We start from the raw sequence: 288,358 nt of genomic DNA, 5'->3' as shown, positions 1-288,358 counted from the left end.
ACTTTTTTTTAAAAAAATGGTGGGGGCTATTTTGAACCAAACATTCAAAAAGCACCTTAGAAGAGGGCTTTCTAAGGAAAGCAAAATGGCAGCCACTACTGAGAAATGGCCCTTGTCAATTGTGCAAATACACCAGGGTTTCATGCCACCCCAGAAATACCAGACTTTCCTCTTTAGAACCCCCACCCCACCAATAATTGTTGCAAAGAATAGGAGAGTCCCTGGAAGACGATGAAGTCATGTAAAACACCCACAAACTAACACGATTGAGAAATGCCTTGTGTAGAAAGGCTCAAAGAGTGGAGGGGAATCAGTGGCTGCACTGTTTGTTGTTTTTACCAAATGCAGTTTTTCTGTCTATTTAAACTTTTTTATTATATTTGAATTATCATTTTAAAATGATATAGCAGTAGGGCCCAAAATAGTGAATTTTTAAAAAATTATTTATTTAAGTAATCACCTAGTATATATCTCTGCCAGCACTTCTTTTTAATAAGTTTTTACTTGTCAATTTCATTTGGCAAAGTATCGTTCTTCCTACACTACAAACTGCAAAATGGGATCCAACTATACCAGGGATCCCCAACCTTTTGGGGTAGGTGGGCACGTCTGACATTTTGAGAGAATAGGTGCTCTCACAAAATGGCTGCCAGGGAGAGGGTCTTGTCTATTCATAAAATGGCTGCCATGGTGGGTACGGTCAGTCACAAGTACCACGTTTCCCCCAGTCGCACCCCAAGAAACTTTCCACCATTATGTGCCTACCCAAGCTAATGTACATCCTGGTTATATTTAATCTCTGAAGGCTGTATTACATTTCCAAGTTATCACTTGATATCACAGTCATTTTGTCTGTTCTTCTTTCCAGCTATTCTGGGCAGTGGATTGCATGGACAAACATGCAGTGGAGGCTGGTGGATCCTATGGCTTTGGTACAGTGGGTTCAGCACTTTGGATAGCATCTTTAGTGTTCTGACTGGTTCTGGCTGAAACCCAGAGTGACTTTACCCCCCCCCACTGACATAGGAGTCACCAGCTTCAACTGGAAATGTGTACACAGATTCAGCCAGCAGAGGCCAGCAGCAATTGCCATGACTATTGTGACTGAGATCAAGAGACTTGCTGCCAGCCGCTGCTGTGGCTGCTGATTTTTCTCCATGCAGTCCTTTACCAAGATGGCAGGCAGGCATGAATCCTATGTGGGGAGAGAGAGCGAAAGAGCGAGAGAGCAGTGAGCTTGCATTTGAATGGAATGGAATCAGGGTTTGAATCCCATGAGTTGCATTGGAAGCCTCTGGAGGGAGTAGGATTTAGAAAGACAAAAACGGACATGACTGCCTGCCTTTGCAGAAGAGACTTCAAGGAACCCAAAGTTATTCACTTGGTTCTGCCAGTGAAAGGGCTAAATTTGAGGAATTGGGCTTGTGGGTTCTATCTCCTCCCTGAGCTCCCCTGTGTGCCCTCCAAACCTGTTCTGGAGGGTTTCTCACCCTCTGGAGGAGATATGGAGAGTGCTGTGGGGCTGCAGGCAGGAGGAGAGGATGCAGAAGCCCTGTTCCACAAGGGAGGTCATTTAAAACAGAGATGGAGTTCTGCTAACTGGGAATAAAACACTGGGCCTTGGATCCGTCATTCCGCCAGTGGAAGGATACCAGGTGTGGAATGTGGAATGGTACTTCTGCGTCCTCTCAGCCCCCTCTCAGCCCCCCCCATGCACTTTCCATATTCGCCCTGGTGGGGACCTGCAGATTTGGGTCACCCTCCAGAAGAGATTTGGAAGGTAGGGGTACCGTAAGGGATTGCGGAGGTGGAGTTCCACAAAAGCTGCCCTTCTGCTGGTGGAACAACAAATCTGGATCCAACCCGGGGTGGGGGGTGGGGTGGGGGGTGGGCTTTTAAACAAAAAGGTTTATGTTTATTGGTTGTAGAAAGAGAGAGACAAGAAATTGGGAAGGGAGGAGGATGACCAGCAATCAGTAAATGTAACTGACAATTAAGGCAATCATACCCATTATGTACCAAACAAGCACTTATGACAAACAGTCGTAGCTGGGTACCTAGATCCTCAATAAAGGCAGGATTGTCTGGGGCAGATTAGTTTGTCACGAGGCCTCTCTCATCTGCTACTTCCTCTTTCCCTTCCCTCCCAGATTTCCCAGCAACCCCTTCACCCCTTTCTCTCCTGTCCCCACAAGCACTGGGCTAGCAAGACTCTACGTTTGCCCCACAACAGGCAGGATCAGTGAAGAGCCGGGGCAGGAAGCATCCACAGAATGGCTGCCTCTTGCTGCCCCAGACCGTGTAAAGGTACAGCCTGCAGCCTCCACAGGAGGATCTGGCCATGCTGCGTCCTGGTGCTGCTGCCCACCCCCCGCCCACTCCCAGCATGGCAAGCTCAGCTGGGCAGCAAAGCAAGCGTGCTGGTGGGCCAGCAGCACAGCTGCAGTGAAGATGGCATTTCGGATGCAAGGGAAGCGCTGCGCGCCACACACAGACTGCAAATGCGGATGTGCTGGCCCTGGGCCAGACAACACATTAACTCAGCATTGCCGGCTGATTTGTAAACCAGAAGTCCCCTTTTCCTCCCCCTTCCACACTCTGTGGTTGGATACATGCTCCTGCACATCTAATTCCTCTTGAGGTTCAGAGCAGCAAGGAATAGAGCTGGTGTGGCGTAGTATTTAGGGTGTGGGGCTTCAATGGGGAGAGACCCAGGGTGTTTCCAGCTGGAGGGCTCCTAGTGCCAATGATCAGATGGCCTAGTTCCATCTTTTCTTCCTCAATGGATTTTTGGTAGAAGGAAAAAGACAGAAGAATTGGTAGGAATGTTGTCTGGACCCCTACTAAAATTCTGTGATTGTGGCAGTGCCTCATAAAATAAAAGAGCTTGGATCCAGATTGAAGCTGGATCAACTGTGCTGGTGGACATAGACTTCCCTGCCCCCTCTTTCCCACAATGCCCCTCAAGCCCACTGAAAATGCTACGCAGAAACATGGTTTGCATGATCACTCTGGCTTAAATAATGCTAGCTTGCTTAAGCCACGGTGTGTGCCAGGCATGATTTGATCATCACTGCCTGGATAAGGCTTATTATGTTGTCCAAACCCAGGTGGCATGGCTTCTTCAAGGGTTAATAACCCAACAACAGTCTATGGATTATTATAGGGTTATTTAACCTCCCAACAAGCCATGCTGCCTCGATTCGGACAACACAACAAGCTGCGCCCAGGTGGTGATTATTCAAATTGTGCCTAGTGCGAGCCCTGACTTAAACAAGCCATCATTATTTAAGCCCCAGTGATCATACAAACTGGCCCAGAGAGTGGAGTGAGCTGTGGTGTGTGGGAGGGAAGGAGAGGGATCTCCCAAAACCAGGTGGAAGGACCATCCTCTCGTGGAAGTCAGGTCCTGGATCCAACCCAATGTCTGGAAACACCGCTGGGTTCATATCCCTGCTCTGTTCTGCAACTCTTCAAACTTGAGTACCAGCATACAAGGAAGAAGTACTTCCACCCCATTTGTTCTATTTTTACTTTCCTAGGCAAAACCAGATTAACAAGGCTTAAAACAGTTTACCCAGTCACTACATGCAGTGCCCTTCCATCCTGGACTGATCCTTGCTCAGTCATGAAGTTTTCAAGGTGACCTTGAGCCAATCTTTAGTGCAGGAGTGGATAACCTGCAGCCATCCAGATATTGTTGGACTCCAGCTGCCATCATTCCTGATCATTGCCCATGCTGAGTCAGGCTGATGGGAGTCCAACAACATCTGGAGAGGGATGCAGGTTGCCTGCCCCTGTCTTAGTATAACCTGGCTTACAGAGCTGATGTAAAGATAAAATGGGGAACGCCACACATATGTAACACTGAGCTCTTGAAGATTACTATACAGGTGTGTGTATATGGGAGGGAGGGAGGGAGGGAGAGAGAGAGAATCTGACATAGGGGATATTGCCACACAGAACTGTACAAGGAAGACCTTGTGCCACAGTCATGAGCACCTTTGTATGCAAAACAAATATCAAGTTTTACAACCTCTACAGACAGATGTATCCCAATTTTTCTCCAGTCTGGCACATCGAGATCCATTATCCCTTGTGAGATGGTGAGACAGAGACACCCCAATAACAAGTTACTTTCACATGCCAGAACAAAACACCAGGGCCATAATTCAACACAAACATAAGTATGCTTACCCAAAGAAATACATGGGTGAAAGCACACCCAGGACGGGATCTACACTACTGCTTTGTAAACGGTATTGAAGTTCACTGACAACTGTTGGGGCCCATGACACATCCCATATATCATTTTCAAACCACTTTCAAAGTGTTATATCCTGCTTGGTGTAGATCTGACCCAAGTCTGTTATACTATGGCAATTATGTGGAATTCAATCCAATTTATTTGATGAACTACTTGAGTTTCATGGCATGTGGTTTAAAATTGGGGCATTTGCCGGAAGTCTTTTCGCCTCCCAAAAAGTATGATTCCAAGTCCCCGTCCCCCCTGCCAATCGCTTTATATGTAGTAGCCAATTTATCATTGGATCCCATTTGGGACTACAGATGAATTCTCAAGTACCCTGTAATGCAGAATCTTCACGACGGCAAGACTTATTTCATGCTGACGACGTGCTAAGGCCAGCCACTATATTCAATGTTGGTTCCATACCTGTCCCAATTTCCTCACTCTCTGCTATTCTTTTGTTTCAGTTCCTTGCAGAAGTAATTCGTCTTTGTTCCCTCCTGCTCTCCCTCCCAATGCCTAGAAAGCTATCAGACGCACACACGCACACACACGGATTTTCCTCTGGGGTCATGCAATTATAGACAAAGAGATGTGCTAGCTATGAATTTCTGTCTGTGTGAATAAGACTAATTGGTCCCTACTGAGAGGGGCCAACTACACCGGCTTGCGAGTAGAAAAGGACTGCAGGGGACACTCAAGTAGTGCAGGATGTATAATCACGGCAGAACTAGGGACATTTTCCAAATTGCATATAGAGTTAAAAGTGCAGAAACAGCTTTATAAAAAATAGGGATGTGCTCCGCTCCGATTAGGAGCGTAGAAGCAGTAGCGGATTGGCCTGCTCCGCCTTACCCAGAGGCGGAGTAGGAGCGGACCGCGGACCCCCTAGAAGCAAGGCGAAGAGAAGCGACCATTTTTCGGAGCTCCGAGTTCAGTCGGAGCGCTCCGGTCGCCATCTTGAAAACATTTCGCCATAGGATTGCATTGCGGCAAATAATCGCGCATAACTACGTTGTTTTTGAAGCTATCGTTCTGGAAATTCTTGTGCACAGAGAGTCGTGGATGGGGGTCATTTTGAGACCACTCTCACCTCTCTGCGTGCTGTGGTTCACGTGCAATATTTTTTTAAAAATCGGGTCAACCGCGGGGCTCAAACTGCGTTTCGGCTTTTCGCCCATAGGATTGCATTGAGGGAAAGAATCGGGGATAACTGGGGGGGGGTTTAAGCTATCGTTCTGAAAATTCTTGTGCACAGAGAGTCGTGGATGGGGGTCATTTTGAGACCACTCTCAACTTTCTGCATCGTACGGGTCGCGGGCTAGAAGTTTTTTAAAAATAGGGTCAACCGCGGGGCTCCGTTTCGGCTTTTCGCCCATAGGATTGCATTGAGGGAAAGAATCGGGGATAACTGGGGGGGGGTTTAAGCTATCGTTCTGAAAATTCTTGTGCACAGAGAGTCGTGGATGGGGGTCATTTTGAGACCACTCTCAACTTTCTGCGTGCTGTGGTTCACGTGCAATATTTTTTTAAAAATCGGGGTTTGGGTTTTTTTTATTTTTTTATTTTTATTTTTTTGGAAGCGATGACAGGCACATTCAACTCCCAATCCTGATGAGAATTGATCTCCTCAGAAAGCATCCTCCTCCAATCCCAGCGTTGGAGGGGGGACTAAGGCAGACCCACCCTGAGAACTTTCTGTTTTGTGTCTCTTTGTGGGTTGGCGTTCGTGGAGGGAACACTTAGTTAGTTAGTGCTCCTGCTTTGGACTTTGGAGATAGATTAGGATAGGTTTAGTTTGGCGTGTGTGTGTGTTTGTTTGCTTCTTTCTGACTTGTAGCTTAGTTTGCCCTGTGTTTTCCCCTTACTTTGATTTAATATAAACTTTATTTTTGAATTTTGGAGTGTGTGTTTGGGTTGGTTGGGTTGGTTGCCCCCCCCCCTTCCCTGTATTAAAGCCTGACTGTTCTGCTTTTGTGAAAGCTTTCTTTTGAAAGCATACACACAGTTTTTGTCCCATTTCCCTACATTTATATTCTTAAACATATTTTATTATATTCTTTCACATAGTCCATTAGTATATATTCTCATACATATTATATTAGTATTCATATTTTGTTCTTCTTATAGTAGTGGTTGGTTCTTTTCCCCCCTCCCCTCTCTTAAATCCTGATTGTGTTTCCTTCTATCTTCTATACCAAATATACCAAAAAAATTGGATTCTCTTTTTCTTCTCTGTGTAACTTCGACGGAGTGGGCTGCTTTTGTCAAGTTCAACAGGCAGCCACAGATTGAGCATTTTGGGGAAAGCATACGCACACCATTTCCCTATTCTTAAACATATTATTATTATATTCTTTGACATAGTCTTAGTAGTCTATTAGTATACATTCTCATACATATTAGTAGTAGTAGTATTCATATTTTGTTCTTGTTATAGTAGTGGTTGTCCCATTTCTTGTCCCATTTCCCTACATTTATTAGTAATATTCTTAAACATATTATTATATTCTTGTAGATATTCTTAGTAGTAGATATATATATATATATTAGTATATTCTCATACATATTAGTAGTAGTATATTTTATTGTTCTTGTCCCATTTCCCTACATTTAAACATATTATATCTTCTTATACATATTCTTAGTAGTACCTTATACATAGTATTAGTAGTATTAATATTTTGTTAGTCATCATGAAAAGAGGAAGCAGGCGTGCTGAAAGCAGCAAGGCTCAGTCTGCCAGCAGTAAGCAGGCTTCCTCTCCTCCTGTGAAACTCAAACGGGCAACTCCTTGGCTGACTGCTCCAAAACAGAAGCAGGACAAGCAGCAGGCAGAGCCACTCTCTTCTGCAACTTGTGCCCGGCGTTCTCTTTTTGAGGGTGGGAATGGGAAAAGTGCCCGTTTGCAAGAGGCACGTGGCAGCAGTGCCATTAGAGGAGGAGGAGTATCCCCAACTCCTTCATTCTCCTTTCAGCCCACGAGCCCGATGATGGACCTAGACGAGGTCCTCAGCACAGTGGAGGGGGGGGAGGAGGAGGAGGAGGCGGTGGGCCTCCAGGATGTGGGGGCTGAGGAGGAGCAGCAGCAGGCCGAGGCTCTCTCCCCAGTCTCATCCCACACCCCTGTTTCTGTGGCAACACCAGAGAGCTCAGGCGGGCAATTGGTGGTGTCACCACGGAAACGAAAGACAAGCATCGTGTGGGACCACTTTGAGTTGGGAGCGGATCCCCGCTTTGCTGTCTGTCGCCACTGCAAACTCAGCCTAAGCAGGGGTTCATCGACAGGGCATTATGGAACCAGCAGCATGAAGATGCATCTTAAGAGGCAGCACCAGTCGGTCTTGCTGGGGAAAGAGGCGGGCAAGGCGACTGGTTCCAGGGGAAAGCCGAAGGCGGCGGCTGCTGCTGCTGCTGCTGCTGCTGCTGGCACTTCCAGTCTCAGCTCTCCATCTCCCATCCCCACAAGGGTTAGGCAGGCAACCCTGCCGGAAATGGGGTGGGGGAAGTATGGAACCACAAGATGGCGTTTTCCAACGCCCTCCCAGATCACCACGTCAATCGGTGAGATGGTGGCGTTGGACGACCAGCCATTCAGCCTCGTCGACAACGCAGGCTTCAAGAGGCTGATGGCGCTTGTGGTGCCATACTACAAGCTGCCGTGTCGCACCACCCTGAGCAGGCGGGTGGTGCCTTCCCTGTACCGTTCCTGCAGGGAGTTAGTGCTGGGTCGTCTGTGCCAGGCAGAGGCACGGATGGTGCACTTCACCTCGGACATTTGGTCCAGCGAGGGCGGAGTGCACGCTTACCTGTCCCTGACGGCACACTGGTGGGCAGCCGTGGGGCAGGAAGGATCCAGCACTACAGGGACTGGCAAGGAGGGCTACTGCTGGGCCCTCCTCCACACGCAAGTGATGGACCAGTCCCACACGGCAGGGGAGATTACGGAGGCCATGAACCGCATGGTGGATGGGTGGCTAGCTGGGCAGAAGGTCACCCGCGGTTACATGGTCACGGACGGGGGAGCCAACATGGTGAAGGCGGTGCGCGACGGCGGATTCGAGGGCGTCCGCTGCATCGCGCACGTCTTGAACCTGGTGGTGAGGGATGGCCTTGGGATGGGCAGCAGCAAGCCCAACCTCGGTCCCCTGTCCGGGATCCGTAACCTCCTGGAGAGCTGCAGAAAGGTGGCAGGCCATTTCCACCACAGCGTCAAGGGCAGTCGCTTGCTGCGGGAGAAGCAGGAGGAGTTGAATCTCCCGCAGCACAGGCTAGTGCAGGATGTGGTGACACGCTGGAACTCCACCTACCTGATGCTGGAGCGGATGGTGGAGCAACAGCGTGCCATCCACGACTTGTTCAGGGTCAGGGACATGGGCGTCCACCACCTGGGCAAGCAGCAGTGGGACGCCATGTCCCAGCTGGTGGCGGTCCTCAAGCCGTTCCTGAACGCCACCGAGACCCTGAGCAAAAGCTCTGCCCTCCTCAGCCAGGTGATCCCTGTATGCAGGCATCTCCAGAAACAGATGGGCGACTTTCTGGAGTACAGGGATCCCGTCACCGGCAGGCGCTTCGAGCCCGAGGTCCGCGAAGCGGTGACTAGGCTGAGGGACGGCGTGACGCGGAGGCTGGAGCCCATCCAAACCGACAGGGTCCACATGTTGGCAGCCATGTGCGACCCTCGTGTGAAGGATGGGCTTTGTGGGCCAAATAGCAGGCAGCACTGGGTGGAAACGCTGGTGGGCGAAGTGCGGGCGGCATGGGCCAAGAGGGTGGGGCAGAGTGAGGCAGAGGAGCAGGCCACCCCTCCCCGCAGCAGCACCAGCAGCACCAGCAGCAGCCTCACCTGCATCCCTCCCAGCAGCAGCACAGGCGAGGGGTATTGGGAAGAGGCTCTGCACACCGTGTTTGGGCAGAGACCCTCCCCAGCCACCAGCCAGGATGACGCTGCAACCACCGTGCAGCGTTACCTGTCAGAGCCCATCGAGGACTCCTCCATGGACCCCCTGGCCTACTGGTCATCCCGTTTTCAGATTTGGCCGGACCTGGCGCGGGTGGCCATGGATCGACTCAGCTGCCCACCCACCAGTGTTCCAAGCGAGAGGGTGTTCTCTATGGCGGGCGACATAGTGACCCCTCACCGCTCTCGCTTGGAGCCGGACTTGGTGGAGCAGCTGGTCTTTCTGAAGGGCAATCTCCCCCTGCTGGGATACCCCACCCTCAAGCCCTCGTGGGAGTGACAGGCAGGCTCCCTTTAATTCCACCCCTCCTTGGGTTGGCAGGCACACTACAGTTCAGGCAGGCTGGTTTTTTCTCTGTAGGCACTAGGCAGAGTTTGTCACCGTGCGTGTGTGTGACTGACTGTGAGGGCAAAGCACCGCACTTGAGTTCATTTCATTTCTGTGGCGTCCGGTACAGCTTAGTCAACTCATCCGGATAGTTTTCCACCCAGTTCCAAAAGACTCCATTTATTTATTTATTTATTTATTTATTTATTTATTTAATTAATTACATTTATATACCGCCCCACAGCCAAAGCTCTCTGGGCGGTTTACAACCGTTTGTCCATGATTGACTGCACGTTTAGGTGAGGTGCAAGCAGGGGGCAAGGCAATGCCTGGCACCACCACCACCACTAGCCAGGCTGCCTCTCTCCAGCAGTCCACGGGTCGCCCTTTGGAGTGCCCTGGGAGTGGAAGACGTACTCCCTGATCCAGAAGTATGGTTTTTTGAGAAGCAAACAGGCGAGTCCTCGCCTTTGAGAAGCAACCTTTCACTTGAACTCACGGAAGTCATTGACTTCAGCACAGCCACTACATAGAGGCTGTGGACCTCTGGGTGACTCCATCAGTGTGCTGATTTTGAGAAGCAACCTTTCACTGAAACTCATTCACTTCCCCAATTGAGGGTGAGGGAGGTTACACTCCAGCAGTCCACGGGTCGCCCTTTAGATAGCTCGGGGATCAAATGGAGTCCTTGATCTGTGTGCTGATTTTGAGAAGCAACCTTTCACTGAAACTCATTCACTTCCCCAATTGCGGCTGGTACTCCAACAGTCCACCGAACGCCCATAGCACAGCCACTTAGTGCATAGGGACAGTTTAAGTTTCCTCCTGAGAAGTGAGCACTCACTTCAACTCATGACAGCCATTGACTTCACCACAGCCACTACTGCGGATGCTGTGGTCCTCCAGGATGTGGGGATAAGTAGCAGTCGCTGGTCGAGCTTCTCTCCCCAGTCTCATATGGAGCAATTTTGAGCTCTCACTTCGACTTCAAGTTCAGACACTTGAGCACAGCCCCTACGGTGGAGGCACAGCTGGCCGTGCCTCTCTCCCCAACCACTGACTGCACAGGGACAGTTTAAGTTTCCTCCTGAGAAGTGAGCACTCACTTCAACTCATGACAGCCATTGACTTCACCACAGCCACTACTGCGGATGCTGTGGTCCTCCAGGATGTGGGGATAAGTAGCAGTCGCTGGTCGAGCTTCTCTCCCCAGTCTCATATGGAGCAATTTTGAGCTCTCACTTCGACTTCAAGTTCAGACACTTGAGCACAGCCCCTACGGTGGAGGCACAGCTGGCCGTGCCTCTCTCCCCAACCACTGACTGCACAGGGACAGTTTAAGTTTCCTCCTGAGAAGTGAGCACTCACTTCAACTCATGACAGCCATTGACTTCACCACAGCCACTACTGTGGATGCTGTGGTCCTCCAGGATGTGGGGATAAGTAACAGTCGCTGGTCGAGCTTCTCTCCCCGGTCTCGTCCCACCCCTCTTCCGCTGTAACCCTGTCTTTGAGAAGCAAGCTGTCACTTCAACTCATGGACTTCCCCTATGTGCGGGTGGTACTCCAGTAGTCGACCGATCGCCCATAGCACAGCCACTTAGTGCGTAGGGACAGTTTAAGTTTCCTCCTGAGAAGCAAGCTGTCACTTCAACTCATGGACTTCCCCTATGTGCGGGTGGTACTCCAGGTGTCCACCGATCGCCCATACCACAGCCACTTTGTGTGTACGGACAGTTTAATTTTCCTGAGAAGTGAGCACTCACTTCAACTCATGGACTTCCCCAATTGCGGCTGGTACTCCAACAGTCCACCGAACGCCCATATCACAGCCACTTAGTGCATAGGGACAGTTTAAGTTTCCTCCTGAGAAGTGAGCTTTCACTTCGACTCATGACAGCCATTGACTTCACCACAGCCACTTCTCGGTGGATGCTTTGTTCCACCAGGATGTGGGTGAGGAGGATTAGTTGCAGCAGCTGGCCGAGCGTCTCTCCCCAGTCTCGCAATTCAAGTTATCTGAGAAGTGAGCTTTCACTTCGACTCATGGACTTCCCCTATGTGTGGGAGGTACTCCAGCAGTCGACCGATCGCCCATAGAACAGCCACTTAGTGTGTACGGACAGTTTAATTTTCCTGAGAAGTGAGCACTCACTTCAACTCATGAAACTCATGAAAGCCATAGACTTCCGATGCAACCTCTCTCTCCTCAGTCTCATCCTCTTCCTCTTCCCCTTCTGCTGTAACCCGTCTTTGAGAAGCAAGCTTTCACTTAAACTCATCATTCACTTCCCCAACTGAGGGAGGTAAAGTCCAGCAGTCCACGGGTCGCCCTTTGGAGTGCCCTGGGAGTGGAAGACGTACTCCCTGATCCCGAAGTATGGTTTTGAGAAGTAAGCTGTCACTTGAACTCATGAGCCTCTGTGCAAAAGCTGTCCTTGTGTGTGTGGTTGTGAGTGTTACTGCAGCTGCCTGTCTCGCTGCGAAAATGAAACAGGCAAGTCCTCGCCTTTGAGAAGCAACCTTTCACTTAAACTCATGGAAGTCATTGACTTCAGCACAGCCACTACGTAGAGGCTGTGGACCTCTGGGTGACCCGATCAGTGTGCTGATTTTGAGAAGCAACCTTTCACTGAAACTCATTCACTTCCCCAATTGCGGCTGGTACTCCAGTAGTCCACCGAACTCCCATAGCACAGCCACTTAGTGCATAGGGACAGTTTAAGTTTCCTCCTGAGAAGTGAGCACTCACTTCAACTCATGACAGCCATTGACTTCACCACAGCCACTACTGCGGATGCTGTGGTCCTCCAGGATGTGGGTGAGGATTAGTCGCAGCAGCTGGTCGAGCTCCTCTCCCTGGTCTCATATGGAGCAATTTTGAGCTCTCACTTCGACTCCAAGTTCAGACACTTGAGCACAGCCCCTACGGTGGAGGCACAGCTGGCCGTGCCTCTCTCCCCAACCACTGACTGCACAGGGACAGTTTAAGTTTCCTCCTGAGAAGTGAGCACTCACTTCGACTCATGACAGCCGTTGACTTCACCACAGCCACTTTGTGTGGGATGCTGTGGTCCTCCAGGATGTGGGGATTAGTAGTAGCCACTGGTCGAGCTTCTCTCCCCGGTCTCGTCCCACCCCTCTTCCGCTGTAACCCTATCTTTGAGAAGCAAGCTGTCACTTCAACTCATGGACTTCCCCTATGTGCGGGTGGTACTCCAGTAGTCGACCGATCGCCCATAGCACAGCCACTTAGTGCGTAGGGACAGTTTAAGTTTCCTCCTGAGAAGTCAGCACTCACTTCAACTCATGACAGCCATTGACTTCACCACAGCCACTTCTCGGTGGATGCTTTGTTCCACCAGGATGTGGGTGAGGATTAGTAGCAGAAGCTGGTCGAGCTTCTCTCCCCAGTCTCATATGGAGCAATTTTGAGCTCTCACTTCGACTCCAAGTTCAGACACTTGAGCACAGCCCCTACGGTGGAGGCACAGCTGGCCGTGCCTCTCTCCCCAACCACTGACTGCACAGGGACAGTTTAAGTTTCCTCCTGAGAAGTGAGCACTCACTTCGACTCATGACAGCCGTTGACTTCACCACAGCCACTTTGTGTGGGATGCTGTGGTCCTCCAGGATGTGGGGATTAGTAGTAGCCACTGGTCGAGCTTCTCTCCCCGGTCTCGTCCCACCCCTCTTCCGCTGTAACCCTATCTTTGAGAAGCAAGCTGTCACTTCAACTCATGGACTTCCCCTATGTGCGGGTGGTACTCCAGGTGTCCACCGATCGCCCATAGAACAGCCACTTAGTGTGTACGGACAGTTTAATTTTCCTGAGAAGTGAGCACTCACTTCAACTCATGACAGCCATTGACTTCACCACAGCCACTACTGCGGATGCTGTGGTCCTCCAGGATGTGGGTGAGGATTAGTCGCAGCAGCTGGTCGAGCTCCTCTCCCTGGTCTCGTCCCACCCCTCTTCCGCTGTAACGCCCTCTTTGAGAAGCAAGCTGTCACTGAAACTCATGAAAGCCATAGACTTCCGAAGCAACCTTTCACTTCAACTCATTGACTTCCCCTTTGAGAAAAAGCTAAGCTCCAGTAATGCACCGTTTTTCCGTGGGACAGCTCTCTTTCGAGAAGCTGCACTGCATATGCAGCAGTGCCATGGCTTTGAGAAGCCGAGACCCATCCCAGCCACCGGGAACCGGAGGAAAACTCCAGCAGTCCACGGGTCACCCTTTAGATAGCTCGGGGATCAAATGGAGTCCTTGATCTGTGTGCTGATTTTGAGAAGCAACCTTTCACTGAAACTCATTCACTTCCCCAATTGTGGCTGGTACTCCAACAGTCCACCGAACTCCCATAGCACAGCCACTTAGTGCATACTAGGGACAGTTTAAGTTTCCTCCTGAGAAGTCAGCACTCACTTCGACTCATGACAGCCATTGACTTCACCACAGCCACTTTGTGTGGGATGCTGTGGTCCTCCAGGATGTGGGGATTAGTAGTAGTCACTGGTCGAGCTTGTCTCCCCGGTCTCGTCCCACCCCTCTTCCGCTGTAACCCTGTCTTTGAGAAGCAAGCTGTCACTTCAACTCATGGACTTCCCCTCAGAGAAAAAGCTAAGCTCCAGCAGTCCACCGATCTCCCGTAGCACAGCCACTACATTTCCTGAGAAGTGAGCTCTCACTTCAACTCGTCTTGTAGTGCGCCCGCCGAGTTGAGCACAGCCACTACAGTGGAGGCGCCTGCCCGCCTGCCTGGGAGCCATCCTTGTGAGGTAGCTGGATCTGCTGGGACTGACTCCCCCACAGATCTATGGCTTACTTGTGCAAGGTACCAGCTTTTCTGGGCCCGCCAACCCATGCCTGCCTGCCTGTCTGCCCGCCTCCCCCGGGGTGCTGCTGTGGTGGGGCATCTGCCAGGACTGACTCCTCGCCTGCTCTGCCCGCCTGGTGCCTGGGAGATGGGCTTTGCGGTTCGTGGCCAGCACCCTCCGGCACGCTTGCTCCCAGTCGTCCTCCTCTGTGCCCCTCAAGGCGTAACTGCTGGCTTAGAAAGAAACAACCAGCCATCTTTGCCTCACTTTGCGCCCACTTATGGGTTGGTTTGCTATGCGTTAGTGCTCAAGCCATCCTTGCGGCACTACAATGCATGCTGCCTGCCTGCTTTCCCTCCCTTCTCCCCTTCCCGCCTTGCAGCGATGGTGTATGTGTCTTGCTTTGACTAAGGGGAGAAGTCCTTCCTGCGCTCACTTAGACTTTATCAAATTCAATAATCCCTTTTTCAAATGTGCCAGAAGATTTAGGGTTATCTCGTGGCATGTTGGGATTGCCTTGGAACTGGCCCCATTGAGCTGTCTGCAATTGCAACTTTAAATCCCTGACATACTGGAGTGTTCAAATTTCAAAAGTTCCCCTAACATCAGGGGATGATGGGATTGCCTTGAAACTTGGTGTCCATGGGGACACATGGGTAAGCTGTCATGGGACCAAAGGATAGGTTTCTAACGTGCAAATTGACGTAGTTGTAGAATGGGACTTGATTTGGGGTGAGTTAAAAAGTTTAAGCCGCGCCAAAAATCAGGGGATGATGGGATTTGCTTGCAACTTGGCGTGCATGTGGACACATGGATAAGCTGCCCTGGTGCCGAGTTTGAGGTTTCTAACATGCAAATTGACGGAGCTATCCCAAGGGGTGTGAATGGGGTGCCCGATTTTCATAAATTCCCCAAAAATCAGGGGATGATGGGATTGCCTTGAAACTTGGCGTGCATGTGGACACGTGGATAAGCTATCATGGTGCTGAGTTTGAGGTTTCTAACGTGCAAATTGACGTAGTTGTAGAATGGGACAATTTGGGGTGAGTTAAGCCATGCCAAAAATCAGGGGATGATGGGATTTGCTTGCAACTTGGCGTGCATGTGGACACATGGATAAGCTGCCCTGGTGCCGAGTTTGAGGTTTCTAACATGCAAATTGACGGAGCTATCCCAAGGGGTGTGAATGGGGTGCCCGATTTTCATAAATTCCCCAAAAATCAGGGGATGATGGGATTGCCTTGAAACTTGGCGTGCATGTGGACACGTGGATAAGCTATCATGGTGCTGAGTTTGAGGTTTCTAACGTGCAAATTGACGGAGCTATCTAAAGGGGTGTGAATTAGGGTTATGGGAGGTGCGTTAGAGGGTAGAGCCGCGCCAAAAATCAGGGGATGATGGGATTTGCTTGCAACTTGGCGTGCATGTGGACACATGGATAAGCTGCCCTGGTGCCGAGTTTGAGGTTTCTAACATGCAAATTGACGGAGCTATCCCAAGGGGTGTGAATGGGGTGCCCGATTTTCAAAAATTCGCCAAAAATCAGGGGATGATGGGATTGCCTTGAAACTTGGCGTGTGTGTGTATACGCCCATGAGGTGTCATGGTGCCAAACGTGAGGTTTCTAACTTCAACGGAAAAAAAGTTGTTTACTTTTTTAGCTTTCAATGCAACCCTATGGGGGGGCAAAAACGGAGCTCCGGATCCGGATCCGGAGCTCCGAGCGGAGCGGAGCGGAAGTGGGCGGAGCGGGGGCGGGGCGGAGCGACCCGCTCCGAAAAATGGCGGATCTGCAAGTGAAGCGGAGCGGGGGGTCCGTGCACACCCCTAATAAAAAATGCATCCTATATAGAAGAACTAAGGTCAAGCAGCGAACACCACTGGGCTAAGTCTACCTAAAGGCAGGGAGGTCGAAGGGAAAGGGAACAAACAGGTCCACAGTGTGTTTTAAGGCAGCCTTCTCCAATCTAGTATCCTCCAGGTGTGTTGGACTACAATGCCCACCATCCCAAGCCAGCATGGTTGATGGGAGCTGTAGTACAACACATATCTGGAGGGTACCAGGTTGGGGAAAGGTCCTCTGCGTTTCTAATGAATGAGAAAACATTGGCTGGCAGAAATGTCAATCAATCAGTGGAACACAGGGTTAGCACACAACTCCACACTGACCCGGGTAAGGAGCAGGCATCAGTGGGCATCTATAAAATATTCCAGGCAGTGGAAGCTGGTGGCTCCGATGTCAGTGGGGTGGTGAATCCACTCTGGGTCTTAGAACCAGTCAGAAACTTGGATAGGTCCTTTAGAGTTCTGGCTGGTTCTGACTGCAACCCAGAACAGATTCACCGCCCCACTGACATCAGAGCCACCAGCTATCACATATTGTACACTTTTGGAGGCATTCCCACTCGTCCTTTGCCCTTCTCAAACTTTGTCCCATTTTGATTAATAACCACATCTGTCACAACGCTGATGCGCACCCCCTTCCCCTTGATGTGTTATGGATGGTCCTTCCCTTCCTTCCCCAGCATAAATGAACATGTGAGAGAATCAGGCTAGAAGCAACGAGGCCTCAGGCCACCCCCTCCCTGCTCTCACTTTGCTGTGCCTCCTTGGGGAGATCTGAGCCCTGCTTCACTACCCTTGGCCTAAAGAGACACAGCAGAGCTTGAAAGGAGAGAAGTTCCTGGAAAGTGGAACCAGACACCCGGTGGATCCGGAGTGGGAGCCAGTTGCCCCCCAACTCCACACTGGCCTTCTATAGGTCCTAACTTCCTCCTTCCTTTTCATGTCAGAACTCTTTTCAGCAAACTCAAGCCAAAGCTGTAGCAAGGCTGTTGGTTTTGGCTCCTAAGGGGTGGGAGGGGAGGGGAGGGGGAGAACCTTTGGGCCTTTGAGAATGTGGGTGCAGGTTTTAGCCCAAAGCTTCTTTCCCTGGTCATCTATAGGATCTGCTGTGTAACATAAACCTTGTGGTAGGCAACCGTTTTGGGTCATGGGGACCTTTGGCAGCTTGAGAAAGTGACCTGGGGGGGATTCCACATGTCGTACTGAGGGCGCTTCCATGCGCCCCCAGTGCGCCCCCAAAGCGATCGTGTAGCTTGCCTGTTCGAAGAGACGAGGAAGAGGCGTCCTTGCCGCCGCCGCCGCCACCCACCTACCTCCTCGCCAGCCGGGTCGGAGAGCTCGGCGGAAGAAGGCGAGGTGGGTCTGAGCCCAACACACAAAGCAAGTCCTTTGGTCCCACCATTTTCAGAGACTGATTTCTCAGCTGCTGGATAGGAAATGTGTTGATTTAAAGAAGAGGAAAAGAAGAAGTGGTAGAGGGCACCTGGCCAGGCTCATGGAAAGGTGTGCAGCGGTTCAATGATGCCTGAAGACACCATGTTGCCTATCCCTGCCTTACAGAGACTGGTATGTTTTGTCTCATGGGATAAAATAGTAGCTCCAGTGGAGCAGTTGGGATCTGGAAAACAGCACAGGGGGAAAGGGCTGCCTCTCACTGTGCCATGGCCCTAATCAAAAGAGCGCCCTTCCCATAGCAGCAATTACACTTTATGAAACAGCGGGAGTCCCTATGCTAGGAAAACTCCGGGGCGACTCCATGGTGGTGCTGCGTCGCTTATACAACACAGCAGCCACTGCAGAGCCATCCTGGGGCTTCCCCCCAAAGCTCCGAAGTAAAAAAGTTGGGGACTTATCCAGACTCTTTTCTCCAGAGCAAGGTAAGACAGAGTTGTGGCAGAGATGCAGCCAGATGGATGGTGACCACCGATTGGTCTCTGTCTGCTCAAGCAGGAGAGAAGGGGTGGGCCATGAGCCGAATGGCCACGGCAACACCCCTGCACTGCCTCCAGCATGGGGAGAAGAGTCTCTCTTGTGCTGGGAAGTTCTCTGTTCCCTTTATGAGCTGACTGTCAATACAAGGGGAAAGCCTTGAGAGGTAAGGAGGAAAAAGCCAGGGAGGGACAGGCGGCAGTGGCGGCAGCGGCAGCACTGATGATCGATATATGCCCCGCCTTGGTATGGGGATTACTTGGCGCAACCCCGCAGGAGCGAAACTGTGGGATTTGGGGTGGGTGGGTTCGCAGTGCCAGTGCTTCATCGTCAAGACAGGCCCCCAGACCCAGATCTGCTCCTGTCTTTATCTAGTTATGTCCTTCAAGATCCTTTCAGGGGGAGCCAATAGCCTTTAGCAAATCTCAGAACAGTTGTCTTTCCGTTGCCCCCAAACTTCGTTCAGTACAGCATATTATATACATACCATACGCTCAGGTACTGAGTAAAGAGTAAAGGGGTAGAACACTCCTCTCTAAAAATTATCTTCCTGTTCCTCACTTTGAATGTAGAAACTTTATGGTATATAAAGCAGCCAGGTGGTGGGGGGGGGGGGGAGAGAGACTTCCCCTGTGTCCATTACTGAATGTTTGTTGCAAAATTGTTGTCCTCTTTCAGGAGCCGCAGGGAAGATAAATTCTCCTCTTAGCATGTGCAAACAGACCTGACTTCAAAAATTAAATATCATTGTGCTGAGCAAACCGGCTTCTCTTCTTTTCATTGATCTGTTTGCGCCTACCTGCACAGTGGTTTGGTTTGAAGGAGCTCAGCTCACGAAATCGTCTGGGGAAGGGAAAAGGGTGATTTACAATGGTTGGCTTGGGCGGGGTTTCCTGTGATCCAGGCCACAAAGGGAAGGCTCGGGAAAATTCAAGGAGGCAGAAACACGTTATCAGAAACCATCGCACCAGGCCTTTCTTGGACAAGGCAAAGCACACATGACCTTGTTCATCTTCCCAGGCTGGAAGAAATCCTAACTTCCATAATGACCCAAAGACTGCGATCCAATGCATATTTTCTCCAGACTAAGCCCCACTGAGTGGTTGAGTGTGGTCTGTTGTAGAACTGTGGGTTAGCATGTTGTCTGAACACAGGCTTAGCGACACTCATGTCTGCTGTTTTGACCTCTGAAATCTATGTGAGATGTTAGGGCTGCTGCCTTCTGAGAACAATCTGTGTGGCCATGTGCTGGCGCCACCATTCAAGGTGTGTGTGATGATTTGAGAGAACTTGTGCAAAGATGCTGCTAAGAGAAACTGAAATAAGCTTCCTTAAGAGGCTGGCCAGAATGAGGAAAGATGTGGGGTGCAGAGAGGATATTATTGTTTCAGGATTTGAGCAATTGGCACCTGAATTGGCTAATAAAGTGTGAAATTGGTTTCATGCTCTGCTACCTTCTCGAAGACATGCTGTCATTATCGCTGCTCCCCATCTCCTCCCCTGTGGTGATCCAGCTGCTTCCAACATCTTTTCTTACTGTCAGGGCCTGCCAGATGAACAGGTCAGTCGCTCATGTCTCTTGGGCCACTTTAAAAACACTGCCAGGAGGCCAGGGAGACAAAAGCAGGGTGTTCACTCCTAAACAGGTATATTGGGTCCAATGATAGTTCCCCAAAAATATACGTGAACATTAAAACCCTGGTGGAAGACATTATATTTTTAAGCAGTAATCAGCCTAGTGTAGCAAACAACATACTAACATCCTCCCCAGCAAATGGGGCCCTGGCTCCGTCAAGGACCCGCTGTGACCTTTTTGCATCACACTTTGAGGACAAGATCGCTTCTCTCCGCAGCGAGCTTGACGTTGTTTTTAGTGCAGCTCCAGTTGAGGTGTCCGATGCCACCATCTGCCCAATTTTGTGGGATCAGTTCCAGTTTTTGCTGCCTGATGATGTGGACAAGGTGCTTGCAGCAGTGCGGCCGACCACTTGCCCTCTCGATCCCTGTCCCTCCTGGCTTATAAAAGCAAGCCGAGGGGGTCTGACTGGGTGGGTCCAGGGGGTGATAAATGCTTCCCTCCGGGAAGGGGTGGTCCCTGCTGTCCTTAAGGAGGCAGTAGTGCGACCACTCCTGAAGAAGCCCACCCTGGACCCGATGGTATTAGGCAACTACCGCCCAGTTGCTAACACTCCTTTTTTAGGGAAGGTACTTGAGAGGGTTGTGGCGGAGCAACTGCAGGCACTCTTGGAGGATACTGATTATCTAGATCCATTCCAGTCTGGGTTCCGATCTGGTTACGGGACTGAATCAGCCTTGGTCGCCCTGATGGATGACCTTTATTGAGAGAGGGACAGGGGGAATGCAACCCTGTTAATCCTGCTCGATCTCTCGGCGGCTTTTGATACCATTGACCATGGTATCCTCCTGGATCGACTCTGTGGGATGGGCATCGGAGGCACTGTTTTACAGTGGTTCCGGTCCTACCTACGGGGTCGTTTTCAGAGAGTAGCATTGGGTGACCAGTCCTCGGCCTCCTGGCAATTGAGCTATGGAGTGCCGCAGGGCACCATCTTGTCCCCAATGTTATTTAACATCTATATGAAGCCTTTGGGAGCGGTCATTAGGGGATTTGGAGCTAAATGCCATCAATACGCTGATGACACGCAGCTCTATCTCCCTGTGACAACTGAATCAGGTGAGGCTGTGCAAGTCCTGGACCAGTGCCTAGACTCAGTAATGGGCTGGATGAGGGCCAATAAACTGAGACTAAATCCTGGCAAGACGGAAGCCCTGTGGGTGAGTGGTTCCCGAGTCCGGGAGACAGGCTCATTGCCTGTTCTGGATGGGGTTGCTCTGCCTCTGAAAGAACAGGTTCGTAGTTTGGGGGTACTCTTAGACCCATTTCTGTCGTTGGAGGCTCAAGTAGCCGCCACGGCTCGGAGTGCCTTTTACCATCTTCGGTTGGTTCGCCAACTACGGCCTCTCCTGGACAGGGATAGCTTGACCACGGTGGTACAAGCATTGGTAACCTCAAGATTGGATTACTGCAACGCGCTCTATGTGGGGCTGCCCTTGAAGCTGCTCCGGAAGCTGGAGCTAGTGCAGAATGCTGCAGCTCGGCTGTTGTCTGCAGCTGCCCCTTTCCAGCATGTAACTCCTCTGCTGAGGGAACTGCACTGGCTGTCTATTCGCTACCGGGCCAGGTTTAAGGTTCTTGTACTTGTGTACAAAGCCCTAAACAACTTGGGACCAGGATACCTGAGATAGCGCCTTCTCCCTTACCAACCTGCCCGGTCACTGAGGTCATCCGAGGGCCTGCTCCTGGTGGTTCCACCTAGATCCATCCTCCGATTGGAATCCACCAGGGGAAGAGCCTTCAGCGTGGCGGCGCCCCTCCTGTGGAGTTCCCTGCCTCTGGAGGTCAGACAGGCTCCAACCTTGTACTCCTTTCGGCGCCTCCTGAAAACATCTTTATTCCAAAAAGCCTTTCTTTAACATGCAGCCTTGGATTTCTGTGTTGTTGTTGTTTTGCTTCTTTTTAAATTTTGTTTTAACTGTTTTATTCTGTTTTTGTTTTCATTTTTACCTTGTACACCGCTCCGAAATTTTTTCAATGAGGAGCGGTATATAAATATTCTAAATAAATAAATAAATAAATACTAAACATTGCAATGCCCAACTCGATGCAAAATCCCGCCCCCTCACAACCTCACTTGTGTCAGGCTGGCTTTATTACAGAATGGGTGGGGTGGAGGCTCTGGGCACTGCAGGCCACCACCCACTTATGATATCTTCAAAGGTCCCATGTGGCTCTTGAGGCCTTTTCCCAGAGGCTATACGCCAACCAAACAGGAACTGATCTGGTGATAGTGCAGAACATTGTCAAGCATATGCTAATAATAGTGCCCCATCACGGCAATAATAGCCAATGTATATGAATAAGGAACCCAGCAAGAGAACCCATGGGATGTTGTTGGATTGTGAACTGTGGTTATTTGTGGTTAACAATCCATAGTTAAACCATAGTGCTGTGTTCATATGTAACAACAACCCACGATTCAACAAGCCACAATTCCATGACAGCCCATATTCAACCAGTACTCTGGGTTGTTGTTACATGCAAAACATGTCAAGCATTTCTGGGTAACCTAAAGTTGATTGTGGGCTGCGCACCCCCAGTTCCTTATTCATTCAAGAGGCAGCTGGACAACCATCTGTCAGGGATGCTTTAGGGTGGATTCCTGCATTGAGCAGGGGGTTGGACTCGATGGCCTTGTAGGCCCCTTCCAACTCTGCTATTCTATGATTCTATGATTCTATGATTTCTATCCACGTCATCTGTTCCTGGCATGGGGTCACCATGCTTGTCTGTGTCTTGCACCCAAAGTGTTGAGCTGGGTGTAACTTTTAGCCAGAATAGAAGATTACGACAGTGACAGTTAACATGAACAGGTGCTCATGCTGATCTAGCAAAGGAAATGTACCGGGGTAGTGTCAGAAGTATTGGAGGGTCAGCCCAAATTATAGGGCTGACTAAAAGAGACACAAACAATCCTAGTAAATGTTTGAATGTTTTAAATTCTAATTTCCTAAAAGGGGGTGGTGGCATTTGACCCCATAGAAGAAAAGATATTACAATGTCTAGGGACACTTTTCAGCCACTTGTAGTAACAACTGGAGATGAAAACCCCATTTTGCATTGAGCAGGACATGATTACTTGTATAGAGCAATCGTATACAGATTTACTCCGAAATAATTCCCACTGAGTTCAATAGGGCTTACTCCCAGGCAAGTGGATATAGGATTGCAGCTCTAATATGTTATTTCCTATGCTAGTCTGGCAGTTCTCCAACAACAACAAAACTTATTTTTGCAAGTATTTTACAGTTCAACCTTATTTTGATGGGATTACAGTGCCTTTTTGCTTGTTCCAGTAGCACAAATAGGCCACGGTATGTAATAGCATAATGGGGCACTTGGTGGTCCTTTTGTTCCCATCTCCGTGCAACTACTTATGATCCCTTCATAGCCTCCAGCTGCTATATCAGAACATCAGCAGTGTGGCTTTTTTGGTTTTCGAACATGCCACTTCTCTTCTCCTATTGTCATCCCCAGTTGAGATGAGCTGCACCCGAGTGCAAATTCTCTAGGCTGAGGATAAACCACCACCCTTGTAGCCTCATGCTGGAGCGAGTAGCAGGGCAGGCAAATGACCGACAAGTATTGCCTGCACCTGGGCTCCCATCATCTTTCGACCTTTGGAACTTGTACCAGCTTTATTGCAGGTAGCTGGAAAATGGGCCTGTTCAGGCAACATGCTAAGCCATGGTTAGGCCGCTAACCCATTTGCAGCAGATGGTTAGTGAGTATGTTTAAATTGTGGTTATTTAGCCACCATGGTTAGGAATGGTTCACACGACACACTAAGCCATTATGGTTAGCTCAAAATGCTTAACCATCATGGTTTACCATGTTGTCTGAATAGGGCCAATGCCTTTTAGGGTTTACCCCCAAAAAGAAAGCAGGTGGTGGATGTTATCATGGCCAGCCCTAGAATAAATAGCACCCTGGCTGAGGAGTCCCTTTGATGCCCCTCCCGCTCACCAGATGACTCATCTTATGGCTTCTTCTATTATTATTTATAGTCTTAATAGTATTTTGTGGTGCATATAGCACTTGGTAACATTGACTCAAAGTACAGCTGTGTTCCAATGATTTTTATATATTTTAGAATAAACGGAACTGGAAAAAAGAACTTACTTTTAAAGCTCATTAATGGAAGTTCATTTTCATAGTTCACACCCGAAGAATCTGTAGTCTTTTGGTACAAAGATAGAAGGTGCTTGCTGCTTTTCTTTGCCTTAGTTCCCTGCAGACGATACACACAACAAATACTGTTCAATTTGACATCCTGGGTGAGTGCCCAGCTTGCTTACCCCTAAGGCCAGCCCTGAGTACAGCTCATATACTATATTTACACACTGTATATTGTTACTGGCTGGGTTTGCACAACGGAGTAACCCGCACTCAGTGGTTGAGTGTGTGTTATTATTGAACCATGGGTTGTTTGTTGAACCATGAGTTAGAGTGTTGTCTGAACCAAGGACATTTCCCACAGGGTAGCTTGTTAACCATGCAATATGGTTGATTTTACTCAAACAAGCCAGCTTGAGAACCCATAGTTTGTTGCTGGGTTGATCAGGGTAGTTAACAAGCTGCACCACATGGTTAACAAGCAACCAGTGGAAAGCGTCCTGTGTTCAGACAACATGCTAACCCACAGTTCTACAACAGACCACACTCAACCACTGAGTGTGGGTAAGCATGTTGTGTGAACCCAGCCACTATGTAGGATCACTGCAATTCAGTGGAAGGCCAGTCAACTCACCTGTTTTATGTAAGTGGCTGCTGGAGGACTTCTACAAACCTGCACATCTCACGCTATATCCCACTGGTTATTATTTAGTACAATAAATGCTTGATGTGACATCATTGCATTCAGCATTTCCACCCCTGCTCCAGTTCATTGGCTGCTGCCTGAACGTGTGGAGAAACCTTGAACTCAATGATGTCACATCATATATTTCTTTCATGAGACATGACCAGAGAGGTGAGTGGGGAGAAGTAGGCCAACAGCAGCCATGTATCCCTTGTAATGTCTAGCCAGGTCCTTATTCATGAGCACACCAACTCAAATAATATATCATGCAACAATTGTCTGACAGAATCTTTCTTCAGGTAGTATATTTCCACATAACGTATCCATGAAGAATATTGATTTCATGGTTCAATAATTGTGCTACAAATGGGAATTCTGTTATAATATTCTGCTAAACCAATTAAAGTGACAACAATTCTTCAAATTGGGTCCAAACCCTCAGTATTCAGCCCGAGCGCATTCAGGCTGCATATGATTATTGCCTTAAGGACTTCACTCATAGTACGGATTAATTCCCAGTGGTTCAATTTGTCTCCAGGATTCAGAATCCTGCTAAGCTCTTCAAAAAGGGTCAGAAATCACGTGGTCAGCAAAGCAGGTTCTCCTTCTTGGAATTAACTCAAGTTCAGAAGTTTCTTACTGTTGAGTTAGAAAGTCTGGTAGACTGCAGAAGATTGCATGGAAAATCTCTTTGGGAAGACCCGGTACAGTGCTTCCCTCATGGTGATGGGGGATTAGGACCTGCACACTGAGTTTATGAGTTGCAAGGTTAGATCCTACACATGGCATTCCAGTTGCACTTCATGTCCATGGGTTTGTTCCCCCCACCCCCAGAATGTTGTATTTTTTTGGATTTTTATATATCACTTCTTCAGCAGTTGTAAAGTAGTGGTCATGGTAAGTTAGACTGCCCTGTCTCCTGGGTGGTTGCAGGGGTGAAGAATGAAGAATCTGGTTTTAGTTAGAATTTTACAGCTTCAGAATAAGGGGGAGAACTGGCCAGAGGATTTGCCACCCCGGACATCTGAAGGAAGGATGAGTGGAGATACATCCTCCGGACTTTGGCGCCAGTGAGGCTCTTCTCTGACCTCAAGTCCATAAACCAGCTCGGCCTGCCGGAAAGGAAGGGCTACAGCTGGAGAGGTGTGAAAAACCTATCTCATCATCCCTGGGAGAAGGGAAGGGGGGAAATTAGGCTGGATGGTGGGTTGAAGTGTATAAAGATGAAGGGGAACCACCAGTCCTTTGTCTCAATTTTCCATGTGGTCTGATGGAAGCGTTCGGTTGCTGGCTAGGCCTCCCTCAAGCCCCTACTTGGAGTAAGTAGACAGACTAGCTGGGTTTTATTGTTTTATTCTATTGGGTTTCCATGCTATGTAATTTATTTATTTATTTATTTATTTATTTATTTATTTATTACATTTCTATACCGCCCAATAACCTGAGCTCTCTGGGCGGTTCACAAAAATTAAAACCATTCAAAGTATAAAACAACAGTATAAAACCATAATATAAAATACAATATAAATGCTCAACCAGATAAAAACAGCAGATCAAAATTACAAATTCACAAAAAACAATCAAAATTACAAATTTAAAATACCAAGTTAAAATGTATTTATAGACTGTTAAAATGCTGGGAGAATAAAAAGGTCTTCACCTGGCATCTAAAGGCATATAATGTAGGTGCCAAGCGAACCTCCTTAGGGAGCTCATTCCACAGCCGGGGTGCCACAGCAAAGAAGGCCCTCCTCCTGGTAGCCACCTGCCTCACTTCCTTTGGCAGGGGCTCACGGAGAATGACCCCTGAAGATGACCTTAGGGTCCAGGCAGGTACATATGGGAGGAGGTGTTCCTTCAGATAGCCTGGCCCCAAGCCGTTTAGGGCTTTAAACGTTAATACCAGCACTTTGAATCGGGCCTGGACCTGGACTGGCAGCCAGTGAAGCTGGAAAAGGACTGGTGTGATATGGTCTCGTCGGCCAGTCCCTGTTAGTAACCGTGCTGCCCTGTTTTGTACCAGCTGAAGTTTCTGGACCATTTTCAAAGGCAGCCCCACATATAACGCATTGCAATAATCTAAACGAGAGGTTATCAGAGCATGGATAACTGTAGCTAGGCTATCTCCGTCCAGATAAGGGTGCAGTTGGTATATCAGCCTAAGCTGATAAAAGGTCTCTTTGCCACTAAGTTCACCTGTGCCTCAAGTGACAGTTCTGGATCCAAGAGCACCCCCAGACTATGGACCCAATCCTTTAGAGAGAGTGCAACCCCGTCCAGGACAGGACAAACATCACCTCGCCAGACAGATGAACTACCCGCTAACAGTACCTCCGTCTTGTCTGGATTGAGTCTCAGTTTGTTAGCCCTCATCCAGTCCATTACCATGCCCAGGCACTGGTTCAGAACAGCCACTGCCTCACCTGGGTTTGATGAAAAGGAAAGGTAGAGCTGGGTATCATCCGCATATTGATGACACCTCAGTCCACATCTCCGGATAACCTCCCCCAGCAGCTTCATGTATATGTTGAACAGCATAGGGGATAAAATAGAGCCCTGTGGAACCCCATGGCTTAGGAGCCACGGCACAGAGCAATAATCCCCCAGCATCACCTTCTGGAATCGGCCATCCAAGTAGGAGCGGAACCACTGCAACGCAGTACCTCCAACTTCCAGCTCAGACAACCTATCCAGAAGGATACCATGGCCGATGGTATCAAAAGCCGCTGAGAGGTCCAGGAGAACCAACAGGGTCGCACTCCCCCTGTCTCTCTCCCGACAGAGGTCATTCCACAGGGTGACCAAGGCAGTTTCCGTTCCAAAACCAGGCCTGCAACCCGATTGAAATGGATCTAGATAATCCGTTTCATTCAAGAGTGCCTGGAGTTGTCCTGCAACCACCCGCTCAAGCACCTTGTCCAGGAAGGGGATGTTCGCCACCGGCCTATAGTTTTTAACATCTTCCTGGTCCAGGTTTAGCTTCTTCAGGAGTGGTCTAATTACCACCTCTTTTAAAGAGACTGGCACCGCTCCCTCTCTCTCGAGGCATTTACAACCTCCTGGACCCAGCTGGCGATCCCCTCCTTAATTGATGTAATAAGCCATGAAGGGCAAGGGTCAAGCACACAGGTGGTCGACCGGACTTGGCCAAGCATCTTGTCCACATCCTCGGGCCTCAATAGCTGAAACTCATCCAATAAAACTGAACTGGACAGCGCTCTGAATGCCTCTACTAGTGGAACTGCTTTAAGTGTGGTGTCCAATTCATGACGAATCTGAGCGAATTTATCTTCAAAGTGCCCTGCAAATTTGTCACAGCATGCTACTAAAGGATCCACCATCTCTCGCCCTGGCCCAGAGTGTAACAGGCCATGAACCACATGAAAAAGCTCCGCTGGACGACACTGAGAAGATGTAATGCTGGTGGAAAAGAACTGTCTCTTTGTCACCCTCACTGCCACAGAATAGGCTTGATAGTGAGTTCTGACTCGTGTTCGATCAGACTCAGCACAAGTTTTCCTCCACCTGCGTTATAGCCATCTCCCCTCTTGCTTCATTACCCTCAGCTCAGGTGTATGCCAAGGAGCTGGCTGGGCTCTGCTCAGAGGGAGAGGGCACTTGGGCGCGATCGTGTCAACCACCCGAGTCATCTCTGCATTCCACAGAGCAACCTGGGCTTCGACAGGAGCACCAGCCATACCAGCGGGAAAATCCTCCAGAGCCCTCTGGAATCTATTGGAGTCCATTAGCCTCCGGTGGCGGACCATTTTAATAGGCCCCCCACCCTTGCAGAGGGAAAGGCTGCCGAAAGTCTAAACCTCAATAGAAAGTGATCTGACTATGACAAGGGGGTGGATGTTAATTCCCCCACTTTCAGATGGTTTTGTGTTTCTTTTAAGATTCCATTCTGTTCTTACCGAAACCCCTGCCCTTACAAATCCTGTGCCCCTTGAGATTGCAGAAGCCATGGGATTGTCACCTAATAATTCATACTACAAACCTAACAACAGAAATTCAAAAACGTAATCCTAAATAGCAGCAAATATAATACATCTTTTCCAGAATTGAATGTTGCCTCCAGCAACAGCCTCCAAACTCTAAGGGTCACAAAGCACTTTCATCAGCAGGAGCCACACTTGTAGTTGCAAGACATCAGGGCCCTGACCTCCCAGGACAGTGGAAATGAGCCAGACAGAAGAGAGCAATGACTGAGATAGAGAAAAGACCATGATCATGTCAATATGAGAGATCTCTCCAATCCAAACCTGAAGTTTCATATTCTTGTCAGTTAGGCTGAGTTGGAAGCATGCATTACTTCATATCTAGATCTGGTGTTCTAGCCAAAGGCAAGAAAGTCAAAATTAAAAATGAAAATTACAAGAGAAAATTACAAGGTTGTGTAAGATCTGGTTTGAGATGGTTGTATCCTTTTGCAAAAGAGCTGTGTTTCACCGACGGTACGCAGGGGTTGGCTTTTCTTTCCGATGGTTCACTTGCTGCAGTGGCTGAATGCCATGGTCAGACCACCCAAACAGGAGTTCAAACTTCATTCCTAGGTTGAAAAAGATTCTGAGGGCAGAACTATTCTGTAACCTACATTCAGTAGCTCTTCATGAATTGTCTCTGCAAGTACTGATCATCCTGTGGGCCTGCTGATCATGCCTTCTACCTCTATTGTTTCGTTTGTGGATGTGAACAAGGTGGACCAAGACCTTCACAGGGGTGGCCAACTTGTGGCCCCAGGACTGCATGCAGCATTCCGACTGATGTCATGAGGTCCTCATCCTAATTCCAGAAGCCCTCTGCATGTAATGCGTTTCAGACCTCTGTCAAGAGTGATCTGTCCCTTTCTTGGCAGCCGCCTGAGTGGGGGGAAGAAAGGAGAGAGTGAAAAGGGTGTGGTAAAAAGAGAAAGAGAAAAGGGGTGTCCAACCCACTTTAGGCTTTGCCCCCCACCCGCCACTGACTTTGGCCCAACCCACTGCTGATATGCTGCCCCCAGCAGAAAAAAGGTTGCCCACCCCTGTTCTAGAGTCTTACCACCACCCTGAACAAGCATCCATTTCTAAAACCCTCAACTGTGTGAAGGAAAACCCTTGAAGAAAAGGAAATCCACACCATGGCCTTGCCTCAGCCTACGCAGGAGAAAAAGTGGATGTATTCAGAGGACAAACAGAGAGGCTGCCAGCACTCATAAGCTATTCTCTGGTGGACAACGACAACAGAGTTCAATCATTCTTTGGTCTTAAGGGTCCCATTTGTATGTCTTCAATCATTTCCCAGGAGAAGGCAGTCAACATTATGTTGATCTCATAGAGCAGCCTTTCCCAACCTAGCACTTTCCAGATGTGATTGGACCACAACTCCCACCTCCCCAGCTGGTATGTGCTGGCTGAGGATGATGGGCATTGTGATTCAATCCATCAGGAAGCGACCAGGCTGGGGAAAGACTATCTTTGAGTGTGTCCAGGTGTCAGCTTCCTCCATGGTTGGTTTAACATTGGAGCACTCAACTAGAGGCAGGAGTGTAAGTTCCCTGGGGAAGAGGCATCTGGGTTTATTCTAATGTGCAGTTGGGCACATTTTATGCAGTTAAAAAAAAAGTGCAGTTGAAAGAAAGTTTTGTGCAGTGGAGAATATGGACCTTAAAGAATTCTGTGACAGCCTTAGAACCCATTATCCCGTAGTATACAATACAGAAACTCAACATATTTTTGCAGGACAACAGCCATCCTGTGAAAGGATACGTTCTAGTCACGACAATTCTAAGCAGAGGAAAGAGGGTTCTAAGCCCCCCAGTAAAACTTTTTGACTCAGTCCTCGGCTATAGCTTAGGGAGGGAAGATAATCTCATCCATTCTTTGCAAGGCATCTTCATTTTCCCTTCTCTTATTTTCCTATCCTTCCTTTCTTCATTCCATCTTTCTTTCCTGTCTCTCTTTCCCTTAATTTCTCTAAACATTCTCATTTACTCTTCCCTCTTTCATATTTTTATTTTTTTTCTATTAGAAAAAATTTGGAAGGTGCTCAAGCACTGGGGATGAGGAGCTGCACCAGCTTAGAATAAACCCTGGAAGGTGTTGATTGTAGGGTTTTCGTGCGACCGCCATTTTTGGACTGAGGGCCACCCAAATGGAGGTTGCTTTTTTCCAGTGTACTCTTTGGATGAGCAAGGGCCAGCATGTTTCCCCCTCACCCCAAATTTCTTATGTTGTCCTTCACGAGTGCTTCCAGGGTGGCTTACAAAGAGAAAATAAAGCAGAAAATCAAGCGAAAATGTAACCATCACAATACATTCAAAGAGCATTACATTAAAAGGCCTAATGAAATAATTAAAAAAAAGGTTTAACTTGGCACAGAAAAGATAGTGTCAGGAGAACGTCTTTGAAGACAGAGTTCCATAAATGGGGTGTCACAACTGAGAAGGCCCTCTCTGTCTGGTCCCCACCCACCAGCTCAGGTGAAAGTGGCTCTAGAGGGCTCTGGAGGAGAGCCTCCAAAGATGACCTCAATAATAGGCTGGTTGATATGCGAACAAGAGTTTGTTCCATTCCCTGGGTTCTGAAGAACCATCACATGGGGATCATCACAGCCCCTGGACAGCTTGCATAAAAGCTCCTGAATCCGTGCCCTTGAAGAAGGTACCCCTTCCCTGCCAGTGCTGGCTCCAGGTTTTTGAAGGCCCCTGGGCAAGGCACCTCTACGTTCTCACCACCATGGTCACCAGCTGCTGTTGCTCCTCCTCTTCTTTCTCATCATGGCCACCACTTGCTTGTTTGACAGCCAGTGACCAAGCAGGCATTGGCATCATCTGCTGTTCCTACTCACCACCACTACTGTCTTGGCTAGAAGAAGAAGCAGGTTACCAAGCAGGCTGCAATGGTGAAGAAGAGGAGCAACTCCAGGGAGCTATTGCCAGTGGTCCTCTGCTGGGGAGTGGGCCCTTAGCAGGTGCCCATCCCTACCAACCCTTGATGCCAGCCTTGTCCCCTGCAACACCTTCTGTCTGGAAGCAATGTGAAGTATTGACAGGGAAGGAGAGGCTCAGCATGAGAGGATATGACTCATATCCCAAGTCACACATAGAGATAGCAACAGAGAAGGAAGCAGCAACCCCTTCTCTTGGCTTTCTGCCACTTCATCTACAGAGGCCGGCTGAGCTTCTTAGGTGGACAATTTCATGCCATCAGATCCCGACAAACTCAGAGGTGAATTGGCCATAAATAGGCAAGCAGAATCATACTAGAAACAATCCAATAAAGCAAATCCCAGGTTTGCCATTTGTTTTTCATTCACTTCACATCGCCAACTTGAACTTTGGATCCAAAGCAAGGGCTTCCAAGCCAGTTGGGCTGTTTTGAGTTGTGGAGTTCCAAAGTAGCGTAACCTGACAGACCGAGTGATGGCAGCGTTTCTCTGAAGCCAGAGTACTCTGCCCCCAGCAGTAACTTCATGCACTAAGGCCATCTGGGGATCTGCTGGCTTTGCTTTCCCCACCTTATCTAGGGCAAGGATCAGAGGCAGGGGTCACCTGAGGCAACATCAATAGCAGGTAGCATCAAGGATGGTGCCTCAGGACCATTCCTGCAGCTGGCAATGAGATATGAGATATGCAGCCTAGGGTGGCCACGGGTCCTGCTTAATAGAGGACGCTCCTCTATTTGAAGATATCCTGTGTTTGAAGGGCTGTCCAGTCCATGTCCAGTGTAAAGAAGAGAGAACTAGTTTATATGCATAGATGCAAATATAGAAAAATTTTTATAATTTAAATAGAAATACAGTACATCTCAGTGTAGTGCGGAAGACAGCAACCACGACCAGAACTACACTTTGTGTTGTATCAATATGATCCCATCATGATAACACTATATCCCTCTTGTGCATTTATACCTTGGAGAGCACACAATGGCATTTGTTGTGGTATTTGGATAATACAGAATTAAAAGTGGGAAATAACTCTTAAAAAAATGGCATGTGTCATGTGCAACAACAGCATTTCAGCACTACTCAAAAGCGCTAGTGTAGATCTGGCCCAGGTGCCTACTTGTGCAGATGCTTGCAACTGTTGATGGACAAGAGTTCTTATGGTTCTTTACCTTTAAACCCAAATTGGACAAGACAGGCCTTCAAATACAGGGTGCCTTCAAGTAGAGGACTGCCCTCTGTAAAAGAGACACCTGGCCACTCCATGACACTGCTGATACCATCCAAAACAGATGATGCCATTTGGGCTACGTAAAGACTGGCACTCGAAGAATTGACCCTGATATATGGCGATACCCTTTACCCTCAGGGAGCGGTTTTGTGTTTTTCCAGTTCTTCGGAACACGAAAGCTTTGATCTGGTTAAAGGCTAAAAGTCCACCATTAACTACTGTTTTGTTTGTAGAACTGATTGGGGAGGGAGGGATCTCGCTCGCTCTTTTTTTCTCCAGTAGGGCACTACAGAGATTGCATATCATGCTATCTAGACCAATAAACAGTTAATAGTTTAACAAAAAGAAAAAGAACAAAAAGATTGTGTCCACAAGGCATTTGGAGGGGCTAGAATGACAAAGCTGTTAGTGCTGCATAATTGAACACATTTGCGTAGGCAGGAGCTGCTGGCTAGTACTACCTCCTGATCAAGCTGTCTCCAGGAAGACACAGAAGACGGGAAGCCTCCATCTGCATTTGATTGGATGCGCCAAGCGTAGGTCCCTCCAGGGCATTGCCAATTCATCTCTGAGGGGCATCCAGGGCGGGCGGGTGGGCAAGCAGGCAGGCGGCACAGTGACAGGAATGGAAATGCACGAGACACACGTTGGAGAAGGCGGATGCTGGGCACAGGACAAATCTGGGGTGCTTGGCCTGGCCGCCAGATGGGTGCTTGATTGTGGACACCTTTGGACAGTCAGTTAGACATAGGAAGAACCTGCTTGATGGAGGGGTTACTACACATTGTGGGCCATTTGGGGCGGGCGGGGGGAGTGCAAAGAAACAAAAGGCCGCTTGGGTGGGGGATTTTGAGCTGAAAAGTAGCAGCAGGAAAGGGTGTTTAATCCTCATCGGCCATTTTGCTGCTCCAAATCCCCTGCTCTGATTTGAAACAAGTAGCAGAAACGTGATGTGATTCGCAGTATAGATATGGCGGAGAGGCAAAACGTGAAGCATCACACACCTCACTTCACTCCCCCATTCCTGCAGACTTACATTTGCATGTAACATGTAGAATGTTGAGCTTAAACTGGGTTTAGGTGCTGGGTTCAAGTCTCTGCTTGGCCATAAGACTCTTTTTCTCAGTCTAACCTATCCCAAAAGATTGTGAGAATTCAGTGTGCTCCATGAAAAGACTTGCACTTGAGCAACCCAGAGCAGAAAATAAGCAGAGTGCATATGCAAATTCATTGTAGAAAATGAGATTAAAGGAGGCTATGCAGTTCAAGCTGCATCCTATCTATTCATCAGGGGGAAATTCTACAAAATGAGCAATAATGTCAATGTTTCGTTTTGTTCTTTTTAACGTAATACAGATTTGTAGTTTTAAACAACCACACGCAATGTCAATGTCCCCTACATACTGAAAACGAAGAGTTGAAGTAAGGTGTCAAAATTCAAGAAATCTCTGGACTCAGATCACATAATAACCCAAACTCAAAGGTTGAATATGGGTTCAGTGTGGGTTGTCATTGAACTATGGGTTGTTGCTGAAATGTGGGTTATTGTGTTGTATGAATCAAGCCACGACCATGAACAATCCACAGATTGCAACCCTACAACAAAGCATGGGCTCTCTTCAGCTTAGCAGCATGTTAGTTGAGGGCTATCCCCTGCATGGATATCCCCAGGGGGACACAAGCAAAGGCTTTCTGATCTCCACCAGCTTTCCAGGGTATACAAAGGCTTAGGGTCAGTGCCATCTCCAGGCTTCCTAGAGCCTTTGGGCAACACACCGACAATGGGCTCCCTCCCTCACCGAGTCTATCCTCTTACTGCTGTTGTCACCAGCTGCTGTTGTTCCTCATCTTTGCTACAACTTGCTTGCTTGTCAGGCAGGGAGCCAGTGAGCAAGTAGGCAGTGGCATCTATCTTCCTCCTTCTCACCACCACCATTATCTGGGCCAGTAGAGCGAAAAGTAGGGCCGGCCCTCCCATGAGGCAGGGTGAATCCCCTGCTCAGGTGATAAATCAAGTGGGGTGGTTGGGTCATGCCTTCTACCACTGCTAAGAGGGCCCTTACAGGCACTGGCACTAATTCAGAGCTGCTCATCCGCCTGATTTCTCACGTTGGGAGCAGGTTCAGACTAAGAGATTGGGCAGGCGGGCTCTCCAGAGAGGCCTCCTGCTTGCCTGCCTGGTCTCTCACTTTCAGGACTCTCCCAAAGTAAAAGATAGGGTGAGAGCCTCTCTGGAGAGGCACGTCAGCCACACAAAATGACCAACACACCTCTACGAGAGGCTGCTAGCCCAATCTCTCATTCAGAAGACACTCCCAGAGTGAAAGATCATGCATGCAGGTGGCCTCTCTGGAGAAGGAGGAAACCATGGTTAAATCTTTCAGCATTGGGGAGGGCATCCCTGCACATTAGCATATCAGTGAGAAAGCTAGGCTAGGACATGTCTCCTTGAGGTGTTCGTTTTCTATGTGCAGGGCAAAGGATTTTTTTTAAAAAAATAAAAAATTATTTTTGCATGGAGGGGCTTTTATCTATACGGCCCACCAACACTATCTGTGACATAATGTCATTTTCCTCCACAGGAATGGTTTGGTATCCATAGAAGAACATCTGCAGTAAATGTTCCAGCTGGATGGAAAAATTCAAGTGGCCTTTGTGAGGCAGATCTGTGAGAGAGATACTGTCCACTACTGCTTATGGCTCATTCCTACAAAATCCACTTAGTTTGCCATTGCAGCAAAGTTTTCCACCTACAATATCTCCAGCCGAATTCCTCCAAAATCCTCCCTGCTGGAGGAAAAACTCCAAAATCCATATTAGGGCAATGCCTTTATCAGGCCGACACAAAGGTCACAAGGTTTGAGATCCCCAGATCTCATCAGGCAAGAGAAATCTGGAGGTCTTGAAAGCTTGCGCACGATTTTGCGACGTTTGAGTTTGCCTTAGAAAAGTATTACCCTAATATGGATCTTATGGCCAACACAGTTAGTTACCTTTGTTTTTTGCGCACTGGAGGAAAAACATGGCATCAAAACTCCCTGGCAAGTTTATAGGGTGGTAGGCAGGCAGGGAGATAGACATGTTGACTTTAAAATTGGAGTTCCTTCTCTAATTAGCAGTTTCCATGGCTTACCATAGCCACCATATCACTTTTTCACATTTCTTGCTGGGCGTGAGAAGGTACCACCGTCCACCGGATCAGGCTGTTGGATCCTCCTAACACAGACAGTACTGTCTTCCATGACTGGCTGTGGTTCTCAGATTGCAAGAGGTTCTTCCCATCACCCGACCTTCCCTGATCTTTTTAAAACTGGAGATGTCAGGCACTGAGCCTGGGACCTCAAGGCAGAAGCCCTGCCGCTGAGCTATGGTGTGTTTAAAGTGCTGACAGCAAGTCAGAATACTTGGAGCAAATTCCTTTGGAATTCTCTGGGTGTTCCGGCACCATGAAACATGTCAAAGCATTGGCACCGGAGCTGCACTTGCTTTGAGTTACTTGGGCAGCAGCTGTGCTGCACAGAAAATGTTCCAGATGGGATGGTGCAGAAGATATGAGCCTAATTCTCCCTTCCCCGCATTGCAACACAACTTCAGTAAACAAGGGTCCTTATCTCATCCCTCCTTCTCCCCCCACTCCCGAGAAAACAATCGGTCAGAACAGCAATAGGCTATCTGGTGCCTTCCAGATGTTTCCAGATGTTGCCTACCCCTGGGTTAGAGTGCCCTGATAAATGCACCCATCCTGCCTGAATATTACAAAGGAATCGCATCTCTTTCTGCTGGTGGATGGACGATCTTCTCTAGGAACTGTTCTGCTTCTTAATGCAGCTAGCTGAATGTGCCTGAATCCTTACCCAAGTTAAAACAAACATATCAGGCATGGTTTTAGTTATGAAGCTGAGCACCTAACAACAACAACAACAACAACAACAACAACAACAACAACAACAACAACACAATGTCCTGTTTCCTTTTGTGCCATGCGGCATTGGTACCCCAGCATGGTGTATTCCTGGGCCACAGATGCCTCATGTGTTAAAAGTTACATGTGTGGGCATCAGTGTGACCCAGTTCAAATATGACATCAACTATGTGGAACCCCATTATTTTAATGCACCCAGTTCCCCATTTTGGCTAGACCTTAGTGAGTGGATTAGGCAAGTACTATTCTCTCTAATCTGCTTGGTTTCCCTGATAGGTTTCCATTATAGCAGGCCTTTTTGTTCGTACATGGGGAGTATTCAGTCATGCGATCCCCCACCTGCATTCTGAAACAGTACAGTCCCAAGAGGAATTTTGTACCACATGCTTTTTGCAAGCATGCAGATTGGACCATGAATTGTTGACTGCGTCTCTAGAAGGCCTGTGGTCGGCAATGAAGTGAAATCCAATCCCAGGACATTCAACCCTTCTGGCGGATCATGTAACCCAACCTAAAGTTCCTGCATTGCTCTGCTCACATTTCTCACCTTTCTCCTAGACAGAGGAGGTTTTCCTAATGAGAGTAATTGTGGTAAGAATGTTTCTGCTTCAAGGCATACAGCCCTCCCTACCAAGATTTTCTCCTGGTGTATATCTTCCCCACTGAATGGCAGATGCATAAAACAGCGGAAAAGCTTCAAACTTGCCGTGTTCCTCAGACTTTCCATGTTCCTTCTGCTGAGCATGGGCATGCACAGCACATTTCCTTAGGGTGTGGACCCAGCAATATTTTTTTGGAAAGGTGAACATGTATTGAATACTGAAGACACTGATGCCCCCCTTACCCTGTGTTTGGCTTGCCTGACCATGGGAGGGATGTTGCTGGTGGGGAGCAGGCGGTGGGGAATGAGGAGATGCTCTTCAAGCCCCAGCATTGATGGGCCTTTGTGGTGACACTTGCTGGAGGAGGGGCTTACAAGGTGATATTAGCCCTCGGGAGCCCCTCCTCCTGACCCCTTTGACGCATGGGTCCCAGCAGAGCAATTCCTTTTCACTCCTGCTGTTGGGAACAATGGTGCACTGTCGGGTAGCAGAGTAGCCAGACGGCCGTTCCTGCCGCTTGGGTGAATTTTTGGCGTGGCGTGCACCCAGGATAATTTGCCCATGCCTCTGTTAGCAGGAGGTCAGTTGGTGCAGCCACTCCAGCGGAGGCTGAGGGGGCATGGCTCTTGGCAGAGAGGCAACCAGCAGAGTGATTCCTTTTTGCGCCTGCTGCGAGGAGTAACAGCACTGTCTCGGAGGTAGTGGTTCTTCAGTGTGGCAGCGGAGCAGATGGAGCGCAGATGGAGGACCACTCCCACAATGTCTGGATCCCCCTCTGTGTCTCTACTTAATGTCCCTTTCAATTTGGCATTTATTGCTTGAGACATTCCTGGGCACACCTGGCACATCCCCTATGCATACCTAGGCTACTGAAGTTATACATTGAGCTACTGTTCCCTGAGGCTGGAGGAGACACAATTGTGAGGGGAACAGAAATGTATTTGGTATGGAACACTCTTGATAAAACTATGGGAATCTCAAAAATGCTTCCAGAATATGCAACCCAGTAAACAGGTATTCATCAAAAAGCTTCATTTAAATCAGTGGGATTTCTGTACAGTATCTACGTATAACCTGGAGTATATATAATTTGCTACATAGTTAATCACGAGTGATTTGTTTTCTATTTTAGCTCACCTTTCCATCCAAAGGGTTCCCAAGATGTTTTTGATTGTGTCTTGATTTAGGACATTTAGAAATTTTAGATGCTATAGATGTCAATATTTGAACAATAGGTAATCATGTTGTCTGAACCCAGCGTGTTTTCTGCACAGCTGGTTATTGGGTTGTCTGAACTAGGGCTGTGCACAGGGCCCCCAATCCGGACCTTCTGGATCGGTCCCGAACTGCTTTGGGTCAATCTGGACCTCCCCCGATCCACTCCGGAACCAGATCCAGAGTAAGATCCGGAGGTCCAGATCGATATTCAGCCCTCATTTTGCCCCCCTTCCCCACTGCTGCGGATGGTGGAGGCAGCTAAGTGGGGAAGGGGAGACAAAATGGGGCTGAATAAGCCCCCCTCCCTGGTGGATGGCAGAGCCAGGTAAGCCCCCTCCCCCTCCCCCACTTACCTAGCTCTGTCGTGGTCCGGGCGGTGGCTTCAACTGACGCCCAGGCCTGGGCGTCAGTTGAAGCCACTGCCTGGACCGCGACGGATGCAGGTAAGCCCCCTCCCCCCTCTCCACTTACCTGGCTCCCCCGCCATCGCCACACGGACTGCGGACGGGAGAGCCAGGTAAGCTCCCCTTCCCACTTACCTGGCTCCAGAGCTTCGGACTAGTCCGAACCGCTTCAGGCCGATCCAGACCTCCCCCGATCTGCTCTGGAACCAGGCTTCGGAGGTCCGGATCAGCCTGCTCCGCTTCGGATCCGTGGATCCGTAACAGAGCAGAGCACACCCCTAGTCTGAACTTAGTGCATTTTCCACAGGGTTGCTCATTAACCATGCAGAGTGGCTTGGTAACCGTCCTGAGCAACTCAAAAATTTTCTCAAACAAGCCATGGGTTCTCAAGGTGGCTTGTTCAAGAAAAACAAGCCATACCTCATGGCTAACAGGCCACCCTGAGGAAAATGCACTGTGTTCAGACAACAAAATAACTCGTGGTGGGTTAGGGACGTGTGTTGTGTGAACCAGCCCCTCCCTGTGTCATTATATCCAGGCCCTTCAAGAGAAGGGTGGCATGGGGTCATGGTAGACGCTGTAGTTTTTACAGGACAGTTTTCCGTACATCTCATAGCGGCTTTTAAAAAGCACCAGCATTTCATTCAAAACCATTTAGTGCTTGGAAGGAATCGATTGCAGTGTGGTTGCTCTTACTGATGGTTCCACAATAAACACTCCAGCATCTCTCTTCTATTAACGGTTATCTTTGCAAGCCATTTCCTATGAAAATGGCGGGTTCTGTTCTTATGTTATGCTTTTATGATGACAGGCAATGTGCTTACCAACAATTTCAGGGAAACGAGCCATATCTTTGTAGCAGGAAAGCATGATGGGCTCAGCTTTGTGTTTACCTCAGGTCTATTATGGGCTACATGGGAGGTTTTAAGTGAATTTCAGCTGTTTTTCTTCTTTGCTGTATTAGAAGAGAAGAAGAGCCTTGATGGATCGAAACAACGAGCCATCTAATCTTAACCATGGCTGGTCAGGTGCCTCTCAGTCAGAGATAACAGCATGGATTCTTCCGGAGTGGGGGTGGGGGTGAATCCTCCAGGAGGCAGGATTTGGAAGCTGTGCCTTGCCCACTGCTGGAGGAACCCAAGGAAACACTGCAGGCTGGATTGGACAGCTTGGCAGGCCAGATCAGGTCCGTGGGCCATGGGTTCTGCACCCCTGCTCTAGGAAGTCTACCAGCATGGCATAAAATCTGGTGGCTCCAATGTCAGTGGGGTGGTGAATCCACTCTGGGTTTCAGCCATAAGCAGTCACTACTCTAAAGGAGCTCTCCAAGGTGCAGAACACCCCACTGACATCGGAGCCACCAGCCTTCACTGAGCCCTGCCCTGTTTTTTGTCTCTACTCCATCTGGCATTCAGAGATATACTTCCTCTGAACATGGAAGCTCCATTTAGTTTTTATGGCATATAACCCTTAGTATACCATTTTTTCATGAATCTGGCTAACTTAGATTTTACTTGGTGACCGATCTTAGCCCTAGCATCTGTTTCAGCGGCAGGACTGAATCCTGAGACATATGAAGTAAAAACAGGTGAGCTTCCTCATGAGCAGGTGTATAGTGCATTTCTGTTGTCACTGGGCATCTACGGGGAATCCATACACAACAAAGAAGCAGGGTAAAGGCCCCTAGATCTGAGGCATCTGTTTCTAGATAGCCAAAGATCTCAGCTCCAGCATCAGCCGGCTCCCCCACCCCTGAAACTAAACTCTGGTCTAATCTTTTTAAAAGCCATCTGAGTTAGTGATCGGGTGACCACTTAGGAATTGCCAAAACAGAGGAAATGCAGAAGAGGATAACAGAGGAAACACAGAAGATGATGCATATGCTAGTTATATATAGAAATGCAAATTTAGAAATAATCATTATAATTTAAATAGAAACACAGTACATCTCACCATATAGCACGGAAGGCTGTGCCAGGTGACCGGTGTGCCTGCCAGTTCAGCCTGATATGCAGGGTGCTCACTCTTGCTGGGCAACAGTTGTCATGGTTCTCTAAACCAGAATTGAACAGAGGACTCCAAAGAGAGGGTTGTCCCCTGTAAAAGAGGAAACCTGGCCACCCTATCACTTCTTGTGCCGATGAGTTCCATAAGTGTATTACGTGCTGTGTGAATAAGATTTGTTTTGGTCTGACCTAAAGGGACATCCAAACAACTGCATCTTTGATTAGATCCATAGAAGAGCCTTGCATGTCTTACTAGACAATTTCGGTTCTCTTTGGTAGGGTGCTGCATTCAATAGAAATGAAGACCCCAAGAGACATGGGGGAAATAGAAGCATGTTCAGTGGAACCCTGAGAGTTGAAGAAGTATACAGTCACAAAATTCACACACACACACACACACACACACACACACACACACACACACAGGCCCAGGGAGGCCTGAACATGGTCACTAGCCATGCAGGGCATTTCTTAATGAGGCTTTTATTTCATGCTCATGATTGGTCACTCACAGAAGTTTGTGGGTCTTTTACATGACTTAGTTAACCAGAGCGTCTCCTGCACTATTTGAGCTTTATTTGACTTTGCAAAAGATCGGAGATAAAGCAATAAGAAAGGTTAATGCGAGATATCAGCAGTGTGAAATGATGGCATTGTGCTATAATTCAGCCATAAAACATTGCTGAGAAAGGAAGTATTCAATTCAATTCAAATCATGTGTCCACTGTGTAAAGAAGTCCATCGTAATTCCAGAAAGAAACCGAAAGCAGAAAGTCCCAGTAAGAATGCAGGATTTCAGCCTCATGTGATGAACCTTGTAATATTGAATGTTAGTTGGAGAGGAAACAGAGAAAACTCAGGTGAGGTGATGGAATATTTTGGAGGAGGGCTTGGCTGGCTAGAACCCTAAACAGGAGCACTTGTGTTAGGAGGGAAAATACACTGCAAAATGTTTCTGTGCATATCACTTGTAAAGCATGGGGAGCACATATTGTTCTCCTCATGCCTCTGCAAAGCTTGGAGCCCCATCAAAGCTCTGAACAGCCATTGCTTCCCACAACATACATGCCTTGTACTGACATCATCTCAACATAGGAAAAACCCAAATTAAATGCCTAGTTATACTGCCATCACATGTGTCTATTTTTCCATGTGTTTTAAATTATAGAATCATAGAATAGTAGAGTTGGATGGGGCCTATAAGGCCATCGAGTCCAACCCCCTGCTCAATACAGGAATCAACCTTAAAGCATAGCTGACAGATGGCTGTCCAGCTGCCTCTTGAAGGCCTCTAGTGTGGGAGAGCCCACAACCTCCCTAGGTAACTGGTTCCATTGTTGTACTGCTCTAACAGTCAGGAAGTTTTTCCTGATGTCTAGCTGGAATCTGGCTTCCAGTAACTTGAGCCCATTATTCCGTGTCTTACACTCTGGGATGATCGAGAAGAGATCCTGGCCCTCCCTGTGTGACAACCTTTCAAGTATTTGGAGAGTGCTATCATGTCTCCTCTCAATCTTCTCTTCTCCAGGCTAAAACATGTCCAGTTCTTTCCATCTCTCCTCATAGGGCTTTGTTTCCAGATCCCTGATCATCTTAGTTGTCCTCCTCTGAACACGCTCCAGCTTGTCTGCATCCTTCTTGAAGTGTGTTGCCCAAAACTGGACGCAATACTCAAGATGAGGTTTGAAGAGCTTTCACACATGACAAAACTGCAGCAAAATAGACTCTCACCCCAGGATTTCCACACATGACTGTTGTATTGGAGCCCACAGTTTGTGGCTACACAGAGGTCATCATCTCCCGATAGGAAACTTGTCATGTGTGTGATGCAGCACCATCTTAATACGTGGCGAGGCCTCTGCCACAGGTTTAAAACATGAACAAAACAGATTTGCAATGCTAGCTACTGAAAATAACAACTGTCATGTGTGCCTGAAACGTTCCCTCAGCATATTCCACGTTGCCACAATTACCACACGGTTTGCCCACCCACCCCCACTCCTGATTTGCATACTTTACATCTGGACCTGCAGAACAAGTTTCGAGTGCTACGGATGCTAGCTAAATTGCTTTTTGCACCTTCAGGCAATGAAACATCTGCATACTTCTCACTTTTCCTGGGAATTTTGTTCCTAGCAGACACATTGCTTTTCCCTTTTAGAGAAGAGGCAGATGTACAGCGGAAAAAGCTATCAGGCTTTGGGCAGTGAGGTTTCTGGTTGGAGGCAAACGGCTCCAGTAAGTCATTTGAATTTGTGCCAGACAGGAAAGAAACAAACACATCAAGCAAGATCTGTAAATAAGGAACTCAAGAAAACATGAATAAGCGGCGGGACTTCCAGGCTTTCTAAATGAGGAAGACTGTGCACCAACTTGGAAATGCCCTTCTCTTTCCAAACCAAGGGAACTGCCCATTTCCTGGAACTGATCACTCAAGCTCCCAATGAAAATTTTAGGAAGTTAACAAGTTGGGTAGGTGGTGGTTGGGGGTGAACATTTATTAAGCAGAGTTTTTTAAAAAATAGACCAATACCAGGAGAGCTACTCTTTCCTGCAGCATTTAGTTAACGCTTTTCTTGAAAAAGAAAATCTTTGGAAGCTGTGGCTGCTTCCAGAAGGAGGGCTCCCAAGCGCTACTAATCAAAAGGGATGGTGCAGCTGTTGCAGTTGTCCTTCTTTATTGGATTTTCGGTGGAAACAAAAAAAGATGGAAGCAGCAGTTGGAAAATGGGAGGGTTAGAAGGGGAAGACTATGAAAAATCCCTATATTCAGATGTAGCTCAACAGTGCCCCCTAGAGCATCTGGAAAGTTGGCGCCCTGCTGGGCAACTTGAATAGGCTTATCTCGTCTCTTTCTTTCCCAATATGCATCCTAAACCTTAAGCTCTCACTCTCTCTTTTTAATAAGCCAGCTGGCTCAAACTGGCTGACTTCTTGAGATGTCATTTTACAGCCATTAGGAAGGTGGTTCCTGCAACTAAATAATTTTCTAATTTGCTAGTTAGACCAGTGACATCAAAAATGGAGGCTATCATATTATTGGACAAACCTGGGTCTGGCTTCAGGGGGTGGCATGGCATGGCATCTGTCAAAGTCTCAGGGCTCAAAAGTGCTCATCCTTGACCATGCCATCCTGTAAGATGTATGTATGTATGTATTATTGCATTTATATCCCGCCCTTTTTTTCCTCCAAGGAACCCAAGGCGGCATACATAATCCTCTTCCTCTTCTCCACTTTATCCTCACAACAACAACCCTGTGAGTTGGGTTGGGCTGAGAGTCTGTGACTGGCCCAAAGTCACCCAGTGGGTTTCCATGGCCAAGTGGGGGCTAGAACCCAGATCTCCCGACTCCCAGTCCAACACTTTAGCCACAGGTGATGGGTGTAAAGTGGAGCTGATTGCTGACTGCCACACATGCAAAAGCATGAAAAGTTTCCCAGGAGTAGCAACAGTATTCTGGAATGGGAGTGAAATGGATGCTTGGCTCCACTGTTTGCCTGCCCTCACCTTCGACCGTGAATTTGCCCACCCTCTTCTACCTCCACCATTTTGCACCTTTCCTCTCCTCCACTCCCCCAAAATGTTTCCTCAGGGGGCAGTGCCACTTTTGAATGGACTGCAGCATCTGATGATTACCCTAAGTACAATGCTGAACACATAAATGTTGGGCATTGCATAAGATGCTGGGCAGCAGGATGGCCAGGTGTCCTCTCTTACAGAGGTCAGTCCTCTATTTGAAGGGCTGAGAGTCCTCTATGTTAAAAGTGCCCTCTGTTTGAAGTGCTGTCCTGTCCAAGCCTTTATTAAAGATAAAGAATCATCAGAAGGAAGAGCTGGGCCTTGAAGTGACCCATCAACAGCCCCTGGACAACAGACGGATCACCCAGTCAGCGTCTTCCACACTATGGTGAGATGTACTTTTTCTATTTAAATTATTATAATTATGCCTAAATTACTATCTATCATCTATCTATCTAACTTATATAAGAATATGGTCGTGTAAGGCTTATTACTTGAGATCTACTGGACTGATTTTGCACATTTTCATTTCAAACAGAAGCTTGAGCAGTGCAGACCTGTGGAAAATTTTGAAACTTCAGAACAGTTCAAAGCTTGAGCTTTAATAGCAATTCATGTCCAAGCAGGGCAGCCCCTCCACCAGTAGGACGAGGGATAGCCACGCTTGGCTGATCAGTGTGGCATGAAGGTGGATCCCAGCCCAGCCACATGATTAAGCTGTTGCTGCCAGTGAGGAAGGAGAAGGGGACAGAGGCAGCCCATCGGGTGTGAGAGGGAGGGGATGGGGTCACACCACATGCAAATTTCAGAGGGGAGATTCACTGTGCATGAGCCACATTTGCATTATTCATGAGCCCCTCTATGGTGAGGGGACTGAGGGGGCAAAAAAGCAGGAAAGGAACAGGACCACTAGCACTCATGGCAACATGGGCTTTACACTAGTACACATATGTTAGCACAGGCACATTGTATGCAAATCAGTGACCTCTTTTGTCTGCTTTTTTAGTGATGCATTTCCCGTTTTTTGGCGATTCACAAGTGGCTACCCTGGTGGCAGCTGCAGGTTATGGTGGAACGCTGGCTCTGCTCCCATTCAAAAGTGCCACGGGCCTCCCCAGGAAACATTTTTGGGGGGGAGGGGGGGAGGACGAGGAGGTGGGCAAAATAGTGGAGGTGGGTGCAGGTGTGGAGGAGAAGGAGGTAGCAAACATGGCTAATTGGTGGGAGGGAGGAGGAGGTGGCAGCAGGGAGGGGGTCATTGGCAGCTCCATGCCAGAGCCCCCCCTCCCCAAAATCTGCTGCTGGCCCTGGGCAAAATGACAATCTCTGTGAAGCAGCCAGCTTTTACTGAAGACAGATTCCTGTAAAAGCAAGCAGGAACCCACTCCTTCTGGAGCCTTCAATACACCATTTAACTGCAGGCCAAGATCCTCTCTCTAAGCCCATTCTCTCCTCAGTGAACTCTGCATATGGTCTGGAACCCTATCAAGTAGGTAAAATGTAACTAGATAAGTTAGATTGACTTTAATGAACTTATTTGGAATTCTGTCTGTGTGTGTGTGGGTGATAGTTGCCTTCCCTTGCCCCCACCCACACAAACAAGTTCTTTTAAAATATATATTTGTACATGTGGCTTTATTGTTTCTAAAGGGAATTCTCACTAAAGTCTTCCCCACATGAAAGACCGCAGAGTTGCAAAACTATCGTGTGTGTTTCAGGGTTTTCATGAGGTTTTCTTTGAGCTATGTGTTCCTGAGTTTGAGGCAAGACAATGCCAAGCACTATTCTTTTAATTTGTTCCTGGGGATGGGCTGAAGGGAGGGATCCTGGCCAGTAGGGCTCAGAAACTCCCCACACAGCTGGACGGACCAGGATGTGCCAGAACTGGTGGCAGCCTGCCAGGAATTCTTTTTTGGTGAATGCTTGTAGAAAAAGTGTTCATCAGGGAGGAAAGTCAATCACCCTCCCCAGTCCATAACAAAGACAATGACGGCTGGATCCCCCTTAAATTCCATGAATGTGGCAGAACAATTGCATGATAAAAGCTTCTGTGTTCCTCCTGCGAGCACACGAGTACACATTTATCCTGATTATTTTTTTTAAAAGGCTACAGAAAATATCGCCATTGCCTTCCATGCAGCAACTGAAAGTTGGGGCTTCTATAAACAAGCCATTTATAGCACGCTCATGACTGGCCACTCACGGAAGTTTGAGGGTCATTTTGATGATGTTGTGAGCCTCCTGCAGGTCTCCTGCTCCTTCCCCTGGTTATTCCGTTTAAAACAATACCCATGAATATCCCGACTCTTCTGAAATATCTTGGGATTTCCTACCGTGTGTAGATGAAGTTGTGCTACAAAACACACACTAGAGGGCGCTGTCCCATGCAAGTAGATGAACAAGTAAGTTTTCAATTACAGATCTCTCCTCCCATGTTATTCAGCTCATTACAATTGTGGAAGAGAAGCAGGAAGCAAAGTGCCGGTAAGCAAATGCTATTTCCCTTTAATCTAAAGAAGCCCTTAGTGGCTGGCCCAAGGTCACCCAGGAAGCTTCATGGCTCCCCAATTCTAGCAGAACACATGTCTCCCAAGTCCTATGACTCAGCTAGACGAAGGGGATCGGGGGGAGGCAAACTCATGATTTTATGTTTGTGAAATCGTCGCCCTGGTTTACACGCGGCTCGCGACATCATGGTCGCCATTTTTTTCTTTAAAGAACACGGAGCGCACGAGCACTCATGCACAGAAGGAAAGAGTTTTTTTTAAAAAAAAGTAATAATTTCCCCTGCTCCCCCCACCCCACCCCCGATGGGCACAGAGCTCCTGAGGATCTCTGTGCCCCGTGCATAGCTCCTGGCTCCTCGCGGTTACTCGCAAGGAGCCAAGACAAACCACGACGCCCAGCCACACGGTCCACGGTCTTGGGATCAGCCTGGGACCACGGAAAAACTGGGCTAGAAGGGTAAAGCAAAATCCCGGGGAAATGGAGGGATCATCCCTCCCTGTTCCCGGGATTCCTTGTGCGTCATCTGGACGCACAGGGATGATCCTGGGGCAATCCCCAGGATAAGCCCCAGTCTAGCTATGGCCCTAGTCCAACATTTGTACAAGTTAGGATGACATACTACTCATTCTAGATTCTGGTTAGCAGTGTTTTAATGTTAACAGGTCACCACCAATCCTTCCCCTCACCCCAGCCTATCCCACCCCACAAACACAGAGTTGTCTGGAAAGGTCCACAGCCAGAAATAATTCCTCAAAGAAAGATGTTCTGCTGTCACAGATGTGATTTTCACACCTTTCCGATATTCGTAGCGAGAGTTGGGTTTCTACTCTGTGACCAACCGAGCCCTGTGAATAAAGCTTGTAAAAGGGTATGATTCTTCTGAGTTGTTGACACTATAAACAAACTGAGCTGTTGTTTGAACTGTGCAAAAGGAGAGCTGTATTGTGACTATGTCCTCCAGAGTTAAGTGTAACAATGTCGATGGTGCCAGACTCTTACTTCCGGATACCAGTTCCTTGGCTTTATTTCCTTGCAACTCCAGCGACATATCTAAAATTGATTTTTCAATTCTACTTACTGTACACTTTCTTAGTACTTGGACTTTAAGGGTAATAATAACAATAATAACAATGATGATGATGATGACGACAATAATAATTACAAAATAATAATAATAATAATAATAATAATAATAATAATAATAATGACGATGATGATGAAGATGATGATGCTAGGTCATCTCTCATTTCTTTTTAATGATGAAATAGTAGCCCTTCAAGTGCAAAATGCTTTGCTCCGGTAATAGACATGGAATCAGGCAGCCATCTGGTTCATGAAACCTGGGACATCACATTACTTGGTTTGCTGGACTGGTCACACTGCTAAGTCTACGTGCTTGGCTTTTTCAAATGAGTTCCTAATGCAGGCGATGCCACTAAATCCATAGCACCTCCAAGGAAATTATCTACGGAAATTATCTGTTCATTAAACAGATACATTTGGCCGTTGTGGTGCTTCTTAAGTAGGTGTTTAGTACTGCAGAGCTGCAGATCATCCAGGAAAACTCTGATGGGAGGGCTGGAATCAGGAGCAAGAGGAGGCAGAGGAGGAGGAGGAGCAAAGCCGCAGGTTGGCTCTGCAGATCAAGCCATACCTTTGCTGTCCTGTTAGCCTGAACGTGCTTCCGCCTAAGGAGCCTTCCAGCCCTCCCTCCTGGGACACTGTTCCCCTCCCATTCAAGGGTTGCTTCCAGACGAGGCTTTTATGGCCTCTTCGCCCTGCCTCATTCACAGAATTTTACAAGGGATCTGCACGACATTGTCCTCCACTTGTATCCCTCCTGTGTTTTCCCAGCGCTTCTCCTATCTTTTCTCTTATTACAACAAATCCGTTAATGAGAAAAAGATGGCATAGCTACCTGCACATTGCTTTCTAAATAGTAGCAAGGAATGCCTTGCATCTAGGAGTGCCCCATGTCTGTGCCAGCAAACTAGGAGCATCATCACACAGGGAGGAATTGCAGTTGTTTACTGTCGCTTCTCTGCCCACGCGTTTGTCCCTCATTATTTCCTCTTTTGAAAGAGGAAGTAAACAACGTGCATGTGGTCCATTCAGTGGGCTGGTTTCTCACTGCTTCTCTTGCACACAGCAGGAGTTAGCAGCAACTTCATTCTTTAAAAATAAGTTGGACTTACTAGGGTGTTTTTTTGTGGTGCGAAGAAGGCTAGAAGGGGCAGGAGTTGTGCAGGAGGCAGATGACGCCGTGAGAGGGACCCGCGAAAATCTGTGAGTGCCCAGTAATGAGCGTGCAATAAAATGCTTGTCTGATGGAGCTCTACATCTTGAAGCAAACAGACCAAATTCTTTCATCTATGCAACTACTGCCCTCTTACCTTTCATCTGGTCACCCTAGAGCATCGTGTCCCAATCTGGTGACCTTCAGATGTGTTGGACTACAACGCCCACTATTCTAGGCCTTTGTCCATACTGGTTAGGGATGATGGGAGTATGCATCCAACACATCTGGTGGGCACCAGGTTAGGAAAGGCTGCCCAAAAGAGGAAAATGCATGAAGATATCATTATATTGTTAAAAAAAAGTTTAAAGTGTTGTAGGTAAAGTTGGCCTCTGGACTTCTTTCATACACCATAAGGAGTCATGTGAGATTGACTCAGTAGCCTGAGAGAATGCTTACTTGGTGTGTTCTGTATATTACATAGCCAAACTAATGGCCCATCTAACTTAGTACTGCTAATCCTTAAGGTTGGCAGACACCAAATCCAGATGTTCAGGGTTTCTCAACCTGAAACGTTTCCCAGCTATGAAGACGTTAAATGGAGCTGTGAAGGATCAACCCTGGGGATTCCATGACCGAATACTGGCTCCCCTTCCTGATCTTTTTTAGCAAGAAATATGTGAGGGGGATGAGCACATATATCTAGCATCTCTGCAAACATCCGCGTGTTTTCTCACGATACTAAACATAAACGATAAATGTAACTATAAGCTCCAAATGTAAAAGATTACCCCAAACCGTTCTTTCTTCCAGAAGTTAACGTTTTTTGGTGTTTGTGCAAAATCATCCATTTTTAGCAGTGAGCCTACTGTTCAGCAGCTGTTAGGGGCCCTGTGCCTCTGAGTCAGCGCTTACCGCAAGAAGTTCCAGATTTGATGGATGAGTTGAATGATAGAGAAATCAGGAAGCCCTCTATTAATATCCAGCCACACTTGACCACCAACTTAGAATCATAGGTAGGATTCTTACAAGGAAAATCAAGGCTAGCTTGCCTTTTTGTTTGTCTTTGAGGACCCTTTTTTTTTTATTAAAAGAGACACTCTGCAGTCCAAACTATCCACATTGACAGTACGAGTTTGCTCCTTGTGATGGCAACATATAACAATCAAGGACTGAATAGCTCTGTGATTGATTAACTCGCAGTTTCATTATTCCCTCTGATGAATCACTGCCTGTTTTAACTGATCACCGTTGCTCTGAATCTCACCATTAGACCAGCCTGGAGCACAGAAACAGATGAGGGGGAGGAATCCCTTCATATCAGAGGTTTGATGGTGATTGTGCATCTTCCCTTTCTAATACAATAGGCAGTTAATGGGCTATGATGACATCCTCTTCTCCTGGCTGACTAGCACAAAGATCCGCCTGTGAAGACAAAGAAGGTATTTGTGAGAACTGGTTCAAGTGCATTGCTGCAGATTGGCAGTATACTTTTTAAAAAATAAATAAATACATAAATGAATATATTTGAAAAGGCACGATGATGATGATGATGATGATGATCAGTATCAATTCACTTGCTCACCCACCTCTCCCATAGTGGGAACCTGAGGCCCCCCAAAGAGAAGCCTAATCTGTTAGGATTCAAAGAGAGTAACCAATGAAACTGAAGCCTGGAGAGAAAGATGGAGTAATATTGGAGTGAGAGAGAAGAACAGAACGATGTCAATAAAACCATCACAAGGGAAGCATGGAAAATACCCTTATTGGATCAATAACGGTATAGTCAGAACATTCATCAGCCAGTCTTAAAAATAAAGCCAGCAGGATGTCTTGTGTGCATGTATCACACAGCACTGTTGGGCATTCCAAAGTGTTCTTTAAAGACGGAAGTAGATACGTTTTGCCTATTCTCAAAAGGTTTCCCATATAGCTTCAGGCCTTTATTGCGGCATTTCTCAGACAGTGTTGAATACCCATCTCATAAAAAGTGGTTTCTTGGGAGTGGAGCCAATGAGCTTGTCACGCATACAAACATGAGCGAAGATTTCTATTTTCCCTCTGGTCGCTGCAGAATGGGAACGTGGGGACTGGCAGCATTGAACAGGAGTTCAGGCCTCCCCCACCCCATTTGATCTGATTGTGAAGATTGGCAAGAAGAAGCCTCTCAGAGGTTTTCAGCAGCATTGACCATGGGCTTCTCTTGGATCAGTGGGGGTTGGGGGCACTGTGCTACAGTAGTTCTGTTCATACCTGCTATGTTGGTATTAGAAGGTTGTGCAGGGCTGGGGGACTGTTGCTGTGCTCAATGAGAGCTGTAGGATTCTACAGGGTTCTACTCTGTCCTCTATGCTGTTCAGCATTGACATCAGGGTAGACAAATTCTGGGGAGTTAGTTAGCCTCTCCCCCAAACATGAAACATGAAACAGCTGAATGAGGTCATCTAGGGAGGGGGGGCAGTCTCATTAGTATGAGACAATGGAGAGGGTCTTTTCAGTGTTATCCCCTGTGGTTATAGAGCATTCTAGAAAGGCCTACATGGCAGGGCAGTTCCATGAACATCCTTCCAATCTTAGGCAAATAACCTTTTTGTTCTCCCAGGCCTTTTAACAGCATTTTAATACTTCTAAACATCACCTACATATATTAACATGTTACTCCCTGTTTTTATGCTGGTTGAGATGTATCTGCCCTTACAAAACTGTTTGAATTCTTTGTGATTTGGTCATAGGATTGTATTTGTTTCTTCTCTATCCTGTTTCTGCTTTGTGTCTTACTTGATTTCAGTGTGTGGCCTTTGCTAGACCACGGGTTAGTCTGGGGCTCGCCCCTGTGCATCCAGATGACGCACAGGGGATCCCGGGCTCAGGCAGGGGTCAACCCTCCCTTGCCCCGGGGTAACAGGCTCCAGTTGTAGCCCGGTATTTCCCGTGGCCTCAGGCTGAGCCCGAGACTGCGAGCATGTAGACCGTTCCGCCGTTTTCCCCAGCTACAGCAATTACTTGCGAGTAGCCAGAAAAAGTGGCAGATGGGACGCAGCACTCTGCAGGAGCGCTGGGCCCATCGGGGCAGGGGGGAGAGATCGGGGAGGGGGAGATCGGAGCCAGGGAGAGATCGGGGGTGGGGAGATTGGGGGGGAGATTGAGGGCAGGGGTAGCAGGGAAATAATTTTTTTTAAAAAAAACACCTTACCTTTTTTCGTTGATGCGCTCCTGCACACCCAGCCCTTTAATAATTAAAAAAAAAAATGGCGGACGCAACAGGGCTTTCCTGCAGCCCATCGTGCCTGACATCTGGATTGGAGCGACGGCCCGCGCTACTTGTACCGCGGGCTCACCCCTCCTCCTGCACAGATTCCCAGGTAGGTCTAGCAAAGGCCCGTATTTGTATGGTAAAACATGGATTGAATGTCTTAAATTGTTTTAATTTCTGTAATTGTATGTTTACAGAGAACCTAGGGTAACTTGCAAATATAAGAAATAAAATATCCAATTATGCTTTTCCTTTTCATGAAATTCATGAAATTCTGTGGGAGTGAACCAAAGTCTGGGATCAAAAAAGGATTGGATGAGGTCCAGTAATCAGAAGCTCATTCCTGATGAGATAGAGATGCTGTTGGTAGGTGGTTTGTCTGATTTGGGAGATGGTGTGTAGCCTGTTCTGAATCAGGTTCATTATTTTGGGTTGTTATTTGATCTGGTCATATCTCTGGAGCCCCAAGTGACCTTTGTGGCAAGAAACACCGTACACAGATTTAGGTTGGTGCACCAGCTACAGCCTCTCCAAGACAAAAATAGCCTGGCCACAGTTATCCCATTTGGACTACTGCAATGTGTTGTACATAGGGCTGCCCTTGATGACAGTCTGAAAATTAAAATTAGCTCATAATACAACAGCTACTTTACTAGCTGGGTATATGGAACACAATTTTCCACCACCCTTGAAACAGCTTCACTAGTCCTGATCCATTTTTTGGGCCCAATGCCAGTCTTAACTTTTGAAAGCTTTAAATGCCATAGGACAAAAATACCTCAAGAACTGCCTCTTTCTACACACACCTGCCCAGGTATTAAGATTCTTGCCAGACATCCTTCTGCAGATTATTGAACTGTCAGTGGTGAGGTGGTGAATGTCTACGACAGGGACTTTTCTGTGGTGGCACTGGGATTTGCTCCCAGGGGAAGTTTACTTGCAGCCATCTCAGTTGTCTTTTGGCACCAGGTGAAGACTTGTGTTTTGTTTCATTTTATTTTTCACCCAGGCTTTTCAGAGTGTCTAGCTTTTGACTGATGGGTTTATCTGACTCCCCCACCTCCGTCTCCCAATTAATATATACCATAGTAACATAAGAACAAAACATCAACAATACAAGCTACGGTTTGGCTCAGTTAACAGTAAAATTGGGAGATTCAATATTTGGAGTATGATTATAAAATTATATAACCTGTGTTGCTGTACCTATAAAACAGGGTTTATCTGGCTTTTAAACGCTGAACTGCTAGAATCTCATTCTGTCATATGGCATCAAATAAATCTGTACTGAGACTGGATTTTTTTTCAACATTTTGTAAACTGCTATTGTAACTGTTTTAACTATTTAAACTTTTAAATTTTGTAGGTTAAAGATCTGATATTATGCTTTTATTATCTGGTATTTGTATTTGTGGTTTTTAATGTTTCGGCTTCGGCTATTGGTGTGTATAGAAATGAAATGAAATAAATAACTATTAATTCCTGAAAGTAGTATATAAATGCTTAAAACGAAAATGTGAATTGTATAGGACAAGGATATTTGTATGTATAGATTGCACAAAGATACTGTAGCAACCAGAGTATGTTATGAAGCTTATTGATAGTGGTACCAGCCACAGAGAGCTGTAATAGCCATACAATTGTCCAACCTTTAAAAAGACTAATCTAGTTGCAGCATTGATTTCCATGATTCCCCATGGGGCACTGGTATGATTCAGTGTGGAAGATGAGGGAATAAGTAAACTTCTCTTTTGCTAAGTCAGCATCCAAAATCTTAACCTGCTTTCCAGTTGAATGTGCTCATGGCCACAGCTAGACCTAAGGTTTATCCTGGGATCATCCAGGATCCGCCCCTGCCTGAGCACTGAATCCCCTGTGTGTCACCTAGATGAACAGGTTTGACCCCGGGACGATCCAGGGATAAACCTTAGGTCTAGCTATGGCCCATATTTTCAGTATCATAGAAATTGCGAAGAAGAAACAAAATGGCAGGCGTACACTACATCCTTGTAGTTCTGGGAGTGTGCATGTGCTAGGAGAGAATTCTCAGCAACTTTCCAAAATAAAACTCCCAGGATTCTTTGAGGGAAGCTGTGCCAGTTAAAATGGTAAGTAACAAATAGTCATGGGGCACCTGTTGCACAAACTCTTGTGGATAAGAAACTACTTTAATTAGACTTGTGAAGCGGTTTGGAAAATGTAGTTGATACATAAACATGGGTTGAGGCAGGGTGGAGATAAGACCAAGGCTGTGTCTACACCAGCCATTTATTCCAGGTTAATATCGAAGTCGTCCCTACCGGGCTGCTTGATGCATCTCTGATCCCGCTGTGATTTCGAGTCCACCACTCAGTTATTCAGGAATATCGCTGACCGCTTTTGTCACAGTTTTTTCAACTCTCTCGCTACAATCCCAAAGTCTGCGGCTGGTGTGTCCCCCCCTTCACAAAGCTGTTGCTGTTCGGCATGAACTCCTGACTCAGTGAACAGCCAACCTACTGTCAGGGGCGTCTGCATGGGCATTGGCGTGTTTTATCACAGAGTTTTATGTATGTGTGCAGCAGTGCATTTTCGACACAGTACCTATCTCCCTTTGTGTTGCTACATGTCTGCACTGGTGCGCATCTCTCAGAAGTTAACTTTTTTAAAAATCTGTGCCCTGTACCCATCTGCCCAGTCCTGCCTACTTCTGCTGTTATACATTCAGAATCGCTGTCATGGGACACACGTTCTCACACAACGACTCTCCTTTACTTGTGGGAAACAGTGGTGGCATGTGCCCCATGAGCGCCGATCGCAGAAGTCCGGAACCGTTGCAATTATTCCTCCTCCTTTGCAAAAGGGCTGTAGGTGTAGATTAGCCCCAAGTTAACATGGAGGGACTTACTATGATGCAACGAACACAACCTTGTAGCAGCAATGTAATACATAACCTAAGAGAGCCAGTGTGGTGTAGTGGTTAGAGTGTTGGACTGGGACTCAGGAGATCCAGGTTCTAGTCCTTCCTTGGCCATGAAGCTTACTGGGTGACTTTGGGCCGTTCACTGATTCTCAGCTTAACCTACCTCACAGGATTGTTGTGAATATAAAGTAGAGAGGAGGAGGAGGAGGAGGAGGAGGAGGGCTATGTAAGCCATCTTGGGTTCCTTGCAACAGGGAAAAAAGGTGGGATATCAATGTAATAATTAATTATATAAAATAAATAAGCACAATCAACAGGGAATCAAAATTCTTGTTCTTGTATCAGATCTTGCTGAAATCCTTTGAAAGGGCTACAGAATGTTGATGGTTAAAAGACTATACTTTTATGCCTGAATCATCAGAGCTAAGAATGTCAAATCAGAAAATGACTGAGAGAACATGTAAAAAATCCTGACTCTCTCCATCAAAACTAGACCACAGGACTCACTTCTTTAATGCGTCTTACATGCGTCTTACATTTCTGGTGAATGGCCCTAGTCAGCCAAGACAAAACATTAAAAAAAAGACAGCTTAAACAAAACAATCCAGTAAGGCATAGTAAGAAAAGCAAAAACAAAATGGCTGCTCTCTTTGCTCACCATCTAAGAGCCCACATGCCCTTGATTTGCCGTCCCCCTGCTGCTCTGCTTCCCCAACCCAAGCACAGCATGGGCTTGTGTGTCCTTTCCATGATCACTACTTCTTGGTCTATATATTTCTTCATCTGGATGTCCTAATCACCTGTTTCCACAGACCTGGTTTTCTGGTGAAAATCTGTGCAGAGGTTTCATTTTTCTTTCTCTCCCCACCCTTGTTTTTTTTTTTTTTTAAAGCAAACACACAGTAAAAAATGGGAATTAAATTGAGGCCAGCAAGCTCATTTTCGATCTCAGTTGCTGGCATAATAAGATTTCAGAGGGTGTCTCACTCATCGGCTCTTCAGAGCAGCTGTCTGTTTCCACTTGGAAAAAACGCTGTCCACTCTCTCTTTTTCTCTCCTCCTGCTGCCACCGTTGCCGCTGTCTCTCCTGCATGCTTTTGCCTGCCTACTTGAAAGGGCCTTTGTATTTTCAAAGTCCTTATGGGAAAGCACAGGCAGATAACTACTGGAGTGTTCTCTTTTCCTGTTTATCTGAATCTATCAGGTGGAGAAGGACTGAAGAAGACTTAATTCACTACCTCCTTGGTAGTGCCGGCTAAAATCTATCTATGTCGACATAATAAAGCTCAGGATCTGTCCATGCGTGTGCCTTCTGCACCAGCTTCTTGGAGGAGGAACCACGCAGCCGGTGGCAGCTGGCTTGCACTTCTCCACTGACAGTTTAGTGCCAGGTAGCTGCAGCGGCAGAGGGTGACGTGCCCTCCAGGCACAGACAGTGGCAAGAAATGTGCTTCGTAAGGGAGACACATCATCAGTTGCACCATTGAGCTGAAAAGGGAGTGTGGAGAGCTGCTGCTCAAGGGCATTGAGAGAAACAGGCTGGCCAGACCCCTGAGAGAAGATGATGAGCAGAGCAACTCCTTCAGTAGTGGGACCATAGCTAGTGAGGGGCTGTAGCTATGGTCCCACCTGCTTGGCATTCAGAAGGCCCCCGGTTCGATCCCCGGCATCTTCAGGTAGAGCTAAAAAAACTCCTGAAACCTGGAGAATCAGGGCTCATCTACACCAAGCAGGATATTCCACTATGAAAGTGGTATGAAAGTGGTATATAAAAGGCAGGAGCCACACTACTGCTTTATAGTGGTATTGAAGTGCACTGAAAACTGTTGGGGCTCATTAACCCATACCATATGCCATTTTCATATTGCTATATCCTGCTTGGTGTGGCTCCTGCCTTTTATATACTGCTTTCATAGTGGAATACCCTGCTTGATGTAGATGAGCACAATGTGTCAACAATACTGGGCTAGATGGACCAAAGGCCTGGTTCTGAGACATAGGCCTTAGCTAAACCTAAAGTTTATCCCAGGATCGTCCTGGGGTCATCCCTGTTCATGTAAATGACACACAGGGGATCCCGGGAGCAGGCAGGGACGACCCCGGGATGATCCCGGGATAAACCTTAGGTCTAGCTAAGGCCTGAGATGGAAAATGAGCTTGCTGGCCTCAATTTAATTCCCATTTGTTACCATGTACTTGATGAAAAATAAATAAAAATAAATGAAACATATGGTCACCACTCAGTCCCAGAAGGCCAGAACTGTGGAAACGGGTGATTAAGGCATACAGATGAAGACATATAGGCCACGGAGTACAGATGATCAAGGAAAGGACACACAAGCCCAAGTGAACATGCTTAGTTGGGTTGGGAAAGCAAAGCAGCCTCTCTGGTCAGTGCATGAGAACCAGCGCTTACAATATTCCGCACGTGGGTGCAGGTTGTTGTCCCTCCCCCCCCCCGTCTGATCAGTGAACGCTCAGGCCTAGTCAGTCAGGGCCTTTCCAGATATTTAATTTATAGTTCAATAAATGCCCAATAATAACTGAGCCTTGTGGTACCTTAAAAACTAATGAATTTATTCTGGCATAAGCTTTCATGGACACTGTCCACTTTATCAGAAGCATGATCTGTTTTCTGCAACAGGCTAACAAAGCTACTTCTCTGGAATATATATAGTTCATTTGTTGCATGAGATCCTGCTATTTTCCTTCAAGCGAGACTCTCCCTTTCAGGGCTACTGCAGGTGAGGTGTGGTGTGTGTGTTTTTTTGGGGGGAGGGGTTCCTCAAATTACTGGGGAAAGTGCATTGTTACTGAGAAAATGTGATTCTTTTCCAAACTAGCAAGCCTAATGTAATTTGGAGTAGTTGCTTGAGTATCATGAGGAACTATTGGATAGTATTCATGACATCACTGGTGACAAGCAATACAGTTCCCCAAATCCCAAGCTATAATTCTAATGCCAATCAGAGAAAAGGGGACTTGTACAGGAGCTAAAGCTAACTAACCATTCTCACAGTAAAGTATAAATCATTCCCATGCCAGGTGTATTATTTGTTATTGCACTCTATATTGTTTTTATTGATTTATAGTGGGGGCAGGAGCTTACTAATTGCAAGGCAGGACTTCCAACCTGCAATGAGACCTCAGCATGAGATTTGTAGGCTTCTGCTCCTGTATCGGCCTACAGATTGCAAGCCAATCCCTCTCCCTTTCATCTACTGGTGTGCCCAGCCAGCACCCAACTCTCTCTCTCTCTCTCTCTTTTTTTCTTCTTCTCTGGCCTCATCTACACCAAGCAGGATTTTACAGTATGAAAGTGGTATGAAAGCGGTAAATAAAAGGCAGGAGCCACACTACTGCTTTATAGCGGTATTGACGTGCACTGACAACTGTTGGGGCCCATTGACACAGACCATATACCACTTTCATAGTGCAATATCCTGCTTGGTGTAGATGACTCTCTCTCTCTCTCTCTCTTGTGTGTGTGTGAGAGAGAGAGAGAGAGAGAGAGAGGGAGGGAGGGAGGGGGGGCAGAGAGGGGGGCTATCTCTTCTGTAGCAATCTTATTTCACCTCCATTAGGTAGGGTTGGATGCCACCCCTTTTGCTTTGAACTGTGGCTCGCAGGGCTGCCTTTCAAAGCCTACGAAACAGTTGCAGAGCCATTTTCTGAAATGATCTTTTAGAGAAGCCCTCAATCAGAAATGGGTCAGCCGCTGCACAGCCTTATTCCACAGAAGTCTTTCGGATTTGGGGGCACTTGCAAGCTCAGATTGGCTATTAATGAGGAATTATTTCCCAGGCCCAAGGAAGATGTGAATAACCTTTTTGGCAACTTAGACGATGCAGTTGGAAGTTCTGATTGATGCTGCTTCATTAGTTCTCTCCCCTTTAGCTCTTCCACAGATTCAAATCCACAGTGGAGCAATGCTATACAAATAACATGAATTTGCTATTAAAACACTGTACAAAGTCTGTGGGAAGCTTGGTGTGTGAGAGGCACTATTGGAAAAAAAGATTTAAAAAATCGCCTTTGGATGACTAGTTGGTAGCTTTTGCCCTATGGTGCAACGTACTGTGCTGAGACCAGGAAGAGGAGAACACTGCAGGAAAGAAAATGGGTCTGCCCCCAGTTCAGTCAAGGTGAGCCTTTAGAACCTTTACGGCTACCCAAGGGGAATATTCACACAAATAAAGGCTAACTGTTAAGCAAGCATTCCTAGGTGGGCTACTTAAAGAACCATCCTGCCCTGAGCAAAGTCAAGAGGCATCACACCAGCCTGGCAAGGTCCCCACCATCCAACAGCAGGCTCCAGTGGCTCCAACTGAGGTGGCCCCTCAGGCCCCAACTTCCCCAATAGAGCCGGCCCTACTATTAGGCAGAATGAGGTGGCCATCTCAGACAGCAAATGGTGAAGGATGGGGAACGGACAGCTGTGTGTGTCACGCAGGCTGCCCTGCGCCCCTAAGCTAGACTGCTCTACTCAGGTGCACTTAAGGATGGTATCCCTTCACCAGTAAGATTCAACTGCCAGTTGAAGGGGAGGTGCCATCTTGTCCTTGGTCTCAGCTGCCGTGGGCCACCAGAGAAATACTTTAAAAAATCTTGCTTTGCAAGAAGGAGAAAAATAAGAGAACTGCCTGTTCATTTGACTGCAGAAAGCAGCATAATAGCAGGTGAATATATATATATATATATATATATATATATATATATATATATATATGAGCATATATTAAGTGTTGATTAGCTTGTGTCAAGCATGGAAAGCAATTACTAGAAACAAAGTTTGAAGTACACATACTTGTAGACATGTAACCAGCGTATACACATTTTTTATGTTTTTGTTGCACATTGCCTTGGGCACTTAATGGGGAGGCGATACAAAGGAAGAAAGAGAGGAAGAATTTTAAAAAGTAAGTACCTAGGGCACCTATTTATTGAAGGAGTGTTCTAAAGAAGAGGACAACTGTTTGTATTTCATTTTATCTCAGTTGGAGTTAATACATGAAGTCAAATGTCATCACATGGAGTGCAAAGCAAGCTGTACACCAGGGCCAGCACTGCCATAGAGGCCAGTCAGGCGGCTGCCTAGAGCGCCAAGGTAAGGGGGCGCCGAACGCCGCACCTGGTAGTCGCCCTCCCACTCCCAGAGCTGCTCTAGCTGAGCGAAGGCAGCTTCCGGGCGTGCCGTTCCAAAGCCGCCCTTCCACCCTCCCACCCCAGCATCCCTCGCTTGGCTTCGGCTGGGTGCCCGCCCAGCCAAAGCCAAGCCAGGACGCTGGGGTGGGTGGTGGGTGGCAGCAGGCGGATGGCTCCACGTTCTGACTTCCGGCACGTATGGAGTTCTCCATACCACAGTAGTAACATTTACAAGTAACATGTAGGAGAATAAAATATGTTCTTAGCATCACATGTGAAAAAAGTTTCCTTTAGTGTTGGTGCAGTAATTCATAGGAAAGGTCCATAAGAGATGCTTCTTCTTTTTTTTACTGTGACTTGCTGCCTAATTAACTAGCATTTGCACGAGTTTGATTGCTTGCACACTATGTTGCTGAATTTTACAAATGTAGTGTTTATGCTCTCAAGGCAGCTGTCTGTATAGCTGGACTCTCTGGCGAACTGATGCTTTGTTTCTGCTTTCGTTACATCTGCTGCTGGTAGAAAGCTAGAGTATTAAAATCTTAGATCATTCTTTGATTAAACAATCTCACGTTATTTACACCAAAGATCTTTGGGAAGCTAATTCCGCTTCATAATTTATTTATTGCTCATTTGATATGGATTTATTCAGTCTATAAACAAAATGAGAAAGCTCGGTGTGTTGTTTTTTTAAAGTTACAGCAATACATGAAACAAATTTGGATGTTATCAGAAAACAAAATGAACCTTTTCTCAGAAGGTTATATGGGTATTTAAATCCCCAGCAGTTAATTCAAAACCTGATCCATTGTTCAATAGGGAAAGTATCTCCACGTATGAAAAAGACTGAGTCTACCTCATGTAGACTGTTGCACAAGTCTCTGCCACCACGTGTAGAAGTGCTGACGTGTACATTTAGCAAAATAGACATGCTGAATTGTCCTGCATCAATTACCTGCAATTTCTCTCCATCTTCCCATTATTACTATTTTTATTTAACTTTTCTACACGAGGCTGTTAACCCACTATATATACTTTTGGTTTCGTCCAAAATAAAAAATTGGTGTCATTGTCCAAGCGCTACACAAAGAGCATTTCCTTTCCTGCTTCTCCATTACATAACCTCTAAGTGGTACTGTGGTATAGGGGAATAGTGCAAAAATACAAATGGAAAAAGCATTTTCTTTTGTTTTCACAATACTGCATTTTCCCACTTCTAAAGAACCCTTGCCAAAAGTGCTATTGAAAAACAGAAACCAAGCTAGGAGGTCACAATGTTGTCAAAAGAAGCCATAAACAACTGTGACTAGGGAATGACCAGAGCACAATAGATGCTCCATACAGAAAAGCTCCAAGAAGCATAGGGCAGCATAGAGGAACGATCCCATCTTATCCTCGAAACAACCCTGTGAAGGGGCTTAGGCTGGGCAGAGGAAGTTGGCCCAAAGTTACAACTGTGCATCCTAACTCAGCAGGGACCAGCCCATATGGAAGGAACATTCCATGTAGGGAGCTGGTAACAGTTGAAGCAACCCAGAATGGTCTGTCTACAAAGCTCCATGCCTTCCCAATGTTCCAGATGATTTGACTCTGGAAGGTGAAAATAGATGGGTTACAATCACATTTCACCTCACCTTCATTTATTTATTTATTTATTACATTTCTATACTGCCCAATAGCCAGAGCTCTCTGGGCGGATCACAAAAATTAAAAACATTCAAAGTATAAACAACAGTATAAAACCATAATATAAAATACAATATAAAAGCTCGACCAGATAAAAACAGCAGCAATGCAAAATTACAAATTTAAAACACCAAGTTAAAATTTATTTACAGACTGTTAAAATGCTGGGAGAATAGAAAGGTCCTCACTTGGCGTCTAAAAGCATATAATGTAGGTGCCAAGCGTACCTCCTTAGGGAGCTCATTCCACAGCCGGGGTGCCACAGCAGAGAAGGCCCTCCTCCTGGTAGCCACCTGCCTCACTTCCTTTGGCAGGGGCTCACGGAGAAGGACCCCTGAGGATGACCTTAGGGTCCGGGCAGGTACATACGGGAGGAGGCGTTCCTTCAGATAGCCTCGCCCCAAGCCGTTTAGGGCTTTAAACGTTAATACCAGCACTTTGAATCAGGCCCGGACCTGGTCATCCAACACCAGTCCTGGTGCTGTTATATTTCAGTTTCCGTTTCAGGAGAACGTTTTGTATTCTTGAAAGAGGCATCTGTTTAGTGGTTTTCTTCTGTTTTGAGCATCTTTAAAATATTGACTTAGACCCAAAGATCCTGCAATGCAAGTAGAAAATATACTTACATCTGCTCACACAGAAGGGGAAGCCTGTTTTCCCTCACTGGAACCCCCCTCCTTTGAATCCTCCCCCTGCAAACCGGCTTTAGAGAGCTAGTGGACCCTCCAAAGTGCTTTTTGGGGGGTGGGGTGGGGGAGCACAGGGTGCTGCAGACTGGGTGCATGCTATCTCTCTCTCTCTCTCTCTCTCTCTCTCTGACAGACACACAAACACAAGCAGAAATATCTTCTAGTTATGTGATTTTGTGTTTTTATTTTTGTTTTTTGTTTATCTTTTTTTTATTTTAAATTATCTATTTTATTCCACTTTTAACTTGTATTTTAGTTTTCTAATTATGTTAAATTGTGATGGCTTATCGCTTTTAGCAATAAATATTTCATTCATTATGCAGGGGAATCTTTGAATCCAAGCCAAAGCTGCTTGCTGAATTTTATTTTTTAAAAAACCAAAAACCAACCAAATCTTTTTAAAGTATGGGCATGAATTTGTGTTCAAATAAGTACAAGTGGCTCGCCTGAATTCATGATCTGTCCAGACTATAGATTTACAAGCTAGTTAAATATAGATGGATGCATTGCTTTACCTTGCAATTTAATTTAGAGATAATTCGATATTTGGGGAGTGGACAGAGAAGGGAGTAAAAGCTCGTTACGGGAAGACGGATAATAGTTCCCCAGTTACTCCTGCTTCTTTTCATAGGCTGCCTGAAGCTGTGTTCATGTCAAGTGGAGCTCTTCCTAATCTGTTTTTAATTGTGTTTAGTGTTTAAAATGCTCCTAGTTGTTGATAATTTGCACATGTCCAGCCACAAATGAATACTGAATGCATTCTGAACATGTGCTAAGCAGTCCCGGCACCTGTTGATTTCCATTGCAGTTCTTTTGCACAGCAAAGCCGGTAAGGAAATGGAAACCAACAATTTCAAACACCAAGGAGCAAATATGACTAGAATACCCTCATTTCTCTCCCTGTTATTGCTACCTGGCTCAGGCTCAGACAGGGGTTCTGATTGTACTTGCTTTCAGAAGTTCATGTACTTGGACAGAGAGACATTTTTCTCCCTCTCTCATAATGCTAGAGCCTGGGGTCATTCCATGAAGCTGATTGGTGGGAGTTTCAGGACAGATAATAGTAGTTTTTCATACTGCACATAGTTAAACTACGGAATTCGCTGCCACAAGATGTAGCGATGGTCATCAATCAGGATGGTTTTAAAAGGGGATAAAAGAAATTCACGAAGGAGAAGGCTATCAATGGCTACTAGTCCTCATTGCTACTAGACCTAGCTCTAGTATCACAAGATGTAGTGATGATGGCTGCTAACTTGGATGGCTTTAAAATAGGATTAGACAAATTCATGGAGGATAAGGCTACCTGTGGCTATTAGTCCTGATGGCTACATGGTACCTGCAGTATCAGAAGAGGTATGCCTGTGTACACCAGTTGCTGGGGAACGTGGGTGGGAAGGTGCTGTTGCACTCAAGTCCTGTGGGCGTCTGGTTGTCCACTATGAGAACAGAATGCTCAACTAGTTGGACCTTTGGTCTGATCCAGCACGGCTCTTCTTATGTTCTTATGTACTGCTCCTCTGCTTATCATTGGCTTAATCGCTGTAATGTCATGGGGAGGGGGAGGGGCTTAGGCAGTTTCTCAACATTTGTGAGATAATTGGAGACCTCGGAATTTGAATTCCGACTTGCATTAGCATCTTCTGCTAAATGAAATGCCTTCAGCTATGGTAGTCCACTCCTTGATGCCAATTGCAACTAGTCCTGATGGCTATACATTACCTCTAATGTCAGAGGTAGTATGCCCCTCTATAACAGTTGCTGGGGAACATGGGAAGGAGGGTGCTATTGCACCCATGTCTTACTTGGGGTCTCTCACAGGCAGCTGGCTGGTCCCTGGGTGAACAGAATGCTGGACTAGGTAGAAGGCTGGACTAAATGGACCTTTAGTATGATTCAGCCTGGCTCTTTTATGTTCCTATGTACACTTTGCCCAATGGCAACAACAGAAATGTACTCCAGCCCTTTCTTCTTATGGATCAGTTTGTTTCACATCATGCTTTGCACCATTGCAGCGGAAGTGTACCCTATACTCAGAAGAAGACAGGACAAGCTGGCTGGTTGCCATGTGTTCCAGGAAGCCCCTGTCTCCTAGTGTATTATCAGCTCTGGCTGGCTAGTCCTGGTCCTGGGAGCCAAAAGGATCTTGCACAAGCATGCAGGAGAGGAGGTTGCCTCACTTCCTTGCCAGAGTAGTGCAAAGGCCCTTGAGGGGCGCAACAGCGCTATGCCATGCAAAGGTCTTAGTGGGAGGAATGTACATCCCTGCCAAAGCGATCTGAACTGGATCCTGTGAACTGCTGCATTGAAGCACTGTCTCAGACCCTACAGCATCGCAGTTATTCAGTATAACACATCAGAACTTTTTAAAGCAGGTCTGCGCAACTTGTGACCCACTGAGCCAAACATAGCCATGTAAATCATTTCACTCAATACTCCTCTTTTGGCTGCCAGCTTGGGAGTGCAAAAACAGGAGCATCTGGAAGGCTTCAACACATGGTTGTGTTTTACTTTGAGTGTCTCAAATTGTGCAGGCCTCATTTAAAGAAACTTCTGTGGATGGGAGTTGCTACCTTTTGCTCTCCCCTTCCCCCCCCCCCTACACCTCAGACCTGCCATCTCACCTGTGGCTACAGGCCTATAGAGTCTGGTCTATTCTGCACAGTGATCCTGCCATCTAGTGTGTAGATGTTGTTGTGTGTAGTGGCATAGATGTTGTCTTTGCCCGGCAGTGGCTGCAAATCAGTGCTGCATCGGTTATATGACACAGCCACAGATTTGCAGCCACCGTGGGGCAAAGAGAAGATGGTTTGCTTTAGAAAAGTAGGGCACCTACCTCAACTTTTTTCTTCAGAGCAAGGTCACCATGGCCCTTCTGCCATGTGACCTCATTCCAGCATCGAGCTGGGGAGTGGTCCAGGGAGATGGTGATAGCTGATTGGTCACACCGGAAAATGAAGAGGACGGGGAGGCAGACTGCGCACCCCCTCCAGCACTCTGTATTATGCGCCGCCACCCCATAGCAATGAAACCATGGGCTTTAGCGGCAGAGGGGGCCAAAGCGGGGCCATGAAGGCAGGTTCTAGGTCAGATAGGGAGCTTGTCTGTTTCATTTACAACAGATACTTTTACACTTGGGGGCAGAACATGGAAACGTAGGCATTGCAAAAAGAAAGGAGTCAGATTTGCATAATATTTGCATGTGTCAATTTATACTTATAGATGCAAATGTAAAAAATAATTTCTGTAATTGAAGTAGAAATACCACTATAGTGGGGAAGACTGTGACCAGGGGGAGATCTGAACCGTGGGCCTGCTCAGTCATCTGTTGTCCAGATGCTGACTGATGATGGGCAACTTCAAGGCTCCTCTTTTCTCACCTTGGGATTCTCTACTTTTAAATTGGACTTGTATTAGACACCTCTTCAAATAGAGGACTGTCCTGTGTAAAGCAGGGCACATGGCCCTTTATCTGCTGAACACTGAAAATTCCTAGAATCACGGAACACATAAGGCCATGATTTAGCAGGCATGAGGAACTAATATAAGAACTCTGGGATGATGCCTGTTTAGGCTTATTACTGCAGCAAAGAGCAAGTCCTAAAATAGAAATGAAATTAAAGCATAAGGTGTGTGTGTGGGGAGGGGGAGATGAGAGTCTCGCTTATTTTGTCCCAGATTTATCATCTCCCCTGAACAGCTTGCACTGAAGAATGGCCACCCTTGGAAGATTGTGGTATAAAAGATGGCTTTACAACCGAAGAAGAGGCAATTATACTTAGTGGTTTTAACAAAACCTTCTCAGAGCCTATTCTCTAAAAGTAATATAAGGGAAGTTCCTCTTGAAAATGCCTGGAGTGACTTCTTAGCTCTCCCAAGGGGAAGGGATAGAAGCCTCATCAACTGTGTCATCGAAAAGTGGACTGGACAAAACCCTAGAATAATATCCTGTAGTAAATAACTCTGCCCTGCCTCCCAGGAGATTGACAACATGAGAGCTTTAGTTGCTCTTTTAATTCCAGATCCTAAAAATAGCAAAAAGAAAAAAGAAAAGAAAAGAAAAAAGCATTCTAAACTTCAAGCCAAAACACCAACTTTAAGAACTATGGAAGAGCTAAGAAGGGCCAGAAGAAGAAAAGACTCACTATGAATGACATCAGAGCTTTTTGTTACTGGGCCAAGGTCACGAACGTAGAAACGGAAATAAGGAATAATCCACTGGTCACTCGGGCAGTGCTAAGGCTCCCAAGAATGCTGGATAAAAATAAATAATTAAATAAATAAATAACAAATTCTAAATAACACAGCAAGGAATGCTAAATGCTGTGGGTAAGGGTGGGGTGGGGTGAGGGAGAGAATCATCACCCAGATCATATTATGAAAACGTGCATAATTATATGTAGAACTATACTTTAATTACCACTTTTGTATAGGGCAAGGGCGGGCAGCTTGCAGCTCTCCGGAGCCAGAATGACACCTTGAGGTTTATCAGATGAGGATTTTATCTCACGCTTGCTACTACCCATTTACGGAGGTGCGCGCGTCCCTTAAACAACAACGTCTGCCTCCCGCACACCTCCCGCTCCTTCCACTTGTTTTTCTGTAGCGTAATAGACCCCTTTTATTCCGTCTTTTTCTAAAAAACTGAATGTGCCGCGATCTCCTGCTGTGTGTAGGAAAAGCAGTTAGAGAAAAACAGCCTCTGAATGGGCCGTGTGGTCTTTGTTTACTTCCTCCTTCCCCTCCAGAAAGAATGAGGAATTGCGGAGAAGCGATGGTAAGGAAATGCGATTCCCCTTGTGTGATGAAGCCTCCAGTGTCAAAACATTACGATCCCTTTATGGCAATGCTACCTTCCTCTTACGCATTTATATCTCATAGGATACAGGATGACATTTGTTGCAGTATTTTGGATAATGTGGAATAAAAAGCAGGAAATAACACCATATATGGAATGCATAATCTGTCCCAACAGTTATCAGTGCACTTCAAAACTGCTATAAATCAGTAGTGTAGATCTATCCCAGATATTTTGGTCTACAACAACTTCCACTATCTCTCATCATGATGGCTAGGGCTGATGGGACTTGTAGGCTAATACATCTGGAGGGCCACAATTACAGAATTCCTGAGAGCTGACTGTTACTCCCTATTACTTTCCAAAGGTTAAAAATGACACAGCAAAAGTTGCATGATTAAGGAATCTTTAGAAAAATCTGGCCTCTAGTCTACAGGTAAGCCACAGGTGGAGAATGCTACTAGGACACAGTGGGTGGACACTGTGATGCTATTTATATACTTTCCTGCATGGTGCTTATTCTTATATGAGACAGACTCAACTTCTAGCCATTTAATGGCCCCTTCCCTTCATGTGGTTTGAAAATATAAGTAGGGAAATGTAATGTCAGAAGCTATTTGTTCTTTGTTACCTTCCTGCTCTAAATAGAATATATTAGTCATGGTTCAAACTTGAAAGTTGGATCTCAAATTTCAGGGTTCCTCTTGCCTGACATAACACCCAGAACAAAATGACACTGATAGAGCAGAAGGCCTGGATCCAAAGAATGGTGCAGCTTGTTCTTTGGATCTGAGCCACTGTCGTTAAACTGAGATCACAACGATGAGTTGGAACCTTAGAGTGGCCACTTAGGAATCCACAAAAAAGTTGACATGCATCACATCGGAACATTCTAATTTATATGTATAGATGCTATTATTATTATTATTATTATTATTATTATTATTATTATTATTATTATTGAAATAGAAATTCAGCACTTCTCACCACCATGCTGTGGAAGCCTGTGACCAGGTGACCTGTATACCTACCTGCTCAGGTTGCTATGCAAGTGCCAACGGGTGATAGGCAACATTGTTCTTTATCTTTAAATTGAAGTTGTACTAGAGTCACAAGACCAATAGAGAACACCTTCAAAAGAGAGGACGGTGCTCTGGAAGCCCTTCAAAAAGAGGACTCTCCGCTGTAAAAGAGGCCACCTGGCCACCTATGGCCATGAAGAAGCCTCTTTCCATGGCTCAATTTTGATTCATTCTTTCTTCTCTTGGCTACTACTTGTCATGTCTCCTTCTTTGTTTGTTTTCTGACCACGTGTCTGCATTAGCTCCACAGGCAGTAGAGGGAAATAATCTTCAGGCTGGTTTATCTGGTCAGAAGCAAAATGCTAGCAAGATGCAGACATAGTCCTCAAGGCTTTGGTATAAACAATAAGAGATATGCAGTTTCATGGCATAGTGCAGACACAGTATGATAATTGGCAATTCTGTATAGGGTCATGGAGTTTTCCAGCTGAAGGAAGAGTCCCTTTGCCAGAACCTTGCATGCAGGCGATGGAATTTCAACCAAGCTGAGCAAGCCCTCCAGAACCTTGTGAAATAAACACATCATCCCAGCACTGTGTAAACATGCTAAGAACAATAGGGCCTCAACAACTCCATTCGGAAATATGTCTTCTGCCTCTTTCCTGCAACAAATAATGTCTCTAGTAATGCAAAATGTGGCATCACCGCTCTCTGAAGTAGGGGTGTGCACGGACCCCCCAATCCGCTTCGTGGCCCGATCCGGAAAATCCGGATCGGGCCCGATCCTCTTCGCGCCGCTCCGACCATCTCCCGCTCCGCTCCACGGAGTGAGATCTGGCTTCGCGCCGTCACTATATAGACGGCGGTGGTGGCGGCGGCGCAAGAGAAACCACCCACCCACCCTGCCCCCTTACCTTCCTCCGTCACAGGATTCAATTGAGGCCCCGGTTGAAGCCGGAAGAGGCCTCAGCCTTCATTTCCAGCTTCAACTGGGGCCTCAATTGAAGCCGGCGACGGAGGAAGGTAAGTGTCCCTCCTCCCTGCTCCCTTACCTGGCGCCGCCGCCGCTGCATGGATGGCGGCGCCGGCGGCGCCAGGTAGGCCAGACCCTGCCCCTGCCCCCGCCCCCTTACCTTCCTCCATCGCGGGCTTCAATTGAGGCCCCGGTTGAAGCCGGAAGAGGCACTTCCGGCTTCAACCGGGGCCTCAATTGAAGCCGGTGACGGAGGAAGGTAAGCGTCCCTCCTCCCTGCTCCCTTACCTGGTGCTGCCGCCGCCGCCGCTGCATGGATGGCGGCGCCAGCAGCGCCAGATTAGTCCCCCTGCCCCCCACTTACCTTCAGGCGAAGCTCCGGATTGAGGCGATCCTCTTCACCTCGATCCGCAGACCCCCTGACTCTCTTCGCCTCCGCCTTAAGGGTAGGCGAAGCCCCCCACTCCGCTCCTGCTTCTCCGGTTCGAGGAGAAGTGGAGCACATCCCTACTCTGAAGTTCCCTGCTCCCATTCCACCACTATCTGCAATTTGTAAAGGATGAAGAAACTTGAGAGCATGATGACAGACCTGCACTGAATGCCAAATAGCTACTGAGCCATGTTCAAAATGTTGCTGCTGGTTTATAAGACCCTAACAGAATAGGGCAACGTTAACTGAAAGACAGCCTTCCCAGCATTCTGGTCTCTTATGTTCTGAAGGCGAGTTCTTGCTTACAAACTGTTCCTATGACTGTGGTGTGGAGAAAGGCCTTCTTTATTGTGGTGCCCCCCATGTGGGATGATCTCATTGGGGTCAGGTGGGCTCCAGTGTCATATTCAAGCATTCCTAAACTGGTTGGAAATACTCAAGGAGAGGGTTGTGCTAGCCCCACCCCCTCCTTGCACGCTTCTGTCACTCTCTACACATGGCAGCTTTCTCAGAGTCTCATGTATTGATTGAAGCTCTCCACACAATTTTAAATGCTGATTTTCCGGTGTTCTGGATTGCGTGGAGAGCCTCCATGGATAACCAGTTTAGAAATGCCTAAATAGGGCAGTAATGTGGAGTGATTCCACCAACAATGTAATTGGTATTGGTTTGTCTCAGTATTTCCCTGACCATTAGCATCGTCAGCTAACCCTAGTTATTTTATTATATAATTTATGATTTTATTCCTTTTATTCCTTTATTAAATGGTTTTATGGTATTTTATTGTGATTTTATCTTGTGAACCAATTTCAGAATTTTTTTAAAATGAAAAGCTATATTCTCTTAAATAAATAAATAAATATCACTCATTTTATTTTATTAGGACATTATTAGGTGAAAGAGGAGGAGGAGGAGGAGGAGGAGAAGAAGATACAGGGCTGGGGTTTACGGTGACAGCCAAACACCCTGCATAATGTCTGGAATTTTGTACAGTCTTCATACACTGGAAGAATTCCAATTCCATAAAGAAAAGAGATTTGCATTGCTTTATATGTATCAGTACACCGGCTGGCTCCTTCAAATGATGAAGTCCTCCAAAACATCCTTACTTAAGTGGCAGCTTTTGCACACAGAAGCAATAACAGCTAAATGTTCCTCACTTTGTGCATTGCCCAATGACACATGAAGTATGAAGGCTAACTTCATCACTGTATGCTAGAGCAGGTGTGTATGCTAGAGCTGGTGTGCATACTCTGAATGTGATTGGGAGGTACATTGTAAAAACAACAACTCTTGCCTTTGGAAGAGCTGGCAATGGGATTACTTTCAATGTGCCCACTTTGTGTTTGAGTTCTGGCAAAAAGTTGATTTGGAAACACACCATGTAGTACTGTCCACCACTTCTCCTCCTCCTCCTCCTCCTCCTCCTCCTCCTCCTCCTCCTCCTCCTCCTTCTTCTTCTTCATTTTTCCAGTTGGCTGCTGGAATTTAATCAGGATGTGTTGTTGAGGATTAAATTGAAGCCACCCTCACCCCACACAACACACCTGATATAATTTCAGGTTTGGCGCACACAGTGCATACATTGAATTGAGTTTTCAGATAACATTATATAAAATCTAAACCTTTTTTCATAACACAGTCATCACTTCCTTTGGGCTAGAATATCAATTTCACACAGCTCCTGTCTTTGACCTGGAGGTCAATTTTGATGGTCTGCACAGGCGACAGAGAGAACCAATAGGATTCCATTAATTTCCATGGACGTACACTGTTCAGCCAACAGACTACTTTGCTGTCTAGCGAAGTATTGTAATAACTTATTCATCATAAACATTGGAGTGGATTCTATGCTTTAGGCTATATACCTGGATTCTTAGATGATAGCTTTTGCTTAAAGATCTCTGTCCACTTCCATTTCTGCAGAGATGCTGAGACAGTGGCTTTTCATCTCAGATACAGAGTTTGCCATAGATGTTTCATTTCTTTATAACCATAATATTGGGATACGAGCTATTTGGAATTGCCTTTGCAGATGATTTACAAACTCCAGCCGATACAAAATCCAACAGCTTATATCTTGAAAGGCATTGACTCAGAAGGAACAATGTTTCAATGGCGATCCATTTCACTAGCTTCCAGGCTGTTTTAAGATGATGCTTTATCTACAAAGCCCTTGGAAACCACTAAATTTAAAGATGGACTCATCCCATAGGCATCTTCACAAGGCTTCGGATGGAATGAAACATTCTTGTTAATAGGCCTAAAAGGCAGAGTGTATTCTAGGGAGGGTTCATATATCTGGAACACTGTGCCAGCACTGGATCATCCTCATTCTGGTTTATTAATTTCAGGAAGTGGCACACCACTTAATCCTTTTTGTTGCTTCACATTCCCATATCACTCCTAATATTGTAAGGAGGGAGATGTTTGTAACCATATCTATCTATCTACTTATGAGAAAGATGTGGTTGCCCTAAGAATCGGGGTGTGGGTGGGGTGCTCAGCATCTTTCTCATGAACAAAGATACCTGCATAAACTCTTCCAATGTTATCATTTTAGTAACAGGACTGCCTTCCTAGAGCAATGCTAGAGCTTAAAATCACAGTAAGAGGTGCATCTTGTGTGTGATCCTTCGTATGTTGAGTTTGTTCAGGTGAATGAATGAATAGTTTATTTGTTTGTAGCACAAAGACCATTACAAAATACAGAATTGCTCACATATAGCAACACACATTATTTAAAATATTCAAAATATTTGAGGTACAATCCTTTCTCAACCAAGGAGTCAGTCAGTGGGGCGCTCTAGGGGTGCTCCATTTATCTGCAGCACCCACCCTTTGCTATCACGATGGTGACATACATGCCAAAGTCATAAGGATAATGTATGTTGAGTTTAAAGCTGTGAGGTTTTAACCCTTATGACCAGAATATTTTATTTGTCTATATGTGGGTGATTCATTATCGCCATGATCTAGATAAATTTATAATACCTTTAACACCCATCGATTTAATGGAAGAGATTTAAGCAAGTGCTTAACTCTTCTGTTAAAATCAGTCAGACTTTAGACTGGCAGGATCATGGTGTGTGTGTGTGTGTGTGTGTGTGCATGCCCTCAGAAGCCTTTGGGCTTTGGGTTTTCCTCTTTCCTAATCTCTGGAGAGAGAAAATAGCTGCAAAAAGAACAAAATACTAGCATGTTAAATAAGCAACTGTAAAAGAAACAGACAGCTTAGTTCATGTTACATTTAAGGATGACCAAAAGATTAGTGAATTTCACATTAGGCAGAAATTGTTGTATTCAATTGCATACCAGACAGTTCATCGCATACCAAATCCGCTTCTTATTGTCACCCTGAGAAGGTAAAAGTGGAAAAAAGAGAGAGTCATGTTATGCCTTCCTTGTACAGATTCTACATGGTCACAGCTCAGTTTGTAAAAAAAAAAAAAAAAAAAAGGTCCTCTTTTGCTTCTTGCAGGTATATGTCACATACATTTTTGTACGGTTCACAATTGTGAGTCCAAAGTAAATGCAAGAATTATGAAAAAAACACCATTGCTTTTTTTTTTTTACATGTGATCTCTGAGTATTTCTACATCTGTTGTGCATATTCATTGGCAATTATCCATGCAAATTAGGTGTGGAATTATCTAACATTTTGATAACCTGGTGCAGCATCAACAAAGAAAAACATGGATTATTATGTAGACATGGCCACATACTGCAGTGATGCTGTTTCTGGAACAAAACGCTGCATTTGGATGAGTCATCCACAACAATTCCACCGTAACCCACCGTGCCAGTGCTCACCCACTCACGCTGCTTCATGTTGAATGGCAGAATGAGATTGCTTAGAAGCTAACTTCTGACACTGTTTGTGTTATACTGTAAAATATTTATAAAAGTCAAAAAAGTGGAGAGTTGATGGCAGAAATCAGACTGGTAGGAAACGGAGGAGGAATTTGGGTATTCTGACAAAGAGGAGGCAGGTAAGTGAAAAGAGGAGAGCGGGACATGAGTTATGAACACTACAGGAACAACGCCACAATCTTGGACATTATAGTGATAAAATAATGTCGCTTTTCATACTCCAAGTGTTCCTCATTTCTTTGTGCAGTGAGACATCTGGGATAGTACTACAGGACTTCATTTCCTTTGGATATCTTTTATTTACAGATAAATGAAACCACTTCACTTTACAATTTATGTATGCCTGTTATAAAATACATGCATCTTTGTAGTGCATGGATTTCTACGTAAAAATAGGTAGTGATGAAAATGTCCCTGAGAGTCTGTAGGACATCACATGGAGGTCTTGTATCAGGAATCCCAGGCTCCTGTGCCTTCCCTTCTGCCCCACCAGTACTGTTTCCTTCGGAAGGCAAACCTGACGGAGCAAGTTCTGTGGCTCAAGAGCGCCCTCTAATATGTAGTACTAGTCTGTCAAAGCATTCCGTCAGCTGACCTTTAGGGCCAATCCCTGTTCACCAGGCACTATAAAATCTTAGTATCAGAGCTTCCTCCTCATTCTGAGCAACCCTGGTCTGAGGAGACTGCCTGAGGCGTGGCTCTTTTTCGCCCATTGCTGCTTTAGATCTCATCCCTTCTGGTTTTGTCTAGGCACCAGCCTCTGGGCCCTCTGATCCTTGTTTGCGGCCCTTGAATCCATCTCCTGGCTGGTTATTGCACCCTTGCTTCTGGCCCACTTGGCTGAAAAGTCAGCTCTCCAGGGTCCTGGAACCCAGTTGCTTAGAGCATGACTCTTGCTGAGGCCTGACAGAGGCAACGACAATTAGGAGCAGAGTTTCATTTGTTCTCTCTGTATAGCATTGGGGCAGCTTGCCAGTTAATGAACTCCAGACAATCACATGCAATCAATGGGTTCTGTACTCTCTCTCTCTCTCTCTCTCTCTCTCTCTCTCTCTCTCTCTCTCTCTCTCTCTCTCAATCTCTCTCTCTCTCTCTCTCTCTCACACACACACACACACACACACACACACAATTAACCAACTAGAAAATTCACAGACACTGGTGATAATAAGAGGCTATTCACCCCTCCACCCCCACATCAAATGTGTTTGTCTACAACTTGCGTTTCAAGTTAAAAGAATCTGAAGCCAGGACATGAGCTTTGAATTATGAAATGTTGCTAGGTTTCAAATTTTCAGCCGTTTCTGTTTGATTTAGAACATTCCCCTCCTCAAGCTGGAGCTGTTAGCATTCAATGCTCACCTGTTTCTCCACCCTCCTTCCACAGCACTGATATTCTTTCTCTCTATCAAGAGAAGCCAGTCAAAAGATGTCCTATTGCTACCTGGCACCTGCCATTCTACAATAAGAGAGAGGGGGAGATATTGACAGGAGATACCTTAAGATACATGGAGCCTGTTACAAAAGATGGGTAATGGCTATAGATTTTTCAACAGCGCAACTGTAGCTGCCTAAAGTCTTGTGCTCAGGCTTTCATCAGCAAGAAGGAGCATAGGAAAGATGGTCCCTCCTGAATAGTGACTGCCAGAGGAATCATAGAATCATAGAGTTGGAAGGGGCCTATAAGGCCATCGAGTCCAACCCCCTGTTCAATGCAAGAATCCACCTTAAAGCATGTTTGGAGGTCATGGTGTTGTTTAGGCCTCCTGAAACTATGGTGGTCACTTTTCTTCTGTCAGGCACCTGCAACTTTAAAAACAACAATGGCAAACAGAAATCCAACAGGTGCAACTTTATCATGACTTGCAGTAATTAGAGCAGCTTCACCTGCAGATTTTTTTTTTAATGTGGCAAGCCTAATGGTGGGACAAACAACCTGCTGACAGTGAGAGCAGGAGATTGAGAGCACTTGGACACCTGAGAGAAGACAGAAGGAAAACAAAGCCAGAGGTGCAATGGGTTTTGTGTAAAAGCATCTTATGGCACTTCTCTAAGGATGCAATCCCATGTTTAGGCAGAAGAAAGCCCTTCAACTCTTAGCATTCGCCATGCTGACTGGGGAATGCTGGGACGTGTAGGCCCTAGAATAAGCCCCATTGAACTGTGGGGCTTATTTCTAACTAAATAGTCATAGGATGGGGCTGCACAGCACCTCTTCAGAGGTTTGTGGGGTGAGGAGGCCTCCTGTGTGTGAGCGTGTGTGTGCACCAGTACTATGGATATGTATGTGCATGACAGAGACTCGTAGAGAAAACTGTGAAGCATGATCATATGTGGTGGGGGAAAGGAATTTTTTTAAAAAACTGTTAGAAATTGTGAGGATATAAGACAGTAAATGCTACTTTTCCCTCCATACCAAGATATTCTATATTGCTCTAATACATCATATACTTGTTAGGGGCCCAGATTTTTATTTTTGGTCCCCAAGTCCATATTCAGGCTGTGCTGAGTGAGGAATGTGCAGCAGGTGGAGAACAGCGCACAGCAGAGGGGGGAGGGCTTTAATGACTCTGGGCTCAATTGTCTGCTGAGTTCACATATCAAAGGCAGGAAAATCGCTAAAATCAATTGGGGAAAAAACATTTACCAGGAGAGGAAAGTGTGACTTTATTTAGGGAGGCAGCTTGAGCCATCTCTTGTATCTAGGCACAGCAATTCCACTCTACGTGAGGTAGTTGTAGAACATTGGTCGGGGTGGGGTGGGGGGAGCTCATACAAGGCAACGGAGCATTGCAACAGACATTTGTGTTGAAACACCACATATTTTCAAAACCTGTACCACAGTCTTAACACGGCTTGCATTGGATGCTTGCCATGAAATGAGGTGTAGTCTTTTGTGCAGGATTGACTAAGCTAACCTGGAGGAGAACAGGCAGGTCACAGCCATCCATTGCTTATCTGGTCTTCCTAATACCATCTCAATATGCCATTTGCCACAACAAATAGGCCTCAAGGACAGCAGTTGGCCTTCTGGGGAAGGTATTGTGCACTGAACGCATAGGTTAATATCATGTATTTACTACCAAGAATGGTAGATATCCTACCAACCTGGTGCCAGATACTCATCAAATGTCTTTCCCCACCGGGTGAGGTGGGGGAAAAGGGCGTGCAGCATGCCACAATCACTGCTAAAGATGTACTCCTTAAGGACATAGGTGCTGTGCAGTAGCTAAGAATAGAAACGGTGGACAAGGAAGTCTCTGTTTCAAATCTCGCATCAGCCCTTCTCTCGCTGACTGGGGCTGCATTCCTAGGGCATAGCTAGATGGAGCGATATCCCAGGGATTGCCCCGAGATCGTCCCTGTGCTTTCACATGAGCTGGGCATTAGGGGTGGAGTGGGGGGAGCAGGGATTTTTTTTTTTTAAAAAAAAAACCTTACCGTTCATGCATTGCATGAGCGCTCGTGCACTCCTTCTCCAATAAAAACAAACAAACAAAATGGCGGGCGTGATGTCCTGTTCCTCCTGGGACATCGCACGCCACATGTAGACAGAGGGGGAGAGCTCACGATAACCATATTGCGAGATCATACCCCCTCCGTCACGCTAGACCAAGTAGGTGTAGCCATGGTCCTAGACTTACTTACCTGGAGTAAGTCCATTGAACCTAATGGATCATGGTAGAAATGTAGAGGATTGCAATTGCACACTAAGAGCTCCATCACACGGAGGGAAACACACTCCCTACCGTCGCTTCTCCGCTGGTGTTTTCGTTACTCTGTTACTTCCTCTTTTAAAACAGGAACAATGAGCACAAGGCCCATTCAGTTGGGTGTTCTAATTGCGCTGCTTCTCCTACACACAGCAGGAGAGAGCAGCAACTTCCAGGTTTAAAATATATCGGACTTTGTGGAGAGTTTTTTTGTTGCTCAAGGAAGGCCAGAAGGGGTGGAAGATACGCGGGAGGGGAAGGACCTTCAAAAAAATCTGTGAGTGCCCAGTAACAACCGTGCAGTAAAACGCTCATCGGATGGAGCTCCTCGTCCCTCTCTGCAATATGAAGGTAATAATACTTATTCACCTTACCAGGGTTGTTGTAAACATTACAGAGATAATGTATGACAGATGCTTGGCGCATTCAAAGAACAATACCTATTATCAATAGTCAGTTATTTATTATTAAAAATTATGTGTTGTTACATTATTATTATTATTATTATTATTATTATTATTATTATTATCTAATCAACAATGAGCAGAGTTCTACTTGTGCAACTGGGCTTTCCTGCTTGCCCTTCTTTCCATTCAGTACTTTCTGCCTGCAGAAAGGCCAGTTTCAAGGACTGAGGGATGCTTTGGAATGACATGCAAGGTGTCATAGGAGGTTGCAGCAGTGGAAGGGAGGAGGGCAGAAGCTGTGCCTCTCACTAATTCTAGGGGTCTTTCTATTCAAAGCCCATCATCATCATCATCATCACCATCATCATCTGAGGATTTATAATATAGTAGAATCTACTGTAGTACATGTCAGTGGTGTGGCATCACTGTTGATAACTGAACCAACGGAGTGGCCCTGCTTCCCTTCTCTCCCTTGCCTTAGCCTGATGGAGTGATCACTGATGGAGGGTGGAGCCTGATGGAGGTGGCTTCTCAGCCCTGCTTCCATTTCTCCATCACTACAACTTGGCGAAAAGACTGTTGCCAGGTGACTTTTGACCACTTATGGGCCATTTCCCTCAGTGTACCCAATCCAATGGCTGGGTTAATCACTCCCATGTTCATACAGGCTCCTCAGGATGATACCAGGCAACTGAAAATCATGTGATCATGTGGGATCTGTCAGAGGTAAAGCTGATGGAAAATTCTGAATCTGGCCATAATTTAGAAAGAGTGAATCACTTGGAGGAAAATTAAAGCATAGAGTTGCATTCAAAAGTGTGTTTCGTGTGGAAGGGAGGCTGGAAGTGGATTGCGGAGGGTGGTGGTGTAAAGGTTAGTGTCATAAACCTGCGTGTCCAAACTGGCCCTCTGTCATTGCTCCTTATGGCCAGCCATGGCATTCAAATGACATTCCTGCTGCTGGCGCCTGGAAACTGCAGCAACCGCTGTTGCTAAGAAGCACTTTGAGCAGGAAAGCAATTATCCAAGCATGGTGTATTCATTTTAAATAAATTGAAAGGAATTCTTGGGAGCACACGACAGATTGCAGAAGGCCTCGTAGACAGAGCTACTGGATAGGCCCACTTTTGCTGGTCACCCAGAGGATGAGAAGTCACATATCCATGGAAGTGGAACTGGCTATTTGCATTAATCTAGAAGTGTTACTCTGGCTACTTGCCGGTAAATCTCTATAGATGGCAATGGGACATGCTTATGTGACTATCAGCACACACAGCACTTATGTGTATCATTATAGATCTAATTCAAACTGCCCCTCTCCAAGTTGGAGGTGATATGCCATAGACTTCATTTTGCATGACGCTCCTGCAGCTTAATACAATGGCTTGCAACTTTGACCATGATCTGTTCATTCTGAATGAGGAAAAGAGAGAGTGCCCAGCAGTAGCCATGTCAATTTCAGGTTCAACCCCTCACCCTCTAGTTTGGCATTTAACTCAATCCACTGCTGCTGTGTTGCTTTTTCCTCTTCTGACAGCAGTTGAGGTTGCTGAGAAGGTTTCACGGGGCTGTTCTAGAAGATATTCCGATTTAGATAAAAAGAGCTAGGCAAAGGAAATAGCGATATCAGCACTTTGGGGGCAGGGTTGGGGGGGGGATACACCAAAGCAACATTCACTTGAAGACATGGGAATTATTATTATTTCTATCATACTTTTAAAGAAATACAGTGAATGTGCGGCATAACAGTTAGTAACTCTGAATGGGGATACACATAAAAAAAAAAAACACCTCCAGATGGTTCAATGGAGCAATACAAATGTACAACCAGATGTGAACCAGATGTGAATCTGCCTCATCTGCACATATAGAAGCCTGCTTCGGCATATGTGCATTTATGCCTACTATGTGCATCATGGTATTAATAATATAATACCATCATGATATTAATAATTGTTATTCACATGTATTACATCACATGTATTTTAGTCATATGTAAAAATGTGTAATATGCACATGCCCTGCAGAAAACAAACACTTCATAGGTTTCCAGGATGGTAAAGCTCATCCAGGCTAAAGCAGTTAAAGGTACTCATGATCTGGTTAAAGGTGCTTATTATCAGGCTCTTTCTCTCCTCCCTCTAGCCCAGAAATGAGCAACTTCTAGCCCTCCAGATGTTTTGACCTATGACTCCCATCAGCCCTAGTCACCATAGGCTATGGTGAAGAATATTGGGAAATGTAGGCCAAAGCATCTGCCCAGCACTGCTCTAGCTTTCACCTCCCTCTCCCCCATTTCTCTGGGCCATTCCCTCTTTCAACCTTACTCTTCTCTTACTAAACACAGCAGCTACCCTTAACCTATTGCCTTCTCTGGCCCCTTCCTTTGAGTTTGTCTTTCCTAGGCTTCTGCTGTTTACTTCTCCATCCCCACGTCCTTCTGCCTGCCTCACACCTCTACTGGAAGTGATGGCATCCAAAGACCTTCTGCCTACCCCATCCTTCTGGGACATTATGGCAACTCAGGCCTTAGCTAGGTGGGGCAAAATCCCCGGGCAATCCCCAGGATCATCCCTGTGCGTTCACATGATGAACAGGGGATCCTGGGATCAGGGAGGGATGATACCTCCCTTGCCCTGGGATCTCACCCTACCCGTTGAGACTGTTTTTCCGCAGTCCCGGGCTGAGTCTGAGACCATGGAATATTTGGCTGGGCGTTGCAGTGTGTCCCGGTTCATCGTGGTTCCTCATGGTTCCTCATGAGGAGCCAGGACCTGTGCACGGGGCACAGAGCTTCAGGAGCACTGCACCCATCGGGGGTGGGGTGAGTGGGGAAAATATATTTTTTTAAAAAAACAACCTTACTTTTTGCGCACAAGCGCTCATGCGCATCTTCCCCTTTAAGAAAGCAAAAAACAAAATAGCAGGCACAACGCCTCTCCCTCTGAGGTCGTCGCGCGCCACCTGTGAACAGAGGGAGAGATCTTGCGATGAAAATATCATGAGATCTTCACCCCTCCATCCTGCTAGACTGGTAGGTCTAGCTAAGGCCCCAGTCAATCACGGCCAGAGTCTTTACTTTATTTATTTATTTAAAGCTTTTTTAAAATTCTATTCTTCAGCTGACAAGGCTCCTAGAACAACCTACATAAAAACAATAATATGTCATTAGAACAGTAGACTATTCAAAGGAGTGGTGATTATCTTAGTTTGCTTCTTCTTCCTTTTCTGCTCCTAAGGACGGTTGGTTCTCATGGCCTCTGAAAGGGAAGGAGCGGCCCTGGCCTTGCTTGGTGAAGCAGCAACAGATGGAGAAGGAGAAGATGGCAGTTCAGCTCACTGGCTCCTTCATGAGCACCAGCACCAGTTGGGGAGCAATCCTATCAAGGGGGCTTCCAATCATCCAGTGCAGGGTGGGAGGAGTGGCGGAGGTGATCTTCACCTCTCCATCCTTCCACCCTGCATGTTTTGCTAGTTGGGCATTTTAACTGGACCGCTTCACAGGGCAAGGGAAGGAGCAGTGAAGGACTCAGAAGAGCTCGTATCCTGGCCTCTCCAGTCTCCTCCCCACCCACCAAAACAAACTCTTTGCCAAGGGGGAATCCAAACAATCCTGTGGCCACTCAGACAATGTCTAGTGGCCATAGCATTGCTCCCTCCATGGATTACAACACAGGCTGCTGATAATTTGTTTTGGACCATGAATGGTGATTCCCCATTCAGAAAAATGGGATTACAAAGATTTGTCCTGAGTATTCTGAGATGTGCTGGAAATATCACAGAGAGAGGGGTTGTTTTTTTTGTTTTTTTTACCATTGCTAGTGGCAGGTTAGGCAGGCTAAGAGATACTGGCAACAAGAAGTAGAATCAGTTAATAGAATTTTAGGGGGAAGGTTGCCTGTTGACCCCAATTTTTAAAATTTATTTTAACAATGGAAATGGTTTAAACAATTTTGGAAGAGCCAACAAATTACAATGATTAGTAGCCCATTTTTGTTCATACAAGGAAAAGGAAATGTTGGCATGACCCGGCTGTTTAATATGCTGTTGTTGCTTTCCTTTCTTAAATGTAATTTTCAAAATTAATTTTAACAAATGGTCTAAAAATGGGGACAATCACCTGCTTTCCAGTCCTTTAATGCTTACAGCCTGTATTCTCAGGTGATAGTGCACAGCAATAAATCCCACATTTACTTTCTTGAAGGGGGGGGGAACCCTTAGAATTTCTCGGCATGAGCCAGAGTGCTGTTGTTTGAACATGACTGAATGTTGTTTATATACACTTAGTGTGTTCTCCAAAGAGATATATGCATGACCCATCCCCTGCTGTGGACACCTGCACTGAGAATGCAAAGCTAAGCATGCATGGAGAAGAGAGAGGAGTGGTATTTTTATTACTCGTGTTAGTTAGTGTTTGTAGAGCACTCAACGGGGATCTTGGTGCTGAACAATTTATGTATGAATCATGAAACCAAGATCCCAGCATGGAATAATGAAGTTTTGAAGTCCGATCTAAGGCAGTTTTGAATGTAATAGTACTGAGTGCTTTGGAGTCATGTTGACTTTGGAGTTCGTTGAATGGCTTCAGTACTTCATGTGATCATTTCAAAAGACTGGGCAATATTTACATTAGGAAACTAATGGCAAAACTCCGTAATTAGTAGCATTGTGCAGGAAAGAGGTGGAGAATTGCAATCTGGGTTTACATCTCTGGATTTATGTAGCAGAATGGCTTCTTGCCCTAGTGCAGAGATGGGCAACTTCAGAGGTTTGGGGGAGCGCATTATTCCCAATCTTGCCAGGGCTGCTCCAGTTCCGAAAAGTGATTCAAACTGCATCTGGGGCTTAAGTTCTGTTGACAGTCTGTGGGGAGCCACTGGATGGCTGCTGTGTGGACAAAATGCTGGACTAGATGGACCTTTGGTCTGATCCAGCATGGCTCTTCTGCTCTTATGTTCACTCTTTCCAAGAAACAAGAATTGCTGCAGCACAGTGGTAGCAATTTTTGGTGGCCTGTGTGTGCACAAACAAACTTAGCAGGCCATATGTGGCCTACGGGCCACATGTTGCTCACCCCTGCTCCAGTGGTAATCATGGACAGCTCTGTTGCCCTCTGCCCCTTACATTTGCTGCCACTATTTTTGAACTGCCAGCACTGTAGAAGTGCAGTTCATGAATTCACAGTGTATTAAAATGGCTTCTGCATACCCATGGTAAAAGAATGCTACTGATATGTAACACTAAAGATAAAACACTCCTCTAATCATTCTCAAATTCCAAGTTGATTTAATAAAAACCAAACGCAGGTTAACCTCATTGGAAGGCCAAATAAATTACCCCCTTCAGGCCACATCTTAATTACGAATAACTTAAGCCCTGGATGGAATGAACTCATAAACTGATGCACTGAACATCTAATGGACATTTCAGGTATGGCAACCTCCCTATGCCCTGCATCAGTCGCCAATAGGCTTATAAATAAATTCTGACTTGAAGTCACTCAGTAAGTTTAGCTTAAATTGTGCCAATTTAGCTTTTACTTCACAGGGAACCCAGTAGAGCTTTCTTCGAATTCAAAGTCCCTTGAATTGTGTAAGAAGTAGAACAAAAATCACTGCATATGTATGGGCAATATATCTCCAGTGCTGACCAGTTTGCCCCACTCATGCAATCCTGTCATGTCCAGTGACTTTATTGAGGCTAGAGAAGAGAGTTGGATGAGAAAGGCGAATATGAAACATTACACAGGAAGATGAAATGATGTGCAGATTCTAGCTTATGCTCAAATCCTAGTCTAAAAGTGCAAAGTTCCCTTCTTGTATGACCAGTATGTTGCCCACCCCCAACACACACACATGACATGACAAGTCATCCACTGAAGCAACTTTCCCATGTGAAAAACAAAACTGAGTTTCTCTCTAGGCTCATGCCCAGACATCACGGTCCCTTCTCTCTGGGTTGGCCATGGGCTCTGTCTTTTTCTTGGAATGTTCACTTGGGAAATTCCCTTATGATACCCTCTTCCAAAGTCGCCCAGAGAACCTCCCCTTCCTCCCTCCCCCCAGCAGCATCTATTTGGACTTAATCACAGAGTATGGCTTGGACACAGACTGTGTGCTTTAATTTTGTAGGTCAAATCTTATCTGGCTGACGATTATAGAAGACAGGGAGAACCTGCAGACTCCTGGGAAGACACCATAGTTCAGTGACATTTTGCATGCATAAAGGGCACACGTTCAATACCTGGCATCTCAAGTTTAAAGTATCACAGGTAGCAGGTTTCTGAAAGACCTCTGACTGAGACCATGGGGAGCAGCCAGTCAGTGTGGACAGTACTGTGTTGAATGGATCAATGGCCTGACTCAATACAAGGCAGCTTCATACATTACTTTTTTGATCCAGTTACAGATGAGCCCAGCTTGACTTCTGGGCAGCTGTTGTTCTTAGGGAATAGGGATAGACCTGGGAGCAGCACAAGGCATCACATTTTTGTTTACGACCAAGCTTCCCTATTGGAATAATATACTTTACCAAGCACTACTCTTAAGAAAAAGAGAACAGGAGTTGCCAATTCTGTGACGGAGACAGATGTAAACTACGTAAGAGAAAGAAATCTGTAAAGATAACATGCACACACCCCTTGCCAGAAGAGCATTAGATTCTATTAGCCACCGAGCCTCGAGGGCTAAGTAAACTGATTGCATGAGAAGCCAAGGGCCAGGGCCGGGAAAGGAAAGGACAGGCAGCAGGATCAAATGCAGCAAGGCAGCACATTTAGCAGTGCAACACAGTGACATCAATACAATATGACGGACAACGTAAGCTGAGTGTAATAGCCTGCAGTGGTAGAGTGCAGCAGAGTAAGCAGAGTTCATTTGGAGGGTGAGAGACTGAATGAATGTCTGGGTAAGAGACTCTGGGTTGTGGCTATGTTTGGTCACTTAAAAGTAAATAGCTTTCTAGCTCTATCTACCGAGATCTCCTTCAAAGGAACAAATCACTTTAGAGGGGGATTAGGTGAGAGATAGAAAGTCGGAATGAAAGGGAAGGGTCAGTGCCTCAGAGTCAGACAAGGACACAGCAAACTCCTGAGACGAAGCCACGAGTCTCTCCATAATTAGAGGTAACATAAGCCTCCCGATTTCATCTCAGATTTAAAGAAATACAAAGCAAGAAGCTAAATACTTTTATGGCCTCTTTGGCCGTGGGACAATGCACATCGTGAAACAAGGGGAGTTTGTCTACACTTACAAATCATGGAAAAGAACCAGACAGCGTCTTGATTCCTCTGATATCAGTACTGAGGTTTTGCAAGTTGAAGGCAGATAGCAATGAACCTGGCGATGATGGTAGATCGGCCCTGCACAACCATTCCTTGCCACTTCTACCATCTCCTCCAATTGACACTACTGCAAATACCAGCGTTTAGATTCAATAACTATGCATTATTGATCTGGTGTGTGGCTGTGAATGTATACTTCCAGAGCCTGGGATACCAGTGCTTATCAGCAACTGGGAAAACCTCATCAGCAGTCTCAAGAACTTACCTCTAAAGATGAAGTCTTGCTTACGTAGGTTACGATGAATGTCCAAAATCTGGTGAATGATAATACGCTGACAATCCCAGATAACTTTTTCTAGCTTCCTGAAAACTCACAGATACAGCAGTGTATGTCAACAGGCACCTACATATGATTGCCAAGTTGTGGTTTGAATGTAGATGCCCAACCTAAAAAGGATGCTTCTAAAAGTTCGAAGAAGAGAAGAGTAGAGAAGAGAAGGGGTGCTGCTACCTGAGGGTCTGGAGGGGAATAAACAGAGGGAGAACAAGTGGAGTGCCAGTGAGGAGAACAGGACACATGAGGGAAGGGAAAGCAAGTGGACCATTGGTGGAGAGGGAGCACCAGAGGTGTTTGTTTGTGTGAAAGAGACTGTATTTGGGGTCTCTAGAGCTGTGGGGCCATGGACTTCCACCCACCAGTCTGGCCCTAGTTTTCTACAAGGGTTTTCAGAATTGGGATGGCTAATGTAGAAACTCCAAGTAGCTCTTTTTGCTCCTCCATTGCTTAAAAATAAATAAATAAGTGCATTGCGGCTGCATTGGCCTCCTTCTGTACATTGTATTGGGGAATCACTTGAAATGAACGTACTCTGCAAAGTTGAATTTCTAACTCTGAAGTAACTTTTGATGCAGGTTATAGATCCATGGGATAATGAAGAGGAAAAGGGACAAAAAGGTTCTCTAGTCCAGCCCCATCTTGTGAAGCAAGACCTTTCATCTACTGCTCATTAACTTTTGCAATCTTGAGAAGGGCCACAAATAAGAAGCACTTGTTTTGTATGCAGAAGTTCTCAGGTTCAGTCCCTGGCATCTTCAGTTAAAAAAAGGAGGGAGGGGGAGGAGGAGGAAAAGGATCAGGTAGTAGCTGGTGACACCTCTGCCTGAGAGCCTGGGGAGCTACAGCCCACCACAGTAGATGGACAAACAGCCTGACTTGCAGGGCCACCCATAGGATAAATAGCACCCTGGTTAGTTTTGCAGGACCACCCAAAGGATTTATGGGGCCCAGGCCCCATAAATCCTTTGGGTGGTCCTGCAAAGGGCCAGGCAAGGCTGGTAATAGGCCTGGGCCAAATGGGAAATGTAGGCCCCATTTCGAACTGCTCATTAAGAATTTTTTAATCAGTTCTAAATACATATGAACTAGAACGATTTATAAAAAAGATAATGGCAAGCACTTTTATTCAAGATGTATATAAGACATCTTTGCCTCTACTAGGGGGAGTCAGAGTAGGCCCCCTCAAAATCATAGGCCCATGCCAACTGGCTCCACTGCCCCCCACCCCTGCCTAGCCCAGGGTGTGATGCCATCAAAAACAACATTGCTGAAAACCTTGATCTCTCAGTCACTGCACTATGGTTTAGACAAGCCAAAGCTCAAAACGCCACACGCTGAGCAGTGGCAGTGCACTATGCAACACAGCCGAACGACCACAGGTTTTACTTTTCACATTTTTCGTTTTGTAGCAGTTCCTATGTTTTGGTAAACATTTCTTTTTTAGAATATTTATTGTTTTTATCGTTAAAAATGATAAAGAAAAATTATAGATTAAAAAAAAAAACACTATCCCGCTGATTTCTTACAGCTTTATTTTATTGTTATTTATATAGTGCTTCTAGTGTTTACAGTATTTGAAGTGCTAAATGCTTGGTAACGTTGCCTCAAAGCAAAGCTGTGTTCCAGCGCCAATGACATCAAAGTACAAATTGAAAAAGAAACCTACTTTAAAGCTAATTGAAGGAAGATCATTTTGAGGTTAGTCCCCAAACAACCTGTAGAACCTTGTAAAAAAGGTTACAGACACTTGCTTTTTGCCTTTCTAGCTCACTGCAGGCTCTGCTTGCCCGTCTTCCCCCCCCCCCCAGTCAGTTTGGCTCCTCCCTCAGCTGGGCGCCCTAGGCGACCGCCCAGCTCGCCCACTTTTAATGCCAAGCCTGCTGACTTGTAGGAGACGTCTTCCTATGTCCCTGAGTGAGCCACAGGGAACACAGGAACCACAGAGAGCCGTACAGCGCAAACAGCTCAAGACGAATTTTGCCAATGAATTCAGTCAAGACACATATTTTAGGATAAGGTAACCCTCTGCCCAGGGTTACTGTCTGACCTCATATAAAGCAATACATCAAGCCCAGCATCACAGCAAAACTCATCCACTAAGGGTACAATCCTATTCATGTTTAGACTGAAGAAAAAGTACTACAACTCTCAGCATCCCCCAGCTAACATGCACAGGCCTTAAGACTTGATTGCATGCATCTCATGCTACTCAAATATTCTTTTTCTGAGTATGGTAGTCCCTGATGTCCCAGGGGAAGTGTGAGGATTGGGGAAACCATGATCATTTGCAAAATCAATTGATATGCCTCAAGAAAGTTGAATATATGCCCCAAATTTTGACAGATTTCCATTATTTAATGAACCTATGCCATCTAAACCACAAAACATAATAACCAATGAGATGATACCATCAAATAGCTTAAAAACAACTTTTTATGTGGTGTGTTCTGCTCTAATTAATAGGGGAGCCATCTGAGCCTCAGCAATTCAATTGCAAATAGCATGGTGTCAATCTTGACAAGCAAATTTAAGATCAACTGAGGTTCAAACTGCAGAACATGTTCCTTTCTGGGGAGTGTCAGAGTAGTGAAGCAGAGAGAAAAATTTTCACAGTAAGTTTCGGAATTTATTTATTTATTTATTACATTTATATACTGCCCCGTAGCCGAAGCTCTCTGGGTGGTGTACAAAAGTTAAAAACAGTGAACATTAAAAACAAATACACAAAAATTTATAAGCATAAAAACAGCAATATCATTTAAAACAACTATTCTGGGGTCTGTTTTTTTAAAAAAAATGAGAATGAGAATATGTCAGGATTTGGGCTAAAGTAGATGCTCAAAGCAGAGCGGGTGAGGGAGAGAGTGTTGTAATTTTGAATAGACATCTAAACATTTCTGCCTTTCACCACATGTCATCTCAGTGGTTACAACATCTACTTTACAAGTATCAGAGACATCTGAAACCTGAAACCAAAGCAGCAGAGTTTACACTGCATTTGGGGTGTCTCCTGCTAGACGGTATTTAATTGGCTCTCTTTTGTGTGTCACACATTCAGCCTTTGGTAGACTAAGGGTAGAGATAAATTCTGCAACTCCTCCTGACCAGTGGCCTAGTGACATTAGTTGGTCTCTGAACTGTGTTATTTTGAAAGGACACTGGCAGGCTTTTCCTGTTACACTTTAAATTGGTAACTTTACACCCAGTCTCCCTGGGCCTAGATCACATCACAGCAGCTGGCTGTAAAGCCACTTAATCTCTTGGAAATGGCTCTGGTTATAATCCATGACTCACAACCACATAAAATTATGGCCAAGCAAGTTGCTTTGAACATTTTCTGTAACACATAAAAGACCAGCGGACACCTGAGTCACTAGTATGTCCTGCAGAGTGCAGACTTTTCAGGATTATGGCACTGGATCCATGCACCACAAAGATCACTGGAGCCTGTAGTATCAGGGATCTGTGTCAAATGTATTCAATGTTAAAAATGCATCATCCTTTTATTTTTCAGACACAAGGAAACAGCTTGGCCCGTTCACCAAGACAGGAGATAAACACACCTTCCTTGTTTATTAGCACTGCTGCACCTTAGCCATATAGCCACAAGTCAAGTTCACTGCCACAGTTCTCTTGAGTTTTGCAACTCATGCACAAGCATTAGTCTGAAATGTAATTTGCTTAAAAGAATCCCCAAATTTACCCATTCATTACGTTTCTGAAATCAATCTGACCATTTGTCTGAGTTATATAAAGGCATGAAACAACACAGGTGTAATAATAGTCAGGTACTTTTTGTTATTCACATTTGAATGAGACGTTGCAAGGAACAAATTTAAAAGGGAGCTGTGCAATTATACATGCGATAAGCACATATTATTTTCATATCTCCTAACTGTCGTCTTCATCCGTACTTCCCCACCACAGGATGTTTGAGCTGGATAAATTCGAATTGGGTACTGGTGGGGGAAATTCAAGTTTCCTTAGAAAAAGTGATTAGCTATAGAAACAAGCTGATCAAATTCAAGATTCGAGAGGCAGCTGGACAACCATCTGTCAGGGATGCTTTAGGATGCAGGATGCTTCCTGCATTGAGCAGGGGGTTGGACTCGATGGCCTTGTAGGCCCCTTCCAACTCTGCTTTTCTATGATTCTATGAAATAAAAAAAATGGTATCTCTTGGTGCCCGTGGAATCTTTGCTACCAGGGCTTGTACAGGGCTTGGGTATGTGTGTGGGGTGGGGTGGGGTGGGGTGGGGGGTTGAGAAGAATGTGCAGTGCATATGGTCTGCCCCCTCTCCAAACTGTTTCCATCCTGCTCCTCCCACAATATTAAAATGCTGACATGCATTAAAATGTGGTGGTTATTATTTATTTATTTATTTATTTATTTATTTATATAGCACCATCAATGTACATGGTGCTGTACAGAGTAAAACAATAAAATAGCAAGACCCTGACGCATAGGCTTACATTCTAATAAAATCATAATAAAACAATAAGGAGGAGAAGAGAATGCACCAAACAGGCAGTGCACTTTGGCCCTTTATTACTTAAATGTTTCAGCTGAAAAGTAAACACTTCTATAATATCAAAATTATGTAGCATGCCAAGCTTGGGTAAGATAATATATGAAACCAAAAGACCATGGTAAAGCTGTAACAAATGCTTGGCCCACAGCATCACAGCCTTACAGTGTATGAAACCACAGGGAACATCAAAATCATAGCATATGGATCTCTCTCAGTGTGGACACACAGTGTGGATCCAGGTTAGGAAGAAGTACAATACTGCATATTGTACTTACTTATTTCTTAGCCTGAGTCCACACCAGCTCAGTGCTGCTCTTCTAAATAATGTTATTATGCAGCAGAACTGCATGTGAATAGCTGTCCTGGAAATGTATTGTCTAGTTAGAAGGTAGGTCTTTTGGTTGAAATGCTGTAGTCTAGTCTGGCATTTAAAAATGCCATAAGAAATCTTCCCAATGGAGCAAGAGACAATGCAACAGAAGATGCTCCTGCCCAGCTCTTCCTGTAATGGACCATCTCTCCTGCCTGCTGTGCTGAGCAGGGCTGCAGGTGAGGCAGACAGTAAGATTGGGGGGGGGGGAGAGAGAAACAGGTGGCAGAAACCATGGTGGCCTTGGCTCTTGCTGCATTTAAACATATATGCACGTCCTTCAGGGTGCAACCTAGCAACCCTTTTTCTGAATATTAGCCTTTCCTTCTTTGAAGTACAATGTATTTCACACTTAACAGTACCTGTGTGAAGTATGATGATGGATGGATGCATTTTATGATTCCCAGAGCAACATGTGACTGTCAAACATCATTGCTGTCACCAGATTACAACTGTTTTGGAAAACAATCCTAGCCTTTCTCTGTTGAAGAACTTCAGATTTATTTGGGGCCAATGATTACATTTTCTTTCAGAGCACCTTGCACATTTTTAGTTCAGTGTAAAAATAGCAACAGAGGGAAGGTCAATAAGTGGGTATAATCCTTTGGGAGAATTTTTCTGAGCTTTGTAACACCCCCCTTCCTGCTTATACATGTGGCAATGGTGAACCTCTGCTTTATGAACTATTTAAAGCCTCTGAGCTATACAGTATGATAGCTTCAAGAGAGGGAGCCGTGTTAAGGGAAACTCTACTGAATGAATGCTTTCTCTGCACCTCTGCACATTATAAGATGTCTCTGCTGCTACCGTTCTGTCTTTCTATATGATTTTGGCAAAAACACTGCATTCAGGTCATGTAATCTCAATATTTACCAAGTATCAATCTCACTCAAGCATTGGATGCAGGCAAGTTGACTGAAACTGCTGAGATGACTGAAGTGATAATAGCTGACCAATCTTGCACCAGCATGGAGAAATGAAGAGGAGAAACAATGATATGTGATGGCATTCTTGGATTATTTTGTTACCCTAGGAGATTGGTTCTATTGCTATGTATCTTTAAAGCATTTCATTTCAGGATCCAGAAATATTTTCACAACTCCATCTAATGATAAAGGTACAAACTAAAAATTATATCTAACTTAGCCATTCATGCCATTGTAACTACAAGACTTGACTACCGCCCAGAGAGCTTTGGCTATTGAGCAGTATAAAAATGTAAATAAATAAATAAATAAATAAATAAATAAGTTAACTCACTTTCCAGAGATGGAACCTTTCAGTCAATGAAAGTGACAGCAAGTCACATCCTGATGAGACTGGGTCAGTGGTTTTGCATTATGCCTGGGCCCTCAACGTACCTTATTTTACAACATACTCTAAATTTTTTGTTTAAAAGTGCAATCCTATGCCCGTTTAGGCAGAAAAATGTTCTACAACTCCCAGCATTCCCCAGCAAGCATATGTGTTGTGTGACTTTTGTGATATTTTTTGGTCTAAATATAAATAGGATTGCACCCTAAAATGCTGTTACCTGCCCTGTGTTGATTAGATAGAAGACATCCATTTCTGGATGGGGCTGTTTTGTCTTATTAAAAAGGAAGTTATGAAGGAATGGAACATTATTTTAGAAATACAGAGACTTAAGTGAATGGCTTTTTCTTCATGCTGTATCTGATCACTATAGGAATTTTCCTTTGGGTCAGGTTAGTTAGTCACTCTGGGGGTTTATTGTCTTCTCTTGTAGAATGCTTTGCTCTGAATTGTTTTACTAAGCCTATTTTTAAAATTGTGTGGGCATCTCTGCTTTGTCCATATTTACTCAGTGCTCCTGGTACATTATAGCTTGGGTGCCTTGAGTTATTCTGTAGGCCAAAAATGTTAATATGTGGTGTAGGTGTATTTACCTCCAAACAGAGGACTGGACCAGAGGATGTCAATGCTCCCTATGATCACCATATTAAGTGGGGGAAATGCAATATATGACAGAGAAAGTATTATATGAAAAATGTGATATATAAAAGTTCTAAAGAACTAAGGATCATGCTAAACAGCTAAGAACAGAGCAGATAAATGACAGGATTCTATTGTTATTGGAGTTAGACAATAAACGATTTCATTCACTCCCCACCATGGAACCCTGAGCACAATGCAACTCAGTGCATATCTCTTAGCAGCATAATCCTTTTATCCAGATCACTATCGTATAGACAGTCTGATGGGCTTCTAGGGGGATCTAGCTTCAATTGCTCGCATGCACTACTGCTCAGAGCAATTATATATTGACTAATTAAATTATTCAGCTGCCTGCATTGTCAAAGGATGCTCTTTCCATTGTAATTGCTCTGGATAAGCAAATAGGTATGACATCAAGAGGGTTTCAGACCCATCATTAATTCCTTCAGAAGAAACTTTTAGTCTATGTGCAATAAAACGCAAGAGCAAACTGCATCTGAAACATGAAAGCATTCCCTACACCAGCTAGCAGCCAGCCAGTAAAACTAAGCCCTGGGTAAGAACAAGGATGGTTCTTTGCATTCTTCAAGTTAGCTCAGCATGCATTCTGCTCGGGTGTACAAAATATTCAGTAGCCACTTCTCCTGTAGTTATAAGCACAGCATAGTGCACCATAAAAGAAAGTCTAATGACTATGTGCATTTATATGTCAATAAGGATCAAGCTTTGAGCTTCTGGTTCACTGCCAACATAGCCCAAGGTGATATAAAATCTGGTCTCTTCAGAATTAAGGACCAACCCTGTCAGCATTTATTCCCCTGCATGTTATTTACTGCATGATACAATGAGGAGAGTCACTGAAACCAGAGAGATGCCTTGGAAAGTTTTACTGAACAAACAGTTGCAGGAAACATGTATGCCAGTGGAGGCTGGTGATTCTGATTTCGGTGGAGTTGTGAGTCCATTCTGAGTTTCAGTCAGAAGCAGCCAGAACTCTAAAGGAGCTGTCCAAAGTGCTGAACCCATATCATAGCCCCACTGAAATCGGAGCCACCTGCCTCCACTGGTATTTGCAATCTGTCCTTAGTAGCTAACACAAGCTGAGTGGGGCCTTAATGGTGTGTCCTGGGGGGGAATCTACACTACTGCTTTAAAGCGCTTTGAAGCACTTTATAACAGTTTTGACAACTGTTGGGGCTCAGGACACACTGCATATACAACGTTTTCAAAGTGCTGTAAAGCGCTTTAAAAGCAGTAGTGTAGATCCCCCCCTGGAGGGGATGGGTGAAGTGGGAGGAAGCAACTTAAATCAGATTTCAAAACTCTGATTGTGCCCTGACCACATGAGTCCGCTTACCAAGGTACTAAACAGTTAGCTTCTGAAGCTGCCCACCCCTGGCAATGCTAGGGGTAACTACGACAGGAAGAAAGGATGAGAGTTACATTCCACAGCAATGCCCCAAAAGAGGGAAAAGAAAGACCTCTCCAAAATGTATTGAATGGATTTTTAAAAACAGCAACACACACCTCAACATACACACATTTCATGCTATGCTATTCTTCAAAATAATAATAATAATAATAATAATAATAATAATAATAATAATAATAATAATATAAAGTAAAATAGGTATCCAAACTTGGCTTCCTTTGGTGAATAACCTTAAAACGATATATTTAATCTACCAGATTTTTCATTAACCAATACAGGAAGAATGCTTTTATAATCTAGCCAAGCAGTGTTGCCCAAGTTCTTCTAATTATCCTTTGTCTCTGTCTGCTAATAATCATATAACAAGATATACCTTAGATTTTTTTAAAATTCCTAACAGTTCAATAAATTATTTGTTTACACCCCAGTGGAGTCTTCTCTTTTGCCATAACCACCTGTTTTTGTGTAGTGCTAAATGTGAGCCAATTGAACTCTCTCTTCACCTGCTGTTACACCTAGTTGCTTGGCCTAGAAACAAGGCCTCTGGCTACTGGAAGGAGGAAAAAAGGTAGATTAAGCCGGATGGGTTGGAGTGAGGACAGGGAAGTTGAGTCCGAAGTAGATGATTGAGCTGGAGAGGGAATAGGGAACAGCACTACAGCCCAGTTTAAGGAGCTATAGCATCCATAACCAGCCCTAACCTTGAACTGCAAGTAGTTGTGTGTGAATAATATCAAAGATAAAAATCCACTTTGGTTGTAAGGCAACTCTGTTTTATTGAGTATAATACAGCTATATAGAGAAAGTCCTACAGACAAAGAATTACTCAACTGGTAGTGTGAAAAGCAGGTATATTTGTACATAGTAGCATTCTTAACAAATTAGCAGTTAGCAAAGTTCTAAAGCAAAACAAAGAAAAATTATTTATTATATTTTATCAACAGATGGCCCATAATTCTTCAGTCAATGTCAGATTGACCTGGATGGGCAGTCCTCCTTATCAAGCTAACTTATTTGTCTTCTACTATATCAAAGTCTTGACACTTAGAAATTCCATAGCATTTCCTTGCTGATATAATAATAATAATAATAATAATAATAATAATAATAATAATAATAATAAAATAATAATAAAAATAATTTATTTCTTACCCGCCTCTTCATTCTGATCGAGGCAGCGAACAGCAGTAAGTATAAAATACATAAAATACTGATTAAAAACATAGTATACATTGTTAAAACATTCTAAAAGCATGCTAAAATTCCACTGGATATAACAAGTTTAGCATTACAGCACACTCAGGCACATACATTATTCCAATTCCATCATGCAGTTCACTTACAAGAACCAAACTACATACAGAGGCCTACATACAGAGCAGGTGTATCAAGGCTTCTGGCCTTTTCTCAAAAACCAAAACAATTTCATAATAAAACAGATTTATGTGTCCAAGACATCACAAATATTATCTCAGGAATCCTTATAACTGTCATAGTAAGTTGCAACTCAGAACCATGTGACCTCAAGGAGTATCTCCCCTTATAGCAACCTCCTATGTCACTACAATCTTCATGGGAAGCCCTGATGTCTATACTTAGCCTATGGATTTCCATTTGATGATCACATGGAGAGAAGCCTTCTCTGCAGTGGCACCCGCCCTGTGGAATGATCTCCCCTCTGAAGTACATCAGGCTTCAATGCTGGTGTGTTTTAGGCATTTATCAAAAAAATGTATCTGTTCGCTTTGGCTTTCCCCCAGTCATGAGCTTTGCTTGTATCAGTCTCATAATACTTTTGTGTATGCATCTTGTCTTTTTTATTATTATTCTTTTGTAAACTTCAGGATTTGTTTTAAATAAGAAGCAGTATACAAGTATTGTTAATAAATAATCCAAAATTAATAAATAGGTAGGTTCATGTTATCATCCTTTTGTAACAGTGGTTTGGTTAAGGCCAAATTTGTGGCCAGCGTGAGATTTGGAGACTTCACAGGCTCAGTTTCTCAGCTCCTATTCTACACTAACTCTTACAGCATAGGATCATAGAGCTTAGCGAGGACCCTACTGAAACGCCACCTAGGGCATTTAAATTGCTTATTTTTCACCTTTCAAGGGAGCATGTTCTCACTGCTAGCCTGAAGCTGTATGTAATAATGGATTTTTTATTTTTTCTACCATTGTGTTTCTTTTTCATGTTCTAGTCTAACATATTGATTGAGAGGGGGAGAAGAGTTACTGCTCAGATTCCACACCTACGAACCCACAATGTGTCAGCTCAGCAGGCCTTTCAAAATGAGTTTCTGGGGAAAATGCATTGTACTGAGGTAATGGGAGACTGTTCGGCAGCATTGCCTGCAGATTCAGCTTTCACATCATCGGCGTGAACAATGCGCGCAGCAGGTCTACCCAATGTTCCATCCCATGTACATGGTGATCTTCTGTTCATGCTGCACAGTGAGCTGGCTAATATCACACCTGATTACTTTCAACTTTCCCGGCGTAACAGATGCTTCTTTGTGGCCGAGTGAGCTGGCAGGACTTGAACCCCCACTTGAGTAGATTGGCTGGTTTAGCTCTCACATCTCTGCTGCAGGTGGGAATTACTGGCTCAAATTGGCAGCAAGGGTAGCAAGACGTTGAAAGAATCAAGTGAAGATTTTAATGTGTGTGTGATAGATAGAGACCCTGGATCTTAAGGAATACTGGTGAAGTTAAGTAATTTTAGACTTCGGACTTCATGGTCTTACCAGCACCCCACCCCCCGCCAACCCTTTAGATGAAAATGTGCATTATGCCACTTGGTTCAAAATGTGGTAAGTCAGACTTGCTGCATTTGGGGGCCTTTCTGCCCAATTCTGCTGAGTGGGACCGTTGACCAGTGCCCCAAAGTCTTCCCCTGACTGCACTACTATAAGGAAATGATTCATAGGAAAGCATGTCCACGTTGCCCAACCACCACGAATGGGTTCCTAACCCCAAATGAAAGGCGCTCAACTTCTGCTTCCTGTCTTCTCAGTGAAGTCGAATAAGGCACGCTAAAGGAAGTCCTTGCGAACTGCCGGCGCTTTGCAATGGACAGACAGTACACAGGACTAGCGGCGGGTGGAGGGGAGGGGGGTGGGGAATCAATAACCGAGCTGACATGGGGCTGTTCCTGCTCGGCTCCCTCCCCCTCCCCCTCCCCCATGCATGTTGCGCTTTGTGCCAAGTAGAACTGCCTTCTGCTCTGCAGCAACGGAAACGAGAACAGAAACGAGGCTGCGGCCAGCTCCGGGTCAGGAAGTGCAATTGCTAGACCGGGCCGGCTGAAGCCCCCGACACCGGAGCGGAGCGGGAGAAGAAGAGTCCCTGCCCCATGAAGAAGGCAGGAGGACCCCGCCTCACGGCTCAGTGCTCGCCCCCGAGACCTTCAGGCGAGCTCCAGGCCGTCGCGCGCGCCGTCTTCTTTCGCTTCCCGTCGGGAGCTGCGCGCGCTCGGGCGGCTGCCTCGCCCTCTCCGGCCCTGGAAAGCGCGAGGCACGAGCGCTCCCCTTCCCCGCGGCGCTCGCAGAAGCAGCAGAGCGCGCGAAAGCACCGGCTCCGGGCTCTCGGCTGCTTGCGCCGCCACTGTCCCGAAGCCCAGCCCCGGCGAGCCTCCCGCCGCCTGGGCTCCTCCCCTTTGGCTGCCCGGCTCCGCCCACTCCCAACCGGCGGGCTCCAGGCCCCGCCCCGCCGGCTGCCCGGCTCGGCTGGTTCCTGACTGCTTGCTTGCTCTTGCCGCATGCTGCTTCGTGCCGTTGCCGGAGGAGCTGGAAGATGGCGGAGCCGGGGCCGGACTGCAGCGCGCTTCTGGATGAAGAGCTCTCCTCCTTCGTCTTCAACTATCTCGCCGACAGCCAGGTACGGCTCTGAGCGGCGAGACCCAGCCTCGAGGCGCACACAGCACGTCCGGATCTGGCACGCACTGAGCAGTCGCAGGGACTCCAATGCACAGCGGGGACGGACGGACGGCGGCGCGAGGGGGGGGGGAGTCTGGAGCGAAGGGGAACTGTGCTCCTGGGGAGCAGCAGGAACCCCAGTTCCACCATGCACCGGGGGGTCTCGGTCACAGGGCACCCGGGACCGATCTACAGTTGGGGACCTGCGATCTGTTATATGCTAAGGATTTGGCGCGGGTGGGGGAGGTGTTAGGATCCGAAATCTGGGGTTCGGGGGGACCCGATCCGGGAGTGTGGGCTGCAGGGATTCTTCCGATCTGACATGCTTTAGAGTTTGGGGCAGAAGGACGCCGCATCCGCGCTGCACGGGATCTGGGGCGCCGGGAATGAGTGTGTGTGTGTGTGGGGCAGAGGGGCTGGGTTAGCTTCGACCCAACTTAGAAGTCTGGGCCATAAGATGCCCGGAACAGAAGAAAGTGTTCTGGTGCCCACTGAGCCCTGATAGGCACCGCTGAGTCCCGCACCAATTTCAGAGAGCGGGAAGTGTATTCTGTGCGTGTGGGGTGCGTATGCAAGGACTTTTGCTTTCCCCATAGCGGATCCCTTCTCCTGCCCCGGCAGAGGAAGACGAGGAACGAGCTGGATGTACGGCCGTCCTGATACGCACATTTCCAGTGCATCCAAGGGCTTGGAGAGCCTGGATCTGTGCGGGTTCAGCAGCCGGGATTCCTTCAGGCACCAGACAGGACGGAGAAGCGTGGGGCTGCATGCTTGTGCAGACAGAGCAGGCAGGCAGGCAGCGGTCCGGCTGAGGGTCGAGCAACGAGGGAGGCTGCAGCCGACAGTCCTGGAGGAGGCTTGCGTCTGTGCTCCTCTCTCTCCATGCCGCACTTAAAGAGAGAGGATCCGGCGGAAGGGAGGAAGAAGTAGCGTTCCCACGGGGAGGTTTGAGTTGCGGGTGCCCCCCTCCCCTCCGCCGCCGCATGCATGCTTGGGGAAAGGAAGAGAAACTCGAGGAGCCCGAACACTTTTCAGCACCACTCGCACGTGGACTGGTGGGTCACGCTGCTGTCGCCCCAGATACGAGCAAGTCCTCTTGCTTTTGCACCGGTTCTGCGACCCCCGCTTCCTCCTCTGCCCCTCCCTCCAGTCCGAGCGCAGATTGCTCTGTCGGGGTTATTTGCTCTGGATCTAAGCAATTGAGAGGTCGGAGGTGCAGGCGAGGGCAAAGTGAAGGGGGCAGCATTCTTGAACGTGTTTATTTAATTCATTGTGGACGCTCTCCACCCCCGGCGCTTCTTCCTTTGGGCTTGCGCTTTGGAAGCGCCGCTGTTGCCTTCTCCCTTTAACGTGCGGAGGCAGGACTGGCAGCCGTTCAGCTAGACTGTGGGGCAGCAAGAATAGATGGATGCCGGACCCTCCCACCGCTTTTCTCTTAGGGATTTGCTGGTGGGAGCTTTAATTTCTTGGGCCGTACGCGTGAGTCATGCGGCTTGCTGGTTATATACCTGCAGCTTTGGAGTGAGGGAGGGGTGTGTGTGTTAGTTGCTACAAATAATCAACTTTGCAGATCTCCGTCCCTTTTGGACCGAGTTGCACGTTAAAATCAGATTAAGGGTTTCTTGGCAGCCCTCGCCTGGTCACGAGCGGGTGCCTGCTGGAAGGGCAGCGGGTTGCATTCTTTTCCATGGGGAGAAGCAGAGAGGGGCTAGAGAGCCAATGCTGCAAGACCATCATGCATCTCTCGCAAGCCGGGTGCCTGTTGCAATTGCAAAGAGTTTTCCATGGTTACGATTCCACTCCCCCCCCCCCCCGCCCCGTTGCCCTCCAGTTTTTCTCATAAGCAGAGATTACTAAACAGCTTTGATTTGGGATGTGGTGCATTCCACTCTTCCCTCCCTCCCTCTTGGGTTTATTTATTTAGTTGCTTACAAGAGCACAGAGGAAAAGTCTGCTCTGTTTGGGTCCCAAACAAGCAGCAGTACCCTGCTCTCTATCAGCCTGTTTTGCCACTGGTGTGTGTGCGTGTGTGTGTGTGTTTATGTGCCAGAGGGAACCAGGCTGGACCTGCTCCAAGCTAGACTCAGTGTAGTCTGAACACCTCTGTTCTAGGGCCAGTGCTGGAGCTTTCCAGTTTGTCATGGGGCAGTGCTGGCGAGGGGGACTTTGCAAAGAATTAAGTAGGAGACGTTGACAGCTGGATTAAAGACGTTAGGGCAGAATATTTTGTAAGCAGGCTTCGTATTTTCCGCCTTGCAAGGGTTTATTTACATGATGCCAGAAAAACAACTGAGGAAACTGGTGGGGTCCATAAAAAGCATGTTTGCTTTTGGTGTGTGTGTGTGTGTGGGGGGAATAGCTTTGAGACAAAAGTGTCTAGAAGATTGCATAACACACTGGCTGCCTTCTATAAGGATAAAGAAATCTGCTCATTTGTAACCAGTTATGTCGTCTCTTCATACTTTAAAGCAGAACATACCTTTTATTATTGCATGCTGTGTGGGGTCTGGATGAATTGTGTATCTGGCCTTTTAAATATAAGTTTTGAAGTGTAATTGGGGGATAGACAAATCTAAGTTCGTATGTTGAAAAGTCCAGTGAGTGAAAATCTGAATTTTGCCCAGCAAGGGAATCTTCACTAACTGTTGTTACAAGCAGCTATTTGTATGTACGTGGCATCATTGCTAATATATAATTTAGACAGTGTAATATTTGTGGTAGGGTGATCTTTGCTTTCTGCTGCAGGTCTCTCTGTTGCTTGGAGGTGCTCTTAATCTTTGTATCTGCCTTTCTTCTGCTCTGCATGTGTGCAAGGGTTAAAGTCTGGAGTGAAAAGGAGTGGCATGCGATTTCTTTGGAAAAATGATTGAAGTTGTAAGTGTGCTTTGTACTTGTACCTTAACCTCTGACGAAACTGCAGTGAAGGCTCCAGCCTTGGTTGCTGTCACATGCTTTGCATGTAACTGAGCTCCTGGAGGTGGTTCCTCGGCTAGCCTCTGACGTCTCTCCCCATTACTACTACACTGTACTAGCCTCTGCTTGCAGCTGGGCTGCTAAGTTGTCAATGAAGTCTGAAAGCTGCTTCTGCAAAGCCCCCAGTGCTGTAGCACAGGATCAGATTATCCTAAGAGGCTAAAATGTCAGGAGGCTATGAGATAATGAATATTACCCATTTCTTTCACAGAGACCCTGAAGGTTTTCAGCTTTTCCCATCACACACCATGGGCACCCCTCCCCTTCCTCTCTTTGCAGCAACATTGCAGAAATGCATACCAAGGTGCTGTAAACATCATAGTACAGGTGAACGGGAGCCGACAAAGTGTTAAACCGACATGCCTTATTCACTTTGATAGCTGTTACGTATTGAAGGAAAAGATGTTTCACAAAATGACTGCATTGCAACAGATAGATATTAAAGGCCTTTTCTTCTGCGCTCTGATTTTCCATCAAAATTGTCTTATTGTGCAGCACCATGCAATGTATGATTTACGCGCAAGCCAGCAGGATTCTCATTTCGAGTTTGTGACCATTGTTGCTAATTCATCAGGTGTCGCAAAGTGTCAGGAATTGCTAGCACATACTGCTGAAGAGATAAGAGTTAGAGACTGTTCTGTCTCTCTAAGAGAGTGAGAAAGCAGCTTGACTTTTCCATTTTTCGTTTGTTGAAGAAAAATATATAAATGATAACAGAACCCGCCACTTGGAGCTTCCCCGGGCAATATTTCCACTTTATTTTCTCAGCGTCTTGTTAACAGCTCAATTAATTAATGGTTGGAGACGTAAACTATTATTGACCAAAACAGAATGGTTTGTCTTCTCTCAGACACACACACACTTCCGACTATTGGCTAGATCTGCAAAATGCTTCTTTTAGGCAAACGTGTATTATTTCCCTTGGCAAAACAAGGAAGTTATTTCTTGATTGAACAATATCCAGGTGTTTTGAGAATACCTTGGCCAGCATCACATCACTGTTTGGGGAGGGGAAAGCCATATTTTGCTCTGTTGAGCTTCCTCTACCTGCATGTTTAAGTGACTTATTGGAATGGAGAGGAGGGACGTGGAGTTCTCAGTTACATGTTTCAGGTTTTCTAGACCTGAACAGACATGTGGTGAAGCCATCAGACCACCACTACAGGGTGCTCAAACTCTGCATGGTTATGTTTACACCGACATTTGGGCAAGTAGCCAAATGGTCCTTTTGTGACCCTGATCTTTTGTGGATTCTCCTGGGCATGATGGTATCGCTGGTAGTGTATTTTGTATTTTTATGAATCGTTGTAAACTGCCCAGAGAGTTTCAGCTATGGGGCAGTATTGAAGTAATAATAATAATAATAATAATAATAATAATAATAATAGTTAACATTTTGTTTAAAATTAAAAAATGTATGCACATACAAATAACCCCTTTTTATTTTTATTTATTATTACATTTCTATCTCACCTGTTTTCCTCTTGCAAGAAACCCAAAGCGACTTATGTAATTCTCTTCCTCTCCACTTTATCCTCATAACAATCCTGTGAGGAAGGTTAGGCTGAAAATCAGTTTCTGGCCCAAAGTCACCCAGTGAGCTTCATGGCTGAGTGGGGACTTGAACTCGGATCACCCAAGTCCTAGCACAACACTCTGCTACACCACACTGGCTCTCATTTGCCCTTTGCTTCTTTTCACTTTTCTTTTGCCACACTACCCTTCCCTCCCTCCATCCCTATGCATTTGAGAAAAGAAAGAGGGGGGAAAACACAACTCTATATACATCATATATTTTGAACACAGCTTATATATTTTGCCCCTGGCTTAAAATTGACATGGCTTTCCAAGCTAGTGCGGTCCATATGGCAGCTGTGCTACAAATACTGTAGCTCCAGAAAACCACCCCAGATTTTCTCAAGGGTATCCAGGTTTCCTTGATTCATGGCCCAGCGTTCTGAGGCTGCCTGTTCCAACATTTCCTCAACCCATCTTTCATGGTAGTTTGGTGGGGGTTTATACTTCTAGTGTCTCAGGATGTAGTGATCTTTTCTGTTCGTTTTATGTAGAGAAGCAAAAAGGGATGCTTCTTCTATGTTCTTGTTAACACTGCTTGCTTGGTTGTCTTTGGCAGATTACAGCAACAAATTAAAGTAAGAGGTGAATTACATATTGAGAAGTATTTGTTTATAGAGTGTCCTTTCTGGAATGGTCCACCACAGATTGCAGGCTGGAGGTGGCATATTTCAATATCCCTCTGCCAAAAATGCCCTGCCTAAGAACATAAGAAGTGCCTTGCTGGATCAGACCAAAGTTCCATCTAGTCCAGCACTCTGTTCACACAGTGGCCAACCAGCCATTGGCCAGGGCTGAACAAGCAGGACATGGTGCAACAGCACCCTCCCATCCATGTTCCCCAGCAACTGGTGCATACAGGCTTACTGCCTTGAATACTGGAGATAGCACACAACCATCAGGGCTAGTAGCCATTGATAGCCTTCGCCTCCAGGAATTTATCCAACCCCCTTTTAAAGCCATCCAAATGGGTGGCCATCACTACAACTTGTGGTAGTGAGTTCCATAATTTAACTATGCCCTGTGTGAAGAAGTACTTCATTTTATTTGTTTTGGATCTTCCACCAATCAGCTTCATGGGATGACCCCTGGTTCTAGTACTTTGAGACAAGGCGAAAAATGTTTCCCTATCCACATTCTCCATACCATGCATAATTTTGTCCATCTCTATCATGTCCCCTGTAGCCTCTTTTTTCCCAAGCTAAACGATCCCTGTTGATGTAACTTCCCCTGTCCTCATAGGGGAGATGTTCCAGCCCCTTAATAATTTTAGTTGTCCTTTTCTGTACTTTTTCCAGCTCTATAATATCCCTTTTTAGGTGTGGTGACCAGAACTGTACACAGTGCCTACCGAAAGTTAGCATGCCAAGATTAGGTTACATTGAAACCAGTGGGATTTATTTTCATTTAAATGTGTGTCGTCTTTGAGTATAAGTCAGAAATGTGGTTATAAGAAAGCAAGAGGTACATAAAAGCAAAGTGCATCAGCTCTGGAAGTAATGTCTTTGTATGGATGGCATTATCTTGTAAATGAAACTTGATCTAAATTGCCTTTTCAACATGGATCCCACTCGAAGAGGTGTGAATTTAGTGCCTGGCAGCTGTATGGACTAGATCCCTCTGTTTATTCAGAGATCATATAAAGTGTGGGCAGCAGCCAGGAGGAGTTTTTCTCCACAGGCACAGTCATGCAAGGCCTTTCTGAGCCAGGATTCCCCAGACAAATAATATTGGGAATTTAGTCATTGTGGAGTTTCTCCTCCTCAGCTTCTCAGTTGAGATGGCTGGTAAATGAGCCAAATGTGGTATAAATGCTAGATTGCTCTTGGCTAAGAACTGATTGGCACAAAGTGCATTTTTATGGATATAGGCTGAACTAAGCAACTACAATGACTGACAGTTTCACAATATCATGGATCCAGAAGTCATGCACAACTTTCCAAAAGCTGGACAGTGATGCCCACAGTTATACTCAACTGCTTGCATTAGTGTCTATCAACAGGCAACTATGATCCAGGGAAACTCCACAGACGGGCATATTGACTAGTAGCCAGTACATGTGGCTGCATATAAGAAAGCTGAGCATAAGATGGATTTATGTAAGATGGGCAAAAACAAACAGCTCTATAACGGGATAGAATCCACATGTGTGTTCTACTTCTGTGGTTTAGATTGGCATAATGGCACTTCTTCTGTAGTACCTTGTATTTACCGGGCAAAATAAAATGGCTTCACAGGCAGTGGTGGTGGTAAAGTGTTCCAAGCCAGGCAAATGTCAGCCAGCCGACCTGTTCTGGAGTTGGCTCATGGCAGTCCTGTCTGTGGCAGGCATTTATGGCTGCAAATGGCTTTTCCTTTCTTCTTCGCAAACTGGGTTTTCTAGGGAATATGTGACACCTGCTCAAAGATGCTGTTGGGGGTACTGTGGTCACTGAGGGGGTTCCATTAGCTAAGGAGGTTTATAAGCAGGTGGTTCTAAGTGCAGGACACATTACTTTCTCTATGAATCATCAGGAAAGCATTTTCTGCCCGCTAAACTATATTGGGCTGATTTCAACTTAATGGTTTTGTACATGCTGTTATTTTTGGCAGTCACCTTGGGAGCAGATATGCATAGAATAGCTGTATCAGAGTGGGTTATCAGAGATTAACGGGGGCGTGAATATTTAGTCCAGGTATGATAAAAAGGATTTTGAGCATATCCTTTCCAATGCCTGAAGTTTCTTTCAAGACACCTTCATCTCCCTTGAAGAGTACGGCCCAGTGTGCTTCTTCATGTACTGTACCCACAATGCCTTTCGTTTACACCGGTCCCAACTAGCTTAGTTGGCTTTACAAATGAAAATAAATTCATGGAGGATAGAGATATAGATTGCTGGTAGACATGACAACTTGATGGAGCCTCCATGTCTTGTGGCATCTTAGAAACTAATGGGTTTATTCTGGCATAAGCTTTCACAGACCCCGTCCACATCCTCAGAGGTATGTAGTGTTACCCTCAAATTGGCAGATATACTGTACATATGCTGGATATAGACATTTTGCATTTCAATTCCCCCCAACAACACATGCCCCCACAACGGCAGGCCCCACCCCTGCCTCAGCTCCTGAGTGTACTGTTGACCCCAGTCCCAGAGTCCCGCCCCCCACATGGGTCCTTGTGGGGGGCTGTGGTATGGCCCCCAGCACCACAGGGCCCATTAACCCTCTGGGTAGCCCTGCTTTCTCATTCCCAGGTTGGACTGCAAGAAGGACTTCAGAAGCTCAGTGGAGGTTCCAGATAGTTTCATATGTGAAGGGGTGATTTCTGAGAGAACCTGATCCCAAGACCAATGCTGGCATGCTGGATTGTGAGATCAACAACAGGGGAGGGCCATCGACTGACTGACTGACTGACTGATATCTATCTATCTATCTATCTATCTATCTATCTATCTATATATCTTGTCTAGCAATGTATCGTTAAAAAACCTAGCAGCAAATCAATAAATCAGAGACAAAATAGAAGAAATAAAAACCATCAAGCAAATTAAAAATACCCAGTGCAACGCGAGCAACAACCAACTTGCTGGCATCTAGTGGGCCACTGTTAGAAAGTGACTGGCAGACAGGGGTGATTCCTAGACAGAGGTCTGCTACTGCTACTCATCAGAAGACACTGTGCAGCTGTTCTGGCTTTTTCTCCTCAGTGGGTTTTCTGTGGTAAGAAGAAAGACAGAACAAGCAGTGGAAAAGCACAGGAGGGTTACACGTGGAAGAGATCATTGTCTGGACCTCCTGTGAAATTCTATGAATGAGGGAGGGCTGATGGTAGGATAAAAGCCTCATCTGGAAGGAGCACCCTAGGCATATCTTTGGTATGTTCTAGTGGTGCTCTTACGGTCGCCAGAGGGCAGATACTGGTTGCAGGGAGCCCTGGTGAATACCGATATATTGAACTACAGGGATAATCATTGGGGAAGGGTGTGTGTGTGAGTCAACAACCATGAAATCAGACTTACTTTGAGTCACTAATCTGTAAAAGGCGAGAATGGTTACATTTATCATACTTTCCTCTATTTCAGCCAAAGTCAGCTACTCATGCACAGGGTAGGGAAGCCGAAGCAGATGGGCGCAGTTTCGCAACTGCTGCCACTACCTTTTCCAGCTCCCACTGTATTGTAATGGGGGAGGGGGGCATTGTAGAAGCATTGGATATGCTGAAGTGCTTTTTCTTCTGTCTTCTTGTTGGGCCTGGACAGTGCTATGTGTTGCTTTTTCTCATGGTGCTCAAGGGAGCAATAAAAGATGGCTTAGCTTAAAATTGGAGCCTCCGGCATTGGCAGTAACATGAGTACAGGCCCAGTTTCTTTTAATTAAGATATTTTTCCATGCCCCCCCACCACTTGAAAGTTATGAACGTGCTGCCTGCATGCAGCACAAGCCAACGAGCAGCCTAGAAAAGAAGGACTGAGGACCTTGCCAATAAATCCTCCTGAGTTAAAAAGCTGATATCAGATTGGTGGTGGTATTGTGCTGCTAGTTCTATTGCCACCTTGCCCTTCTTTAGTCTAAGGCTTCACTCCTAAGCCTGCTCACATAAACAAGCTCCATTGAAATCAGTTAGACTGACCTCTGAGTAAACACTGGAGCGTACAAGAGTTTAAGGAGGTAATTTTATGCGGGACCAGTGGGTCACTGATAGGCTCTGTTGAAAGCCGAATACAAGATAACGCCTGAGAGATCTTACTTGGAAGTAAGCCCCATTCAGTAAAATGGGATTTACTTATGAGCAAACATGGTTTTAGACAAGCAATCTCTAAAGGCACCCTTGCACATCTACCTTGAAGGACATCTTTTTGTATTTATTTGCTATCTGTTAAAGTGGAAGGGGTTTCTTATCAGGGAGTCTTTTGAAGTCTCTGGAACTATAAGAAAGTTAGTGAGAAAGGGTGGCTGTTGTTGACCAAGGGTGCTCATGGGAGGCTGATGGCTCCTTTTTCAGTGGGGCTGTGATTCCATTATGGGGTTTAGTCAGAACCAGCTAGAACTCTAAAGGAGATATCCAGAGTGCTGATCCCTATCCCCAAAATGGGTTCAGCACCTTGGATAGCTCCTTTAGAGTTCTGGATGGTACTGACTGAAACCTAGAATGGAATCAATCCCCACTGAAATCTGAGCCACCAGCCTATACTGATGGTGCTTACTTCTGAATAAACATGCATAGGGAATTGAGCTGCAAAGCTCTGAAGGAGGCCTACACATGCTTCGATATGCGTGGAGCCTCCAGGAAAATACTAATTGTCATTATAGTTCTGTCTCCGTGTGACTAGGGAGGGCTTGTCATCTTCTGTTTTCTGAGTACAACATCTCCCCCTCTGTCTAGGGAAGTTCCTCCCTATGCAGTAGAGTCATGGTGGTGTGTGTGAGTCAGGTTCTAATTAGTATCAGTGCTCTCTATCTGAATTCAAGTAGCTGTACCAGTTGTGCATAATTTGGTATAGCTACTTGAATTCAGATAGAGCCCTGATAATACTTACAGCCTGGTTCACACGCCACTATTGCTCTGATGGCCTGGTCATGAGAGGGCTGGGAAATCATAGCTGTTGCATTGTATGTAGCCTAGGGCTGAACAAAATCGGAAGATACACTTTCAAAGAAGAAAGAAATTCTCAGTATTCGCCAACTCTCAAAATCAGCCCCAGGATATTCAGAGCAGTGGAATAGGGAAGATGAAGGGCCACCTTTGTTTAGCATAAAGACTCAAGAAGTGTCTCATTGGTGCTGCTTGGATCAGGCAAGTGAAAACTCCAGAATATTGCTAAAATAATGTCAGTGATTGGGTTGCCTCAGTGTGCACCGTATAAGCATCCAGAAGAGGTTGCTTTAACCCTGACTTTAACATACCCTAACTAGATGTGAATTGTGTAAACAATGGAGCAAACCTCAGGCATTTATTCATGCAGCAGATATAAGGAAAAGAAAAGCCACAACTACCTCAGAGGATAAAACAAGACAACCCATCTGATGGGTTGAAAGAGAAGCCAATATTGGAGTAGTGGACCAGTGGTCTGACAGTATGAGCCAGATCCATGTATTTGAGAATCCTTGAGAATGTACACCAGTTATTTCATGATAAAAGAAAGTAGCTTCATGCACTGGCCCTTAGTTGGCTCCCTTTCTGCTGTGAAAGAGAGAGTTCAGCTGTGGCTGGGCTGAATTTTAAATTCTTATTTTTAGGGGTGGGAGGTGGGACCACTGATGCACCTGGAATTTAAGCATCTTGCAGTGAAAGCAAAAGGAAAAGATAACTTTCAGCCCATGGTGGAAACTTACTAGGTGAACACTCAAGATATGGGGGCAAATTCCTTTTGGTTAATCATTGTGGTCTTGATTAACTGGCTTGCCAAGGGCAAATCCTTCCTTCTATGGGAAGGCTCAAGCCACCTAACTAAACCAAAGGCACTTACTGTGTTCTTGCACAGCTCCAGTTTGTTTCAGTGGGGCTTGTGCAGGACAGCTACCTGGTGGATTGTGCCCTACGAGAATAACTGTGCAGGGTCTTTCCATTAATTGGTTAGAAGGTATAGCCTTTTCTTTATGCATAACTTCATCTTTGCAACCGGCAGCATTTCTAAAACACTTAGGTAAAAGCTATTTTAAAATGCAAATAGTTAGGTCTTTAAACGCTCTCACATTTCACTGCCATTTTGGATTGACCACAGTTATTGTAAAGAGCAGAAGATGGTCTCAAATCATTCAGCACATGGAATATGGCACATCGAACACAGGCTAGAGCTCATTTGAAAGCCTATTCCAAGGCAATGAGGGTGGTGGAGAAATTGTACTTCTCCGCTTACCATTGCATCTCAAGAGTTTCCCAGCAGAGCTTTTTGGGGTTGTTAAAGGCCTGCTACACTCTGGCCAACAAGAAGAAGGGCTAGACCACTGGATAGCCCTCTGTGACCAATTTGCACGACACTTTACAGATAAAATGGATCGTATCCATGCCAACTTGGATGCCATAATACATTTGGCTCCTGTTGTCTAGTTACAGTGGATACTTTTCAGTTTGTACAATCTGAGCATGTGGATAGGATCCTTGGAGAGGTGAGGCCTACCATGTGTGCCTTTTTGTAAACTGCCCAGAGAGCTTCGGCTATGGGGCAGTATATAAATTTAATAAATCAATCAATAAATTCATGACTTTGAAAAGCAGCCTGCGGGTGGGGGAATTGGCTGAGTGGGTAAGGGAAGTGGTGAATGCCTCTTTACAACAAGGTATGATCCCATCTTGCCTAAAGGAGGTGGTGGTAAGATATGTTTTTTTTTTAAAAAAAAAAACTTCCCTAAACCAACTGCAATGGATAATTTCTGGCTGATCTCCAATATTCCATTCTTGGGCAAGCTGCTGGAGTATGTGGTGGCTTCTCAGCTCCAGGGGTTTCTGGATGAGACAAGTTATCTAGATCCATTTCAAACTTGCTTCAGGCCTATTTATGGGACAGAGACAGTTTCGGTCTCCTTGGTGGCCAATCTATGCTGAGAACTTGATAGGGGGATTGTGTCCCTGCTAGTTCTGCTGGATCTTTCGGTGACTTTTGATATCATTGACCATGCATGGTATCCTTCTGAGGTGTCTGTGTGAGGTGGGATGGGCAGGTAGTGTTATACGGTGGAAGGGTGATCTCAGAAGGTGGTGCTGAGGGATTCCTGTTTGGCGCTGTGGCCGTTGGTCTGTGGTGTCCCTCAGGGTTCCATCTTATTCTCCATGCCTTTTAACATATACATGAAACTGCTGGGAGAGATTGTCCAGAGATTGGCATTGTGTGCTACCAGTATGCTGAAGACTCCCAACTCTTTCTCTTCTTTCCATCTAAATCCAAGGAAGCTGTTCCAGTTCTAAATCAGTGCCTGATCTTGGTGATAGACTGGATAAGGGCAAACAAATTGAAGCTTAATCCAGACAAGACAGAATTGATTTTGGTCTGTCAAAAGGCAGACCTGGAATAGGAATTCAGCCTGTGTTGGGTCTCTCCCTGAAGACTCAGGCTTGCAGTTTGGGTGTACTCTTGGACTCAGCCCCATCCAGCACTGCAGCTTCACTGGCTAGAGGTTTGTTTCCAGACCCAATTCAAAGTGCTTGTTATGACCTATAAAGCCCTATATGGTTTGGAACAAGGCAACCTGAAAAACAATTTATACAGTGTGATGTAGCAACCTGCTAACTCTAAAACAGTTGTAACTAAGTATAAGCAAGAAATAAGGCTTGCATGAAACAATAATAATAAAAAAATCTGAGTTTATTTGTACTGTTTGATCTTAACTATACAATTGAAGTCCTATGTTCTAGGTGAAGATTCAGCCAAATCAGTTTCCATGTTGACCAAACACACCCGTCACAGAAGGGAACCAGGTCTCTAGTCCAATCCCTGCCTAATGCTTCCCATGCCTAGTCTTGAAGAGGGCAGAATATAGAAGCTTGTACAAATCAAATATATATAAATGTGCTCATTCTGATTCTGATTCTTTTTCTGATGGAGACAGTAAGTGTATCTTATCAGGTGTTTTGTTGTTTGACTGAACACTTATTCTAAACTGGTAACCTGAATTTTTCATCTAGTTTTGTTTTGGTTTAGAGACTTTCAAATAATGTTTCGGGTACTGCTCAGGTTCTGGAAAAAAATAAAGGTTCATCTGGATTTGGGTTCAGGTTTGGTTTGACTCCCTAGTTATAAGAAACACAGAGCGGATTGACAAGCACCTCTCTAGCTTTTTGTTTAAAACCTCCAGTGATAGAGATTCCTTATTCTCCTGGGAAAAATTTGTTTCAGTGCACATGCATTTGCAATGACTGCTGTACAAGGAAAGTGATGTGAGAGACGGTGTAGCCAATATAAATAAATAATAATAACAATAATAATAATAATAAATTCTATTATTCTGAATTGAATTCTCTCAATGTATTTTTGTTTATATATGCTAGCTGCTTTGGGGTGGGAGCTATAGGTCAAAAGGTAGGGTATAAATTGAATGAATGAATGAATGAATGATACCTTGTCTAGGGATGGTGTTGGGTTGGCATAGTTGGGCATCTGCTGAGGGCCCACACAGTAGCAGTGGGCCCACTAACAAGAGCGTCTACAACCTGCCTGCTCACCTGCCTTTCACGCTGGCTGAGACAGTGGTGGTGGCGAGAGGGAAGAGCAGTAGATGCCTCTGGATATTTGCTCTTTCCCTGGCAGACAAGCAAGTGGTAGCAATCATGAGGAAGAGGAGCAGCAGCAGCAGCTGACAAGCAACTGGAGAGCAGGTAGAGGTGGAGTGGCCTGTGGAGGGTGTCTTGCCCAAGGCTCCTCAAAAACCTGGAGCCAGCACTGACCTTGTCTGGTACAGGTATCAGTACTTGTGCTCGAAAAAGTAGCATCCAAGGAGTTTTCAGACGGGACTACAATTGCATAAGTAATACAGGTCAAAAGCAAGATTGACTGGTTTCAGAAAACTACTGCGCAGATGTATCTGGAACTGCAAGTTAGCCACTTTTTCAGCCACCCCCTACCCCATGGAGGTTAGAGAGAAGAGGATAGTGAACTGGAGCCATCTTCAGAAGTGGAGGTAACACAGGCTCTTTCTACACCTAAGGGTTTTCCCAGAAAAATGGAGGGATTGTCCCTGCCTGCTTCCGGGATCCCCTGTGTGTCATTTGGATGCATGGGGATGATCCGGGGGGAAAAGGCATGTGCAGAAATGGCCAAAGAGGACCTGAAGAAACACCAGTTCAAATGAGGGTTGGCTGGCTGACATCCAAGCTTACTTTGATGGACTTTGTCCCATTTCTGTATCTGAATAAATAAGCCATCAAGACAGTGGGCGGTTGACTGTTGGTTGATTGAACTGGTTTTACAGTAATCGTACAAATGTCATGAAGTGATTGCACTGATCTAACAGGGATGATATGCAGAAGGGGTTGGTGTGAGTTCACTCTCCCCTTTTGCAAACTGCAACTGCCGACCGATTTAATTGCATGTTGCATTTATATTTCTTTTAGTGTTGGGAGCGAAGTTGGTGGGGGCTATAAGAATTGAGAGACAGCTAACTGCCTTATGTGTTATGAGTGGTTTGGTTGTGGCGGAGCCTTCCTTGGTGAAAGCCAAGGTTTAATTAAAATGCTCCTTGGTCTCTCCCAGCCTTACGCTTTGATGCTGGGTAGCTGAAAACACAGCCACTATCACCACCGCCCCCAGAAGGCAAGAGAATGTCACGTATAAGAAGGAAAGCTATGTCTATGTCTTCCAGAAGGATGGGAATGTTTTGAAGCCACTGAATATCACTCAGCAGGATCTGATAATAAAGTTTCCCCCCTTATCAAACGTTCCAACTGACTCCTTCTGGCTTTGCTTTCTCTTGTGTTCTGTCTGCCTGTGTCTCTATTATGATAAATTATTCACTATGATTCCCCTGCCCCTGCCATCCATTCCTTGTACAGGTTTGCTTAGGGACTGAACTGGCAGTATCTGTATTTGTTCATTGCTCCGGCTTCCGAGACAAGGTTTTTAGTGATGCTGGCTTCTCTCTTCCCAATAGCTGCCATGGATTCACTTATTATGTTTTGTTGACATGATGTCTGATTTGAATTTAGTGTAGTTAGAAGGCTCTGCCTTACATGCATGGGCTGCGTGTGGGTGAGAGGATCTGTTTACTCACGCAGCAGGAAAGGGCATGCTGCAACAGTTGTCCAGTAAGCTATTCGCGGCTTCAAGTTCACTGGGATATTGCAAGCTGTCTGGCCCTGGTCTCTAACTCCCAACCTGGATATGGTATTTATATCTAGTATCAGCCGTTGTGACACATGGTTTCTCTTCTTCATCAGTGCTGCATTATAGTATGTTGGCCATTATATATTTTATTGACCAGAGCAGTATGGACAGCCAAACACACACACACCCCTCACCAAACTGGACTGAAATCCATTAAACTGGATTAGATTTCCATCTCCGTCATCAACTTGTAGTCTCCCAATTTTTGAGGCTAAGATCTGCAAAATATGGTCGATGCCAATTGTATTTGAATTCTTGGGAGTTGATTGCATGGCTCCTGTATCTTGTGAGCTTGGCATTTTTCCTAAGCTACAGATCTTAATAGTTTTTGTAACAGTCCCTTCAAACTATTTCTCTGTGTGTGTGTGTGTGGCTACAGTCTTGTGAGGATGCATCTTTCAGCTTTTCAGGCTTCTGGACCCATTGCTCTCCTTTATTCTCAAGGGGTTCTTAAAAGCTGAGTTGTCATTTGGCTTTTATATTACGCCCCACCTCATTTGAGCAGCAGTTGCTCTCTTTTCTGATTGGTAAAGGCCCAGCCTGTAGAAACTGTGCTTGGAGGATTCTGCCGGTGCGAAACAACAGAGCCCTCCCCACGAAATGACTCAGCATTTGCCACAGTACTCCAAGACCCATCATCAGAGTGTGGAGCACTTTGGAAAGCTTAGCCCTGATTTACTTGGAATTAATCTCTTTATTTATCACCAGCACCGATTAGCATTCAGAGGTAGGACTGAAATGAGTATGATAATAAAAGGAACCGTTAAAAGGCTGACATGTAATTCCGCGCAGTGCTCATCCTCCCAGAAGATCTAAATGTACTTGGAGCCCCATAAGCAGCAATGTGGGTTTGGTAAATTGCTTTTGTGAACATAAAAGAAGCATGTCGAAAGAATACATGCCGAACAGCTCTGCTGTATGATTAAAACTGCACTGCCTTTTCTACGAGCAGGTTCTGTATTCAGCCAGGGTTGCAATGGGAAGAGTGGCAATAATGCCTCAGAATGATGAATTCCAGGGTGCACAGAAAAACCAGCAGGTGTGACATTTGGGGATAGGAGGAAAACAAGGCAAGGCGAGTGCCCTCCACTGCCCTGATATTTGGGACACGAGGACATTAAAAATACACTTAGTTCATTTAATGGGGGGGGGAATCCGCCGTTTGCCCTTTAAAAGCGTGCAATAGAAAGGCAAACCAAGGGGTGTTATTTCTATTAGTTAGGGATGGCTTCCCAAAGCTGCTGGCGGCCATTATGTCCCTCAGCTGTTTGGCTGAGTGGTTTAGTGGTGATAGCAAGTGAGAGAGGCCCAGTGGGCAACTTCTGGGGTCCAGGGAACAATTTTGCGCCTGCAGAACCCACCAGTGTGACAGCAGGGGCAGGAATTTTGGTGGCAGAACAGCAGGAGCAGGAAAAGATTTGCTTCCCTGGCAAAACTTGGCAGTGCAGCAACAGTGGCACCACAAAAGGGCCTTGGGAAGCCATTCCCAGCTAATAGAAATAATGCTCATTGCTTTGCCTTCCTATTACAAGCTTCTGAATGGCAAGCTGCAGGTCTATCCCCCCACTCCATTAAATGAATAAAACATTTAAAAGCTAAATTGGCCCCTTTTGCCACTGTGCCACCAAATATTGGTGGCCAACTGCAGATTATTATAATAGGGTGACCATATGGAAAGGAGGACAGGGCTCCTGTATCTTTTACAGTTGTACTGAAAAGGGAATTTCAGCAGGCGTCATTTGTATGCATGCAGCACCTAGTGAAATCCCCTCTTCATCACAACAGTTAAAGCTGCAGGAGCTCTGCCCTCTTTTGAATCTGGGAAATAAAAAGGTCTTCATCTGGTAATGAAAAAAAGTAACTTGGTTGCCAGGCAAGCGTCTCTGGGAGGGCATGCTACAGCTGGGATGCCACTGAAAAGACCCTCTTCGTGGTAACCACCACTCATTTGGAGGAGTCACCTGCAGAAGAGGCTCTAAGAAGATCTTAAGGTCTGGGTAGGTATAGGTGGGACTAAGTGATCCTTCTGGTAGCCTGGTCCTAAGTCATCTAGTTCCTCTTCTGGTTGTGACACTGATTCTCCCATCACAAAGGATTCATTGTTCCTCCTGCTGCTGCAGCTGAGCTGCACTGGAACAATTGTTGCTCAAGGATCTCAAATCACTGTCACTGGAGGTTTTAAACAACAGGTTAGGAAAGCACCTGCCAGAGAATACTGGGTTTTCTTTCTATGGTACGGTGCACAGGAGCACTTTATATCTCAAGCTTGGGAGGAAGGTTAGCTGAAAGATAATTATCTGCCTCCACGTCACCCAGACAGTCATAGAAAATAGGTGTTCAAACTCAGCATGCCTTTCACTGGCTGTGGGACAGAGTATTATCACTTCTAGTAGATATGTTTCCTGCGATGTAAAAGCAGACAGACTTTGGAGCCCTTTAAAGTGCATGCAGGTGGAACAACTGGCTCCCAGGAAGAAGAGTTTCATCTGCTGAGGCTGTACCATGGCAGCTGGGTTGTACCAAACTGTGCCTTGAGTATTGTGTCACTGCATCATGCAGCACAGTTGGGGCTTGCTCTGGAGTGTGCAGAGGCATATGACAGGTAGTGATGGGCAACACCCTCCCCCACCTTCGGTTCTTCTTGGATTGGCTCAGAATGACCTGAGCTGTTTCCCACGCCCCAAATCAGGAAATAATTTGGTTTGATCCCTCTGGACCCACCTCTCTCACAGGCTTGTGAGCCTGCCCCCTACCTACCCAGCAGGAGAACTTGGAAGAAAATGTGGGGGTAGGTTGGATCGTAATCCTTCATATCTGAGGCAACCATTATGAATCACCAAGGTCCATATCCTGAGCCAAGGAATTAACAACCTCGTTGACATCTCTAGTCACAAGGCTACATCAGTCTACAATGTACTGTAATACCTTCTCATCAAACAATGTGGTTGGAGCTTGAATAGAATGATGACATCTCCCCTTATCTTTCTTCTGATGTATCTCAATGTTCTGTCTTCTCTCTCTCTCTCTCTCTCTCTCTCTCTCTCTCTCGTTATTTCTCTTATCATAATTCCCTCTTCATTGGTCTCTATTGCCTCTCTTGACTATCTTTCTTCAGTCTCTAATGTTGAGCATGGCCTTGTTCTTCCTCTTTGTACTAGGTTTTGATTGTGCTCAGAAGCAGCAAGACTTGCCCTTTGAACACCCTCCAGTGGCTGGTATGGTGACAGAATGACCCCAACTCTGAGGGTGGGGAGGCTCAGGGGAAGGGTGGGGTTCTTATCTTACACTGATTTTGAGACACTCTGAAGCTATGAGAGAGATTGTGGATGCTTCTGACTGTGTCCCATTTCTGCACATAATGCGAGGCTGACTGCTCTGCATGTGCTAAAGTAGCCTTCCCGTACCATGTTCCCTTTCCGATATGTTGGACTACAACTTCCATTATCTCCAGCCAGCATGTCCATTGGGGGAAGAGGGCAGAGTGACCACAACTTGTGGCTTGCTATCAAGGTGAACCAAAACTTATAGATCCCTGCAGTTATAACTAAAATGTAGAGAGTATTTTGATATGAAGAAGAAGTGTTGCCCTATAGAAGGAGTGGCTGAGGGGCTGTCTATATGTCTTCTTTGCCCCACGGTGGCTGCAAATCAGTGCTGCACCAGTTATACGACAGAGCCGGTCATTCGCAGCCACCGCTGTAAGCTTCATCAATTTCACCTGCATGTTCTCCCCTTGCTCCTCTTTCAAAGGACTTGTAGGCACTTTTAAAAACTGAGGTGTCATTGGTGAAATGGATGGAGTTTTCACAACTGCATCAAGTGTCACTGGAGACCAGACATGGGAGATTGTGGAGGAAATAACATTGGGGTGAGCAGGCAGGTAATGAAGACATGGGGGTTTACACTCTTGTCAGACTGTTGCTTATCTTGTCATGATGGAACTGTATCCAAGACTACAGCAGGGCCAGCATTTAAGGTAGGCAAATGTGTGTGGGGGCTTCTTGCGCACTAGCTGAAGTGGGCATGCAGACATTTATAGTGGGAAATACACAACTTGAGAACGTTGGTAATGTGCATTAAGTGAAGCAGGGGGAAGATTTCCGAGTGATCATTAAAGCACTTGAAAACGCCTGTGTGCTGTCAGCTTCAGTTGTTGCAGGTAATTCTCTCACACAGCCTGTCTGTTTGGAGAAGTGGCATTTCCCCGATATTCAGAAGTGCAGCATTTTGTTGCTAGAAAAATACAGTCCCTGCCCCTCTTTCAGGCAGCATACTTTATGTGATATGGATTGCGGAGTGGAATAACGATACGTGAGTGAAACCGGCACCTACTGGTTTAGTGCCCATATCTTTACTGTCCTGTTGCAGCGTCTCCCTCCTCAGCCAACTACAGCAGGTTAGATACTAACAGCAAGAGAGTTGTGACTTGGTAGAACAAATTACAGTAGTGTCCCCTCCTCCTGTGAGTAACTTGGGTCCCTTTGTGCCTTGGAGCAGAGATAATATTTTTTGTAAAATACCTGTTATACAACATTCACAACGCCTGTGGCCTTTTGCTCATCACCCTAATCTTTGTGTGTGTGTGTTTTTAAGCATGCAGTATGTCTTCCCTTATTGCCTGGTAGATTCTGCCTTCAGGAGGGTTCCTATGCAATCCATTCCTGCAAGAATTGGAAGTATGCACCAAATCCCCATCAAAAGGCCGTCTGCTGCGGCAGGGTGAGACGGATACTGATTTGACCCACATGCTCTCCATTGTGGTCCAAGACCTGTGGCTAACCATTTTCTCTGGAGAGAAGCTTCGTTTGATTGTGCATATGTGCCACTGCATCAACAACAGTTGGCAAGAGGCACACTGTGCGCTGCCCGAGGCTCCACAGCTATCTCTCTGCATGTATGTGTGTATATATAGACAGAGATACCCTCCTTTGTGGTGCAGATACTCAGGCTGAGGCTTTCCTGATTTAGACTCTGTTATTCAGCCAAGCTGCTTGAAGTGCTAGCTGATCGGTCTTGTGATTTGGTCTCTGGCTGACTGGAACGTGCACAGGATAAGGCTTGCTCTGTATTTTCCACAGGGATGCAGAGGATCCCTTGGTTACTTGACTGTTTAGCTCTGTGATTTTCCTGTTGTTGCCTTTTAAAGGCATCGGTCTGTCAGTAAGGGAAATATGCTCAGAGTTTTGATTCTACATGGCTTGTTGGCCCCCTGTGGAGCATTCTCTCCCTCCCTCCCTCTGTCACATGCACCTATATGCACACACACACTCTTCCTTCCTTCTTTTTCATCCCCCATCCCGAAAATGGCTATATCATATGCTGCTGTGCCTTTCTGTTGAGGTTCCTCGGTCACTAGTTTTCCAATTTATTCATACCCGACAGCATCATGTACCAGTGCTATTGAACTACATTGCAGTGTTTGCAAACTATGCAGATGATTTCATGCAAATATGTGCACATTCAAAATTGATGGATGCTCAGAACTATCCAGAGAGTTAACCTATGGAATGGCAGGTTGTGCTTTTGCTTGTTTCCTTGCTTGCTTTCATTAGCGGCATTTGTATTAGCTTTTTTTCTGGTGACTCTCCTCATCCACAGTGGAGGAAGAGACCGAGGAACAGACCGGAGTGAGTTTCTTACCCTGTGATTCCGCTACCTGGAAGTGTGACTGCAGAAGCATGAGCACTCCATCCTGCCATTATTGTTGTTTTGCTCCCTTTCCCCAAAGCATACAAGTAAACAGCCTAAAGTGCATGACACAAAAAACACACCGTTCATGGTTTAACTTGTGCCATGGCTCAGCTCTGGCATCCGTTTTTGGTACCAGAAACCAAACCTGAAACATATGAAATAAAAATAGACATGCTCCTGAGCTGATGCACAGTGGCCTTCCCTCACTACTAAGTAACTGTAGAGCCTTCATGAATCAGGAATTAGGGGGAGGGGCTTCTGGCTCAGTAGTCCACCCTCCAGATGAGTGGACTACAACTCCCATCATAGCCAGCCAGCCTGGCCATTGGGCATGATGGGAGTTGTGGCATCTTTCTTTTAGAAATTAAGCGTTGGGATCATGGTATCTTAGACCCTGTTTTCCAGTGCTCTTTTCCTTTCAGCATCTAGTTTTAAACTAATAAATGCTGAGAATGTGCCATGTTCCTCCAGCAGCCACCTGGTTAGTCTGGCCACAGAGGCTGAGAAAGTAAGCCTCTGCAGTATTACGCCATGCCATCAGAACCCATCATGCGTACAATGCAATAAATAGGGCCATAAGCCTTTTACGAAGTCTATTTCCACCCTTGGATCCGGGATTTAATGCATGGCTGCTTAGAGAGGCTGAGGATTTCAGAGGTCAGCAGGGCTAATTGCAAGGCTCAGAGCTGCTCAGGACAAGTAAGGCTGCAGGTTACTACACATGCTAGGGAGCTAAGCCAGTAACAGATGAACCAATTGAAGTCCATGCTGCAGGGATCTGGCTGTAGCTCTTAACTAACTCTGTGACCATACAGGAAACTGGAAGAAATGGGTTGCATCAGTTGTACTTTTCAGAGGGTGATCAAAAGCATGAAGTTGGAGAGAAGGTGTTTAAAACATTAGTGGGCTGAGTTTAGTAGATTACCCAGCCCTTCCATGCAGGTGGGATCTGTGGTCATTTCTAAAGTTATGCCTTATGAGAAGGATGCAATGCAACTTAAGAATATAAGAAGTGCCATGCTGGATCAGACCAAGGGTCCAACAGCACTCTGTTCGCACAGTGGCCAACCAGCCATCAGCCAGGGATGAACAAGCAGGACATGGTGCAACAGCACCCTCCCACCCATGTTCCCCAGCAGCTGGTGCACACAGGCTTATTGCCTCGAATACTGGAGATAGCACACAACCATCAGGGCTAGTAGCCATTGATAGCCTTTGCCTCCAGAAATTTATCCAACCCCCCTTTAAAACTTGATTTCTGTCCTTCAGCAACCATAATTGTGACAGACCTGTGTTCCTAGGGTTGTGGCCTTAGTTTAAACGTAAGGTAGTTGAATACCCTTGTGGATGTGAGACCTCCTTTACAACATTCATAAAATTAGGTGGTTGACAAGAAGCAGAGCCCTATAAAGAACCACTGTGTTCATCAGAAGCACACAACTTGCCTGTCAGACTTTGTGATCTGGTTGTTTGGGTACACTCTTGATTTGGCAGAACTAGATACTATGGTTTTGCCTAAAGGTTTGAAAGGACTTCCCCTGTCTGCCCAGTCTTATCAGGACTTCTCCTTGTTTTCCTCCAGGCTATAGGTCATCAGGGTCAAGTCTTTTGTTTGACTTTTGTGTGTTTCTGCCAGTAGAAGAAAGCCAGTAGGGCCAAGTCTGACTTGAACTCACGTGTTGAGGGTTCTGTTATCCTGTGTAAGAATCTAGATAGGCAGGTGGACATTAGGAAACAGAGCTGCTATAACTTTATTATCTGCCAAGAACCTTCTGGTTGATTTACAGATGGAAAAAAAAAATGTGGTCTTCCTTGTCCCAAGGTGCTTGTTCATTTGCTGGAAGAAGCACAAATGCAAAGAGCACATGGAAGAGCAAATGCTGGACATCACACAGCCGGCTGGTTCCATGATGTTCGCTGTAATGAATTAAGGTGCAGCTGTGGCCATTTTTCTGAGGGCAAAACTGGTATCTCTGGTTTGTTGAAAAAAGGACTGTCTGGCATCTCTCTCTCTCCCACCCCCAAATCTTTTTGAAACCCAGCAAGTGGCGTAATACCTTTAGGGAAAGGCAAGAATGGGCTTTTCTGAAGTAATACCTGTGGACATTGTGCCTTCAGGGGGAATTTCTCAGAGTGCTTTGCTGGGTGTAGGCAACGAGAGACATCATTCCCTATGTACAACCAGCAGGGGCTGGTTGCTATTAAAGGTTAGCCCAGCCTGCTGCATTAAAGGATTCTGCTCTGTATCCTCTTATATATTATTTTATTTATTTATTGCATTTATATCCCACCTTTCCTCCAAGGAGCTCAAGGTAGAACAAGTTGGCCCCTCTTCCCAAATTTGTCCATTTTATCTGTAATACTGTTTTATGGCTGCATTCAATTTTTATCCCATTTTGTAGTTGTATGACAATGATATAGTTCACTGCCCTAATATCTCTTGATGAAGGGCAATTTATAAATATCCCAATAAATAAGTAAATAATCTGCACAACAATCCTGTGAGGGAGGGCTAGGCTGGGAGAGTTGGACTGGCCAGAGGTGACTTAGTGAGCTTCATGGCTGATTGGGGACTTGTACTCGTCTCCCCCCTCCTACTCTAACCATTTACGCTCTATTTACACTCTAACCACTCAACAGTCAGTAGGCCAACTGAATGTTGAAGATGGATGGCATCTGCATAGATAGAATTGGAGGTGTGGCATTAGGGCCAGAAGAGCTAGGCCCCTCTCAAAGCTCAACTGAGCTGCCAGATCCTTCGTGGTGAGAATATTTTAAAATTCTGAACAGTTCCCAGTAGAGAGGCTGATACGAGGTTGATTGGTACGTGAGCAACTGTGTAGACTTAGGTGAATCCCAGTCACTTCCCTTTGCCAATTCCTGCTCCTTTTGCTTACTTTCCTTGACAATCCTCTGTCGTTGTCTTGAAGTGATGAAGTTGTCATGGCAACCAGCATGGCTGCAGTCTCATTGTGCAGCTCCCATTCAAGACTCACCAGTAATCTAAAAATAATAAGCCCCTGCTCATTTCTGTGAGGAGCTGGTCAAGGTTTTGTTGCGGGGTAAGAAAAACAGATGTTTATAAGTGGGGGACATGCCTTTCTAAAGAGTACTATTGAATGTTAGGACACCTAGCTGGAGTTTTGCTCTTATCCTTAGCAATGCTTTGGAATGAAAACTTTTCCTTACAACAAAGTGGCAAGAAAGATACATGATGTTTCAGCAAGAGCTTAGCCAGCTGTTCAGACATTTTCTTGACCTGGTAACACAAAAGACACATCCACCTGTACAATATTCCCAAGAAAGCAGACTGTTCCTCTTGGAGAAATTGTATTAGGAGTACGATGCAAAGCTGCTACACTCTGGTGCTCGGTGGAGCAAAGGTAGGAAATGCACACTTCGGTTGTGGCAATCTATCAAATTGTTGCTGTGTGGCCTATGGCAACCTGCATAGTCTTGGTTTTTTTCATTTTATCACAGTGTTCACTGTTCTTATTGTGGGTATTGATATACCCCTTTGTAAAATGCTGAGAAATACTATAGACATTTGCAGTATCCTCCCACATATTTATCTTCAGTACCCCTGTTGCTGTGTTCATTCATAAGAACAGCAAAGTGCCCTATTTTGTAGTTACAGTGGTGTGTCAATCTAAAGTAAGTCCACCAAACTCTCTGGAATTTGCAGAAATGAGATGATCTTTCTTGCCTCCCATCCCACTCGCCAGACAATGTTCACTTCAGTGTCTTGCCAACTTTTTTTCTTAAGCGTGGGAAGCAAATGCTTAAAAAGACCTCTTTATCAAAGTGGAAGCAAAATTGTGTTTTCCAAAGTGATTAATCATGTGCCTTTGCTTTATCCTTCTTTCCCTCCTAGGGGTGCCATCTTTACCTTCCCTCAGGCTCAGACTGCACCAAAGACAAATTTTCCTCTGAACATCTCTGAGGAAAACAGGTTGGCATTTTTTAAATGCAATGCCAAGAGCAGGCCCTGAGCTGGTAGGAAGATGGATCTGCATAACTGAGCTAGGGTATGACTTTTTATCTTTATTTTACTGTCTTTATCAGACCAGGGCTTTCCTGGCTCCAGACTGTTTTTCCTGCAAGTCTTCGATTCACCACACCTGAAAGCAAAATTATGGGAGGGTGTCCATGGCTGCAGTCCATGGAGAAATTCAATTCTGGGATCAAGGTGGGGAATCTATGTTGTTCCAAAATCACGGAGTTAGATTCCTGCTACTCCACTTGTTTAGACTGGTTTAACGATGCCTCCTTAAATGACGAAAACAGTAAATTCTGGTTGGTTTTGCCTTTTGTCTACTTTCTTGTTTTGAACTGTGATTAAAGGGTCACTGCAATCATGTTTGTAAAACTCTTCTTTTTCTCTCTTCAGATATGCAATACATTAGAACCCTCTGATATGATAAGATTTACAATAAACTTAGTACATTTTGGCTGTGTGTCAGAAAGTTTATTTTTACCTCTGTATGTGGTACAAATTAAATCAAGTCTTAAACATTCTGTTTTGTGCTCATTTGAGGATTGCCACTGCATCTTTCATGTATACAAAGAGCCCATTCAGACAACAATATTACCGTTTTCTGCACCTGGTGTGTGTGGTCAAATAATCCTTAATCCTTGGTAAGATGATGATACAGAGGGCCACACTATGGGAGGGTGAGAAAGGTTGCTGCAGGTTAGTTTGGTTATCTGTATGTGATTGTTCTTCAATTCAGACTACAGTGAGACTATAACGTGTTAGTGGCAAGGTCATATCAGTGTTCATAGCTCCCAGATACATTAAACCTGAACTTCTAGGGGTTGCTGCTCTCAGTTTTTAGAAGAGGACCAACCTGCCAATTCCCAGCTTTTGAACCTGTTGTAAGTCTACTGACATTGGGACTTGTTTTTCAGCTTGCCATATGAGAAACGCTTGTTTTCTGGTGATACTTGTAAATATATAGTGCAAAGACCTTCTTTGACTGTTTCCCAGTTTTAGGGAATATCAAAAGGCATATCTTTTCCTCATGGCTTTCCTACTCTCCACTCCTCTGCAGTGCCCCACGCGCCTTCCAAATCTGCTTTGGAAGGTTCCAACCCTCTGGAGGAGATTTGAGAGGCTACAAAGAGGAGGGGAAAACCATATGGCCAGTGGTTTGCGTTCTGCTGACAGATGGTCAGGGTTAGATACAAATTGCTATTCTCTGCATAAGCTTTTTATTTTCTTTTTACCTTCCTGCTCCAGCAGCTTCTGCCTCAGGAGGTGGTGGGCTCTCCTTTGCTGGTGGCATTTAAGCAGAGGCTGGGTGACCATCTCTCAGCAATGATGTAGTTGCATTTTGCATCGCAGACCCCATGTTGAACAAGGGGTTAATCTAGACCAAGGGTTGGCAGTGTGGTGCCCAGGAGCAACAATGTGTCCCAAAGCATCTTTTTCTGGCATCCATCATGCCCAATCTCTCCCATGGCCCAAAAACGTTGCCTACCCTTAGTCCAGATTACCTCCAAGGTAGCTTCCAACTCCATGATTTTATGATTCCTCTTCTTTCCTCTATCATATGTGGATGGATCTTGAAGCCCATTATTTAGGGTGGTGTGATTCAAAGTTGGACTGGGTTATAGTTGTGTTCAAGAAAGGAAGGTTTTCTAAGAACATAAGAAGTGCCCTGATGCTGGATCAGACCAAGGGTCCATCTAGTCCAGCACTCTGTTCACACAGAGGCCAACCATCAGTAGACCAACAAGGACCAACAAGGCAGGACATGGTTCACAGCACCCTCCCACCCATGTTCCCCAGCAACTAGTGCACACAGGCTTACTGCCTCGAATACTGGAGATAGCACACAACCATCAGGGCTAGTAGCCATCGATAGCCTTCGCCTCCAGGAATTTATCCAGCCCCCTTTTAAAGCCATCCAAATGGGTGGCCGTCACTACATCATTGTTGTGAGTTCCATAATTTAACTATGCGCTGTGTGAAGAAGTACTTCCTCTTATTTGTCCTGAATCTCCCACCAATCAGCTTCATGATTACCCTGGGTTCTAGTATTTTGAGAGAGGGAGAAAAATGTCTCCCTATCCACATTCTCCACACCATGCATAATTTTGTACACCTCTGTCATGTCTCCCCTTTGCCTAAACAATTCCGGTTGATGTAACCTTCCCTTATAGGGGAGATGCTCCAGCCCCTTAATCATCTTATTTGCCCTTTTGGTTGCCCTTCTGATCCCTGTATGTCTAGCAGCTATTGTAGCCCAGGACTAGGGACTCATATGTGAGTCTCACAGAAATGTGCACAGGATTACAGCGTTAAAGATCTATGAGTCCTGTACTACTTTCAATCTGGACCTTGTGCCATTAGATGTTCCAAGGGAAGAATTTCCCTATCATGGGGCATGTAAATGTCTGTACTATAGGAACATAAGAACTTCAGAGTATTTAAAAGAGAAAGGAAGAAAGGAAAGACACAACTAAAGATAGAAAAGAACAAGTTCCTTATGAAAATGTGTGCATATATATGTGTGTGTATATAGATCTGCCATGTGGAAACAATGTATTTACAAACAAGCAAGATGAAAATGTAAACCTACAACTTTTTGCTTTGCTAAACATCAGGTTTGCCATGCCTCATTTAGGCTGAGCTACCTGCAATATAGGTACATGAAAGTATTTGTATTTATGCAAAAATTCAAAAATTTGAATTCAAGGGTGTGTTCCTGAACATTTTTTTTCCTGTGGAAGGACAGGTGCACACAGATATGCAGGCAGGGACATGTATGTGTATTTCTGCATTTGTGTGTAGGTGTAGTAATGTTCGTGCAAGTGCCAGTTTGCAGCATGATTTAATGGTCAGCTTTGGGAATCTGTCCCAATTCCATCTTCAACCTGACATTTAATTAGTGCCACCTGCTTTCTTTCCCTTTCTAGTATTCAGCAGTTGAAAAAGGAAGGCAGGGCATTGGGTTCTCAATTGGCCCCATAAAACTGAGTTTGTCTCCGCTAGGATTCCCATACGGCTAAGGAAGGAAATGTGATTGCAGATGTCAGCAAGAGCTACAGTCCTTGTGTGAAGTGTGATGAGGGAACAACCACATTCTATGTGGATGGAGCTAATGATCTGAAGTTGATTAAATTCTTCTTAGATACCCACTGATATTCCCTTTTGATGAGTGCAGATTGCATTTATTGAATACAGAGAGTTTGTTTAGACCCTAAACGCTTAGGGAAACGGAGTTGTAATGAGATACTTAACTTCAGAAGTGAATGGCTCCTCAAAACTTGCTAATAAGGGTGAAGAGTCCAGTTTCGTCATGCTGAGGCTATTGCTAATGCCAAGCAGGTCACTAAGGAAGAAGAGGCATGAACCGAACTGAGGTGTTGGTAGGAAGAGATGGGAAGAGTGAAAGTGCACTTATCCATTGGCAGCTGCTGCAGAAATAGTCTGAGTTCACTAATGATTGGGGAAATCTTGGGTTTAGCATGAATGAGGTCTCCTCTAACACAAGCCATGGCTAGACCAGGCCTATATCCTGGGATTGTCCCGGGATCATCCCTGTGCATCCAAATGACACACGGGGGATCCCGGGAGCAGGCAGGGATGACCCCTCCACTTGCCTGGGATAAACCTTAGGTTTAGCTAAGGCCACAGATTCCTTTTAGGTGCAGTCTTATGCACATTTAGATAGAACAAAGTCCTACAAACTCCCAACATCTCTCCAGCATGCTTGGAGTTTGTAGGACTTTTTATTTTTTATTTTTGTCTAAACATGCAAAGGCTTGTGTCCCTACTATGGCAGTTGTATCAATTTCATGGGGTGGGAAAGCTCTCCCTCACTGGAGGTCCTCAGGCGAGGCTGTTGGGAATGCTCTAGTTCTATTAGCTTTGCTTCTGTGCCTTAAAAAAAAGTACCTGATGGGCTGAGATTTAGACGGTGAAACTCTCCCTTTTAGGCTAGGAGAAGCTTCAGCTCCTACATTTTTCTGTTTGGATGCTATTAAAAGGCACAGGAGCAGGGCCAGGAAAAAATAACAATCTTGCAACCATATTCTGTTGCTATCGGTGGGTAAAGACTGCATGGGCTGTATTCCCTGTGCATTCTTACTAGGGAATAAGGCTCATTGAACTCAGTGGGATTTCTGAGTAAAGTTGCTGAGAATCGGGCTACATGTCTCAAGCCCCATCACACTGTGACAGGAGCTGCTAGATCTCAATCTTTATTGAGAGGTGCTCCTGTAATCTTTCTATCTCTCTTATAACGCACTCTACATGGGGCTGCCTTTGAAGACAGTTTGGAAGCTGCAGCTTGTGCAAAATGCAGGGGCCAGATTGATAACCGGAACCAGAAGGTTTGAACATATAAGAGTGATTCTGGCCCACCTGCATTGGCTGCCTATATGTTTTCGAGCCCAAATCAAGGTGTTGGTTTTGACCTATAAAGCCTTGCATGGCTTGGGACCACAATCCCTGACAGAACGCCTCTCCCAACATGAACCTACCTGCTCACTGTGCTCTACATCTAAGGTCCTCCTCCGAGTGCCTACTCCAAGGGAAGCTTGGAGGGTGGCAAAAAGGGAGAGGGCCTTTTCAGTGTTGGCCCCCCTCCCCAATTATGGAATGATCTCCCCGACGAGGCTTGCCTGGTGCCAACATTGCTATCTTTTTGGCACCAGGTTAAGACCTTTCTCTTCTCCCAGGCAGTTAACAACATGTGCTGAGTTTGTTTGTTTCAGCTGTTTTTAAAAGGATGCTGTTGTTTTTAGGCTTTTTATGTTTTTAAACTTTGTATATTTGTTTTTAATGTTTCCTGGTTTTGACTTTTGTAAGCCGTCCAGAGAGCTTCGGCTGTGTCACGGTATATAAATGCAACAACAACAACAACAACAACAACTTCTGCCCTGAGATCCTACAATGTTCATTGGCACCATTTGCACCACTTAAAATGGGAATGTTTTCCCAACTTTCAATCAGTTCTATATCATAGCATTTTAAATCCATTGCCTCATATATTTACAGTTTTTGGTTAAGACTGTGCTTATATTCTTTTGTGGTGCCCCATTTTTCATTAGAGTTATGTCAGTGTCCCGTCACGTTTAATGCGGCGTGAGGGGGATACATCTATTAGTTTGTAGTCTCTAGTTCTCTAACCAATACTGGATTGTGTTAACAAATCTAGAATTCTTGTTACCTCTAGTATAGACTCAATTGACCATTGGCCTGCTTTAGCATGATGGAAGAGAGGATATTAGATTGAGCTGGAGATTATGGGCTTGGTGTTAAATGGAGCATGGCTCTACCTAATTATATGCTGGATGGAATGTTGGTCTTCTCCGGTAGTACAGAAGTTGAAACACAAGACTGAAATGGTTTTTGTGAGATTGTTTTTGAGACCGTAAGATTTCCATCCCCCCACCCCTTGACGGTTATATGCCATGCATAAATTCAACTGGTATTTTCACCTTCACCTCACCTATATAACATCTGCCTATCATGCTGTTGTTAAAAGGGAAAGGAAATCTTCCAGGAAAAAGTGGACAATTCTAATACTACCTTGTCTTTAAAATAAGTAGATGATGATGATGATGATTTGTATCCCGCCTTTTGCCCAATACTGGGCCTCAAGGCGACTGCTGAGGTTTCCATCTGAGCTTTTGCAATTCATTTGTTGTATTTGAGTCACTGCTGTGGGACAGAACATTTTCTGTGGAAATTCCAAAATTTCCTAGTGTTTTATTTTTCCATGGAAAAAATTCCATTTGATAAATTGCAAATACAACATTATGCAAGCCTGGCAGTTTCAAAGTTGTAATTAACATTTTTTTTGGTGATTATCCCTAGCACACATGCGAGAAATACATATATGTCACAGAAATACATGTATGTTTCAGTGTGAAATAGAATTAATAAGTTGTGACGGTGAAACAAAGGTGTCCCAGCAACCATAGTGGGAGAGAGTTCAACTCTGTTGAAATAGATGGGTGGTTGACAGCACAATTCTTTGGGTTGCTAAAATTAATTAGTGCAGCCTTCCCCAACCTGGTGCACCCCGGAAGTTTTGGATTACAATTCCCAGCATCTCCTGCGGCCTTGCTGACTGAAGGATGTTAGGAGTTATAGCCAAGATATCTGGAGGGCACCAGGTTGGGGAATACTGAATTAGTGTGTCAACAGTTTTCAGTACCTTTGTTTTTTTCTTACATGCGATTGTCTATTTTAAGTCTTCCAGTACAAATGTCTACATAATATAACATTCAGTGTGCTTTAATTTTGCCCCTCAAATATTTCAAGTCAAATACCTGAAGTGTGTTAGGGGGGAAAAATAACATAGGGCCCTTTTTAAAGCTTTGATGTTTATTTGATTTGTATTTAGTGAATATACTAAAATAAGAGCCCAATCCAATCAATTGTACTCTTGATGATTGGAAGCTCCTGAATTTGGAGGATTCCAATCATTCAATGCAGGGTAGGAGGAATGGCGGAGGTAATCTTTGCCTCCCTGTCCTTTGGAGAGGCCTCAGGATAACTCGTATCATGGTCTCTCCAGTCCTTTCCCCTCACAACCGACCAGAATGCCCCCTTTTCCCCCTCCAAGGTCATTTTTCCAACTTTGGAAGGCCACCGTCCTGGTGACAGGGGTATGGGGAGGGCGGATCTTCAACTTGTCCTTCCAAGGCCAGAGTGCTGTCCAACCTCGGAGGGGGGGAATACCCATATTCTGTGGCCCCTCAAACAATGTTTATGGGCCATAGGACTGTCTCTCCATCATGCCAACCAAACATTTTCCAATGCAAATAATCCTATGCAGATTTCCCTAATTAGCATTGGGAAAGAAATCTGGAAAATTTCCTGTTCCATTTTTCTTTTGAAAACCCACATCCCTGATTTGAGTAACTGTATTGTGCAGATCTTTCCCAGCACACTGATAGGAGTTTTGTCTTCTACTTGACTGTGTTGGGACAGGTTGTTGGAGCAGGCCCTGAGTGACAAGAGATCTCTATGAGGCTATAACCCGGTAGAAAGTAGTTCTGCTGGTGAACTCCTTTTCTCCCTTTCCTTTTGAATGGAAAGCGTTGGAAGTTTGGGTGTGTATATATGAATGAGTGAGGGCGGGCAGGGACAAGGTCAGGCAGGCACAGAACAGCTCGTCATGTGAGGCCAGTTACAGTCTTGTTACAACCTAGTAAAATATTAGCACTGTGCATAACAATGCGAAACTCCTGAACTTTCACCCAGAACCGGCTGTTCTTAACTCTGTAGCAACAGGCAAGAGCTCAAAGCCCTAGTAGAGTTTGAAAGACAAATGAAAGCAGATAGAAGGTAAAGATTTGCATATTGCGATGCCTTCTTCCTTGTACTGCTTTCTGTTCCTTCCACGACTGACATCTTGACATTATGGGAATGATTGTGACCGCCTTCAGACGCCTTGCTGTTCGGGGAAGATGAGGATTTGCAAACAGCAAATTAAAAAAGCACTGCAGTTGCAAGTCTATTTGATTATTGCCATCCCTCACTCTTTTTGGAGTGTTGGGATTCCTACAGTGGATCAAATGTCCCACCACATTTCCTTTTACATCCTTTGACGGGCAAGTTTAGTTTCCCATTTTTCATCTATGTCGCTGGGCCCTGCTCCCAGTCCAAAACTATCAGATAGGCAAATTGTGTGTGATTTGAGACTGCTCTGATTGTTGTCTGGCACTGGGACTTGTCTGGGACCCTTGCTTTAGTAGGTAAATTCGAAGTGGCAGATATTTTTCCCCTTTAGTGGTTGGGAAACTGAGGGTAACAAGTTGTTCATCCCTACAGATGGCCCCTCTGGATGCCCCAAGAACAGTCCAAAGGAGATTTCTCTCTCCCCTTTCTCTCTCTCCCTCTCTCTGTGCTTACAGCCATTTTAACACAGCCAGAGCGAAGCAGTTCAGTCTTGTTCCCACTCCTTTTACAGTATGGGCTGCTTGCCTAAGGAAGCCCAATAATCTCCTCTGTCCTGCTTCTTTCCTTCTTTGGTTGTCCTGATTGCTCTGTGCCCTGGCACCCACTCCCTCTTTCCAGAGCCTGAATCTAAGGCTATCCCTTCCAGTTCAAACAGAAATAAAAGCAGTACTAGAGGAAATGGCCCCTGAGAAGTGTTTATCAACAGGGCAGCTCTGCAGGTCTCCCAGGGGTATGGATGGAGACCAGCAAGGAAGACATTGGATTTTTTTTTAAAAAAAATAATGATATTGGCTTGTCTTTGCCAGCACATAAGATGGATGCCAACTGGCTGCCTAGTTGGTTTCTCAGCTTCAGAAAACGGAAATGTTTTATAGCAGATCCCTCCACCCCCCAGCCATTAACTAATTTCATTGAGAAAACTGAGACCTGGCCAGGAGATGCTTACTTTATGAGGGATTGAGCCTTCCATATGACATCACCAGCATAAGATTAAAATAGGGGCTGAGCTATTCTTCTTTGGCAAATCTGTACACAGGATTTCATGCAGGATCTGCCAGTTAATGAAGAATTAGGTGGCTGGCATATCAGATGATATGTTAATTTCCTACGTGTAGGAATCTTTTTTTTTCATGCAGGCATATTCCATCATCGGAGCCCCCGTGTGCAAACTGAGTTGGAACAGCCCATGGGAATCAGGCTGTTTGATCATGCAGCTCAGATGTCTTGCAGAATTATATCTGCTCAGAAACAAAAGATAGATTTCCATTTGTCTCTCTGTAGACATGTAAGCCTACAAAGCAAGATCACTTGTCTGAAAGCCAAGGCTGCAATCCTGTGTGTACTTATTTGGACATAAGGACCAATGAACAAATAAATGTAAACATGCATAACCCTGAACTGTAAGGCAACCTTGTTACTAAGCCCCCACTAGTCTGCTACCGCCCTCACCTCCCCAAATCTCACCTGCTTTTTACTCATAGGAGAGGTACCTCTTATGAGTAAAAAGCAGGCTAGTGAAAACATTTCAGGCTAGGAATATAGTGAGTTGGTGAAGGACAGACTGAACAGTTTGTTTTTCCTTTATTAGTCTCCTTGGCTTCCATGCTAGCTGCAGAGGAAGGGGCTTCACTACCTCTGTGGATAGCTCACAAACAGAACTCCCAGACCCTTCTTTGCGGGCGCCCTCACTTGCCTGGAGGGAATTCCTGGCTGCCAGTGGTGACCAATCTGTGTGGACCTCAACATGTTTGCTTGTATTAAATTCAGATATAATTGTAACTCAGGTTATTTTATTTAAAAGAGTCATTGTAAAGCATTTTTTTAATGAAATAAAAATCTGATTCAAAAAAACGACACCAGTAATTTTTATCCAACTTGGGTAGCAGGTTACAAGTGGCATGGAAGTGGACATGTGACTGCTTCGAGTGCAGTGGAGCCAAGTTATAAAGCCCTCAACCCGCTTAGGAATGTGTTGGCCAGCAGGTGTTCTGTAGCCTCCCAAGAACATTTCTGAAGCACCTTCTCCCGCTGAGCTGACCTACACCTTAAACTTACTAATGGTGTGAAACCAGCACGAACTCCCAGGCAAAAGGATGCCCAGAGCCATTGCAAAGGGGTCAGTTTGAGCTCTGGGGTCTCTGAGGGGGTTTCATTTCCGCTGAGAAGGTAAACAGCCTGTCTTCATGTTTCAGCCTTGAAATGTAACCATCTGAAATACAAGAAGGTCAGGCTCCCTTTTTAAGTTGAACTCCTCTCGGTGAGGCCAAAACCCACTTTGCCCCAAAATGCATCCTTGGGAATGGGGTTTCGACTCATACTATTGCATTCTGAGGATGAAGACAGACAGACTGGGAATGTCTGTTTGTCTCTACCCTTGGGGTAAATAGCATCAAGTGAATATGATTCTTCAGAGGTGTTCTAGTTAGTAGTGTAGAGCAGGCCACAGAAAGGTAGAACTGCAGGACCTGGGTCTGCACTTAACCTTGCATGCATGTTACGTATATTCATACACACACACACACACTCTTCCCACCTGCCCTCCTTGTTCTCCCCACAATGCCTCCCTTCTGCCCTCTTCTCTCCCCAAACATCTGGATCCCTGAGTAACCCAGGATGTTTACTTGCAACCGTGGGAGAGTTTTTGGAGCATGCGTGGCTAGGTCTTTGCTGTGAGGAGGGAGGAAAGGTGCCAGACAAAATGTGAAGGATGCACAGCTGTTCTGCTGATTACAGCCCAGTTTCCACTCTAGTCTGATTTGCCAGCTCCACAAAGTATTATTTATACTTGGGAACCTTGTTTTGAACCAGCCTTTGGAGTCAGAGGAATACTGCTGGTAGCAGACGTTTGGAAAGAGGAGAGCCTGTGTGGTATTTGCAGGAGTCGGATCGTGTGTGTGTGTGTGTGTGTGTGTGTGTGTGTCTGTCTGTCTGTCTGTCTGTCTGTCTGTCTGTCTGTCTATATCTATATCTATATATCTATATACACATCACAGTTCAGGCACACAATGGGTTTATTCCCTGTGAAGACTCGACAGGTGAGATGGAGCTGGCAGCACCACACATTTTCATTGCCATTTAGTAGAGCCAAAAGGTTGTGCCTCTGCCCTTCCCTCCCTCCGGTTACTTTCAGAATCCTCTTGAGTTGCTGAAGATCCAGGATCTGTGCTTGCCAACTCTTATTTTAGCTTATTGTCTCTTTGCCATTTTCGGCTGGCATATTTGTTGCTTTCAAAGCTCAGCGGTCTGCTCCTCCTGAGGTAAACGGTTCCTCTGCTGCCAGTGGTTAGTGAAAGAAATTCTCCCTCTAGTGGTCAGGGGTTGCAAGAAGTGCTGAACATGTGTCCAGCTATAGTGACCCCTCCTCGGCCTTTGCCTGTATTCAGTCTTGTGATCTTGGTTTCATGTATCTTTTATTCTGGATTAATTTTAAGCTAGTGAAAGGGCACCATTTTTGGCTGCCTCCCTTTCCTTTACTTCCTTTGCCCTGTTTTGTAACGTGCATTGACTTCTCAGAGCTTCTTGGACAACAAGGCACCTAACATGACTTTGTTCTCATGATAACTGAAGGTGATTAGCATTCATCCTTCTGCAGTTTTTTTTTTAAAAATAGAAGTGTGGAAACAATTTCCCCTTTTATTATGCTTCCCACTCCATTCACCAAAACAGAAGGTTGGTTAAAACGTATTAACTGATTTTAAAAGAGATTAATCCCTTTTCTTTTAAAGAATAACCCACCCACCCCAAATTTGGTTGCATTGCAAAAAAAGGAGAGAGAGAAAAGGAACATGCATTAGCATCAAGGCCCCAAAGTGCAAGCCAGTGGGGAGTTGGGGGGGGGGCGCTTTACTGAAAATCCAGGCACACTGCAAGCTTTTTGTTTTCAGATGTATACTCTTGCATTGCTCTCTGTATGCAAGGGTATATGGGTCTAATAAAAACAAACATCCCGTCGTGAATATGTACTATTGATAGACCTGTATTTGCTGAAGGCATGGACATGCTGTATAATAGCCACTAGCTGCATTTCTGTTAGGGAGTTCACAGGCTGTGAATGAGAATTTGGCGATATATCCATGCCTTTGCAAGCTGTTTCTTTTGAGGTCTCAGGCATGTCCTTTATTGGTGCCAGTGACTGAGATCCTGAACTTTGTCATCAACCTAGGGCTGTGTGGTTGGTAAATGAGATATGTGCACAGCAGGCAGAAAGTCAACAAGTAACAGTTTCCCTACTACTAATCTTTGTGCAGCTTCACCTGCTGAATCTGTGCTTTTCATGCAGGTGACAAGGGAGCCTTTCTAGAAAAAAACCCCTGCTGGCAACCATGGATTGATGTAGTAAGGTAGTCAGTTATACTGGTTCATTTAGACCAAGGCCTGTATTTATTACTACAGTGAATTAACACGAGATCTAATCTTTTGCAGATACATGTTGTAATAATCCAAACAAATAATTAGGAAGCTCAGGCTCCGCAGGCCAAGGGCCTGTGTTGTCTTGTTAGCTATGCCCTTCCTACCAGGAAACGTAGGCTTTTTGTTATGCACCATGGTTTACTTTCTCCCCCACCCCCTTAAAGAATATTGAATGTTGGGATTCTCCCCACACATTGTACTGTATGACAGAGAAGCAGATGCACAAGTGGCTGGCACTTATGCTTATGCCGGGGATTTTGTGCATCTCTCGCTGTGGGGTCTCCAGACCTGTGTTGTGCTTCTGCATCTCCACAAGGTGGGGGTCAGTGGGAACAAGCGCTTGTTTGAGGACGTCTGCGAACTCCGCTGACCAGCCCCATTCTGGAAATGGGTGTTTCCACTGCTTCCGGCTGCCTTACGAAGCACTAGCTTCCCAATGCAATACCACTAATGTGCAGGAAGCACTTGATACTGCTCTAAATGGTTTTATATCCCATTGAGTTAAGCATGTCCTTAACTCTCCCTGAACGAAATAAAAATGGTTCTTTTTTGTGGTTTCAGGTACTTCTATTACAGATCCACTGAAGGGTTGCCCTTTCCTTCTTTCCATCCCTTATTACCCTTTTATTTGGCCCATGTGGTCAGATGCAAGTGTGCTGTCTGTATCTCTGGCATTTTGGTTGGCGAGTGTCAGAGTCACAAGTTAAGAGTATTCAGAGCGAGGGTGTCACCATGGGATAGCAACACTGATCACAATCAGCCAATTCGAACACAGGCTCCCTCTGGCCTGTGGTGTAGCAGGTGTCCTAAGCTGAACCAATGTGCTGGAAGTGTTGGCACTATGAGGCAGTATGCCTGGAGTTCCCGTTCTTCTTGGCCCTGCCTCAATGGGATTCCATGCCAAGAGCAAAGAAGTGTTTGCTCTAAACATTCAGCAGAGCCTCTTTCCACCCAGAGTTTTGTAGCTGAAATGCGCAGAGGAAGTGGCTGATTCTCAGCGGTGTATTTTAGCCTATTTAACCCATTCCTCCAGTGGGGGAGGAAAAGGTTAGCCAAGTTTTAATCAGAGTTCAGTAGCAGTTTTGGAGAAAGACACTCACTGCTTACGGACTAGTTTGCTGAAAGAGGGCGAGTTTTCTGTGGCAATGGTGGCTGACAAGAGAGTCCAAACAACTTAGCGGAACCATGAATGTGTCTTATCTAGCCTCTTCCACAGTATATAGTTATAGAAGTCCCTTATCCAGTATAGACCTGGTAGAAACTGTCACAGTACTCTGAAGATCCTTTTTTCTTATACCGTACCTAGGAAAGCATTGATCTGGCTCACTGGAAACTGTCGGCTTCTCAGAATGACAAGCCACAGTACTGTCCATATCCCAAATTTATATATTGCCATGTGCATTCATGTATGTATGGACCAAGAAAGTAATCCATATTGCATGCAAACACATCCTTCTCTCATAGGGTCTATAGCAGACCCTCACAGAGGCTTCAGAAGTCAGCTTCTGATTCCTAATTGAGAGCTCTACTTTGAAAGATTCAGGTCCCACCCTTTACTGCAGAGTATCTTGTAGGAAATGGCCAATCTTGCACCATGCTGAACTAGTCCTCTATTGTTATCCCATGCTGCTAGTGTTGTTCAGTGGTTCATTCTTGTAGTCTTCCAGGCAGTTCTCCCTGACCTAAAAGAAACAGCTGAGTCCCAGGTGGTTGTGAAACTCAGTGTAATACTTTATCTGCTTCCTTGGGGCTATGGGCCTAGCTCAGCCTCCTGAGAGATACGTGGGCATAGAGCAGTTCTAACCGACCAAGGCTGGCAGGCCTCCATGAGGGAGACATTTGCTCACAGTGGAGTCTACCATAAAAGGCCCCACCCCCATCAAATATCAACCGTGGTGCATGAGGTTCAGGGTAACGATAGGGATTTTGTAACACTCTGCATTACCAGCTTCAATCCAAAAGGGGGCGTTTTTTATGCTCATATTTAAACAGCAGATGAGACCAATAGCATTCTTTATCTCCACAATTACACATCCAATTGGTGGAGTAGTTCAGGGTGTTGAGAAAAAGCATAATCTTGCAGCCAGGTGAATTTTATAGGCATGTAAGAGGGACTGTAGATGAGACTCCAGATGGGTAGATGTTAATCTGCTGCAGCAAACGTAATGGAGAGTCTTGTATGGTCTCTTAAAAACTAACAAAATGTACTGTAGCTTTCAAAGTCCACTTCAGCAGATGCACACCTAAGTAGCTAAATAATATTATCTAAGTATATAGAGAAGAGGTAAAATAGTTTTCACAAAGTGAGGCCAGCTTGATAGTAGGGACCAGAAGGTCTGAACCTATAACACCAATTATGGCCCGCTTGCACTGCCTGCCTGTATATTTCTGAGCCCAATTCAAGGTGCTGGTTTTGACGTCTAAAGCCTACATGGCTCAGGTCCAAAATACATGATGGAGCACCTCTCCTGGTATGAACCTCTCAGCATGCTACGATAATCATCTGAGTCCCTTCTCCAGGTGCCTCGTATGAAGAAGGTTCAGAGGATGGCAACAAGGGAGAGGGCATTCTCAGAGGTAGCCCCCCTATTGTGGAACATTCTCCCCATTGAGGCCTGCATGCTGCCAACATTGCCATCTTCATGGCGCCAGGTTGAGACTTTTCTCTACTCCCCGGAATTCGACAGCATATGATAAGGTTTTAACTGGTCCTAGGATTTTTTTTTTATTGCTGATTGTTTCAAATCGTTTTTACATATAAATGGTTTTCATATTATGTTTTATATTGTATTTTTACAGTTTCCATCTCGTGTAAAACGGCTACTGAGTGGTATAGAAATGTAATAAATAAGTCAAACAGTACAATTGGCAATTGTGTATGCCACAGTACTACGCAGAGCACAAATGAATACAGAATCTAAGTAAGTGAATTCAAAATCCAATCATCATCAGTTTGACCAAGAATGGACAAGGGGTGCCTGGCTATGTAGCCTCACGTCCTGTGCCACCAGCATTCCTAATTATTTGTGGGATACCACAGTTGTTCAACTGCAGTCCATTATGATCTATCAGAAACACTATTCTGGCAACCATGGATAGGATATAGAAGTTCTCTGAACCAACTTTCCATAAAAGGATGTTCTATCAAGAATATTATCTCTAATGACGTCCACAGCACACCTGTTTGCTGTGTTTTGCCAATAAATCTCAATCCACAACTGGTTCAGATTTTGAAAGAATTTGTATCTTCAAGTCAATGACACCACTATGGGTACCTGCCACGATCGTATCTCAGCATGTCTTTCAGATATCTCAGCCTGGCTGCTTCATCGCCGTTTGAAACTCAATATGGCAAAAACTGAACTGCTTGTTTTTCCTCCTAAACCTTCTCCTCATCTCTCATTCTCTCTTACTGTCAACGATGTCACGCTTACTCCGGTCAAGGAAACTCGTAGCCTTGGCTTTATATTTGATTCCTCGCTCTCCTTTATTCCTCATATCGAGGCAGTAGCTAAATCTTGTCGTTTCTTCCTGTATAATATTGCCAGGATTCGACCATTTTTGTCTGTCTCTTCTGTCTCTTCTGCCAAGACTCTCGTTCACGCACTGGTTATCTCTCGGTTCTCCCCTCATCTCACATCAGTCCGCTGGTCTCTGTCCACCACTCTGCCGCTAAGATCATCTTCCTGGCCCGCCGCTCTGACCATGTCACTCCGCTTCTGAAATCTCTTCATTGGCTCCCAATTCACTCCAGAATCCAATATAAACTTCTCCTGTTGACCTTCAAAGCTTTTCACGGTCTAGCTCCTGCCTATCTCTCCTCTCTCATCTCACACTATTGCCCCGCTCGTGCTCTTCGCTCCTCTGATGCCATGCTTCTTGCCTGCCCAAGGGTCTCTACTTCCCTTGCTCGGCTTCGTCCATTTTCCTCTGCTGCCCCTCATGCCTGGAATGCTCTTCCAGAACACCTGAGAACTACCAACTCAATCACAGCTTTCAAAACACAGCTAAAAACTTTTCTTTTCCCTATAGCTTTTAAACTTTGAGCTTGTTCTGACTCTATACTGTTAGCTTCACCCTTCCCGGTGCCTGTTTACACTTCCCGGTGCCTGTTTGCATTCTCTTTCCCTCCTTATTGTTTACTACAACTTTATTAGATTGTAAGCCTATGCGGCAGGGTCTTGCTATTTACTGTGTTATCTGTACAGCACCATGTACATCGATGGTGCTATATAAATAAATAATAATAATAATAATAATAATATATAAAGTGTATGTTATGCACCATTCATTTTGTTTTGCGTATCCATTATTCATTACCAATTGAGAGTGGATATCAATGGTGCTCTAGCAAGAAACTAGGGAGTAGTCTGATATTGGGCCCAAGGAGATCATTAGAACAGCTGTGTAGACAGCCCAGGAAAGGATTAGCAGTTTCTAGATTACAAGCATTTGCATATGGTAAGATCAAAGAACACCTCCCTTCACTGTCTTAATATGTAAATCTCCCACACCCCTTTTTCTCCACACCTATGTTGCATGTGAGGGCATGGAGTAGTGCAAGCTAGTTTCTGGCTTGGGAATTTCCCTTTCATTGCTCAAGGCAGTCAGTTCCTTACAATATTCATTGCTGTAATGATGGTGTTGCTCAAATGCACAGACAGGAAGCCGTACCTTTATTTGGAATGTTTCATAGCACGAAGATATGCTCCCTGTTTTTTTCCAGGGATTTTCGTAGAACCCACATCATGGCATTGAGCAATGTTCGCGATTAACCTGTAAACCGCATCCGCTTAAAAATAAATTATTCTGATGAATCTTATGATATTGTATAGATCCTGAAACGCTTCTTCAGATCTAATAGGGGTGGCATTCAGGACATCCAGCCTGCTACTGTGCTTTGCTTCCAAATGCAAATCTTTAGGTCTGCTTGTTTGTGGAAACCATCTCCTAGATAACCAGGAGGCAACTGTTGCTACTACTTGTGCCCTGTTGGGGGTGGTATCCTGTCTGCAAATCTTGCATAACATAATTAATATTTGCTCAGGCATTTCCTTAGTTAATTCACTAAGTTTAAAGAGGTTGAGGGAAACCTTAGTAGCTGCAGACTTCCTGCTGGGATCAGGAAGGATGGATCTGTCTCCCATTGTTCAATTTCCAGACTGGCTGGGAAGGTTGACAATGACTGAGCTGGCTCATTATCATTTCAAAAGAGCCACCTACTAATTTGTTTGGGCCTTGCATGGCAGAAGATCATCCCTGCTTCTACTTTTTAAAAGTATTGGTGCCCTAACTTACAGTACCCTCTCTAGCAGGTGTATTGAGTGCTTGGTTTTTATATTTTTCTTATTTGCTGTGCTTGCTGCATCTTTCTTTTTATAATAAATGCTTTTTCAGTTAAGCTTAAGCACGTTTTATCCTTGAGTTTCAAGAGACTGTGTTCTCTCTCTCTCTCTTAAAAGACTGCTTTATCCATGCAATCACAGCGCCTATGGAATTGTGGACTGGAAAGAACATTTGTTTGACCATTGGCTTAAACAGATTATATCAGCTTCCCCAGAATTTCCCCAGAACTCTGGTGGTGGCAGCCAAACCAGATCTATAGATAGAATCTCTGTCAGTTTTGTAACTATGAGTTGCGGGGTGGGGGTTGTTGATTTTTTAATTATTATTCTTTTGTAATAGCCTCCCTCCCTTCTGGGGTTTGGTACAGCATGTATCGTGGAATGTGCCTCCTGCTAAGCTAAACAGGGTAGAGCCCAAAACTGCCTTCACTTGGTGGGAAAGGTTGATCAGGGCTGACTTGGAAATGCTTTCATACAGCAGCTTAAAGAGCAATATCAGCTCCTAACCCCTACTGTTCGTACAGGAGGCCCTTTGAGGGATTTTTTCTAGAAAGGTTCTGAAGCACATTGGACACTCTAGCTTAAATCCCTTATAACAGGGGTAGGCAAACATTTCAGGCTGTGGGCACATTTGACAATTTGAGAAACTGGTTTGGCACCACTAAAAATGGGCAGTCTTAGGACAAGTAACATGCCCAAATACTGAGTAAAATGTGTTCATTTAAAAAAAAAAAAAAGTGGGAGGAGTAGGGTATTTTGGTGGGTAGCAAGAAAGGTCCAGTGGCGCATTGGTGTCCAGGAGCATGACATTGCTACCCTTGTTGTATAAACTATTTTTGCATACTCTAAGGCCTTAGCTAGACCTAAGGTTTATCCCAGGATCGTCCCAGGGTCGTCCCTGCCTGATCCCTGGATCCCCTGTGTGTTATTTACATGAACAGGAATGACCCCAGGACGATCCCAGGATAAACCTTAGGTCTAGGTAAGGCCTAAGTCTCTTCAGTTGAGCATCTTTATGTAAGCCCCTGCATGTGCTACTGCTTGATGCTATGTCTTACTTCTTTACCTTCTCCCTGTGTCCCGTCCCCCCATATCCACAAGAGCACTGGCATCAGGCACCAATCACCCTGTGCAATGAATGCATCTCATGAACCTGAGCAAGAGCCTGTAGTGCTAGAGAACACAGCACATTTCTCTCCCCCCTCCCCATCCCATCTTGCAAGGCAATGAAATCACGCTGCCTTCCCTTCCCATTCATCAGGGAGATTGCTGGCTGAAGTGGGTTCAGTGATACTGCTGCAAGCAAGTGGCAAGGAATGGGCCAAGTGCTTTCTGCATGCAATTAGCACGATTATCTGTATTCTATCGTTTTTGATCCATTATATCTATTGCCTTGCCAAAATCATACTGAAAATCATTCGCAAGCCACAGCTGAGGGTTCTCTGGAGCCTCTCCCCCCGCCCCCAATCCATTCCTCTTCCTAACAACAGTGCCATATCCAGAATAATACAAAATGATACTATATAAAAAAGAGGTTGTGAACTGGGACTGCTCTGAGGAAATGCATCCTGCTGGTTTTGAAACAACTTTTACTGGCTCTTGGTTCATTTCTGAGGCTAATTCAAAGTGCTGGTGCTTATCTTTCAAGCTATATAAGGTTTAGGATCTGGGTACCTGTAGGACTGCCTTTTCCCACAAGTACCTGCCCATCTGTTAAGATAATTGTCGTAGGCTGTTCTCCAATTACCCTAGACTTTTGAGGTTGTATGGCTGTTGATTGAAGGGTGGGAGTCTTTTTGGCTGCTCTTTCGAAGGAGACTCGCCTATGTGTGTCAGGGGAAAGGCATTTCCATTTTCCTGGACCATTTGAAATGTTAGCTGGATCTGATTTTACTCTGCTGGTATGATTTTGTGTATGTTTTTTTCTCCTTATAATATGTTAATTGCTTTTATCTGATTGTTAGCGGTCCTGTGGCGCGTATGGCTGAAGAGACAGGATATATTTTAAGTAACTATCTTCAGCTAAATAATGTCTCCTTTTATGTGGATGTCACTGATGTTATATGAATGCATTGATATGCTTTTAGGGGTTAATGTCTTTTCCCTTAAGAACTTTGCATAATTTAACTGAGAGTTAAGAACCCCTCCTCTGTTAGCCTGCATGTCAGAACTGCATCCTAAGTGGAAGCAGCAGAGAATATACATTAATCTATTAATGACGAAGGAGAAAGTGTTGTAATAGTAGGTGACCTCAGTTACCATCACATAGGCTTGATGAATGTGTGTTTTGGTCACAACAAAGAAGGACAATTTCTAGATACCTGTGCCCTAGAACAGTTGGACATGAAACCAACAAGAGGGCAGGCAACCCTGGAGTGAATCCTAAGTGGTGCTAGGACCAATTGTGAAATAAAAGTATTGTTGAACCAATTGGAAACAGAGAGCACAGTGCTATCACATTTAATTTATATGTAAGAGGGGAAATTGCCAAGGAAGTCCAGCACAGTCACATTTGACCTCAAAAGAGGAAACTTATAAAAACTTATTAAAAAATGAGGGAACTGATAAAAAGGAAGTAGAAAGGGAAAGTCACATTGATAGAAGCTCAGCTAGAACGTATACAACATGTTAGGAAAGGTAGTACCTAGTGCATGGTTAACGAGCATTGTCAAGGAAGCTATTAGGGAAAAGAAGGCTTTCTTCAGAAAATGGAAGTCTTGCCCAAATGAGAACAAAAAGAAACACAAACTTGCACAAAAGAAATGAAAGCACACAGTATGGGTAAAGAAAAAAGGATTTTGAGGAGCATATTTCTAAAAACATTAAGACCAACAATAAAAACATTTAAATGCATCAGACAGAAGCAGTAAACCAGCTAGGAAAGCCGTTGGACTGTTGAATGACAGAGTTAACAGTACTTAAGAACCTGAACTAATATTTTCAGGAAGGAAGTCTGAGAAACTGAGGCAAATATTGGTGACAAGAGATAACGTCCTAGATCTTATTAAAAAAATTGAAAACACACAAATAACTGGGTCTTAAAGAACTCGTGTGGAAACGCTGATCGTTTATCAAAATATTTAATATGTTCCTAAGATTGGCCTCAGAGGACTGGAAAATGGCCACTGTAACACAATTTTAAAAAGAAAAGAAAAAAGGATTTAGAGGATCCAGGACATTAGAGGCCTGTTACTTAATCCCTGTTCCAGGTAAATTGGTGGGAAGTGTTATTGAAGATAAAATTATCTAGCCTCTAGAATTGGGTGGACAACTTCTGGCCCTCCAGATGTTCTGTCCTACAACTCTCATAATCCTTTGCCATTGGCTATGCTGGCTAGGGCTGATGAGAGTTGTAGACCAAAACATCTGGGGAGCCACAAATTGCCCACCCCTGATATAGAAGGACAAGTCTTGCTGAAAAGTAGTCAACAAGACTTCTGCAAAGGGAGGTCACATCTCACTAACCTATCAGAATTCTTTTAGAATGCTAACAAGTAAGTCAACAGGGGTGATCCAATAGAGATTGTTTACTTGTTCTTTCAAAAAGCTTGTTCTTTCACAAAGTCCCTCACGAAAGACTCCTGAGCAAATGTAGTAGTCATGGACTAAGAAGAGAGGTTCTCTTATTTATCAGTAACTGGTTAAAGAACAGGAAATGGGGGGCTGGTTTGCACAATCGCTGGCTGGTTAATAAGCCATGGTGGCTTGTTAACCACCCTGCATACAAGTTATGTGCCTGGTAGATTTACATAATTACCCTTTCTGGCTTGGCTTGTTGTGATGTCCAAACCCAGCAAGGTTGGTTGGTTGGAATGGTTAACAAACCACCTAGCAACCCTAAAACAGGCCATGGCAACCAAAGTGTTCAAGGGGCTGGAGCAACTCCGTATGAGGAGAAGGTACAATATTTGGAGCATTTATGTTAAAAAAGAAAGAAAAGGTGTGGTATGGAGAAAGTGGATAGGGAGACATTTTTCCCTTCCATAATACAGGAACCTGGGTTATTGAATGAAGTTGGATGCTGAGAGACTGAGGATTGCTAAAAGGAAGTACTTCTTCACATAGCACATAGTTAAACATGGTTAAATTTGCCACAAGATACAGTGATGGGCACAAACTTGGACAGATGCCCAGACAAATTGACGTGGAAAAGGTTCCCTAAAGGTAGGGAGTTTAAAAAAGATTGCCATAGATGAATTTTAACATGGCAGGATTAACTCAATATTTTAGCTTCTGGCTTCTGAAACATATTAAAGTTGCAGAGCTCTGAAAGAAAGAGAGGAAATCCCTCGTAAAGCTGTAAGGGAGGTGGGTTGCTCTGGTTAGAAAGCTAGATTCATTTCCAACTCAGCTTCTCTCAATTTGGAAAAAAATCCTTTCAGAAATGACCCTCTAAAAGTATACAATGCCCTGTACCGTGTTCATAAGAATATGAGCCAGTTGTTGAGCTCCGGGTGCAAGGCTGGCAGGACTTTGCAGCGTCTTTCAACAGTGGACTATACAGTACACAAGCCCTATCTTTGCTGTGTTAGAGCCAATTCACAGGACTGCTCTCTCTCTTCTTCAAGGTGACTTCTGCAGTGGAACTTATTCAGAGGGTGGTCTATTAGGAAATCCAGTAAACTTTGAGATCTTTTACCACTATTCACTATGGAAACTTTGAAAAAATGACATGCAGGAAGCAATGAGAGAGTGGAATAGAGTGAGATTAGACTGGAGACTGGGACCAAGAGATCAATAGACTCGTGTGCACTTACTTGGGAATGACTCCCATTGGGTCTGTCTTGGGAGAAAAAGGAAGTGGGATTGTTTTGTTTCAAATTAGGGCAGACCACTCCCCTTTTGTCTGGAATTGCCATAATTTGTTAATTCACTTTTTATGGAGAGTCCAGACAATATCACTGACAACTGCATTTCACTGTTTTCTATGTTGTCTCTCTCCCCCTCCCCCCTGACTCCTGCCATGTTTTCAGACCTGGTCTGTGGCGATTAAAAAGTGCTTTTGAGACGTTTAAGGATTCCTGTACTATTAATTAAAACTTTCCGATTTGCAGGTTCTTGCCCCCCCCTTTGCATCATATTGAGAAGGGCAGCAGGATTACAGATTAATAGTTAATTTTGCTTTGAATAGCACTGTTACATATTTTTGCTGTGGAGAATATTGGAAGAACATTTTATTTTTGTGTTTTTGGTTTGTTTTTGCTTTGTTTGATTTTTGTGGGTGTGTCTGTCTATATGTATTATATTTTGCTCTGTAGTGTCTTTTATTTATTGGTGTTTGGAAACAATAAAAAATTAAATTAAAAAAATGAATAGCCTTTCTTAATTGCCCCTTCATGTAAGTTTCTGTTCCCACTGCAGGGATATGGGCCTATAAATATTGATTTTGTCTCTTTTTTAAAAATAAATAAATAGTGAAATAACTGCTGTTTAACAGGAAGCAGTAGCAGGGCAGAACCTGAAAGAAGGAACCTTTTAATTAATATTGGAAAGGACCTTTGCTGAATGTATAACGCCATAGATGGCTTTGGCTACTGGATCATATGGCCTTATATTAAATGCTGTGTGGGATGTCAATTTTAATTCCACTTCCATCTGCTAAAAGGCTCTGTTGTGGAAGCTATTTCAGTTACTGCCTGTTGTAAAGAAGTGAGGTGGTTTTAGCTCTATCTCAGGTGGAGGCAATGTGGTACCCACAGGTACCAATCTGCCCCTGGACACCTGTTTTGGTGCCCGCCCCCGTGCTCTGCCCTTCTCTCTCTTTATTTAAACACAAACACACACACATTTTGAGAGGGAGTATGTGTATGGGTGGTAATCCAGAGTGGGAGAGGAAAAGAGATAAGGAAGAATGCATTTGTTGGCAGAGCAGTAGAGAAAAAAGAGTTTGCCTTCTGTGAAATAGATTTCTGTTAGAGCTGAAAACAGATTTCAAAGCAGTTGCTTAGTGTGTTGGGAATCAGACCCCACCTCTGTCTTGTACTCCGTCATTTGGGCAGGTTACATGTCCTTTGCAACTAGCCATGTCTCCCATAAATAGCCATTTCGTGGTGGTGCTCAGGACAGTTTCTCAAATTGCCAAATGCACCCAAAGTCCCAAAAAAGGTTGCCTGCCCTTGCTCTACTTGAACAGAAGTAGGATAGCATCCTATCCTAGGTCTTCAAGCACAGCTGCTGGGGGAAATGCATAGTACCAGACTGTTAGGGAATAATAAATGTGAGAGAACAGTGGAGGAAATAGAACAATGCACCCTGATAACTGGAACCTCAGTGCAGCCTTGCTGAGTTCTCCAGAAGAGGAATGGCCATGGTTTTCTGTAGAGCCATGGAGGCTAGATGCTGTTTTATTGGCTATATCTTCATGTTGCAAGAAATACGTCAGCGTTCTTAGGCATGCCTTTAAGGGACTCAATCTTCTGCATGTGATTTGAGCAAGCAGGTGTAAATCACTTGTAAGTGCTCAACACACCTGTCACCTCCTCCTTTACCCAACACTCCCAAAGCCCTACCAAACGTATCTGGAGGAAGTGGAGGGCAGGTGTGGGCACTCAGGCTCTTTAGTGGATAATCCTTTACAACGGAGTTGGAGACTGATCCTACAAGTCACAGCCAAAGAAGGTGGAAATTGATGCCAGGGGCATGAGGGGCTTGTAGACCCAGTCTCCTCATGGGCAGGGAAGGATACTCTACCAAGGAGCTGGAGAACCCACTGCTTTCACCACTACTTCTCTACTCTCCTGCCTTAGGGAGCAGGGGAAGGGTTAGGCAGCTGTGGCGAAGGTGGCAGCAGGTGCTCGAGATGGGCTCCAGCAGGCCCTGTTCCTACCCTGCTTGCAGCAGAACTACAAAGACGGCCATGCTTGACTCCTCACCTACTTGCGCAAATGAAACAGGATGGATAATTCCCCGTTGCTGGATTCTGTGTCAGATTAACCCGATTATGGTAACCATGGTGGGATGCTCAAAGCAAGTTATGTGAAACAATTGCCTTCACCTGGACTAACCTAGTAATTTGAAACCTAGTCTCTTAGTTTTTGTCTCACTGCAGTATGAACCATGCTGCACCTCTATCCCTTGTACCTCAAGAGCTCTCGATAAGACTTTGGCTTCCTGTTTAGCTCGTGTGTGTGTGTATTGCTTAAAGAACGGTGAGGTTTGTACTGAGGGTGTTGCTGCAGGCAGAACAATCTGGTGATGTTTTTTTTTCTCCTTCAGCTATGACTAATGTTTGGCTTTAAAAAAAAATGTATATAATTGGGTAATAATGAGGTTTCTCATGCTACAACTGCACTTGTTACTGGTTCTTTCAAGTTCAGATTGCCTAACGATTGTATGAATAGTTGATGTAAAGCATACATCAATTCCTACAAAAGCATTGGTGTGTGTGTGTTTAAAAAGCACAAACACTCCAGTCTAATTCTGCATGTCTCGGGGTGTGTTGATTGAAGCCATTGTCAATGAGAGATGGAGACTAATTTTTTCTCATTATGTTTGAAAGTCGTTTTAAGGACCAGCTAGCAAGCCTTCGAAATCGCCTCTGAGTTCAGTTTTGTTGTTGTAAGGTGCTTGTCTTGTTCTGCTGTTCAGCTGCTTGTCTACTGCTTACTAAGTAACCTAGAATCTATGCAGCTTACGAACATGATCTTGCAAACACACGTCCAGGTTTAAATAAATAAATAAATTTGTTGTAGTTTTCTCCACTACTAAAAAGACAAGCTGTTCTCCAAACTGAAGAATGTCTTGGGGCTGTCTAAATGCTGTTTTTGCCTGTGGTGGCTCCGAATTGCTGCTGTGTCAGTTATATGATGCAGCCACCAATTCGGAGCAACCGCGTGGCAAAGAGACGAAGATATGCAGGAAAAAAGTCAGGGATTTACCCCGACTTTTCCTGCGGGTGTGAGGTTAGCACAGCTCTTCTGCTGCCTGTCTTTGCTCTGGTGCTGCTTTGGGGGTGTTCCCAGGCAGAAGGCGACCTTGGATTGTTCGCCGGAAGCCGAGCAAGGGGGAGGGGTGGGCCCAGCGAGCCTAATGGCCGTCTGAAAGCCTGAGTTGCCTCCCTCGGTCAAGACTTCTCACTGCTACCCCACAGCAGCGATACCTCCTTGAAGAGCATGGGAAGCAAAACTCTGGCTGTGTGTGTGTGCAGATCTCTCTATCATATGCACATGCCCCTTTGAATCTCAGCAAGAGGATTTTTTTAGGGGGAGTCTATATGGCAGTGTCTTGAAATTCCAGCTGGCTTTTGTGGTGCCCCTGTTAGGCTTCAGGAAGCGGCAGGATCCAGGCCATTGGGTTCCAGGAGCCAGGGGATTGGGCTGGGGTTCAAGTGGGCCAGAAGTAGATGTGCGGTTCAAAATAGGCAGGGGTAGAGTTCCAAGGCAGCAATAGAAGATCAGGGCTAGAATGAGACTTGCCGTTAAAAGCAGACAGCATCAAGATCCAAAGCGGCAGTCAGGGAACAAGAGAATGGGCTTAGGCAGTATCATTACGCCAGAAACAATTTGCTCTGGCTGAAGAGCAAGGTATGATGTAAGGGGTTTTATAGGGCCTGGTAGGCAGGGTTTGGCCCTTGGGGTCACCTGAGTCCTCAGGCAGGCTAGCACTGCAGCCTAGATTACATGCTTGAAGCCCAGAGTTTTATCGGCAAGCCTTGCCATAGAAATAGAGGGTTGGTGGCCCAGGAGGTAACGAACCGGAGCATGACTGCTGTTGGGATTCAGCATTCCAGGTACAGCTGGCTTCAGGGGTCCCTGGGCAAAATATACTCTAGCGTGCCCCCTCTTCTGTCTGTGAGTCCTGGCAAGCTTATCTAGCTGCAATGGCTATGCCCCAAGCAGTGGAGCACCCAGCCACCTGATGCTGCCAGGAGTGCTTTTTTAAAAGGGGGGGCAGGCATCAGCAGTTGGGCCTCTCAGCTTCTCAAAAACGGCAAGTGCTGACACCAACCCTAGTTCCAAGGAAGGGCAGATAGCCTTTCCCAGGGTAATCCCTGGTACTATCCAGATCTTGCTCTGTTCGGGCAAGGAAGCACATGGGCACAAACTCACGGGCACCACACTTGAGCGACAGCTGAAGAGGTGGACAAGGCCTGGCTAGGAAATCTGCCAGGCAAGGGATTAAACATGTCCTGTCAGAGAGCAGAAGCTGCAACACAAAGAACAAAGCAGGAGTATAGGCTAACAATGGATGTGCCAGCAACCACGGCCATTATAGTCTTGTAGCTCATATATACTGTGGCTTCACCCACAGCAAGTTAATGTCCCAGCCCTTGTTATACACGTACTGCTATATTCAGGAGGTCATCAAGGCCGGTAGCAGGATTGGCCCAAGGTATTTTGTACCTGAGGAGAAGAACAAGATGCACTGCTGCATGGTCAGTCGAATCTTTCTTCAACACCGGCAATGGGTCAACATCTTCCATCACTCTTAAAGGCAGCAGTCTGGCTTAGGAGACTCTGGGTAGGCCATGTGGCACACAATTTTCTCTTCCAACACCTTGCTGCTGCTTCCCAGCACTTGCCACCTGAGCAACCGCTACACTTTGTCTAATGGTAGGGCTGGCCTACCTGGCAGCCAGACAAGAGTTCCTTTCTTTGGTTTCACACTGATTCTTGTGTTGCTGCCTTACGAGGAGGGTTGGGGCTGGGGTTGGTCTGGAGGGCTCTTGGAGCAGGTCGTGGAGAATAGAGACCTGTGGAGCTTGCAGCTTTTTGTGGCAGTAACTGGATGTCTGAGGAGGAAATCCCAAGGAGAGACTATCTGTGAGGCTAGCTTGTACCTATCCACTAATCTAGTTGCCCGTGGCATGTGAGAGTCATTTCCAGATGGTTAAAAGGGATACTTTTGTAAATGGCTCAGGGCTGTTCTCCCCGCTCCACAATTGCCCAAATTGGGATTTGCTTTTGAATAAATACTGTGTAGAAACAAGCTGTGAGTTCCCAGAACTTTCAGTATGAAAGGGGCTGGTACAATGCTGTCTCTAAGTTTTTGAGGACCCTTGGGCAAGACACCCTGAATGCGGCCCCTCTCTCAATTGAGTTCTGCCTTCTCACTGCCATTTTCACGAGCTGCTATTCCTCCTCATCCTCTTTCCCATCATCGCCACCACTTGCTTGACAGACAGAGAGCCTGGGAGCAAGCAGGCAATGGCATCTACTGCGTCTCCTCCTCCTCCCCCTCCCCCTCCTTTGTCTGGGCCAGAGTGAGAGACAGGTGAACTAGCAGGTTGCAGTGGTGGAGCAACTCCAGGGAGTTCTTGTCAGTAGACTCCTGCTGGTTTATGGGCCCTTGGAAGGTGCCCAACTATGCCTACCCTTGATGCTGCCTCTGGGCTGATAGTTATAGGGAGAAATGGTTTCTATTTGAGGTGGAAATACATGTCCACTCTGTTTAGTTAGTAAGTTCATGCCGTTTGAGAACTGAACACATTGCAGAGCATAGATAGTTGGGGATAAAATCAGAGCAGAAGATCATCCATGTGGACTCTGTGAATGATCCTGATGATGTACAGGAGGGTGGTGCCTCCTGAATTGTAGCACCTGTGTTGACTTGCTAACCTCTGAGGCTAGTGAAATACAGTGCATGATTTATGGTAGCGTTTTTACTGCATGCAGTGCAACCCTGGGCATGTTTTCTTGGAAGTAAACCCCACTGTGTTCAGTGGGGCTTATTAGAAACTTTGCTTAGGATTGACCCCATAACTTCAGCAGACAGTTATTTTTCACCATGTTTCTCTTTGACATAGCCTTTAATTCATTCTGTTTGATAAATGTCCATGATTCAGTTTTAAGAGATTATAAGTATGTTTGTATTAAATTCAGATTTCATTGTGAACCAAGTTTTTTTTAAACATCAACAACAACCAGACACTCTCTCAATGATTTAAAAATAACAATCCTATTTATATCCCAGGTTTTGCTTTTTTAAAACGAAAACATCAATTTTTATCCCCTCTGCAGCTTATTCTGTGCCTGCAGATGGATATGATGGCACCTAGCGGGGGATCCATTCAGAATTTTCCTTCTGGCTTGCGTGCATCATAGCCCATACATATTTAAAGTCTTGATGGAAGAAAGACTTTTTGTGGCTTGCAAACTCCTTGTCCTTTCCTCTTTTGTGGCTCTTGTCTGAGGTGTCCTGGCCAGCCGCTTGCATCTATCTGTGCATATTCAATTCTGCATTATCGCTGGGGACATGGGGAGTCTTATCAGAAGCATCCTAGCTCATCCAGAACCAAACCCAGCAGCAGGCACGGTAATAAATTTGGATGCTATATTTAGATGCGCAGACTAAAGGAGTGTCACAGCACTACCAGAGGATTTTGCTACACAATACAGAGGGTTTTTACTGCTTCCTTCCCTTCTCATCCTTGGCGCCACTGCTGGAGGAAGATTTTAGAGAAGATCCAGCATAGGCCACAACAAACACACAGAGAGTTTGGCACTCAGCAAAGGAGGAGGGTCAGAGAAGAGTCAGATCCAGGCAATCCAAGGAGTTTGGCTGTGAGCTCATTTGGTTTGGCAAAGTCTTCATGTACTTGCATGGAAATTTGTAGTAAAGTTAGTAGTAAATACATATATTCCTGGGACATCTCCATTTTCTGTATTAGTTTTGCCAGAGTTTGGGGGATACCCTGTTTTCTTTCCCCAGCCCCCATGTCTAGGGACAGAGTCTGCCCACTGACCTCTTATGATCCTCCCTGTGTCATCCTTGAGAGGAACAATGTGGAACGTCAGGCTGCTTAGCAAAAGCCCAAGCCTAGGTCAAGATATGTCTGAACTAGGGATTTTTTAAACAACAACAACAACATTGCTACACATGGATTATTCCCCACCCCTTGGTTTTACTGGAAGAGGAAGCTCTAGTTCAGCAGAACGTCTGGCTTCCAATGACTTATTAATACAACCTCATAGACAACCTGGCTCAGAGCCACCCTCCGTTCATGCTGAACTTAGAATCCAAAAACAGTGGCCCATTAGCGTTTGTCCTGATGCAGCACTGTTTTGGTAAGGACAACTGGTGTTGTAATAGTGGACGGCTAGATTTCTCTAGCAGCAGTAGATGTGGGCATTACAGCGGCTATAAAAACTGAATAGCAATTATGCTATAATCCATGTAATAATGTAGTTTGTGTATGGGAGGGTGAGGAGAGCAAAAATGAAGCATGTGTCTTGGGTGGGACGTCTGAGCCCAACCATTGCATGCTGTCTATATTCCACAAGTTTCCTCTTGTAGCATTCATTTCTTGTCAAATGTGATTTATTCCCTTAGAGGATCTGATGACTTATGATTCAGAACCATGATATAACATGCTGCAAATGTTCTTGTGATCTCTTATTACTGGTTTGTTCCAGTGATAAGGTTTGATAGTCCTTGAATTCATGCTAAATAGAGTCCAGATAGATGCTCTATTAGTCTATTCTATTTAAGATGCTATGTGGTACGAGAGATGATCAATGCCATTGCTGGAATCTTATATTCTCTAGAGCAGACTGTGGTTCACATCTGGCTAGAAAACAAGCACCCCTATTGGCTGCCTGTGAGGACACAGATACCTCAGCAACATGATGGCTGGCTGCTTCAGGAGGTGGCCGATCACCACAACCATTTCCTGGCCCAAAATAAATACTGGTGAGTGCAGCTACTCTTCCATTACACAGGACGAGCTTATTCACACTTTACATAGCTATACCAGTGTTACACTGGTGTCTCCTTTTGGAAACATGTGAAGTGTAGTTCTAGATCTCCAAGATACAGTGGACATGTGTCATGCTAGCTGTGGGAAACATTGGTGTAACATTGTTGATCATGAATCTGCTCCAAGTGTGTTCTTGTGCATGAGAATAGACAAGTCTTTTCCAACCTGGTCCCCTCTAGAAGTGTTAGACTGCAACTCCCATCATCCCCAGACAACATGGCCAACATATTTGGAGGGATCCCAGTTGGGGAAGGCTGGTACAGACTATATAATACTATAACATAAGTCAGACTGGAAGATCCTTGGTTAGATTGCTGGTTAGCTACTCATTTTTTCTTGTAGATTTAATCCGCATGGGAACTCAGTTCTTTGGACATGCAGGCAGTAAGGACCCAAACAGATGTGATGTGGGAGATTTGTCATCAGATACCTTTTTGTTTTTGTTTTTACTTCAGTTCAGCTGTGTGATGTGTGAGCTTATTTGGTCTGGGTAGTCTTGCTAGAGGAGGGTGAGTTTAAACTCCCCCCAACAAGCTGTTACCCTGATATAAAATGCCCCCCACCCTGGCTGTTATTAGCCTCCCTGGAGAAAAAAAAATGCAGGCACTGTACAGATACCTATATTCCACACCACCACCACCACCCCAGTGGGGCTAAAACAGATTTGGGCATAGGGGAGGATGTAGATAGGAAAACACTGCCAAAGGAAAGCATTAAACATCCCCTTCTCTACTGATACTTCCCAGATCAAATTAGCAGCCCCCCTTCTCCTGTGGCTGGTTTGAAGTAAAGAAAAAGATGCTAGCAAATCCAATTAGGAATCTCCCCATGTCACATCTTTTTGGCCCAATTTCCCCAGTGTTTAACTTCTGCCTGCTCCTGGCTCTGCAGGAGCATGTATGTGAAGCAAGAGATACTTAGAAATGGCTAGTTCTATACTGCCCGTAAGTGCAGCAGCTTTTTTTGTTCTGGTATCAAAGCCCCTCCTTACAGTTTTCTCAGTTTCCATTGCACATGACTCTGCCGTTCCCAGCTTGCTAGCAGCAGTGTAAGGGAAGTGAGTCGATATCAGCTGTCTGTGTGTACCAAGCCGATTTTCCCTCCAACCACCCTTGGCGGCACCTGCCTCGCATCATCAATACGGTAGCTTTTGAGGACACTTCAAGGTCTGTGAAACCTGCTGACGGGGACAGTTACCAGGCGCTCTGCTATGTGCCTTGTTCTGTTTGTAATGCCAGGAAGAGAAGGTATCAGTGATCTTGCTCCTACCAGCAGAATCATGCCAGCGCAAAGAACTTCAGCTGTATGCCCCACAGTTCTATACTGGCACAAAGACAATTTGAGGTGACCAAGGAAAGCTTTACAATAACAGTCGAAGGTTTCTCTACAAAAATGGCTCAAGATGACGTGTGGCCGTGTGCCAGGAGTGGGTGCAACGTGTGGCCATGTGCCAGGAGTGGGTGCAACGGGGGCGAGGAATGACTGTACCTGACTTAAGTGGCAGAATCTAATACACAGAGTTGCAGCTGCCTTGGTTTGTTGTAAATATTGATGAGTCTATTGATGAGACATTTAAGCCTACCCTTAGATAATGCTTTCCATCTTCTGGGTCGTCCATTATTTGGGAAAGGAAGGTGTCAGGAGCGTGGGGCCAGATCCCAGCCTTTGCGGAAATAAGTGTTTGCTGCACGTTCTCTGTAGCAGGGTGTCTGTGATAAGAGATAGGCATGGAGGGTTGGGGCATAAAGGCTGCAGGCGGATGGCAAGGCATCTTTGGCTGGGCTTGCATACTGCCATCATTTTCTGCTGGGCCTTTATATGCCTGGCCAATGGGCACAGATAGAGCAGCACCATTAGCAGTGGCAGAACCTGACTCCCACTCTCCACAGCTCTCTCTGTCTGTCCCCGAGCAGCACAACAATCCGTCTTTATGTTCTCCCTCCACTCCCTACCCCCATACCCAGAGTTTGAACTGCAGTGTTTCTTGCCAAGGTTACATTGGAGGCAAAACGGTCTGCTCAAGGGCACGGGGCTGCATTCTGACTCGAGCAGCAACCTGCCACAGAAAGCAGCAGCAGCAGCAGCAGCGAGAGTGATGGTCTCCTCTGAGCAGGGAGATGGATCGGATAAAAGCGAGGCCCGCAGCATGGTTGCGTTCTGGGTAACCGGAGCTGCCACTCACATGACTTTGCAAGTGGCTTTCTCAGCTGCTGGAGAGCTGGAGCCATTCAAAGTTTATGAAGGTGGCATATTAAGCAGCCCACCTTTAACACTTTTGGGACCATGCCAAGCATGCAGGACCATTTCAGCAAATCGGCTCCTCCAGAGATGAAACTGCATCTAAAGTTTCAGCCTCTGTTTATCTCCAGCCCTCCAGCCAAAAAGAGTGAATGCAGATTCAAATGTCTTCAGAATGCTTGAATAGAGGTGTGACATTCTTTCCCCTTTATAGAGAATGGGTCAAGGGCCAGTTGTCACCCAAATGTGGGAATTCAGGCACCAATTTTCCTCTGATTTGGGTAGTGCTGTGCCGAACCCTGCCCGCTATTTTTGGGAACTTTCTCCCTGCAAAAGAGGCATTGTTTTTTTCTGCCTCTTTTGCAGGGAGGGAGGAAAATTCAGAGAATTTTCTCCTTGGGGAGGGGGACAGAATTTCCACATATCTTTTTTAAGTGAAGCCAGTTGCTGAGACCCCTTTCTGTTTTTTAGGTTGTTTTTTTTAAAACACCCCCTTCCTCTAGCAGTTCCTAGAACATGTGACCTCTCCCTCTCCAATAAGCATTCCGTAAGAACTCCTGGGCTCCTGAAAATGCCAGGGATGTTTTAAAAAAATAAATAAAAAGAAAGAAGACCTCCTCAACAATTGGCTACATTTAAAAAGGTATGTGGAAAACTTGTTCCCCTCCCCAAAGAGAAAATTCTCTGAAATTCTCAGCTCTCCCAGCCTCTTTCACATGAGTTTTCATTTTTTCCCCACCCCCCCCATGAAATGCTGAAAATGGAATGGTCGAAATTTTTGGCACATCACTAGATTTGGGCAAATATCATGTCAGACACTGGTGCCTGGGGATCTGTAGATTTGAGTGGATGTGCACAGACTGAACAAGCCTTATTGTTTTTGTTTTATTTTATTTTATTTTCTGGTATTACTTTCTGATATTCTGATGGGCAATCTGAGGTCTTTGTCCATTTACCAACATTTGGTTCTGGTTTGTCTGGAGAACAGGAAAGGAGAGCAGTACCTTCTGGTTCACGTTGAAATCTAGATTCCCACGCAGGTAGGGTTTGCAGTCAGGTGTTAACTGTTCTACAAACAGTGGAACTCTCTTTCAAAGTTACCCTTCATTTCTGACTTGGCAAGTGCAATACAAAGATGTTTTCTAGTTAATAGGTCTATTGTTCCTAGTTTGGCACCTGCTACTTGTCATTTTGAATCTACGCCCCAGGCTTAGAGGGTCCTGGAGATGATATCCTTCTTATGACCTAGAAAATGAAGTTTCTGAAAATGCAATTTTTCCATGCAGGTAACTTGCAAGAAGGCTTTTAGGTCCATGCAGTGGGCCTAGGCAGCTCTAGCAGTAAAAATGAGCACGCCTTAGCCAGAACCAACTGGTGATGGGCTTGTGATTTAGACATCTTCTCCTGACTGGATTTTTTTTTTCTTGCGGGGAGGTTTGAATGACAGGGTTAGAGGGTTGTATGTTTATATGTACAGTTTTACACAGAGTCAACCTTCTGAAAAATATCCAGTAGTATTATTTATGATGCTGTTCTTGGCACCTTGCTACTTTTGTCATTGTTGTTGTAGTGCTCTGAGGAAAAAATATGAGCTCCTCTTATAATTGTATAATTGTTACCCTTCATATTCAAATGAATAGTAACAGCCATTTCCAAGCTATTGCTTTGTTTGAAAAACAACAACATGTAACTAGTATTCCAAGCACAATTCTATAGTGAACTTTTCCCAATCTGATAGGTTAGTTGTGCTCTATATCCTACTACCAAAGATTCATCTATTGATATTAAAACTACACTAAGAATATGATTACGGCTTGGATTACCATATTTGCTGATACTCTGAATTGTATGCAAATATAATAGTTTGGCCCATATTCCTGCTCCCATTAAATATTTGCTCAGATAGGCTAAGGACTTGTATAAGAGCTCGTAAATCAAATGTAATTCCACCTCCCACCCCCTGCAATGGGTCTGTGTTCTGCCCTTGAGGAGGACAGGGAAGAATGCTTTCCTTCTCAGACTCTCAGCAAGGCAGGCATGGTTGAAAGTTTGCAGTGAGGCGCAGTTCTGGGCAGCCCAACAGCAAAACCCGCAGTCAGGTAATCTCCCAATTGCTAGTCCCAGTGCAGGTGCTCAGTATATCTTAACATTTATTTATTTTGACAAGAATTTATGTCCCACTTTCCCCCTGCTCCCTGAAAAAGGAATTGCTCAAAGCGACGTATAAAATATAAAACCAGCAATACTCAATAATTAAAACACAGTGATTAAAGTTGTTATTGAATCCTGCTTCTCTTAATGTTGTCTTGCTGCCTAAACATCTTTTGCCACAGCATCTGCCATCAGGCTTGTGCTGTTGGCAAGGAGGAAAAGAAGAATCTGTAGTGCTTTAATTCAGAGGGTGAAAAGTATGTCTTTCCCCTTCATAGGTTTTGTTGTTGTTGTCTTTTCTGTGGTGTATTTACATGTATAGCCAAAGTGAAGTTTCTAGAGACTTAGGGTCTCTGTATACCCTATGGTGGATGTGAATCTGCACTGTGGCAGTTGCATGACACAGCTGCCGATTTGCAGCCACCGTGAAGCTTTTCCGTGAAGCTGCATGGTAAAAAAGTCGGGGACTTACCCCAATTTTTTTTGGTGGTAGTAAGGTCACCCTGGCTCTTCCACCATCTGACCTCACTACATGGCTGCTCCAAGGGGAGAGTCCTGGTAGAAGGTGACAAGTGGTTGGTCGCTGGAAGCCAGGAAGAGGGGGGCAGCTCTGCTACCCGGATGACCACCAGAAACCCTGCGCTCCCTCCTTAGCATTGGGATTACCCGACACTATCCTGGATAAGTGCAGGTTTTAAGAAGAATGTGACACCAACTCGGTGCTGTGCAGACAGCCCCCTAGCTGATTTTTGGATGATTTCTAGGTATGAGAGCACAGTATAAGGCAGTGTGGTTCTGCTCCTAATTCACACTCCTCTCATACATTTTCTGGAGTTGTGAATGATTAACCTTCAGTATGCGGTGTCTTGTCACTGAAGTACCATGAAACAAAGGGCAAATAAAAGGTTTTTCTACAGAACAGGAATAGTCAAACAGGCAAATAGATGAAAAGAGGAGAGTATTTGTAGAGCGAGAAAAAAGAAAAAAAACACTATGATCTAGGGAGGAGGATGGATAGCATGAATGTTTGCTTAAATCCAGATAGATTTTTGCCCTCCCACCGTCATTCATCCAGTCTCTCCTGGACATTACTACTTTGAGGATAGTGTATCAGGGCTTGTACCTTTTGGACAAGTTTGTATTTCCTTTCAAACCCCCAAGATGTAACCAAATGTCCTAAATTTGGATTGTGTGTACTTCGTTATTTCCAATGAATTTTTCAAATGCCCTGAAAAATAAAGATTTTCCTTTATTCTAAACTTGACAATGCAGAGTGGCTGTATTTCCAAGCTTGATAGATGTCAAGTCAGATGTCATAGTGAGGGAAGACTATTAGAAGAACCCAAATAGGATCGCCTGGAAAACGTGTGTGTGTGTGTGTGTGTGTGTGTGTGTGTGTGTATGGATGTTTTAAAGCTGCAATCACTCATTTTGTGTTCATACTCTTCAACAGTGCTATCAGGGAGAAAGCTGCAAAAATGTTGCCCTTCAGGCAGAGTGCCTACTCTAGGCACGCCCCTGGCTATGTTTCCAAAAAAATTCTTATAATAACAGGGATTATAGTTGTGCCGGGATTATGACTGCCATGGTGGGGAATGTGTCTGGTCATGCCAAAACAACTTCAGGACTTTTCCACTGGGAGGGGATGGACACCAGTGAGATATGCTGCAATGATGTGTTAAGAAATGGAAGAAGGAACAAAGTAGTCCTCCTCCTTTGTGGCGGTGTTAAAAGTTCATGGAGTGGTGTTGGGTGGGTGGCAAACAGATTGCAGGACAGTAGAGGCTAAGGAAGGGTCACATTGATCCCATGAGTGGCTGAAATATTTAGAAACTAGCAAGGTACTTGGGGTGGCTCCTTCCCATTTGACAATTTCCCAGAGTTGCATTTTCAGAGTTTGTTTTAATGAGTGCCCAAGGGATCATATTAGTTCTTTCACAGCACAGGTAAATTATCATAGCTAATTATCAGAGCCACTGATGAGTGGCATTTTTCCATTCTTCCATAAGGTTCCATAATCCTGATCAAAAGATTAACACAGTGTGTGTGTGTGTGTGTGTGAGAGAGAGAGAGAGAGAGAGAGAGGCAATATTTCCCCAAAACATGTATTGAAAGGTGGGGAAAATTTGTGTGAACCAAAATCACTGAATAATAGTATTGAGTCCAAAATGTGGAGTGGTGGTTCTAATCTGTCCAAATGCTAGCCTTTTAGAGATGATCTCTTTATACTAACATTTCCTCCCAACATTTATGCTAACACATTTCTAGGTAATGTGTTTAAGATTGACATGTTAATGATTGTCAGAATAAACCCAGGAGATGGTTTTTATTCTGGATGAATTTATCTGACATAAGAGGCTATTATATTGATAATGCTCACTGATAAGCAGGAAGTTGTGGGAAGTTCTAATGTGAAAGCTGCCATCACTGTTTCTCACCAGCTCTGTGACCCAAGATCAGGTGACTCACACAATTGCGTACTATGCAAATATGTAATAATGTTTACCTGAGAGGCCTAACATACTTAGTAGAACATCTGCTCCATTGAGTAGGGTTGTGTGGAAATCAACTGCCATGTGAACAAAAGAATCTAGTGCTTTACCTCTCACAGTAAGCGGCTGGATCATGATGATGCAATAAACTTCATATTCTGTAGATATTTTGTTCTGGCTTTATTCCCAGGTGCAAATGTTCATTTCAGAATTATATACATTCTAGGTGCTTCCAGCTCTGAGCACAGGGGCAATTGTTGGGATCCTGGCCATCTTCTGTTTTTTTTTGGTCTTTTATACAATGTCTGCTCTTTTTTTTAATGGTTTACTTTGTGTCCTGAGAGACTTGAGCAGCTTTGGTGGTAACAGTGTTTCTGAATGTTAAGGAGATCTTCCAGTCCTGATACCGAAGTAGTTGCAGGCTCTATGTTGTGGTGCTATGTTTTAGCTGGTTCTATTGTTGATGCTGTTCATCATTTGAGGAAATGATGGGTGAACCTCATGTGGTATGTAGAACTCTCGAGTGTTTTCCTTGTACTATAGTATCAGGAGGAAGCCACTTCAGAGACAATTTGTTCACTACATTCCTTTATTAGCGGAGACATTCCTATGCTGCTTCTCTCCAGGCTAACTGCCATTAATGAATAATTCCTTCTTAACTTTAAGCAAACAAAGACATATTGTTGATGTGTTGGGACCCTTCTACAAGACTGTGCCACCTTATACATTGTGAGGTCTCCTCAAAACCATGCCCAATATTGAAAAGTACCATCTCGAAGAAAAGATCAGAAGCTAGAGGCCTTCTGTCTAAGCAGTGAGTTTGACATGGGGGAGCCGTTTTTATGTGGGGACACTTTCAAAGAGTTACTCCCAATGTGGAAACTGAGATCATAGAATAGTAGAGGTGGAAGGGGCCTATAAGGCCATCGAGTCCAATCCCCTGCTCAATGCAGGAATCCACCCTAAAGCATCCCTGACAGATGGTACATTCGAGGGGTCTACTGCCTCAGTGACTGATCATTTGAATTGGCCCTTAAGGGAGACCATAGTTCATGTTCAGGAAAGACCAGACACTCCATAAAAGGGTAGTATTGAACTCAAGGGCGCAGTGAAGTGTAACCCATTGATCTGATAAGAAACTGGTGTTGGCCACTTTTGAAATACAAAACAGGCTTTTGACCTATGGGAAAGGGTCAGAGCATACTGAAAATCAATCCTTGCCCTCTTCACATTTAATTTTCTGCTTCCTTCCATCCGTGTAATGAAATGGCCCCCTTTTTGTGGAGGGTGAGTTAAGTGTACTGACGGAGAGGAGGTCAGTGCTCAAATTGGTATGAGACGTTGGCTGGTTTAAGTTGGTTAGGACTTCTTGCCATTTGTGAGCAGTCATTAAAGACTCTCAGGACAGCAAGCTATGAAGCCTGCTGGTCTGATAGCCAGGATTGCCATCTTTTTAGATATGTCAAAACCTTCCTCTTCATTGGGCCTCAGTCACAATAGTAGCTTTTTTCTTGGGCTGCAAGGCTCACCTGATACAACTACACCCTTAGGGCGCCAGATGCAACAGGGCTTTGGCTTCTGTCTGAGGTCATGCTTAATGCTCAAGGAGGACAGAGGATACTAATAGCTTTCTTGTGACTTCTTAACCTGAGTTTGAACTTCTCTGTCACCTTGCTTGCCCTTGTGTGTAGCACTAAGGAGCTGGTAAACTCCTTTCCCTTCTGTCTTGGGGCATGTCAAGACCATTCCTTATCCCGGGGATTGTTCTGGGATCATCCCTGTGCATCCACATGATGCACAGGGGATCCTGGAGGTAGGGAGGGAAGATCCCTCCATTTCCCCGGGATAACTGGGATGACTTTTAGCCTGATTTTTCCTGTGGTCTCGGGATCGTCCCGAGACTGTGGAAGATGTGGGCGGCCGTCCCGCTTTCGTCCTGGCTCCTCGCGAGTAAACGTAAGGAGCTGGGAACCGGGCACAGGGCTCTTCACGCACTCCGTGCCCATCGAAGGTGGGGAGGGGAGCAGGGTCAGGGCTTTTTTCTTTTTTTACCCTTTAATTTTCGCTGGAGTGCAAGTGCATTACAGCTCTTCTTGTGTATAAAAAAAGGCCGCTGCGACGGACGTGATGCCCAGGACGTCACGCGGCCTATGTGGACTAAGGGGGAGGATCTAGCGATCAGCATATCGTGAGATCCTCCCCCTCCCCTCCCCTGGTGTAGACATGTCCTTAGACTTTCTTCACAATTCCACTGCACTGCAGGTATACACCTGTGTTTGCTATATGTTAACATCCCTGAACACTTGGGCACATATGTTGTACATACACCATGCATTTAGAAATGTGCTTCTTCCCTTACATGCTTTGCTCTGCAAACAAATCTTGTTCTAAGTACAGTGTGAAATAGAAGAGATTCTATACCTGACTTGTCTGGAGCTGCTGGGACAAACTGGGAGCCTTTGAGTTTCTGTAAATCTGCCCCAAGTGGTGAACCATGGAACTGCATCTTGCAGCCTCTGCAAGGGCCAGTCTTCCCCAACCTTGTGCCCTCTAGATGTTTTGGACTGTATTTCTCAACATTCCTGACCATTAGGCATGATGGCTGCAGCTGATGGAAGTTGAAGTCCAAAACATCTGGAGGGCACCAGGTTGGGAAAGACCCTCAGGCCGTTGACTGATATTGAGTTTGTTCTGACTCTATACTGTTAGCTTCACTCTACCCGGTGCCTGTTTACACTTCCCTGTGCCTGTTTGCATTCTCCTTCCCTCTTTATTGTTTACTACAACTTATTAGATTGTAAGCCTATGCGGCAGGGTCTTGCTATTTACTGTGTTATCTGTACAGCACCATGTACATTGATGGTGCTATATAAATAAATAATAATAATAAAAATAATAATAATGATCCAGCCCACCTAGGCACGGGTGTCTCCATGAGTCAAATTCCCAGATTCCCAGCTTTCATCTTAAAACAACAACAACAAAGAACATGTTTCTAGCTTTTGTAGGTTTCTAGGCCTAAACTATGAGGCAAGATGTGCAGCCACTACTCTGCTCATTTGTTCTATGAGAATTTAGCCTGCACCTGTGTTCCAGTGTTTTTAATCATTGAATGATGGGATAACAATGACTTAAGACAACCATTGCTTAGAGAAAGAGCCTCCTAGTTCAATTTTAAGCAGTTCTTTTTCTTTTTCTTTTTCTCTGGTGAGAAATACTGCTGCCCCATAAAAAAATAATAATCCAGGATTTTAGTGTAGCTAAATTAGGTAGTAGTGTATGTACCAAAAACCAAAAGATAGGAGCAAAGACAGGAGTTTATGTTCTTTCTAACTCAAGTCTTATGAAAAAAATGACCCCACTTCACTCCTGAGTTTATGTACATTAAAAAAAAAAACCTGCTAGTGCATGCAGATAAAATCCATCATTATTATTATACTCATATTGTAGGAACACGGCTGTACCAGAGGAGTGCTGATTATGCCAGGGTTGTTGTACCCATTTTGCTGCAGGGATGGAGGAGTTAGACCAGTTACGACAACTATACAGTTGAGTACAATGTTGTTACACAGTCTCCAAGCGTGTTGTATGTTTTTAGGACACTGCAGTGGGGGCTGTGAAGTTCATTGTAGCACCGGTGCAATTTATTAACTCAGATGTGTGTATATAGCTTTAAGAGAGTCTGTAAGCTTTAGTTTCCCTTTTGTCCTGGCTGGAACCTCTGCTTCTCTGTCTTAGTTCAAGCTTTGGAACTGAACTGGAGTGCTATGCATGAGTGAAAACTCCTCAGTGTTTTCTCATGTGTTGTAGTCAAAAGGAACCCTTCTTTTGAAGGTACCTGAGTATCTTGTATGTTTCCTAGAGAGCAGATCCTGCTCTCTCGTTGCACAGTCACCAGATCTACTAAGAATGATGGACCTGTTCTCTGAGTCTACCAAGGATTATTATATATTGCAACCATACACAAAATTAAAATCATACAAAAGTTGTATCTTGTTAACTGATGTAAAAAGTGGCTGATAACGATGCCTGCATTCAGGTGGTATGACAACTTTAAGTTTCTGAAGCAAAGATGCACATGATTTCTATATTTGTAGAGCAAAGCCTGCACTGGGCTTTCTTTAATTGATGATGAATCCTCTATGATATTTCAATTCAGAGGGGTATCATGGTCAGCACTAAAAGCCACATCGGAAACGTTGAAGAAAGTGAAGGCTGTAGCTAATCTGTATGTTAAACATATAAATGCACGTAGCATTTACATAAATGTCATGTAACAAAGTCCCTCATCAGTTCAGTCTTTCCTGCCAGCTGAACTATTCCAGAAGCCTGAGGCTGGCAATTCCAGATGTTCAAAATTATAAAATGGGCCCTCAAAGGATCTGTGTTTTGTTTAGGAGGAGCCAAGCATGAGCGACCAGGCAGCTTACACCAGCACACTGCTTATTACCAATAATCCAGGCTTCCAGAGAATCCAAGCATCTTATTTCTGATCCGTTTCCTTTGGCTTCCTATTTTGTGATTGTGTTTTAACAGCCCTCTCTAAACCCAATTGAAATCAGTGGGTGAGGCACCTAAATTAGTCATAGTTAAATTCCATCCAATTGCTTTTAAGTTAGTTATGACTAATTTGGGCTAAATTATGAACTGTGCTTTTTTATTTTATTTTTACCAGTTCCTTTGACTATAGGGTTATGGGAGCTATGATATACATGCACCATTGTACTTGGGCTAAGCATCCTGATAGATAGATGTTTCCCAAGCTTGTGTAGACACTCCATGTGAAATCCCAGCCATGTACAATTCCACCCCCAGCTCTCTAGTCTAAAGATGGAAAGCCCAAGGCATCATACATGCTGTTTTTAGAATTTGTTTCCCCCTCTTTGGAGTGAGAAAACTGGACAGGATATGAAACTGTTGGGCTTTCAGGCACAGCTTTCCCAGCCTTTCTTTGGAATGGGAATTCAAGGGACTGGGAAGAGATCACACGAACGAACGGTTAAAAATAATCTGGACATAGAGCAAAGGCCCTGGAGCTCAGTGCATGCTTGGGAGCCTGACCCTGTTGCTAGCTTCAGTTCCTGACTTTTCACCCTATAGGTTGGAGAAGTTTCTTCAAATCCAGAACATTTTACATGTTTTCCCTAGAACCAACAATACTTTTGAAATGCATTCTTTGAAGCAAGCACACCTGAGATGATTTAAATTAGCCTTCCCCAACCTGGTGCCCTACAGACGTTTTGGACTATTACTTCTGACCATTACCCATGCTGGCATTCCTGACTGTTAGCCATTATGGCTGCAGCTGATGGGAATTGAAGTCCACAGATAAGCAAAAGAGCTATCCAAAATATCTGGAGGGGACTGGATTGGGGAAGGCTGCCCTAGATTATTGGACTTCAACCGGTGGGCTGGAACCCATTACTGGATTGCAGGATGACCTAACTGGGTTGCAACAACAACACTCACCCCCATACAAATATATTGTAAAGGGTTAAGAAATGAGTCTCCAATGCATGTTTGCATTAAAGGTGGATCATGAGTCTGAAAAGGTTGAAGATTATTGGCTGGGATATTGCAATGCCAGCAAACCTTGGCCCCTAACACTTGCTTAGGATTCAGTTCCATAGCAACCTTCCCACAAACATTTCCCTTCCTTTCTGCTCTGGATACTACTAATTCATTCCAGAATTTTTCATGTTTGATGCTCACATTGAGTTAGGATATATGTATATGTAGTATAGTAGACAAGGCCCTGGGAATGTATTCTTCCTGCATAGTCTTTAGTGACCATGAGATTGCATGAAGTTAGCAGAACTGGGCCACTGGTGCTTTTCCTGGCATTAACAATGCTTCTCTGTGTGCATTGCATTACTGGTTCTCTGAGGAATCCTTCTGCCACTTCTTAAGTTGTATGTGATGTTTTAAAAACTGTTTTAATTTCTTTCATAAGAAAAACTAATCCCATTAGTACAAATTCTACAGAAGCTCATGTGTATTTTAAGGTAAGAATAGTAAGCCATGCCAGTTTTACAAGAAATATACGAATTCTTTAGACAGGCTTCTGGAAAACAGGCATGAATTTATCCTTGTCATAGGAGAGCAAAAGTGGAAGTTGTCCTGAGTCACAATAAAGAAGAGCAGAGGAGCCCTGTTCAGGTATTCAGCATTGTAAGTGTAGAGGAGACGTGAGGAAGGGTTCCTGTTCATGGGGAAGACTGCAACTACATTCAGCTGAACAGGCTTCCAGTTTTCTTAGACATTCCTGTCAATGTGGGACTGTTGTGGGGTGGAGAGGGTAGGACGCAGTCCCCTACAACCCTGCAACCTTGAATGCCTGAGAATAGGGCTTGTGTCTCCCTAGAATCACCAAGAAAATGATGTAGTGGGGAGTGTGGCACAAACAAGTGAAGAGGTTTTATTTTCCCCAAAGACTTTCATGTTCTTCTCTTGCTCAAATTTTGTATCTTTGAAGAACCCCTTATGATGTCTCTGAAAGCCTGTTGTCTTGCCAAGCACCCAGAGAAAACCAGTAGAAAATCAATCAGTTGTTCCACTCAACATAACTTAGGCCAGATCTGCACCAAGCAGGATATAGCACTATGAAAGTGGTGTATGGTATGTGTCAATGGTCCCCAACAGTTGTCAGTGCACTTCAATACCACTATAAAGCAGTAGTGTAGCTCCTGCCTCTTATATACTGCTTTCATACCGCTTTCATAGTGCTGTATTCTGCTTGGTATAGATCTGGCCCTAGTTACCAGCGCAGGGAATTTTGTGACCAATGGGCAGAGCTAAGAGTCATTGTGATAATCAAGGAAGTATTTTTGTTTCATTCCTACACACACACACACACACACACACACCCCACCCACCACTCTCTGTTTCTATGAGTCAGTTCCCTTTTCATAGCTTGGGAACTGCAGCTAGATGTGCTGTATGTGTTTGGGGTGGGCATACATTGGCTATATCTTTAATTTATGGGTTTGGTTAATAATCTGCATAATCTACAATACCTCTCTGAAAGCTTGTTAGATTTTATTCTTTTCTTTTCCAGTCTGCTGCTAGTTGGAGTCCTCCCTCAAGCTTCCCAGCCATGTTGGCTAGACCTGTAAATGGGGACAAAGCCATCCATCATTCATGCAGGTGCAAGGAAAAGGAGCAGGGAGGGGGTGGGGAAACAGGGAAGAAATGTCCTTGCAAAATGTGAAAGCTACCTTCTCTGTTCCTTGGAGAGGCTTGGTTGTTTCCAGATGTCTCTTTTCTCCTCTGTTTTCTGTGCTTTTTTTGGGTGACCAGCACACTGATATGCTGGTAGGTTTTGACTCTTAACAAGCCAGAGCTCAGCTGTGCCTGTCTCCATCCTTACTGCTGATTGCTAGTCCAAAGGATCAGCCAAGGAGGACCAACAACCATTACACACGTTATTATGGATGGTAGCTGTGAATCTGTGTGGATCCTTTTTCACTTCTAGGCATATGACTTCCATCACTGGGGAAACACCTTTCACAAACCTGCTTACCTGAATGAGTTTGATCCCCCACCCCCATTTTTATACAGGATTTTGTGAATCCCCACTGAAATCTTGTCCTCTGGAATTTACCACAGTGCTTCCTCATAGGTATCAGATCCCTGTGGATCACCTTTGAGAGAGTTCTTAAGAGGGTGCACCCTAAATTCAGGTCTGAAGCCTTTGTGTGGGGGATCTTTTCAACCTCACCTGCTCCAGACCACTACTGTTTACTCAAGCATCTAGGGCCTATAGGGGTTATTATTACTGAGTTTGCAGAATGACATCGGCTTTGTTTGTTTGTTTTAAATATTTTTTCCCGCCCCTCAATTTTTTTAAAAAAAAATTCAGAACAGTTTACAACAAGAACGTAGAATAAACAATAAAACATCATGAAACTATAAAAAGGGATTCAAAAGCAGTGCAAAAACAATTGAGCAGGGATAAAATAATATCAGCTCTTAACAAGCATGGGCGAATAAACAAGTTGTCAGACGGTGAGTAAAAGATAGTAGATGCTTCTCTGGAGGGAGAATTTCACATGTGAGGTGCCACAACCTAGAAAGATGCCCTCTCTGGTTGCCACCCACCTAATCTCTGATGTTTAGGCACCCCAAAGAGAGCCTTCAAAGAAGATCTCACTGCATAGAAAGGTTGATGTGAGAGAAGACATTCCCTCAAGTATCTGGATCCTAAGGTGTGTAGGGCCTGAAAGATAAGCACCAGGACTTAGAATAAATTGAGCTCTGAAATGGACCAAATGCCCATGGGGCCCTTTAACCCCAAAAGGATGTGTTCCCAATGTCCTTTTTTAAAGGCAACCCCGGCTCAAGAAACAATGCCCCCATTCCTTCCGGAAGCATATATGTGATATTAAAACATCTCTTTTTTAAAGAGAGCAACATCTTGTAAAACTGCTGGATGTTACCAAAAAGGCATTTAAATCATTTAAATGCATATAATAGGTATTGATTTATAGAGATGGACTTAGCTCTACAATGGAAAGAAAACTATATTGACTTAGGCCATGGCTAGAACAGGCCTATATCCCGGGATTGTCCCGAGATCATCCCTGTGCATGCAAATGACACACAGGGGATCCTGGGAGCACGCTGGGGTGATCCCTCCATTTGTCTGGGATAATCCTTAGGTTTAGCTAAGGCCTTAGAAATGGTTCAGTTGCTCAGGATATGTGTCTCTATACACAGTTAAAGCCTACTTTTGTTGTGTTCATAAAGTAAGCCCTTCTAGAACATGAATGATGGGGTGAATTCAGCTTTAAGGTTAAGAAGACTTCATCCATTTGCAGCCCCGCCTCTAATACGCATACACACATTTCTGAATTTTGGCAGTCTTGTCCTCACTCTACTCTCGGCACTTTTCTGAGAATTCATTAGGAATGGCTGAAATACATTCAAGGCTGTCTTAAAGCCTTAAGGACCTGAAACTTGTCCTTTTAATAAATGAAAACAGAGATATTCAAAATGCTCAATTCCATGCCTGATGCCAAATCCTTTGCCTCCATAGTACAATCGTGGAGTGCACACAGCCCTGGAAATCGTTGTTTTCATCAGTGTCTTCATTTGTTGGTGTTCCATTTTTAAAATTAAAATTATGTTAATGAATCATTAAAATACATTGGCTTGCTGCTAACTAGAACTGCCTGAGAATGTTTGCTGCCTAGGAAGGCATGCTATGATTCTGTAACATGTAATTGGAACAATGATGACAAAATAATTTCAGAGGTTTATTAACTCCATATAGCCCCCTTTAGAAATTGGTTTCTGCACATTCAAAGAATGCGTGGAGGTGGGAGGGGGTTGCGCAGGTTTGCCGCACCGCCACGCCCATTATTCCCAATGGCTCCACTTCCAGACCTTCACAAATTGGGTGGAAGGTCTGAAGGGGGAGAACATGAAGGTGGAGCCTTTGGGCTGGCACATGTGGTCCCTGCTCCACATTTTTTTTATATTTTGAAACACTCGGAGACTTATTTCATGTGTCATTTAGAAGCAAGAGTGTTTGCTATTTAGAAGTCAGTATTCTGTTTAGTGAACTTTGGTGCACTTACGTGATCTGCAGAATTAAGCTTTCTGGATGAGTATGGAAGGCACTGTAGCTCATTGGTAGAGTACCTGATTTTCATGATGAATGTTCAATTTCCCACATCTTCATCCAACAGAATCTCAAGTTTCAATACTGGGAAAACTTGGGTTTGAATCATTGGAGAGCTAATGGAAGTCAGTGTAGACACTACTGCCTGAGATGGACCAATATCCTAAGGCAATCTTTCCCAACCTGGTGCCCCTAGGATGTGTTGGACTGGGGGATGCTGTGAGTTGTAGTCTAACACACATGGAGGGCACCAGGTTAGGGAAGACTGGTCTAAGGAAACATAATGTGTAGCTATGGGCCGAGCATGAAATTGAAGCTTACGGAAATTTATGGAGAAAGGCTCCTGATGCATTACATCGAGTGTCTCCTGGAGTCCCATCCCCCCCCCATTCCTCCCTCCCTGTCCCCACTGCAAAGCCTGTCATACTGATGGAGGATTATTCCTCCATTTCTTGCCTAAAGGAACATGAGCGCTTGAGGCATATAGATGACCCACCTCTTAATAGAACAGACAACCTATTGTGGCATATTTGTTAAAACTTAGCTATTTCCTTCTTGACTGTTTCTTTATGTGGAAACATGGCCTTAATCTGTTTATAACAAACCATGATCACTTTTAGGCCTTGGCATATTTCTCAGTAAACTCAGAATTAGTTTTTTAGAGCATTCATTTCCACAGGAAAAAATACAAATAGCAAGAAACTTTGGAAAATCAGAGTTGTATCTTCCTTAGATATTACCCAATGATTTCCCTATGTACACACACAGCTGCTGTTTCCAAAGGGACACAGCCTTGGACAATTTCTTACACCTGGATCCTATTTCTCACTCACATTTTTGTGCCATACCCAACACATACTTTGTATTATTGCTCTTCATTTATCCTGGTCTTTGTTGCTGTGTGGCAGGAGATAACACCAAGTTTATTAGAAAATATTGCTAGGGCTTAGAGGCGCCTCTGGGATCTCAGCTGTGTGATCTTATACCAGCCCTTTGCTTTGCATTTGTTTTTGCCTTTCCTCCATAGACCATGAGAACAATGAAGCTACAATACTAGGATTTAGAACTTGCTATCAGTTGCTGTCTTCTGCAGGAGGATGAGACCAGTTTCAGATCATATGGGAAGTTCAAAATTGCATAATAGTCTAATGCATGTGCCATCTCCTGCTGAATGTAAGCAGGACTATCACATTCATTTGTGTGGGAAGGGATCCTGTCCTCACTATGTTAGTACCATTCCTGAAAAGTATATAGATGCACCTTGGTATATGTGAATTTGCTCATGCGCGATACTAATAGTACAATTTTGTGGCAAGTATATTTCGGTTTTGTTGGTTCCCATGAGTCCAAGCCAAAAAACATTGCTTGATTTAGTCCAAACCAAAAATTATGAAATATCATTGATTTTGATCATGTTTTTAGCATCTTTTTGTTAGATACTTGTCACTCTCATGGCCAGAAACGCTATCGTGTTTGCACCAAGAACAGCAGTGCTGTAATTTTAGACTCTGGATTTCATGGTCTTAAGGGGTGGTGGTGATGCCATCTCTTTTAGATGCTAATGTGTCTTACTTTACTTATTTATAAAATGTAGTTAGCCAGCCCTCTAGCTTTCTGCTGAATGGAGGCCTAGACTTCTGCCCCAAAGTCCTATCCTGATGGCTCCACTGAACAAGTACACAATCCAGGTTCTTTGACACGGAAATGCAAAAACTGCACCAAGGAAAAACAAGTGTAGCAGTCAAAATTGCACCACTCAGTAAAATGTATATAAAATTTTTTAGTGCGCATACACAAAGGGTTGGATCCAGGTTTAAGCTGGATCAACTGTTCTGATGGAAGTTGACTTCCTGCCACCTCTGTCCCTCTCTTGCCAGCCCCTCCAACCTCCTGAAAATGATACACAGAGGGTCAGGAATCTCTGTTGAGCTGTGGTGTGTGGGGGAGGAGGGTTCCCTGAAAATCAGGAGGAGGGACCTTCCATGGACAGAGCTCTTCCACTCACAGAAGGCAGATACTGGAGCCATCCCTAAGTCATTGTGCTTTATTGCCTTTTTTTTGAACCCAGTATTTGTTTTTCTCCAGGACAGGAGTTTGTGTAAGGAATAAACGGTGACAAAATTAGTAGACAGTCAGTTAGCAGTACAGGTATCTTCTGCAGGTTTGGTTTGCGTATTGTCAATTTTTTATTTAGTTATTTCCATTTTTGTTCTTCCAAAGGTTCAGCAGCAGGTACCAACAGTTAATAATAATCAACGCACATGTAGTGAAAACAAATTCTAAAGTTAAATTGCAGATACTGCACACAGGCCATTGACGATATTTCCAAAATGACAAAAACTGGGCTTCAAGCTATCCTGGCATTGGTTATATTCTGCCACATGTTTCTCCTGCTGTCTTGGGAAAGGGTTTTGGGTTTTTTTGTATTTTTTTTAGCTGTAGTGTGCTAAGATAGATGCTTTGTTTCACCCCAGCCCTGGTTGCATTTGTGCAAAATTATCTTTTAATAATTTAAGGTGATGAACATTGACTTATTTGGCCGCATCTTTATTCGTAGCTCTCTAGATTATAGCAAACAAATCAGAAGGAACGTTGGAATTTATTGCCAACAGTTTCCTGTCTGTACTGCATTGGATTAAGCCCCAGAGCAGTATGGCTGCGAAATATATGAAGAAGCCTTAGAGAAAAAAACACAGTAGCTAATTAATCTTTGACAAAATATGCTTTCGTTCTAATCCTCCCCACGCTTGTCCAAAAAGCTCTTGCTTAAACCCTGTTTATTCTGCACATTACTAGCAGCAGTTATACCTTATGCTCTTCCCTCTTTCATTCCATGTGAGACTTGGGGAACATACAACTTAGGTCTGCTCACTGCACCCCGCTCTTTGGAATATGCCCTTGCAAGTGCTTAATGTACTCAGTTGATTCTTTTAACTTATTTCTTATACCTTTGCATAGCTTTCTGTTCTTTAGCAGGAAGAAAAACATGGATCAAAGTTCGAGAGTGTCATGTGTCTTCATAGGCATTTCAGCAGTGTCCTGATCTGTCTCCTTTGTGTGAAAATTCTGCTTGCACACTGTGGTCACAGAGACAGGCCCCGCTATGGGACACAGCATCTCAGTTTCCCATCATTAGGCTGAGGCTAATTCCCACACAATGGACGGAATAGCTGGCTAACTTAGTGGAGCCCCTTAGAGACAGGAATTTTAAAAGGAGCAAAATACTGTTATTATGATCCATTTTGTGAAAAGGCTGAGGTTTGGTCCTTGTATGAATCACGATACGAAACGGCTCAACAGCTCTGTAATTATCCCTCTCAGTTGTAACATTTTTATGGGAGAAGTACAGGTTAGGCATGGCAGTTACCAGTGCTTTTCATCATGGGCCCTGAATAAGGTGTAGCATCAGTTCCCTATCTGTAAAATGGGAATGATAGGGATTTACGTCACAGGTTTGTTCTGAGGTCAAATGCATAAAAGATTGTAAAGCACTTTGCAAATTGAATGTACTTCGTATGTATGAACATTGCTAGCAGTAATATGTCACAAAATGCAGGAGGAGGTGGAAGCCTTCCTGGCATACATGTGTGTGTGTGACTGCTGAAAGGTGGAGAGGCAGATGGTATCGCTTTTGCCTCAGATGTACTTCCTAAGAACAGGCTTCATTATTTCTTATCTTTCCTGTGTCCGGTAGCTGCGCTCAGTGGTGGCCTTAATGAGACCTGTCTGCTTGCAATAACCTGCTTGTTTTTGAAATTCTGACCTCCTATGGCGTCTGTTGGCACAGGCTCTGGATGGGACACCTGTGTTCTGCAAGGATGAACAAACAGTGGGAATCCTGTGCAGGGGGCTCACTTGGCACTCAGGGAACCCTTCTCTCCTTTCCTTAGCCCAGCAGGACATCATTCTTCTCTCCTCCCTCCACCATGTCAAATATTTATGTGTGCCGGCGCAAGCCAGGCCGCCTCTCCAGCCGTAACTCCCGGGGAGTACCAGTCGCCTCTTTTGAGGCCTCGGCTATAAATATCAAACTGTCAAGAGGAGCAGCCTGACAAAAGACACGAGTCAGCACTACACTTAGCCATTTAAAATGACATTTTGTCAAATGCCATCGCAGGGGTTGGCATATTTCCTGGCAGCATTGACCTTCGTGCTGACTGCCAGGTTCTTTCTTTCTTTCTTTTTCTTTCTCAAACTGCATTTATTTATAACATCCCTTCATGGGCTTGAAACCCATTGCTGGTGTATTCCATACACTCCTCCACGGCACTGAAGTAAAGCTCCCACTTTTGTCCTTCTGACCTTAACATCCCACTTAAGAATGGTTACCTGGGCAAAACTGCGTCTGAAAGGGGTGTATATCAGGGAGTGCCTTTGGCAGCAGTGCTCACAAAGCAGAAAGCTCCTCCCCCTTCCTTGGAATCCCATCAGATTCCAGTTTGAAGGTGCTGAAAACAGCTTTGACCTGGAATGAAGGCTAATACCAATCCTGGAGGATGCTACTAAGAATGCAAGAACACAAAGGGCCAGTGGAAAACTGTATTCTATCCCAAAAGCCACATCTTGAATTTTAAGTGTGTGGTCTTTCTCTTGATGATATCAGGTAGCTTTTCTGTGGAAATGTTTGTTCTTGGAGATGGAAAAGCTTATCAAGGAGGAAGGCCAGTATCCACATAGCTAGCATAATGGTGCTATTCCCCAGCAACCTGCTCCTTCCGCTCTGAAGGCTCCTATGACATAGGTGTAAACCTATTAGATTTTCATCTTGGAAGTGCCAAAATCACAGCAAGCCGGATTCCGTCAGTCCTCTTTGCCACATTGTAAGGGATGGTCAGGGGTGCTGTAGAGTAGCCTTCCTCGTCCTTGTGCCCTCCATTGGCCATGCTGGCTGGCTGGGAATGATGGGTGCTGCTGTCCGACACATCTGGAGGACACCAGGTTAGGGAAAGCTGCTGTAGAGCCTCTTGAATCCTGTGCTTCACTGGAAGTTATTCATTTAGACTAGGAGAGGAAGTTTCTATCTGCAGTGACAAAGAAAGACATTCCACAGCTCACCAATGCATTCACGGAGGTGGGGGGAAGCATGTGGTACAGTCTCTGTAGGACTGTGCTGCTTCAGAATGCAGGTGTGAGAGGATCTCCCACCTTAGAACCTTCACCTCAAAGTACAACTGCAGCCTACTACTATCCATAACACTAACACACAAAAGTACACGCTGGTAGAGGAAATGAATTGAGAGAAAACTTTTTTTTCCCCTCACACAGCATGAGGAGAGGATCATCCGATGTACATGATTGTCAGCAAATTTAGTACAAACAAAATACATAACATATAAGATGTAGTAATAGTCACTAGTTAAGATGGTTTGTTTAAAAAGGAATAGCTAACTTTTGTAGTGGATAGTTATTCTTATTAGCTATTAACTCTAGAACATCCCTGTTCTGAGGCAACATAGCTTGAGTATCAGATGCTAAACTACAGGGGATAGTTATCACCATTCCAACTTGCTTGTGAGTTTCCCAGAGTGTTTGGTTGGCCCCCATTGAAGATGGTGCAGCAATATAGACAAATCTTTGCTCTGATTCAGAATAGTTCTTATATTCTTACTCATCCTGCAGTGTTCATGCTAGTTAGGAGATGCTGGGTGCAAAATGTGATTTTTAAAATCTATATGACATTTCTGCAAACACCAAATCCTTAGAACAGGGAAAATCTGTATGACGTTTCTGCAAACACCAAGACCTTAGCTACTGAGTACCAATAGGATTGTAGCCAAAATAGAGGCACTGAGAATCAAAGGTGGTTATCACTATGCTTTGAAGAAGTACACCAAATCCTTGTGTGTGTGTGTGTGGGGGGGGAACTATGGGGACAAAGCAGCAATCACCCCAAAACAGCGCAATGAAGGCTGAGCATACTAAGTAGCCACAGAATACTGTGTGTTGGAGGAAAAAATGGGAAACTGGGGCAGGAGAGAGAATAGAAGAGATCATGGCTGACTGGCTGGCTGGAACCCTGAACAGGAGCATTCTGCACTGCAACATTTTGTTGTAGGTCCCACTTGTAGGATGTAAACTGGGATTGTCAACTTTGGCTTCAATAGGCTTCATTTGCTGCACTTTCAAATATGGCAAACATAGTCAAGGGACCTCTTCACTGTTACAGGTGTACTCTGCTCCTTCTTTCAACCCTCCTTCCATCTTTGTAGAACTAGTCAAGAACTTTAACTGTCGTCGAAATTTTATTCTCTTTTGTAATAATGTTCACCTCCAACAGGCTGTTCCTGTTCAGAGGAAAATGCTCAGCTACACGTCTGAGCACCCTATAATCCCACAGCTATCTCCACTGGATGTAAATAATGTGTCCCTCAAGTGGTTGAAATATCCCTAATTGTAGAGCTTCAGTCTCCAAAGAGACTGTCCTGTCAGAGAGGTCAATAGTTCATGATAATAAAAAAATCTCTTTCCTCTCAACCGGCCTATAATCCGCATTGACTGCAGTATGTAATTACGGATTTCCCTGATAAGTCCAGACGGCTCTCACAAAATCTCCTGGCATAGGGATTTTCTTTCATTTTTTAGGGGTGGAACTGTCAGGGAACCAAACAATCCCCCAGATCTTTTTCAAAGATGTGCACATGTTTTTGTTTGCTTGCCCAATTGCCTCCTGCCAATAATATTTGACGTCCCCACCCCCACCCCAAACACTCTAGAAATTCCGCCATCTTCCTCATGGAAGCCTGTTTGTAAATTATCTCACCTTGTGCTGCTTTGCATTCGAGCTACCTAAATGCTAGTTGCTAATTTGGAGCTTTCTCCTCGATGCTGGTGCTGAAGTTATATTTATCTCTTAATGCCATGCGTAGGGACTTACTCATGAGTGGGAGGCTCTGAATCAAACAGGGTGAGTCACTGGCAGAAGCCACAATTACTTTGTGAGTAGCCTGGCTGGTTGCGTTTCGTTCCAGATGCTCCTTCTGGGGCCATTGCCCACTTCAGCCTCCCAAATGGAGCCATTGTGACTCCACCGTCACAACTGCAGCGCTTGAATGACAAGCCCCCTGCAAAGCATCCTGGTGACATTTATGCAAATGACAATATAAATCTGCCCTTCAAGGCTTAACGCAGGATTAGGTTATTGAGAAGCTGCTGCATTCTGTCCATCCGGCAGCATTTTTTAGTTGCTGCAGCAGCTGTTAGGCAGAAGCTTACGGCTTCACAGACTGGCATGTGATTTCTTCTGCTGTATTTTCTGCTGCACTGAAGAAATAAAAAATTAGTCATCCTTTTAAGATGCTATAATAACTGAGGGCCAGTTTCGCACAATTGCAAACTGAGCTTCCCCACCCCGAGTCTGCGCAGCGTTCTGCTTGTGATGCACACAATGCGCTGCAGGTCATATGCTTGCAGTTTGTGCTTGTGGTGTTCCACTGATTCTGTGATAAGGTCCATCACGTATGCATTGAGCATCACTCCAGGCCATTTGCAGAATTTGAAAACTGAGCCCAGTTTGCACAAGCGGGACTCATCTATTAGGCTTGGTGTGTGTATGTTCATATATCATGTATAAAAGTGGCAGAATTTAGCCTTTTCTTGCTCCAGAATTTGGGTTGTTTGAGTACAGAGTCCTCAATGTATTAAAACGGATACAAGTTACAAATGCACACATTTAGACTTTGTGTGTATTTGTAACTTGTACCCTTTTTAATACATTCAGGAATCTGCACGGACACAACCCAAATTCTGAAGCAAGAAAAGATTAAATTCTATGACTTGTATATGCATTGTGCAAATGAAACAATTTCATTTTTAAAATAATTATTCTGCAATTTTAACTATTTTCCTGATTTTGCTTGTCATCAATAGGGACATATTCTGGGTAGGGCACTGAAACACCACCTTCAACAGTGGAAACCTTGCACAGCCCCTCCCTTCTGGCTTCTGAGTTTTCAGCCAGTATTGCTCACATACTTTCAAGTGTATCTTTGCAACCTGAAGGCATAGGAACTTTTTTTAAAAAATCAGTGTTAGGCAGGAAACTAAATTCTTCAGCCAAGATTTCTGTGCTCCCATGGAATACATACACCTCTGACTATATTATCCAAATACTTCCTAATCTGTATTAATCTGTGTGATGTCCTAATAAGTAATAGCCCCACTTACAAATGAAGCACTCTAGGAAGATTACAGAAGAGGGTAACTATGACGCAGGGAATAGATCACAGGTTTCCCACATCAGTAGTAGGCAGTCTGTCTTCCCCAAATTGACTTCAGCTATGAAATATCCTCATAGGACTGACTGAATAGTCCCTTATTACAGCATCTGCTGTCTCAATAAGCCTCATGATGCTCTAGTTTTCTGAAAAGCTCTGAGAAGAATTGTTGTAGGGTTATGTCCAACACTGACAACTCAGTGGGCCCCTACACCGACAGGAGCAGCAGCTGCTCCTGAAGAGCTGCAGTATCTGGAATCAGACCACTGTTCCATTTATTCTAGTACTGTCAGCACTGACTAGCAGTGCTTCTTCAAGAAAAAAAGACTCATTTCCCCAGCCTCACTATTTCAGACTCTTTTAACTTTAGATGCTAGTTTAATGAGGTTAAGTCATGGTGTTGGATCCAGATTTATTCATACTTAGAGTAGACCCATTGACATCAATGGGCCTTATGTTAGTCATTGTTAGTTGTCAGGTATAAGTCTCAGCAAGGACTTGGAAGTTGTAGCTAGATTTATTTCGAACTGGGTTGGAGTGTCAGAATTTGAGCGGGTTTATCTCTGTCAGGGTTCTCAGGGAAAGTATAGAAGGAAGTAATTTCATCCCTCCCTCCCTTGGCCTTGGGGCTGTAAGACTTCTGTGGAAACTGATAGAATGTTTAGAAAGGTGGGGCCCCTTGTTTAAGGAGTCACTCAGATTGTAGCATCATCTTGGTGGGCTGAGCAGTGCTGCCCTGTTTGGACGCAGGCATGATTTACAGGCCAGAACCCCTGTCTGTGTAGTGGTTTTGAACAGGCCTACGCCTTCCTTTATAAGCTGGAGCAAAGGCGAAGAGCCTTTGTCAAGACCATCTTTTGACTCATTTATTTATTTATTTATTGCATCTTTATACCGCCCAATAGCTGAAGCTTTCAGGGCGGTTCACAAAAGTTAAAACCATCAGACACAAATCAAAGTATGAAACAAACAGTATAAAACAAACAATGGTATAAAAACATAATAAAAATAAGAGGTCTTCTGGACCTCTTGCCAGCAAAGGCTGTCTGGGGGAATGAGGCCTGCCTTAAAGGAGGAGGGAGGGAGAGACCACAGTCCAGCAGAAGAGCACATGCTTTGCATGCAGAAGGTCCCAAATTCAATCTCTGATATCTCCACTTAAAAGGACTTTGAGTAACAGCACTTGGATGACCCTTTCTATGTTCAAATGTAGAAGTTAGTGCTTAGTTTTAAAAAACAAAATGGAAAATACCTCTTGACTTCGCATTTTCATTTCCCCACTAAATATTTTCTTAAGTTTCATATACAGAAATGACCAGAGGGTATGGATAGACCCTTCCTACCCTGTTTGGCATGTTCACGGATTTTTGTTTTGTTTATATGGGGTAGCATTCAAACACCTGTGGTCCAATGTGGAACAATCTGATAGCCGATACATCACATGAGACTGCTGCTCATGACTTTTAGCTCTCCATCAGGTCAGACACATAACCAAAATGGAGTAGAGTTCAAGGAGACAGTTCTGTTGCTGGTGCCAGTCAACAGTGTCTTTCATCCATGTGCTTGAGTACTCAGTGGCTCAGAACTCAGTCATCTCTCTCAAGCTGATGGGGCGGGGTGGGGGGAAAGACTAAAATTCCTCTTTGCAATTATCTAGCTGTCTGTCTGTCACTGTGGAGGCCTGGATGCCAATGCTTTAGCAGAGTGTGTTGGCCTTTGAAGGTAACTCTGTGAGTTTGAGTGTGACCAATTTAGAGCAAGGATCAGTGCAGCCTTTCATGTCACACATACAAGCCTCCTCATGGTGGGGAGAGCTCCATTTTTCAGATCTTATCCCAGCGTTCAAAATGGCAATCTTGCATCTGTTAACAAGTTGTCACCCACCAGTTTATAATTAAGGCATCAAATACAAAAAAAAAACTTCAATAAGGAAGCTTCCTGAGACCCTGGCAGTGCATCCTGTGCTTTCTGTTTAGATTAAATTCATCATGGCAGTGACCTCTGTCAGTACTTTAAAATAATTTAATAGTAATTTCAGAGCAGTGTCCAGCTAGCCACTGTCTGTCTATGGTGGCAAAGCCTGTGCCACACACACAGTAATATTTTTCCTGTTGATTTATTTTGTGTGGTTTTAATAAAGAATTTAAATGTCTCTTAACCAGTTACTAGACTTACAATAAATTCACATTTTAAGGAAAGACTTAGGGTCAGTATTGAAATTAGTGCCTTGAAGATGAATGGCCCAACTGCTGTGCAAACGGACAAAACCTAGATGTCCATGTGTCCTAATTAACAAATCACAGTTTGAGGTCCACAATGCTTCATCATGCATCTGACAAGGGCAAATCCACCCTTTCCACTTTCGAAATAACTTATTTTTTCAAGGGGCACAGGAGGAATACGGAACATCATGTTGGGATGTAAAATCTTTAGTCCTCCTTGAATTTTTCCTTGTACCTTCCCCCCCCCCCCCCGCCAACAGTACTAGGGCAGCCTTGTGAAGTATACTCTGTGTTTCCTGTCTCCATGAGGTAACTTTACATCACTAGATCATTGGTCCATCTAGGCCAGTATTGTTTACTCTCACTGGCAGCATCAGAGGTCTTCCTAGCCCAGTTACCTGAAATCCTCTTAAATGGAAATATGGGGAATTAACATTTAGGAAAATGTCTGTCAGCTGTTTTGAGCCCATGGGATAGAGCAGGATGTAAATCAAAGAAAACATTATCAAACCTGGGACCTTCTACATGCAAAACAGGTACTCTACCACTGAGCTTAGACCCCTTCCTCAGAATCTGGGTTTTCATTGGTTCCACTGAGCTTGTGGGCTAGTTATTGTGTTTTCCTCTGATCTGGCACACATGAATGAGGTGTCTGAAATGAAAGATGGTTCAGAATTCCCAGCCATTTTGTTGGCTGTCCTCCAAGGCCCAGTGCCTGCTTTCCTTGCAATCTCCTGGGTAAAATTAGAACAAAGTTCACGTCTTTTACAAACAGAAAAAGGAAATGCAGAAAAGGGGAACACTAGACCAGCCAAGATCCATTTTCCACTCTTAAGTACTGGGCCTGTCAGAGTAGTGTCCTGTACCATCCACCTGCCCACAATTGGGGGTGGAAAGAAAAATCGGAAATATCATCAGCTGTTCAGCCTTCTGTTAAGTGCTTCAGTTCTTGTTCTTCCAAGGCATGCGGCCAAAGATGTGTATGTCTTCTTGTTTCTAAAGCAATGGAGGAAGGAAACTGGTATTCAGAGAGTGAAAATACTTTATTGACAGAACTAGCCAAGCAAGCCCAGTTCCTGGCAGTTTTACCTCATCTAAATGGCATTCAGAATTGGCTTGGAAAAATTCCTGAAGCTCTAGGCCACTGAAGGGTCCTGACCCACAACCTGTCTCTGTCTGACATGGGTTGCATTAGGCACCAACGCTATTTCTTTTCTTTTCTTTTCTGATGTTCAAAAAATATAAAGAAGGGAGAGTAAAGTAGAGAGAAAAGGCAAATGGAGGAGAAAAACAAATAGAAGGACAGATGTATGCAGTAAAAAAAAGAAGGAAAATGGGTTCTCCGTTGAAGAATAGGCCTGAAGGTAGGTCCCAGGTCTCAAAAGGTTGAAAATAATGCACGATATCAATAAATTTAAATAACTAATTCCCATAACCAAACACTCTTGTAATGCCATCCAATGTCAATTGGTCAGACAATTGTTTCTGAGTCTGAATGAGTTAGGATGAGGAGTAAACTGCCCTATTACTTACCTCCCGGGTGACCCTTAAGTTGGACTTGAACAACATGGCATTGCCAGGCTACCAGTTGAACCTTACGGCTGACCTCAGCATGCCAAGTAGGCTGCCCAAAGAGGCATTGGATTGCAGGAGTTTATTTATACCTAATTCTGTTGGCAGTGGGGAGGTGTCAAGTCTGGAGAGATTATCAAAAGACATCCCAAGTGCTAGCGTCAGCTGCGCCTTGTGATTGCAGAACAGGGATCTCTTCCCTTGTGACATATCAAAGACAACTGAGGAATTTGAGTGTTTTTGCAGAAGTTTTTTTTTATATAAAAGAATTGCAAATGCATATTAAAGATAATTTAAAAATAGAAATATCTACCTCTGTTCCCAGGGGAAGATTTGAGAGAAACCAGAGCATTTGATGAAAACTTACATTATCTGGAATGGGGATAGGAGGCGGGGAGAATAAATACTGATGGAAAGCAGGATCTAACTATTGCAACAGGTGGTGAAGGAATCAGAAGACCTTAGAGGCCAGATTAACCATTAAGCTAAGCAAACTACAGAGCTGCTCCTCCTAGTTTCACAGTGAGGGAATAGGGACCCTTCACTGTAATTCTGAAAAATTCTGGTGCCCCTTCATCCTGTAACAGAAAGCATTGCAACTGTTTTCAGCAGCAAGAACGTTGGGAATATTGGCAAATTGGCTGGCATGGGGAACAGAATTCTATCTATGTTTCAGAAGAGTTGTGGTGGGCAAAACAAAAAATTGTATGAATGCTAGCAGGTAAATGTGAATGCTAGCAGATCTGGGGGGAAATGTAATTTATGGATCGGAGGTGTCTGGGGATACGATTCGGAATATGATTCAGTTTTAGATCCCTATGTCTTTTAAACCAGGTCAGAAGGCTTGAACATCTCCAAAAATAAAGTGTATCCAGGGCAGCTTTGCTAAACACACCAAACCGTTAAGGCAGTGCTAGACAAGTCAATATGCTCTAGAGTATGCTGCGTGATTTAGCCAACGTTGCCTATGCCTTTGGCTTCTGAGACTGGCAAACCCAAATTCCTTAACCCTCCCAATCAACAAAATCCAAAATATTCAGGTGACAATGTGAAAATGAAGACATTGATAGGTCCTAATTGTGATGTCTGCAGTGCAGTATATATTTGGCTCAAATTGCTTTGAGAGTGTTTGCCTTTCATCAGTTTCTTCTCCATGCCCATATGCATTGGGTGGACCATGACTCATGGGATGTGCCTCTGGATGTATGGACTGATTTTGCTTGTCTCTAGCCTTCCTTGGTCATGTTGGGGTGGGTGGGGAGTCCCTTGCACAAGCAGCACAAGCTGTGTATTTGTAGAAGGCTAAAATGGCATGAGCTTATCTGTTGCCATAGATAAGTCACAAAAGAAAGAAAAAACATTGATGAATCAAGTAGAACACAGACCCTCTATGGACCAGGAGGTGTGGACAAATGGAACAAGATGCCAACAAAGGATGGGCACAAGGCTTCAAGATACAGGTCCATCAGCATGCATCCTCTGGGGTTTGTGTGAGATGGTTGTCTGCATGCATTGTGTTATACTGTAAATTGAAACAGTACAATTCAATTCCACCTCAATCCATGACGGCTTGCAGGGCAGTAATTGAGGGGGACTGGACTGCACTGCGCTGATTCTTAACTGCGCTTCCTCCAGACAATACTGGTGATAAGATGTGTGTTGCATTGCAGGATGTTTGTGGAAAAGTAGCAAAGCGGGAGTCTCAGCCAGCCTATCCACATACCCCTTTAGTTGCCAACTTTTAAACTGGTCACTGTAGCTGTGCTTTTAACCACAGCCTCATATACAGACATTTAGTAGGTGATGCTGTTTGTCTCCATGTTGTGAAAAAGTTCACTTGCTGACGTTTGCATATCAAGCTCTAGTTAAAGGCACAAGAGCAGGCCAGACCTTTTTTTTTTTCCAGTTGGCCACTCTCCTCTCCTAATCTTCAATGTATTTAGGAGCTTCTGAAATTATCCTTGAACTGAATGATGGGAAATGGCAAGAAGGCACCATGTCTGTTTTCATCAAGTTGGTATTAATCCTTCCCTACACCGGGCAGGTTTAGTGGAGCTCAGCTTGCAACCTTCCTTCACTGCTGCTTTCCCTTCTGGCATCTAAAAGCCTCTTCTCTACCCCAACTTTGGCCATCCCCCCCCCCAGGGCCTTTCCTTTGTAACCTGCTGACCAGTTGCCCTTTCTTTCACCTGATGTTCATACAGAACGGAAGGAGGACCAGCAGTTTAATGCTGTGGGACACTGTGTCCCAAACTAAATTGGAAAACACGGATAAGACATAAAGTCCCATTCCTGCGGGAAACAAACCCTATAATCTGAGATTATCCCAGTTAATAAAGAGAGAACTGGAGATGGAGTGGGAGGGGGATGCTGTCTCTTTCATTTCTGTAACTTCTTGTGAAAATTGATTTTTGAGTCCTAGAGAGACTATTTGGAAAACTTCAAAGCCATGCTTAGGATGTTGTTCTCTCATTAAGGCTTCTCAAGTGTTCAGTTGATCTTGTGATCTGAGAGCTAAATACAAAACAAATAAAATTTGCTCTCCCCATTGTTAGGAAGCTGCCACAGATCAGCGGGTCTTCACATAAAAGGGGCTTCATGAATTTTCATTTCTTGGGAAGCGTTTTGAATGCTAGACTTGGTCATTATGAGGACAAAGGCTTTTATCATTTACCACCTCTGTGGTGTCTTGCCTGCTTGTTTCAGAAAGGAAGGACTGAATGCTGAACTTACCCCGCTGAATACAATGAACACTGTAATGCCACTGATGCCAGCAAAGGTGGACCTGTGCTTTGTTAGCTTCAGAGTGTTTGCAGAGAACAAGGGGACCTCAGTATTCACGGCTGTGAAATGAGTGTCTTCAGCACAGGGTAGGGGGTGGGCAGAATCACAGGTCAACGTTTGGCCTCCCGGGCTGCCCCATATAGCCACCCACCCCTCTCCATCCATCAGTTGTTTTATGGTTTCTCACCTTTTGCACAGTTTATTTTTCCTGTTCTAAAAGGTTGAAATGCCTCTCTTAAGGCTTAGTTACTAGCAGGAAAAGTTTCATGCTAAAATATGCTGGTATTTATGGCCCCTCCCCTTTTGCCTTCAGCCCCGCCCACCACTGGAATGCGACCCCAGAGAACTCATCTGAAATTTGGCCCTTGGGCTGAAAGAGGTTCTGCACTCTAACTTATAGGGCCCAGAGAGTAAACACAGACTCTGGGTTCAGCTCCCGCTTCAGCCATAAAGGCCACTGGGTGTGTCTTGGGCATGATTCAGTTTAATATTGTTGTGAGGATGATAAGGGATTGCCCCATGAACCAGAGCCTGTGTGGTGTAGTGGCTAGAGCATTGGGGAAACCCAGGTTCAAGTCCCCATGAAGCTCACCGGGTGACTTTGGGCCAGCTGCTGACTCTTCACTTAAGCTACCTCACAGGGTCGTTGTGAGGATAAAATGAAGAATATGCTGCCTTGGGCTCCTTGGAGGAAAAGGTGGGACAAAATTGTAACAAATAATTTAATAGGGGGACCTGAACCTCTGTGAGGAAGAGCAGGATTCAAATATGAGCAAAAAAGTTACACATAACTCAAGCAAATTACAGTCTGGGAGTACCATACCATGGAATAAGACAGCCAGCAAAACTCTACCTGTCAGATAAAGGCTTTTCTCCCTGCACCAAAGAAGGTGTAAATATCTGCAGGGCCAGATGGCAGATGGCCCGTGTCTGAGCAGGCCTTGTCTTAAACCACTCGCCCCCTCCCTGCTCTCCATTCATTCTGGACCTCCGAAGGCAGCATCCCCTAGTGCACCCATGACCTTTGGTAAGCTTTGCCGTAATGGTGCAGTGCAGCATTACCGTGTCCTTCTCGGTCACTCGCTCTTGCCGTCCGTGTTGGGGTTTAATGCAATTGCGTATGCCTTGAGAATGTGGTGGAAATGGGGCCGGGTCTCAGCTGCTCCGTGTGATTGACTGGATATTTTTAGCTCAGTTCTTAGAGCTTAGATTGCCTTACATGCGCCAGCCATTGATTCTGCTCTATTATACTCACATTTTGGCTGGGTTTGGGGAGCAGGGGAAGAATACAATGGATTGTTAGAGCTGTTATTGAATTGGTGTCTGGAGAAACTTGTTTCTATAAGGAGAGATTGTCACCGGGGGTGAGGAAATATCCAAGCTTGAAGGGTCTGCTTTTTGATGCCATGAGTGTGGCAGTGCTAAGTTTAGGTGATGGATGGAGCTGGAGGTAGAAGGCCTAGGGAGAAAATGGAAGGCCAAACGAAATTGCGGCGGTGGAGGGAGATGGCTTTCCTACCGGGCCAAAAATGCACCCCTGAATGCACACAGGATTCCAGAGTCTTACCTGATTTCTGCCTGTGCCGTGTGCCCTATAAATCTCTTCCCTTCTTTTGCTAATTGCTGGCTATTAGGGCAGTAGGATAAGCCCTGGATGCCTGCATTACGTCACTAATGGCTGGAGTAGCTTAAGTGTCCCTTAAGAACCCTTGCAGCTGTTGTGACAGTGTATGACAACCTTCCCCAGCTCACAGCATCCCCCATGCTGTGAGGATGCTGGGAATTGTAGTCCAACGCATCTGGAGGATACCAGGTTGGGGAAGGCTGGCATCGTATAGGGAGTGTGGGTCTTAGAGCTTATCTTAATCCAAGGAAAGCTTTCCCCAGTGTGTTGGGGAACACATTAGGGGCCTTCCAGATGTGTTGGCTTACAAATCCCATCACCCCCTCCCAGATGGGGATGGTGGGAATTGCAGTTCAGCACATCTAGAGGGTGCTGGGGTAGGGAAGACTGCTGCAGAGCAGTTTCCCTTGGCCAAGGGAACTTCCCCAAGTCATGAATTTCCCCATTATTTTAGCAATTTACTATCTTTAAACTCTGCTGTTTTAAATCTGCATTTTAAATCTGTATTTTAAATCTCTGCATTGCTGCTCAGTTTTATTCTGGTTGTACTTTTGTATTGTGGTTTTAAACTTTCATATTATATTTTATGCTGTATTTATGGTTTTAATTTCTGTGAACTTTCCAGAGAGCTTTGGGTATTGGGTGGTATAGAAATTAAATAAATATATAAATAATTTTTTGTTTATTTTATTTAATTTATTTATTTATTTATTTATTGCATTAAAAAAAGCTTTCAGAACAGCTTGCATACAATCACTGAGAACAAGAGAATTCCTTCCCACAGTCTTACAACTTTAAAAAAGACATGATGCAAAAGGAAAATGGGATGGATACGAAAGAGGAAGAAAGCAAACTTGGGTGCTGATGAGGACCAGCTGGAACCAGTTCAGCGATGGAATTGGTGGAATGTTCTTACTTCCCATCTCAACTCCTCTGCTGCTGCCGTTTGTAATGGCTGCTGCTGTTTAGTGACAGTTGAGGGAGAATCCCAAGGAGCTGTTGGAATAGCCCTGCTTCTCATCTCCCTCTGCTGCAGTCTCCTAGGGGCTGCCTAGATGGTGCCAGGTTGCCGCCACATTTAAAAAAAACCCAATGCTTTCTTTGCTGTGGGATGGAGCCCGCTAATTCCGACACAGAGAAAGTGTGGGGTTTCCTGTGGGGTTTCAGGGGGCGCCATCTGCCCAGGAATGCCTCTGCCGCGTCATATTCCCCAGATGCGCCATACTCGCCTCGCTCCAGTGAAAAAGTTTGGATACAGCTTCACAGGAAAGCCCTGCAATGGCTTGCAAGGTGACTGCTGTGTCATATAACTGACGCAGTGCCACTGCACAGCTACTGTGGGGCTTTCAGAGCTCATAGGCAGCCCCCTAGAGGTGCCCATTTATTCTTAGTGTTTAAAAAAGTAACACACACAGGCATACACAGAGACCCCGTGTAATTATGGCTAATGCAGCATGTAATGAACAAATCAGCCATTTGTAATATGAAAGATTGTCCTAGAAATGTAGCCATTCCATCTGAGTAATCTGGTGGTGATGTGGGTGTCTTCCTGTTCCTATGAACAGACAGAGACTTAAAAGATGCATGTTATCAGTCCTCAGTAACCCCTTTTTTGCCATAGGGAAACAAAGCATCTGGGGCTGTTCTCCAGGGGACTTGGCCTCTCTCCCACTAGAAAACAGTGGGCGTGATATTTTCAAGAGCACAGAAATGTTAATCATTGAAACCGCATAATAGGATATTATCGCTTAGATACAGGAAATACAAAACCCAAAGTATTCCTTGTGAAAGCTGGCCAAGGTTGCAGCATCATTCCCAGATGATGAATATGAATATTTAGTGGCAAGTGTTTCATTTTGCTTTGTTCTAGAGTTTCTTTTGAATGGCATTTATGCACACATCTAAAGTAGGCAAACAATAATCATCATAATTAGATACACTTCTTACTTACAGAAGGGAAGACTATACCTAAATTCTAATAATCATCCAGGCAAACTAGGAAGATGTAATTGTAATATGTGTACAGGTAGTAATGGGCAAAAGAAACTCTGAAACCCTGGGCCATTTGCTTTGGCTGTTTGGAGGAGCAGCAGAAAAATGCCCCGTTTCAGAACATTGCTGCCCTTCAATATATTTTCAGCCAAAGTGAATATTAACCTGGGAGAAGAGTTTGGATTGAGAATACTTCCCCCCTGCCCCAAGTTTGAGAAATTGGTCGCTTTTCATGGATTTCCCCAACATTTTGCCAAAAATGCATTCTATATTACTGTATTCATAGCTGTCAAATTGCCCAAGAAAATATCCCAGTCATTAGCAAAACACATTTCATATTGATAACAGTGTGTTGCTAGTAATAAATAATACAACTTCTGCCTTTGGTCCAGACAATAGGTCTAATAGGTGATTTCCCAACAAGCTCTTCCTAAATTGTTTAATTGCGGATGCCTAATTGTATAAACTTTGTAGTATAAAGCTTGCCCTAGAGGCACATCAGGCTTGGTCCCTTAGAGAGACAACTCTGATTATGCAGTGCTGTCAGTTGCATTTCCCCAGCCATTCAGCATCATCTGGAATTATGATTATAGCTGCCATCTTTGTTTTTATTGTTATATTTTGACTGCTTACATTTTGTTTTTATATGTTTCCCTGGAGAAATTTGAAGTGCGGGCTAAACCTTCCTAAATAAACAACTGTGGAAAGGTTGCATTTTTGGACCTTGGAGGCTTACTGTTTAAAATAATTTAGGATCTACTTTGTTTCAGGGAGGTTCACCCCTTTGGGATTCTGGCTCCATGTCAGTGTGGCTTTTTACTGGGTAATGTTTGACGCCCAAAGACATCTGGGATCTGATAATCTACATCGTGGGGAGGCATGTGTGTTATTCGGCTACAACTACCCAAGGATTTGCAGGCGTTGCCAAGCTCAACATTGTCTCTTTTCTCTCCATAGTATGAAGTGTCTGGTGAGGAGCACCTGTACTCTGATTTCCCAGAGATTGATTTGTCCCAGTTGGACGCCAGTGACTTTGACTCAGCCAATTGCTTCAGCGAGTTGCAGTGGTGTTGTGAGCGCTCTGAAACAGAGTCCAGCCAGTACAGCACAGACGACTCCGAGCTCTTTCAGGTACTCCGCGCCAAGTGATTCCCTGCCACTGTGGGGCGTTTGCTGTTGAGCACAGCTTTCCTTGACATGCACCTTCCCCTCAACTGTAATGTCATTGTTGGCAATACCCTGTGGTTGTTAGGACACCTCATTGTGGAGAAGAAACACATTCCTAGAGGCATGGGCATTTGAAAGATTCATGGCCCCGGCCCACAGGGCACAAATCTACATAAAAATAATAATAAAAAATAGAAATAATTATTCAGATTTATGTAAATTTCACAGGAGGCAAAGCCAGTCAATTAATTTCTCACCCAAATAATCTCAAATAAAGTACATTCTTCAGTTAATTTGCACCTTGACCTAGATCATCTCAAACCAATGAAAACAGGGAATTCCCCCCCTAAGCTTAATTGCCATGAAGAGGAAGATTGGACTGTGTGTATGTTCTAGTTAACTCTTTCCATTCCAGCTGCGTTCCCATAGGAAAATTGCCCCCTCTGTAGGGTAATTAAACTGCGGGGGGACCTTTCCATTGGCACCAATGGACACTCAGGACTCTGTGGAATGGATCCAGGGTTCTCTGGGACATAGGATTGGGGCTGGGACTGCAGGGATTTTGAGGGTGTGCAAATCACACTGCAAGCTTGGAAATGTATAGGCTTCCACTGCAGACTGCATCCTCTGAGTCCACGTTTGGTCTGGAACGTGCGAACCGGCTATATCCTGATCAAAACCAAACTGAACTGAATTCCTCATACATCCCTAGCAATGTCCCTGCCTAGAGGAAATGGGACACACACACATACGTTTTAAGCAATTCTGATGTAACTTTATTCCTCCTCCGAAAAGTAACTGTGCAAGAATATGTGTGGCACAGTTCAAGTTTGGATAGTAGAACACACATGAATTGTTCAGGAACTATCGAGACACTGGAGCAGATAGGAGTATAGCTTCCAGACAGAGGGCTCCTAGCACTACTGATTAGAAGGCATTGTGCAGCTATTCCATCTTTTCCTCCTAAACGGATTTTGGTGAAAAGAAAAAAGAAGGGGAAGTGGTGGGAACAGAGGAGGGGTGTGAGTAGAAGATGACATTGTTTGGGTCCCCTGTAAAATTCTGTGAACAAGGCAAGGCGATTTCATGATAAAAGCCATTTCTGGAAGCATCCTTAGTCTCCTGCTTGCTGGTCTTCTGGTGCAACATTTTTGACGTGTGTGTTGTTGTTTTTTTAACCTTTCTGTGGTGGAAAAACCCCTTGGAATCTGCCCTTTGTTTGTTTGTCCAAGGAGAAGCAGAAGGGCAAGCTCTTGTTGCTTATCTAAACTACCAATACGTGCCACTCTGGCTGAACTTGGGATTTGTGGATGCTGCTGGCGTTTCTCTCTTCCTACGTTCGGTGCAGAGCATACATGTGAATATTTGAAGCTGTCTTATGCTGAAGGCCAAGTTAAACCAAATACGTTGACAGAACGATCCTGTGCATTCCAAACATCCCATGTTCTGCCAGTTCTTTGCCTCTCTATCCTCCTTTCAGCTGATTTCCCACCAGATGTGATTTTGACTGTGCTTAGTGGAGTTGAGAGGACAGCAGCTTGAGAAGCTTTAGGATCCACAGTGCCTCCTCACCCCAACCCTTTGTCTCTCGTTCATATCCTCACCCAAGGTTGGAGCTCCGACTGGGTGAGAAGCCATTGCAGTGTTTTCCACAGCTGCCGCAAGGGGTAAGAGGAGGAAATATTCCCCATTCAGATTTCTCTTTCTGAGGTCATAGGATTGTCCTGTGGTTCCTGGGGCGCTCTCTCAGGGACCATAGGATTGCTCTCTAAATGGGTGATCGCATTCGTGTATTGGGGCAATCACAGGAGTCCCAATCACAGAGTGGGAAGGAGGTTTAATCTTTAACCCCTGTGCCTTGTCCACCTGGGTATGCAGTGCAGAATCAGCATAGGCTAGATCAGGGTTGGGGGTAGAGATCTGAGGCCTGGGGGGCAGGGCAAAACCAGCCCTCCTGGGGTCCCAATCCAGTCCTCCAGGGTTCCCCAGATGGTTTCACCCCCTTTTTCTGTCCTGCGATCTAGTCTACATTTGGTGGCTTTTGCAGCTTTTGCATGTGTTTCCCCCCCTCCCCCATTTTGTAAGGTTGAAACGCCTCTCTTCAGGCATAGTTAATCGCAGTAAGAGCTTTAAGCTAGGGTAGGCAGGTATTTTTTTTGTTTCGTTTTTTGTATTTTGGACCTGCAGTGAAACCCCTGAGAGCTTCTCCAAAATGGGCTTTGGCCCTTGGGCTAAAATATATTCAACCCTCCTGGAGGTAGATGAAGGCTAGTGGGCCAGGGAGGGGATGCTGCTGTCATTTCGAAGGCATCCATCTCCTTCATCAGGAGACCAGTTGGTTTGAGTATTGGGTTTGAGTGATTGTACCTAGAGTTGGATTAGAGAGACTAATCAGAGATTCTGAAGGTGCACCAGCCACTCATCAGTTTCTGCCAGAGCTTGGCAAGGTGGCCTTGGATGTGGTATTGGAAAACCCAAGGATGCTTGTCTTGGGGGATTTCAACATTCACACAGAGGACACTTGAGGAGAGCCTGCTTGGGATATCTTGGTTGCCATAACAGTCATGGGGTTGTCTCAGTATGTTGTCACCTAATGCATTCTGCAGAACATACTCTGAAACTAGTTTTGTGGATGGAGCAAGAACCACTCTTGTCATGGTAAGATCATTTCCTGATGAAGGTTTGGTTGGCAGTGGCATTCTCCCTCTGCAGGGTTGGTAGACCTATTAAATTGATCTATGCCTGGAGACTTATAGAGTGAGCTAGAGAATTTTTCCATTGACACGGCTGGCGTTCCTGTCGAAGTCCTGTTCTCCCTATGGAACTATGTGGATGGAAAGGCTGTTGATATGATTTCTCCCCAGAGTTCTCTCATGCATTATGGAGACCAGCCAGCTTCCTAGTTTACCAGAGAGTTGGGGACAATGAAAAAGCATGATGGTGTCTAGAGTATAGCTGGCATAAATGTCACAGTGACTATGTCTGAACACAAGAGAGCATATTATTGCGCCTACTTTGTGACGGTGAGGGCAGCAAAGCATTTTCACTTTTATGCCCTTATTGCATCCTTGAGTTGCCACCCAGCACAGTTTTTTTTCAAACAGACAGAGGACTATTACTTCTAGACCCTGGGAAAGAGTCCCCTTGAGGCCTGGTGTGGCACGTTTGTTAGGCACTTCAAAGGGTAAAGTCGCTTGTACTTGCTCTAACCTTGACACCAGCATTGATAAAGTTCTAGAGAAGGCATGCAGAGGCCCATCTAATCTGGTTACATGGGGTCAACTTTCAGTTGATGCAGCCCAAGGATGTGGATAAGGTGCTTGGGTATTCATTCTGCCATGTGTGCTCAGTCCTCCCCATTTTGGCTACTATGCCAATCCAAAGTGGATTGACTGGGTGGGTCCACAAGATGATTAATCCCTCCTTGAGAGAGGGAGTCGTCTTGGTTGTCTTGAAAGAGGTGGTTGTGAGACCACTCCGTAAGAAGTTCTCACTGAACCTAGAAGATTATAACAACTGTTGCCTTGTTGCAAATGTCTTCTTTGGGGGCAAGGTGCTTGAGGGAGTGACAGCAGTCCAATTCCAGATGCTGATGGAAGAAAAGGATTATCTAGAACCATTTCATTCTGGGTTTAGGCCAAGGTTGGACCCTGAAACAGCCTTGGTCACTCTGATGAATTACCCCTGTCAGGAGAGTGATGGAGGGAGTGCAGCCTTGTTGATTCTCCTTGAACTCTCAGGAGTTTTTGATACCATCGACCATGGTATTTTGTTAGACCAGCTCTGTGGTTTGGGCTGATACAGTGTTTCTGCTCACTCCTGTGGGGCCAGTTTCAGAAAGTAGCTTTGGGGGATTTCTCCCCAAACCAATGGCACTTGAGCTTCTCCCCCATGTTCTTCTTCTTTTTTTTTTATAATTTTTTTTTCTACACTATATAAACATACAACATTACAAGAATAATAGTAATGAAACAAAAACATCAAAACTGCTACATACATATTGAATAAATGTTGAGTACTTATATGTTGAATAAGTATTACCTATACATTATCATACTACAACATAATCATTCTTAACATACAAGTGCACCCCCCACCTCGGGATCTATTCCTGAATCCAAAATCTTATCGTTTCTTCCGCTGGCGGTTTCCCACTTCCCTTAGTAAACACAAATATTAGGAACTGTTTCCAGATTCCTTCAAACTCATTTATTTTAGTTACGCCTTTTCTCCATTCCCCCATGTTCTTCAACATCTATAGGAAGCCACTGTGGGAGGTCATCCAAGGTTTTGGAGCAAGGTATCATCAGCACTGTTTCCCAGGGTCATCTCACTGAGGCGTGGAGGTGTCAGACTGCTGTTTGGACTCAGTAATGGGCTGGATGAGGGCTAACAAAGTGAAGCTGAATCCTGAAGATGGAAGAACTCTTGATAACTAGTTCCTGTACTGTACTGGATGGAGTTGCATTCCCTCTGAAAGAGCAGGTGTGCAGCCTGGTGGTGCTCTTGAATCCAACCTGGTCAACGGAGGCCCAGGTGGACCAGTGGCTTTGAGCACTTTCCACCAGCTTTGACTGATTCATCCCTTTCATGGTGAGGGATAGTCTGGCTGTGGTGATCCATGCTCTGGTAACCCCCAGGTTGGATGGATTTAAGCATTTTATGCCACCATTCAGCCAAAAAAGGCTCTCATGGCGGCTTACAAAAATATTTCTTGACAGTCCCTACCCACAGGCTTACAATCTAAAAGACATGACACAAAAGGAAAGGGGATTATGGAAGCTTCAACTAATGCAAAATTCAGTAGCTAGGACTGGTTTGAGTAGGTGGCTCCATTTCACACCAGTTCTGAAACCATTACATTGGCTGCCTATTCATTTCCAATCCCAATCCAAGGTCCTGGCACTTACCTTTAAAGCCCTAAATGGCTTGGGACCCAAATTCCTTCATGAATGCCTCCTCCCATTCTATCCTGCCTATGCATTAAGATTGTCAAATGAGGTTACTCTGAGTACCTTCAAGAAGAGAAGTGTATTATGCATCCACGAACAAGAAGGCCTTCACTGTGGTTGCGCCCTGACTCTGGAATACCCTCTGGAGGGAGATTTGGTGTTTTGTTCTGGTTTATTGTATTGTATGTGTAATTTTATGTTTCTTAACCACCCTGAAACCCACTGTTGAGGGTTTCGTGCAGTCTAGAAATATTTTAAATAAATAGATGTGAAACCCGTGGTTTGGATCCAGGATCTGCTTTCTGTAAGAGGAAGGGCTTTTCTCGCGAAAGATCCCTCTGCTGATTTTGGGGGACCCTCCCCACAGGTCACCCCATTCAGCAGGGTCACCTGATTCTCTGTGTAGCATTTTCATGGGGCTGGAGGGGCTGCCTTGGGAAGAAGGGGACAGGAATGTATACTTCTGCCAGCGCAGTTGATCCAGCTTAAATCTGGATCCAACCCCAAGTATTTCAGGAATTCTTGCAGACATATTCTCATTCTCTCTCTCTCTCTCTCTCTCTCTCTCTCTCTCTCTCTCTCACACACACACACACACACACACACACACACACACACACGAATCCACATCTTCCTCTGTCCATAGAGCCCATTCCTACTTTGGTTCTGAGCTGCTTTCACCAGGCATGCAGGGGCCCGGGATGCTCTATGTAGCGGCAGAACTATCCCATCAACTCCTAATGTAGGCTCATTCCTTTTTCTCTTTCTGGAAGCTGAGGAAAGCTCAGCATAGGAAGCTGAGGAAAGGTGGCTGTGGGTGGGAAAGGGGGTCCAGGCTATTAATATCTCTTCTGCAGATGATTAGTGCTCCATTAATTTGCGCTTGGTTTCTAAATGGGGCAAGTGTAGTAAAGCTAATGAGGAGGTGGAAGAGTAGGAGAGGGCTGCCGAGCCAATCCTCCTGTGATCTATTATTAAGAGGAAATTACAGGATAGTGCCTTGCGCATCCAACTTGATTTTTTAGAACCTGATGGATTGTTCTGCAGTGGGTGGAAGGCAATAAAGGAGGAGGGGGGCGGGGAGCTCATAGGAAGCAGCACAAAGTGACGCGGCCTGGCAATGTTAATTTCCAGCACGCAAAAGGCTTTTTTTTTTATCTGAGTCTCCAGCTTCAGCATCACCTCTACATCTCTGTGCACATGGATATTTATAGCTGAGGCTCACTTTCTGTGTGTGTGTTGCTCGTGCTCTCTAAATATATGTGGTCCCATTATACAAATCACCAAGCCAAGATGTGTGGCGCAGGTGGATGGAGCGATGAGCCAGTGGGGAAGATTGAAACCTGCAGGTGACAGGAGTTGCTTTGCATGTCTATCCCTTCTTTTCCACATCACTCACGGCCTTCCACACACACAAACACACACAAAAACTATGTTGGGGTATGTTTGTTTCACGATTTGATGAGTGCTCTCGTAATCTGGATATGCCGTGAATTGCTATTACCTTCTGTTCTCCCCTTGTTAACTTGATCCATCCTTCAGTGTAGCCCTATTCAGGCATTCTACTTGTGGGTTAGGTGAACAGTTGAACTGGGAGTGGGCTGTGCCACGTAGTCCCTCTTCTGTCATTGTGTGGGTCATGTAGTCCCTCTCTCTAGTGTTGTTCATCTGCAGAGGGATGGCTTCATGTGCACAGCCTCCGTACAAGCCAGAACTCTGCACTATTGGAGTTCCTACTCACGTGGCAGCCTCCACGTGTATAGGGCCCCCCTTTCTGCAGATGCTTGCATTGTAAGCATGGATACTAAGGGGGAGGGAATACTTAGCGCTGCCCTGCTCCCAATTCGCATATTCTCCACATGTTCTGGCCTGCCACTCCCATGATCCCTGACCATTGGGTATGCTGGCTAGGGTGGATGGGAATGGATTTAACAAAATTTGTATATCACCAACTATCTCTTGGATCAATCTTGTTTGCTTTTTGTTTCTTTTTAGTGAGCTCCTCTGGCTTATATTTTTAAGAAAAGGGAGATAACTTCTTAAATAAATAAAAATTACATCACAGAACTGTGGTAGCTGGAGCCCCTCTAACTATAGCCAAGCAGACCTTAATGAACTGGTCAGCTCAGGAGTTAAGAGCACCTGAAATGGCTGAAGGTTGTATGGGAAAGGATGAGCAAGCCTTCCCCCCCGCCCCCCGGACACACCATACTGGTGTGTGTGGGGGGGGTGTCCATAGCTCAGTGGCAGAGCACATGGTTTGCCTGCAGAAGATCCCAGCGTCAACCTTCAGCATTGCTGAATGCTGCCTGACACCCTAGAAAGCCGCTGCCAGTCATTGCTGACCATTCTGGGTCCAATGGTTTGACTCCGTATAAGGCAGCGTCCTATGTTCCTAGCTGAGCAGCTGCAGTTTCTTTGGAGTTTTGCTGATTGGATCCATCAAAGCCTGTGCAGATTGGTGCACTGAAAGTGGTCTTAAACTGGTGTCTGAAGGGACTGTGTGTGTGTGTGTGTGTGTGCATGTGCGTGCGCATCTGCCTATCTCGGGCCCGGTTCATACATGCTTATGCAATTCACATTCCTCTATGTCAAAGACAAGAAGCTTTCTGAACACTCAGTAGGCCAGAGCAGGTCCCATGAGAGTGCCTAACCAACCCCCTCCTAACCCTGGCATAACCATCCAGGTAAGCCTTGCTTCTGTGGGCTGAGCGTCAAGGGTGCCTGGTCCATTGCTTCCCCCTGCCTGCTACGCTTTGGCCTAGCTTCATATTCCACACAACCCCCTCCCTCTGCTTGACTAACTCGGCAGGAGCTGGGTCTGACAGGATGTTGGAAAAGGACTGTGTATTTCTGTGAAAAGCTAATATTATTGCTGCTTAATTCCTGTAATAAAAGGAGAGTTCATCATTCATGTGCTGGTTCCTGTGACACTTTTTGGCGTGGTGGTGGGTGGGAGGAAGGGATGTCTGCAGAGGCTCTTTGAAATGTCTCACAGAACTAATGCAAAAGAGAAATAAGGACTAGGAAGAACTTTGTGTGGGATAAGAGCTTATACCCAGCTAACCTGTGACATGGGCTGATGCAGTAACTGGCAGAAATACACATATTTTCAGTTGCTTACTGTCCTTTTAAATTTCTACTATTTCAGGGCGTATTATGGAGAGAGAGTGCTTTCTGTTCTTGTTCTTTTCTTTTAGCATAAGAATGTTCTTAGATTTCAGGTTACTAGTGCCTGCCAGATGATATTTTGCAGTGGAGTTATCCACTCATTATGAACTTTTCAAGAATTCCTTCCCCACAGTGATACCTTCACCTTCCAGCTTTATGCTGTTCTTGTAAAAGGTCCAGAATGACTGACAGACTATCATTGCGGGATGCATATTTTCCACTGAACTTCCTGAGGAAAAGATAAACAGAGCAGAAATGTAAAAGACAGGTCTTTTAAGACTGAGCAGAGCCTGATGAAACGTAGCCTGCTGAGGTCCTGCGTGCGGAAGTGTCTTGCCAATATCGGAAGGAAAATAAATTTGCTCAGAGAATGGAGCCCCCTCGGTGCCTTCCTCCTGGATGTTGCCACTATCACTTCTAACAGAGCTGACATGGATCTTTGGGGTTAATGATGGCTATTCAGAAATCCAAAGAAGCACTCAGAGTCTGTGGGACTTTTTGTTTCTTTCAAGGCATGCACAGCTCTTAAGTGCTTGAGAGCCAATTCAAACGTTCAGGCTGGCATTTGATACTAACCTCCCGTGCGATCATGCAACATCAGAATGCACACAGGAGATTGTTTGCTTGGAAACAATCCCAAAATTGTCCCGCACATGAAGAAAATAACGCATCTGGGAGAATGCTAGAAAACAGGCAAATCTTGCAACATGAATACTGAGGCAACATAGGGCAGTATCCCATTTTGTTGTTCCACTTACGCCATTGACATAGCGGTAGAATAAGTGACCTCTAACGCAATGCCAGTAGCATATGCTGGAGAGATGGGATTTTCGGGGAAACTCATCACTCCAGAATACGCTGTTGGCATTGCGCTCGAATTTGCTTACATGAATGACATCATGTGGAGGACTACCATGTGACCCCGTGTGAGCCTGAATTGGCTCTAGCCAGAGTAGAATGGAATTCCCAATATCTTACACAGTCAAATCTTTCTGTAAAGTACTGGTGGGTGTGTAAGAGAGAAGTAGATCTCCCAGCAGTCCTAGTTATCTCGTATACCACCACTGCACTGTTTTTACTGCAAGCCTGGAAGACTAGGGGGGCAGCTCCGTGACTTCCCCCTTTTTAAAACTTAAAAGCAAGGACTAAAGATCCAATCTGGATTGGGACCCCATTGTGCGAGGCAGGGGGCTTTAATCCTTTGCCCTTGCTTTGGTCCCAATCTGAATCCGGGCTCTCGCACCTGCAATTTACATTGCCTCAAAGTGATGTTTTTGTTTAAATGGATCACTTTGGGGAAATGTAAATTGCAGGCATGGGCCTCCCAATCTGATTTGGAACCCCAGCAAAGAGCAAAGGAAGCCCCCTGCCCTCCTCCCTCAGTAGAGTCCTGATCCAGATTGGGTCCCCTATGTTTGCTTTTGAGCAATGAAAAGGGGGCTCGCTCCTTGGCGTGGGGATTACTTGGAGCAACCCCGCAGGAGTAAAATACAGGATTTGGGAGGTTCACGGTGCAAGACAGCCCCCAAGATTACAGTTGACATTTGGAGGCTTGGCCCCATATTTGCTTTTTTTGTTTTTGAAGAGTTGAAGATATTGAGAAGGTTGATCTGTGACAGGTCAGAACTGAAGAACAGTAAAATAGCTGCGTGACTAATTCAGCCTATAAAATTAAAATAGCCGGTTGTTAAAATCCATTGGCTCGCCCTCCCACGAACCATTTAACTATAATCCAACATAAACAGCATTCATCTTTTTCCGCTCTTTATATTTCCAGGAACAGTTTCAGTGCTCATCATACTACTGAGATTCTTGCAACTGTAGAATTTAGAGAATCGGTAGATAAACAATTGGGGTGCAGGATTACATGGACCCAAGTACTTCCATGTGCCAAACAGATACCATTCAGAATTGATGGAGCATCCTCAGCCTGGTTTCCTAAGCAATTAAAAGTGATTTCCAATAGCTTTTGGGCCACTGCAATAGTAGCATGTTGTGACAGCACATATTGTGCTTGAGTCAACAGAGGCATTTTGCTAAAGTGGATCTTGGTGGTTCTACCTCATTATAGCATGCAGTCATGTTGACGTCAGGGATTTTTCTGCTAAGATAGGATATTGTATATTGTGGGCTAATGCAGAGGTGTGCAGAAGGTGAATAAGGACATAAGAGCCCTGCTGGACCAGACCAAGGGTCCATCTAGTCCAGCACTCTGTTCACATAGTGGTCAACCAGCTGTCAACCAGGGACCCACAAGCAGGACATGAGTGCAACAGCACCCTCCTGTCCATGTTCCCCAGCAACTGGTGCAACTTACTATCTGGATCTCCAGATGATTTGGACTTCAACTCCGAGAAGCCCCTGCCAGTATGGCCAATGGTCAAGAATGCTGAGAGCTGAAGTGCAAAATATCTGAGGAGCCACTTTCTGCCCACTCCTGGGCTACTATATGGAGGACTGGGTCTTAAGGCAGAGGGATAGATTCCATTATCATCTGTTAACGTCTAGCTCTACAAGGTCCTGCGCTATAATTAGATGGCATCAAGGTTCTCCTGTGCATATGCCTTTCTCACGATGTGTGAGACATTTTCCTGCAGGCTCTGTCAGCTCACACTGCACCCACTCTTTCTTGGACACTCAGATTCATCACTCCATTTCTTTGTCTGCATGGAGCCTGAGTAAGGCCAGTGACTACCATAACCTTTGCAGTACGATTGCCACCGAGAAGGCAAATCACGAGACCAGTTACTTTTATGATGCTGTACTTGTGCATTTCATGCTGATTTTGTTCATGCCAGTATTATCACCCCCACTGTAAAAGATCCACATACCTTCTAGCAATAAAAATAAAATAAAATGCAGGCAACTGAAGTGCTGAGTTGGTTCAATGGGCACAACCCTGCCAAAGCTATGCACTTTTAAGCCCTGTTGATTTGCATTTTAAGCATGTGCATAATTCTCCCATTGAAATCGGAATTTGAAAGTACCTAGCTTTGGATGGATTGTGCCCATGGATTTCAACTGAGGACTTCAGTTCCTGGTGTGTGTGTTTTATTGCTAGATGGCAGTTTTGCCAAGAAGTGCAAGTTATCTGTCAGGTTTTGATATAAACTGGGAGGAAAGTTAGTACTCTTAAGTTTCTTTTTCCTTCAAATTCAGCAGAGAGAAGAAGAGGGAGTCACTGCATCTGTCCATGTCTGCATTGCATTTGTATCCAGTTTTTATCCTTCAGTCTCATCTCCACCAACTAATTGGTCCTAAGCATGTTTAATTAGAAAGAAATCCCACTGAGTTCACTGGGACTTAGCCCTTGGCAATGTGCTCAGGATGGCAACCTTAGTGGATTAATGTGCCAGTTAAATTGAAAATTATCATTCAGTGTGCTATTTTTCCTGGTTGAAACATACCTAAGGCTGTGATCCTATGTATACTTGCACAGGAGTGAGTCTTACTGAATTTAGTAGGACTTACTTTCCAGTGAACACGCATATGGTTGGGCTGTTTAAAAAAAAAAAAAAAGCCAACACCAGGAAAGATAGGAAATGTCTGTAGGGAAGTGGGGAATCCACACTGACAGCTGCTGTTTTAAGAAAGTGGTTTGCATTTAATTTTTCCTTTTAAAGACAATATACATCAAGCATAAGTCATACAGCAAAATCTTTCCAACATAAGTCCCGTTCCTGAAATAGAAATATACCTATATAGAGATGCAATCTGCAGCTCATGCAGAAATAAAGCTCACCATTAAATCGCTGCGAACCTCAGTGAATGCCATTACAAAATACAGCTGGAAATAATGTTCATTGATGGGTGAATTGACTAAGGCTTCACACAACTTCTTGCCTGATATTCAGACTCTTTCCCAGGTTTGCCAGGAGATACATTCCCTTCGCATACATGAGGGAAAGCAGAAGGAATGTGTGGGATATAATGTGTGAATATGTGGGGGATGGGATGGGGGGGGGTATCCATTTAGAGATTTCCCCCAATTTTCTAGGGTCAAGGACTGATAAAAGCCCCTAGGTGCAGGTACTGTCCTATGACATCATCAGCACATGTGGCTGCTAAGAAGCCTCTTCAAAGCCCATGGCATGCATTGAATTGAACAGGCCCTTTTGGGGCCCCATATATAGTCATCCAGAGAGAATGGGGAAGCAAAGAAATGCATTTTAGAGAAACTGGGGTAGGGGAGGAGAGTGCGTTCCAGTAGTGGGCAGGGCTGGAGGCAAAGGGAGCGGGGCAAAAATACCAACATATTTTAGCTTAAAGGTCTTACTGCAAGTCATTAAGTCTTAGGAGAGGCATGTCAACCTTTCAAAATAGGGGGAAATGCACAAAGGCTGAGAAACCTTCAGTCAGGGATGGAGGAAGGGTGGCATGGCCATCTGAGGAATCCCGGAGGGCTGTATTTGACCCCTGGTCCTGAGGTTCTGATCCCCTGCCATACAGGCTGCAGCTTTTCAGAGAGACCGGATGCTAACATGTATGTACAGTGCATTCTCAGTTAAACTAGGCAAGAAAACTATGCCTCCCATGCTGCAGTGAAACTTTGATGACAGCACACATTTTGTCACTGGGAAACAAGTGGTTCTCTCCTTGCCCCTCACTCTAACACATCAGTTGCATTTGTGCATGTGTGGAGGGGGTGAGCATCACAGGTGCCTACAGTGTTCAATGTAGACATGCCTTGGAACAACCACTTTTTAATCACAGCTACATTGCCATCTTCCCTATCTGCCATTGCACAAGGGATATCCTCCCCCTTGTCAGGTGTTCAGTCTTTAGATTTAAGCAACAGCCACAATATGATGCTTTGTCCCTGCTAACACTTGTAAAGTAAAAAAGCAAAGATTAGTTCAGATTTCTCTTTTTTAAAAAAGAGCTTTATACAAATGAATAAGTGCCAGAGCAGAAGGCCATTTCCCAAATGGGGATGGGTTATTACACTGTAAAATCTAAACTACGCTCTTTATGGTTGGAAGGCTATGTACCCTTTCCTACCAATACATAGAGTCAGTCTGGTGTAGTGATTACAGTGTTGGGCTGAGATGTAGGAGACCCGGGTTCTAGTCCCCACAGCCGTGGAAGCTCAGTGGGTGACTTTGAGTCAGTCATCGACTCTTTGACACTCAGGCTAACTTATCTCCCAGGGTCGTTGTGAGGATAAAATGGGGAAGGGGAGGACCATGTCAACCACCCAATGGAAGAAAGATGGGATATATATGTAACAAATAAATAACGTCCTCTGCCCTAGCATGATGGCTGCTATGCTGTGTACATTCCTTGAATGTTTTTACCTTTGCGTTGTTCTCCTGTGGGAAGTGTTTTACTTGACAAACACCTCTTCTTACCATCTCTCTCTCTCTCTCTCTCACGTTCTTCTGCCTCCTCCCAGCAGATTATAGACAGCGAGAATGAAGCGTTTCTGGCGGCTCTCACCGAGACACTGGATGACATCCAGGGAGACGACATGGGCCTGGCTGCCTTCAGAAATATGGACGAGGGGGACTTGCCCCACAGCGGCGGCACATCGCCCGCCCCCTCTCCCAAACCGGCTGCCCCTGTCCCAGAGGTTGATGAGCTGTCTCTAGTAAGAACCCACTTCCTACTGTTTAAGGTGGATTTGGATGCGCCTCTGATAAGCCGGCTGCATGGGTATGATAGGAAGCCAAGGTCTGAATTTTTTCATTATAGGCTTACAATTATAACAATACAAAAGCATATCTCGTTCTATATATTATATATTCCTGTTATTGTATACGTATACATGTGCTGCGTCATTACTCTCACTTGATTTGCTCCATTGCCATCCTCATGGGGAAGTGTGTGATTGTGATGGGAGGGGGGATGGAGTGGGTTACCGTGTGAACGGCTAAGGCACACTCCTATGTGTGTTTAGACGGGGGGGAAACCCTACAATCTCCAGCATTCCCCAGCCGGTAGTGGTGGCTGGGGAATACTGGGAATTGCAGGACCTTTTTCTGTCTGAACATACATAGGATCGCGCCATTAAAGACATCCATCCCTGATGTTTAATCGTTCAAACCAAGAGCAATGCTCTTGGTGCCTGGGCTTTTGCCTCTCATCTCCAACATTTCCCCCGTGCCATAGTGTCTACTAATGCTGCTCACTTGCATGGCCAGAGGTGTGAGATGAGCTCTCTCGCCACTATGGCCGTTCATCCGTCTCCCTGAGCACCAGGTTATTTTTATTTCTTTGAGTCCCTATGGGCAGGGCTGAGTGTATTCTGCACTATTTATTTATCTACTAAAAATAAAACCGAAATTGTCCACCATGGTATCCTAAATCTAATATAAGCCATTTTGAAGTTTTGTGCCTAAAGTAGGCCAGAGGTTTTCCAACTGTTTTTTCTGCCCGGAAGACCTGCGACCATTATGATGTGTGTATAATATTAGCTGTGCCTATTTTTGCTCACTCGGCACAATTTTATTCTGCTTGGGCTGGTTAGTCCTGGAACAGAGCAAACTACCATGCAGGACAGTCCTGCCCCAATGACTAAGGCTGCAATCCTCTTACCTGGGAGTAAATCCCATTCAGTTTAATGGGGCTTAAATCAGAGTAGATGGATATAGGATTGCACTGTAAAAATCTTACTGAATAACCCTTCCAACTTCTGCGATTTCTTCAGGTATTGTCCACACATTTCCAAGGGGTTGAAACTTGCCAGGTTTCCAACCCCACCCTACCCCAATATTCCCCCAGTGAAAACTGAGATTCTCCAGAAAGCCAAATTCTGTGCCCAGAACCATATTCCAGTCTTTTGGCCTTGCAGGGACATGCAGAATACACGTCACTCTGGCTGTGAGTCGTGGAACATGGGGACTTGGCCAGGTTGCCATCCTATTTGTTTTTGGTGCTCTGTGGCTTGTGTTCCACATCCCTTATTACCTGACCTCCAAGGAAGAGTGGCAGAAGGGAAGAGGATGTGTTTGATGGCATCTCTCTTAATAGAGAAGGGTGCCTCTTCTGAGCCTAGTTTCATGTAGCAAGTGCTCAGAGCCTTCAGTCCTCCCTTCTGCTACTTGGCCATATTTTAAATCGTTTTACAAGATCCGATACAATGGAGCAGTCCCTTTTAGCGTATAACTAGAGTGCTGGGATGGGGGAACCTGACTTATAATCACAGGCCCCAGCCTAGCATTCCTCCTGCCCCCCTACCACTCCACCTCTTGGTGTATCATTACTGGGTGTCATGGTTTCTAAAAGTGTTGTAGCAGCATCTAGTGGTGAAAAGTTTGCATTTTCACTTCACACGGCAAATGTGCATGTGTGTGGGCGTATAATATTTATATGTTTATATATATTATATATATACATATATATCACACAAATCTGTATGTGTATATATAGGATGTATACGTTGCAGGGGGAAAAGAAATCCCTTTCTCTTTATAATTATTATTATTTTGACACATATGATACAAAATTGAATTTTCACTATATTGTGATAGAGAAAGCAGCTGACATTTGACTGTGGGAACTGACTCATTTGATATCCGTCATGCACTTAATTTTTAAGGAGCTTTTCGAGTTTCCAGGCAACGTTTTTAAGATTTCTCTCCGTTGCCATGTTCCCATAAGAGTAAAATCTGGCATTTTGTTAGTGATCCCAGGTTGCCTTCACTGTAAGAGTGTGGAATGTGAAATGCCCTCTTTCTTAACAGAAATATTCTAGCCATGTAATCAGAAATATACTCTTAAGGTAATTTTCATCTTGTTTTTTTACCGACAAGTTCCTTGATGGGATTAAGGTAGCATGTGTCATAAAGATCATCCTAAAAAGAAAACCATCCCAGTAAATACTTTGGACAGAAAGTACATCTTCAAAACACTTGGCAAGCTAATGAATTAATTGATCAAAGACCTTGTTGGAATGTTATGTTGCTGGACTCTTTTGCAGGGGCCAGTACACACGCCCCAATTTGTTAGATACAAGTTGGTATCTTTGAAAACACATACATTAGGGGGAAAGAGAAGAAGGTTTAGCCCCAACACCAACACCTGTGATCCTTTAAACCAGGGGTGGGCAACTTCAGCAATTCTAGAGGCCATTTCTGCCCCCCAGCTCATCTGGAGCTGTACTCCCCTGCTGCTTTGATTGGTCTAGAAAAGTGGTATAGGCATGCTATAAATAAAATAATAAATTGCTGCTATGTCACCAGTTTTGCCAATGGAAATCAGCAGTACGGTGGTGGCAAGAAAACTGTGGTTTGCTACTGATATTCAACTATGCGGTGGCAGTAAAAAAAAGGGGGGGGCTGTTTTCCTTTAAGGGAAATGCCAAATTTTTAGCCACTAACTTGCCGATATTTGATGGTGATCCAGTGGGGCCACAAAAATGGCAGGGGGCAGAATTGGGATTGGAGAATGTGCACCTGAGGACACCCATTCTCCAATTCCTACCCACCCCCACCCCTTTGAATCCAGGTAGAAGGAAAGTAAGTAACATCCTGCCCACTTTCCTTCAACTTAATAGCCCTGGCCACTTGGGGACTTGGACTTCCAACAGTCTAAGGCACCATGAAGTCAGTGTGCATGCAGATGCTAGGGCCTGGGGAGATAATTTTCCTCCACTCCCCAACCCCCATAATGTTTCTCTACCTTCTTAGGGGTCTCCACCATTGATCAAGACTTCCCCCAAGGGTGATCTCTCTCTTTGTTTGCGCTCCCTTGGCATCCTCATACAGGGGACCCGCTTTGCCACTACAGCAGCAGAAGATTCATTTTGTATAGACGGCCCTGGTTTGATTAGTGTCATCAGCGCCTAGAGAGGTCTAACCCACTAGGAGGAGGCAGAAGAGGGTGATGTGTACATTGGCTTTCCTGGAAGACACTCCTGGGATGTTAGGAGGCGTACCCCTAGAGGGATTGCCAAGTCTTTTGAAGACGTAACATGACATAAGTATGAAAGCTTTAAGAGGAATTGTCTCTCTCGTAAGCAATGGATCTGGATACTTGCAGCCAAAGTAGATCTCCAGAAAGATATATGAGCCTTCATCTATTGTTCCTACATGAACTTGAACACATGCTGGGTTCCCACAAGATGTACCAGGAATGAATGTTTGCCATCATCTTGATGAGCTTTCACAAAAAAGGAGCAAGCCATCATGGACCTGGGTCCTGGCAAGTGTCCAGCACTCATTGGGATTGCAAGCCAGAATCAATTCGGGATGTGAGCCTTGGAAATGGGCTTTGCCAGATCCATGTTGGCTTTCAGTTCCCTGGGTGCATTGGAGTCTTCTCACAATCCTGGTTCATTGGGCTCTTTATTCTCTTTATGGGTGAATGCTAGAACTTCTGTTGTGTATTGGGGGCGGCGGGAGGGCAGCTTTGTAATCTGGCCCGTGTGAATTGAAATGGCTCTCTTGGCAATGCGGCTTTTGGTTTGGATCTTCCCCCCAACTACTTATTGTGTTGGTGACCTGGGAGAAATTAAGCAGGGGCTGCTGTTCATTTATGCAGGAATTCCGACTCTTTCTTTCACCGCTTCCCTTTCCAGCTGAAGAAGTTGCTTCTTTCTCCATCCAATGTGCCTCCAAGCTATGAGGTTCAGAGAGAAGGGAGTGTGTGGCGGCAAGGAGCTCCCAAATCCAGACCCCAGCGATCCGGTGCAAAGGTATTGCTCCTCTTAGCAGCTCCAGCCTTGCTTTGCCTTGACCTAAGATAATACAGTGGACTGGATTCATTCAAGATCAAATCCAGTGATGGGCAGAGGGAAGGCAAAATGGGCCTGAAATGTCTAAAAGCCTTTCTACATGAGGCTTTTATTGTTGGTCCTTTACATGATGTTGCCATCCTCCAGGGCCTCTCCTGTGCTTTGTAGCCATTATCACGCTTGTTCGTTTTTTCCTAACAAAAGAAGTCTGGTATTATTTAGACATGGCAGAATGAGAAGTAATTGTGCAATTCTGCTATACCACTGCCATCTAGTGGTTGTATAATGAAACATATAGAAAGGCAGGGAAAGAACCTCCCCTAGGAAAAAGCACATGAAAAAGAGCTGATCTCAATCCCCACAAAGAATCCGGAAGCAGAAACCTCAGTAGAGGTGTGTGATAAAAGCCTCATGTACAAATGCCCTGAGTGAGCCATTTTGGGCAGCCCTGTTTAGAATGCATTATAATAGGCTAGCCTAGCTAGGCAAAATCTTTGCTTCCTAGTTTAAACAAAATCAATGCATCTTGGTCACATTGACTTAAATAAGGTTAAGTTTTAAAATGGGGATAGCCCAGTGGCAGGCTGCATCCAGATCACAATAAATTTTTATCTGTCCCCTTGGGTACGTTACAAATTTCAATGAAAATGTGGCAAAATGTTTGACCATGGTCCTGCTCATAGAGGGGTCCTCCCACCACTAAAACTATTGCTGTTAGGATAAATTTTACATTTCAGTGCTTGGGATTTTTTATGCACGATACCCCAGCCATGTGTCCGAGGATATGTGTTCCATAACTGGGGGACCTTTTATTGACAGGTGGCACCCACTATGTTATAGAATGTGACTACCCTTGAGAAACTTGGGTTATACACTTGTAGGCCCTGGGGTGTTGTTTGGAGAGTGAAGTGCCAGGAATACAGAAGCTGGTTATATCTGGTTTATAGGAGAGAGATGGAAAAGCAGAAGACTAATAGTAAGTTCTTAGTGAGCCTTCTCAAAACAAGAGCAATGCCGTTTCCCTTAAGGCCTTCCTCTGGGTGCACTGTGGAGCTGTTTCCTTGAGCACAGTGTATAAAGCATCTCGTATTCTCACCAGACTCCATTCCTATTTAAACGTTGCCGTGATCTTTCCCCCTCTTCTTTCTCACTCTCATTCCTGACCCAAATTAGAGCGGAGCTTCCTAGCGGCTGATTGAATTGACTTCATCTGGGCAAAGAGCTACATGCAAAGTTGCAGACCCAGTCCAGCCGTTTAAACTAATCCCCTGAAATCCACACAAGATGCCATTAAAGATTTTCCACTTTTGATGACGGAAATTGTGCAGTACGTTCGGCGAGTAGATTTTAGATTGCATTGGAAAGGCAGGGCAAAAGGGAAGGGGAGGGAGAACTATCCCTTCCACACCAGCTGGAAAAAAAGGGGGGGGGTAAAAAAAGAAAAGAAAAAGCCATCTGTCTCTTGCACACACCAGCTAGAAAGATACGTGATGCACGCTTTATGAAGAATCTCATTTGATCCATCTTGCTCGGAACAGTTCTTGGAAGGAGCTTTTAAAAGTGCACAGATATGCTCTGCCATCTCTTCAAGTCCTGCATTAGCTTTCAGCATCCGCCCAACTCTTCACATGATCTCTCTTGAGTGAATGAGACCCTTCATCTCATCAGCTTAAATCTCTAGCAGCCTTTTGTTTTCTGATATATATATATACAATCAAAGGATAAGGACTAAATCAAGTTAAACTTCCATCCGGACTGTAGTGTTTCCCTTTAGCTGTGCACAGATGGTTCTTATGTTAAAACAGCCTACCCCAAATTGGTGCCTTCCAAATGTTTTGGACTTCAACTCCCATCGGCCCAAGCCAGCATGGCTGATGATCAGGAATTCCAGGAAATGTAGTCCAGGCTGTCTGGAGGACACAAGGTAGAAGGTTGTATTAAAAATGAGCACACACCCATTTGCTTTGGTTGCAGGGGATGCATGTATGTTTCCTCCAGGTCGTGGTGCCATTGGAGAGCCTCTCCCACTCAGGATGGTCAATATAGGGCTAGATGGACCAAAAGTCTAACTGAGTATAAGGCAGTTCATACGCTGGAAACTCAGCATTCACAGTGTCATGGGAGGGTATCGTCCAATAAGTGCCCTTGACATTTGCTCCATCGTATAAACACAGTAGTTTTAGCAGGAACAGGAGCCCAGACTAGAGGAAGACTTGGATTTAACCAGCAGCCTCCTCTTGCAGCATGAATGCTTCCGTGTGAGGGTTAGAGCTTGGTACCAGGATACTCTTAGAAATGCAGCCTGAACGAGAAGAGAATAAAAGCAAGAGCCATCTGCTGGCTTGAATGCAAGGCACTTTATTTACTGCATCAGGGACCAAAATAGAAAACCAGATTCTACAAGCTCCTTGGAAATAGAATAGAGCAGACAAGTTACAGCAATTAAGCAAAGATTGGGGGGTTTCAGTTCTGACAAATCAATGGCGTTTGAATTAAAGATGAGTCCTTATATCCTCCAAGCAGTAAGGAAACATCACTGCTGGATCACAAAGGCAATCATAGGAAAGGCTGTATGGTTCTTCTCTGGTTTTGTTGCCTCATATGTATCTTATCATGGTTTACATGGATTTCCATAAAATCCACCCAATATCACAAGGCTCGTTGTAGTAAGAAGAGTCTGGTGTCATTTCTGGGTGCTACAAAGTATGCATTTTGTTTTCTCTTGTGGTTGCTTGCCGTACTTTTGACATAACTGCCAGTGCCGTGCTGCAGGCTCCTCACAGCAGGGATGCAGAACGTCAGCACTGGGGTCCCAATCCAGCCCTCTGGGGTTCGCCAGCTAGCCATGTCCCTTTGCCCTGACCACCAATTAGGCGGCTGCTTGGCTTTTGTGCAGGGTGGGTTTTTTGTTTGCCTCTTCTAAAAGGTTGAAATGCCTTCCCTGAGGCTTAGTAGCTGGACGTAAAATCTTTTAAGCAGCAAGATGCTGCTCTTTCTGGCCCCGCCAACCCCTGGAATTCGGCCCCTGAGAGCTTCACGGAAATAGAACGCAGCCCTCAGGCTGAAAGAGGTCCGGCCTCCTGCCTTACAGTGTGGCTATAAAATCCCGTTCTTGTTCAACCTAACTCCCTCTTCTCTTTCTTCATGAAGGCGGATGGTGGCCGAGACAGAAAGTCAAGCTTCCTCCAGGCTCAGAGTCGGAGCTGCACTGAGCTTCATAAGCACCTCACCTCCACCGTCTGCCCGCATGCAAAAGCCACCTGGCCACCAGACGAGTGCCACGGGGGCGGTGGCAGCGGCAATGAGCCCGAGAGACATTGCGCCCACAATGGAGAGGACAGCGACTCCAGCGAAGACTTGCTGAATGACAGGAATCTTGCGGCAACCCCGCCCTCCTCCTCTGAGGAGGGCGCTGGGGAGAAGGAGCTGCATGCCGCGGTGGAGCTCATCCGCTACATGCACACCTACTGCCTCCCCCCAAGAAAGCTGCCCCCCGCCCACCTTGCGGACGTGAAGCACCAGCATTTCCACAGCCCCTCCAAACGCGCCAAGCCAGATTGCCCCCTGCAAAGGCCTCTGCTCTGGAGTAAGGACAGCTGTCCCTCCGGCTCTTGGCCTCCCTTTGCAGGCCGTAAACCGTCCAGAGACCCCTCTGCGGAGTTCTCCATCCTGAAAGAGCTGCTCGCCAGAGACCTGCCATGTGACGTGAGCAAGCCGTACAGACTGGCCAAGCCTGTGTACGCCTCCTTGGCTAGGTCGCAGCCTCCCAAATCTCTGAGAGCGCCGCCACCCGAGACCAGGGGGGGATCCGCAGAGATGTGCAAGTCCGTGGCGAAAATGCTGGCGGAGGCGAAAGCGGAGCCCAGGCACACTCCCAGAGCGGAGCCCGAGGCTAAGAAAGAGACGGGCAGCCTTGCCGAGGAGGACGGGGCGAAACGGGGGACTGTCTCTGCCCAGCTAGCCTCCGGGAAGGCAGGACGCAAGCAGGAGAGCTCAGTCTATGCAGTGCGGCGCTCCAAAAGACTCAACCCCGAGCTCAGTCTCTGGCTGTCGTTCCTCGATGAGTCTCCCCTGGACTCTGCTGCGTCCACACTGGCAGCAGGGAACAAACCTGCCTCCACAGAGCTGCCCCTGTGCTCGGCTCTGCGGGACTTTGAGACGGAAGCACCGGCAGCAGAGGCAGAATTGAATGGTGCAGATGACTCGGACGGCAGATATCAGAGCCTCCCCATGGAGTTGCAGACCCCCTCGCCAGAGAGCTCTGGGGAGAGCGAAGTGTATGAGATCAACGAGAGCCAATGCTGCACAGGTACAGTGGGGAGGAGAGCTGGGGCATTCTCCTGTGGGCCACCCTAAACGTTTGTCTAATGATATCACAGCTGAGGGAGATTAAAAAATCTTTGTTTGGCCCAGTGTCTGCATTCCCACACTTGTTGGGCAGAGGGGAGAAGGGTGGGTAAAACTACTCCAGTCTCCTTCTAAGCAGGTGCCAGTCTTATATGGCCTAACCCCAAAATTGGAATTACCAGAGGGAGAAAAATACAGGTAGACTAGGTTGCAGGGAGGGATGATTTAAGTGAAGGAAACTGCACAGGGGGGTCAGGTTAAACACCCCCTGCAGCCCCCAATCCACCCCCACCCCCCGCCACACCATGGTTTTTATGTGTAAAAGAATACATTGGGAGCTCTGATCCCAGATCACCTGCATCTTACCTGGGCTTCTTCCAGATGAGGCTTTTATGGTGCCATTGGCCTGCCTCATTCAAAGCCCTTTATGATGGTCCCAGAGAACACTGTCTTCTACCCATGACCCTTCCGTGTCTTCCCATTGTTTCTTCCATATTTTTCCTAAATGCAGAAAATCTGTTGAGCAGAAAGCAACAGATCAGCCGCCCCATGCCCTTTCACTGGTAGCTGTAGGGGCCCTGGAAACACCCCTGGTTTGGCCTTGATCTGCCTTCTCTCAATACATTCATTATTGCAGCCTAGTCCAGTTTATGGGCTTGAATATGGGCTCATGGGGTCATTCTGCTTTTCTCTGTTTTTTTTTCCTTTCAGAGGCACCAAGATGTTTGTCGCTGCCCTTGGCGCAAATGTAAGTATCCTGCCCCAAAATGCATTGTATTTGAGCCCCAGAGGTCAGAGAGCTGGTAAATCTGGCAAGTGGCAGCCTCTGAAAATCATGGCACTGATAATGTAGCCAGGCGTGCAGTAGTGCTTGGCTGGACCCCATTTTTCCTGTGATTCCTATTGTGCTAATGACAGGACGAGGGCCTGTTTTACTGAATTGTCATAGCAGCAAGGAGACACATGCCGTGAGAAGGAGCAGTACCACTAGATGTGGTCTATCCTTGCAGTGTTAGCATTCTGGAGTGGAGATTCAGACAGTTCATCACTCATACAGTGGAAGCTGGTGGCTCCATTTTTGGTGGGGCTCTGAATCCATTTTGGGTTTCTGTAGACCAGCCAGAACTTTAAAGGAGCTATCCAAGGTGCCAAAACAAATTTGGCAATAGGGGTTAGCTCTTTGGACGCTCCTTGGAGGTTGACTGAAGTGTAGAATAGATGGTGAAAGATCCATCAAATGTGGGCTGTTCATCGCATGTCTTTCATAAGAATTTTTGCTGCAATAGGTTAGTCAGATTCCATCACTGATGGCATCATATATAGAGGCACCGTGTATGGCTTTATGGGCATCCCTTTCAAATATACAGCCTCCTGGCCAATTTTGCCATCAGGAACGTCTAGGATGGATGCAAGAAGTTGTTCTTAGTCTAGTGCTATTGACGATGGGTCCAATCCATCTTCTTTGAGAAGAAATACACGAAGGGCAGAAAATGTATGTTACCTCTCAGTATTTGTCCAAATATATATCAATATACAGAGTCTGATGGGTCTTTCACCATAAAGACTCAACTATGCAAATTTACTCATTAATTGACCTCTGAGCGTCTTATCTGCGCCATCTGGGCTGTGTGAGAGAGCATCTCCCCGGTGATTTGCAAAAAAGGATGGTCTACAAGGTATATGCTGACTCTACATGCTGCCATAGCCATTGGCTACAAAAAAAGATGCTGCTAGCGGCTGAGAGTTAATGTGATCTGTCCTCAGACACAAATGTGGGCTTGCATGTATGAATGTAAGATGCTGCTCTGCAAATAAATCTATGAAAGGTTTTCCATACATGATTTAGTAGCTTATGCTGGTCATTTGTGGCCTAAAACTAGCCCCCTTCTAGTTTGCAAAATCTTCTCTGCATAGTTACCTGGTAATCCTTACTCGTCAGATGTTGCCAGTCGAGCAGCTATTTACAAGCCTGATAACATGGGAATTGACACAGCATGGGCATCTCACACCAGTGTCACTCCGTCTTTATGTCCTTCCTGTTTCCACTGTATGATGTGAACCCTGAATTCTCCATCTTTAACGTACACCTTGGATCTTCCATAACCGCACCACCCTACTTTTCTTTCCTTCTTTAGAGAACCAACATTTGGGAAGCGTAATTTTGAGCAAGTGCTGAGTGTGGAGCTCTGTGGCACTGCAGGTAAGGGCAGAATTCATTTTAAGAGTTTGGCACTTTAATGGGGGTTCCCTTAAAATACGAATAAAGGAAGGGGTGTTGCCAAAAACCTCATTGCCAGCTAGTAATTTTAGAATTGTAGCACTCCCTATGACCACTGACGGAAAGGAAGGGGAATCCAGGCACCTCTCAGCACTCTTCCACCCACCTTCTGAAAAGGTAGCTTTATAACAGCATGCACTCTGTCTAGTTGCCAACTGTTTGGGAACTGCTGTAGCCATTTCCCAAAGGCTAGATATAAATAGCAGGGCATCCTCATCCAAGGCCAACAGCATTTGAAGGCTCCACAAAGGGGCAGGAGCGCATGATGAATGAATGGGCCCGACTCCGCTTGCATTACTTTCATGCTTCCATACTGAAAGAGCTTTACCCTTTTGCTTTCTTGGGGGAGATAAGGTCTCACACCACCAACTACTCCACCATACAAGCCTTCAGAGGAGGACCTGTATAAGCCAGACATTCACCAGAGGCCAGCAAAGGAGACTGCTGTCATCACCAGCTCTGAGCCACAGCTAATGACCGGGGACGGGACAACCTCCAGGAAGCTTCAGAGGAAGCACCCGGTGCGGACCGAGCTGTATGCACATCTGAGCCGGTCTGCCACACACCCTGAGCAACACGGGGTGTTGAAGCGCCCCTTTTCACGCTCGTTTGGTGACCATGACTACTGTCAGGTCTTGAAACCTGAGGCTTCCCTCCAGAGGAAGGTGCTGAAATCCTGGGAGCCCCTATGCCATACGGAAAGCCAACACAAGCGGAGAGTGCCTGATGTGCCCTACCGGGATGTAAGCAAGATTGGAACCTCAGTGAAGGAGGACAGCAAGCAGCTGAGAGACCAGGAGATTCGAGCCAGCTTGACAAAACACTTTGGCCTCTTAGACAGTGCCCTAGATGATGGGCAGACGGCCTTCTGCAAGACTCCTGAATATGACACAGTCTTTGAGGACAGCTGCAGTGAGATTGGCTCTCCATTGGAGGAGGAGGAGGAAGAAGAAGAAGAGGAGGAGGAGGAGGAGGAAGAAGAAGAAGAAGAAGAAGATGAAGAAGAGTGCTGCACAAGTCCACTGGAATCCAAGATGTGTCCATACAAGAATCCTCTTTCTAGGACCAGTTTGCACTATTGTTCCCGAAGCAGGTCTGGTTCAGAGTCTTCATGCTGCAGGTCCAGGTCTCCAGCAAACCGATGGGGTTTCAGGTACGGTCCTGAGTTCACATGGTCCTTGGGAGATGGGCTCAAATAGGCCAGTGATGGGCAAATCACCACTGGGTTGCATTGGCTAGTCCTTACCTTTCTCTCAGATGATCCCTCATACATTTTGAGATAATACAGACGTCCCTGTTGCCCTGCTGGTGTCCCTCCTGTAGAGATGTGAAGGCAAAGGCTAAGCCTTATAATCTCAGGGCAGGGACCTGTCTTTTTGCTTATCTTACTACAAGGGTGGGGAAGCTGTGGCCCTTCAGATGTTGCTGGACTCCAACTCCCATCAGCCCTAGCCAGCATGGCCAATGATTAGGGATGATGGGAACTGAAGTCCAACAACATCTGGCAGGTCACAGCTCCCCACTCCTGTTCTGTCCTGTGAGGCACTATATAAATGGTGTTATATAAATAACAAGAATGGAAATGTATGAGAAATTTGTTTCAGTTCGTTTTCAACCAGAATTTAGTCAGTTTGCACTTTTCAGAACTGAACATGGACCCAAACACAGACTGCAGTCAAAGTCCATATATTTCTGAGCTCTGCATCCAAGTTCATACATTTCTGAGTTTGTGATGATATTTGTGCAATAACGAATGCATTGAGAAATGCACATGAAGAGATGCATTCATTTTAAACATGTGTGCAAGGATCAATGGGAGAAAATGAGTGCATGTTGAAATACACACAATTGATGGATACATTTGAAAAAAATGTACACAGGAATACACGAATTTTCATGTAAAAAGAAATGGACATAAGTCGGAATGAGCATCAAGGTGGATATCAGAGAACCTTGACCATCTCAAGTTTTGATGGTTCACACCTTCCTAAATAAGAATAAATTCATTTGGATTCAGAGATCCCAGGATTGGAATTCTGCTCACTGAAACCCCTACTCATGGAAGTGGGGGAGACCATTTTTTGCCAATTGCTTCTGTGCCCCTTGCTTTGGAACCATGTGGGAAGTAGCTGAAGGGAAAATTGGGGGTGAGGGGGAATTGCCTCCACTCCCCCTTCCATGAGTGGTAGAATCCTCCGCTTGATTGCCAGCCTTTCTCCAAATGGAAGAAGCACTTCCAAGAAAATGGGTCCAAGAAAACAAAGGACAAAACATCTGGGTGCATAGAAATCAATGTAAGATCTTTTGCAACAAAGTTGGAGGCCAAAGGCATAGGCTGGCTGTGGCTTTTCAAACCACTTTGGTCTCAGTCAACTTATTTCTGTGCACCTAGAGCAATGGTGGGCAACCCATGGCCTGGCCTGGCCCATGGACCACATGCAGCTACATCTGACCTCTGGTGTGGCCCTTGCTGCACTGTCCATGTTTGGTAGTGCAGTGGCAGTGATGGTTTGATGGTTTGCCACAAACAATTGATGGTTTGCCACTGTTTTTTTGCCACTGCACCACCAAATTGCCACTGCAATTTAATAGTTTGCTACTGCACCACCAAATTTTGAGGTGGTGTTAGGAGTACATTTAGGAGTGTAGCCACACACGCCCCTAAGTTTCCAGCCCTGACCTAGCGGCTTCCTCCCCTTTTCCCCTGTATTTGGTGCCTTTCCATTTCTCTCTCTCTCTCTCTTTTTGCTCTGCATCCAAGCCCAGGTCTCTGAATGTCTATAGCCATAACCCCCAGCATTCTGTGTTTATTTTTTAAATGGATGAGCCAGACTCAGCAAGCAAAGAGTCCGTCTCTGGTGATTTGTGATTTCTAACATTCAGATCAGCCAGGCTGAATTCTTGTCCCTCCTTGTTTACCAACAGATGCGAAAATGGCAAGCAGTGTCAAGATGGAGCCATTAGTAACCAGGGGCAGACAGAGAAGAAAAGAGAAAAAGCTATTGTAAGTGGGCTGTGAGCTCGGTGTGGGTTTTGCAGTGAATGAAGTGGAAGTGGTGTGATTTCCAGACAGGTCAGATGACTTCCTCCTTCTAAAACCCATCCAAATTTGGGGACAAAGCAATTTTGGTTCAAATTCCACACGAGTTAGTAGCGACACTGCCACCTTGGCTGGTGTTAACAATATCCCTTGGTGCAAGGCCAGCATCGGAAATAAATAAAGTGGAAGCAACTGACAATGCATTGAGTTCTTGGCACAGGAAGCACCCAGCGCAGAATCCATCCATGTGCACTTGCAAAGAACAGTCGGCGTTGGAACTTTGGAAAACACCTGAATATCACTGAAGCTAGTCAGGCAAACGAAAAGACACACAGCAAGTACAAGGAAGACCACTGAAGCAGGAGGGGAATACCCTCAAAGCCACTGCTTTGGTCTTTTACAGGGCCTTTTGGTCTAAGAGACATAGATTCGTTCACTTATATTCAGTACATTTAGATCCTGCATTTCTTCCATAGTGGAGCTCAAGGTGGCATGCCTGGAGTTCCCAGGTAATCTCCCACAGATTCAGACCTATTTAACGTCAGTAAGATGCCTGCATGGGACCATGGGATGCAGCTTTCTAGGGTTTGTTCTTGCATACTCCATCATTCCCTCTGTAATGTAAAATTGTAGGAATGGAATGGGAGTTGGCTGTAATATTAACATTTGCTGAAAGGTTCTACTGCCAGTGAAACCATGAATTCCCACTAATGATTGGCGCCTGTGCAGCAGCAGAACCCTTTTTGTAGCACTGCAAGTGAAGCAAGGGGCCATACCTAGAGACTGCATGTGAAAGTAAAGATTTCCCACTCATTCACTCACATCTTTGCAACCTCCGTTGAAGGCTCACCTTTGTAAACATCTCTCTCCTGCAGTGTTGTAAGCCTATGCGGCAGGGCCTTGCTATTTACTGTTTTACTCTGTACAGCACCATGTACATTGATGGTGCTATATAAATAAATAATAATAATAATAATAATTGTCCTCCTAGCTAGCAAGCCCAGTTTTCTGTCTGTTTCTTGCTTTCCTTGGTCTTTAAAAAGAAAATAGAAGAAGAAATCATTCGTTAGCTTTACTGCAGAGTTCCTGGATTCTTTCCAACTGCCCCCCATGCCCCCCCCCCCCGCCCAAGAATTTGTGGCTTCCAAGAAAAACAATGACAGGCATTTATTTCTTCTGAAATAACAGAAGTATCCAGTGGATTCTCTCGATTGCCAAAAGCTCTCTTCAGTCACCCGTTAATGTGTTTGGACTGACAAGTCTTGGGAGTCGGGGTTGGGGAATGGAAAAAGTTTATTACATTTATATCCTGCCTTTTCCACCAAGGAGCCCAAGGCTGCATACGTGATCCTCCACTTCTCCATTTTGTCCTCATGACAACCCTGTGAGATAGTTTAGGCTGAAAATCAGCGCCTGGCCCAAAATCACCAGTGAACTTCATAGCTGAGCAGGGACTTGAACCCAAATCTCCCCAATGACTACACCACACTGGTCCTGTGCATTCAAACATCTTCCAATCCTTCCCCTCTCTGGAATTCTCAGGTTATCAACAGAAGGCTGCAATAAATTCTGAAAAGTTGCTACGTAGGGCCTCCCGTTCCATTGCTTCAGAAAAGGTTCTATGCTGCTGGTGGATGTATGCACAACATCTGCTTATACAACGAGAAGAATGCAACGTTCAGATATGCAGTCTCGGTTTCTCTCTTGCACTCTCCTATTTCTCTGCAGATCGCCATTCCCTTCCACCAGATTCTCCCATTCCTTCCATTATAACTCTGCAGTGAAGCTTAAAAAGGAAAAAGAAAGATGTAATGTTATTACAGTTTTTATAATGGCTGTATAATATGCATCCTAGTTGTGAAGAAATAGCAGCAGCAACAGCTCTTCAAAGAGCAGTTTGCCCAATAGGTTTTGTGGAGTTGAGGCTGTCTTGGAGCACTCCAATATGCTGCCTCCAACAGGGGTGGGGGGGGGGGGTATTAAAGGCTCAGTCATAAAAAGTGTTGTTTTGGGACCGGCCTGAGCTATGATTTTGATCCTGGAACAGGGAGAAGGCCGCGTGGTTTACATCAGAAACCTTGCCAGCAGTATGAGCTCCAGTGAACTGAAGAAGCGTTTTGAAGTATTCGGAGAGATTGTTGAGTGTTGTGTTTTGACCAGGAATAAAAGGTGGGTCAAATTGGTGCTTCCTCTCCCTCACTGCTAGTGCTGACAGACCCCCGGTCTTTGGAAACTGAGTATTGGGACGTTAGCTCATCTGTTCTGCATTTGAGCAGCATGGCTCCTTTCTTATTGGAAATCCGAGAGCTGAGGAACATTTCTTTTAGGAGACTCTGGAGATGTCTGTTCTCTGAGGTCCTTTGGTCTGATCCAGCAGGGCTTTTCTTGTGTTCCTAAGTGAGTATAGCATTGCAGTCTTAGGCTCCTTCTTCCTTCAGTTACATTGTGCTTTCTTTACTAATCAGCTAAATAGAATTGCTATGAGTTTCCAAGCATATACAGGGCAGCAAGGGAGAAAGGACAGCATCATTTGTGGGAGGGGAGAGAGATCTTTGGACAGTTGAGGGTGGTGGAGCTGGAGACGCAAAGATCTCGGAGAGGGATATAAGAGCAGAGAGATGTGGGGTGTGGGTGGGCGTGATTCTCAATCCTTGGCCAGTAACCTGGGCTACATGCATGCTGTGATTCTACGATAGCACTAGTACTGAGTCCACAATTCTGCATTCTGAGAATTTTGCTTCCTTTTTTTAAGCAACTTTCTTAGCCCTCAGGGCTGGTAAGATAAGCTTGAAAATGTGTGGTTAATGTTTGGTGAAATCTCAAAAGCTGGGGCACTTAAATTGTGGAATTCTTTGCCCTGGGAGGTTCGCTCCCCACCCCCAATCTCTTTTGTTTTTCAGTATACAGCAAAAACCTTCCTGTTTAGGCAGGTGTTTGTTTTATTGGATAGGTAAACTTGTATCCAGTGCCTGTTTTATCTGCCTCACTTGTCTCTGTACTTGTAATACTTTCTCTCTCTCTCTCTCTCTCTCTCTGTGTGTGTGGGGGGCGGTGCGGGGGGGTGTTATTGCTGTAACCCTGTGCTGTACAGGCCTCTGTTGGAATGTCTAGAATTCAACCGTTGCTGACCCTGATGAGCTATGGGTTGATTCTGGGAGGAAAGGGAGGCTCTGAGAGGACTTTTTAAAGCAGGGGTGGGGAACTTCAGGCCTGCAGGCCAAGTCTGCCACCCCACCCCGGGGTCCAATTTGGCCCTCCAGCATTCCCAAGATATCCATGCTCCCTTCCCTGGCACCCCCTTTGTTCTGACCACTGATAGTTTGTTTTCTTGACTTTTGTACAATTCTTTCCCCATTCTAGAAGGTTGAAATGCCTCTTCTTCAGCTTAGTTTTTGGAAGTAAGAACTGTAAGCTAAAATATACTAATTTTAGGGGATATTTTTGCCCCTGCAAACCCTTTGAATGCTGCCACTGAGAGCTTCTCCAAATGGAATTCAGTCTCCATGCTGAAAGATGTTCCCTGTCCCTCATGTAAAGGGAGAAGAAAAAGGAAACAGCAGAGATAGAAAAGAGAGGACCTGAAGAGGCGGAGAAAAGGCCAGGAAGGAGTATAGCAGAAGCTGTAGCCCTCTGTTCTCCCCCAGTTACCAGTCAGCAGCTGTTCAAACTACAGTGACTGAGGCCTAGTAGAGCTGTGTCTTGCATCCTAGACTCTGCTGCTAGAAATAGGTCTTAAGAAATAACCCTTCATTTGAGGGTCACACAATTTTTGGACAATGTTCCCTTCCATTTCACTGTTTAGAGATTTACTTTAAATTGTTTATTCATTTGAATGTTTGTTTTGCTTCCCCCCTTTTCCTTTCCTTGTATCTATCTATCTATCTATCTATCTATCTATCTATCTATCTGTCTCCCAATAAGCTGCTCACTGGTTCTCCCACCCACCCCACCTCCTTTGAGAGAACAGGGATCCTGGTGGGCTTGTGGCACTACACAGCTATTTGTGAGCAGTTATTTGGAGGTCAGCTGTTTTTCTCCCTCATCCATCCCACTGTTGTATGAACCAAGGTTCCATCACTTCCACCACTCCACTGGGTTTCTTGTCAGGAAAGTGGGATTACATTGTATTTTATGGTTGGTTTAAGTGTTACAAGCTGCCCTGAATGATGTGTAACCACTAGAAGGGCAGGATATTAATTTTCATATGACTAAACAGAGTAAGTAAATTAATCAAAGCTGCCCTAAAGTCCCTAAAGCTGCCCTAAAATGTCTCCTGTCCTGCACAGGACAGTGCAGTATAGCGAACAGGATGCTAGACTTGGATCAAGAAGACCTGGGTACTAATCCTTATTCAACTTTATTCAGGAGTCTCTCTCTGCCTAACCTACGTTGCTTGAGGATAAAACCAGGTACCTTGAGCACCTTTGGAGGAGATCTGTGATAAAAATGTCACACAAATAAATAATGCTTTTTCTTGGCTATACTTATTATATTCTCCCTTTTGTTACTCAGGGGAGATAAATACGGCATCATCACGTATCGGTGTTCAGAACATGCCGCCTTATCCTTGAAGAATGGTGCCTCACTGAGGAAAAGAAATGAACCCTTGTTCCAGCTGAGTTATGGTGGCTTTGGGCACTTCTTCTGGACCAGATACGCTGACCTGGGTAAGCCAGCCACCACGTGAGGCCAAACATATCCACTTCTTCACTTTAGCCCCTTAATTTGGTGGTGGTGGTGCAGTGATTTCTGTTAGATGCAATCAACATTGAGTGTGCAAGCCTGTCAGATAAAGAGATACTAACCAGTCAAAATAAACAACATAATACAAACATGTCTCTAACTGATTAACTATCTGATTCTATGCTGACCTCTTCCCTTATGACAGGCTGAGCATCTTGAACACTCTATATTGATTACATCTAACAACACTTCTTAATGGCGAGTGTGCAAGTCCATGAAATTCACCTTCTCTCTTAGACTTTCAAACTTGTCTTTGGTGAACGGTTTTGTAAGTGCGTCTGCAACCATTCCTTCTGTTGGACAGTACTCCATTTCAGCAGTTCCTTGATCTTGCAAGTCTCTCAACATTTTTCACTTGCACGTCCGTAGTGCTGCCCACTGGTGTTCTACAGTGCAGAATACCTGTCCCTTCACGTTTTGCATTTAAAGCTCTACCATCAGGAAGATAAACAATGCTGTTATTATTATTCAGTTCTATAAAGAATTCCCTGCAATTGGTCATATGACAGGTTGCTCCCAAATCAATGTACCACTTACAGTTTGAGTTATTCAGCATGACTTTAAAACATGCATACTGTGAATTCTTTTGTGCTTTGCCTTTCTATGAAAAGCTTTCTCTGTGTTTTCCTCTGTAGCTTTTGAAATGCTGCTTTTCTTTAGAAAAGCTCTTGTTGCAATCCTTTTTAAAATGACTAGGACTTTGACAGATAACACAATTTGTATTTTTATTGTCTTTCACTCTGAGGTTCATCCCACGTACACTTTTGTTCTGGTTTACCCTCAAATTATCCCATTTCGATTATATAGTGCTTATATAGCATATGAAAACTTGTGAACTTACACCTCTGCTGTAGCGCGTTGCGAAGATCCATTGAGGTTCACTCACACATGTTGTTATCCCCACCCCACAGATCTTCTTTGTACCTCCTTCTACTGTTTATTGGTTGTTTGAAGTGGGGCCTACTCCCCCTCTGACAACAGGGATTGGGATTTGCTTCTCTTGTTACTGAACACCAAAGTAAAATGTTACGTAAGACTGCAGTCAACTCTTTTGCATGCTTACTCAGTAAATAAATCCCATTGAGTTCAACGGAATGCATTTCCAAATTAGAGCTCCTTGGATTGCAGTCTTAATATTTGCAACATTAAAAAGGAAAAAAATGGGCGGGCTGGCTGGGGTAGGGGAGCAAAGCGAGGTTGGAAATGTCCATCTCAACTCCCAGTGTACGGAGGAGACGTCAAATGCAGCGCCAGGACCTCCAATGACAGAGAAATTGAGAGGGAAATCACCGTTAGTGAGAGGATTAAGCCATCCTTTCCCATGAGGGGGCTTCCAATAAAAATTGGACCCCCCCCATTGTTAAAAAGAAAAGAAAAAGGTGGGGAGATGCAGGATCCCCCCATGGAGAACGTTTCCATCTCTGCTTCCCCCTGTTTGTATCTCCTGCCATCCCCCACTCAGCTTCACATGCTCAAAGGAATGGAAGTACGATCTGTGTCCTTCCCCCACCAACTCCTGTTCAAATAAGAATAAGAGCAACCAATGTATTTAGGGAGACGAATCAATAAGGGAAGAGAGACACAGCCTGTGTCTGTGATGTTGGGAAGAGCCCCACCCCCATGGAGAGCAAGGAGGGGGTAGGGAAACTGGGCAAAGTAGGATGGAAAGGGAGACACACACACACACACACACACACACACACAGATTCAGAAGCAGCCAAAGGACTTTACTTGAAACTGACAAGACATTTGGGTGAAACTGACCAGCTTTGTCTTGCTTTGAAGAGCGCTCTTACAGACCTATCAAAGGTGTTCCTTTGCAGTGGAAAATGGTTAAAAACACACACAGTTCTAAAGAGTCTCCACACACACACACACCTTCCTTTCCTCCCTCACTGTCCTGTCTGCTTGATTTGTATATATGTGGGTGAGGGTTGTTGCTGCTGCTTTTTGCTTGTTCAGCTGGGGGATTTAGCCACTCCTGTTTCCCTGCCAGGAGGGAGCAGGGGAATTCAGAAGCAGGAAGAGGAAAGGATTTGAATTTTCACACCCCTCTCCTTCATCAGCAATACCGCCCCTTGGAAACACGCCCACAGTACAGCACATTGAAAATGATGGATGAAAACACATGTTGACATTTGAGCAATGTGTTTTCGCATGCTCGGAAGAACCAGACTTTCCCCACACCAAAATATTTTACTATAATGGGGGAAGAACCGCAATCACAGCAGGACATAGTCCACGTCATCCGAGTCGTTCACAGTTAAAGCAGACTATAACGTCAGCATCATTTGAGTCTTTTGTGTAGATTTCACTGCAACAGCACAATATAAGGCTGGTGGGATGAAGCTTTCTGTAAGCTGACTGTGTTGGTGACACAGTCTGATTTTCACACTTTCTCTCACTCTCTTGAGTGATCACATTTAAAACATACTTTAAAGATAAATTCTCCCTTGCTTCAATTGCATTAATTAAGGGACCATAAGAATCTGGAAGACCTGCTAGAATTATAGGAGTGATATCTTCATCTGTTAAGTCTTTTCCTGCTCCTCGCAATTCCTCAACAGTGTTTAAAATCCCATTTGTATGAGTCTGTATGTCTGCTCCTTCTGTGAGTCTTGTGTATAATTTCCTCTGTAGATAAACTTTACTTCTCAGACTATCTTTAACATGTAAATCCTTCAAGCCGCTCCACATAGCTGAGGTGGCTTCTTCCCTCCTAATATGAACAAACTGGCTGTCTTCCACAGAGAGGGAAATGGTTGCTATGGCAGCTTCATTACAAAGATCCCACTCAGTTTGTTTATCTACACCTTCAGAGGGGCGTGGCATTTCAATTACTCTCCAAATCTTTCCTTTGAATAAAATCATTCGCATCTTAAAAGACCACATCTGGTAATTAGCTCCATTCAATTTTTCAATTACACTCTTGTAGTCAGAGCTGTATGACATCCTTTATATTGTTCTCTTTTACCTTTAATTTTTGCCTCTTAACTGACTGGGCCCATAACCTATTGGCAGGAGTCTTAATTTGTGTGTTCTTAAAGAACAATGCTAGAGACAATTCTTTAATAGTAGAGAATGAAAATATGAATTAGTTTATTCTTAGAACAAATATAAAACATTAATAGATAGACTAGGAATGAAGAGATAAACTAATGTTATCAAGACCTCTTGGAGACTTCTTACTAACAGTCATCAGAAAACATAACTGTCATCACAGAGAGAGCAGTTAGAACCAGGAAGCAAGCCTGAGAATTGCACTATGGGACAGTTATGTTTTCTGATGACAGTTAGTAGAAAACACAAATTAAGACTTCCACCAATAATTTATTATCATTCGTACTATTTAGGGGTTTTCAAGGTGATCAGTAGCACTTCGAAGGAGCTCAGAAACAAACAATGCAGATCAAATAATGTTGAACTCATGTGCTCCAGTAATAGGCTCCCATCAGCATCCTGGTAGCAGTATTCTGCACCAACTCCAGTTTCCAAACACTCTTTAAAGGCAGCCCCACATACAGCACGCAACAATAGTCTGTCTGGTTTATGACCAAGCAGCTATGACTTTTTTCTATGCCTCAGGACTCAGAGGACCCCGTCCAAAACAGGCTGAATCCCCAATCCAACTTTTTACTGACCAAAAGAACTTCCATCTTGTCTGGATTAAGTCTTAGCTAGTTAGTCCACCCATCACAGACCCGACATGTTCAGGACTTTCACTGCCTCTCCTGGATCTGGTGGAAAGAAGACTTGATGGCTTTAAAGGCCCCTTCCAACTACTATTCTATAAGAAAGATAGCTGGTTGTCATCCACACACAGATGACAGCACATTCCATAACTCTGTTCACTTTGTTTTCAAGAAACTCTGCATTAAACCCATTTTGGCCCCTTAGAAATAACAAGACCGATATTGTTTGCATGACCACTTAGCTTGGGATAAAAGAGAGGGGAATCAACAGCTCTCCATTTTACTAAGGATTCTTTTCTCCTTTTCACACTTACACTTTTCATTCATCCCTGAAATGTCATTGGTTAAAAGTGAATCGAATGACTGGAATTGAGCCATCCCTGGACAGCTGATTGTGTAAAGAAATCCTGGTATCAAATGTAGTTCATTGTTGTCATGCAGGGTCCATCCATCTTCATTTATCTTGTGTTTGTGGGTGTGGGTGAATATGTTGCATGGCATTCACTTAACAGCTCTATACCAAGAATTTCAAGACTGTGTCTTTGTTTGACAACATATATATTTTGTCTCTTCTGGCAGCCGATTCGAATACGGAAGACTCTTCCCCAGCTCCAGTAAAAAGCAAATACGAGACCATGGATTTCGACAGCCTGCTGCAGGAGGCTCAGGAAAGCCTGCATCGGTAACAGCCTTAACCTTTGAGGAATACCTCAATACCTCAGTCAAGGCACTTCCAATATGTTTACGTTTTCAAAGAAATGATTAAGTATACAACAAGAACGAGAGAGAGAGAGAGAGAGACTGCTGTCCCTTTAAATTGATGTTTACATTGAACAAGCTGCTTCTGTCTGTGAGTCCCCATGGTGTTGATGTTCCACTGCCACACATTAGTATCTTTGCTTCTGACTGGTTGTGTTAGGATGAGCCTGCAAAAGCCTCCTGTTCCCTTCTTGTCCACTCCCTTTCTCTGATTGGCCCCTCTTCCCTACTTCCGCCGTGGAGTTGCAGCTGTGTTCACCATAACTTTTTTTTTTTGTCTGTAGTGTGTGATGATGAAATTGTTAATTGTGAATAGAATCAAGATTGTAAACTAATTTTTAATAGAAGAAAGAAATATATACTTATAATGTATTTATGGCTCAGATGTACTGTAATTCAGATTTATTGTACCGCTTCCTTGATTTTTAACTATGCACTGTAATGAGGCACTTGCCCCTCAGCAGATGCGGCCTGTCCAGAAGAGTGTCCTTCAATTAGCAGAAATTGGAAATCATTTTCAGGTGAAGCATTGAGTTCTGCCCTTGATGAATTAAGGTGTGTCTGAGTGAGGTTTCTGGTAATGCTATATAAGCCATTCTTTCCATTTGTATGGGCTGGATTCTGGGATTTCCACTCCCCAATCACTGGTTGCATGAGACACGGTGTGCTGTGATTCCACTGTCCAGAGCGGGCTCTGGGTGAATTGGAAAGGAGTTCTGAAGGTGTGAATTTCTAAGAATGAAATGTGGGGAGAGGAGAAAGTATAAGGCAGTTCCCCCCCCCCCTCTTCATGCTGGGTTGGCAGTGGCCAGAAGGTAGTGAAGCTCCACCTACCTTCTAAGCCAAGGAATTGGGACATAAGAAAAGCCCTGCTCAATGAGACCAAAGGCCTGTCTAGTCCAACATCAAGTTTCCCATAGTGGCCAACCAAATGCCTACAGGAAGCCTATAATGAGCACATGAAGGCAATCACCCTTTACCATTGAATATGGTGAAAGTCCGAGAGCCCTCCCCAAAACATTATGCCAAAAGGTTCCTTAACGTTACTTACAATATGATAGCAGCCATTGTAAACACAGGGTAGGAGTTTGAAGTACAGGAACATGGAGCAGTGCATTCAAGGCCATACATCACACCATTGGTAGCCTCAGGAATAGTTTTTTACCATCTGGTCATCTAACCAAAGCAAAATCTCTTGCCTGGTGGGGAGTATTGGGCTCTTTCTGCATGACCCAACAGAAAAGGGTCAAAGGAATCCTTGCGTTTGGGCTGACCATGAGTCCACAGTGCTCAAAGCTGGCTGGTAGGACCTGGATCATCAGCTGAGCCTTCCTGCCCCATTTTGAACACGACTCTCCCAATGAGCAGAGTCAAATAAGCCATACGACATACAGCCATTGCTACCATTACTATGGGAAGAGTATTTCCACCTCTCTTTCTCGCTCCCTGCCAGGAAAGCCATAGATGTTCCTGTGTCTGTTTCCTTTTGACTTCCTTATGGCTCTGAGCTGATGGCCCCCTTCCTTTTCTTCCTGGATTAGCTTCTCATAGATTCAAACACTTGGGGACTCCTCCTAAAGGAAGTCAACATAGAGTGGCTTAGGGTGATTTAGGCAAACAATTTATGGAGAGCGGGACGCCTTGATATTGGCTAAGATGCCATGTCATTAGATGTTGCAAGCCTCATGCTCAGAAGCCTGAATAAGTGACAGAGGGAAGGATCCCCTTTATAACTGCCACAGTTGCTATATTTTAAAGTAGCTAGTACTTGCCCACTGTTGGAGACAGTATACTGTGCTAAACGCACAACTTGCCTGATGCAGTGAGGCTGCTCTCATGCTATCTTTGTCCAGGGACATGCGAGGAAGAACCAAGAAACATCAAGAAAGAGCGGGGATCAAATAACCTTGCTACGTTAACTCCTCCATCAGTCACAATGTCTTTGTTTTATTTTTCACACGCAAGGTGAGACCTTTGGGATTTCAGCCATCCCATGTAGATAGAATACAACAGCCTTAAATCTGCCAACAGATCGATTCTCTTCCCTTAAGGTCTCTCTGGCATTAACATGCATTTGATTTGAATCAAAAGACACAAATTGCCAAAGGCCTTGGCAACTGCTTGGCTTAAGCCCAAGATGCCATCCATAGGCTTATCTGTCAGAGCCATCCCATTGACTTAGTAAGGACTGTACATGTCAGAAACACCGTGGTCAAGGAGTCAGCTCATTTGTTACCACATCCTAATTATGTGATTATTTCTGTCTGCTGAGGTGGAGCTTTTTTGTAATAATAGTGCTCATTTCAAATGGCAGCTAATGTCATGATTTTGTGTGTTGTTAGCAAAAATTCATTACTGCTGTACTGGCTGCTAATATGTTGCCTGTACCACCTCTGTTTAGGAACTTACCCTAAGAAATTGCAAGGCTGTTAGATCTTCCCATAATCAGCCCAGAGCAAAGTCTGGCCCAGACGAAGCATCTGCTATTGACAAGTGCCTCATTGTAGCTCTGCCTTTTTCTGTCCTAGTATTTCCTCACCACAATGATGTTTACATGTGATTGCTATAGAGCTTACTGTAGAATGTACATAGCGACACATTTAGGGTGGGTAGGACTGTCCTGTCCTGTGCTGTGCTGACGTTTTCAAAGAACAATCAAACAGAGAGGAAAAAATAGTAACCACCCCAACAATCAGTAAGTGGAATTCTTCCATCTCCTGGCTCAGTTACAAGGGTAGATCAAAGTTCACACCTGGCTTTGGTCAGAGAGATGGAAAATGCATCAAATTTTAAGCATGCTGAAAGTGTCGAATGCCGTTGCAGAGGAGGAGGGAGAGTCCTTCTGCTACCCAGAAGGAGCTGCCTTCAGTGTGAATCGCTTGCAAACATGGCTTTGTACTTAACTTGGTTTTATCTTTCGTGTTACTTTTAAGAGGCTGGACTTGCCAATGATGTGAGAGCATGCATGCGCTTGCATGCTCTCTGAGGAAGAAGGAAGATCCTGTAACGCACATGGCCTCTCAATCCTAAGTATAGGGAGAGGTGCAATAAGTGGTCTTTGTGTTGCCTGAAGCCTATAAAATATTATTTTTGCAAGAAACTTCACTGGACTTTATGCAATATGCACACATGTGCACAAACGCACACAGGTATGGGGGGAAGGTAATGGTGGGGCACTGAGCCCCTCTCCCTGCTGCTGGGCACAGCAAAAGCTGCAAATCCAGCAGTGTTGAATGTAGAACCTGAGTGGCATGGTTTGAAAAGCACGCACATTTAATGCTGGTTATGGCACACCGGTACTACCTGTGGCTTATTATAATGGCTAATGGAAGCACAGCTGTGTTTGTATCAACCACACAGGGAACAGTGTGTGAAAATCCTTTCCTCTTATTTACACCTCCAGTAGCTTGGGAACTTGCAGTCCATGATGGGAGGATTTTAAGCAAGGGGTCTGCATCAGAGTTTTCCAGGAGGGGCAGAATGCAGTAAAGGTCCTCCATTTTGTAGAGCAGCAAGCTGCAGTGTTCCAAATGCAATGCAAGTAGTTCTGAGCAGCTGCTGGTGCATACCCTGATTCTGTAGTAGGGCACAGAAATTGTTAGGGTCATATAGGCGGAGTGGAGGTCCTGCTTTGTACCCACAGGATAGATCAGCAGGGTGGGTGTGTTTATGATAGATCTTCATAATCTGCAACTCGCCAAACCAAATTCAGCCTACCAGAGGCCTGATGGTGTCCCTTGCTAGGACTGCGAAAACAGGTGTATGGTGGAAAGGGATGTCCTCAAGTACCTTACAGGCTTCAGTAGGCAGCTGATGGGCTGTGATCACGATGGTGGGTTGTGGCATCCCGGTCGATAACACAGCGTAAGCATTTTGCTCATACTGGAGCTAATTCTTTTAGCTTTGGAAAACCATGATGCAGTCTCCAGGGCTCACTAACTAAGCCTGGAACCACTCTACGTATATATACGACTTGACGAATTCAGTTTGGAACCATGGAGCTGGAAAGGAGGAAAGGAAATGTTCTTTCTTTAGGACAATAAGAACTAAAATGAGCTTTACATCTCACTATAGCCATCCCTGCCACTAACGTATCTGGGCAGATTCATCCTTAGTGTAGTGTAGCTCTGTTCAGCTCATTTTGACTTCATAAGGACAGTACATTGAGACCCTCTGGCTAAAAATTGCAGAGTGCTGCCGATTAGCTAAGGAAGGGAATTAATTATCCGAATGGTCATTGCCTCTGCCTCTTTTAAGAAAGAGCTTGCTCCTGTGATTTTCTCTGCATAGACTTTTGCAAAGTCTGCCTAAATTTCTCCTCTGTTCTTTCTCTTAATAATATGCATAATGCCAGCATCCCCGTGTTCAAGGGGTGGGCCTAGCCATAACAACGAGCAAGAGAACAAACCAAGCCCTTATGAGATCAGGCGAGTAACCAAATAAAGAGAATTCATTTTCCAGGGTGTTTCGGAATAAAAGGGTGTAATAAGAAAGGCAATCATGAGGGAGACATTTATTTTTTTAAATAGAACTATATATAAATATGTAGATGTGTGTGTGTGTGAGTGAGTGAGTGTGTGTGTGTGTGTGTGTGTGTGTGTGTGTGTGTGAGAGAGAGAGAGAGAGAGAGAGGTCCCTCCTAACTTTTTTCTTTTTCTTTTTAAATCAGGAAAAAATACCTTAATGATAGGAATAAGTCATAAGCCATTTCTTTATCCTTGCCCTTTTAATAACCATTGTTTTATGTGAAACACAAATTCAGCAGCTGTAATATTTGGAGCAAAAAATATATGGTAGCATCATAAGACACTGCACAAAGAAGAACTGGGTTCCATATCTTACTATCGCAGTCAGAGTGACTTGTCTGAACTATGCTACCTCCATGAAACCTTCATGTCAGCTTCATCTTGTGTTTCCATAATTGGTATTAGATTTATTCAGTTGTCCATGTTAAAAAGCCTTAGAGGATTTGTGTATAAGTGTTTGTGTGCATGTGTGTGTGCATGTGTGACTCTTATTTTCATTTGCCAGTGGCTTGTCGTATCATCCAAACCCAGAGATCATGGGTTATGAGATGGTTAAACAATTTTCATACAACCCGTGGGTTGCTTTAGGGTTATGCAAGGGTTGTTTAACCTTCACAGAACCCATGGTCCCCATGTTTAGATGACATGACAAGCCATGGCTGCAGTTTGAATATTCAAAATAGCTACCAGTATGCGCCACAACTCACTATGGCTTAATAAACCAGGGTGGGCTGTTTCACCATGCAAACTGTAGCTGAGTATTCCTCACTTTGTTTCTACAGCCAGGAAGTCTGTTTATGACACTCTTTAGCAATATGAGCATGCAAAGCCTTCTGTTTTTCATTCATGTCTGTTATGAAGATTCTGCAAAGTGTTGTTTGTTTAGGCCTCATTCTCATGTGAGTACTTTGAGACCATTTCCCCATGATCACTGATTCCCATGAATTGTTTTATGTGGTTATTGGTCCACCCATAAAGTTTTCACAATGATTGAAGGTACCTCATTGCCCTTAGGGTGCATTTTGCACCCTAGGTAACATGGGGGCTTGTGCATTCTGCAGTTTACCTCCAGATAACTGCAAGTCTACCATTCACAGTGGCTGGAGGAAATGCAGTAGAGATGAGCAACTACAGTGGATTAAAACTAATTTATTGTAGAATAAATGCTACAGAGCTGCACAAGCAGTATTGCATGTGATACACCAAGCATCAGGCTCTCTGTCACTGACAACCTGTGTCTGGACTCTCATGATCGAATGTGCCTCCATATACTCCCCATACATGGATAACAAGCATGTAAGGGAGAAGGTTATGGATAAAATCTCAGTGAAAACTAAGACAATATGTCCCAATTTTAAGGAACAAGGTGTCTGATTCTGGCTTGGGTAAATCCCATCGAATAAAGACATTGAAGTATCTTAATTGTCATCCTGAGATTCAGCTCAGGGTCAATAAGGCAGGCCAGCCACATTACATGTATCAGCCTTATCTTCATCTGTCCTTGGAACGCATGGCATATGTCATCTTAGGCCATGGTCCAATGTGCACATAGAGCTCTACAAAAGCAAGGGCGGCCCCCATTTTGTTCATAACTTGGGAATTCCATTTCTCAAACCCTTTCACGGCATTAAAGAGAATGGGCAGCCCAGTTTGCACAGAGCAAAGTGCACATCAGAATGCACCCAAGCAACTGTATGGGGGGTGCAGAATTTTTGAAAGGGTCACTTTACAGTGAAGTTTAAAAAATAATCTGGTAAGCTTTTATTATTATTATTTGCTCATGGAAGAATCTTCGTATGATGTGAATAGGAAGACAAACCCCTGGAGAGCCTGCTTTTAATATGGCCGTTGCTGCATTAGGAGGCATTATTTTTTAGAAAGTTAAAAAAAGGATGAATAATACCACTGTTTGCAGCGTGTGTTTATGAGTGTATGTGAGCCAGAGAGAGTGAAGGAGACTAAATTGATGCATTTCTTGAGAAAGGTGTAAGAATTTCACCTAAAAGAGGGGCACATTTGCTATGTGTTATTTATAATAAAGTTAGATTTTACTTTTTTTGTTTTGTTTTCAAAAAGGACACTGCTAGTAATTACAAGGGCCCAATTCTGCCTCTCTTTTACATGTATTAACTAAGTGGTAACTTACTCCTGGGTAAGTAAAAGCAGAAGAATTGGCTCCTTTTGTAATCAATACAATCAAGTTTTTAGTTTGCTGTTTTTTAAAAAAATACTAGAGGATTTTTATATTTCACTTAATTTCCCCCCAGTTGTGTTCTGTTGTGTCCTTATTTGTGTAATATACTTTAACCTTAATTGGCATAGATCCTTATGCCGTTCCTTTGTTACTGTCATTTTTTTTAAAGAAAGATTTCTTTCTAGTGTGATTTCAACGTCTACCTTCTAAATGAGATAACGTTTTCTTGTATTTTTACATTGTCAGATTCTATAGTTTCGTAGATGATTTAACCAAATTGCTCAATGTATTCTCTATATCTATCTGGTGGATATATAAAAGTTCTATTTTAAATTGTGTAAATACTTCAGAACTGGCTTCTTTTTGAGACTCCCCCTGCTGTGGAGTTACTTGTTTACATCACAAAGACTGTAGAATCTCTACATTCATGTACTGTAAATAGTGAAGTGATCTGCCTATAAATAAATAAACCATAACAAATATACAATGAAGTCCAACAAGGCCTGTTTAATTACAACTCTTGATGCGTTAAATGTTGTGTACACCTTTGGAACTTCACATATATGAACTGGAAGCAGCTGTGGAAGGAAGAGGTCTCCATACCACTGCAAGTCAACTTTGGCCTGTGATTAGCAACAGAGATTTACAATATAATCTTTTATCTACTCAGAAGTAATTCCCACTGAGTTCAGGTAAGAAAGTAAAAAGATAGCTTTGCAGATTAACCATTTGGTTTTAGATTGTGTTGCTACCCTGTCTTTGGCCTTGTGTATAGATTTACTACTTGCTCATTGGTATATGATGATCAGCATGGTAGGTTTTCAGCTTATCAAGAAGCACATTAATTACACTCAAAATGTTAATGTTCTTCTAGTAACTTCTCTTCAGTCATTTCTGATCTTGGCAATTTAATAATAGGGTACATGTCACAACTTCACACTGGTCCTGATACACATGATAGGCCTTCATGGCTTATAATCAGTCTGGGTAACATGTAAGGTATTTCTGGTCCTCCCTAAAGCATTCTTTCAAAAGAGTTGTTCTGGGAATTTGAGGGAACCCTCAAGTTCACCAGTTCCTTAAAAACCATTGGTTTACTCCTTCCAGTATCCCCTTCCACCTAGCAGCCTGTCAACACAACTCAGAAGAACATACACACTGAATCTCACACTGGATGTTATTCAGACAACCACGCAGGGGGAAGAAGCCATCATGCCCTCCCTTCCCCTGCACATGCAGCTTCCATTTGCATAATCCTTCATGATTAGGGTGACCATATGAACAGGAGGACAGGGCTCCTGTATCTTTAACAGTTGTATTGAAAAGGGAATTTCAGCAGGTGTCATTTGTATATATGGGGAACCTGGTAAAATTCCCTCTTCAACACCCCAGTTACTAGAGTGACCAGACTTAAAAGAGGGCAGGGCACCTTCAGCTTTAACTGTGCTGATGAAGAGGGAATTTCACTAGGTTCTCCATATATACAAATGACACCTGCTGAAATTCCCTTTACAATACAACTGTTAAAGATAAGGGGGCCCTGTCTTCCTTTTCATATGGTCACCCTACTCATGATGCAGTGTGAGTTGCCGTGTCATCCAAATTCAGCATGCAGTGCAGCGGGGGCAACTTTGTATCCATCCTGCAACCTCTACTGCACTTTGTGGGTTGTAGGATGGGTATAAAGCCACCCACCCACCTGTGCCCTGCACCAGGTTTCCACAACACACCAACCCATGCAGCATCATGGGATTATGCAAATGGAGGTCATGCATACAGCACATGTGTGGGTCGAGAGAGAAGCCACAACGGCTGCTCCCCCCTGCGTGATCATCCAAACCCAGTCACTAACTCAAATATTTTAGGAGCATAGATAGTATTAGGGGTGCAATCCTATGAATGTTTAGATATTTTCAGTTGTTATTTTAAATCTGTGATAGCATTTTAAATCTGCATTACTGCTAGGTTTTATTTTGATATCTATTTTTATTTTATACCGTAGTTTTAAACTTTCTTAATGCATCTTATATTGTAATTTATGGTTTTAATCATTGTGCACGTCCCAGAGAGCTTCGGCTATTGAGCAGCATGGAAATGTAATAAATAAATAATAGACAGAACAAAATTCTGCAACTCCTAGCTGGCTGTAGAATGTTGTGAATTTTAGGGCCTCAATTGGATTTACTCCCTAGTAAGTATGCTTAAGATTGCAGCCTTAGTCTCCCTGTTCACTAAGCCATGGTGAGTAAACGTTTTGAGCTAAACATTATGGCTTAGTGTGTCATGTAAACCATTCCTAACCATGGTGGCTGTTTAAACACGCTCACTAACCATTTGCTGTAGAAGGGCCAGTGGTCTAACCATGGCTGAGTGTGTTGCCACAATGCGTAGGGTGACCATATGAAAAGGAGGACAGGGCTTCTGTATCTTTAACAGCTGCATTGAAAGGGAATTTCAACAGGTGTCTTTCATATGCATGTAGCACCTGGTGAAATTCCCTATTCACCACAACAGTTAAAACTGCAGGAGCCCTGCCCTCTTTTGTATTTGGTCACTCTAACTATAATAGCTATTATATAGTGTTGTCCGAACAGCTCCAGTGAGACTTATCTCTTGAGTAAATATCCAAAGTAATTGTAGTGGAATTCACTGATTTCCCTAGGAAGTTGAGACCATTTTACAAGTTGTTTTTGAACTGAACGGCGCCCCCAAACCAACAGTGGTTTGGACACTGCCTGTTGATAATCCAGCCTTGCTTCACCTCGCCTCTACTTTCTACAGGTACCTTGACTTTATAATGAAACAAATCCACACCCAGAAATGTTTTTAATTATGAGCACTTTATGAGCAATTTTGATGCTGATCAAAATTGTGCCGGCCAAGGTTAACAAATGTTGTGTTGCATGTTTTGGCTAACGGCCATTTGCAGGAACTCCTTATCAAGAGTGCCCTGTTCTTTAAACACCAATTTGAAGCACAATTGACCAAAAGCGAATGCTGACTCATTCTGTTGCTTTCTGCAAGGACCTGCTGTCTGGTGCTTCTATACATGTTTACTCAGGAAAGAAATCCCACTGAGGCCAGTGGGACTTTGATCTCTCTGAAAACCTCATAATCCACTAGTATGCTGAGTTACATTTGTGCTGGTGCTTTGAGAACTGAAAATCTGGGAAATTTACCCATTTCGCAATACTTAACTATGAATAGCTAGCTGCTTGGGAAGAGTACCCAACATATTCAAGTTGAAAGGGCAGAATATAGCAAAGTTTAGCCATAGTGCACCCATGTCCTGCTTGTGGGTTCCTGGTCAACAGCTTATTGGCCACTGTGTGAACAGAGTACTGGACTAGATGGACCCTTGTTCTGATCCAACATGGCTCTTACATTATTATATTTGCCAGGAAGAAAGGCACATTGAACTCTATGTAACTATTTGAAATCAAACATGCAGATGCACATGGCAGCCAAGCTGTTTTGGACTACAGCTCCCAGAATTCCTGACCATTGGCCATGCTGGCTGGAGCTGATGGCAGTTGAAATGCCCCATCTGGAGAGACCCAACACATCTGGAGGGACCCAGGTTGGGGGAGGCTAGTATCTGGCTTCCATGGTGGCTAATGTTTTCTTCATTGGACCCTTTTAACTTGAGCAAGTAGCTACCTGACTGATATTTAAAATACAGGGCTCAAGATAATCCATCCTTTTGGCTTGATCGCCAAAATGCCAAACCTTTTGGGACTTATAAAAACATCTGAACCTTGATAAGGAACTATGCAATTCCTTATGAAGTTTCTTGTGACCTTTTTAGAGCTATCAGTTGATGCAGTTTTTTTAAAAAAATTGAACAATGCTTGCTTTTTAATCCAGTAATTCATCACAAATAAATAATGTGCTTATTGACAAAACTTCAATATAGAATCCTTTTGACAGGGCCGGCATCAAGGGTAAGCAGTGTTGGGCACATGCCAAGGACCCAAACCCAAGAGGGGCCCATGGACAAGAGTCCTGTTGACTTCCTCCTCCTCTTGAACATTATTATTATTATTATTATTATTATTATTATTATTTATTTATACAGCACCATCAATGTACATGGTGCTGTACAGAGTAAGACAGTAAATAGCAAGACTCATTGAAAGCTGCTTGTTTGCCTGCCTCTTGCTTTGGCCCAGACAATGGTGGTGGTGGTAAGGAGCAGCAACAGATGCTGTTGCCTCTTTGCTCACTGGCTCTCTGCCTCTCAAATAAGCAAGTGGGGGCGATGGTGAGAAAGACGAGTTGCTGACAACAGCAGTGATAGGGGCCATTCACTGAGGAACATGAGCCTGGTGAGCATAGCTTGCCCAAGGGCCCTCAAAAACCTAGAGCCAACTCTACCTTTGGGGGATTCTGTTGGAAGTATGAGCTATCTTACAGCCGCTTTATCCAATCTGTTGCCTTCCATATGTGTTGGACAATAACTCCCATCATTTCCAGCTAGTGGCCATGCTGACTTGGAATGATGGAACTCACAGCCTAATACAGCTGCTGGGGAGCACCAAGTTGGCAAAAATCTGTCTTACAGTTTTGAAATTATTTTTTATTCCCCTTTACAGGAAAACACAAGAACTAAAATATCCCCCCCACATGCAAATGTACCCTCAATTCTAGCCCCACTAAATAAAATTGGCACTCACTCTCCTATTAAAAGTGCCCCTTCCAATTCATCAACTACAGGTGTTGATTCATCCCCGAATTAAACTAACTGAAATGTACAGTCCTACTATTTTTCTTCTATTCTTTTCCCCCTGAACCATGCTCTTCATGGTTTTAATTTTTGTGAGCCGCCCAGAGAGCTTCGGCTATTGGGCAGTATAAAAATATAATAAATAAACAAACCACTCATTACGAAATCAATGCAGGAAAACAAAACTGCCATGAGCAAGGGCCACGTGCAGCTCCAGAAGACTGAGGATCAGATACAGGTTTGTGCACTAACCTAATGACACCAAGCATCTCTCTCAAAGGCCAAGTGGAAAATAAGTGTGTGTCCAAGATGCATTTCCTTCCAGCATCCCAGTCCTTCCTCTTTGATCAGGCAGCACAATCAATTATTATCAGTAACTCCAGCCTCAGCCCAACTCCTGAGTATATAACACTGGACATTGGGTGACCTCCAGACTTAGGCCTTAGCTAGACCTCAGGTTTGTCCCAAATCGTCCCGGGGTCATCCCTGTTCATGTAAATGACACACAGGGGATCCTGGGAGCAGGCAGGGATGACCCCGGGACGATCCCGGGATAAAACTTAGGTCTAGCTAAGGCCTTAGTCATACTTACAGTCATGGCTAACACAGTTCCATTGATTTCAATATGTCTACTATTCTAAAGTGTGACTAAAGACTGGGTTCGGATGACATGATAACCAGCCGTAGGTTAAATAGTCAGTCGTGTGTTAAATAATGGTGGGTTATTGTGCCAGTCCAAGTCCAGCTTCAAAATGAAGAACCACAAGAAGGGAGAGCAACAGAGGCCTTGATGTTGCCATCCACAGTTGGTACCTGGACAGCAGACTGAGCAGGCACATGGGAAACCTGGTCACAGTCTTCTCCACTCTGATGAAATGTATGCTACTTCTATTTAAATCATAGTTGTTATTTCTAAATTTGCTTCTATACATATAACTTAGCATATTTAAATGTTATGCAAATCTTACCTTCTTTTGACCTCTTTTTTAAATCTACAGAAATAGTACATATGGAAGCTAAGGCATCTTTCCATTGATCAGGCTGTACAGGGCATTCCAGTCCCCTATTCCATTGCATAGAATAAAGACACAGACACCAGTACTTGGGTTAAACTAAGGGCCTCTTTATTTGAATAATATGGGTAGCTCACCCCTCCTTGGATTTGCATGTGAAAGTGCGGGAATCAATGGGTCCTTCCTCAGGCTTTATGGGTCAGCATTCCCCAAAGCCAGGAGTCAGGAAAACCCAGGCCCTTTCTTATATGACACTGCAAGTGTGGGGAGACCAGCCTCACAGTTCGGAGTAGATGAGGCTGGAGAGTCTCCAAAGGCAAACCATATCCTGACACGTGAGCCTCACAGCTCACTAGGAGCAGGTCCTCTGGATATGCCAATCACCAAAAGCTGCCAGAGTGCTCACCATCCCTATCCTAACATCCTGCCAATTCCTGCACATCCTGCCACTGGAGGGGGCTCCGTCCTCCATGCTCATCATTTTTTTGCTGCAAATGGATTAAATTAATTGAGGTCCTCTCCAACTCAAGAACCTCCAATTCTTTCCTCTGCTGATCATACAACTTAAACATTCTTTTGGATCCTGACTGATTGAATTTGTTGAGATATGTTTCTGTCTTTGCCTGCAGTCTTTCCCTATTTAGGGAGAGCTTTAAAAAACAAACAAACAAACAAACAAAAAATGTGGCCTTTTCCCTAATTCATATCCCACTTAACACCGACTTCATAGCTTCCCAAAGCACTGTTGAAGAGATATTATCTGTATTATTCTCTGCAAATTAAGTAACTGATGGATGGCATCTCGGGGTGACAGATACTAAGTAAAATGGGACTGAATGACCATGATGGAGAATATGTAACCGAGCCAGAGATGTTTAAATCCATACTAACTGGGGCATGATCTGAGACCTTAATTAGCCCCGTATCTGTCTTACCCACCAACTGCAACAAGGAAGGAGAGACCAATAAACAGTCTATCCTCGACTGTGATTTATGTCTTGCAGATGGATGGGTGAAACCTTTTTATCTCACTAAAAGTGAGTGGACAGTAGCCAACCTGGTACATCGAGAGACCCTCCCACATTCCAAGGCCGAACCATCCCAAGCTGAGATGTAACCTTGAGGAACGGAATATCAAGCCAAGAAACTGAAGGCTTTTAATCCTTCGAGAGACCTGATTCTGGAGGTCCAGGCATGAAAGGAGCATAGGTATAAAAGAAGCAGTTATATCATGTCACAATCACATCTATCTCCTCGAGATACAATAATCTTCCAGTGCATTTCCATCACACAGTGGCTGCAGCTCAGATGCATCCATCAACCTTTACTATCTGGTTAGGAATGCTACCCCCACCGCTACTTCAGAGATTTAACCTCAAGGAAGGGGCTGAAACTTTTAAAATACGTGTTCAGGAAGGAGTCGAAACTTGGCATTTTAAGTTGTTACCATGGGTTTTTATGTTGCCATTAGTATTTTAGTAGAGGTTTTTCCCCCTTCTGATTACTGCTTTATATATTAATATAGAGTATCAATCTTTGTTCACTCCTTTTCAGCCCCTAAATATTATCCGATTAGGTTCGGAATGATAAAGCTGCCGATGCCTAGATTTGCAGAAAAATTCTTGCAGCCCCGAAAGTAAATTGGCAGCTTCACAATTAATTGTTAAATTTTATCATTATTTGTATCACGGAGCCGAACAAGTACACCATACAGTTTTAATACAAATTTAATACAAAGTTGTGAAATCTCAAGATTGGGTAAAACAGCTACTTAATGAAGTTACTAAATCATAAGTTACACACATATGTTTGTGAAATTTTTCGCAACAGGTACAGCTATTTTTTTTTTTTTAAAATAGTGTACACTGCTTTGGTCAGTTTTCAGAAAGACAGCTTAGAAATGCCTTAATTAAATAAATAATGGTGACTGTGGTGTGTGTGTGAATATGTACATTAACATATCTATCTATCTATCTATCTATCTATCTATCTATCTATCTATCTATCTATCTCCAAAATCACTCCGGCAGCCAAACTAGGTACAAAACAGGGACAAATATTTTATCAGGGAAAGATAGCACAGGGGCTGTCCCTGGTAAACAGAAACAGCTGGAGTGTACATTACCAGTACCTGACACTAGGTGGCTCAAGGTACCAGGTAACTTTTTCTGCCACAAGAGAAGATGGAGGCGATCAGAGCTTCCCGGTGCTGCTTTGGTGCATGTGCTTCAACGGCTGTAAGCAGCAGGGCATGAAGAAAGGATGGAGTGTCCAATGCAAAACACATAGTTCCTGAGCCATCCAAACTTCTGTGACACAGACAAGCTCTGTCAACATAAAGAGTGGGAATTGGGAGGGATTTATAGATTGAAGGGTTTATACAAAGGTTTAGTGTCTCTGCCAGGGGAACAGCTAGAACAAGTAAGAGGAGTAAAAATAAAAGTTGATGCAAGTGCATCAGGTTATACACTTTATTATGTATCCCAGAGTAAACAGTCAAGCAATAAGACCTCTCACACAGCTTAAGAACATACTAGTGCAAAGTGTAAAGAATGAAAGAGGAAAAAACGCTGCTGCTATTTGTAGGCTTCCAGGTCACCAAACTGGTTAAGCTGATATGAAGTCCATGGTCTAAGAAAGTAATACAAATTAAATTCGTAGCATTCTCCAATTTAGAAATATTTAGATCGCTCTCTCCCACCCCACCTTGCACATAGCGATTCAAAAAAGGGCTCTCCTAAACTATTGTCTTTGCCAAACTGGAATTGCTTAGCAATAAATTGTTTTGTAAGAACTGTCTAAGCTAACATTTTCCAGCTAACTCCTTTCCTTACCCTGGAAAGGAGACAGAAGAAGGAGATTGGGGCCAGATCTAAACCAAGCAGGATATGACACTTTGAAAATGGTTTGAAACCTGTGTATGCAGTGTGTCCTGGGTCCCAACAGTTGTCACTACTGTTATAAACCATTTTAAAGCAGTAGTGTAGATCCTGCCCAGGAGAAGCTGGAGTTTTATTCTGACACTTAGCGCATCTCTCCCTGGGCAGTTTGGAGACAGCAATGTGTGTCTGTAGTTTTTAAAGTCTGGGAGTGAAGTATTTATACTCTTCCCTGCTCTGATTTCACTCCTAGGCTCCAGTATAGAGTTGTTTCTTTTTCTTTCTCTTTCCCCTGGCTTCCCCTGCACCCGGGCCATCAGGACTCAAAGAAAGCTCTTTCCTGCAGCAAGAGGACAGATCATTTCCAGGAGGGGTCATTGTCTTTGCCAAACTGGATTTGCCTTGTTTTGGAAGTGGGGGAGGCAAAAAGAGAAAAGAGGGAGCTCCATTTTCCAGCTTCCTTACATTGGAAAGGAGACAGAAGAAGGAGATCAAGAGAAGCTGGGGCACATCTCTCCCGGGGCAGGTTGGAGACAGCAGCGTCTTTTTTTTCTTTCACTTTCCCCTTGCTGTTGCCTAGAGAACTATCGCAGATAGAGGACAGACTGAGACATGGAGCTAATATTCTGTTCAGATAATGGAGGAATATTGTTTAAGTGAGGGATGGGCAAAAAGTGGATCACCAGATGCTTCTGGGGTGTTAGGCAGGGAGGGGAATCCCCTTGTTAGCTCCAGTTTCTGATTGGGGACAACAAGGGGATTTCCCCTTACATAGCACACTACTTCACTGTGAGGGAGCAGCACACTGAATGCTACAAGTGTTGAGGAAGTAGGTCTCCTCTCTTCACTCCCACGCAGGACGAGTACAGCGCTGCTGCTTCCCGTTCCCTGGCTCTGCTCTTGGCTGGTGCTTGCTGGAGCTCCTCTCACAGGGAAGGTGAAGGACAAGGGCTGACTGGGAAAACTCCATCCAGTGCTTCAGCAAGCACCCGAGGATGTCCAGAGTCAAAACTGAGTGACCCAACATGGTTTGGCCCTTTTTCTCCATGACAACATTTAGCAGGGAACGCTTATCGAATTTGCAGATGACACAAAATTGGGAGGGATAGCTAATACCCTGGAAGACAGAAACAAACTTCAAAGTGATCTTGATAGGCTGGAGTGCTGGGCTGAAAACAACAGAATGAAATTTAATAGGGATAAATGCCAAGTTCTACATCTAGGAAATAGAAACCAAATGCCCTATGAAGGGAGACTGAAAGAACTGGGCATGTTTAGCCTGGAGAAGAGAAGATTGAGGGGAGACATGATAGCACTCTTCAAATACTTAAAAGGTTGTCACACAGAGGAGGGCCAGGATCTCTTCTCGATCCTCCCAGAGTGCAGGACACGGAATAACGGGCTCAAGTTAAAGGAAGCCAGATTCCGGCTGGACATCAGGAAAAACTTCCTGACTGTTAGAGCAGTGCGACGGTGGAATCAGCTACCTAAGGAGGTGGTGGGCTCTTCCACACTAGAGGCCTTCAAGAGGCAACTGGACAACCATCTGTCAGGGATGCTTTAGGGTGGATTCCTGCATTGAGCAGGGGGTTGGACTCGATGGCCTTGTAGGCCCCTTCCAACTCTGCTATTCTATGATTCTATGATCTTGTCCCTCAATGGTTAGAACTGGTGGCCTATACATGACCTCGCTAACTTTGGCCACTCCTAAAGCTAACTTTAGGAATGGCAAACTGTACAATCAGTTGTGATGATTGATTGATTGACCTTTTGTACATGCTGGTATTAAGAAACAGAATTTCAGCCATGACAGTGTGCAAGTCTTTAACAGTGTGTCTGGTCCAGTCAGACATTCAGGATGTCTGAAGTCACACAGTGGTTTACATCTCCAACCTAGACACTCTGGCCTTAGCTAGACCTAAGGTTTATCCCAGGATTGTCCTGGGGTCGTCCCTGCCTGCTCCCGGGATATCCTGTGTGTCATTTACATGAACAGGGATGACCCCAGGACGATCCCGGGATAACCCTTAGGTCTAGCTAAGGCCTCTGATGAAAGTAGTAAGTCATAAGTGAACCTACCCTACTACACCTAGCCCAGCCACAGAAAAAGGAACTCGTCTTCATTGAGCTATAGAACAGCCTTGCGCAAACTGGTGCTCTCAAAATGGTGGTGGACTCCATGTACATAATAATGGGAGATCATGCATTTTAAGTGGAAATGTGCACCAGCACTCAGTATTGTGCACATTGTCCCATTTCACACATTTACAGTGTAATCCGATAGGCATCAACTTAAAAGTAAACCTCCTTGAATTCAATGGGACTCACTCTTAGTCAAGTAGGGATAGGATTGCAGCCTTACTTTTATATACAGTTTTTGTATCCTGCATATTTTCACTGACTTTATCACTTATTTTATCTGCTTATTCATACATACAAACGATGATCTAGGCAAATGCCCATTGCAGTTAATCTGAAAGCATAGGTGGTGATGGCTGGTTGGAGGTATAACCACTAGGGGGTTATTTAAATTGTTTTAGCTGTTTACATTGCTTTAATTTTGCAATGTTAAGCATGTGTTTAATATTTTGTATTTTTATGAATTGTTGTGAATCACCCAGAGAGCTTGAGCCATGGGGCAGTATAAAATGAATTATTATTATTATTATTATTATTATTATTATTATTATTATTATTATTATTATTAAAATGTTTCTTCTCTGACTTTTTCTTGGACACTTTATATCACTCCCAAATGTCTGGTGAACCAGAAGTCCTATTAGGCCATTCATGTCTGCTCAGAGGTGACTCCAGGTGAAGCTTTTCTCTAGTGGGATGTTGGCTTGATCCTAGTCTGGGGGATGCAGCTATTTTACTCATAAGGGACAGAACCTATTAGAAACTGCTACCACCATCTTTCAAGAATCAAGCTTAGTTCTTATTAACCAGGCAGATTTCAAATTTAAAGAGTTAAGTGAGTGCTAGAGGATGATCTTCCCTAAGGAGTCGGATCTCATGTTTTCTGCAGCACCTTATGGCACACTCTCCAAGAACCAACCGCTTCTCTCAAATGCCCATAACCATTAAAGACGCACATAGAATCCCTAATGGATTAAAATGAGTTCAGATTTCTATGAATCCGACCTGCAGATTCTGCAATGAACCGTTTTTTCCTTGTCGTGTGGATTCCACAGACTTGTGGTCTACTTCTTTTAGTATTTCTTGGGGGATTTGTGCAAATTTACACTTGCACTAATGTGCACCAGCACAAATGAGCACTTGAACAAGTGGACCAAAATTCTCATACATTCCCTCATTTTTTTATTTTTTTCAATGAGCAGACAATGGAATGAAAGACACCTGACAATCTGTGAACACAGATGAAGCGGATTTAACAAAAAACATGCACCTGAAACAGCATACTCCAGAATAACTCTACTTCTGTGGTTCACTTATTTGTTTGTTTGTTTGTTTGTTTGTTTATTTATAACATTTTGTTATTTGTTACATTTATATTCTGCCTTTTCCTCCAAAGAGTCCAAGGTGCTGTACATGATCCTCCTTGTCTCCATCTTATCTTCACAACAACCCTGTAAGGTTGACTAGGCCTAGAGTCAATGTCTGGCCTAAAGTCCTCCACCGAGTTTCATGGCTGAATGGGGTCTTGAACTCTGGTCTCTCCAATCCCAGTCCAACACTCTAACCACTACACCACACTGGCTTTATATGTGAAAGATGTTGGAAAGGAGATGGCTAAGGCATGCTGTAGCCTTCAAAATATGACAGAGGACAGCCAATTCTTGCCAGTCTTGAGCTTGTTTCCTTCTGTACCTGATGTCATGCCCTGAAGATCATTTCACAAAAGACATGCAGAATCACATCTACAGACGCTCACCAGGCTGTTTGCTTCCTGAAGCTGATGGAGCGAAATTTGCCCTGGCAAGAAATTCAGAAACATTTCCCCATTTCAGTTGTAGTTTTGCATGCATCTGCAACACTGGTTTTTCCCTTCTCTTTGCAGATAAAACCATAAACCAAAGACAATGGAGCAGGTAAATTCTTGTCTGTCTTTCAATATGTGCCTCACATCTGGCATGGGTTTTTCCATTCATTTGTGTTTAGGAACTTTGAGCATTTGAGAGGGAAATAACGAAATAGGACAGGAAAGAATGCTGCATATGAATTGCAAATATTTCCCATATCTTTCTTCATAAAATATTGCAAAAATCTGGTAACTGAACCAATAAATGATGAAACCTACTGTATGTAGAACAGAGGTAGGTTGAAAGTTGATCTCCAGATATTTTGGACTTCTACTTCCAAGCAGAAACTAGTGTTGCAGACAACCAACAGAACCTCTGAAAAACTTCCTATAGAACAAATTCATCTGAGATGGCTTAATTCACACTGACAGATTAAACGACTATAAAGACCAAACGTTGGGAATTCCTGCAAGAATTCTAATTCAAGGGGTTTTGTGTAGGGTTGAAATGAATGTAACTTTCAGTAGCCACTAGAATAAATTAAAATTGCCGGAGAAATCCACAATGGATTTAAATGAGTTTGGACTTCTATGAATCTGACCTCCAGATTCCATAGCAGACCAGCTTCTGTGAATTTGCAGACTGGTTTTTCACTTTTGGGTGTGGGGGGATTTGTGCAAATGCATACTTGCTCCAACCCACAATAGGGTTGGTACTGCCCCCCTTCCCAAAAGTATCAATATCATAATAGATAGGTAGCCTATCTATTACGGAAGGCAAATGCCAGCAAAGGCTTTAAGAGCTGTATTGGGATCACTACTTGCTCCCCTGATATCTGAGGAAGATGAGGCTGTAGTCTAGCTTTTGTTTCCAATAATGTATCAGCTGCCTCTAAAAACCACACATGTTCCCAAATATGATCAGGTTAGCACTGACTTGAGAAAGAAGCCTAGTGGAATTTTATGATATCTTAGTCCACAAAAAGCACGGTGTGGGGTACCCATTTCAGAGATGTTGCCCACTATAATATGCTGGCTTTAGCGCACCCTTCCCCAACTTGGTGCCCTACAGATGTGTTGGACTGCAATGCCAAATAACCCCAGCCAATATGGCCATTGGGGAGTTGTAGTCCAACACATCTGGAGAGCATCAGGTTGACAAAGGCTGCTTTAGCATTCTGTAAGTTCACTGATACTTCCCCATTGATATTTTTGTGTCGGAAAATGTCTGGACTACTTTTGTTTCCCGGGCCCTGTATTTTGATATGTGTAATAATAAAGTTAGCAATGGAGCGCTGAACACTATGCATAAACAACTAACCATAATCTTTCGTGGCAAGCTGTCAAAATATTTTCTTCGAAGGATTCCAAACTCTGTGACAATGTGCTGTTACGGCTCTCCTTAAATTCTGTTTTGCGGCCCTCTTTGCGAGCAGTTGTTTGTATCAAATATAGCAGTGTTAATTTGTTTGACAGCATGAGCAGCTAAAAGTGCCGGGTGATTCTTTTCGCTTTTATTGTTCACTTGAGACAAATCAAATAGAAGCCATTGCTTTGCAAATGTAACTACTTCCCAATTAAGTCAATCTCTGGTGATGGGAATAAAGTTTGGCAGATTTTTAGCATAAGGTTAAGGCCATAGCTAGACCTAAGGTTTATCCCTGGATCGTCCAGGGGTCAAACCTGTTCATCTAGGTTACACACAGGGGATCCAGTGCTCAGGCAGGGGCGAACCCTGGATGATCCCAGGATAAACTTTAGGTCTAGCTGTGGCCTAAGACTTTTGAAGGAGAAGACGCTCATTTCAGATCTGCCGGATTCTTATTTAACTACCTTGTAGCTTAAAATATGCAGTTCTGATTCCTTGTGGTCTTTATCTGCTAGCTTCCCATCCATTTCAACACAGCCCATCACAAGTAGATATAGATGTAGAACTGGTCCCCTAGGTAAATGAAGCTGCCTTGAAGGAGAGGCTTGAACTTATTTGTAAGCTGTTTCAAACCCAAAGTAAGGGAACACGTATTGAGGAATCCTGTCTTTTGGGTTCAGCAAGAGGTTCAATGGATATTTACCAACCATTTCAATTTGGAGTGATACATAAAACATGATTGCAGAAGTGCCATTGGGCAGAGTCTGTGGTCTTACGTATGACAAGCAACAAAAATTCCCTCTCCATGCCTGTGCCATACTATGAGGGTAACACCAGTCTGTAACTTGCAAAAAGAGAGACTCAGAGCTACTCCACATGAGCAAGTTATTGCACACTTGTGATTGGTCACTCACAGAAGTTTGTAGGTCTCTTACAGAACATTGTCAACCTACAGGATGTCTCCCACGCTTTCCCCCCTTTATCCCTCTTTCAAAAAGATCAGAGATAAACTATAATAACTGTGACTCCAGAAGAAAAAAGCCTGGTAAGGGTACAGGATTTTTGCTAAATGTAGAGAAGCTCTCAGGCTTGGAGTGCTTCCAGGCAAAGCTCTGCCTCATTCACAGATTTTTACAAGGAAAATGTCAGCTTCAATTTGTAACCCTTCCATGTTTTCTTGACATTGCTTTCATCTTTTTGCTTACCAGGAAAAAAAACCATTAAGGAGAAAAATACAGATTAGTTGCCAAATGCCTTTTGACGGTTAGTGCTAGGAGCCCTCTGTCTGGAAGCCCCCAAAGCTATTCTCCAAGCAAAATATGGAAAAGGCCTTATCAGTCTCACCCCAAAAGAGGGAACCATCCGACTTTGCCAGGAAACATCTGTTGGACTCTTTGCTGACGTGCTCTTTCATGGAGGCGGCCAATCGGGGCACACAAGGGAGGGGCGGGGCTGCACCACATGCAAATTTTGGAGGGGGAATTCACTAATGAGCCACATTAATTATGAGTCCTTCTGTAATGAGGGGACTGAGGGGCAAAAAAGCAGGAAAGGAATAGGATTACTAGTGCCCATGGAGACATGGGCCTTACAATATTATAATATATCCTTCAAGAAACATTAGCTAAAGGATTCCTAAGTATTTCCCGTTCTCCAAAAATACATATCAGCCAAGAGGCAGAGCAGAGGATGTTAACAGGGGCAGGATCTACACTACTGCTTTATAACAGTTTTGACAACTGTTGGGGCCCAGGACACACTCCATATACTGTTGTCAAAACTGTTATAAAGCACTTTAAATTGCTTTAAAGCAGTAGTGTAGATCCGACCAGGGTAAAAGTTGGGTCCACAGATCTAACTGTTCCCTGAACCAAACTATCAGCTTCTTGTTTGGCTTGTACTTTCTTATCTTGTGCTGCAGGCACATTTGGGACTCTTGCCCACGGCTTCTGCTGCTACCGTTGATTCTGAACTCCTGCATATATGACATTCTTGATTAGGATTCATGCCGCTGAAAAATCATTCTGTTCATGTTTCTGTGCGCAGTCTCTCTAGTGTCTATACAATGGGTTGGATCTAAAACTGTCATTCTGCCAGCAGAATACCGCTTGCAGGATGGGACTTTCTGCTCTGCCGTCCCCCCACACGTCCTCTAGAGATTTGAGAGGCCTGTGGGAGTTAGCAGGGGGGAAGAATTCCTGTTCCATACCTTCTACTGGTGGAGCAATGATTCTGGATTGAACACAGTGGAATATGATCCACAAGCAACACTGTTCGTTAAGTCCTTGAGCTCTTTCTGTTCTGGTGGAACTTGGCTTCTCCTGGGCAGGAGATCCAATCCTTTTGTCTTTTGAAAGAAATGTGGGTGGAAGAAGCAAGACTATCCTCTGTGTCAAAAAGCTAGACATCCATCCACTACATTTTTAAACTGCATATTGTGCCAAAATGTTAAATTGGGGCTTGCAAGGAATGTCCCAGGTCAAGGTATACTTTGAACCAGGTCTGGGAAATAAGCTGTAAAAAGCAGCACATGGGCTGGTCCAAATGAGACATGATCTGGGAGTTCTGTGATTGGAATTCCAAACATCTTTTTTCTTTTTCAAAAGGGAGTCACAGGGCAAGTGGACTTGGATTGGGGATACAGCATGAGGGAGGTGGTTAAGCCTTTGTCCCATGCCTATTCCCCAACTTAAATTGCACAAGAGTGCACACACACACACCAACTATTTGAACATGGAGCCATTGGTTGGGGAGGAAATTTTGCACGTATACATTTCCCCCTCTGTGGCTTTAAGGAGGGGATCTGGATTGAGTAAGCAGCATGAAGGGGGAAAGGTTAGATTCCGCTCTCTCTAGCCCCATAGCAAATCTGCCCCATAGCTGCTTTTTGAGAAAGAAACAGGCAGGAGTTCAAATGGCAAAACTCCCAAGCCACATCTAATTTGGGCCATATCACTCTGAGCAATTGTACCGACTTGAATATTTTATAGATCAAAGTGGGAATATTTTATCAAAATGCAGGTTAATAATTTTCTCCATAAATAAACAACATTTACATTTTTGGATCTTAAATCATTGAAACCACCCAAAGTATGGAAGAATATGAAGCAATTATAAGTGTCTCACAGTTCATTGCATCTTTGGGATTGAATTGGGTTATCCAATACACCAGAAAGTTCTTTTCAACTTCCTACATAGCATTAACTATGTGGTTTTAGCCATGCTTGGTCCATGGCAACTGTCCTCTTGGCACAAAACCTGGCAGTTCAGAAGTATATGACTGTATATATTTCAGCAATTCCACACTCTGGGCAAACAAAACACACTATTAATTAGACTGGCACACCCAAGGAACCACTTTCTGCCGCCAGGACAATTTCCCGCAAAACCAAGCCATGTGATGAAACTATTGTACCCTGCTAGTTAGCTTTTGCTGATTCTTCAATCAGTGCTCCATTATGCCACCTGCCTGCCTTCTTACAAGGATATTTATTAAGGCATATTATCCCTAATAATTCAGTAAGAGAAAGAATGCTTGGGCATATCAAACATGGCAGTTTTTGTGTGCAACGAGTGGTGGGGAAATCTGATACCCGCAGAACAAAAGTAGTATCTCATTATTCATTCGGTCCTTGTGCATTCCATCAAGGTGGCACTTTTGTTCTGCAGGTATCACATTCCCCCAGCACTCAGGCTGCAGTATTTTGTTACTGGGAAAATAGCAGAAACTGCTGACTCCTTCTGCCTTTTCCAGGAACTGGAAAGCAGAATGATCTATACCTAGGGAAGGGAACCCACTGACTATGGGCTCCATGCCAGTTGGGCCCATGGCCCAACTTCATGGAGGGTGGTAGAGAGAGAGGGAGAGAGAAATAGAATGGCACAAGAGGGAGAGAACGAGAGAAAGAGAGAGCTCTGCAAGCCTGCAGTGCTGAAAACTCTACCCACTTTGACTCTCGCTCTGCCCACCATTGGTGTAGCCCCCAACTGACTTTTCCCATGGGTCAGTGGCCCTTCATGAGAAAACGTTTCCTCACCTATACCCAGCCCTGCCTGTCACAAGGCCACTACACACCTGGATTCCTTGGTCCTGAGTGGTCCCACTCCAATAGAGGCAGTGACAACGCATCATTTTGCCCATGTGAATGGAAAAGAAGTAAACCCACTAGAAGAAGCAAATTGGCAAGTGGGAGAGGAGTCTTTTTTCTTCCTCTGTCTCACATTTATTGCAGAAAGAATTGGGTGTGGATAGAAGTGGGTTAATGGAGTCAGAATGATGGCCAAGTTCCCAGGCACATTTTCTGTTAGAGATAAGACAGCCCAGGAAAGGTAGGAGATGATGGGACGAGATGATTTACTACCATCACCACCCTCTAATCTGTTAAGCGTGAGTGGAGAAATAATGGAGCATTTGGAGAGACAGGCCGCAGTTTTGAGAAAGAGACACAGGACCAGTTTGCACGTAATGACAAGCCACTGCAGGTTAATTTCCCCTCAAGGGTTGTTGGCACTGCTGGCCACCATTTTTAAAATGAAAGCCATGGCGGGGTGCGGGGAGGGGGAATGCTGCAGCTTGTCATTATGTGTGAACCCATCCACCCACAACCCTAAAATAAGCCTTGTTTCTGGGTGGTTTGTTAACTATCCCAACAAACCACCCTGGCCAGTTTGCATGTAATAACAAGCCATGGCAGCCCCCTGACATGGTTTGATAACCATGATAACAAGCTCCGTGGGGAAATTAAACCGACAGTGGTTTGTCATTATGTGGGAACCCAGTCACAGAGAGCTGTATACTAGGGCTCTGTAAGCTAACAGCATTTTGGAGGGTACTGGCTACCTCTCTCTCTCTCTCTCTCTCTCTCTCTCTCTCTCTCTCTCTCTCTCTCTCTCTCTGGAAATCTGATGTGGGACAGTGGCTTTGGTTATCCATTGGAATATTTAAGCCATGCCTCCACCTATGTCCAATGTGTGTATTTGTAAACAAACTCAGGTATTACAAAATCCCAATAAAATCTGCTTTCAGAGGGAACAGACTACAGGTAAGTGCTGTGCCCATGGAACCTTTCACTGCTTGGAGAAATGAGATGAGCATAACAATGTTATGGGTGCCCAGTTCTATTTGCTATTTTCAAACACATGGTTTCGCCTTGGACACCATTTACAGTGCCTGTTACAGTTGGGGTCATGGCGAATTTAATCAAGTGTCAGATTAAAGCACAGATCATGTAGATTTGCCACAAAAACAAAACAGTACTTTTGCTAGATCACCCAAACATCACAAAAACACAGGGGTAAATAGGGTAGGCAGGTGAACCTGAAGTAAATTTTGGTTTGTGGTTACCTGCCGATCTCTGAGCTTTCCGTACCTGAATTGCTGTGGTATAAAAAGGGTACCTTCCCTCCTGAGACAATGGCAGCTTCTACCTGCAGCTTGGAAGGAATGGGGATTTCTCTAGGAACGTGGTGTAGAGGGAAAAGGTTGATACCCCCCACCCCACCCCATGCAACATGTGCCACAGTTCGGATTTTGATCAAGCCCCTCACAGCTGTCATTTTATAAGCAAAAACAAGACATTTAAAATTCAGACAAACATGTAACGTATTATCTAATTTGACCTTGTTTACCTGAAGCTCAGTGCTGACAGAGCTGTCTTCGGTTTATTGAACAGAGTCCTCACTATTAGCATTGGCTGAGCTACTATGAAAATCATGAAATGTTTTGAGCATTCTAACTGCTTAGGAGTTATATATAAAAAAAATCAGCATAGAAGTCCTAAGGAGAGAGAGAGAGAGAGAGAGAGAGAGAGAGAGAGAGAGAGAGAGAGAGAGAGAGAGAGAGAGAGAGAGAGGTGGCTCTTAATGGAACAAGGTATGATGGAGTAAAGGCAGTTAAATTTCCAGTATGGCCTCTTGATCCTCAGGGGCCATCCATGTCACTGTATAATAACTGTCATCATTAGAGAAAATCTAAGTTCCATTTGGGAGAGCACCTCATCACACAGACTTGATCTGCTAGTGGAAAGGGACAAAAAGGCCAGAATTTAAGATAATGGGTTTCAGTTGATTTTGCTAGCTTTTACTTGCAAAACGTATCTCTTGCTAGAGCATGCACAATTCATTTTGTGATTTTCTCTGCCCCCTCATGCCCACTACCATAGTCATGCTATTCCAGTCTCTTTATTCTTAGTTACCTTTCTTTAAACCTCCTTATATTTTGCCTTTTAGCTTTCAGAACATGTGTGTGTGTGTGTATCTATCTATATCTGCAGAATTTTGACTCCATGCAACCATATAACTACAAGTGATACCTGCAACAAAACATTGAATGGATTAATTAACGTATTTAACACAACCCCACATCTCTGTAATCTAGTTTTCAAGTAACTGCAGCAGTTCCTGCAAATTGTGGGTTGTAAGGTGGGTATGAACCCACCCCTGCCTCTCCGCACGCTGGGTCCTGTGCTGCAGCCCCATGAATGTCTGAACCCCATCAGTGCATCAGACATGTGGGGTTGTGTTTTAGCCTGTGTTGGGGGGACTTTGCCTCCTATGGGTTATTGTTTTTCTGCAGGTTTACTCTACTTCTGCAAATGTCCAGGCTCCACTGAGCCTGCTGATACCTCCCTCTTGTGGATAGGTGATGTCATTATTTTGCTACATAGGTATTGGCATTCATATCTGAACATCAGAAGTAGAGAGAATGATTACATAGTTCTCCAGGCATAACTGAAAATGGTGCAGGAGTCATGTGATAAGGTTCTCGTGTGGTTTTTAAAAAAAGAAAAAATAGCTGCCAAGGGAGAATCAGATTGGATCAGTGGCACTGGTGGAGAGTGCGTAACCTTTTCACCTGCATGATTTTCCTGACTAAAGTTGCTCCTCTTAGAAGCTGTTATTTGGTCCATGGGCAAAAACATACACGGACCTATATGGTACTTCTACATTTTCTGCCATGAGGCAAATAGCAGCTTCATGTGATGAATTAAATTGGAAAAATGGTCTGTCTGTCTGTCTGTCTGTCTGTCTGTCTGTCTCTCTCTCTCTGTCTCTCTCTCTCTGTGTGTGAAGAGGATACAACTCCTATTAATTAAAAACTTACCATGGGAGACCTCAGTTATGTATCTCCCATGTCACAGTTAGTTTGACACTTACTTGTGCTAAGGCTCTACCTTTTGAGGCTGCAGGCCAGAGGACTGACAAGACTGAAGGTTCCATTATATGAGAAAAAGTTACAACAGCTGGAATTGTTCAGCTTGGAAAAAAGGATGCAAAGGGGAGATATTATAGAGGTGTACAAAATTATGCATGGTGTGGAGAATGTGGATAGGGAGACATTTTTCTCCCTCTCCCATAATACTAGAAACTGGGATCATCCCATGGTGGGAGATTCAGGACAGATAAAAGGAAGTACTTCTTCACACAGCACATAGTTAAACTATGGAATTCACTACCACCAGATGTGGTGGTGGCCACCAATTTGGATGGCTTTAAAAGGGGGCTGGATAAATTCCTGAAGAAGGCTGTCGAAGTGAAGATGACCGAGCACGCTGTAGAGCCCATAATCGTGCCTATTGCGTGGCAGTGCGGGCAGCAAAGAAGGCTTATTTTGCTGCCTCCATTGCGTCCTCAAGTAGCCGTCCAGCGGAGCTCTTCCAGGTGGTCCGGGGGCTGCTAACATCCTCTCCAGCAAATGGGGCCCTGGCTCCGTCAAGGACCCGCTGTGACCTTTTTGCATCACACTTTGAGGACAAGATCGCTTCTCTCCGCAGCGAGCTTGACATTGTTTTTAGTGCAGCTCCAGTTGAGGTGTCCGATGCCACCATCTGCCCAATTTTGTGGGATCAGTTCCAGTTATTGCGGCCTGATGATGTGGACAAGGTGCTTGCAGCAGTGCGACCGACCACTTGCCCTCTCGATCCCTGTCCCTCCTGGCTTATAAAAGCAAGCCGAGGGGGTCTCTCAGGGTGGGTCCGAGGGGTGATAAATGCTTCTCTCCGGGAAGGGGTGGTCCCTGCTGTCCTTAAGGAGGCAGTAGTGCGACCACTCCTGAAGAAGCCCACCCTGGACCCGATGGTATTAGGCAACTACCGCCCAGTTGCTAACACTCCTTTTTTAGGGAAGGTACTTGAGAGGGTTGTGGCGGAGCAACTGCAGGCACTCTTGGAGGATACTGATTATCTAGATCCATTCCAGTCTGGGTTCCGATCTGGTTACGGGACTGAATCAGCCTTGGTCGCCCTGATGGATGACCTTTATCGAGAGAGGGACAGGGGGAATGCAACCCTGTTAATCCTGCTCGATCTCTCGGCGGCTTTTGATACCATTGACCATAGTATCCTCCTGGATCGACTCTGTGGGATGGGCATCGAAGGCACTGTTTTACAGTGGTTCCGGTCCTACCTACGGGGTCGTTTTCAGAGAGTAGCATTGGGTGACCAGTCCTCGGCCTCCTGGCAATTGAGCTATGGAGTGCTGCAGGGCACCATCTTGTCCCCAATGTTATTTAACATCTATATGAAGCCGTTGGGAGCGGTCATTAGGGGATTTGGAGCTAAATGCCATCAATACGCTGATGACACGCAGCTCTATCTCCCTGTGACAACTGAATCAGGTGAGGCTGTGCAAGTCCTGGACCAGTGCCTAGACTCAGTAATGGGCTGGATGAGGGCCAATAAACTGAGACTAAATCCTGGCAAGATGGAAGCCCTGTGGGTGAGTGGTTCCCGAGTCCGGGAGACAGGCTCATTGCCTGTTCTGGATGGGGTTGCTCTGCCTCTGAAAGAACAGGTTCGTAGTTTAGGGGTACTCTTAGACCCGTTTCTGTCGTTGGAGGCTCAAGTAGCCGCCACGGCTCGGAGTGCCTTTTACCATCTTCGGTTGGTTCGCCAACTACGGCCTCTCCTGGACAGGGATAGCTTGACCACGGTGGTACAGGCATTGGTAACCTCAAGATTGGATTACTGCAATGCGCTCTATGTGGGGCTGCCCTTGAAGCTGCTCCGGAAGCTGGAGCTAGTGCAGAATGCTGCAGCTCGGCTGTTGTCTGGAGCTGCCCCTTTCCAACATATAACTCCTCTGCTGAGGGAACTGCACTGGCTGCCTATTCGCTACCGGGCCAGGTTTAAGGTTCTTGTACTTGTGTACAAAGCCCTAAACAACTTGGGACCAGGATACCTGAGAGAGCGCCTTCTCCCTTACCAACCTGCCTGGTCACTGAGGTCATCCGAGGGCCTGCTCCTGGTGGTTCCACCTAGATCCATCCTCCGATTGGAATCCACCAGGGGAAGAGCCTTCAGCGTGGCGGCGCCCCTCCTGTGGAATTCCCTGCCTCTGGAGGTCAGGCAGGCGCCCACCTTGTACTCCTTTCAGCGCCTCCTGAAAACATCTTTATTCCAAGAAGCCTTTCTTTAACATGCAGCCTTGGATTTCTGTGTTGTTGTTGTTTTGCTTCTTTATAAATTTTGTTTTAACTGTTTTATTCTGTTTTTGTTTTCATTTTTACCTTGTACACTGCTCTGAAATTTTTCAATGCGGAACGGTATATAAATATTCTAAATAATAATAATAAATTCCTGAAGAAGGCTGTCAATGGCTACTAGTCCTGATGGCTATGTGCTACCTCCAGTATCAGAGGCAGTAAGTTTGTATACACTAGTTGTTGGGGAACGTGGGTGGGAGGGTGATGTTACACCATGTCTTGCCTGTGGGGTCCTGGTTGACAGCTGGTTGGCCACTGTGTGACCAGAGTGCTGGACTAGATGGACCCTTGGCCTGATCCAGCAATGCTCTTCTTAAGTTCTTAAATGAAGATGCCTGCACATGGAAAACTGGGCATTTGAGGGACATGGCTAGGCAAGAACCATCTCCCCTAACATCTAGTTATGTGTTATTTGCATAGGGAAGCACTAAATTCTTCCTGCACCCACTTGCATTTTCCCAGACAAAAGTTTACTGTCCCAGCCTGCATACGTAGTTGCATAACTGCAAAACATTTCCTTGATTTTGGAGTGCAAACAGGGTGATGGATAATGGCTCCTCTGATTCTAATTAATTCTATTTCAACAGATAATGTCTTCTGTCTTTAATCCTAGACTGTTTTAATTAAAATTGAATTTGGGGATTAAGCTGGCACACAAAAAATCATTAAATAATATTACTCAGAACATTTTCTGGAAATCTATTTCAACAGCTCTAAAGAGAGATTCCAGTAATATTTCATACATACATTAGGGAAACTAATGTGTTTTACATGTATTCAGTGGCACCAGGAATTAAATGCTTTTGGCACTTGGAGCCACAAATTGTGAACAGCCAGTGTTTCTGAGCTGAAGGTACAAGCATCTTTCTTAATTAAACTGAGTTTATGCATGGCAATGGTGGCGGCAGCATCAGCGAGATTTCAAAGAGTGGCTGGCAGAGTTTTTCACCAGAGTTTTTGCCAGTCAGCTCTCTTGCTGTTTTAAACAACCTATTCTGAAGTGAGTCTTCTAGGTTCAGACATCATGACAAGCCACCCTTGGGTGGAGGGTGATGCTGCACCATGTCCTGCTTTGTTGGTCCCTGGTTGACAGCTAGTTGGCCACTGTGCAAACAGAGTGCTGGACTAGACGGACCCTCGGTCTGATCCAGCATGGCACTTCTTACATTCTTATGTCCTCTTCTCATGTCTCTGCTCTCAGTGTCTACCCCTTCACCAAAACTGCATTGACATTTAGCAATATCCCTATTACACTGGCAGCCCTTTTAAAAATCATTTTTCTGGTCCTTAAAAATTGCACAAATGGGTTCATATTTGTCTCCCCTTTTCCATCCTGCACAAGTATGCACATTCAAGCCATATTTTTCTAGTTTACTCACATGCTTCATTGGTTGTTAAATTGTCTAAGCAGAACCCAGCTCTACCCTAGTGCTGGGCTGAATCCTGCCCTGTTTTTAGGATCTTTCTCTCTCCCTGCAAAAGTGACATTGTCTTTTCTGCCTCTTTTGCAAGGGGGGAGGGATTTGGAGAATTTTCTCCTTGGGAAAAGGGCCAGGGTTTCCACATACCATTTTTAAAATCTAACCAGTTGCTCAGGTTAGATTTTCAAAATGGTTAGATTATTTTTTCAAAAAAAAAAAATGCCTCCACTTGCCTTGACATTTGGAGGAGCCCAGCAATTCTAAGGGAATGCTATTGGAGATCATGTGATCTCTCCCTCTCCAATAAGCACTCAGGAAGAACTCCTGGGCTCCTGAAAATGCTGGGGGTGTTTTGAAAAAAGAAAAAGAAAGAAGACCTCTCAACAACTGGCTACATTTAAAAAGGTATATGGAAACCCCGTCTCCTGCCCAAGGAGAAAATTCTCTGAAATTCTCACCTCTCCCAGCCTCTTTCACCTGACTTTTCATTCCCACCCACCCCACGAAATTCTGAAAATGAATGGTCGAAATTTTCGGCCCAGCACTACTCTACACATTCCCACAGTAATTACACTCACCACAAAAACTGGCATCTCGTTCAGCTGCCTGTTTGGAGTTCACTGTCAAGGGAAGCGCCAAAGTGGAGGATGAATTTGAAGCTGGCATTTCAAAATTCTATGAGAGGGATTTGACAAGTGGCATTTCTAGATTTGCACAGGGCAAACTGATACGCTTCAGTATTATACTAGCTGTTGTCATTCTGATACAACTTAAAAATGTAAACTACTGTCCTGCAAATGTGCACACATGCGCAGGACCAGAGGGGGGAAAATACTGATTCCATTTACACAAATTTGAAGGACCAAAAAGTAAAATAAAAGATACCAACCCTATTTGCACAAATTTGAAGGACCAGGGAGAAAAGGGTGCCAATCTTAAAGTTGCTCAGAAAAGGGGTAGTGATTGAAGGTGGTGTGGTGTGAATTTTCCTCTGAGGTTCTGAGACTTTGTGCTTTGCAACTTGTAGATTTGATATCTCTGAAGCAATTGGGGTGGAGGGAGAGCTCTCAACTATCCACAGTACAAAGATCTGAGAGCGGGTGCACCAAACAGGCAGCTGGGGTATGTCCCCAGAGGCAGGCAGGAGGACTAGGGGGATTAACGATACCAAACCACCATGCACCCAATCATCTGTCAGGAGTACTGTGGGTTGTTCAGTGAAGAAACAACCTACAGTGGCTTCTCAGCGTGACTGGTGAACTCACTCAGAATCTCAGGGGTCGAGGAAACCCTATATGAATAGGCGAGTTTTCAAGAGGCATTTAACACTTGACACCATTTCTTCTTCTCAATTCACACTTCAGAGAGTGTTCCAAAGGATGGGTGCCTCCTCTGAGAACGCCTGCTTATGTACCGCTACCATTCACCACGGAATGACCAATAAGTCTTGTAATTAAAATTGTAGTGGATATTCCTTGAACTTTATATAAGGTAAGTATATTGGGCAACCAAACTGATTTTTTTTTAAGAATATGATTGATTTGCATCAGGTTTAACATTGCAATAAAATTGACATATGGAAACAAGGAAGCTAGAGTTAACCATCTGACACAGCAATGTTTACTCACCTGACTTAAGGCATTTGGGCATTGTTTCTGAACCCCCACATGATTTACCATAAATAATTCCCAGGTGTTGATATTTTTAATGTATTATTATTCATTGTTGGCTTTGTTATCACGTTGATATACGGTAATTAGATCTGTTGACTGAACAAGCTACTTGACTGAAACCTCTATGTCTTTTATTTCACTGGTGTATACAAGTTGTTGTTGTTTTTAGCAAACATAACTGAGCAACCATCAACAGTAATTCTGAAATCCATGTTTTTGTTCAAGCAGATACAATCAAAAAGGTCCACATTCTTTTAGATGCACAATGTGGTTGTTCTGACAACACGCTGATCCATAGCCAAGTGTAGGTTATTTTGAACTGTGGGTTGTTTGTTGAACCATGGGTTATTGTGTTGTCTGGTTGCTTGTTAATCAAGCAGTGTGGCTTACTAACCACCCTGAACAACCCAACAACAAACCATGGGTTCTCAAGGTGGCTTGTTCAAGAAAATAAGCTGTGCTGCGTGGTTAACAAGCACCCTGATTCAGCAAACATGGTGTCTGAACCGTTCCAATGAAAAGGGGAGGAGAGAATGCTTAGCATAGTGGCTGAGGGGAGGAAGAAGATCTCAGAAGTTCCTTTATGATGTATCTGCCTCCTGGCTGGGCAGCAAAAGGCATTTCAACATCCTCTAACTTTATTTGTAAGTGGAATTACGAGATGCAAAAGAGAAGAGTTATACCAGCTGAAATCCCCTCTTCTACACAACCATTAAAGGTGGAGAAGCCCAGTCCTCTTTGGCATCTCTGGCTCTTGTATTCAGCGGACAGAGGCATGGGGAGTGGGGAGGTGTGAACAAACAGAAAGTTTAAAGAGCAAGCACCAAACAATGAAAAAGTAGCATTTTAAACACTGGGCAGTTCTATGACTGAGTATAATCTCAATGAAAATTAAATCATTTCTTATTTAAGAAGTTAGGAAAATATGTTTGAACATGCATCAGGCACAGTAAGTTTTAGTTTTTTCTTGTCAATATATATTTAATCTTTTAAAATTAAGAGGATTAGTCTGATTTAACTAATCCTGAATCTTGAATTCATTAGTAGTATTGTTTTCCCACCCCATACCCAGCAGGATTATTGCCAGTGACTCAGTCATGTATCATCTGCTTTGGATCCCACTGAGCAGTAGTGAGCAGCTCTTAAGCACATTAACTCAGAGAGAAGGCTACTACATCGGTTAGGTGGATAGGCAATGAGTTATCTATAATATTAGACTAAAACTGAAATGCAATTAAGACATAAAATGTAAAAGAAATCTAAGTGAGTAAGGCAAGATGAATTGCAGGTAGTAATGCCATTAAAGGAGAAATATCATACACATATCATTTAATGTCAGGAGGAAGAAAGTATTAGCACCTTTGGGACTTTCGTTCAGGACTATCTGAATTATATCTATTTGCTGCAACCACAATCATCCTTGTTAACCTACACATTCTGGAAACTTTAAGACAGGAGCGAGCAAAATGTAGGTTGGGTGGATCTCTGGATGATTTGCAATAGAAGTCTCTGGCTGGTGTGTGTGTGTGTGTGTGTGTGTGTGTGTGTGTGTGTGTGTGTTGTTTACATTCTGAGGGCCTGTTCAGACGACATGCAAATCCACTGTGGATCGCTCAAAAACGCAATCCATGGAGGGTTACCCTGTCATGTGGCAAGAGAATTCCCTCCCCATGATGGGTCAAGTAGCCATGCCTGCTAACCTTCTTCTGCAAGATGATTATCAGGCATCAATGGTGGTTCCCATATCATCTGACGGGATCCCTTGTTCCGGCATACATTTTTTTAAAAAAATGGCAGCGACCATAGAGACTGCTGACAAGAGCGACTGCCACATCTGGTGACACTCTTGCTGCAGAGGACATTTTCTAAGGTCCGTGTCTATTTTTTCCCCATTTTCCATTCAGCATGAGGAGGATGGTGGGATGTGCAGAGGTAAGTGACCTAACCATGAAGGGTGGGTTGTATAATCATGGGCTACAGTGTGGTTCCAAGATAATGTGTTGGGCCCACTTGTCGTGGTTCCGTTATCCCTTCCCTTTCTGTGGTTCTCCTACCCACCTGCCCTCCATACACATCTGAACAGGCTTTATGTGTTTGCTTATTGCACTTGGCTCTGGTTGGTGGATCTTGTGGTTCTACTAAAAAACAACTGGACAGGGAGATGGTGATCTGAAAGTGGGGGACTTCACATCAGTCCCCGTGTCATGGTCAGATCACTGCTTGCTGAGGTTTAGACTTACAGCAGCTTTTCTCCTCTGTAAGGGTGGGGGACCCATTAAGATGGTCCGCCCCCAGAGACTAATGGATCCAATTGGTTTCCAAAGGGCTCTGGGGAGTTTTCCTGCTGATAGGGCTGGCTCTCCTGTTGAAACCATGGTTGACCTGTGGAATGCAAAAATGTCCTGGGCGGTTGACAGGATTGCTCCCGAGCGCCCTCTCCTGAGTACAGCTCGTACGGCTCCGTGGTATACCCCAGAGCTGAGAGCGATGAAACAAAATAGGAGACGGCTAGAGGACAGATGGAGGCGAGCTCCGAATAGATGTAATCAACTCCTGGTAAGTGCATACAATATAGCATATTCAAAGGCAGCAAGAGCAGCAAAAAAACAATATCTTGCGGCCACTATTACATCATCAATCTGCTGCCCAGCAGAACTTTTCAGAGTTGTTCGGGAGCTGTTAGATGCTGGCCCCAAGGACATTGTAGAACTCTCTGAGGACCGCTGTAATGAATTTGCCAGGCACCTCCAGGACAAAATCTTTGACATCCGTCAGGACTTAGACTCCAGTATTATAGCAGTTGAATCTAGTGAGGTGTCCAGAGCACAGGCTTGTCCTGTTTTCTTGGATGAGTTTCAGTTGGTACAGCTCGAGGATGTTGACAAGGTGCTTGGACAGGTCCGTGCGACCACCTCTGTACTGGATCCTTGCCACTCTTGGCTAATAAAAGCTAGCAGGGATGAAACAGCTGGCTGGGCCAAGGAGGTGATTAATGCCTCTCTATGAGAGGGAGTTGTCCCAGACCGTCTGAAAGAGGCGGTAGTGAGACCACTCCTGAAGAAAACTTCCTTGGACCTGGAAAATCTTATTAATTACAGGCTGGTAGCAAATGTTCCATTCCTGGGCAAGGTCCTTGAGCGGGTGGTGGCGGGCCAGCTCCAGACACTCTTGGATGAGACTGATTATCTCGATCCATTTCAGTCGGGCTTCAGGCCTGGTTTTGGCACGGAAACAGCCTTGGTCGCCCTGTATGATGACCTATGTCGGGAGAAAGACAGGAGAGGGAGTGTGACTCTGTTGATTCTCCTCGACCTCTCAGCGGCTTTCGATACCATTGACCATGGTATCCTTCTGGGACGACTCACTGAGCTGGGAGTGGGAGGTACTGCTCTGCAGTGGTTCCGCTCTTTTTTGGCGGGTCGGATACAGAAGATGGTGCTTGAGGAACATTACTTGGCCCCATGGACTCTCAAGTATGGGGTCCCGCAGGGGTCGGTTTTGTCCCCCATGTTGTTTAACATTTACATGAAGCCACTGGGTGCGGTCATCCGGAGCTTTGGAGTGTGCTGTCATCAGTATGCTGACGACACGCAGCTCTATTTCTCCTTTTCATCTTCAGCAGGAGAGGCTGTGGATGTGTTGAACCGGTGCCTGGCTGCGACAATGGACTGGATAAGGGCTAATAAACTGAAACTCAATCCAGACAAGACTGAGATGCTGTTAGTAGGTGACTCCACTGACAGGATGGGGGGTGTTCTACCGGTTCTGGATGGGATTGCACTCACCCTGAAGGAGCAGGTTCGTAGCTTGGGGTTTCTTTTAGATCCATCATTGTCACTTGAAGCTCAGGTGACCTCAGTGGCACGGAGTGCCTTCTACAAACTCCGGTTGGTGGCCCAGCTATGCCCCTATCTAGACAGGGATAACCTGGCTTCAGTTGTCCATGCTCTGGTAACCTCCAAGTTAGATTACTGCAATGCACTCTACGTAGGGCTGCCTTTGAAGACGGTTCAGAAGCTGCAGCTTGTGCAAAATGCAGCGGCCAGATTGATTTCGGGAACCAGAAGGTTCGACCATATAACATCTGCTCTGGTCCGTTTGCACTGGCTGCCTGTATGTTTCCGAGCCCAATTCAAGGTGCTGGTTTTGACCTATAAAGCCTTACACGGCTTGGGGCCACAATACCTGATGGAACGCCTCTCCCGACGTGAATATACCCAGTCACTACGTTCAACATCTAAGGTCCTCCTTCGGGTGCCTACTCCGAGAGAGGCTTGGAGTGTGGCAACGAGGGACAGGGCCTTTTCGGTGGTGGCCCCCAGACTATGGAACGATCTCCCTGACGAGGCTCGCCTGGCACCAATGCTGCTATCTTTCCGGTGCCAGGTTAAGACTTTCCTCTTTGCCCAGGCATACGGCGTCACATCTTAATCATCCACATGTTTAGTTTTTTTTTTAAAAAAAACGGTTTTTAATGCTTTATGTGTGTATGTTCTGTGTTTTAGAATTTTAAATTTTGTATACTCGTTTTTATCTTAATTTTAGAATTTCTGTAAACCGCCCAGAGAGCCCTGGCTATGGGAACAGTATATAAGTGCAATAAATAAATAAATAAATAAATCTGATAAACAGGTGGAACCATTCCTTTCTTTCTAATGTTCCTAGATCTTACTACAATGCAGCTGAAAAAAAGTATCAAATAATTTGACTCCAAAACAACCCATGGTGGAGTATTAAAGAAAAAAAGGTATCTTCCAATCATTCGGTACAACTGCATCCTCTTAAGTGAAAACTAGGGAGGAGAACACCCCACCCCCAATAAACTTCCAAAATGCCCCCATTTTTTTATTTATTTTTTAAAAAATACATTTGGGGAATATATAAAGGAATATTATGCAATACGTAATGGTAAAACATTCATTTTAAGATATGACCAGGAAGTTGGCTGTGGATTACTACAACCATTTATAATTGTACAGTACAGATTATCCTGAAGTTTTTCTTAACATGATACAGGAAGGATTGCATGAGGAAAATAATAAAACAGCTTACATGAGTGAACTAGTCTTTAGCACTAATGCATGTGTGAGCATGTAGCCTCTGGCATTTTATCTTCAACCTGAGGTAGGCCTATAATAGGTTTTTAGCAGTTACTTATTTGCATCCCAACTTCCTTCCTAGGGAATTGTACCCTCTCAGTAATTGTACTGGATTTGTTAATAAATATCTACTCCGAATATGTATTTGAGATACATGCATCTAAAGAAATGATTAATGTTGGTCACAGCGAATCTTGTCTCAGTGATGCATGTTCACAAGTCTATTCCAAAACAGGGTTATTTGTGGAACACACAGGAATAAAAAATAATTACTTTGGGAATTAGCTGATTGGTACTCGGCAAAATATGAACTCCAATATGGAAGTAAACACTGAATATGCCACAAATTATACTAAGCATATAAGACAGAATGGATACTGTAGACATCAATATGTAGTGTTCAAAAGGTGGAGTGTCAGTCAGGCTTTCATGCCAAACAGCCTGCCAATGGAGTCATCATATTCACATTGTGGGAATCATCGCCCTTGACATTTTATAGCTGTAATAAAGTGTTGTCATATGCCCCAAGGTCTATTCTTCCCAAGTTCAAAAAGCACTGCATTAGGAACTTAAACCACTGTGACTACATGAGAACTACCTGGTCAAGCAGTTCTTAAAATTTGTTGAATTGCAGAACGCTATTCTAATTTGCATATTGTCTGTAAGCAATTGAAGCTATCAACAAGGTGACTTGTCCAACTTGGCTTTCATACATATAGCCTCTGGGTGGAATGCCTATCATGAAAGGAGCATTCACATGAACACTCCTCACACTTTGACGGGCCACCCTCCCTTACCAATATGTGCATCACCCATGCTCCTGCCTTCGGGCCATTTAGCACATGTGATAAGAGGCTGTATGTGCATACACACATAGACATGTAGAACTCCTCCATATAAGGGGCTTTCTGTGCCAATCAAGATGCACCCTTCCATGGAGTTTTGTGTACTCTGATATATACAGAAAGCATGGATGGTAATGTGTGTGGCTGCCAGGTATGTCAGTAGTATGGATACCTGTATAACACTACAACCTTCTCACTTATTCCACGACTGTGCAAGGGAGTTGGTCTGAACTTCCCTAAAGCAGCTTTCCAAGCTGCATCCCATGGGCCTTATGTAAGAATTGGTCCATAAGTGTTTTGTCTGACAGATAACTTCTCAGCACATCTCAGACCTGTTAAGAATCAATGGCATATTGCCATTTATTTGCATGCATTAGCAAACAAAACTTGCTTAACTAAGAGTGTCATCACACAGGGTAAATCGCATTTCCTTGTCCCTCATTATTTGCTCTTTCTTCCCGGCAGGAAAAGAGGAACAAAGACCATGTGGTACATTTGGGGGGAGTTTTTATCTTGGCACTTTTCCTGCACACAACAGGAGATCATGGCACATTCCTTTTTTCTTCTTCTTTTTTTAAAGTCAGATTAAAAGGGGTCCATTTTATGATGGATAAATGAGTGGAAGGTGCACGGGAGGCGGACAATGTCATCTAAAGGATGCGCACACATCCGTCAGTGGGCAGTAGTGAGCGTGCGATAAAACGTTTGTCTGATCAACTTCTAAAAGGACTGCCAGGTGCCTCACTGACAGCACCTTATTTTTGCATTCCCAGGCCTCTATTCATAGTTTGCAGGCTGCCTCCAACGTAGTGGCAAGTCACACAGATTGTGCAGGTCTGCAGCAAGTGACCCCAAACTATAAATTAAAAGTGCATAAGCATGTATGTAGGAGTTACACAAAGTAGGCCCACACGGGTTCAAGTCCCACTTCTGCCATGGGTTATTTTGGACTTGAGCAAGCCACTCCCAGCCTCAGTAATCATGTATAAAAGGGGTATAATGAAAAGCAAAGTTGAGAAAGAAAGAAAATCCAAAGTCCACAGTTGTGTAATATTTTTATTAGGACCAACCAAAGGCCGCAAAAGAGGGTGCAAACTCCTATACTAGTGATCCTCTTGCCGAGTTGCTGCGAGGCGACACAATAAAGATAGCAAGGGATTCTACTCTGCAAGCTAAAATGACTTAGCACTATCTTATGCACGGTTAGGCAGAAAAAAGTCATACAACTTCCAATATACTGTTTTAAATTATACGGTCTTAACTCTGTATTTTAACCTTATATCAATTTTGCTGCGTGGTTTTATCCTGGTTATGCTTTTTATATTGTATTTTGTATTTGTGTTTTTAACTTGTTGGTTGTTCTATGATGGTTTTAATTTTTGTGAACCGCTCAGAGAGCTTCGGCTATTGGGCGGTATAAAAATGTAATAAATAAATAAAATAAATATTTCTCAGCCAATACGGCTGGCTCAGGAATGCTGGGAGTTACAGGCCTTTTTTTCGGTTTAAACATGCATCATATTGCGCCCTAAACTGATTTTGTATATATAATTTCTGAAGTATTTGATTATACATGCTCTATACGCTTAGTTAAGTCTGCAGCCACACACAACAAATGAATATTCTTCTTTGCAAGGGAACTTATACCTGAGCTAAAAGTACACGGGCTAATATAAGCTCAAGGAAGCTTCCCCGGCGTTTCTGTTTCCTTTTCTATTTATCCATTCTTTCTAACCCTTTGAATAAGAATAATATTAAGAAGCAGCAGCTGCCGACGGAGCCCCTTTCCGCGCCTCTCCCTTCCTTGTATCGCATCCTACTCATGGAAAAGGTCTCTCCTCAGGTTGCAATTCCTGGGCGGGCCGAGGTGCCGTCCACGCCCCTTCCCAGGCGCCGCCGTGGAGGGACGTCACAGGAGCCTCGGCCTGCTCGGAGGGCGCCGTGTGGGCAGCCCCGCGGGCTGGAGGGGGGCCGGGCCCGGGCCGAGAAGGACCTCCCTCTGCCCCCCTCCGGGCTGCCGGCTGGGAGGAACTACTAAAGCAAGAAGTTCGTCGCTTCTTTGACGGAGGCCGGGGAGTGAATGAGTCGCGTGTCACTTCGATAGGCGGGTAAGAGCCGTTGAAACGACAGCAAGTGTGTGTTCGTGTGTCTTTCGCGGGAAAGCAGGAAGCCCGACACCAGAGAGGAAAGGCTGGGGCGGCTGCACGAGAGCTTTAGTCTCCTCTGGAGCAGCCACCAGAAGAAGAATATACCCTCTTGCGTTTTCTCCTCAAAGGTGAACCCCCAAGACCGACCAGTCAGAGAGGGAAAGCGTAGCTTAGGCGAGAGGGTATGGAGGTAGGGGTCCAGCCTTCCAGCCACCCCACAACTCACTGCGGTGTGTCTCGCCTCAGGAAACACAGGAAGGTTTACAGATGGGACTTCAGCGGGTCGTGTCCCACAAAGCAGATACGGGATGGGAGGGCTGAGGGGCTTCTTGATAGGATGGCAAAGCCCTCTTGTTGGGGAGGGGTGAGTTGACATATGGCGTCTTGACAGCCTGGTCTACCATCCTTCCTAAAACACACACCACAGTGTTTCCCAAGAATAGCAGGAGTTCTTCATCCCAGCAACAGTTGATTAAACTGAATTGGTGCCCCAAGCGTTCAGCAGTTCCATTTCGGTGGTGTTTGATAAGTTAACATGGAATGCAGTTTATTAGGTTTGGGAATATCACCTCAGGTGCAGGACTGCCTCACTCATTCAGAAATGGAATAAAACATCCATTTTGTTTGAATGTTTGCCTTATGTATATAATATGTAGTACTGCGCAAAAACACGTGGAGGAAATTGTGTTGTTTTCTTCCCTGTCAATATGTTGTCAAAAGTAAGATTCACAGTCACGGACCTTACATGCAAATGAGATAGGAATGGTTTAGGACACAATGTTATACATGTTTAGATAGGGAAAAAAGCCCTGCAACTCTTAGTATCCCCCAGCCAGGCATGCTGGGAGTTATAAGACTTTTTTTCTGTCTAAACATGCACAGGATAAGCACATTTATGTGGGAGTCCCGTTGAACTCAATGGGGCTTACTTTTATACAGGTCTTCTACCGGTGTAAGACAGATTTCGTCTTCAGACCTCAAGGACAGTATGGGGTGGTGGGAAAGAAGGAGTGCAGAAAGTATTGATCTTTTCCAAGAGGTATATGAGGTATAGAAAATTGTTGAAAATCTTTAACAATATAAACACAGGAATGGCAATTTGGAATCTAGGTCAAAATCCTTTTCCATCTGAGATTCTGGAGGAAAGTTTCGATAATGTCACTCGAGTTATCGTGTTTGATTTGTGAAGAAGGTGTGTGTTTGATTTTCATAAAGAAGTGCTGTGGAACCTAGGGCACTGGGTTAGAGAGTAAAGAATGACATGTGTAGGTTAATGACCTCGTAACTTATTGCTACCTTGCGAAATCTGAGTCTTATCTGTGTACATTTGCTTTTCTTCACAATGTTAGTGCCTTTTCTCTATTTTTAGCGAGAGTGCCTTTTTGGAAGAAGAAGGCTTTATTCCTCAGTATTAAGCATGATTGTTTGGAAGGATAGTCCCCATCGATTATAGTGGAATTTATGTCCAGGTAAGTGTGTATTGGACATTATTTTAGGGTTGGTTCACAAAGTCGGTTTCCCTATATACAAGCAGACACTGCCTATCTTTGGAATGCAGCTGGTATGGAGAGATATTGCAGGAATTTCCATAAACATAGTATCTGGAGAGAAAAAATACTGTGGCCTTAGGAACTGTGGTGAATGGTGTTCTGTGCATGGCCCTATTCATACTATCCTTTTCTGCATTTGGACAAATGATCCCAAATTAAACTATAGATGATAGTACTAGAGATCACTGACTATGTCAGCCAGGTTGTCGTTGTCAAATCAGAACTATGGATTTTGGAAGCTTTATTTATAAAGCTGCTCAGAACTGACCTGGTTCTGCGCATATGTAAAAATAAGACAGATCCTGCTCACAGGCTTAACAGGGAAGGGAGGGAGGATGACATTTACCTGGAAAAGCTGAGGTAGAGGTGGAAAATGTTAGAAAAAGAAGAAAAGACAGCAGACTAATTTGCTTGAGGGAATACTTTGCCGTGCTTGTGGTCTGAATAGGCACAATATGATTAAATATTCTTTATGAATATTTGTTTGCTGTAGATCTTAGTTTGCTAATGAAGTAACAAGTATTTTATTATTATGAAGTTGTTAGCTGTCTTTTAAGCTCTTTGTAAGAACTTGTGTGGCTGACGTTAAAAAAATTAAATATTGTAGCTGGCAGGGGTGGGGGCAGAGTGTGACTGTGGCAGGAGGAGAATACTTTTAACCATTCTAACGCCCCCCTCCGCCGCCTGCTATTCACGATGGGATTAAAGCTTCTCTTGGTACTAATGGGAGATTTCCCCCCTAGTTGGCTATCAACATGTATGTTAAATCTTGTATTCTTCCTCACTCCCCCCATCCCAGAGAGACTATTTTTGACAGTACTTCTTGTTTACTGCCTGAAACAGGAATGTGCATCTTATTGTGTTTGTGATTCTATGGGGCATCTTGCATGCACCACATCTCTTTGGGAGGGATTATATGCAAAATTATGTTTTAGGTTGACCAAAAAAATCAACCACCAACAACTGAACAACTGGTACAGGTGAAATATTTCCCTTCAAATATTCAAAAATGTTGTATTTCATGTTTGTTCATGTGTGTCCAACATCTTTTTATGTAACCTAAGCTGCATATGTAATATCTAAAAATTGCTGGCCAAAAACCTGAATATACTCTTAGCTGTCCATTTGTGCAAGCATCATTCTTATAGCTATTTGCATGAACTTGCACCTCTGTCTTAAAAAAATCTACCGGTCAATGGATTCATAGGACCTCTTGGTGCTATTTTGACCCAGACTGAACTCTGGGTCAGACTGATCCACATGAGTAAGTTTAAAAGTGTCTGTTGCAGCCCTTTCATGGTGCAGTTTCCTACTGGGAGAAAACAAATGACTGCAAATCTAGTTTAAGCAAGAGAAAAACGGAGCTGAATTCCTTAACTGTTAACAATAGTTCACATTAAATAGGTGATATGGGATTGTATTCCAACTTGAGGTTGACAGCAGAAGTTTCAGGGAAAGAAGGAGAAAGTGCCTGCCTGGCCCTGTTACTTCCATGTTGGTGGTATGCGTGTCATATATAAACAGCTGCCCATTTGAATTTATTTTATTGGTAGATTAGTCAACAAGAGGTTTGATTAACCGGAAAGCAAATTTTAAACAGTGTGTTGAGGAATTGTGTTACACAGCCGTGCATGTAACATCCACAGAAAGCCATGCAAGCTATAGCCATGTGCTGACTTCTCCCTTTATCTGTTCCTTGTTTCATTTTTAAACCAGTATGGCTTTCCTTCAAGCAATAAGTACTATAGCTCCACCCCAAAGCAAGGTGAAGGTCATGTCCAGGTCTTAGTTGCGCGCCAGCAAAGAATCATTACAGGCAACTGAACCAGTAACGTTCAGCTGAAACGAGTATGTCTTTTAAATAATGCTGACTAATTTGAGCTTGCTTATTTTTTAAAAATATCCAGAGTGGTAACTGTGTTAGTCTGTTGTAGCTAAAAACAAAGGCTCTTGTAGCATCTTGGAAAATGAACAAACTTACTAGGATATAGCCAGCCTTCCTAGACCTGGTGTCCTCCAGATGTGTTGAACTACAAATCCCATCATCCATACAATTGACAATGCTGTCTGGCTGATGGGAGTTGTAGTCCATCACATCTGAAGGGCACTATGTAAGGAAAGGCTAGTATAAGCTTTCGTGGTCTACTGTAGGCTACAAAAGCTTCTTTTTAAAAAAATCATTTGGTTCTGTTTTGTTACTGGAATAGGAGGAGTATTCTTTATTACAAATCCCAAATTGATGTAAAGAAAAATATTAAATATGGCCATACTTCTAAGAATAAATAGTCTTTCTTAAAAAGTTATCTCACATTTTGGAAAACGATACCTTTTTGTGAAAAAGTACTGACAGATGTTCAAGGTTTTGATGCTATGCAAATTCCTCTGAGTAATTGTTATTAAACAGTTAGAAACAAAATAGTTATTCAGCTGCAGATATTTTAATGAGTTCACATCTCCAATGCACATAATCAAGTCTTGAGAGACCATAACTGATGTATTTATCTGATTATTCATGCCAACATGCTTGGCATGTGTTATGACTCACAGTGACCCATTAACATTTGTCTATACACTCTGGATACTTATTGGGGATGTAGTGAAACAAAGTTTGAAGGATGGAAAATGTAGTTAATTAAAACATATCTTTGGGAATCAAAATCCACTGGGGAAAAATAAAAATGGTCAGTTTCTGTAGGGAAAGTATAAAACTAGAGGAGGCCATGTGCTTATAAGTTTCTTCATATTGGTATAAGCAATAATTGCTTATCTAATAGAAAAACACTTTCTGCACTACATAATGAAAGCTTTTATGATGGTACATACAAAGGTGTAATGTAAGCAAGCCAACTTCTGGGCCAGGCAACTCACTGGCAAAATAGTTTTTCCCCTTATGGGAGACGTCTGTAACTTTAGTCTGGATACTTTTCAACATTCATATGATGAATAGACATCTGTTTTACTGTGCAAACTTTCCAGGTCTAGAATAAACTAACGGCAAATTAGTTAGTACAGAATCTCTGGTTGTAATGAATCATAATTTCTATGCTGATTTAACTTTTTGTTTATAGAGGAGTCGCTAAGCCTTCGAAATACAAACCTCCATGTTAATGAGAATCATAAATGTAATTTGTAGGAATTATGTTTAAACGTAGCTTGGAGATGTGAACTAAGATCCAAAGGGGAATGTGATTCAGTTTGCTTGCACTTGCGAGGCTTCAATAAATGGCTTACAGTTTGTGCAATGGTTAGAATTGTGGTCCCCAATATGCCTGCGATCACCACCAATGGTGCCTGTGATTATTTTTTAAAAAAATATTTTATTTTTCTGTTTTTTAATATACTTACATGGACTTATATGAAATATGTACAACATTCTAGTAATTATGCATAGGTTTCAACAGAAGTGGAACCAGATATCCATTTGAAGGTGGTGTCTATATTCCACCCATTCAGATATTGCAAGCATCATAAGGTCCTCAATCCATTACATTGTAGGAGGTCCTTCTAATATTGTAATATCAGTTTTTAGCTGTCAAAAGGGCACAAAGGATCCATTTATGCTGACCATTTGTTAATTTCCATGAAGCAGGTAAATAATTTTAAATAGCATGTACATAAGTGAATATTAATGATTCTTCCAGTACAAAAAATATCTGTGTAATATCTCCCCCCCAAAAAAGAAACAAGTACTGGACATTACCAACAGTTAGCTGAATTAGACAATCTCTTATTAAAGAGACATTGCAGAGTCCAGTAGACACGAAACAATTTCTTTTGCTGAGTAAGACACAGTCTGAGATCCATAAACACAACATAGATGCCAAAGCTGATTAGGCATTTTGTGGTGGTGCCCACAGCAAATTCCCAAATATGCCCACAGGTCCCAAAAAATTGGGGATTCCTAAGTTAATGAGTTGGACTAGGTCCAGGGAGACCTAGGCCATAGCTAAACCTAAGGTTTATCCCTGGATCGTCCAGGGGTCAAACCTGCTCATCTAGGTGACACACAGGGGATCCAGTGCTCAGGCAGGGGCGAGCCCTGGATGATCGCAGGATAAACCTTAGGTCTAGCTGTGGCCTTAGTGTCATCACACGGGCAGAAGTCACGTTTGCTGAGCGCCACTTCTCCGCCCACACATCTGTCCCTCATTACTTTCTCTTTTGAAAGAGGAAGTAAACAACTTGCAATTGGCCCATTCACTGGGCTGTTTTCATCCCACTGTTCCTCCTGCACACAGCAGGAGATAGCAGCAGCTTCTGTCTTTAAAAATAAATTGGACTTACTGGGGTATTGTTGTTTTGTGGCATGAAGGAGGCTAGAAGGGGCAGGAGGCATGCGGGAGGCAGACAGCGTCATGAGAGGGACCTGTGAAAATCCGTGAATACCCAGTAACAAACATGCAATAAAACGCTCGTCTGATGGATGTCCTAGTTCAAATCCACTCAGCCGTATTTATCTGCGTAAGCCTGCCACCATATATCTACCTAACCTACCTCATAGGAGGAGGGGAAATACCATGTATACCACCTTGAACTCTTTGGAGGAAAGGTGGGATATAAATGTGAATAATAATGATATGGCTGACAAGTTGCTCCTGATTATTAAGGAAACTTCATAAGCAGCCTTTGACACAACGCAAGGAGATACCGCTGGGAAAGAAAAACGGAGGTAACAGAGAAGCACAGGTGTGTCTGCACACTGGATTTCAACCTTAATGAATTAATCGTAAATATCCTTCATTTGATTCCCTTCAACATTACAGATCAAGGTTTCTGGTTAAAGTATTTTTGGTTAGTACAAACACTGGCATCTTACCTGTGTGGTGACCACTGGTTCTAGCCTTAGAACGTGTTTAGTAGAGCAAATGAGAACTTTTAAAACTATAATAATAACCATTTATGTAAAGTGACTTAAGAATTGGAAGCATTTGGCTTATAGATTCTTATTAATCTTTATAACAGCCCTGTAAGGTAGGTTAGTTACTATTACATTGCAGACTGGCTGTGAGATACCGATTGCTTAAAGCAACCCAGTAAGTTTATGTTTAAGGTGGCATTTGAATCAGGTCTTCCCAGCATGCAGCTTGCACATGTAGACACTAGGCAACAAAAATGCCACAAAATAGCATAGTCTTAGGGCATGTTGAGACACTACTTCTCCCCTCCTCATTATATGGGCAGTGACATTAGGAGCAAGTCTTGGGCAAATATGTTGCTGCTCTCCTCCCCTGCCGCCTGGTGAATAGAAGAAAATGGCTGCATTTATTTTGCTGCATAATCTTCATTACCCCATCATCTGGGAAAAAGGCTAGCGTGGGAATGTATAAAGCTGCGCCCCACGCTCAGGGGAAGAGGTAGAATCTGAACAAAATGAAGGGCCAGTTTTGTCAGCAGCATTTTTTTGTCAGCTGGTTATAATCTGCAACAGATCAAGAGATGTGTAATTTTCCACCGTCGTGTTATTAATGCAGTCATGCTACATCTATAGATCATCATATGACAAAGTTTAAAACTTTAATTAATGCTCGGGAATATTGTGTGAAGGTTTTTTTTAAATATGGCTGTGTGTGTGTTGTTGTTTTGAATTGTTAAATAAAGGTTAAATCAGATGTGATGTGGAAGACATGTCATGTGTTGTTATTTTTAACCCCCGTCCCCGAAACGTTGGGAACTCTGAATTTGCTTAGAGCAGTGTTAAGGAGGTTCTTCATTTTTTGATGCTGCAGGCAAGTTATTTGCCAGATCAGTCTCTCTACTCCCACCCCTGCAAGCAGCTGTTATTCCACTTGAGGGGAAAATACTGGGTATATGCAACTTTTCCCACTATGGATGGCAAAATAGATGTTAGGAGAGGGTAGATTTTTATCAGGAAATCTGCCTAAAAGGAGAGGGTGAAGCACCCATCTCCTGTACACTGTTTTGATCAGTTTTAGAGCCCCCTGAAGCTACATTTCTGTGAGATTTTTTTAAAAAACCACATCACATCTAATTTAACCTTTACTTAACAATTCTGAACAAAAATCCATATTAAAAATCTCTCAAGTCACTTCTGCTAGACCATGAAAATTAATGTTTAAATATCATATGAAAAATTCAGTAGGGGCGGGGGGGGGGAATGATAATCGGGGGAAACTTAAAAGTCTCTCGAACTTAGTCCACACATCACAGATAGTGTGATGATAACTTTGCTTAAACTCTCAATTTACCTTGATTATTTTTGACCTGTATATTTTCCTTCCTGGGAGTGAGGGATTTGCCATTGTGAGCTTTCACTAGCTGCTTTCTACAACAGCCTCGATTTAAGGATATCCCATTTCTCTCTCTAATAAGCATAGAAAACAGAATAATGTTTAGTATGACACACCCATCATAATATAAGGACATTATTTGTCAGGCCAGGTTCACACAATCTAAATCACCCACAGCGGCTTAATTAAGCCACCATAGTTTACAAATGCCTGTGGGTGCCTGTTCTGTAACCCAAACCCAGCTTGGCGTTTTGTCCGAACACGTGAGGTTGGGTTGTTGGCATGGCTAACAAACCACCCAGAACCCATGGGCTGTTTTAGGGATGTGAGTAGTTTATTAACCATGCTAACAGCCCAACCTCCCTGTGTTCAGACGACACAACAAGCTATGAACTGAGTTGTGTTACATGGTGGATTTTTTAAGTCACCGGGGGTAATTTGGATCATGCAAATTGTATCAATAACTTACTGCAAATACTACAAGTAACATCTGCAAATAGTTCTGAAGTCCAATCTTTCTTTGACTCTCAAGCTGCTCCTAGTCTTTATTTTTTGTTGTTTTAAAAATGTTAATATTATTCATTTATTTATTATTTATACCAATATTTATATACCGTTTCTCATTTGAAACAAATCCTGCAGTGCTTTACAAAAGAATAATAATAATAAAACAAAACAAAACAAAACAACAACAACAACAAAAGACCTCACATATCCACATATACGATGGTATCATGGGGGTGGTACAAAGATAGTTCGTGGTCTGGGGAAAGTCAAAGCAAAAAAACCTATGTTTTCAGGAAATGCCTAAAACATGTCACTGTTGAGGCCTGATGTACCTCACAGGGGAGACACCACTGCAGAGAAGGCCCACCTCCTTCCCATTATCAAATGGGAATCAGTAGGTTGCAATGTTAAGGTTGCAGGTTTATGAATTCTGATAAAGAGTGATGAAGGAACAATGTTTCTCTTTTTTTTCCATCTGTTGTCTTAGTACCAATTTTTTAAATACTTTATTTCATTATTTTGCATTGTACAACAAGCTTATAGTCAACAAATATAGTCAACAAATACAATAACAGTCAACTAGCCAAACAAAAATTATAAAAAGAAACTGTTCCCATTCTTATTTTAAATTCATAAACATTAGAATGTCCTTACAGCACCGCTCACTTAATTAGATCCCCCCAAAATGATGTTTGGGAGGTTGGAGGCTTATAGGCCACCATCCCTTTCTTGGAACAAATGAACTTTGGGAAGAGCTTTATGAATTATATTGCACAAATCTATTCAGAATCCCATGCAGTAGTGAGAGTAAATGGCATAGATTCTGCTCAGTTCTCCCTGACCAGAGGCACAAGGCAAGTATGTCCCCTCTCTCCTTTAAAGATTTTTCTATTGCCACCTTAATCCACTGTATGCACATACCTGACCCCAACACTGAAATCAGTGGCAAAGTCTGCTTTGATGGGACACCCCATGTGTTCTTAATGTATCAGTGGTACAGTTTGACTTATGCTGTTGCTGATGATGCAGACTAAAGGTTTTTTTTTTACTCCGTTTAATATGAAGTAGTACTGATAAATCCTTTCTTTTTCAAAGAGTTGGTTGTATTCATTTTGTTTTAATAAGCTTCAAATCTGTATACAAATTAATGTAACAATTCTTAGTTCTTCTCTTGTTTCCCCCCCACTGTGCTAGTGAGCCCTGAAGATGGCAGCAGAAACCAACCACGTCCATGCAGTGTTTGAGTTGACAAAGGCAAATGATGGCAAAGACAACCATCATCCTAGGATCTCCCTGGAACCTATAGAAAAGAGCATAGATATCAAGGCATGTGTGGTGAAGCAAGTGAAGAAAAATTGCAGCTGCACCCCAGCTAGAGCCAAAGATTTGATCTTCAGTTTTCTCCCAGTACTGAAGTGGCTTCCTAAGTACAGCCTGAAAAAAGACATCTTGGGAGATCTGATGTCTGGTATCATTGTGGGAATCTTGTTGGTTCCACAGTCTATTGCCTATTCCCTGTTGGCTGGCCAAGAACCCATCTATGGACTGTATACATCATTTTTTGCAAGCATCATTTATTTCCTGTTTGGAACCTCCCGTCACATCTCTGTTGGCATTTTTGGTGTGCTCTGCTTGATGGTGGGAGAGGTGGTGAACCGTGAAGTACAGAGAGCTGGATATGACTCAGAACCAAGTACTTCTAGCAGTTATCACTCAGACATGCACATTTACTTAAATAACAACAGCACATTGGGGGCTTTGACAGTGAACCAGACATCACAAATGTTATGTGATAGAAGTTGCTATGCAATTAATGTCGGAGCCACTGTCACTTTCATTGCTGGCATTTATCAGGTAAGAGGGGACAGCCCAAAGAGCATCTGTTTTATATGTTTCCTGTTATTTTTCTCTTGTTGCCTTTCTAGACAAGTGTGCAAGTTTGGTACTATAGCTTTAATATTATACATTTTCTTTGGATTAGAAGTAAACAGTAACATGCATATTCATAAATAGCCATAATTCTCCGAGATCAGTTTTAGCAGCATCTCTTTTGCACATTTCTTTTGGGAAATGTTATATAGATTTTGTTAGAAACTACTTCCACTTGGTGTGCAGCCTATCACTTGTCTTGAATAGCACTGATGCTACCATCACTGAACCACTTTTCTTTCCAGTTGAGATGATTGGGAAAGGATTGTTAATGAAGTGATTGTGTAGGCATCTGGAATGAAGAGCTGATTTGGAGTGTATTTTTGCAAGATAGTACTTAGAATGCTGGACTAGAACTGGGGATTCCCACTCAGATCTAAACCTTATTGAATCACTGTCTCTCAGCTCAACCTATCTCACAGGTTGGTTGTGAGATAGGTTGCCTGATGCCCTCCAGATTTCAACTTCCAGCAGCCCAAGCCAACATGCCAATGGTCAGGGATGCTGGGAGTTGTAAAAACATCTGGAGGACATCAGGTTGGGGAAGGTTGATATAGAGGGACATGATATGGGTCAGTGTTGCTCAGTGTGTTGTGAGTGCTTTTTTACTCCAATTGAATGTATTGAACCTCATTCTATACAGTTTCCTGCTTTCTTCCATAATACTTTCAGCTGGTCTATAACTGGGATCCAAACATCCATTTGCTTCTCCATTTGCACTTGTTCAGCCAACCCACAAATCCAGGACTACTTCACTCTATTGGTTAGAGGCCATGAGGTCCCAGTCTGACACAAGCTTGGGGAGGGGGAAATATCAGGATCTGGTCATCTCATGATGTTGTCAAAATTCTTGAAGTATCAAACAGCACAGATTAATGTTTAATAACCGTATAAAGATGTGCAAAACCTAAATCACATAAAGGAACTCTTTACAATTACACCATTATACACAGTTTTATACCCAACCAAGCAAATACACACACCTGCCAAAATGGGAAATAGCATTACAGGTGCTTTAAAAAACAACAACAATGAAATATTGGTGGTAAAAAAAACCTGGAGTCCTGAAAAGCATATTTGAATCCAAAAAGGTTAAAAAAAACAAGCTAGAAAGGCAAGTCTAATAAAAAAAATGAACACCACATAACTTTCACAAAGGACCTGAAACAAGTTCAACCCAATTTAATGAATTTCCCTCCACTCACAACTCATAATCATGCATGTGGTTTGTAATTTGATTTATTCAGACACAGTTATGCCTAATAGTGTGTGCATTATCTTGTAGTGCTCTTTTGTACTGTGGTGCAAAATTGACTTCTGAACCTTTGTGTTTCTTTTCAGGTTGCCATGGGCTTCTTTCAGGTGGGCTTTGTCTCTGTGTATCTCTCTGATGCCTTGCTCAGCGGATTTGTTACAGGTGCTTCCTTCACCATTCTCACATCACAAGCCAAATACCTCCTGGGCTTAGACATTCCTCGGAGCAGTGGCATTGGTTCCCTTGTAACCACCTGGATAAACATATTCAGAAACATTCACAAGACCAACATCTGTGACCTCATCACCAGCTGCTTGTGCCTTCTTGTTCTTATCCCAACTAAAGAGCTCAATGAGCGGTTCAAATCCAAACTTAAGGCTCCCTTGCCCACTGAGCTGTTCGTGGTTGTGGCAGCTACACTGGCATCACATTTTGGGAAGCTGAATGAGAAATATAGCTCCAGTGTTGCTGGACACATCCCAACTGGGTTTCTTCCACCACAACCACCAGATTGGAATCTGATTCCCAGGGTGGCTGTGGATGCAGTGGCCATTGCTATTATTGGCTTTGCCATCACTGTGTCTCTTTCTGAGATGTTTGCCAAGAAGCATGGCTACACAGTTAAACCCAACCAGGAAATGTATGCCATTGGTTTTTGCAACATCATCCCTTCTTTTTTTCACTGTTTCACAACCAGTGCAGCCCTTGCCAAGACACTTGTCAAAGAGTCAACAGGCTGTAGGACTCAGATCTCTGGTGTTGTAACTGCCTTGGTCATCTTGTTAGTCCTCCTTGTGATTGCTCCCCTCTTCTATTCCCTCCAGAAGTGTGTACTAGGAGTCATAACCATTGTCAATCTCAGAGGAGCCTTGCGGAAATTTAATGACTTACCTAAAATGTGGCGATTAAGCAAAGTGGACACCGTGATTTGGATAGTCACCATGTTATCTTCTGCACTGATAAGTACTGAGCTTGGCCTTCTGATTGGGGTCAGCTTTTCCATGCTGTGTGTCATTTTGCGGACTCAGAGACCAGAAGGACAACTACTGGGTTGGGTGCCGGAATCTGAAATCTATGAACCCCTTCCTGCCTATAGGGACCTTCAGACTAAGTCAGGCGTCAAAGTTTTTCGTTTTGAAGCACCCATCTACTATGCTAATAAAGAGAGCTTCAAGTCCATGCTGTTCAAGCAGACTGGAGTTAATCCTTTGCGGGAGTTAGCAGCAAAGAGCAAGGCAGAAAAGCGGAAGCTTAGCAAGAAAATGGCCAATGCCAATGGAAACCAGGCAGAGACCTCAGTGCAGCTTGTCACTCAAGTTTTGGAGTTCCACACTATAGTGATTGACTGTTGTGCAGTGCAGTTCTTAGATACAGCAGGGATTCACACACTCAAAGAGGTTCACAAGGATTATGGGGATATTGGCATCCAGGTGCTGCTGGCTCACTGCAATCCCTCTGTGAGGGATTCCTTACACCGAGGGGAATATATTAAAAAGGGGGAGAAAGAATCCCTCTTCCATAGTGTGCACCAAGCTGTGGAACATGCACTGTGTGCTTATAGGCAGAATGGGTGCTGTGCGTCTGAAGTCTAGTGTAAGTAAAGAGTTCATGCTGAACATTAGCTAAATTCAGATAATGGTGTACTTGTGTGTCAGAGATAATGCTGGGCATATGCTCACACAGTTGTAAAGGGCTATTCCTATTTTTCCTATGCTGTTGAGAGCACAAGATCATAAACAAATATGTTTTATGCTTTTAATTTTGCTCTGCTGGATAAGGCATTAAGAAAGCAGTAATGACTTATGAGAGGAAATCTGGATAGCTGTATCTGCAACCTGTTCAAGACAACTCTCAGCACTCCTGACCAATGGCCATGATGGCTAGGCCTGGTGGAAGCTGATGTCAAAACATCTGGGGGGCACCAGGTTGGAGAAGGTTGGCATAGCAGAACAAATACTCTTGAAGCTTGATGTGTCTCATTCACACCCCTTTCAATGTTTTCATATTAGTTTTTTCTCTCTCCTCAGATTGATGTGCATTTGACTTGTGCAGATAGTGCTGTTTTACTGAATAGTACTTTATCTTGAAAGAGAAAATATGGCCTGGGTCTTCATATCCAAAGAAGGTTCATGGGGAAAAGTTGTATCCCCCTCCCTCCCCCAAAAGTTACTCCACAGAGTCAGGGGGCTCTCTGGGGCATGAAGGGCTGCTGGGGAAGGGGAGAATTGGGTGCAAGTCCACCTGATTTTGGGTGATTCTTCTCTAACCCAGTGCTTCATCCCACACTGCTGAGGAGGGGCCTCTAGATGCAAGAGGCTTCTGGGGAGGGAGTTGCAGGTGGTAGCAGTGGGGAGGACAGAATGGTACATTTGCTTCTGTGAACTTCCTTCCATTCGCTTACCTTAGGATCCAACCCTACGTTGCTTTATTGAGTTGATGGTTTCAACAATTTCAGAGTAGAGTAGTTTGCCTTCTGATGTCTTTTACTCCTTAATCTGTCCAGTAAATTGAGAATAAACATCTAGCTTTGTTTTAATCTGTTGATAATTCAACGCAGACACCTTTCCACTGTTCTGAAACCAGCCATAAGCGCTTTTAATAGGATTTGACACAGTGGAAAGAGCATGTTAGCAGTTTCATAACTGAGAGTTTGACTTGTGTCATTTGAATGTTTGAAACAAGCTAGATACTTAATCAATTTACACATTTTTTGGAAGCCAAAACACTGTCCCTTCCTTTAAGAAGACTAATGGAGGGTGCCTGAAGGATAATCAGAGGTTGTAATTAGCTCACCCCACCCCCACCCACCGCTATCTCCTCTGTCAGCTAGTTGCTATTGCATAAGGGATTTACTGAGTAATTATTCTACAGGTATAGACTTTTTATTGCACTTTTTATAGTGAATGTCCTAAAGTATTTGCAGAAATAAGATATGTTGTTCTCAAGTTCCCACAGGTTAGGCAAGTAAAATGCCGGCCTCTGAGAATAAAATAAAAACCTCTAATGGGCCCTTTAAGCCAAAGATTCCTTTCCATCCTCTGTTCTGGGGCTATTTAAATACTGAATTAAAAAATTGTGTATTCAGCTGCAATGAGGGTTTGTTTTGGGCAAAATTCTCTTTTTTATATAATTCTAACTGGATTTTATTGTAAGGCATTCTGGAACTCAGTATAAAGATAGGATGAAAGGAAGCTGTAGGGAAGCTTTGTGACTTCTGTATTGTAATTATTAGCATTCCTAGTGCAAAAGAACAAGAGCTGTAACATCTTTATTATTCTAGGTGTTCATTATGAACAGGCTCTTCCTGCGCAGCCTTTTTTGTAAGCACTGTAAATTGTCATAGAGATCAGCAATGATAAAATGCCTGTTGCATTATGCAGTTCATTGGCAAGTGGGATTATTTCCTGCATTGTGGGATTTTGTACAACACGGGATTTAAAACATTTACGCATATATACTTATATGTGCATAATGGAGCTAAATTCCACAAAAACAAATATATGCAAGATGAATTTAAAAAAAAACAAAACAGTTTCACCTGTAAACTGAATTCACTGAATTCATTCAAGATAATCCTTTCTACCTTCTGAGTGTTCTGAGAAATCTTAAATGATTTTTGACGTAGGAAACAGATAGCCAAAAGAATAGGGGCAACTGGCCTGGTGCCTTTCAAATGTTTTGGCCTACAACTTCCATCAGCCCCAGCCAGCATTGGCAATGGTTAGGGATTATATGAGTTGTAGTTCAAAACAACTGGAGGATACTAGGTTGCCTACCTCTGCATATGACCTGCTAGATTAGATCAGTGGTCTTCTAGTCCCTCATCTTATTTCTAGCAGTGCCCAGAAAGATGCTTCTGGAAAGTTCAAAAGCAGGGCGTGAAGACTGCTTGTCCACTATTCTCAAGCACCCCCCGCCCTGCCAGCAACTGGCTTTCAAATGGCATGTAGAATGTCTTTGAACCTGGAAGTTCCTTATAGCCATCATGGCTAATAGTTGTTGATACACCATATCAGCCATCTAAGCCAGTGGCCATCACTACACATTGTGGTCAGGAATTCAGTTATGCATTGTGTAAAAAAGTGCTTTCTTCTATCTGCTCAGAGGCCTTAGCTAGACCTAAGGATTATCCCAGGCAAATAGAGGGGTTGTCCCTGCCTGCTTCCGGGATCGCCTGTGTGTCATTTGGATGCACGGAGATGATCCTGGGACAATCCCGGGATATAGGCCTGGTATAGCCATGGCCTAAGTCTATCAATTTCACTGGATGATCTTGAATTGTAGTATATGGATTAAGGAAAAATCTCTGTCCATTAGCAATTTCCTTGCAATCCTCCAATTTATAGCTAAACTCCTAGGGGGTAGAGTTTACCAGGGTGGCCTCAGGCAGCAGCTCTATTTAAAGGAATTAGAATTGTGCATCTCTCACTTCTTTTAATTGAGGTGGTGTAATCAAAGCTTTGGTTAAATACTGGTGGGGTTTTGTTTCAATTGTTTGTTTGCATTGGGCTTTCTGGCAGTGAGTGGTAGGGCAATATTGAATGTTCCCTGTTACTTTTGGATAATTAACTATAAACTTATGAAGAGGGTTTTTTGTTTTGTTTTTGGCTTTTAAGATTCCCATCCAAATTTTTTTTAAAAAGTGAAAAAAATAAATCAGTCACAAAAACAGGCTTGTCTGATCCAGATTATTTTGTGCATTATAAAACAGTATGTTGAAATCTTATAATTAAGAAGAAAATAATACATTCTTACCTAGCCAGTACTATAATCTCTGTTTCCAAACAGAGGGCTCCTAGCTCCACCAATTAAGATATTGTGCAACTATGCAATCTCCTCCATTTTAATGTATTTTTTGTGAACAGCAAAAAGGGGGAAGAAGAGGGAAAACATGGCAGGGTTACAAGTAAAAAATGATGTAGTTTGGACCCATTATAAAATTCCATGAATGAGCCAGGGCAATACCATAAAAAAAGCCTCATCTGAAAGCACTCCTAAAATCCACTAAAGACATTGCATTAAAACTAGTGTAATTTTTCTGAAATAAATAAAAAAGGCAATCTGGTTTAAGCAAGTCATCTGGGGTTTGTGTTAACAGTTCCTTCCCAGGATGCTATTTCCAGTTCTTCATAGGAGAACATAGTCTCTGTGTTATGGGCCCTTCTCCTTTGAGAGAAAGTCACAATTAAAAACCCTGTGCTACTTTCCATGGCCACCGCACTTACTAAATTCTTACAGGAGTTTGTGTTTAAGGTAGGGTTGTCTCCTTTTTCCACAGGAGGTTTTTGCATACAGTGGCTGCATTGTAGACAGACAGACAGGAGGCATTTTTTAAAGAAGCCTGTATTTTTTAAAAAATGCCTTCTGTCTGTCTACAATGCAGCCACTGTATGCAAAAACCTCCTGTGGAAAAAGGAGGCAAAAAAGCTAGCTGACAAATAGGCATCTTTTGTCAGCTAGCTTTTTTGGAACCCTCCGTATCCTTCCCACTGTTGTGGGAATTGCTTGCAGGAGCACTCCACTGACTTCGAAAACATGGAATAGGAAGTGGTCAGAAGGTGGTAGTACCGTCGTCTTCCAGAAGGGTGCTCTGCAGGCTTACATACTGCACTTAGAAGCCAAGAATTCCAGTGGAAGAGTTAATTAAATTAACCTAAGCACTAGAAAGCTGGTTGAATTATTTTTCAGTATGATGATTCACGTGCTATGGGAAACTGGGCTGTAGGTTTTGATTTATACTAAATAAATCTTGATTAGAAGAGTGCCATATGTTAGGATTAACAACTAGAAAAGCAATAGCCTTGGCTGTTTTTTCACTTCCCCTCAAATCTGTAGTGTTGAACTCAAATTGTTTTGCCACCTGTATGTATCATGGTTTGTTCTCTGTGCGCTGCTAAGAGCTGGTGCAGAGGTAACACTTTCCACTTCAAGATGAGGGTAGCAGTGATTCCAGTTTCAAAAATCATCTCCAGCTTCATGGCCAAATTAATGTGGCTTTGCTGACATAAACTGTAGCTGTCAGGAGTTGTTCCTGATTCCATGGCCTCAGTTTGTATGAGGGTTATAGTTGATGTGGAGATTCCCTTTACAGGACCAAACTTTTGTGGGTGTGATCGGCCCAGCTGTATGCAGCTTTTCTTCACATAGAAGGACCCATTAAGCTTTTAACAAGATAGATTTCAACCACTGAGACTTTAGCCTTTAATACCAAAAAGTGCTATTATGGTCTTTGCCAGGTGTGATAGAAATTTTACATTTTTGGAACTTCCTGTATGTTAACAACAGGGCATTATGAAAACAAATATTTACAATGCTTCAGTTATAAACTTAATGTGTATCTTAATTTATCTTTTTACCTCTTGCTGCTGCTGTTCATAGCAGTTTCTGTTACCCCTAGTATATCTGATGCACTATAAATGCTGGCATTGAATAACTTAACAGATTTTACTTTTTACTTTTACTTTTTACTTTTTACTTTGCTGTTCTAGTAAATTACACAGTACTAATTTTAATTTGGAATTTACAAGATTGTAAACTATAAACACTGGGCCCAAATTGTGCTTTAATGTAGTTTCTCTTTAATCACATCATCACCGCTTTAGTAACATTTTGTGGCATAAGCCATTTTGGTGTTTGCTTTTCAACAAAAATGCCAAGGGATAGTATATGGCCAAAAAGGCATGGCATGTGACTTGCAGTAAATGGAGCCATTATATCTGTCTGCCTTTCTAATCTATTTTTAATGTATTTTTATTGTGGGACCATTCAAAGCGCTTTTAAAGGACTGTGATCATTTTCCCCCACAGAGCATTTGCTGTACCTTCCTTGTACTGTGCAATGCAATGCTTACTGTATTGAATTTGTATTGTATTTTACTGCGTCCGATTTATGGTACTAAGTAGTGTAGTTCCCAGGTTCCTCCTTTTTGCCCTTTTTGAAGATAGGTACTACATTAGCCCTCCTCCAGTCATCTGGCACTTCACCTGTCTTCCATGATTTCGCAAAGATAATAGACAGTGGTTCTGAGAGTTCTTTTGCTAGCTCCTTTATTACTCTAAGATGGAGTTCATCTGGCTCTGGAGATTTGAACTCGTTCAAGGAAATTAGGCGTTCTTTGACCATTTGTTTATCAATCTCAAACTGCAATCTGGCCCCCTCAGCTTGTGCTTCACTTTTTCCAGGGGGGTCATAGACCTGCTTTTGGGAGAAGACTGAGCCAAAGTAGGAATTGAGCACTTCGGCCTTTTCTTTGTCATTTGTTATCAATTTGCCATCTACTATTAATAATAATGACTTGAGCAGCTAAGTGCCAACAAAGAATCATACCAGCATGTCCACACTGATAATACAATGCATTTTGGTAGCAATCCACATGCATCCAGTAGCTGAATAACATGCTGTTGCACTCATGTGAATTGCTGTGAGGACCCATGTGTGTATTGGGCTATTCCTCCTGACTCAATTAGTTTTGATAGTAGTCCTCCAAAGGCGTGTAGGCCTTTGGACCTTCAGACATTCTGAGTTTTGTAGATCTAGGTATATGTTTGTAATTGGAAACTTGCACTATCTAAGGCAGAACTAAGTATTGAAAGTGAAGTGGAGGCCTTTCTCATTTTGAAGATTGCCAACAATGTGGTTTGTATTTGCTTTTTAATACATTGCTGTTATCGTCCTGGAATGTACTATTGCTATGAGGCTCAAGGTATCTCAGGTAGTATGAAATAAGATAGCTGACATGGATATATATATATATGCTTTTATAAAAATATAATCAAGCTTGTGCACCAAAGTAACCCAAGCTCTGCACCATGAAATTTGAATTATGCAAACTAGAAACAATGGAAGTTGAATGTGGCATTGCACCAGCTGAATCAAATGAAACCAAATTGATTTTGGGGGTGGGAAACAAATTGGTATGTTTTTTTAATAGCACTTTTCGGATATGTGATCCGTGCTGCTCGAATTATGGGGGATCCATATGTGGGGGTGTTATAGGGGGCTTATAGGGGAACCCTTAATTAAAAGCCCTGACTTCATCTCCAGCTCCTCACACTTTTATCCAAACCACACACAGGCACACACCAGAACCTTTTAAAACCAGTGGCTAAGCGGGCCATCTTAAAAGGTAGAAAGCTATCCTTCTCCCTTCTCATAATTCAAGCACTGTGACAAGCCTAAGAAAAATAATAAAAACAATCTCAGGAATCATAATGGGAAGTCACTCTTTATGCGTACAAGAGGAGAATGAAATTCAATATGTTATGAACCAAATGTTTAGTTATTTAATACCTGGATGTTTGTAGAAAGAGAGTCTGTCTTTTAGCCATTCTAACAGTTGTACTAATCAAATGAATTCAGGTAGTCACTGAAAACAGTGCATTATTTGTATGATTTCAGGAACAACTTATCCCCTGTGAGTTTGAAAGCAATCTGTTTCCCTCGAACATTGATAGAGATATCTTAATTATTTTTAAGCCTTGGGGGGTTTCTTTCTCTACATGATTTGGCTAGTATACCAAGATAACGTCAAACTGAAACAGCTTGTCGAATGTTTAGAACCAAAGTGCTGTAACAACTTGACCAAATATAGTTTTGAGAAATGGCTGAATCTTTATGTCTATATTTTTTATGCTGTAAAGATTGATCAAAATGCACAGATACAAAACAAAAATCACAATGTAAATAAATGTCATCAAGTGTGTTTACTCTTTCCTCCAGCTGTTAAGATTTAATGCTAGTATTTTTACAAAAAAATTGAACTAACTGGAGGATTTTGTATCAGTTTTCATAAGATTACTCTGTAAACTTATTTACTATTAAAATATTTTATACTATTATCTTTTGTACTTCTTATTTGGCTCTTGTATTTAGGTATCAGTATATAAATAGAACTCAGCTGCAGGGTTTATGATGAGAAGAGAAGACTGAGGGGAGACATGATAGGCTGCTGTAAAGAAGGCAAACTCCATGTAAGGCATTATAAGAAAAGGAATTGAGAATAAAACAGCCAGTATCATACTGCCCTTATACAAATCTATGGTGTGACCACACTTGGAATACTGTGTACAGTTCTGGTCACCACACCTAAAAAAAGGATATTATAGAGCTGGAAAAAGTGCAGAAAAGGGCAACCAAAGGGGCTGGAACATCTCCCCTATGAGGGAAGGTTACATCAACTAGGATTGTTTAGCTTGGAATAAAGGAGGCTAAGGGGTGACATGATAGAGGTGTACAAAATTATACATGGTATGGAGAATGTGGTTAGGGAGACATTTTTCTCCCTCTCTCAAAATACTAGAAACCGGGATCATCCCATGAAGCTGATTGGTGGGAAATCCAGGACAAATAAAAGGAAGTACTTCTTCACACAGCACATAGTTAAATTATGGAACTCAATACCACAAGATGTAGTGATGGCCACCAATTTGGATGGCTTTAAAAGGGGGTTGGATAAATTCCTGGAGGCGAAGGCTATCAATGGCTACTAGCCAATAGTTGTGTTCTATCTCCAGTAATCGAGGCAGCAAGCCTATGTGCACCAGTTGCTGGGGAACATTCTGCATGTTCATCCCTGACATATGGCTGGTTGGCCACTGTGTGAACAGAGTGCTGGACTAGATGGACCCTTGGTCTGATACAGCATGGCACTTCTTATGTTCTTACAGCACACTTCAAATACTTGAAAGGTTGTCACACAAAGGAGGGCCAGGATCTCTTCTCGATCATCCCAGTGTGCAGGATATGGAATAATGGGCTCAAGTTACAGGAAGCCAGATTCCAGCTGGACATCAGGAAGAACTTCCTGACTGTTAGAGCAGTATGACAATGGAACCGATTACCTGATTGGTCTGCTTACAGAAATTTTGCTCAAGGTCCTTTTTGTTCCTTTCATTTGGGCAAGACTTCAATTTTCTGAAAGAAGCCCTTTTTCTCTAATAGCTTCCTTGACACTACTCAGTAACCATGCTGATGTCCTCATGGGCTTACTGATGCCTTTCCTTATCA

At 44.4% G+C, this 288,358-nt stretch overlaps 2 protein-coding genes across 5 annotated transcripts; both read left to right on the top strand.

Annotated features, from left to right (window-relative positions):
• The first annotated feature begins 97,671 nt into the window (after positions 1-97,671).
• Positions 97,672-232,720, top strand: PPARGC1B (PPARG coactivator 1 beta). Of its 3 annotated transcripts, none has more exons than XM_063120577.1 (12): positions 97,672-97,821; positions 188,642-188,815; positions 202,373-202,564; positions 206,495-206,611; positions 209,801-210,959; positions 211,709-211,745; positions 213,133-213,197; positions 213,630-214,428; positions 216,201-216,279; positions 218,363-218,484; positions 220,828-220,982; positions 225,330-232,720. In XM_063120577.1, exons 1-12 carry the CDS (start codon positions 97,738-97,740, stop codon positions 225,434-225,436), a joined length of 3,090 nt encoding a protein of 1,029 aa, XP_062976647.1. In that variant the 5' UTR covers positions 97,672-97,737; the 3' UTR covers positions 225,437-232,720. The 3 variants fall into 3 exon arrangements, with proteins under 3 accessions (XP_062976647.1, XP_062976646.1, XP_062976648.1); XM_063120576.1 differs by having other exon boundaries at positions 202,370-202,564; XM_063120578.1 differs by lacking the exon at positions 225,330-232,720 and adding an exon at positions 221,204-221,329 and having other exon boundaries at positions 202,370-202,564.
• A 34,036-nt stretch (positions 232,721-266,756) lies between these two features.
• LOC134394825 (sulfate transporter-like) lies at positions 266,757-286,082 on the top strand. 2 transcript variants are annotated; one of them, XM_063120574.1, is made up of 4 exons: positions 266,758-266,825; positions 268,234-268,333; positions 276,364-277,023; positions 278,440-286,082. In XM_063120574.1, the coding sequence occupies exons 3-4, from the start codon at positions 276,376-276,378 to the stop codon at positions 279,943-279,945; spliced, it is 2,154 nt and encodes a 717-aa protein (XP_062976644.1). In that variant the 5' UTR covers positions 266,758-266,825; positions 268,234-268,333; positions 276,364-276,375; the 3' UTR covers positions 279,946-286,082. The 2 variants fall into 2 exon arrangements, with proteins under 2 accessions (XP_062976645.1, XP_062976644.1); XM_063120575.1 differs by lacking the exon at positions 268,234-268,333 and having other exon boundaries at positions 266,757-266,825.
• Positions 286,083-288,358: the final 2,276 nt, after the last annotated feature.

This window comes from Elgaria multicarinata, chromosome 3 (genome assembly GCF_023053635.1).
Source record: "Elgaria multicarinata webbii isolate HBS135686 ecotype San Diego chromosome 3, rElgMul1.1.pri, whole genome shotgun sequence".
NCBI classification, from domain to species: domain Eukaryota; kingdom Metazoa; phylum Chordata; class Lepidosauria; order Squamata; family Anguidae; genus Elgaria; species Elgaria multicarinata.
This window is presented reverse-complemented; position numbering and strand designations above follow the sequence as displayed.

What these genes read in the sequence shown, in the direction of transcription:
- PPARGC1B (XM_063120576.1), top strand. Translation starts at nt 97,738, where the DNA reads ATGGCGGAGCCGGGGCCGGACTGCAGCGCGCTTCTGGATGAAGAGCTC. An exon ending in TCGCTGCCCTTGGCGCAAAT is followed by an intron (nt 211,746 to 213,132) that starts GTAAGTATCCTG and finishes TTCCTTCTTTAG; the next exon opens with AGAACCAACATTTGGGAAGC. An exon ending in GACCAGATACGCTGACCTGG is followed by an intron (nt 220,983 to 225,329) that starts GTAAGCCAGCCA and finishes CTCTTCTGGCAG; the next exon opens with CCGATTCGAATACGGAAGAC.
- LOC134394825 (XM_063120575.1), top strand. Translation starts at nt 276,376, where the DNA reads ATGGCAGCAGAAACCAACCACGTCCATGCAGTGTTTGAGTTGACAAAG. An exon ending in TCATTGCTGGCATTTATCAG is followed by an intron (nt 277,024 to 278,439) that starts GTAAGAGGGGAC and finishes GTTTCTTTTCAG; the next exon opens with GTTGCCATGGGCTTCTTTCA.